Here is a 202,659-nt window from a genome sequence, read left to right as displayed (position 1 = left end):
CAGTGTAGCCCTAAACATGGGAGTAAAAAATACATGCTGGTATCCTGGAGGACTAGTGTATTGATTAAAGGAGCTTTTCCCAATCACTGCACTTCTAACTCCACTCCGGTCACAGAATTAAGTTTCAAGTTTCAACACTTTGTAGTTTTTCCTGGATGCTAACTTACATGACAAATGTTATTTTAGTTTATGCTTGAAATCTGCCCATTTGATTAGACGACGACTAACAAATTGCAGTAATTTCAGTGATTATGGTAGTATAATTCCCACAAGATTGCCACCACTGCTAAAGCTTGTTTAGCAGCTATGCTAACTGTAAGTACTAGTATCATCAAGAGGTAACTCAGAGGCAAATATTTACTGGTTTTCTTTGTCTTCTATGATGTTAAAGTTTCTTTCAGTTTTGGATTAAACAAGACATTTGGATTTGGGAAACTTTTATGGACCGAGCCAATCGACTGAGAAAATAATCAATAGGTTTATCGATAATGAAACAGTCAGTAGTTGCCCTCCCAGTCGCTTCAACCACTTCATAATGTAACTCTGAGCACAAAATGTACTGAACTATTTTCTGTGTTTCACAAGCTTGGTTAAGGTCTAGATCTGCATAAGTGGTCTAACTCAGCATGTGACAGCCGGCGATAGACCTCAACGTGAGTCAGTTTCTTTTAGGTGTAAATGTAGTTCAAGCTTTGACCTTTTCACACAGTGATCTTTTCAGCCGATAGTGTAGAATCAGCCCCTCCTCATGGAGATTTTTCTGGTTTACATGTGGTGTTCTTTGATCCATACAGACAGAATGATGAAGGCTTGCTGATGATGACAAGTTTGATTATCTGGCAGTCATGGCTCACTGAAAACACATTTGCGGGAAGTACAGCGATCAAATGAAACACATATCTCTGTGGTTGGATATCCCAGAATATTTCCATGAATACACAAATCAGCAGGAATCTGCTTTTCCCACTGTAGAGCCAGCATGAGCACACTTGAATCTGCATCCTTCTTTTACAGCTTGAATATGAAACTGGCAGTCTTTAGTTACAGGAATCGTTTGACATTTTGGGAAAATTGTTTATTCGCTTTCTTGTTGAAAGAGAAGATTGATACCACTCTCAAATCTGCCTGCTTGGTTTACCTTGGCATAAAGGCTGGAAACAGGGCAAAGTCAGTGCACCTTGCCAAGAAATAGTCCCACACATTAACCCATGTAAAACTGCAAATTCTCATTTTTCACAGTTTTTAAACAAACAAGACACCCAGTGTTCAATAGTGAGCTTTAGGTTTGTTGTTTCTACCTGGTTTCAGTCTATATGCTAAGCTAAGCTAAGCCAATTGCAGGCCATAGCTTCATATTTACAGTAGCTGTAAGAGCGGTATTGATCTTCTCCTGTAACCCTTGGCAAGAAAACAAATCGAAAATGTTAAAAAATGCCTTTCAGAACATCTAATAACTGAGCTTTCCTTGAGGACTTGTTCTCAACCCAAAGGCTTGAACATCTAAAACAAATACTAGCTATTTAACTGACCCAATGGGCTGTCAGGGATGTCGAAAAGAAACCTCTTTCACAAGTAAAGTGACGACTCAATCGTGTTCAGGCTTTAGGTGCAGTTCAGAAAGCATTCAAACACAATGCAGCATCAGACTGGTGAATTAGCAATGATCTGCCATGCAAACTTAACGGGCGCTCACGTAGCTCTTTTACATCTTTCTGAAGATTGGACTTTGTATGGGTCTCTGTTTCATCTCCTTGCTCAATACAGTTTTTGAAGATTTACTGTAGCTGATTTCTCCACTGTACAGTACGTGGGCTGCCAGGTCTTTCAAGAATTTAATTCATGAAGTAGATGAAAAGAGAGAGCCAACACAGAGTTCAACACAAAGTCACTTTATTAAGTTTAGGGGCAGGTGGAGCAACTGAATGAAGGATCGTCCTGATCAGGATATCCTTGTTCAAGTGGATGCTGGCTCTGCCTGGGAAGAGAAACCACGGGAGCGGGAGCGTAAGTGTCTCCAAACAATTACGTCCAGGAATCTGACGAAGCAGATGATCATAAAAAAGCAGCTCCACACATCAAAAGTCAAAATTTAAATTCAAAAATCAAGAAAAAAGTCCCAGAGGGTCTTGAAAGTACGAACCATTTAACTGCACCACCAATTTGCAGTGTATGTCATGTTCCCACTGTCTGTCTGTCTGTCTGTCTGTCTGTCTGGTCATATCATATCATATCATATCATAGGCATTATGCACCAGCTGCTTTGCATTGCACGGTGGTGCGACTTATCCTCTTTTGCAGCCTTTGTTCTGCTCTTGGGGTTGGAAATGTTCTACATGTGGGTGTTTCTCACAATGACGGCTATCCATGTGATCCATGCCAATTTAGCACTGTAAAAGTCATCTCTCATACATCCTTATATATTTTTTTTAACACAGCATCAGATCTTTTTAAATGCTAATCAGTGCGGTCGATGACCACACGGTATGGACGAGACGACAAAAGTCAAACCCACTGTTCCTCAGTTCGCTCCTCTGCCTCCAGCGGTAACATCAGACACACGGTGCAGAAAAGAAAAAGAAGCGTTAGGAGATCTCGAAAATGAATGACAACATAATGACATTACACCAAACATTTTGACAGACCGGAGGACTGTTTGAGGGCAAGTGTCAGCGCGTCCGATCCCGCGAAGGTCACATCACCATCCTGACTGGCAGTCTGTCTGAAACACACTCCGTCCCACGCGGAGGATCCTCTTCACACAGATCTTCTTAATCCTTGGTACAGGTTATCGGATCCATTTTCAGAAGTGTCAGAAGTTGACATTTCTCAATCAAAGATGGCTCTTTCGAAAATGTTTTAGTGGCGCCTCTCGGTAACACAAAAACTAAGTCCTTCTGCTCTTGCTTCCCTCTCGTTCCTCTCTCCTGGTTGTTCCTTGCTTCCTGTCTGTGTGTGCTATTTGGTTTAGCAGAGGTTTTCCTTTAGTAACAGTCCACAACTGAGTTTCCCTGCTGCCCTGTTTGCGTGTCCTCCTCCTCACCGAAGCTTAGCTAGTACACCTGATCATCACTGTTCATGCAGTAAAAGTTCATTATTTGATCTGCTCCACCTGACCTGACTGACCTACCCAAGTTTAGTGAATTCTGAGTCCCGCTCTTCTCTGCTGCAGCCAAGAGTGGCGGTCCTGGGGGACTGGACCTTGCTGATTTCCTCAAGGGCACTGGCCAGAGAGTCCAGGTCCCCCGAGTCCTGGTGCTGGACTTCCCACAGACTCAGAATCACTGATGATGGGCTCTCCTGACATGCAAAGTAGCACAGGTTCCTACAGGCCAGGGAAAACAGAGTATTATAGTAGAGTAGATCACATGGCGAGCAGTAATTGCTGAGAATGAGTGAGAGTGCCAGTTAATAGTGGTTCAGTAATGAAGTGATTGCTCTGCACTGATTATGATAAGAAGGCCAAAGGCAAGACAGTTGTAAAGGGCTGCTGCAGTCATTTAGCATTGTACTTCCATTCTACACTCGGGGGACTCAGAAGAGACAGATTAATGCACATAATCTCGCAAAACATCCTGATTTTTAGTTGCTGATGTGGGCAAACTCCAGTAGCACTGAATCCTAAATTCCCGGTTGCAGGTCGTACAACAGCTGCTTTCATCACATCTGTCCTGCCTCGGTCCTTTCCAACTGCACACCTCCAGTTTGTAATGCAGGCTCTCAGTCCGAGACAACACTGATGACATCACTATGACATCACCAGGGTTATTTTTTTTCAAACAGAAGAGCAGAAGAAGACATTGGGCCCGTCCGAAATTCCATAGCTTGTACTATCGTTCAACATACTTTAGTGTAAATGAATGTTGTCGTTTTTTAAGAATCAGTAAGGAACTGTCAGCCCAGATGAACTAAACTGGTTTGTCTCAAGGTTATCGAAGGTTCGGGTAAACTTCAGCTCCAGCTTCCAGTGTGGACACATGTTTCACTGTATGAAAAACAAGCTGATTTCTCCTCCTCTGCTGCTGTTAGAACACATATCCAACAGAGTGCACTGTTTCCTTACACTGGGATTCCCTTTGTTGCCTTCTCCCACCTTTTCCTCTCGATCCCTCTCTCCCTCTGTGCTCGGATGTTCCCTCAGATTCAGAGAAATAATTACAAAAATCAGCTTAACCTGGTAGAGACATTCCCATTACATGCTTTTTGGTGCGTTCGACTGGGGTGAAAAAACTCTGAAATCCTTTCCCACTCCTCAGTCACAGATGTTTGTTTGCAGACTTGGTTTAAGTGAAATTCCTTAATCACATAGTTTCAGTCACAGTTTCTTAGTTAATTTTTCCCTCTCATGTTTCATGAGGATACTCGCTTTTAGTACTTTTTCCCTCAAGAGCTCGATGGAGCTGGCTGCGCAGAGCTTTGTTCAGACTGCAGGGAAATCAGATTTGTTTTTCAAATCGGATCTTTAAGACGGGCTGTCTGAGTGGATTCGTGTGTCCAGACATCATCAACCTATCTGTGTGGGCTGCTGCGGTCACGACGGAGGTGGCAGTAGCTACACGCGCTCTGATGCACCTCTCTGCAGCCGATGTCGTCGTTGTGCGTGAAATCCGATCTGAGCCGCTGGAGCGTCCCGACGCGTCGGCAGAAGTCGGCAGAGGTCCGACTAGAAATGTGTCTTGCATCCGATTTGCAAAAATCACATTTCATTATGCCAAAAAATGGATTTGTGCTGGCAGTCTGAACAAGGCCACGGAGCCTTCATGCTATCAGCACGTGATTATTTACTTCTCCTCTGAAGCACAAACAGAGATCAGCCCGTACCAAACAACTAAAACCCTCCGCAGCCCACGCAAGTACTGACCTGGCACAACCTCTGGAGAGTTTAGCAGGGGTTGAGGGTTGAGGGATAGAACACATGCAGAGCTGATGCTAATGAGGAGTGCTAACATGAACACATTTTCTTGCCAGAGGCTGGCCTGTCAGCGGTCTGAGACCTTCCTTCAGATTTCTGCTAAACACGGCATCTTCTCTCCAGTTATTCTCAGTGTGCTAAAGCTGGCCCTCACATCTCTCCCCTCTCCCTCTGCGCATGTGTTTCTCGATCTATAATGAAATCAGCAGTGTGGCGTGTTACTGAGGGCTGGTTGGTGATGGAAGATTAGGGTTGACACGGTGCCTAAATTCCAGATTAAAAATAGTATTCAAAGTGGAGAGACCTGAACACGCAGCAGTCCTGCTTTCTAGTCGTTATTCTGTAACAACAGCGAGACGAAACAAAGCGGCTGAGTCATGTATCTGAGCTTGTGTGACACACAGATGACTCAACAATAGGTAAATGACAATTGCATAAAATGAAGAATGAATATGAAATGCGGGATTCAGAGTGCCAGAACTCATACCTGTCAATGTGGAGCTTTTGAGCCAAGAGCTGCCAGTCCTTCCCCTTGGCATTAGCGGTGTCAAAGGTGGCGCTGATCCGCTGACGGATGGACAGGGGGATCTTAAAGGCCCTTGACCCTGTCTGCGAGGTGATGGTACAGTCTGACTGAGTGAAAAAGGGAACCGCTCCCTTTTCATTCTGGTAGCGAGAACAGAAAGGAGAGAGGTGTGAGGGAGATCGTGATGCTGCAGCTGAAAATCTCAACACGAAGACGAGGACAAGGATCAAAACAATTTGCAATCTATACATGAAAAGCTCCCAGAGAGGCTCATTAAGCGAGCTCTTAAATCAAATCAAGAATTAGTCAGTGTAATAAAAGAAGCTACTGGGCTGCATGGCTGCCCACGCAGCGAGCACACGCTGCCTCTCTCTGCCAGCGCCACTCACTTCCACCACGGACGTGTAGACCTGTAGTATCTGCTCCTCGCCTTTGACCTGTCGGACGCTGATCTTGCAGGAGAGCTGAGACGAGGAGTGGCTGTATCGCTCCAGAGAGAAGGCACACTGCAGGGGACGCTGGTTACTGGCCCACACCTGAGAAAAGGAGAACTCCTGCGGGGCGAGGGGAGGCGGAGGGCCGACAGGGAGAGCGATGAAAGGATTAGGCGGAGGAGACAACAGACTCATTAAATCCCTGCGAAAGATGTTCGTTACCCGAGTCCTGCTTTGCCACCCACTCTGCTGTTTACCTGATTAGTTAAGAGCGAACGAGTGGCCTCTTTAGCCAATCGATGACGTAACCTAATCAAGCAGTTTACGCATCAGAGCACCGACGTTAAGGGGTGTCCTGTTAACACGTGAAAGAGCTGAAGTCATAAGTGCAAAAATAAATCTAAAGACATTATTTTACTTACTGCTGCCCGGGAGAAATAATTACTTTACCCTACAGCGTGGCTCGTCTCACATGCATTCATTAGGCGGATAATATTACAGACCTAAGCCTACATTATCAGCTGAAGTAGTCCATGTAATGACACAAAATCATCCCTTTCCAGTAAATGTGGAGCCTGCAGCATTAAATTCAGACTTTCCGAGCCATATTTACCGCATTGGCTTCTCATGTTTTCTTTATCCAAATTCTGGTACTCCCAGTATGCCAATCTGTTAGATCAGGGACAGTAATGTGATTAAGGAATTAGGACAGAGATGCCTTAATTTACCCAGATTGCACTGCACTTCCCCTGAAAGTGGTTTCTGGGAAACCAAAAGTCACAGAGCTTTTGGGGTGAATGGAATATAAAAGGCCAATTTCGACTTCCATTACTAACTACTGCGTGACCCAGACAGTGAGAACAGGTCAAAAACACTGCTTTACAGATGAATCATCCCCTCTTCAGATCCATCAGACAGGAGGATGGCTACTTGTAAAAGCCTCCTTTGGGCAAGAGTGATGTCTGAATGAAAGCCCTCAGTCATCTTCCCCATAGGACCCTCATATAGCGGCTCTTCCCACTCCAAGAGAACCTTGTTAGTATTCTGGGGCCACTATGGTGGTCTAATTCTGCTAATAGGATGTCACTGGTGGAATAAACATCACAGGGCAGGGAAGAACATGCAGCATGTAGACCCCTAGGAGGATAACTAGGAGATGTGTGGGTGTGTGTGCCTGCCTGGCAGTCATAATTAATATTGTAAGGGTGTGTGTGTGGGTGAGACAGCTAGCCTTAGTGATCTCCTGCTGTGCCCTTGCTGCTGTCCTTTGACTTTGATGTGACCAAGTAAAAAATGGGAAACTGGCAGAGTTGGAGCCTGAGAAGATAAAGGTGCACAGCTTGGTTCCAGATCCGCGAAGCTCATTTTAAATCAGAGCCGAGACGCACGTGTAGTAAACCTGATCGCCGCTTCACTCTAACTGACACAAAGTCACAGATATAAACTGTCTACCTGGCAGGTGGTGAAAGGCTTGATGCTCCAGAGTAACTGTGGGACGTCCTGGATGGACACCTGGAGGCTGAAAGTGTTTCCCCGGAACAGCATCATTTTCGGCTCCTCCAGCAGCCGCCCGCCCCTGCTGTGCTCGCCCACTGCCACCTCCTGATAAGGAAAGGTGTGGGTTGTTTTTTTGGGAGGTGGGCCAGGGATTAAAGGAAGCAGAGGAAAAACGGAAGATATATTTATCTGGTTGTGGACCAGCCTGGATTCAGGTTCAACACAGATAAAACTAAACGTTTCTGCTGACAAATCACAAGAATCTATGATAAACTCACACATCTGAGCCTCATTTTCATGTGTTATCTAAAGAGTTGAATTAAAAAAAAGGCAAACTTTAAAGAGCTGAAACAAGTAGCTGATTAATCAGATTAATCGTCAACTACTTTGACAGTCCATGAATCATTTTCAAGACATTTTTGACACAAGGAAAACGAACTATCAGCGCAGACTGACAGCTGAAGAGGGGAAACGCATGGACTAAATACACAAGAGGCTAATTGACTAATGAAGCACAGGTGATACAGAAAACAGGCGGGAAAACATAGGCAGGAAGTAAAATCAAACACGACACATGAGGAGAGTCACCTTCAAAATAAAACAGGAAATGGATGAAGCAAAACCCTAAAACATAACAGTTAGTTTAAGCCTCCTGATTGGAGGAGTCTCTGTGGATTGAATGCAGGTTTTGGACATTTAATCAGACAAAACAAACACTTTGAAGACGTCAGCTTGGGCTCCAGGAAGTTGGATGGATTTCTGTTTTCTAACATTTTATAGATCAAATGATTAATCGATTAATTGAGAAAGGAAACAGCAGATTTACTGATAATACTCGTTACTTGCAGCCTTAATCTTGCAATTTCACTGGCTGGATATGAACTTCCTTTTCTAAAAACTTTCACCAGAATCAAATCCCTGGAAAGGGCTTCAGAAATGTGACCAAATAAAAGGGAAAGAACTATAAAAGCTAATATCCAAAGTAAGAGTTTTTGTTGAGTTGGAAACCTCGACTTCTATCTGTCACTGCTTTTTACAGACTGCAGAAACGCTGTGACCATGATATAAAAAAAAAAATCAACTCTAAATGAAACCTAAAAGCAGAGTGGCGCACTGTGCATTTTTAAGCTTTCACTACGCATCCACAGTGATTGGCCCTTAAAAGGTGAAAAGCTCAGCGGCGGCCCCAGAGAGCCGCTGCTGCTCACAAAGCATAAACAGACACGAAAAGCATCAAACAGCATGCTGCACGAGTCCAGAGCCCAAAAATCAGATAAAGACAGCAGCCCGGACTCTTAGCCAGACATACTGGTTGTAAACAAAGACGAGACATAAACAGAGAAAAAAATCAAAAGTCTTTTGTCAATATTCTACTTTTTGGCCTCCTGCTTTGTGATAATATAATTTTTCCAGCTCTGTGGAGAACACTGACGTCTGTGCGGTGGTCTATACTTGCATGCTTGTGTTTACATTTTCTATATCTTGGGACTGCAGGGAGGGGTGGGGTTGTTTGAGCGCTGTATGCGAGGTGTTTATCCGCTCCAGCACGGGGGGGGGGGGGGGGGGGGCGCGCAAAGCATACAGGCTGTCTGCAACCTGATCAATTCCTGCTGCAAACTCGCAGGGGAAATTAATTGTCGTATGAAGCACAAATAAAAGCCGGCAAAAAAAAAAAAAGAGCAAATGAACAAATAACCACGTCTGACTGATGGAGAGGTGGAGCGAGTTGGCTCTTGGCACCTACATCCAATTTCTCTTTGTTCACATGCAATTCTGCCTCTCGAATGAAGCCAAAAGGAAGCAGGGCGAGAGGCTGGACGGGACAACTGTCAGCGCTACTTCAGAAAAGCCGTGCGTGTTTCATAAAGAAACAAATTACTCTTGCAAAAAAAAAAAAAAAAAAAACTTTTTGGCTGCAGAGCGCTTGAACAAAAAGAGGTGCGTTTGTGCTTTTGACGGTGAGGTCGAGGGCAAAACTTTCCACAAAGCAGCGCTGAAGAGCAGGATGATGAAGTGGTGCTGCACCCGACACCGCGGCTCATTTTAACGCGTTCCAATACTTGTCATGTGGAATGCAACGCTGAAACACATTTAATTAACAGAGAGCAAATTAAATTACGCAAAGAAAGGGCAGAGAAGCAACCTTGGAGCATCTGTTGTCTTTGTAATTAAAAGTCCCTCTTTGTCTCCCAGTCATCAAGCATCTCCCAGTGGCAATGTTACCGAGCAGGCAGATCTTCAGTGGAGCACGAAAAAACCCAGACAGCAATTCTTCCAGGCAAAACCACCAGCCGCACCACCAAGCCCTCGCAATTAAAATCTCTTATGTCATATATTTATATCATGTTATGGTGCATATTTCAGTTCTGTTGGAGGCTCTATGGACGGCGATGTTCGCCTGCCAGTCGCTCGGCAGGTCTGTCCGCCTCCAGACTGAAGTCTCTGTATCAGGACTGCCGACTGGAGCTCCTCTGACTGTCCCTCAGGTACCACCATGACACTGACATTTGTTATTTTGAGGGAAATGTCAGGAAACTATTGGATGATTTGCCATAAAATTCGGTAAAGACATTCATCTCCAGCGCAGGATGAATTAAAATGACATCAGTGATGCCTTAATTTTTAACCATCACCATGTTTCTTCAGTTTGACTCAACCCAGTACTTTGTTTCTTGACTAAATATCCACAAAAATAACGAGATTCAGACTCAGCCGTGCTCAGTTTAGTGCTCATTAGCACACGTTTGCATGCAATGGTGACAGCAGAAACATGAATTGCCAAACATGGGCATGATAGCATTGTCACTGTGAGTGTGCTAACGTTGGCGTTAAGCTTCAAGTGCTGCTGTGCCAAAGTGAAGTTTCTTTCTTTCTCACAGAAACTGTTTCTTTCATGACCTGTCATGGTAAAGTAAAATGAAATCAATCAAAACTATTGAATTCTAAGCAAATTTCTCTGTCTTATGACATCGCATCCGCCCCGGCTCTTCCTTCTGCGTCCTCCCTCGTACCTGAAACGCATGCGGCGTGTCGTCCACACAGTAGACCCTGAGGGTGAAACCCAGAGAGTTGCTGGTGTCCGGACTGCCAAACACAGCCAACCTCAGCCGCTTGGCCGCCTCCTGGTTCAGCGGCTCCCCCGTCAGGGCGTAGCGACCCGGATGCTCCAGCAGCACGTGGCACCTCTGGGCCTCCAGCAGACAGTAGCAGGACGTGCTCTCCTCATCCACTGACATCACTTCCTTTTGGGGGGACGAGACATCAGGAGAGACCAGATTTGGTTAAGCTGCATTAAGCACGTATTCTTTGTTAGAGGGTAAAGCATGAAGACTCAGTACTGGAAGGATGCTGGTGATTTCTGATTTTTAGCTGTACACAGCGGCGCTGGGCACACTGCTTCCTGATTGCTAACATTTCAATTACTGCCATGACTTTGTTTGCGAAGGGAAAAAGAGGATTTAACTTCCACTGAAAGCTGAGCTCCATTCAGCCTGTGTAATGTGAGCAATGCTACTTTATTATTCTATCTATTATTTATTAGCTTATCACCCGCAGAAAAACAGACACAAAGAAAATAAATGGTAATGCAGTTATGTAACAAGCCATGAGAGGCGTAAGCGACTGTGTTAAGGACGCTATTAAGACACCTCGCAGACGGTAAAATGGAACTTTCTCTCAAACACTGACTCAGAATCAGGAACTGTACAAACCTGAACGACGGCCAAATGAATAATCACACATCTCACTAAACAGATGGGGATACAGTAACACTGACAAAACGGATTAGCGGGGTGCAGTTGTATCCGATGGCCAATTGCTCTTCATCATGCGTTCAAGCCGCCCCGAATCACCTTTGAAACGTAACTGTGACCCACAGGTCCCCTCTGCATATGGCATGGCTGAGGCATATCAGGCAATGCAGGGTAATTTAGTGGGCCACAGATTCCTAAACCTGCCCCATTAGTGCTGCAGCAGACATGAAGGATCTCCATGACATAGCTCATCCCCGCCAGGCAGCCGGGGAGAAATGATGGAGTCAAACTCTGGCAGTACAAAAGTGCAAGCCTTAATGGGAATGGCACTGAGAGGCAGACGGAGCGAGAGAGAGGGGAAGAGAGGAAGACAGAGGGGGAGAGAGACCTCCATCTCCCATTATATCACTAATTCCAGAGATTAGGTTTTGAGTGAGCATCCGTTCCTAAGATAAAGGGCTCATTATTTCGCGGTGGCAGAGACGGGTCACGGTGTAACATTTTCTTGGAGAACATCTCTTCTTTCTCTGAACCTGTCTGCATCCGTCGCTCCGTCTCCTCCCCCTCCTCCGACTCCCTCTCTCCTTTCCGGTGGCACATGGCTCCCGTCAGTGATGGGTCTTTTGATAGCTCCCTTTTTGTGCAACACGACTGCTGGCAAATTACATCTGTGTAAATGTCACACAGAGTGAAAGGACCGGGCTGGGACAGAGCCACAGGCGCTCCGAGGTCACGCAAACTCGGCGGCTCCGGGGTCACTCTGCCTCGATGAGGTCCCCAAAGCTTTTTGATGAGGTTAGTTAAACATTAAAAGAGCATCTTAGATATGTCTACTCTGCCGAGAAGGCACAAAAAAGGGATAGAGGGTGTCGGCGTCGAGGCCGGGCGTCTGAACGAGTCTCTGTGAGACTGTGAAGTAGCTCCACAGGGCAGAGTTGAGGGACATTTCAGAGGTGTTATTTTACTGACGTGAGAAGAAAATCTCTCAGCAGCGATCGCAGCAGTAGCACTTTATTGTATTTATGGCAATAAAGCCTTGAATCTTTTAAGAAGGACACTTGGCAGTTTTTTTCTGTTTCTGACCTCACATTGATGCAGCGAACTAGACTGAGGACATTAACCTGTGACGGTTTTTCACGAGAATCAGTTCGAGTGTAAGCAAATGTCATCTGTAACGAAGCTAAACGACTGTGTGTCAATGACTGGTTCTTTGTGTCTATGTCATTATAACACGCGTCGCTGTGTTTTACCTCTGGCTACAACTCACTCACCAGGACGAAGTGATTTCCCAAATGGTCACTTGATCGAGATGAAAATTATAATGTCAAAGCAGCTGCGTCTGTTTGGTGGAGAGCGTTTTCTGCAAGTCACACAAATCTAAATTCAAAAATTAAATATTCATCTCACTGGTAGTTATTGTCACCGCCGCCCCAGTATAGTGATTGAAATGACACATATTCCCTCATGTCTTTGTCTAAACTTATTAAACTCCTGATCCAATGCAGCTGGACCTTGCAGGATTATAATAGCGTAATGAAAACACAACAGACATTTCATTACAGTTCTGCCGTATAATAAATACCAAAAAACAAACAGACAAACAGAAGCCATGTGCAGTATGCACAAACATAATTGTGTTTTTTCTCCTTGTAATGTAAATTCTGCTTTTTTTGTGTTCAAATTTCACGAACGGCTGCAATTCAGAATTCACAGATTCACGATCGAGCGACGCTTCAAAATACCATTATCATTAAACTGGAAGAGAAAGGGATGTTTCGCTGACTAGCAGCCATCATTTGCATTTGGTCTGACATTTCTTTTGGATGTACAACATGACAGCATGAGGTAGAGCTTGAAAGGCTGAATTTTATGCAGAATGACGAATCTGAGCTGGCAACCCTGAAATCGGCTCCGCGCTTGCTTGACTACACTGCAGGATGAAAATTTTCATCAAAGTAAGTTGCAGCAGTTTTATCAGACGGTATTGATATTCAGGCGCTGGGGAAAGTTGTGTGTTTGCACTTGTTAACATTCTGCATTCATGCTGCAGTGGAGAATCCGGACCCGATAATTACGGCCGAAGCTGAATAGAAACGGCTCACCTCCCACTTGTTGTCCTGCGTTTGTCTCTTTAGCCGAATGGTCCAATTATCAGCAGCAACCTCGGCGCAGTGGGCGATGGTCATGGCTATGGGACAGGACAAGTCGAGGCCGGGCGGGCCGTACGTCACCGCGGGGCTCAGAAAGATCTCCGACCCCTCCTCGGACACGGAGCTGCACACACACAGAGGAACACGTGTTAAAACAACAAATCTCATGACGTGAACTTCTAATGAATCACGGCTTAAACGAGCACTCAGGTAGCAGAGTGTGACCCCTGCCTATGACTGAAGTAAACTCAAACCCTTGGACACTCATAATGAATCAATCCCTGACTAGCTGACACACAGACACACAGATAGAGGAAGATTAAAGCACCAAGACTAATGGACAGTGGGGCTAGGGAGGACAGGCTTTAGCACCCAGCGTGTAAGCTTCGTGGGTCGATGGAGCTTATGAAGCCTGCTCTGGCCGGCCTGGTGACAGATTAGCTGGGCCAAGCTGCTCTTGGCCGGGGGCCCAATCTTGGCTGGAAGCCCTGAAGACTGAGAGCAATCAATGGGACCACCATCAGTCATGCAGTTGGCCCGGCTGGACACCTCACATATACAGGACACAATATTGGTGCTGTTGTCATTTGGAGCAGCATGGATATTTCTCAGCATCATTAATACAACAGCAGCAGGGACAAACCCCTGACATGCAGGCACAGATGCACCCACACATCTGCACAGAGGCACAGGAGACACCAACAGAGCGAGAGTGAGACATCACAAGTATAATTTTTATAGGTTACACCTCATAAACGCACATCAACACCGTGCTACGCGACTCCATTTATAGCCAAGTCAAACGCCGTGTCCCAATTCCATACTAAGTATCGTGAGTACTATACAGGAGTATTCACATCAACAAAGCAGCGTTCAAACGCAGGGCTTGACCGACCTCAATCAATGCCTGTGGTGCATTCTTTGCTGTTCGTGCATAATGTCAAAAAAGCATTAGTAACACTTATTTTAGCGCATTATTCCCCAATAAATCACTGCAATAAATTGGGAGTTAATCAATTGTCCATCACTATTTCCTAGATGTCTTGATTTGTTTGGCCTGCTCAGTGATATAAAACAAATCCTCACATTTAAGAGGCTGGAGGCAACAATTGTTTGGCATTTCAATAGATTTTCTGTCGACTAATTGTTCCAATTACTGCAGTATGTCATGAATACTAGCAGCAGCATTGAGTTGGTAACTTTAAGAAGAAGCAACACTTCCACTGCAGCAGGGCGTTTTCATCGTTTCCATCCCTGCAACAATTACCTGTAAGAGGCATGACAAGTGTTTAATGAAGAAGACGAGGTGGGAAGGTGAGGTGTGATGTACAAGCACGTGTGCGTGCTGAGCTGCTAGCGCTCCCACGGGGCACCGCGTGTGGCTGAGGTACTTTGACTCCTGTTATTCTACCCGTTTCTTGTGCTGGTGAGTGCTGTGTGAAACTTTATTCTTCATTATGCTGTTACCAATCAACACTAAAAAATTAAAAGAGGTTATGAGCCGCTGTCTAAAAATAAAATCATACATCCAGACAGCAGTGCAGCTGCACTTTTGCGCTAATCAGCCCCAGGCTAGGAGGAAACCAAGGTTACCTGCTGCTGAGACGAAGGTAATTATCCAGATTGCCTGTGAGCAAAGATTAAAGATGGTTATTTAGCATCTCTGATTGTGGTTGTGAGAACAAAGAGGTATCACTCCAGGTTGATGGTTTAAGTGCAGATAGTAGATTGAGGTTATTAGTTACATCTTGTCTTATATGTGAGGCGCGTACAACACGCCTTTCACACAGTAGCATCCACATGACGTTCATTCTTTATCCTTTCCTCAGTCCACAATTATAAAAAAAACATTTTGACAATGCCTCATTAGTGTTTGACAGTCTGTCTCTCAAGCTCTCACACAATTACGGGGTCAGAAAATTGCAGCTGCAAAAATGAGCTTTAGAGTTTTCATCGCAGTTAATATATGTAGAGCGTCGGTGGAGGTGGATGAATTAAATGTGTGGCGCTCACAGCGATGAAAAAAAAATCCCCTTTTCTGAAACAGCGTCCTTGTTGCTCTGGATGTAATCCACAAAGCGATGTGAACGGTGTTGACAGTCCTTTAACTTGAGTAAAATGTGAATACTCAACAGCCAAGGCTATCAATAACTACTGTTAGCATTTTATGGTAGGCAGGTAGCCAATAAAAAAAAGGCGCTTCAAGCAACTTATTAGATTTTTGGCAGCTCACTCTGCAGCCACAAAAGGCTTGACGCAACGATTTCACACATGCAGTAGAACTTTCCAAGATCTGGATGTTGGTTCACCTTTAATATTTCACTCAATACAAGCAGCTGATAGCATCGCTGAAGTGTAAGCACACATTTCAAGCACAAGCTACTTAAAGAAGCACTAATCAATATTTCTATGTGAACAACGGGTCAATATTGACTGTGTGCAATGCAAAATGTGTCGCTGTTAGTGAGCCAACCCCAAAGCTGTCACTCGACTCTGCAGTTTTTTTAATGTCTTTGAATTCATTGTCTGGATTGTGCACAATTTAACCGTTTTGGTTTGTTCTCGCTGCACTTTCAGCAGCAGCAGCAGGTCGCTGTTTTCACTGAAAATACTCTTTAAAGTCATTGTACAAAACCTGCCCAGCACCAAACAGCAAAACTGCCGACAAGCTGGAGAACACAGAGGAGCATTTATCAGCTCATTTCCCTCAGGAGTAAGTACAGATGAGTATTTGTTAGCTGACCAGTGATGCAACTCATGCTAATGTTGCTCTGTGTTTGCTGGATGTGTAAACAAACAGCTGTTTACTTACATGTTAGTCGCAGCTGTATGAGGTGTTAATAAAGCAGTGTTGGCTGGTTGCACAGCCCCCAGGCAGCTACAAATCATTGAGGGCAGGTTTTATGGGGAATATAAGGACAATATCTGCATTTGAGAGTATTAGCATGAGATATAGTTGGTCAGCTCAGTTGGTGCAGACAGTAAAGATGAACAATAACTAATCACAGTCACAAGGCTTGACCTGTGACCTCTTGGATATAAAATGTCAATGTTGTCATAATTAGCATATGAATTCTTGACCACCAACATCTAATCAGTTCAAGACATTTGTGCCTAATTTGAGATGAGGTGTGTTCCTGAGAATGGGACGGATGAGGGGTGGCGGTGACCTTCACCTTTGGCCTTTGACCACCAAGATCCAACCGTTTCATCCTCGAGTTTAAGGGAACATTTGGGCCAAATTCATGAGATTTTTCGTTCATGAGAGTGGGACAGCCTGAAAACACACAAAACCGGCACAGAGGCATGAAAACAACCATCGGAAATTTAAAAGGAAGCTTAGTCTGAGGCAGGTCTGATTGACGCTGTGGAGAAATAGGCCCCTCACTGCAAAATAGGCTCAAAAAAACGAGGACGACGCTGCTCGGCTCATTCGCTCAAACTTGTGTGAGTCGCTTCATACAGCCGTATTTTGTCACACACTATGACTGTGCCCTTGGACTACCCAGCGTCCCCCGCTGAGCTGGAGAAGATCACACACAAAACAACCTCGTAAAGCCCAGGGGATGAACGGAAAGCTCCTGCGAACACCTGAAACCGAGCCAGAGCCGATCGATTCCCATTCTTCGCAGAGGAAAGCGTCGTCTTATGTAAATGGCCGAGGTTTGAATGGGAAGAAAGGATCCAATTTCTCTCGTGGACTCCGCGGCTGTCAGAAGATAGGCTTTGACTGACAGCTCAGTGGTGCGCGGCTCCTGCAGCTTCTTAAACGACAGCCAGAGAAGTAAACAGCATCAGGCTTATCAGAGCAAAGCAGGAGCCTGGAGGGCAGCGGCTCGGCTGAATTGGAGAGACTTCAGGCAGGGAAGGGTATAACCGGCCCCTGACCGAGGTCTCAGCCACAACCTCTACGCGACCTTTGATCTGTGTCTTTAACCTGATGACCTCCGGCACTTAACGGGTGGGTGGAGGCGACCACGGCTGAATTTCAGATGGCCCGAAATGTCACTTCTGATTCTCCCTCGGATGCAGAAATCGAATTTCATTGAGAGGCGCAGGCGGTTAGCTGTAATGTTAAGGTGATATCTTGCTAGCAGCGTTTCACACAGACCTGCTGACACATTGATACTGTCTGCCATAAATCAAGAACATGTCCAAAAACTGACTTCTGGTTGTCAGATAGCTGTTGAGGCTCTGTTGCAAAAAAAAGGCAAAGGTATTAGACTGCCTTTCAAACGGCTCTTATCTATCACGCTGTTTTCTCCTTAAGTAATAGCTTTGTGAAAACCTCGACGGCAGAGTCACAGGTATAGACTCCCGCTGGCAGGCAACAGTCATCTAAACTTTGTGGCATATCACGTTCTGTTGAACTGAAAACCAAATCAATATCACCCATCATCATGACTTCACAATTTCCACCACTCTAACCAGTCATGATGGAAGGAGATATTGTCACAGTTATGTCTACAAACACAAAACAGGCTACCGGAGTCGTGGAGTGTGTCTTTCTCTGCTGAGACAGTCGCTTAAGGCAGTAATGCAATCTGTCTACAGCTGCCAGTGCATTTGTGACACATATGTCCTCCCCTGTAGTTTCTGCAAGATGAGCAAGGATCCCATGCTGGGTGGGAATATGCCCGCATCTGTACTGTATGTGTGCACAGCACACGTGACTGCACGCTTGTGGTGCCTGTTCGGCAAAGAGAGGAGGAGACGATGTGGCGGAAAGAGGGACGAGAGATGCTGCGTGACGGGCTGAAAGATTAAAAGAGAGCAGACTAAGAAGCAGACTGCATCGCCTCAGCGAGTCCCTCACCTGCTGTCCTCCTGGTTGATGATCATGTACATTTCCCACGTAGTGTCTTCTGTGATCCCCCCATGAGGCACCAGCAGACTGATACCTGCAGAGAAGGAGGCATGCAAAAACTGATCAACACACAGCCAGACATGCACACATGACACACACACACGCACACACACACCTGCTCTGCTGTCAGGTCTCTTTACTAAAGGTGACAGCCAGAGAGGTGACGGCCCCAGAAAAAGGTGACGGAAGCAAGTCCCGAAGGCCTTGTGAATCAATGCTGCCAGCAGTCTCTTTGTCACAATCACGCACACAGACTGTCTCGTTCTTTAACAGAAACACACACATACACACATACACACATATTCTCCTGTATGATAAACAATTACTGCCAATCTACGCTGCAGCAGATAAAGCCCCTCGAGGGACAGCATGATGAATGTAGGCCACGGGAAGGAGCTGCCTGAATAACGTGCTAGATTGAGCGTCACAGCTTTACATTACATACATTAGTTTACACTTTTTCTTTAAAATGTTGAAGCTTAAACTGGAAAGATGACAGAGGGTTGACACGTGGCCGTGGCTCGAGGAGAAGCTACACGCACACACAGACACACATAAAGAAGTATAGATGCTAAACATGATGTATTTACTATGAAAAACTTTGCGTATGCTGAGAAATGTTGATTGGGTTTGTCAGGATGCGCCTGTCGGTTAAAAATGCCAATGCTGTCCGACTTCATCACTTCAGTAAATAATGCATTCATGTTCATGTTGCTTTCGATCGATGACATTTCCACATTTTCGCCGCTGACAAGGTCAAACAACTTCAGAGTGCTGCTGTGCTGTTGTTCCAACGTGCCGCGTGACACAGACCTCAGCTCCTCTCTCTCGGTTCTGGGTTCATGTTGGAGGAATTCGCACACAGGAATGTGTCGAATAGAATTTCCCCGCCGTGGCCTCACCTGTGTTCGGTACCACCAGCCTCCCTCCAGCATGACCAAACACTGCGGTTGCTTTGTGGAGAGGCCTGCTGGGAGGCAAAGAGACTTGTGGAGTGAAGAGGTTTTTGCCTCTTCTGCCCAGCGTCGTCCCCACTGCTCTGTAGTCTGGAGCCAGGCCCCGTGGAAATGTCTGAGGGTGGGACATGACATGGTACTCTGCCCTCTCTGCCACCCCTGGAGATACGATGAAAAGGGCTTTTTTGCAGTTCAACAAACTCAGATTGTCAACGTTAGACCAAGAGGAAAGACAGGAATATAACTCCAACAGCAGTGTAGACACATACGTAAAGAGAAGAGGAAAGCTGTTCACAGAATACCTGAAGTTAAATAAAACCAGTCATTCTCCAATCGACCGTTCGACGCCCCAAACAGCACTCATCCAATCATAGCTCAACAACCGAAACTCAGTCAGCCTGTCAAGCTTTGGATTTCCTCACAAGCTGCAGCAGAAGTCAGGGGGCTGCAGCGAGAGTGACATGCAGAGCGTGGAGGGTGGCGTCTTTTATTTGACCTTTCCAAACCCCAAAACTCAAGGGTGGAGTTGTGAGGAATGGATTAGTCCGCTCCTTTATCTGCTTTAACATGAGCTGCAAACGTTAGCATGTGCAGCTATCTAGCTTATTAGCTAGAGAGGTAACCGTGTGCTTCCTTCAAGGCCACGGAGCGTCCCTTAATTAACCTCATTAGTTTTTTTTGTCTTGCAATTTACATTTAGACTCTGTTTTCTCTTTTCTTTCCTCTGTGCACATGCAGCTTTCAGTCTTTCAGCATCATCATTTGTACTTAATGCAGAGTTGTAAATCTGATGCTGATACCTCTGTAAATTGTAAATTGCACATGTGTGGTGCCAGAACGGAAAGCTTGACAGGTTGGCCAACAGTAATTAAATGTGACGTGTCTTAGCAAACGGTCAATTCGTGATGCCCTCTAAGCTGATGACCTTTTTTCTTTGTATGACAGCTTTCTTAGGGATTGATTTATGGGAAAAAAGGTTCAAAACAAGCTGAATTATCCATCTGATTGGAACAGCAGAACGATATACTGCCCTGCCATTCCTGTCTTTCCAGAAGCAGTTGACCACCACAGACATGGGCCCTCAAAACAATTCTATTTTCTGACCTTTGACCTTGAGATCAGGCAGTGGGTCAAGAAGCGAGCGCTCTGCCATCAGCTCCTTGTCAATGGAGTCCTGAAAACACATGGGGCTGGTGTAGGTACGCGACACTGTCAGATCAGGTTGCATGGATGAATTAATAAGCAGGGGGTTCGCTGGAAAACACACCAAGAAAAAAGCAAATCACTGTCAGCAATTAGACACCTTCAAGCAGGGCGACACATTGAACTAGACTGCCACTATCAGCAGGGATAAATGTCATGATGATCTGTCTTCATCCAGATGTGGCTTTTACCAAACATCATAACCATGGAGGCAGGAATGCAGACACTGTTTGCACCAGTGTCTCAGATAAACGTGACAAATAACAGCAGCTGGGGTGTCAAAATATGCTTCAATTTGTTGTCACAGTGGTTTAAAAATCTGTGTAAATAACCTGAAATATTGCCACTGAATCACAGTATGTTATGAATTCAGTAATATAGTTAATTATGTGAATATTCATATTTTTCTTTACATGTCCGAGGCGATGCTGCAGCGACAGCCAGCGATGCTCTGAATGTGTCTGTGCATGCACGCTGCACCGAACTAAAGCTCACAGCATCTATCACCATCGGTCAAGAGACACAGAACAGAGAAAGTTATTAAAGAACATATTAACTTTATGATTTATTATAGAATTATGGGGGGTAAATCTGTTTATCGTGAGGTGAAATTGTTTTGCGATTAATGACTCGTTGACATTGTTTCAGCGAGCATGAAATGACAGTGAAGATACGGCTAAGCACACAGCGTGGCTCCTCTTCAGGAGCACCGAAATGTACATTGCCAATTAATTTTGTCGGGAATTAGGTGAGCTGTTGTCACAGTGACTCATAATCAAGGACGTGAGCGCAAAAAGAGGAGATAAATGAAATCATGACTGTGTAAATAGTGTGGCGGCGTACAGCAGCCTGCAACATATAAGGAGGGGAGGACATGCTGGATTTTATGGAGGTTTGGCTGTTTTAGACCCCCTATCAAGGGGAACAGGGACCAAGATTAAAGCTTTCCCTGCCTACTGCTGTGTTATCAAAATGAACTTTATTATACCCTGCTGAGAGCTGCTGCTGTGGCGACCCATAATGCCAGCCTTGTAAAAATATGCCTCAATCTGTGGGGCAAAACACACCACGCCTCTGAGCTCTGATGTTTCGAGACCGCAAATGCTCCATTCGGGGGGGAGAAAAAAATATGAAAACACCGATAAATTACATTTTTAATTTTGGATTCATGAATAATTAACTTAGGTTTTGTTATATGTAACATAAAACCAGCCGATAATGCCACAAACTCATTACCCTGATGAGGTACTTCTTGTTCAACACTTTGCTTGAGTTATGGCTCCACAGAAAGTCTAAGTAATAATAGATAAGAGCTGTAAATTTGTTTAGGACACAATATGTGCTTGTTACCACAAGTGTTCAGTGAGCACTCATTGCTCGTGGCACACTGATGTTTGCAATAAAGCAATAAATGCACAGTGTGCTTCATTGATTAAGTTTTATTCTCTGCGTTATAGGACATTTAGTGCACTGCAGCACAGACAGAGGAATCTCCACAAGGCTCAAGTGAACAAACTGAAAAATTAAATGCAGTCATTTTGGCCCCTAAAGCATTTTAATAATTCATTTTGTTATATCACAATGCAAAGAAATGTATGCATAATTCATGTATACACACACAAATACATATAAGTACGACACAGTAAGGCTTGAAATCACACACAGTGATATTAATACGTGAGCACATTTACACTATTTGAATGAAAATCCTTGTAAGCAACTCGATTCAGCATCCTTTGGGTGTGTGTGTGTGTGTGTGTGTGTGTGTGTGTGTGTGTGTGTGTGTGTGTGTGTGTTGTATGTTTTTTTTCACCCATAGAGCGAAGCTGAAAAATGAGACCTGTGTCTGGTCTCCCGTCCTCATTCGGGCGCTGCTGTTATATTTGGAGGAGACTGACACTTCATTTATATCATAATGTCATTTCACTGTTTTACCCGGAAAAACTGCAGATTTAATTTGACTTTCTGCAGATTTTTATTGTCTTGTGAGATGTCAAAGTAATTAAAATAGCACGATTGCAAGAGAAGTCATAAAGCTGCTTTTCAGTTTGCTACTTTATTAAAAGGACATCAATCAAATCCTCATATGTTTGACTTTGAGTGATACACTAATAACATACACAATACACAGCAAAGACACCTAATTCTGTATTTGCAATCCAAACACCATTTTCATTGAGTGCAGGGCTGTTTCTTGTGTTTTTGAGCTCATTTTGGGAGTAAAGATGAAACCCTGCGAGCCATGGCGGGTGCAGCAGCACAGCTGAGGTTGTATTCATGTAAATTAGGTGGTGGAGAGCAGTTGTAGTACTTGTTTTTAACTACTCCTTAACAACCTCTCTTTGCAAAGTCAAGTGGAAAGACCAGTGTTTGTATCTTCTGTCTGTGATGGGTTAAACCAAAAGTGCCGGGTCTACGTACCGCATGAGGCCCTTCTCTGTTAGTTGATTAAGTACCTGCAGTTATCATACAGCTGCAGGACAGATAGGTGCGTTTCAACTCTGCTTTTTAATTTATGAGGTTTGCAGAGCGTAATTATGCACGAATCAACAGCACGCATCTTAATTAATTAAATAAATCATCCAACATGGCACCAGACTCCAGCGAATTAACCACACGACTTGCTGGGTTTTTCCACACAGCACACTGGTGAAATATTCAGGATGTTCTGAAGCCGTCCTCATCAGGATGTGCACACGACTCCATCAGATTATTAGAGGGAAATTATTTCGGGAAGCATTAGAAATGGTGCGTATCTGATTTTAGAAAACAAAAGCTTGTGTATCTCACAAAACTTTTTGGATCCTGATCGAATCTGATCACAGAATACGTCTGCTTTGTTGATGTCATATCAAAGTCTTTCTCCTCCCAGTTTGGCTGGGAACCCTGACCCCGACCGGATTTCATGGCACAAGTTTTCGGCGGGAATCAGATTTGTACGACGCACGGTCGCCGGCTCACCTTGACGAGACGTCTTGAAGCTGAAGGACTGGAAGCCCCCTGTGAGGGCGGAGGAGTCGATGACATCCACGCCGTACTCGCTCTGGCTCCTTCGGTAAAGAGTGACAGCGATGATCAGAAGCACCACCGTCACCACCCCCGCGGCGAGGCCTGAATACAAGGCCACATCACTGCTGTTCTCCACACCTTGGAAAGTAAGCGTGAGTAAGAGAGAGGAGCACATTTTTGAGCCACTTTTTCCTTTCTAAGTTGACTGCACTTAATTAGGAAGCGAGGAGACATTTTCTCCCAGAATAAACTGAAAAGCTGCTACCGAGAAACATCAGCTGAGTTAAAGTTTTGAAAGTCTTTTATAGGAGTCAGGTCTACCTCGGTTTCAAACTACTTTAGCGCCTTTTTTGTTTTCTGTTCTTGTTCGTTCGCCCTGCATCCTGATGCACAGCTTCATTGTTCCATCCTGGAGTGTTAAAGCTACTAATGAGGAACCTCGGAAGGAAGGCGATTATAATCAACCCAGCACCTGACTGTCATTTCAAACGCTGCTTGGCTCTGGTGTTGGAGGCACTCTGCGTTCCACTGGGATAATGTGACAAAACCAATTCATTAAATTAGCTCATCGGCAATGATTACGCTCTATCTGGTCCCACCAGTACTGCGGCGTCCGACTCCACAAAGAAAAAGAATGAGTAGGAAATAAAGGGGCTGCTAGCTTATTCTTAAAAGATAATGAGATCTGCACTGAAACAGGACATGCAGAGAAATCCTCTAAGTAGCCTGAAGCTCAAATGAGGAGAAATGGACAAAATATGCAAAGCGGCATTAACAGCTACAGTAGCAGGTTAATTGAGGGCTTGGGAAGTTTTGGCAGCCTGGCTGCATTCTCTTCCCTGCTTGTGACAAACAAAAATACACAAATGTGTTAAAGGACAAGTAAGGAGAACATGTGGCTGCGTGTTAGTAGGTAGCAAGTTGTGTTTTCATTGTGCAAACTACACAGCAGTAATCAACGCATAAAGGGCCCATTGTGCCAGACAGCAATAATGCATAAAGCAGGGGATGTACAGAGGCAGAGCACCAGGCTTTAAATACTTTACCTGCTGTATTTAAAAATAATGGTATTGGCTGGAATTTACAGTATATGGGCATAGAGGTAGAACTGAGGTAGTGATGGTAAGAACTGATCAGCTTCCTTCGCTGTTAGTGACACAACTGTACCTGCAGAATACAGTTAAACTGCACAATGTTGATTCTCACAGCACAGCAGTAAATGGTGTTCTAATTTAATTACTGCTGCAGTCCATTAACAAGTGACATGACCCAACACACAGTATGCATTTGTACAAATGGATGAAAATGTATCCCCTTTCATGACTACTTTCCAGCCGTCTCAATATAAGTGTTATTTCCCATTTTAGGCCAAAACACTCTCTTAGTGTAAAATTACTGACTGATCACCAGTTAGACATTTCTCTCACTTACTGCCAGTTCACCACGCTGAATCAAACAAATGGCTGCTGCCGATGGTCCTCAATAAAAAACCACTGTGCTGGTTCTATCCTCACCCATCAAACATGGGCTTTGTTACTTCACATCTCTAATAAATAGCAGACGTGCAGCCTAGCAACAGCTGAAACAAGCAGCCCCAGTGTAAGTAATTTATAATGGTGATGATGACACTAAACAAGAGCGGTGAAGCTATCTGCAAACAAAGAGGCAGCCAGTGGATGTGGAGCTTTGTCTGGTCATCATACCAACTAAATTATTGGACGCATTTCTCTGGTGAGGATCTTCAAGGCCGCCGTTGTTGACAGTTATATCTTTAAAGTGACGTAAGGAGGAACTCACCCTGCGGCTTAGCATCATGTAGCAGCTTCCGATCTGCAGAGACAGAGAAACATCAGAGTTTGAGAGTTTCTCCTGCACCTTTTTTTAATTTTACTCGACTGCTACCTGCGCATGCGTCCACGGCCGTGCACGCTGCGTGTCGTGCACGTGGAGTGGATGAATTATGAAGATGGATGAGGGCGCTGCTAATGAGCATGATTATAATGACCATCAGGATCGAGCCCACACTGCCAAAAATGATGAGCAGTAAATCTGATGACACAGTCCCGATGGTGGTGATGTTACCCACTCTGTGTGCAGAGGCCGCCGGTGCAGTTGTCTGTAGCCAGCGCCACGCCGTCGCACAGCCGCCCCCCGTGCTTGGGCTCCGGCGCCGTGCACTCTCTGCTGCGCTGCCTCTCGCAGTCTGCGCTGCACGCCGACCACTCGCTCCACTCTCCCCAGCTGCCATCCACTGAGGGAATCAGACACAAACACAAATGTTTACGAACACAAACGCAGATCTGACGTGCATAATGCATGCTTAGACTACAATGTCATCCCTTAATTCACTCCGGGCTACGCGTGTGAACAAACTCGACGCACGAAAGAACAAGATGAGAAGGAGATACAGAAAGGATAGACTGACGCCACAAAGACGCTCACTTCTCTTGTTAAAGATTCAAACACCAGGTTGATTCGGTTAAAAGTTTCTGGGACTTTATGAGAAAACAATTTCAAGGTAGGCGCTGCACTGCTATCTATGTGAAAACATTTTCCTCCTCAGGGTGCCAGAATGTTCTGCCGTCTTGCTGACTTGGAGCACAAAGACACTCTGCTTATGCCACACTCCATCAAGTCTCCTTTCCACCTCCAAATGCTCTAAAGGTTCCCTTCTTCCTGCTAATCTAAACGCAAATGCACCCCGTTTATGTTCAAACTCAAATGCGGTAGAAAGAATCCTTCAGAAGGAGGCAGTTGGCAAAGAGGAGATAATGTTTGGAGGAATGCACTGCCTTCCCCTGATAATTTTTTCTTCTTAAACCTGATGAGCATTTTCTTTGATACTGGTGCTGTGGTTGAAATCATAAATTTGGGCTTGTCTAGAAAAAACACTCATGCAGAGCAGATTACACGGACGTTTTGATAACTGGAACCGCTGCTCTGCTCTTCCTCTCACAACCTGCTGTTTGGTTCTCTTTCCCCCTTTTTTCCCCCACTACTCTCTCATTTTCCATTAATTTTCCTCTCATTTGCTGTTTAATTAAGCTGCACTGCATTAGATTTCAGACTCAAACCACTGTCACTACCAGCAGTGGAGACACGCTTTGCATTGACGCTGAAGTGTAACCGGTGCTGGTGCGACAAAGCTTTTCGACTGATGTCTTACCTTCCAGGCTGCCTCAGTTCTCTGTTCATTTCAGGTATTAAAATCAACTTAGAGGGACTTAAAACTCTCAGGGGTAATCAATTACAGAGAGGATTTTGTTGCCTTTATTTTTTGTCACATTAATTTTAATATTGTGGGGTAATGCGTTTGTGAGCACCTCTCCACACTGACGCATTCAAGGACTTGCTGACATTGGAAATTCCATGCTGGTGACCAAACAGCAGCATTTTTAAAGGAACAACTCAAACAACAGACTTATTCACTTTCTTACCAAGAAGCTCTGACCAGGAGATGGTTAGCTTAGCTTAGCATAAAGCTAGCCTGGCTCTGCCTAAAGGTAAAATAATTTCTATGCCAGCACCTCTAAAGATCACTAATTAAAATTTTATTGTCTCATTTGTTGAAGCTCTACAAAGGCCGATTGTAAAAACACCAAATTGTGGTTTTATAGAGGGCTGAACACTGCACTACTTCTTGTTTAGTCTTAGCAACGGTGATGGTGATGAGACTCGCACATAACTCCTCCTAAAACTTCAACAAATGGCTTTTTGTACAAAAATAAAAGTTTCCACTCCATCGTCATCATTCAATACGTGATTGCACAGTGGCATGCAGTCGTAGCCGTAGCCCGCTGTGCCACACAAACAGAAAATGCAGTGGCGTGAATGAGTCAGGATACTTAAGCTTTGATATCTGCGTCACCAGACGTTTTCTAACAATGACTGTGAACGAGCCATAGCACTACAAAGCCAATTAAGGTCAGAGAACTTGGTAAAAGTTATCTGAGAGCTCAAATCTCTTGGGGTGCCCAGAATTTGCCTGCTGCTCCATTAATTTTTTTCCCTCTTAAATTGTACAAAACAAAAATAATGCACTAATCTTGCTTAAAATGTTGAATAGGATGCTTCATCTTCACTCCATCTTCTACTCACTTCACTTTTCAAGGTAACAGAAATACTGACCAAACCTTTGCGTGCCACTGTGTATAAAAACATCAGACATTTGAAATAAGAATAGAGTAAAAGTGTAAAATTGGCATTGAAAGAAAATAACGGTTGTAGTGGGAATTCTGTGCAAATTTCACCGATGCAATGCGATGTATAGAACAAGATGTTGAATTAATTAGTGAGCTTTGGTATTGGAAGGCTGATTTTGTTAGCTTTGGACAGAGTCAGACAAGCTGTTCCCCCCTGCTTCTAGTCTTTATGCAAAGCTAAGCTAGCCGCCTGCTGGCTATGGCTTTGTGTTTAATGGGCAGATATTAATCCTCACATGTAACTCATGGCAAGAAAACAAATGAGCATTTTCCTCAAAATGGTGCACTTTTCTCTTAATGCAGCGGTTCTCACAGTGGGAGGTGGCGCCCCCCTGGGGGACATAGAGCCACATGGATGACCAGGGGGAAAATAAGGACAGAAACAAAGTTGAACGAATATGATTTATGCAGTGAAGATAAACAAAAGTTTGATGATGCTGATCTTCAATTGGATCCTTTCTTCATAAGGTCATAAGTTGCTTTCTTCCCCTTCATTGTTAATGACTAATAAAAGTTGTGGGGTGGGGGGCATGAACTTTTTTCAGCTTCAGAAGGGGGGGCCATGCAAAAAAAGAAGCACTGCTTTAATGCGAGAAGTGACCACTTTCACAATAAAGCTCATGAATGCAGTGAATTTTCAGCACCTAAATCTCTAATCTCCAGAGTTTTGAACACACTGCTGGAGTCGATTTGAACAGAGCTATTAACTGGAACCTGTGAGGTGGAAGAACACACTCAAAAAGACTTTGCTTTCAAGCATATGCACAAGCACGAACAGCATGCAGACTTCCAGCATGCCTTTGTGCTCACCTGGACACAGCGTGTTGCAGGTGCTCTTCTGTACCGACATGCCCTCGCAGAAGGCTCCCCCGTTGAGAGGAGCTGGATTTGTGCAAGTGCGAGAACGTTTCTGCACACCGCGACCACAGCGTACGTTACAGGGAGACCAGTCCGTCCACGACGACCAGCCTCCATTAACTGCGTGCGCAAAAGGACGAAGGGAAAGGGATGAACAGAGGCTGCAAGAATGAAAACTGGCCTACATTCTGCAGTTAACAATATACTGTACTTCCCGTCATTAAAAACAGCACGGAGGTTCACTCGAAGGTGACAATAAATGTCTTAACGGGGAAAAGAAAGAGGTGTTCTTACAGTGATGATCAATGGTGTCTTCCCTTCCTTTCACTTAAACTTCTTCCTCTAATTTGTTGCTTAAAATAATACCGGATGATTGACTAATCAGCTCAGGGGGCACAGGAAGAAATACTTTGTTCCACTACTGTACATCTGTCTGAGGCTATCAGGAGTAGTAAGGCTGTCAGAGACTTCATTAGCATTAAGGAAATTAATGATTGATGGGACTCAACAACGGGGTGTCAGAAAGAATTAGATGAATTCCTACAGCCGCTAAATGTCCTTCCTGAAAAAATAAAAAATAACAGGATGAAAGGTCAGTAAAAGCAGCACCGAAACACTCCAATTAACAAGGTGGTCCTCTGGTGTGAAGGTAGGTGGTGCTGGTACGACTTTATAATTTCACTTATCCTCCTTTGTCTCTGCAGAGCTCTCTGTGGGCCTTTAAAATGCTGGAAACAGTGCTGGCCTGCAGCTTCACACAGCGCTCCACGCAAGGCGTTTCGTGCTGGCAGATAAAAGCCGGGGAGTTGTGACAGCCCACATCACTGCCTTTCCGCCATTGAGTTCCTGTAAATATTGTGGCTGTGTCTCCTTGTTTTTACACGAGGGATCACTTGCCCATTACCTGCTCATTAGACTCTTGTGTGAAAAAAGACCACACGCTGTGACTGAGCGGTGCTTTTATATTAATGACTTTGGGGAATTTTGCTTACGGTGCCAATTTGACAACCTATTTCTGTCGAGAAAATTGATATTTTGATGCAGACAAGAAAGCTGTTTGACACTGTTTTGATCATGTGTACTGCAATCCTAAAGAATTCTGCCGTCGTGCCTTTTTGTTTTCTCTTTTGAAACATAAGAAAAACCTGAAATCTGAAATCTTACCATAGACTACAACACTGGCTGTGGCGCTGCGTCTCTTGGCCACGATGTTGCTGGCGACGCAGGTGTAGTTTCCAGAATCAGACAGACGGGCTTCGGAGATGATGAGATTATGGTCGCCTCTTCGATCAGTGACACCTTCTGAACTGAGAGGCTCTTCGTTTTTCAGCCATTCCACCTGAAAACAGTACAGTACATGAATAACATAAACACTGCTGTTTACCTCCAACCTTTTTTTTGCCTGATAAACCCTCAAATGAGCTCAAGGTGCCATCACCTGCCTCCATTAGAAAGTGGATGTTATTTAACATAATGACTTACATTAAAGTGGACATCTTAACGATATTTTTTCATAATCAACACAACCATTTAGCCGTTGCTTTTAGCTAACCATTTTAACCGCTTATTCATTAGTCTGCTTTAGCTAGCAAACCATTTCAAGAGCTAGCTAATGCGATACTTTTACTGTACACTGCTAACTATTCCAACTGTTTTTCCATTACTTTTAGCTAACTATTTCAACTGCTTATTTTCCACTGTTAGCAGATAACAAGCTGTTTTAACTGTTTATTCATAACTTACTTAAAGTTTTCAACTGCTTATACATTGCTATTAGCTGCTTCAGCTATTCATCACTTTCAGCTAACAATGTCAAAACTTTTAGCTAACTATTCCGGCTGGTTATCCATTACATTTAGCTAACCGTTTAAGCTAATGTTATTTATTGCTTTTAGCTAACTAACAGCTAATTCAAGTGCTTATCTTTTATTTTCAGCAGTTCACAAGCTTTCAACTGTTAATTATAACTTGAATTAAACTAACATTTCCAACTTCTCACTGTTATTCTGTTATTATTAAATATGCAATATGCAATATACAAATATGCAATTCAATGCATTTATTTGTGTGCTTATTTATTTATTCAAAGATGTATTTATCTTTTTTGAATTTTATTTATTTATTCATACTTCAATTTTGTAACTTGCCACAGCAAAATAAAAAAAATCTGTCACCGTCTTCCACCCATTCTTCACAAAAAAACCTACATCAGAATACTCTTTGTTAATGTCAGCTCAGCATTCAACACAATCTCCCTCATGAAACTGATTAGCAAACTTATCAACAGTCTTGCAGGATGGTGTGCAGAGAACAATCTACTGCTAAACACATAGCTATATATATGTATATATAAATATATACTTATATATATACCACCTTACCCTCCTATCCTATACTCATGTCGCTCTTCTTAACATTTTAATTTCCTTCATTCTTTCATTTCATTTCATTCTTTTAATCTGTGTTTCAATATTTGAGGCTGTTTTCCTTTCTTTTATGTTTTCAATGCATTATTTAAAGCACTCTGAATCGCCTTTGCATACGAAATGTGCAATACAAATAATTGCCTGTTATTACCTTTGAATAACAGTATTTATAAAGGCGTTCACATATTTGCTTAACTGTTGCAGCTGCATATTTTACATGTGTTTCAGTGATGCTAATTGAAAGTAGAATAATAGACAGTGGTATGATTATTTGATAAAAACAGATTGTAGATTGAACCGCACTCTTGATATGCATTCTCAATCTACATGACAAAGGTTTTAATACAGTACAGAAAACGAGAGGGCTGAGATACGTCCTTGAATGTGTTGAATTGTTATACCAGGGTAATATAATTATTTAATGTGAAACACAGGACTACAGAAAGTCTCTCTAACTATGGCATTTCATTGGTGAAGAGAAGTGAGGGGACATATTCTGATTGCAAGATTAGTGGTTTGTGGTAAAGGCATAACATGAATGACATCCTGTCGGGAGTGATGCAGTAGGTAGGGCACATCTTCTATCGTTACCAATTCAGTGGCCGTGTCGTGAGTGAAAGTAATAAGGAACTACAAAATAAAGGACGCTCTGTTGATGCTCCTCTCCTCGCATGACTGGCGCTGTAAATTGCTATTAATGTGCCACTGGCTTGAGCTTTTCATTGAGAGAGACGAGCTGGGGCATGGGGGAGTGGGGTTTGATTTATGGCAGTGTATTTGAGGATTAAAAACTCCGCCCTACTGGGAGCTCCATGTGTTTGTGCGCGGGCTTGCACTCCGGTGTGTTTGTGTGTGTGTGTGTGTGTGTTTGCAGAGAGTGTCCATTTGCCAAGGGAATACAACAACAGCCAACAAACTCAGAGATTGCTTTGCTCTTTCGAAGCACCTCGGATGAAAAAATTGAGCTGGGAAATCAATAAATCAGGAGTCATGTTGTCACAATCGTTTTTTTCTCTTCTTGATGGCCCAAGAAGTTTTTCATCATGTGCCTTTGATTTAACTTTTTTCATCATTTGGCTCCACAGCTTTCAAGACAACCCAACCAAACACACTGGTGGGCCGCACCGGTCACTCTTGTCTTTATATTTGTGCCTTTCACGATTTTACACTTTCAATGTCTAATCAACCCCTGTGTTGCCGTCCCGGCTCGATCACATTATCCACAGCTGCTACTGTCAGTTATGGAAGCTCAGTCAGTTTCAGCTTTCCACGGTGGAAAAATAGTGCAAATTTCTATTTTAATCATACAAAACCCACCTAATGTTGTGGTTTCATAATAGTGGTTATCTATCTATCTATCTATCTATCTATCTATCTATCTATCTATCTATCTATCTATCTATCTGGTCTATAAGCTCTTATAGTCTTACAGAGTAAAGTCTGTTACACAGTTGTTCTTCCCCTCATTGTATAAAGCTTGCCTTCTCCAATCGACTGCGGCTCTGTCTAGTGTCTGGGAAACAGAGAATTAACCTTGACAAATAGGAGGTTTGTGCTTTATCATCTCCTCTGCAAATAATGCAGCCTCTTTCACAAAAAGGGATGTGAGAGGTGAGCTCTGTTGTTTCCACCAGGGTCACATTATACACAGTCTGTGTACTGTCTGCAGTATCTGAAAAGATCCTCCCTCAAAGGCACCTCTATTGTAAGACTAAACATCTCTAATGTTTTAAACCCAAAAGCACGACTCTGAGACGGAGTTCAAGTTCACGCGAGGTTGAAAAGTCAAAACCACGCAGGCGGGGGAGATGAGGCAGACATATCCAATAGGGGATCAGTGTAGCAAGTAGGCGCCCTGAGGCAGGAAGGGATCATAAAAAACTCAGGGAGGTAAAGAACATGGCTGGATGGCTGAGACTGAAGCACAATAGACAATCTGGCAGGGAATGAGTGGATGAGTGGGCTTTGTATATGCTACTGGGCTGATGGGGAACAGGGAGTGGACCTGCAGATGGATGGGAGATGTCAGGGACCAAAGGGGGGTTCGGGGGAGGGGGCGGTGGGATCTGAAGAGTTCGTGCATGGCAGGAGGAAAACAGCAGCGCGACACTATGACAGACGAAGCCTTTAGAAGCCGAGCGGATAATGAACCAACAGCTGACTCCCTGAACTGACCAGGAGGTATCTGCTGTTATACAAGCGAAAAGTCACATTTAGAGGAAAATTCATCCTGCAGCTCCAGTCTTTTCTTTCATATCTTTAGCTTTTGGTGACCAGCTGTTAATAAGAATAGACCATATAGTTACACGAGTTGAGTGTTATTACTGTCAGTTTTGCAACTACAAACACTGCATATCAATTCAAAAACATATCAAATTACTTGGAAAAACACCTCCATTTATTTCAGGGAGGAAAAAAAAAACAGCTACAAGTATTTTCCTGCAGGCGGCTATAAACAAGTGTGATGGAGAAACATAATGTGGGGAATTCACTGAATTGAAAATTAACCCTCAACCCTTTGTTCTCTCCCGACAAGGATTCAGAAGGGATGCATATTTATAGAGCAGTGCCAAAACTGATCTTGACAGCTACCAAGATTTAACCATTATGTCGCGTAAATTAAATATATTTCAACATTTAGTGGATAATATGTCACCTCAGGAAATCCAGAGAAAAACTAAATGCATTGCCGAAAGAAAAAAAAAGAAGAAATCGGAGACTGTATTATATTAAACACATTTTTTTCAATGACAAATGGAATTTCTATCACATGAATCATGTGCAACTACTGTCTATGTAGCAGCCATTTTACATTAATCAGGTATTAAAGCAATGCAGAAGTGTTTTTGCTCATTTACAATCTACCTCAAAGCGAGCGTGAAGTCATTGGTATGCATTAAATCTGTGTTACCCGTTATGATGCAGTACAATACTATGAGGTCAACAAACGAACCTTATGAACTTAAACATTATAAACTTAATTATGGTAGTTTAATTGCAGAAGAACTGAGGTGATTTCTTCAATCTGAGCCAGGCTTATATCTTTTCATAAAGAGGGCGAGTGATCAAACTTTCATCACTTTTCAGTACTCTGACACTGACTGAGTGGGGATGAGAGCAGAGCACAGGTACTGGACATGGAGTGCAGGTGGGATTTGATGCCATTAAGGAAGCACCTGTGACTCCGGAGGTGGCACACCTGACCACTCAACCAGCTGAGGGCACTGCATTTTTCATTACTCATCAGCCTTTGACACATTTCATCCTACTTATAAACAGGAACTGACTTGACCGAAGTCAGGCCGACCATTAAAAAGCTTTTTTATGCTGCGTTCTCTGTGCAGGTAGAATGTATTAACGCAGGTATATAGACTGATGGCTGCTGCTGTTTTAAACCTTGGCTCGAGCCCTGACGCCATACTGACAATCCCCATCGGCGGCATCTCTTACAGGATGTGTCAATACGAGATGAGGCGACAAGCTCGTGGCTTATAATTAACTTTTTAATCATAGTTTCTCATATACTTGAGGTAACATGAGGCACCAAACACTGAGCATTAATTAATGAAAGTGGATCAGTCACATCATGGCACTCAATCTGCTTAACAGGGTCAGTATCGACACCAATCCCCCCCCCCCCCCCCCCCCATTACTCCACCACCGAAGGAGTGTGTGCCTCCAGCGTTATGACAACCCTCTGCAAAGTGGCTGGCATGCACTGCAGAGCCCTCTGACATGCCACTCAGTTTCTCATTGAGGATTCAAGGATGGATGGAGGAAGGAAGATTTCTTGGCAGGCTCATCCCAGCCTGCCCGAGTGCGTTTTCAGCCCTGGTGGAATGTATAACTAAGTACATTTACTCAAGTACAATTTGGAGCTACTTTATTGCCATTTTATGCTACTTTATACTTATATTCCGCTACGTCTCAGAAGCAAATATTGAATATATTGAAATATTTTCACTTTATTTATTGATATTGTTAATACAAAACATAGTCTACCACTAAATTATGATGGATTATTAGAGATTAAGATACCCAACATCATCTTAAGTGGTTAAAATTAGCCCCACCTTTACCAGCTGCAACATTAAAGTGACGCTTACACATTAATGCATCAATAATCATGATGCAATAGTATAATATCTATATTTCTGACATGATGAAATACTTTTATGATAGTACTTTTTGTATTTTTTTGATGCTCATACTGTTAATGCATAATATTAATAATAACATTGGTGTTATCTGTGGTTAGCTCATTGAGGAGAATTATAATTTAAGAGTGAAGCAGCATCATTATGGGTAGCTGACAGGTCACATAATTTCCTGATATGATTCTAATGTTCTTTATGAATATTAGCTCTTCATAAAATATAATAATGTGAATCTGAACATGTAAACCACATGAAACCTTCCAAACTTGTTTAGCTTTTACACTAAACAAGAAAGACTTAATCATGTCATGAATAATAAAAAAGGTAATTTCACACGTCTGCTTAAATCAATCACTGCGACGTTCAGAGAAGCAGACTGAAGGACGGCGGCTGTGGTCCAGAGTCCGTTCAGCGGCGTTTAGGCGCTTTTAATGCCCGCCAGCGCTCTGCAACCACGCTTAAAAACACAGCAACTTTCTAATCGAACCGGTTTAGCTGGTATCGATAACGAGTGAGCTGTGCTGGAGTGTTGACGTATCGATCACTGCGGTATCGATCTGCCCTTCACTGACGATCATTCACTCACCCTCTCTGCAACACTGTTGAATCTTTCAGGGTCTTTCTGTATCTGCTCCCAGCGCTGGCTCTGTGTCACACCGTGGATGGATTGTACATCCCATTGTTCTTCTTCTCTCTTCATTTGTTTTGTAATTGTGCTCATTTGTGTCTCGCAGACATCGGACATGTTTGCGTGTTTTCATTTGGCTAACGTTACATCTCATCTGGAAACGGTTCGATTCTGATTCCTAATCGCGTTCCTGCTGTCCCAACTGGACCAGAGGGACAATTATGTGGTCAGTTACACCAAAGGAGACAACAACCGAGGCTGTTAAATGGGTTTGATTAATTTGCAAATTGGTTCCACAAAAGGGCGAATGAGCTCAGCGAGCAGAAGGGATGAGTGCAACAGACGTGAAGTAGAAAGGTGCAGCTTCTTTAGGCCTCTCTAAAGCCTCGGCTGTTGTCGTCTTCAGTGTAACTGACCACATAATTGTCCCCGCAGTCTCTCTGTGATCGTAGGAGTAGAATTTATGTGAATCCTCTCTTTGGTGGCGAGTGTTCATTTTCTGATGCCCCTTATCTCAGAGAATTCGTACTCTCCAGTAAATTAAAATAATCGTCTTGTCCTTTGGTTGGTTTTCCGTCTTATGTTTTTGCTTTGATTCATCTCGCACTCACTCTGCCCCCCCCCCCCCCCCCCCCCCCCCCCCTTCAGTCTTTTCCAGTGTTTGCTGCAGGAAGTGCATAAACCCACAGTGTGATTTGCATTCTACGTCGGTCCTAGAGTCTCCCCTTCAGGGAAAGCGATAGAGAGATGCACATGCTGATGAGAAGGCAGGGACAGGACAGACTCAAATGAGGCTGATAAGCCAGTGCCTGGGGAGGACAGGAAACGGATTTGCTTAATTGGCAAATTTGTTCCACTTAGATAGCAGCAACCAGCGCTGAACTACACCACACCTACCCCAGCCGAGCAGGCCTGATGGCGCTCTGCTGGTGGTGGCGTCGGCAGGCATCAAGGTCGCCATGTTGACCATTAGCGGCTCATTTCAACTGAAAACTGATCCCCACTGCGTCTCTCTCGAAGTTTTCTGTCTTGTTTGTTTGTTTCCAGCCGGAGTGGACAGCGAGTGAAATGAGCTCATGATATATTGAGAGCAGCATCAGATGGTCAGCGGGGGGTCTGTGAACCAGGCGGCAGAGCTTCATTTTTTCTGATAGCTTCAAGCTGTTTGAAGGGGTTGAGATGAGAGAGCCGACAGGCCTCGAGCACTCTGTGGATGTGTGCAGAAAGGTTTCGACTCAAACTCGCACGCACAAAAAAAACAGCGGGTCCTGCTGGAGTCGGTCCCCTTCCTCCCTGCGTCAGGCCCCAACGCTCAATTATTCTGAAAGCATATGTAATGACCCACATTTACAATCATTTAAATGGGAAGTGAAAGCGACACGAAGACGATTACAAAGCATTGCAGTAGGGTTTGTTCCATCTGATTCAATTAAGGTTGAGTTTCATTAACGAGCGCCCTCCTCCTTTCACTCCCCCTCCCCCCGCCGCCGCCTCCCCTCAGTCATCTATGGCCTTTTCTCAATGCAACAATGACTTTCATGAAATTGCTTTAAACAAATTAGCCTTCCAAATCTGACAGCAGCATATTCTAGAGGCGGGGGTGGCTAAACCCTTGTTGTGTCCTTGGTTTATCTCCACACCATCTCTGGAAATGTTATGTTCATCACTGAATAATTACATTTTAAGCACTGCAAATGGCTTTGGATGAGAGGCTTGATGATTAATTACACTTGGTAAAGAATACTTGGGTGGTTAATGCGAGGCTAATGATTGTAAAACTGTTTTTTTCTCTGAAGTTATTGGACACGTTTTTTTTTTTTTTTTTTTTTGCATGACCTTACAAAGCAGAGGCACATTTTCACTTCACTGGTTTAGAGCTGGCAAGACTAGATACTCGCCTGGGTGTCACTTAAAGTCAGCCGTGCAAGTCGGACTTTAGCGACACACACAACCTTCATGCAGGATGAAATAATCGCTTTCCTGATTGTGACAAATACCTCCTAAATCAGTTTAGTTGATTAATAATTCATAAGAATTAAAATCTGAGGCCTGAAAATAGGCCATGTTGCTCCATGCTCCAGCTGATATTCAAACCAGCTAATTTAAATGTGTTTTTATGAGGTTTGGAGGTCTCAAACAGCCCTGATTGGTCGGGCTTTCAGCGACTGTGCTTAGTCAGTCATTTGCAGATACTTTCCAAAATAATATCCCATCATGACAAGTGAGCTCGAGATATGCAGGTCGCTCTGCGAGGCTACAAAATGTAATGAATAAAAAGTGCAGTCGTGTCACAGAAAATGACGCTTCCCTGATGGCTCTGATGGCGCCCTAATTGTTTTCTTCGAGCTACCTTCATTATGCAGTCATCACTGCGAGCGTGATTTTATCCTCCGATGATTCTGATTGGATTACAGACTTTATTCTTCTCAAGTCAAATTCAACCTCCCGCACACGACAGCCTGTCACTCCAATCAAGCTTATGAACATAGGGGGCGCTGTGACTGCGGACAAATGAATAAAATCCAAATATCTTCTTTTTGGTAATTTCAATGTCGACCAATTAACTACACGAGCCTCAGCACGCCCAGGTGAAAAATATTATACTTAAATTATACTTTTTGAAGTACTCTTCGTGCTGTTTTTGTCACCTTCGAGTATACTTAAGTGTACTCAAGTTGAGTACCACTGCGTAACACTTGAGTATGCTTGAAGTATAAACAGTTGCTAAATTGGCGTTTTACAAATTTTAAGTGTACTGAAGTACAGCAGTGAAAATCAGGATTCATGAGCAGCGAAACACACTTGCAGTACAACTGTATTACATGACCAGTGTTGGAAATATACTGAAATATACTTCAAATGAAGTGAAATTAATGTAAACTTTAATTCAGCATGCTCATCCCAAAGGACATGAAAATAAGATAATAAGTACACTTTATTACTATTAAAAGTAATGGTAATTTAGGTAATTTAGTACAGTTGTCAAAGGTACACTTAATTCCAATTTATAATAATAAAATTTAAACCAGAATTAGTATATTCATTTAAGAGGAACATTAAGACATCTAGTTAGAAGTACACAAATGTCAAACATACTTTAAATGAAGCACAAAAAGTAGAAGTGTACTCGTACTGACCTTTCTATACTTCAGTTATGTTTCTAATAGACTAAAGTATACTACTTTCTGACGTGGGTAGATTAGGAAATTTAATTTGGCTTTAAAGGAGGGGTGAGTCATTGAAAAGAGGAAGAGGAGGGGAGGTGGAGGGATGCTAAATGTAGCATGCTAACACTGTGAAGAAGGAGAGATGGACCCTCTTCCTCCATAATGACTCAGCCCACCTTCAAGAAACAACATCATGCGATCATTGTGCTCCAATCAGAGCCGATAATGTGATAACTCCAACATCACACCGAACGTAATCTGCATCCTAAACGGCTCCCTGTCTATAAAAAGTGGAGCCAAGTGAAAAGATTTGGCCATCTTGACTCCTGTCACCAATAAAGTGAAGTGGATTTAAGCTGTTTTACTATGATACATCCTCTGTGGTCGGACTTAAGAGTGTGCACAGATTATTGCCTCTATCACTGCTGGGACAGATAATGTGGCATTCTCTGACTTTCATTAACATCCTACACAGCAGCCCAGTAAACTCCCGGGTGGCTTAGTTACACTGAGATGCGGATAAAGTTCTTCCCTCTCTCGCTGCTAGTGTTGCCTCTGAGAACACGAAGAGAGCAGCGACATAAGGGGATTTCGAGCTGCGTGGGGCGTTTATGTTTTAAAACAGCGTGCAAAGTCGGACCTCATTCCACTCGCATCTTGTCAGCTGCGCGTTTATTGTCAGCCCCCCCCCCCAAAATTAACTGTTTGCATTTCTTCGACGACACGAGTATTAATTTCCATCAGGATCAGCCGAAAATTGCAGAAGTATTAAAGATTTAAATAAATGTCACGACCAAAATAAATGCGCCTCGGAACACAAATAGAGTTCAACAGATGCGCCGCGTCATGACCTCAATTCCTTAAACTCAAAGTGTAGCTGAGCCGCAGCTTCTCTCAGAGCCAAATTTCACAGCGCTGGTTACAAAAAAAGGCTTTAACCTCTCAGCAACGCCGAAAGTCATGAAAAGAGAAAAGTACAGCCGCATCCCGACTCTGACTGAGTGTTTTTTTTTTTCTCCCAGTGCAAGTCACACTAGAGGGAGCTGGATTTGTCCCTGCATTATTTACCATTACCATTCTCTTTGTTAGCCAGAGACACATAAATGAATGCATGAGGAGTTGCCTATTTGATGACCACAATGCATGGGGGATACTCGTCGGTACACCGGTGCTCCATTTGAGTGAGCTGAATCATTCATCACACACGCCGCACACACAAATAGACAGAGACGCACCTAAAACGCACAAACACAGTTTTATGTGCGTTATGTGTGCGGTGGAGGGAGTCGGTGGTCATCTTTGAGGAGCCTTAATACCCAATTCGACACTGTGATCAACATTTTATTAATATGACGATAAAGAACGAACATTGCTGTGTTAAATTTCAGATACACATTCACATGTAAGTGCTCAGTTTCAGCTTGAATTTAAGAAGAGCAGCGATAAATATTCCTGCAAGTTTAAAGCAAAAGCTCACAGACAAAGCGGGTGATGTTTAACACTTGCTAAAAGTCCTAATATTCGCTCAGAGCGGAGCAGCACTGATGACCTGCCAGGTTTGTGCCTGCAGACTTCTTCCTGCTTGCTCACTTCTTGCTTGTTTCCGGGGCTTTTTGGCTTCAGTCTGGTGGCAAGTGATGCATGCACACATGCTCACTTGGACTGAGGTCAGCCTTTAAGTGTGTTTATGTACCGGTCTGATATGACATGGTTAGAGCTTCTTAGGTCTGTTTGTTTCAGCACAAATAAGAACACACTCTGTGTCGAAGGGTGCGTTCATCTGAGCCCAGACGTGTGCAGGTAAGAAACCTTTAGTGGACGTGTGTCTATTCCATGGATTAATTCATTATCAATGGCAGGAAACCATGATTAATATAGTAGTCTCTCACAATCAGTTGGTGAGCTAGCTGCTAATGCTAACATTGTTTTTTTGAATGCATCTCAAAGGCAGCCATTCTCATAACATTAGACAACACGTCAAGATCAGCAGATACTTCACGTTCATGCATGCATGCAGGCTGGTTTTTGCATTTTTGTTGGTGTTTGCATTCAGATTGAAGACTGTGAATCTCATAATACGTCCAATGCTGCAGCATAATGTCAATTATTTCACTGATTTACACTGAATTACCACTTTCCTACCAATTTGCATGTTATAACTGGGGAATTAGTGGTAAATTAGTAATAATCTCGAGTCAATGCATGTATAAATGTGTTTAGCATCACTGCTGTAATGTCCTGCAAAAGCATACTAAAAGGGCGACGAACACCCAGTACAGATGTGAACACAGTCAAACAACATAAGCCCTGAAATGAAACAGGCCCATCATCTTTTTGATGAGTGATGACATCTTTCCTGCCAAACTTAGAACAGTTTTGGTTTCTTCACATGAGAGATTTCTGTAAAGTTGCAACATGAATCATCCTGTGATGACAGTCGGTGGGTTGTTTGGTCACTGTCAATCAAACGTGATCAAACCACACCCACACAGTCCTGATGAAGGAGATTGGCTGATTTTTTGTGGGGTACACTCTTAATAAAAACTACCATAAGATGTTTTTTTTCCTCCTCTAACCTTCATTGCTGCCTATGAATAACTAATGTTATAGAGAAATGCTTGAGATTTGAAGGGATTTAAAACTGAATTCAGCTCTTCAACCTCATCATTGTTTCATAGCAAATCCAATGTGCTGGAAAAGAGCCTCAATTATGAGAAAAGGGCTGAGTGTCCCAATCATTCTGATTGTGCCGAATGTAATTAAAAAGCTTAAAATCTAGATGAAAAATCAACCATTTATGTTCTTCAACACATCATATTTAAAGATATAAAACATATATTTCTGTCCTATGACTGATGTAAACAAAGCTTTAATGATTAGCATTGTTAATTATTGATGATTTATTATGTATGGATCATGAAATGCGTCTTTAAGCTCACACAAAGCTTCGGACGCTTTGCATTACGCAGTCCGCGATGGCGCTCGGGCTTTGATATTGACATATCTGCCTGCTGAGCCTTCACATGAAGGCAAGCGACATCAGAGCGCAGCACAACACGCAGCACTCGACAGGACTGTCCACAACAGCCTCATTTTATATTCCTCGTAAAAATTTAAATGGCGATGACAGGCTCTCTCTTTCAGACACACACATAAACACTGAGTCTGCGAGGAGGGACAGAGGGAATGACAGCGAGAGTGAAATGAAGACATGACATCTAAATAAGTCATAGCCTTATTTCCTTTAACCACAGAACATAGCACACGGGTGGATATCGCTGCCAGTGGACGAACGATCGCTCCAACTTCGACAGAATGAGCCTGAGAAATTAAACAAATGGCGTCTTCAGCTGTGGCTTGCACTGAAGGGAAAAGTGCAGATGTGTCTTTGGCTGCAGAGCAACAAAAGCTTGTGGCATGAAAACAGAATCACACTGTAAGTAAAGCAGACAGATGACTGCTCCTCTGCAGGCAACGCAGGAGAAAATGTTACGTGTTTGAAGTGCAAGAAGCCCTCACCTCCGCCACAGGCACTCCCTCTGGGGGACGGCAGTGCAACACAATCATGCCATTCAGAGGCACCTCGGCGCCCTGGGGGTCCTGCTCAAAGTTCTTCCTCAGGTCTAAAGGAGAGAATAAACAGCCTGCATTAAAGATCAACCACAACAGCATGAAGGAGCACCAGAAAAAGCAATTTGTTTCATGTGTGACCTTCTCTGCTCACACATCGGCCTTCCACGAAACCACGACACCAGCTTGTAGAAGAATAACCTTTCCAGAGACAATAAGGTCGGCGTGGAATCAAAGCCACGCGGACTTGCTTACATGCGATCCGGACAGTTGCCTTGCGGCTCTTGGAGGTTCCCAGGTGGCTCCAGGCGACGCACAGGCACCAGTAATCCTCGGGGCCGTGAAAGTCCTCCACCTGCTGCCGCGACACGTTGATCATCACCTCGCGGATCTTCAGCCCTGCGGACGAGACGGTTGATTGCTTAGATTAGCCTTCATTATGTCACAGGGATGATCAATCAGAGAGAGGGAGGTTTGGCGAGTGAAATCTGAATCTGATAAGATTATCAGCGGTAAACAGATCTGCCATTTGCCAGGAGGAGGAGGAGGAGGAGGAGAGGAAGTCAAATCAAAAGCATTTCAGGGATTTTGCTCATATGAAGGACCTAAACTGCAAAAAGCCACAGAGCTGACCACTTTAATGCAAGTACTGTTATCTATGTTATTACTGGCCGTTTGCCAAAGTCTTATAAAAACTTCAGTTTTGGCGAACAGATGGGCGCCAATGTAAAACTCTGGGTGTACTAGAAATTGTTAGTGAGCCCTCATATCCTCTTTCAGGATCTGTAAAACATAATCCATTATCCAGAAGTGACACTAAATGCTTTCCAGCGGAGACATTAACTGAGAGGAGGAACACATCAGCCTGTTTTCGTCCCCTCGTTTTTTGTCCTTTGAAAACATTTGAAGGGGCTATAATTTAAGGTAGAAAAAGAGACGCTAAACAACGCAATTAAACACCGCATCCGAACACAGACACGCTCTGTGACAATCAAATCGTCTATTTCTGCAGCAGAACTTTGACTTAATGTCACGCAGGTCGTTCATTAATATCTGTATATTGTGTGTGATAATGAGCTGGGCGTGAGACAAACGTTTTCAGAGACAACTGATGGGAATTTAAAAGCCTTGTGTTTCAATTAAGCCCGACTATGCACAAAAGATGACAGGCTGGGACCATTAACGTATGATAGGTGGCTTTACTGGGTATCGAGGAAATTGCAGCTTTCAAGCGACATATCTGATGTTTATCTGGCAAAGCAGAAACTTGAATTTCAGTCCGCCAACTTGAATGGATTCATTAATACATGAATGCAGAGTTATGAACAGCCGTTGCTCTGTGTCAAGTGTCCGACCTTGATGTTCCACACAGCCTACAATTTAGAAAGCACAGAGAGTGACAATCACAAATACCCACCTCCTCAGAGAAGACTATTAGAGCCTACGGGCGGATCCTGGGGAGGAGGTGGTGCTGATTAACTGAGCAGCAGCGATGCGGCTGTGTTGCTTAGGTAGACGCAGCAGTGAGCATCAGCAGAGCGTTAAACAGGTGCACAGAGAGTCATGTGTGGGAGAAGCAGCGTGATTCAGCTTCTCTGCTGTAACTACAACCCTTATTCCAAAAAAGTTGGGATGGAAAAGCAAAATATGAGATGTGATAATGCGCTAATCCTTCTTGACATGTGCTCAACTTAAACACAGTTTTACCTCCTCCTGCTCTTAATTTTTGAATATGATGCATAACACATTTCAAACAGGAGACAGGAGCAACAGGATGCTCCAAAAACACCTGTTTGGGTATGAAAGAGCATCCTGGAAAGGCTCAGTCGTCCACAGGCGAGGATGGAGCGAGGTTCACCACTTTGTGAACACATGATTGGATGAAGGATGTCACTGCATGGACTCAGGGAACACAGCAGCCACGCTGAGCTGAGGCTGCACACCTCCAACTTCTCAGCAAGGCAAACAAACGAGCATTAAATCAGATACCAGCTGCTCACAGAATGATTGAAAAAAGGAAATTACTGCCTGATTTCTTTATCAATTTGACAATAGTTTGTTTTGCTGCCTCCAGAACAACATGACCTTTAGTTTTAAACTGCAACTTTAAATACAGCCTGATTATATTTAACGGCTAAAGGAAGGAAAATTAAAGTTAGAAATCTGATTGATTGAAGTCTTGGCTGGTTTGGCGACACCAGTGGTGGCGTATCTGTCTACAGTGCCTCCAAACAAACTCACACTGTTTTAATAAAAGCTTCATATTGTCAACAACTGGCCTTTTTCCAGCTTCTGCCATCCATCGCCTGCAACTCTGATCTAACTGTAGCTGGTAGCTTATTTCTTGCTCCATTATTCAGATGCCAAAACATGCCCAAAACGCCTTGTTTCATAGATGCATTTTTGATGAACATTCACAGTCAGCACTGACCCCTGTCTCCTCTGGCTGCTTCACAATAAAAGGCCCCTCGCGTTTCGCCAGTTGAATGCTTTTAATGTGTTTGCAGCAGCAGGAAATTTGGGGTTTACATTAACAGTAACTCAAAGCTGACGCGACTGCTGGGGGTTTAACAGAAAACTGCGAGGCTGCATCATTTCCTGCGAGGCCTGTGTGGGAATGGCGGACTCAGCCACTAATAATTCGAGAGAGAGAGAGTGAGAGAGAGAGAGAGAGGGAGAGAGGGAGAGGTAATTACAGATTGTAAATAAATTGAAAGGCTATAGCTGAAAGAATGTTGCGCATAAATAATATCAAAAGAATTCAACCTTAAATTAATAACAAATTAGTTACTTTTTGCTACTAATTGATTTAAATGAATATTTCCAGAACCTCATAGTAATGACGTCACTATTAATACTTGTAAATCAGTGAAGGTTGCACTTTCCACTGATTTTTAGTGCAGCTAACAAGTCGTGCCTAACAACACATCTCAGAGCAGCTGTTCAAAAATCGCTGTAAAGCTCGGCCTCTTGTGGCTTATTGCTTAATTACGCAGCCCTGCACTTGTAGAGCCGTCGTCTCTCCGCAGGCTTTTGCCATCACGCAGACAGCAGCTTAGACATAGGCTGGGATTAAATGAAAACTAATAATGTGAAATGAAAGGTTATCAAAGGGAGCCTAATGAAGTAATGTAAAACAGAAATGTTCTCTGAAGACACTGTAATCCTCAGCAATGACTGACTGATATTATGTACAACACACACACACACACACACACACACACACACACACACACACACAGCACTCCACCTACTCCTCCCTTCCACCGCTACAAATTAGAGACTTAATCAACATGGCTGACGGAGTGAGAGTGAGGCGAGTTTAACTGCGGGGAAATAAAAACACAAGGTTGCACTCTGGTGAGAGGGCAAATCTGTCATCACATCATCAGAAATATGCAGCGTCAGTGTGGCGTTGTCCGATTCTTTAAGCTCAACGCAGCAGAGACAGAAACGAACTGGGGGGGGGGGGATTATTTGAATATGCACTCTGCTTTAACTCAATGCCACTGAAAACACACGGTCATCATCAGCTGCTGTGCAGCGAGCGAGAAGATGGAGAGGACGCCCTTTAAGTCACGGAGGTATTGCCGTTATTTGGGATTTGTGGGTGAAACGGACATGAGCATCACAGAGGAATGCAAATTGTGGCTGCGCGTTAAGTGTACTTCAAATCTGAAGAAGCAACTGCAAGCTAAGCACAGCTCCACAACGCTCAAGCACCCTCAGCTTCTGGTTACTTCAAATCATTCAACTTTTTTCAGAGCAGCCGAACTGCAAAATACATACATGTTGCATGACCTTGTTAGTTTTACTCGTAATGATTATGGCAGATTATGAGGCGTAAACGAGGTTATGCAATGACGAGTCACTCAAAGGTAGACGTACGGGAGGCTGCACACCCTCTGGCATGCGTGAGGACTCGTGATGGGTTTTCATTTAGGATAATGCTCTAATAAGTTTCCTTGTTAACGCTGTAATGTGACAAGCACTTCTTAATGGCAGTGATCTTGTAATGTAACAAGCTTTTACATTAAACGCTGGTCATCATCAGTCGGCACGTCAGATAAACACCCCTAAACCTGTTTAGAAATCAGAGAAAAAGTCACTTTATATCCTTTCAACTTCAGGCTTTGGCTCATCATCAGAATAAATCCAGATAATTAAATTCAAGGACGACTTTGCATGATGTGGATTTGCCAAAATGTAAAACACAGAAAAACACAGAGGTTCAATATCCAGATACTCAGTGAGCTTCATCCACGATAACGTGTTGTCACTTCTCACCAGATCAGCTGCAGGGTGCAGGAGGAAGCTCGACAGGTGTTCCACAGGTGTTATTTTTAACTCCTGCACAGATGAACAGACGACAGGTCAGTGGACGAGCTGAAGTCAGGGATGTTTCACAGGTGTGCCAAAAGAGAATTCAACTTAAAATCATGTTTTATTGATTAACAAATTTAGGGTGCGTGGTGAAATGTACACACACGTAATAGAGATTATACAGAAAATGAAGCAATCTGGACTGTTTCTGCGCATGCAGGCAGATCTTTTTATGTCAGATTCAGAGTTGCTCCGCGTCCACACCTCTAAAATGCAGCGAGTCTAGCGCCTCACTGATGGCTGAATTCCCTCCTCTTCAGCTCAGTAACGTCATTTCATCTGACTTAATGTGACGTCTTTCATGGAAGAACAGCGGACGAGTTTGGGTTCGGAAAGAATCGTTTAACTTCATTTGTGCCGACTCCAGCAGATGCACGTTGACTCAGAGCAGAGGACACGTGCACTGAAAACCGGTTTGGTCCACACGGGAGCGAGAGTGAGGAGTCTTAAAAATGGCAATTTAGAATTTAAAATTCTTGTAAGCAACTGTTAGAAATAACAAAACCTCACACTTCCACGTCTGTCTTTGATTTAACCTCTAAACTTCAGTAAGTGCTTTGTGACGAGCAATTTCACTACTGGGTTGTGACAATAGCCTAAAGCGCCGAGGAGACGAGGGAATGGGTTTAGGCATGTTGTCTCTTAATTCACAATGTTTTTTTTTTTTTTTTTTCCACAATCAGACCTCCTCATCTTTATTAATGACCAGGAAAACAGAAGAAACTAATGAATAAACAACAGTCTACTGTTCCTGATGCAATGCTTTATGCTGAAAGCAGACAAACTGACTCATAGAGGGCTGGAGTGAGCTACAGCTCTGCAGACTCACTCCAAAAACTCCTTTTCTGGCACACGCACGCTGAGAGACCACGGAAGAAAAAGAAAATGAGGAAGCCAAAAGCGGCGCTTTCCACGTCGGCCCATGCACACACAAAAGCGTGAAGTGCTCGTAATAAACGTACGACCACACGGAAGGGCGGCCGTTGTTTACTGGAGTGAGGGCCGCGGTGCTTCTGCTGAAGGCGAGATAAAAACAGGAGAGGAATCAGAATGACACTCTGACTCCCAGGTTCCCTCACATTTGGCACAGATCAAAGAGCTCAGCCGCTCGTCCAAGTAGCCTGGAATCGCACTCGGTGACACTGTGTCAGAGAAATTATCCAATAACTGCTGGGTCATGTCATGACATCCGACCACTCCTCTGCATTCACGAATACAAACGTCCATTCGGCTGAGCCTGTTTTCTTCTCTGCCTTCCCTTCAGGCTCCTGCCAGGGGCTCTTGACAGAGCGCCACAGAGCCTTGACAATAAACCTAAGGGTGGAGCAGCTTTCACTGGCCCCTTCAATCATGCCCTTTAATATGTCTCTAATGCAGCCTCTATAAAGGAGTCGGGAAGAGATACACCAGTGCTGATGCTCACTTATCATCCCACGTTGCTCTCGCTCTGTCTTTCTGTCTCTCCTCTGGCCGGCCTGGCACGGGGCCCGTGGAGTGATTTCTCCCGGCTTTGGCCCATTGTTTCGCCTTGGCTGATTCTATGAAAAGGCCCCGAGGGAGCCAAGCAGCGCCAGCTACAAGTGGCTCCTGATCCGAGAGGCTCAGCCGAACTCGACCGGTCCGGCTCAGCTCGAAACGGTCCGGGATGTCTCGGTCGCACTTGACGGCGCTCTGGATGGCGGGTTTTAAGAACCCTGCTCGTCTGAGGGATCCTCGTGAGGCAGCTGTGCACATTGCGGGTGACACGGCGTGGGCTGCGGGTTGAGGTGGATGGATGTAGCTTCAGGAGAGCGTCTGACTGATGTGAACTCAGCTTGGGGGAAATGTTTGTGTGATGTGACATGGCGGCGTGCAGCTCAGCATGTGGGGGCTGCGAGGGCTGGCTGAGGGCCAGACACAGACGAACCCTGCTAGACAAGCGGAACATGCTCCCAGCAACATCTTCAGTCTGGTCCCAGCTGTGTGTGTCATACTTAATCCTGGAACCAAAGGGACGCATTACTCCGCGCATAAAAAAATCATGATAATTCAGCCATTAAAATGCTGCGAGTCCTTATTTGTGTCATTCCCCCAGTCGCTTTGTTTATGTTTATCCAAAAACCCGCATGTCTGCTTATTAGGAGCAAGTTTTGCATACACAAGTGGCTTTCACTCTGTGGGCCACTTCATTTGTTCCATCCATTTCTTTAACTAACAGCGACGCCGAGAGACTCCGAGCGTCTCGCTTTCCCTCAGCGGCCCCCCACCTTTCTTTCTTTGTCCTGACTTCATGCCTGGTCGATGGTATCTCTCAGCTGGCCGGGATCATAATACACAACACTGGAGTCGGTCTTTGACGGAGCGTCAACAGGAATGGATATCCATACTTCCTCGATCCCCCCCGCGTTCACGTGCTTTCCCTCAATTGCTATCTCCTCATCGGTGAATCTGCAGGAGCTGCTATCCTCTCCTCCTCGAGACGACCGGCGTGGTGTCTGTTTCAGCCTCTCTTTCACTCCTATGTCCTCTCTCTGTCTCCTTCATCCTCTCTTTCTCTTATCTCTCCATCAGGGTATCATCCTTTCAGCCGCCCGCCTATAAGCACAGATATCCCCTCTGTTCCGCCTTCCTCTCTGCTCTTCTTTCACTCTGTCCTTCAATAATCTCCTGAGTTCTATCACTCATTTCCATCCCTCACCCCTCTTACAGCATTTCAGCGCGGACAAAAATAAATTCGTTTTCTGCGATAGGTCAAAGGATGCAGGGAGCTGAAAAAGAATCTGTTTTGTTTACAGCGACTGCCCTTCTTCCATTTTGTTTCTGGAATTTTAATGCAATCCGCCTATAAATGACAGAGACTGAGTGATTTGCTGTCTGCAAAGACTCGATGCAGTTTCATTTTGAAGGAGTTTATCAGAGCAAGCTGTTTTCCTGAAGGGAGGTTAAAATCTGGGTAGCAATGATTACATGAAATATCCAGCTGAGCCTTGTCTGCCTGTGGTTTATCAAAAGGCTTAGCAATTGTAAAGGGATAAGGAAATAACACTGTTGCGCTGTATTCGCGGATACTGTGCAGCAGTAATCGTGTCCAGAAAGCTGATCAATGGACCTTTTTCTTGGCAGAATCCAAACTTTAGATCAGCGACGTGAGAATTTAGCTAAAAGCTGAATGAAGTATCTCGGATGTCAAACTTTCTGTGTTATAATTTTGCACTTCTCGCTCTTTCCTTCTCCTCCACGCTGCAGCTCACTTTCAGTCTGAATAGAGATGCAGGTGTTGTCTTGCGTTCGGCCGTTCGACCCTTCACGGCCACAGGAATCCCTAACGATATTTGAGTTACAGGACTTGGATGTGCTCTCTGCAGACAATGCTCTCCATTTGTGTTTATGCGGGGCGGCCATTACTGTCAGCCCCGATCAGCCTCCTGCCTCGTGGCTCAGGTGCTACCTTTGGTGCTAAAGCGAGGGCACGAACAAATTAATGATGATTTTGATTCATGTAAAGCCAGAAGCTATGTTTGTTCGTAACATCCACCCTGGGTGGTTAAAACGCTCTCTCATGAGTGCACGATACATATTTACACTTTTTCCTCAAACAGTTATGCATACCCACAGGGAAACCTGCAACCACCTCAAGGAACGCTCAGAACTGCTTCTGAAATGAGTGGAAAAATATCTCGTATAAGCAAACTGATAAGATACTGTAAATTCAGTTCCATTTACTTCCTCAAATCCCCAGTGTGACTCAACAGATGTGGACCGCAGCAATAAGCCTCCCACTGGCCGACGATTGCATCCTGCGTCCCTCGGCTCTCCCTTTCAGCCTCTGTTGTTGTTTTCGACGAACAGACACGATGACAAGCGGCTGATCTAGCTAACAACGGCCTACACTCGCAGGACAGAACGTGTTAAAAGAAACAAGCATCACTGACTCCAGTCATGACTGAACGTTTGTGCTTTGAAGCGTTGAAAACACACACGTCAAAACAACTGACACAGTACGAAACAAGTAATGTAACAGGCCAAGAATTACCAATATTAACACTTATACATGTTATTATCATGAATAAAAGCTGCTAATGCACTGTCCTGTAGAGAGGAGTCATGGGTAACTCAGGTGCATGCGTGTGTTAAAGTCGACATCACATCCTGTCTGTCAGATTCTTTATATTCGTAGATCAAAATCCAATCAGGTTTTTTCTTCTGTAAAGCAAAAAAATCTGATGTGTGATTAAGTGAACCGGTTTAGCTTCACAGAGCTAGCATTCATTGATTAGCTAGCTAGCAGCAGCGTGGTATGTTGGGGCGTTTTAGGCCAGCTCACCCTCTGTGAGAAAATTTGTCTACTTCCTGAAGTAATTAAGCTTCTTTAAATCCCACTGGATTATCTGAACATGTGTTGGCATAAAGCTAAAAACTGGATCAGTACTTTATTACACACACGGGTACGCTGTGAACGATGTTGGAGTGATGGCCGCCACAGCACAGCGCCCTCTGCAGTTAGGGGTTAGCTGCCTTCTTCAAGGCACCTCTTCAGTCCAGTCCACCTCTGCATCGATGGTCCACGCTGGACTCCAACCGGCCACCCTCCGGTCCTTATGGGCCGAGCTGCTGCCTCCACTTGTGATCTTGTTTTCTCGGGTGTCTTGGATTGTCTTCTTGGATTGTTTGTCCACCAACTGCAATCACTGTTGTGCACCGTCTGTTTCCAGGTAGTTGTATCTTTGATAAAACACATTCAGCACAGGACAATGCAGACTGTCCAGAGGGTGTTTCTTTATTCAGCAAAACAGAACTGACCTGAAAGTGCAATTTTCATTCATCACTTACTATTGGCAGCACTGATACTTCAGGCATCGATCCGAAGTCGACCACATGGTGTATCATTAAAGCAACACTTAGCACTTTCTGAGTTGTTGAGATTTGTAGCCTGCCCGCTCCTTCAGCCCCAGAGACCGACTTCCATCAAGCGAGACGGCCTGAGAAGATGTATTTTCTTCTCCAACAGGTTAAAAAGCAACTCTTTGGGCGGACGGACAAGTGCTGTGATACTTGAGGTGCATCTCGAGAAGTTTTCATCTGTTGTTTTAGCCTTGTTCTCTCCAGTTTTTTCATTTCAGTATTTTGTCTTGACCGAGGGCAATTGCAGAGGACACCAAGACAAAGACGCCGACGGGAAGGCTCGACTTCTCACCTGTTAGCTTACCCCGCCATTTTCTGTGCTGCGTCGATATCATGGAACAATATCTTTCTTTGCTATCCCACCAACCGCCTGAAGACCACCACAAGCAGCACTCTGCCATGTTGGTGTTTGTCTGTCTTTGTGGGTATTTTAATACCGAGGTGTGAAGAGACGCACAAGCAAACAATAGTTTTATTCAAATGAGGCAGCACACAGCAAACTTTTGGCGTTTTGGTGAAAACCGGAAAACAGATGTGTTAAGAACAGACGTCTGAAAACCGGGGTAGTTTCTGCCGCATCCTCTCTCAGCTGATAATTTGCCGAGTCTGACATTGTGCACATCCTTCGGAGGACATTCGCAATAAAGCTTTAATTAAACACTTGCAAACGAGTTGATTTCAGACTAGCACTCTGCAGGAAGTTTAAAATTAATTGGTAATACGTAGCAGTGTCTGTCATCTTCAGGTGCTTTATACTGAGAATATGAAAGCCTTCTCCCTCAGTTACTGTGATTAAATCCCTACAACCATGTGAAGGCAGCGGGGCAGATACACACGATAAATCTGCATCCTCCAGTCTGAAAAGCAGCGCACCGGGCAGAGCCGTTGCCCGCAGTGATCCACTGTGTTTGCATTGATTAAATCATGTGCAAACAACACCAGGTTCCTGCACGCCGCACAGACTTCCACACAAACTTCTGCACACATCAAACCGGTCGGCTGGTGTTGGGCTACTTTACGTGATGTCCTGTGGCCGCGCTGGACACAAGCAGTTCACAGCGAAAACACGGAGACAATTAAAAGTTCACTCTGTTCTCATTATCCCTCAGTCCTGCTCTCTCTGCCTGTCTCCTCCTCTCAGCCTCTCTTATCGAAAAAACACTGGATTACCAGCAGGCAATATTCCCGTGCGTCATGGCCTCCTTTTTTTTTTTCTGTCTGTCAAAAAAAGTGGCGTCTCATTTAAATTCTTGAAATGCATTTTTAGCTGCGACACGACGTGATGCAGCAGAATTACAAAAAGTAGGTTTTGACGATTCGATCGCACAAACGGCTCAAACTTCTCTTATTCGTTTCGCTCGCAGAAGCCTACAACAGAGCGTGTAGGTTAAACACAGGAGCTCACAGGGAGGCATCAGCGGGAACACGACATAACTCCAGCGCTGCCCTTTCACTATCTCCACCGTTCATCTTTAAATGCCGCGGCGTCTACCTTTGGCAGCAGATTTGTTGTGCCTTATTATATTCACGCCGACAAACGGCGCATCGTTCAAACATTATTTTCCTACTTGGAGAAACTCTCTCCTCTGCTTTTAGTGAGCTATTTTCAAAATGCCACTCCAATTGCCACAGCTGTTGGAAAGGAATGAGGCCAGTAATGAGACTGGCTGAGAGGTTTAATGTCTCTCTGTCTGCTTTAGCTCCAACCTCAAAGTTTTCATTAACCATCAAAAGCTTCTTCCTGTTACTCCACAGTGCTGGGGCCTCTCAGGAGCCTTTGCTTTTTTGGAATAAACAGGGACATTTTGGGGAAATACTCTTATTGGTTTTCTTGCCAAGAATCAGAGGAGAAGAACAACGACTCTTACATCTGTATGCAAAATACTGCATGAAGCTTTGGCACAAAGGTTAAAAAATCCGCCTACCAGCGCCTCTAAAGCTGTCTCATTAACATCTTATAGCTCAGGGGTATTCAACTAAAATTCAAAGAGGTCCGGTTAGAGAAAATTTCCTAAAGCAAAGGTCCAGAACATCATAATGTCATAACGTTATGATTTGTGTGATATATACACTGAAGTAGCCTAGTAGTTGTATCAACATCTGCATGTAATCAACATCTGATCAAATAAAGAAAGTACAATTCAAAAACATTTCGACAGTATTTATTGTCACTTAACATTAAACCAGGCAGATTTGAATTTAAAAATGAAATAGAGAAAATAAAATGTTTTTTGAAAAATTGTGCATTATAAAAGAAAGTGTTTAATTTTAGAAAAAGTAAAAGTGAAGCAACAGCTTGAATATTCCTTTTTCTTTGTTAACTTTCACATCTTAACAGTCTCAACTAATTTGAAAATAACAGCTGAACAGTTACACAGTTTCTCTTTCTTTCCCTCTTTTCCCACTCTCGCCGTTCGCTTCTCACTCCTCATCTGACTGCAGTCAGAGTTGCTATGTTTATCGTCCGCAATGCAGAGATGCGACTGGCTGGGTAGCATCACGTGGGATGGCTTAACTCGCATGCAATTGGTTTGTGCGTTTCCTGAGCCGCTAAACCGGTGCCGTAAAGACTAGAAAAGTTGCGCCGGTTAAAATATAAGTGTCCCGTCAAAATTTGAAGTCCCTTAATAATTTACTGGATATAGGTCCGGGTCCGTATAGGACGGTGTCTGGGTCCGGACTCGGACCGCGGTCCGCCTGTTAGTGACCCCTGTATATAGCTCATTTCTTCTCCTCTGGTCCTGACAAAGACATTTCTCCATCCTCGTGCTAAGCTAAGTTAGCAGGCTGCTGGCTACAGCTTCATATTCAGAGTACAGAGATGAGAGCGGTATTGATCTTCTCATCTAACTCTGACCAGAAAGCGAATAACTGCATTTCCCAAAATGTCAAACTTTTCCTTTAACACCTGATGAAAGCGTTCTGGTTCCCCGGCGCTCATAACTCATTCATACATCTCAGAAAACTCAATATTATGTCTTGACTGAACATGCTACTCGCTGCACACCACCCGTCTGCTCTTAACAGTTACGTCTTAGACTGTGAATTCCTGTAAGTTGTCAAACTGCTTTTCTCAAATATAAGAAAAGCGAATAAACAGCACAATGCAGCGCATCGAATGAACTGATAACAGCGACAAAATGAGGGGAACTGTTTTGATGTGCGACGTTCAGCGTCCTTTCTTATCTCACAAAACATTTCTTTATTGATAGATGCTGTATCGGGTTGACAGCACACCATTGCCCAGTTAATGGTTTGAGTAGCACAACAATGTTATTATTCATAATAACTGCATAATGATAATAAATGGGCTTTCATTAGAAATGCTACAACCTTCACTACATCCTGCAGTGACACATGACAGCAAAGCCTGGTCTCCATCTTCTGCAGACAGTACGCTCCACTGTTTACTCTTTGTACTCTTGTACAAAGTGTTTGATGACAGCGAAATATTCACACACAGGTGTCTCAAGATTCATTGGCAGAAAGCTTTTTTTTTTTTTTTTTAAACTACCAACCTCCACGGCGGGTATCTTAGTTCCAGCAGGAAATACACAAACCGCAAGCCAAGAAAAGACGACTCTTTCAACATCTGACACTGCCGTATTTGCTGCTCTCTCAAAGAAGTGGTGAGAGTTAAGTTACCTGCACGGCGGCATCCTGCTCTAAATAAACGTGGTCTGGCCCGAACCTGCCAAGTGCACAGCGCTGCATTAAGCATCTGCCTGACACATAACAGGGCTTAAACTGAACGTGCATTGTGTGTGCTTTCTAATGTTGGTCTATTCAAGGCTTTTTATAACGTACAAATCTTTCGTTTTTCAAGAACTTTTACGTTTGGACATTTTTTACAAAGAGCTCCCGTTTTCCTCAGCGTTAAATGTTGAGAAGTCACAAGACAAATAAAGCTCCCGCTGGCTCATTGTCATGGAAAGTCGAGCAGTCAGGATTAGCACGCAGAAAAGATGAGTTGCAGGTATGAAATATTTAGCCATGACATGGTGTTAAAAATATCTTTTCGCTCTGCTACACATCTCACAGATTGAGAAACACAACACAATTCATCCAGTTGGAAGGGAGCGTCTACCGCGCCAGCTTTCCTCATGCTTACGGCAACAGCAGTTGGAGCTATTCACAGGAGCTGTAATGGATGTTTTCTTCTTTCTGTTTCTACATTTCTGTTCCTTGTCTGCCGCCGTGTCTCCTGGAAGGCACATGCGAGCTAAGACCGAATCTGAGAAAAACAACACAACACAAAGCTAAAATATACAGCCGCCTCTGGACAGACACGGTTTCTGTCCTCTGCTTCAAACCCGCTGGTCAAACAACGTTAGGCCATGTGTTATTGAGTCTGTCTGCATTTAATTCACAGCTTACTGCTTTAATAGCTACAGCCCCCTACTCGCTGCTGAACCCAGGGGCCATTCTACCACCTGAGTCAGACTGCTGCAGCTCGTCCTGAGATGCAGCTGTTCAGCCGCCTCCTACTGATGAAGCTGGATGAGCAGCCAGAGGAGTCTCACGCTGAGGAGAAATGTTCATTTTCTCAACATGTAGCATGTTGACCCACCTCCGCCTGTGTTCAAAGCCTGAGCGCAAACATGGAAATCATCAGCGACAGACACTGTTTAGAAACACGGACTAAAACCCCGGTCATGTCCACAGAAATCCTCCGTATCCCACACCAGTGAATACTAAAGCATGTCCAAGCAGCAAAGCCTCATATCTTCATGCCGAGCACCCTTCTAGAGGTTTCAAGCAGAGCACACAACATTATAATACTCCTGGATGCATTTAAGCTTGAATATTTCTGTGAAAGAGAACATTTTAAGGGAGAGGGAGGGAACGAGCGATGAAGATGAATAAAAGAAAAGCACAGATGGTGAAAAAACATGTTCTAATGCTAATTTACACTGGAGGCTATATTTTACCAGCATAGAATCTTTAGATAATATTTACACGTGGTATTAAAATGCAATCTGTGTCCGGTCACATTATTTGGATAAGGGAAAACACAAAATGGAACATTACATTTGCTGAATTTACAAAAGGGGGCAAATTATCAAGAATTTGTCACAGACAGCGTTTGACAAAGTTTACAGAGTTCACCCAAACACCACCACTCACAAAACTCTGCTTTTTTTAAAGGGAGTCTGGGGCTGATTTGCTGCTTCCCCAAATTACTCACGTGCATGTTTTGCTCTCAAAGATCTGATCTCGATGAGAAGAATTCATTAAAATGAAATTAAAGCCATAAATAAAAGAAGCTGCACAACCAATAGCAGTCACGTTAGCGGCTCTGTGAGGCTGTAATGAGCTGAATGCTAACAGCAGCATGCTAACATGTCACAATGACTCTGTTAACATGCTGAAGAAAGTGGGTCATGTTTGCATGTTCACCGTCCATGTCACCATGTTAAAACATGCTAACGTTTGCGAATTAGCACAAAGTGAAATTTTGATGTGACGGATAACCAGAGCTGCCCCAGTTAATCCTGTGAGGCACCAAACGTCAGGACAATCCATCCAAAGGCATTTCACTCAAACTACAACTGTAATAATCTGATAAAAGCGTGAAAACAACTCAAAATATTTTGTGTAAATTCACCCAGAAGATGTTCGACATTTCACTGGATAAGTGAAATCTTTGATCTGCTGCTGGTGCCTGATGAAGAGTCCAGGGATCACAAATGACAGCAGGATTCACCCTCTGGGGAATGAATGAAGCCATGAATGTTTTTACAAATTCTCAGTAATTACTGAGACACTTCGGTCTGGATCAAAGCAATCTGCTGAGCCAGATGACCAACACTGTTATTCCATATCACAAGGAAGGAAAAAAAACATTATTTGACTCTGATGGACAGATGGCTTCATAACATTTGGAAATGTGTGAATACTGAACACATACATGTACTTCAGTTACATGCAAAAAAAAAATCACACAACATTAGTGATGACCTGCTCAACCCAATGATGAAGCTGCAGTCATCATTTCTCCTCGACCTAAATGGGGTTTTAGTATTATGTTTGCAAAAAATGCAATTAGAAAACACACATCAAGCTATTATTTTTACACATTACTGAAATCTGATGAAAAAGTACCGCAGAGTTTTGAATTATCGACTTTCTCAAAGCCATTAAACGATAGCACACAATGCTGCGGCTATTATTTTTCTCCATTTTACTTTCAAAAAGCAGAATTTACCCAAACAAAAGAAATAAATATGTCATGGAGACCGTCCCAAAGCCAAAGCAGCGAGCATTAAAGGGGAATTACTCCCACCCCTGCTCATTTAATGCTGGATTGAACGCCGGGATGTGAAATCTCTTATTTGGACCTGAAAATGAAGCCTCAGCTTTCAGAGGGAGGCTGTTGGAGTGCGCAGTCACACCAAATGTGGGCTGTGAAAGACGGCCAGGTCTGGTGTTCTTAAAAATCAGCTGATACTGGCATTAATGTGGGGACATTTTGTTCTCCTCTTGTTTTTTTTCCTCTTGAGGCACCATCCAATAAAATAACTGACTGTTTCTAGATATCTTTATGTCATGCCAGAGGGCCGCTGCTTCGCGGACAGTTTGCAGTTCGTCTTCTGCACTGAAGCGCTGAGCTGCTCTGCCTGCGTTCAGCGCGCTCCGTCCTGAGTCGGATTACAAGGCGGCAAGACAAAATGTCTTCCTAATGAATATTGAACCCCGGTGAGAAGTTTTGACAACCAACCAACAGAGCAACCACTGCACTGTGACAGCGCCGAACAAGAGCCGCCATTGTGCCAATTAATCAACCTATTGGCTTAATGCTCCACGCTGCACTCACGTCGTTGTTCTAGTAGGTTTTGTTTAGTGGGACAGTTGCTGTGTGTATTAAGTATAACTGCTTCATAAGCTGAGGCTGAAACAGACCAACTGCATTCTGATTAAAATACGGTTTTCTTTAAACCTGCAATGATGATGTTTTGGCCACTTCCTCTTATTTTTCCTTTGTTACTTTATTATTATTTGCATTTACGTTAAGCACTTTGTGTTGCATTTTATGCACGAATTATGCTCTATAAATAAAGTTTATTATTGTTATTATTATTATTATATTGTCCAGTTTTTGACAAAAACGTGTGTAAATAAGCAGCTTAACAAAGTGATGCTTATTTGCACATCCAGCAGACGTGGCGCAGGGTTAGCATTCATTTGATGCTGCGCTCCTGCTGCCTGGTAAATGTCTCCCCTCACAGCTCCGTTTTTGGTCTCCACCAGGCAAAACGTATGTTAAGTGCTCCTCGATGTTTGCTAACTGTGTCTGCCTGCTGTTCAGCGCTGGGAAGGGAGCAGATGACGCCATGAGACCGGTGAAAAGATCGCTACGCCAAAGAAATCCTGCTGGTTGACGGGACGATGCACCCACAGGCTAACTTTTTCCCAAAAATACAACTGCATCATTGGTAAGAGGATCAAGTCGTGAGTTTGTGCAGGCAGTTTCTACCAGCTCCTCCACAAACAGTGTGACTCGTTTCTGCCTTCATTAAATTGAAACTTTGCAGGAGTCTCCTGTCTATCTGTACGGCTGTCACCTCAGCTTTGAGCCCTGGTGCTGTAGAAACAGTCTGAGGTGTTGATAGACAGGAAGCAGCCCTCAGAATAGCACACAGAAAACTTACTGAGAACTTCGACAGTGTAACAGTTCAACTAAATGTTGAGGTACGTTCATGTATGGGCAACAGCTCGGCTAATGCTTCCTTTTTAGTGGATTTCTGCGGCACCTTTTAGGTCAAGGTTACAATAAAGGCTGATAAAATAAGCTCATTCCACATGCAGTGACGTCCTGGGACAGTCCAGGCCTGCACACATCTTCCAGCTTTATGAGACACAAGCACAGGTGGATTTTTAAGATGCTCTCCTTTTCAGCTTTTATTCTCTCTCTCGGTCCTTTCCCTTCTGCATTGCTTCCCTTCCTCCTGTCTGTCCCAGTGGAACCAGATACGATCGGTGATAAGGAGCCAGATGGGAGCAGAGCTATGAATCCAGACTAGAGGCAGTAAAAATTTAGAGGTCCATTGTTAACTCTGGGGGGAGATATTGATTGGTGCTGTGTGTTAAGTGAAGCATCAACACTGTAGAACTAATAGCAGCCAAGGAGGCAGGCTCGTAAACATTTTGCCTTCATCCTCACCTCTTTCAGCAACTTATACTCTAATTAGATGATGGTTATTTGATGCCAAGTGCAAACGAGGGCAAAATTATTAGTGCAGCTGATATTGTTTGTTATTATTTTTTCAGGTCATATGGACACTACATAGATAGATAGATAACATTTCCTCCGGGGCGTTAAAACAAGTTAATTTTCACAACGGACACTTGAAAATCAGTCTACTACAAAACAAGAACATTTTAGGGGAAAAAAGAAAGAAGAATTCAGTTTCTTCTTCGCTATACGAACAAAATTGAATTCATGAGACATGCAATGTCCATGGTGAGGTGATGCAATAAAGACATACAAAGCTTTCCAAAAAAAAAAAAGAAATGTTTCTTTGTGGTTTGAATGACTTCATTTTTCTCCAAGTTAAAACAACAACAACTGCATTTCAGCACGTTGCATCAGTGAAAGACACCATTCGGAGTACAAAGTCAAATCCTAAAATTGGACAAGTAGGTGCCTTTCATGGTCTAACAGTTGTCATTTCAGTTTAAATCAAATGTGACACGCAGCATGCGCTGGAGAAGTCAGCCAAATATATTTGCAGGGTTGGAGATAGCTGCAGGCATTGTCATGAAGCCCCATTTGCAAAGTTCATTCTTAAGACTTCAGTCCTTGCTATCAGAGATATGAACGCTCTCCTCGTAAGTTAAAGTGACAGGAGGAAGGCTTGACGGGAGTTTAATGCTGCAGAATGTAAATGGCAGTTGTATGTCAGTCTCTGTGTGAGCTGCATGTTTGTCCTTTTTCGTATTCTACAGAAGCATCTAGTCAGTGTTTGTGTTACCTGTCGCAAGGTCGGTGTGCTCCTGGGACATGTGCTGGCTCTGGTGGACCCATTCGCCGTTGCACTTGAAGAAGATCTGAAGAGCGGGCCTGGCTTGACACCGGAGCTTGATGGGGTTACTCTTGACGATGTAAGCGTCGACAGGCTCCTCCAGGAAGCGGGGCAGCGTCCCAGACTGGCCATGCTGCAGGGCTTCACCTCGGGGACCTGACGAATAAATCGAGAGTCCAATGAGAGTCAACAAAATGGATGGAAAAGTTAATTATTAATCAACGAGATATCATCATCTCAGATTTCCTCCCTGCAGTTAAATCTTCCACGTGCTTGCTGAAAAAACTAGCTCCCTCTCCGTCTTCCCCAGCTCCTACGATCCCTCACTCCCCCCCCCCCCACCTGAAACCAGACCCAACTAGTAGCCATTACTCCTCACAGCGATGTCTCCCTCAAACAAATCGCTTCGGAGCGCGACGTGAAAAATAACACAACAACAGAACATCACCACATCCCCACAGTCCATTCTCTGCCACAGCATTACAGTATAATGATTTACAGGAAGTCTGCTGGAGAGAAAATCCCCCTGAGTGCCGCAGTGTTTACTATTTGAAGTGCACGGGGACGCACAGACAATGCTACGGGGTGTTTTGCAGGAAGCTCTGCTGCACTTTGTTTTGCAAACGTGCAAAATATTTCTGATGAAAAGTACCATCCCTGCTTAGCTTTTAATAATGAATGTCATTAGTGTTGCTGTTTGCAAACTTCTCTTTACTTTTTGAAGGATGGGGTGTTGAACTCCTCTGGGGAGCGTGAGGCTCATCTCAACGCCACCGGTGGCTCGATATACGTCACGTTGTTTGCCTCTGTGTGGGTAACAAATAGCAGCAGTAAAAACACTGTTTTGTTGGATGGGGAGAAACTTTGAGGGAGTTTCCAGGAGAAGTGGCTGAGCTGCGGGACGGGACCTGAAACACGCTGCGCAATCACACTAGAATAATTATACTATACATTATAAGGGTGCATGGAGAAGTGTGACGGTGCAGAAACAAAAGAGGAGCAGATCTGACGGGAATAAACACGTCACTGAAGTCAAACAGCCACCCGACAGCGCCGAGGCCGACCTACAGTCGACCCCTTTGATCTCTCAGATGCCAGCGCTCACTCAGGACGGTTCATTCAGCTGAAGAATCCACCGACAGCACACGAACCGGAGACACTCCCTCCTTCCCCTGCCCGTCTGAGGTGTGTTCCAGTCGGTGCACGTACTGCTACTTCCGAGGCCCCGCAAGTGTAATTACACTCTGACTAATCCCCTAGTTTGCTGGAACCTCTTTCATGCAAGTGTGAAGGGTTTAGTGAGGCAAACCGTCGCGCACCCGCCCCTCCCGATCCCAACTCCCCACTGCACACTGCATGTTTCTCCACAGTGATGGGCATACCTCTGAAAACCCCATCAGGATTAGAGAACCCACTCTCTCTTTCTCTCTCCCTGCTCTCTAGCTAATCTAATCCTCCTACCTTTCCTGCCGGATGTCTCCTGATTGAGGGGAATAGATAAAAGACTCTGTGTGATTCCCTGGCTGTGAAAATCACAGCACTTGCTCAGTGTTCCTCTCCTCTCTCTGCGCGACACGTTCACGTTTTCTCCCTCATTCCTGGAACTGAGGCTGAACAAAGAGACATGTATTTAATTTCAAAATGACTAGCCCCAGGCAAGCTTTTCTTGTACAGAGTGCTCCAATTTGTTTTGCGCACGGAGCATTGACACGGCGTGTTTGTGTTTGGATAGATGCAAAACACAAACGTGAGCACGCATCCGGGCTATGATAGATGGGAACATGAATGCACAAACACACAGCTGTCAAACAAAGCCACAGCCCTCCATGTAATGACTCATTTGTTAATAGATCAGGTATTATGCCAACGCATGCCAGCATGACAGTTTAATGCCACTGCAACTAATACCTCAAATATCATCAACAGCGCTGAGGTTTAGTAAAGCATTACAGGCTTCATTTCAAAGTTAGTTGTCAGTTCACTTTTCGTATTTTCATTTTTTATTTAGCAGGTGGGGTAGTATTGCAGCAGACAGATTAGGCGAGACACAAGAAAAGACACTCTGGTGTGATTTAACCTCAGGCTGGTGGTGGGACATGTGACTCTAGGGGGAAACACAAGCACTTAACTGTCTCTGGGAGCAGCATAACGTTGTCTTTGCTCTTGAAATGGCTGAATATAGATCACAAAGTGCAGCACCGAGCAAGGACTATTGGATGCCCCTCTGGCAATGCACCTTGCACAAAGTACACGCATGGAAATGAGAAAACTGGCGCTCAGGCTATCACGTGAGACGTGGCTCAAACCGAGCGGCTGCAGGATGGTGTTGACGCTGCTGTGGGGTTTCTGGCTGCAGCGTTTTCCACTCATTTACAACCTGTGGCTGACGCAGGGCTAATATTGGTTCATCTGCATGTTCCCAGGAAAGACCAATATCTCTCCTCAATATGCTTCGCCGCTGTCACTCAAGAGACCGCTCTGCCCCGTGCTTCACAGTTTTCACAGTGATCTACAACCAATGCTTCAGCCCGGCAATAACATACTGTATAAGGGGCGCAGATACATCTCGCCCAGTCTGAGAGGAAAACAAGATATCACTGCCAGCGGGCTGAGTGATGGCTCTATCAGACACCCTCTTTCTCCCTCCATCTTTCTCTCTCTCTCCGCCTGCATCTCAGTCTCAGCACACGAGCAAAGTTTTGTCCTGGAAATGCAGACGCAGGCTGCTAATACTGCATCGGCTGCAAGTTATGCAACCTGCGAGGCAACTCACAAACGTTTTCATTTCCTCAAGTGCAGCAAACACTCCATCTCTTCACATGCAAAATTAAAAGCAACGAGTAAGTGTGGTCTCTTATGTCAGTTCAATGTATTCATAGCTTTTAGTGAGAATCTAAAAGAAATGAGGGGGAAAGAGCCCCTAGCTGACTGGGCTAATTCGGTAAAGCCTTTGGGCGGTAGCCCAGGCTGTTTCACACAGAGAAAGATGACTGCTGCTCCAGCAGTGATTTGAGAGACAGCAGCCGGGCTGATGTTTGCCAAATTCTCCTCCACTTTCAGCACACTGCAACCTCATATCCTGGCAGACAAACTGCTGTCCTGTTTCCATCTCACACAGATGATACTGTGGATAACTGACTTCTTGGCACAAAGTTTTCAGATGATCAGGGTCAACTGTAGGTCAGGTAAAGGTAACTCACAAACACTGGGCCCCAAAAGACACATGTGCTCTCAATGCTGCTTTTTGCTTGGTATGAAAGCAGCCGGAGGGGTGCGTATGCAAACCCCCCACGTCATCAAATTTGCAAATGACATGGACCGTGTTCCCCTACCTTCCAAAATCATAGCCAAGTACTCACTGAGTTCATCCAGCCATGCACCAGCCCATGCCTGGAAGAAATGCAGGTTGATCTAACAGAACAAGCTGCACAGAGCGTCACATAGATCCACAGCTGGTGAAGTGCAACAGTTTCTTGAGTACTGGCTTTGATAACTTCAATAGAACAGTGACACTTTTGTCGAGAATGAACATTTAACAGTTCAACCACTCCTGTAAAATTGAGAAAAGGAGCAAAACAGCTGAAATATTTGGAGTACATGCATGCTTCTGGTCTCCTTTGAAATGTAACACTCTTCATCTCCAGCAGTCAGAAAAACTATAAGTGCTGCTGACATTGAGTAAGAGATGTTTGAACACAGTGACGTTGGAGGCTTTTGTTTCTTTCTGAATGTGTTTTTGCAAATAGACGCCTGCAAATGACTACATCCAGGCCTTATTAGCTGAACAACACAGCATGAAGGTCTACCCTCTTGTCTTTACAAAGTTATTGTTATTTTTTTAAATGTGAACACTCATGATGTCAATCGTTATTGATGTGAAGGGGCTAAGGGTTGCAGTTAGCCAGATCTTAACATGAATGAAGACAACGAGGCCCCTTCAAGCAACACAGGCTCTCGTTGGCTATTGTTGGCTGTGGAGAGGACATGGACGACTCTAATTGGTGTGAGGTGTCTGACTGCAGCAGCCATCTTCAGATGCCTACGCATACATGTGGATAATGGTGATTAACGATTGAAGATTGATTTGAGAGGTTTTGGATAAATATGCTACTGGATTTTATGGAAGAGTCGAGGCTCCAGCCGTGTTTTCCAAGGATGACCACAAACCTTAAACGCAGTGTTTGTGTAAACAGACTTTCAGATTATCAGGGACACTGTTACAACATCCTCTAACCTGCTGGTTCCTCTCGCTGAATATCAAAAACAAGAAGCACCTTCCGAGCGTTGTAACACCTGTTCACTCAGCAGCAGGCCGCCACCACCAGCAAAGCTCGACCACAGCCAAAAAAAAAACAAACCTAAACAATACATCCTGCACAGACACTTTGAATTTTGCTTCCTGGGATAGAAAACTGTTTGCAGGGGGATCCTCTTTGTTGAAGAGGCTGAACCTCATCCTCCTGCTTCTGCTGCACTTTACAGGGAGTAACTGTTTGTCTTCAACACGCAAACCCCTTGCATACACAGGATACTGAACACAAGTTCAATTCACAACTGCAGCTTCATTTCACTCCCCTAACAGGCTGTCATCATTAGAAATGGGAAATTAAGTTGAAATTAAACCAAATTTTAGTGTGTTTCCTTGATTTGGACCCTTGGAAAAGTGTCTTTCTGATCATGTTAAGGACAGATTGCTTGTATCTATAGCAGCTCACTGTAGTAAACCAAGTTCCTGCCTGCAGAGTCCGGCTCGCTCTGAACCCTGTTTGTGGGCAGATTTGGGTAAACAGGTGTGATCATTTGTGTTGATACATTCCCGCTAAACATGTTTGCTGCAGTTTGAAAGAGTTATAATGGATATAAATGACCCCGCACTTTTCAGAAACCACAACACTGCTACTCTCCGCACAGGTTTACTTATTTGTGTCCCTTGCACGGCTGCCATTTCAGCTGCTTTTCATGAGCGATGCTCACTGAACCGTATTGAATTCGAATACCCACTGTCACAATGGCACATGTGTGATCTCTGATTTCAAACCTCCAACAGGTGTGAGGCAGCGAAAACTAATCTCCCGCTAATACTGCATGCGAATTACCAGCATGAACAAAGAACAAAAAGGAGAGGAGTGTGTGTATGTGTGTGTGTGTGTGTTTAAAGAAAGAAACGCTGGGAGTGGGAGAATATATGGCTTTAATAAAATGCAACATTGCCTTAATGTGTTATCCAATAATCACTAAAACATGTAAGAGAACATCTCATTTTTAGAATTATTCTCGCATGTGAGGAACTGGCCGTCTTTTAATATTATAGAAACTCTGCAGTTTAAATATAATAACAGATACCGTGCACCACCAGCTTTGTCCAACTTATTAAAAACCTTGAAGAAACTGGGCAGAAGCGCAGGAAAGTTGTCCAACTGCTTTAACTCGCTCGACAGCGTTGCGTATTAACAAACAGGAAGCAGCTGCTTAGCCATGAATTAACAAACAAATCTACTAATTAATTCTTAGTTTGTTAATTAAGAGTCAGCGGCATAATTATTTGTTAATTACTTCGCCATGTTGACATTTCAGTAACAGGTTTGAGAAATCAGGAGCGTGGCTAGCCGGTGAACGGGGGGAGCATTGTGTGGATTTTATTTGCTGTTATGTGTCGCTGCCTTTGTGTGAACACTGACTTTCAGGCTAATGCGTCTGTGTAAATACATGAATAAATACAGCCTGGCAATGGTCAAGGCTGCATTAATTACATATATGCCCAGCGCGAGGTGTCTTCATAGGCTGTGCTGACGCAGTTCTGTGCAGCAGATGGATGGTCTAGATTGAGGATCAGAGGTGAAGCTAGCAGAGGAGATGGGGGTGGAGGGAGACTGGTGAAGCAGATGATAGGTGGGTGTTGAAGATAGTGAGAAGCGCTGGGGGAGCATCTGTTCAGATCAACCGAGTGCATGGCAGGAAGACAAAAAAAAAAATGTTCGGCATTCTCAGCAAACGCTCATAAACCTGAGTCCAAAAAAGAAAGGCGCGTCTTTTTAGGTTCTCAGCCAATTTCGCCCCACTGAAAGATCACAACCTTTGCGATGCACAGCCCCCGCACACACACTTCCTGTCTGTCTGCCGAGATTTCTGAATGACAGGTTCTCCGCAGGGGAAAGACAGACGGCGAAGACGGGATTTCTTGATCTCCCAGCAGAACAGCAAATGGGGGCGAAAAGGCAGCAACACGTGAAAGCCTGATTGTGTTTGGTGTTTTGCAGACACCTCCTGCTATTCAAGCACATCAAAACACAACCGACTGCGAGAGGTGTCCTCATGACAAGCTGACAGGTAATGAACTGCTTAGCAACCATGCGATATGCACACCAGCTGGATGCACACGGCTGCTCCTCAAAAACCCGACTCCGTTGTCTCGCTGAAGTGGAGCTTCAAAATCTTCCCAACTATGGGATTAAATTCGAGGTTATAACCAGGCAATAGCCAGATTCTCTATGATGATTTAAGCCGCGTCCATGTTTCCTTCCTGGTTCCTCGTCTCCCTGGCCTGAGGCGAGTCTCACAGTCACTTCACTCAGGTTGCAGAAATGCCCGGAGCTCTGAAACTACTCTGTAACTTGTAATTTCTCTGCAGCGGGAGTCACACAGACAGACTCTTAAAAACAGCACGGCCTCAACAGAAAGAGATGCCGGAGCGCTTTGTTCAAATATTGATGCAAAGCTCTCATCTGCCATCTCGGGACACAACAGACATGTGCATACGAACACACGTACGAACACGTGCACAGCTTCCATCGCTTAGGAGGACATCACATTGACGTCCATTCATGCCCTGGAGACTTGCCCTATCCATAACCACTACTTACCTAACCCTTACCCTCAGCGTTACCCAAGACTCCACCTTAATGATTTAAGTCATGGGGCTTGCGTTCTGTCCTCATAAGGAAGACAAGTCCTCACAGTGTGTTAAAAGATTTATGTCCCCACAATGTGAGTAATACATGTTCTCTCTCTCACACACACACATACACACATTTCCATTGCTTAGGAGGACATTACATTGACTTTCATTCATTTCCTGCAGTCTTACCCGAACCTGAACCTTACCCTTAACCTAACCGTTAGCCATGTCTTAAAATTTTAAAATGATTTATGTTGTGGGGACTTGTGTTTTGTCCCCAAAGACACGACGGGTCTCCACCATGTGACTGAGTGAACGTACTTGCGTCCCCACAATGTAAATAATACACGTTCTCACACACCCAAATGCACACACATTCAGATAATGTCACAACTGAGGACCGTCGTCCTTACAGACAAGCCAGATGTTGTCCAATGAAAACAGGAGCAGACAAACGTTTACTCTTTGCTCTGATCGACTATTTCACACTCGGATGGTCATGTTTTTTTGTTTTATTCCATCTTGTGTTGATTCAATGACTTTCTGTTCATACAACACAGGATAGATGTCTCGAAAAAAAAAAAAAAAAAAAAAATCTCGTTTCTCTTCCTCAGCAAAGCGCTGCTGCACACTCAAAGTAACACTCACACACGGGAGAGTCTCAGCGCGTCCAAACTCTTATCTGTTGGACAGCAGCCTCGCTGCAGCAGCGGGGGGTGAGGAGTCTTGTTTAAAGACACCTGGATGATGGAAATAAAGGAGGGGTAAGCTCAACTCATTCACTTCACCATCAAGATTTAGGCCTCATATCTGTGAGGAGGGCTGCAGGCTTCTGCTGCTTCAGTACTGGTGAAATGAAGATAACACAGATCGTCAAAGCGTGAAGCATGAACAATAGAAATGGATGGAAATGGAGTCAACCTCTGATGTTTTGTTTGCCTTCTCAAATCATTTGTGGTTACAGTGTATTTTTGCTTTATTAACAGTTATGCTACAACATTTTGTGCTTCATACTTGCAAATCTGACAGTTTTGAGAGAAAAGAGGAGATTTGACTGGATCAGAATGTAAACAGGCTCTTTTTTTGGCCCCAGGTCTCGTCTCTCAGGCAACATACTGCAGAGAGGAAGACAGCAGCACTGTATTCTGTATTATTCAGAGTTCATATTGTCCAATAAAGCGCGGTGCTCTTTGTGGTAAAGATGCAAATATCCATCATTCAGGCATTTCCACCTTTATTGACGAGCTGTCAGCGTAGAGGCAGACATAAAACAAAGGGAGAGAGGTTTTGAGTCGGGTTAGTGCTTTAATAAAATGGAAAGCATCATTTCCTAGATTGATAAAAACATATTTTTTACATTTAAATAAATGCAAATGCAGGAAATATAGCACACCCAGCTAATACTGCTGTGATATTTCTGCAGCACAGGGATATATTTTTTTGTCAAAACAAAACTCATTTTTTTTTTTTTTTGGATTTTAAGAGTGTGCGTGCTCCTGAACATGCACAAACCAGTGCATGTGTGTGTGTGTATGTGCGTGCAGTTTGTCTGAATGTGTGTCACTTACAAACACCCAGGTGGTATGTGCGTCTTCATCGGTGTTGTGACAGCTTGCCAGCCTGGTTTTGGCAGGCGGGAGATAGTGCTTCCCTCAGCTCTCCCGATAATCAAAGAGTAAACATGTCGAAGCAAAAGTGGGTTACCTGTATGTCAAACTGACAAAAAAGTCTCCCGTCTCTGTCCCATCAACCACCTCTCCATAAGATTTTGCTCGTACGCAAATTAATATTAGGAGGGAAACGACCTCGTGAATAAACGGCACACAGATTTGTACTTTCATATTCAAAGTGATGTGATGTGATGTGACGAGTGTACCATATGATAAATAGGCTTTAGATTCAGTTTGTATGTATGTATGCATCAGTGCTGAGAGCAGGGATAATCATAGAAAATCCACTTGAACTCATGACTTTTCATAACTAACAGTGCCAATCTAAATAGAGTGTCATTGATGGTGAGCTTGTTTTCTTACAGGTTTGCTTCAGTATTTAGCCTTAAATATTGTCTGCTTACACTGTAATTGCCAAACAATAAAACAGGCATCATCTCTTTGTGTGTCTTCAGTGACACCTGACCTACTGTGATATTTGCAGATGTTTATTTTCCAGACCCTGAGCAGAATATTATAAAATCAAACCTCATTTTTGTTGGTATTTATGGGCAGCAATAGCCATTCAGAGTATTTATATTCTGTAATTACATCTTTATAGTGGTTATCATTGTTAGTGGGGGGGGGGGGGTCCGCCGTTCCTACCCAGCATTCCAGTTCACAGGAAATGATGCGTGTACGCACTCATTACTACAGTGACAACATTACTGTTCGTAATGTCTCATTAATATTAGCTTTTACAGCTGTTTGTGAGCTGAACAATAAACATTTCCTACCAACTGGTGGAACATGAGGTTAGTGCCGGCTGCGACTATTAATCAAAAATGTATGTGCAAAACACATTTTCTGTATTTTTGACAGTGTGGTATGATGGAAAGATGCCAATTATTGAATAATTCTTCCATTAAACAACATGAGTTTGTTTGGCTGCTCCAAGAATTCTGACACCTGTAGTACTAAAACTCAAGAGTCTCAAATCCACCAGGACTAAAATCCCAAGATCTTAAAAGTCAGACTGGGTGTCCTGGTCTGGCTGTGGTCACTGGGAGGCGGCTGAGCATCCCTGCCTGCTCACCCAGCTTCAGTACTGGTTCCCAGTCCAGTTCTGCTCCCTGACAGCATTCTCTGCGAAGGCCAGTACTAGCAGGGTCAACACCGACTCCCAGCAATAGGACTGCTAGCTGCTAACTGAGCTAACAAGCTAATGGCAACTAGATACTCTGGTGAAACACTGCCCTCTATGTGTTTGGAGTATGAATTCAACTGGTGACCAGTTCTTGCACCTTTAATCATCCGCACCTCTGCAGAAGAACGGGGGTAATCTCTGGGAGCCTTCACTAGATGATCTGATGTTTTTTTCTTAGTTTGTCCTGATCACACGGACAACAAAGCCACTTTTGAGTAATGCCAGATGCATATACGGAGTGCCTTCATGAATATGTTATACACAGCACCGTTATTACCTCATCTATCAGCGTTCATTCTCTGGTTTTATTTGTCGTTTAGAAAGCAAGCCCCTGCTGACTGACAGTGATAGCAGACAAAAGAAGATAATTGCTTACTTACTCTTTCCATATAGCCTTTGATCCATTTTGTCTTTTCTGACAGAGAAGAGATGGCGACATAATTAAAGGCATTGTGTGGCATCTACAATCTCGGCAGCAATCTCGCTGGCAACCTGACAGCTCACTCTAATGTGAGTGTACTTTGTAAGGGGGCTCAATAAATAAGTAAAGCCCCAGAAAACAATCCCTTCTCACATTTTTCCATCCACTTCTTCCAGAGAGCTTTAACACAGACCACAAATAAGACTGGGACTCTATTATTGAATGAATTTATGAATAAATTACTGCCGTGCGGCCACATATGAGAAAAGGTTTGGAGCGCCAAACCTTATTTTAAGCACTTCTGTTTTGTCATCGTATCACATGTTTTGCAGGGTAAAAATAAAATTCAATAAAAAAGTTAATATCCTGCACATGACTGGGCGCACAGCTTCCGTATTAATGTCATTAATCATCTGTCATTATGTACAAGGTTGATGATGGAGGGTGATTACTTCAAGCTTTTATTTCCCGTTTAACTGCACCTCATCGGTTTCATGTTGTTTAGCTCAAAATGTTTTCACAGAGAAGTAGAAAGTGGGCGCAGCGGCACAACAAAGCAGCTCATTTTCCGCTCGACTTTCGCCTCGAGTTTGATGACGATTGCTTTATTGACAGCGCAAATGGCTGTCGACACAGAGTGGTGGTATTGGTAAAAGCTGGCGGTAAATAACAAAGAAAGTGCATGACTTGGCTTTGTACCAACAATGCAAACTACCATTATATGTTATCTTAGATCAATGTGTCAGGTTCACCACTGAGACTCAGCAGCCTTCGGACAAAACAATTCACATTTACTTCATTGCATCAGCACCCAGTCGCCATTATAGCCTCCCGCCTATTATTTGCGCCGCGCCATCCATCCAGGATGTAAAGAAGAGGCTTTAGAGGGCACACTTGATGGTTTGAATTCATAGCCTTCTTTTTCAGCTGGCATTTTCCAGAGCACTACATTTACATTTATTATATTAAAGGGACACGCCGCTAAGTGCCACTTAGTCTGTGCATAATTTCTTCTGCGGCTCCGGAGGGTTTCCTAAAGTCTGAACAAGGCTAATACGACCACGACAAGCTCTGCGGTGCTTTGGGATGTAACTTTAAATGGCAAAAACTCCCATTTACTGTCATCTGACAATAATAAAGTTACTTTAGAATATTACTGTCTGTGTAGAGCAATGCGTCACTGATTACTTTCGTGTAATAACACTATTGCTACCGCGGCCTCAGCATTACCTGCTCTCTCTGGCCATGTTAGCTTACTTCCTGATTGTTTCTGACGAGGATTTTTGCAGACAAGCTTCATCAGACACGTTTTTCCTACTCGCAGGTCTCACGCAACACATATACTCCCATTTGAATCAATGCAGCTGTCTGCAGCGGCTTCACGCAGGCTCGGGTTTCAGCTGTGACTCAAGGGCGTAACCGAGACCTCAAGCGTTTATTTATGCTTCAAGACTGTTTTTTTTTTTGGGCAATTTGTGTGTAAATGTGAGGTTGATGTCCAATAAAAAGGCACAGAATAAATATATGTATCTACATTTTGCAACGTAGACAGAGAAGAGAGTGCTGCTCTCCAGACAGAGACAGCCACACACACACATGCACACACACAAACACATTTCCCACCATGCTGTGCAGGACTAATTTTGATATTTAATATTCCAAAAACGCAAATGTTACTTAGTAACATTAGTGTTTGTATGATAGTGTTTGTAATGAGTCTGTTCAGAACATGGTGGTTTATTATTTATTAGTTATTTATTTACACTGATGATTGTTTTTGTATTGTTTTTGTCCCCTGCGTTGAATACTGTTAAAGGGTTGACCTGTTTAGGTGCTGAAAGCTTAATAGCCAGCAGCGCTACATGCGATCATTGTAATAACAGAACTGAAACCTTGTTAACATGTTATATTACTTCGTTACCAGCTACTTTTGTTGTATCCCCCAAATTTCTTACTCATGCTAATGCCAGCATGCTAACATGCTCTTAATGATAATGCTAACATGCTGATTAGCAGGCATAAAGTGTAAAATGTTAAACATCCTGGTTTGATGTGTTATGATGCTAAATCGTGCAGCTGAGGCTGACAGGAACGTCATTCGTTTTACAGGTATTTAGTTAGAAACCAAAGAATTGGAAAAATAAAAGGATGTATCCCACGGGGACCATGGATATGATTACCAAATATTATGGCACTCCATTCGTTTATTAAAAATTACAAATGTCCGCCTCATGGTACTCGAGAAAAGTCTTCTGGTTTCCTCCTCTGGACTGTGCCGGTCCATCCAGCCGTTGTTGAGATACTTCAGGCCGGATCAAAGCTGTGGAACAACAGACTGACGTTCCCATCCCTGGAGCCTCGCTGCTACCTCGGCCGAAAAATAACCGAAGTGATATCATCAGCGTGATCTCAGCTCAGGCATGGAGACTTCAAAGCTCCAGTTACAAACTGGGGGTTTTAAAGACAAGCGTTTACCAGCCGGGGAAGGTCTAATGAAAGACACTACAGAGTGGGACGATAAGAACTGTAGGATGAAGCTTGACCTTATGGCAGCCATCGGCTTTGATTTTTTTAAATCTATCGTAAGTCCCAAAACGTAATGCAATAAGAAATCCCTTCATTTGTACAGTACAGTTATTCGTCCCTGCTTAGCCTGTGCGGTCTGTCCGTGGAAGATTCTGCAACTGATGAGTTTCCAGCCATCCAACTAGACGAGGAAACATAATTAAAAATGAATTGTGCAGCATCAGAATATACAGTATCATTCCTCAACCTGTGACTCTGATCGCAGCACGTTATATTCCAGTCTGACTTGCAGCTTTACAGCAGAGATTAAGAGCTATCAGAGGTTTCGAGTTCAGCTTTAAGGCTTCGTGAAAGCCTCGAACATTCTCAACGGCTTATCTATAATTTGAAAACACTCTTTCTACTACATAGGAAGGTGTTAACTTCTGCCAGTATCAGTCTGACTCATTCAGCTGTATCAGCTTCACTTTCCCTTTTCCCTCTGGAGAATTAAGACGACGCAGCAGAAAAAGACGGCCCGCACAATCCTGCGCTTCCCAGTAATGAGCCACTCGTGATAATTATTCTTGAATAAATGGTAAAATTGAAAAACGAAAGACAAAAGAATGTGCAGTGACACTACGGGGTGGCTCCAGAGCTGCAGAAAATGGAGGTTAGCCAAAAAGTGGATCAGGAAAGTAGTCAGTCGCCTCCTGACATTTAAAATTCATGACAATCAAACACCTGTACAGTGCTTTTCCATGTCCCCAAGCATCCTGGCGTATATCAAAAGGGAAAGATCTCTGCTGGCCAATGAAAAATGCAAGAAAGAGAGTAACTTTATCCTGCACCTCTTCTCTCACCAAGCACTATTCTCTCACCTCGTGTCTGATTTTCTTTAGCGAGCAGGGGCCAGTGGTTCAAAGCGCCGCATCACAGCTCAGTCTGCCCTGCATTTTATGTCCCAGTGGAGGTCTTCAAACATTACTTTTAACTGCCCCAGTAATGCAATCTGAGTGGATGGCGAATATGTGATCCAGCCAAAAAGCTCTGCAGCAAATGGCATGTGATCGAGGTAACATGAATAATAAACAAGAGAACAAAGTTGAGGTAAAGGTTATATTTAAAACACATCGTATAGAGTCTGCTGCTATCTAACAAGCTCATCCAGTGACGGAAGGATATATATGACTTCTGCCAAACGTAGCGGATGCGAGTCCTCCCTTCACTCTGCAATACATAACTAATGAAGAATTTCCCTTTTTACTCCTTAATAACTTAAGAGTCTCGGTGTACTCTGCCAAGGATTCCTGATGAATCTTTAAAGGAACAGGAAAAAAAAAACCCCAGCAACACAACAAGAACTGAGATCTTTTGAGGCTGAATACCCTCATTTGTCAAGCTTAGATGGACACGGCAAAAGTATGTCAACACAAGTCACACAAATGATGCTTCACTTCAAATAACCAACAAATGAGCAAGTGAGCTAAGCGAGCGGGGCGTGCTCAGCACCTTGTGGCACATCCTCTGCACACAGTGTCCCAGATTCCACCTTATGTAACCTGATTATTTGTGCACACCATGAAAAATACAAAAAAAAAAAGAGAGGCACATTCATTGCTCAGTGTCTCAGGTATTGCAGGACCTATGCGATGCAAAGGTTTGCCCTCCCAGCACAGCAGTGCGTGAAATTCAAGAAAGGGAACGCTGAGTAAAGCTAGCTAAAAGACCCCAGCCGCCATAAGGACGGGGTCGTGCCGTCAGCTGTCCATACGGACCTTATGAGAACAACACCTACGACGCAGCCTCAGACAGAAGGCCATCTCTCTCCTCATTAGACATCTTCCTGGATTTTAATTAACGGTTTAAGACCACTATAAACCTGCTGCTAGAGCCCACCATCATGGGCAATAACGCCTCAATTAGAAGACCGCGACAGACTTGAGCTTAAACCCAGAAATCCACCACCGCTCACGCTTTCTATTACACATGCATACACAAACACCTCATTTGTGTGTCTGCTGTGTTGCCTTCAGGCAGTTATTCTGCTCAATGGACAGCAGAAGAAGACTGGGGTGGTGCTACTGCACAACTCCCACGTGTGTGTGTGTGTGTGTGTGTGTGTGTGTGTGTGTGTGTGTGTGTGTGTGTGTGTGTGTGTGTGTGTGTGAAGCAGGATGCTGCAGGAGCAGAGATCGTGCGCTCTTCCTCTGGATAAATCAATGTTTAAGCAATGTTTGAATAAAACCACATAAGCCTGCAAATCCTAGCTGATCAGAGAAAAGGCCTAATTGAGAACTTTGAAACACAGCTCGTTTGTGAAAGGAGGCAGCAGCGACGCAGGTAAATAAGCCTCTGGCCGCGCGCGTTGCATCACGGTGTTTTGGTTCCACATCGTGTGATCAGGAGCGCCGTTGTTTTATCTGCTAATGGACCTGATGAGAAATGGTTTGAGGAAGCCGAGCAGATCCGTAAGCGATCGTGATTAAATGTGGCAGTGGCTATCTACGGGAAAACCAGAGCCTGTTACGTATCGCAACACAGCGCTAAAGCTAATATTGTTTTGATCGTCCCAGACGATTTATCTAATGGGAACCCGGAGTGCAACAGTGGCATACAGAATTACAGTGAAGTCACAGGAGGTCAAGGTGAGGCTGCCACTCAATCTTAAAAACATGAGAGAGGGGTCCGCGGTGTGTCGACCTGTGCAGTTCCTGTTTATGCAGCCTGTCAAGTGTGTGTGTGTGTGTGTGTGTGCGCCAATGCATAATGTGCAGACCAACAGCCGGGGTGAAAAATAACTGTGACCTGCTTTATTGAGCAGAGTGAGCCGGGCAGAATGTGTCCGCGCATTCATGTATGTGCCCGTCCATCACAAAGTACGTAAGTCAGCAAAAGTGCGTACACCTGTCTGAACACGTTTATCCATTAATGAATGTATTCACCAAATACCCGGGATTACGGCTAATCCCGAACATTGACTGATCCCACAATGCACGGCGAGCGGGCTAAATGTCAGAAAAATAACAATTTAAATTTAAATGTGCTTCATGGACAAATTCTTTTCTAATTAACAATTATTTTGTGGCATTTGTGCGCCTGCAGTGGGCGCAGGGGGGGACGAGGCAGGCGGTGACATAAGAAACCAGGATGGCCTCGGGATCAATATCAATTTCCCTCTGCTATACATAAACACCAGACCACAGCTTAATCCCTGTGCTTTATTAGAATCTATCAAACCTATTCAAACACACATTCCTCACACAGTTAACCACCCCTGTTTCATATGACAGCAATTAGAATATTCATTAGCTGAAAATCTCTTTAGCCCAATCGATGGTCTTTCAGCCAAAGGGATCTCTGCAGATATCGGAGTCAAAATCCATTGGATATAAAGGATCCAATTGCATGAGCTTTGTGACTTCTTCCACCCCAGTATAAATCAATAGACCAGCCCCTCTAGTGGCTTTAGCTGCTTGTTAGCGGGCCTGAAACAGTTGTCTAACCCTGTGTCTTGTGATGTTCTACCCCCCCATTCTACTCCGTGCTGTGTTTCAGCCCACTTTTAGGTTCATTGTGGGTTTATCAGTGTAGTGTGCTCAGGTGAGTGAACACAGCCCCACATCCACTTAGGCTTTTCAATCTCACTGTGACACGGTCAAATCAGGAGACTGCACAAGATTAAATCGATGCCTGGCCAGTTGACTGCTTGACGCAGCATTCTCTTCCAGACCATTTCCTTGGCCGCGCCATCTATCACTCACATCAGTCCTCCTCTTTTGTCTCCATTCTCCTCTTCTCTTTTCTGGCATAATAGGATCACACCATCCACGACAATGCCTGCTCCCAGGAGATGCGACACACTCGCTATTGTGGACTTCATAAGATCTGTATACCAAGTGATTACTTTGCTGAAGGTGGTGGTGGGGGATGACAAACAGAGATGACACAGCAACACAGTCTGTGCGAGGAGAGGGAAAAAAAAAAAAATCTAATTTACGGTTTGCCCCAGAGGTCAGCCCGGCGGACCAGGTCCAAACATCTATCAGATAAATCGGCTTTAGGGCGCCGGCAATCCACTTACGAACTCCACCTTCTGCCAGCTGCCCTGCCAGTTAAGTGACTAAATTGTGCTGCAGTTGAAATAGACAGAACACACAGTAGATCTGCTGAGGTTCAAGTTCTCTTGCAGCTTGAAGCCTTTGAAATATTAACAATGCTTGCATGTAATATGGATGGATACATGCATACCACGAGCCTGGGGGGATATTAAAGCAGCTACAAGCATCTTTCATTTCGCAATGATTTGGCGGCCTCTGCGGACAAAAGTGTTTCCCAGATTGACGACTACATTTCCCATGAGCACCGCCGTGTCGTCAACATCTCGACTGGGCTCTGGTGTGCAGGTGTTTTGGAAGCGGGTGAAAGACAGACGACTTCTTTTTGATAGCTCACCTGGTGGAACGTGCTAACGCTGCGTCGTCACCTCAGCGGCTCGGGTTCGATTCCAACCCGAAGCCGTTCGCTGCGTGTCATCTCTTCTCTCTGCTCACTTTACTTCGTCTCTTCAGCTGCAAGTTTTTTTTTTGGCTTTTTGCCTTTCTTTGACAGCACAGCTGGAGAGAGACAGGACAGGGTGAAGACAGAGAGGATGACATCCAGCAGGGCTTCAGGTTGGAATCCAACCGGGGCAGCTGAGGTAAGAGCACAGCCTTGATAGACGGGGTGTGCACTCTGCAGGTGAGCCAGCGGGCAGTAATTCCGATGAGAAAACTAAAGCTATCACTAAAGCTGCCTCCTGTTCTCTCTTGCGCTCTTTTAGCCTTTTTTTTGCGTTCTTTGGTCAATTATTGTCTTTTTCTCTATAGAAAAATCTTGTGCTGCCTTTCAACCCGCTAACATGCTACTTATTGCCCACCTTTGCCTGCTAACGTGTAAACAGGCTCTTCTGGTCTGATTCTGTGTCGATAAAAGCAGTTTTCTCGCTGATCCTGTTTGCTTTTGCAGAGGCAGTTTCATAACTCGTTAAAAACATGCATACGAGTTGTAAAGAGAGGTTTGAATGACTGATTGGTTTCATAGCCAGCCGACGTGCACGTTTATGCTCTCTCTGCTCTGCTGTAAACCTACAGGTGTCAGCAACTTGCAAGCCCGTTGTTACCCCCAAAACGAGCATTCTCACCTCATTGATGTCCAAATAAAGGCACCCAAAAGAGGTAGAGCTCCTTCTGTGAAAAGATATGAGACTCATATACCTTAGATGACTGGGAACACTGCACCCTTGTTGCAGCAGCAGAATAATGGTCAAAGCTGGGGTTAAATGTTTGAGGAAATTGCTATTGTTTAGCTGTTGGCTATTTTCTTTCTAATGGAAATCAACCGAGCAGCTGCTTAATGGTATGTTCCTGAAATCCTGATGTCAGCAAACGGAGAATGCTGACTTTATAAGACATCTTTTTAAAAAAGTCTTGGAGACCTGTGGCAGTGTTTCCAATCCATGATAGGTAATTTGCAATATAGATTTGCAATGTAGAGTGTGATGTTCCCTCTCACAGTATATTTTATTTATGGTGCAAAAGCCTGCAGGAATCTTTGCTTTTTTATGTATCCATAGCATGGCTCCAAACACTGTAAAGATAAATAAGCAGCACCAACTCCAAACGTGCTGACTGCCAATAACAACAGAGCAGTACGTTGCCAGAATCATTCCCTTTTTTCCTGCGGAGCCCTCGCCGCCAACCTGCGGACGTTACCTATACTGCTAATCATAACCACAGGCAGTCTATTTATATTCAAGCTCTGAGGTATTATTTATGAGAGGTTCCTACGTGTGAAACCATGTCAAGGAGTATTCTCTCCAGACAGTCAGAAGTACACACCACCTCCAGGACGCTTTTTTTTTTCTACAAATCTCATTAACAAATAACAACATCTGGTAATGACACCGACACACACACACACACACACAAGCCTGTCATTAACGGGGGCCCTTTCACTGAAGCAAACGAAGCGAGAACGTGTCACATGTCCGTGTTTCCACTCGCTCCTCAAACACAGCAATTAGGAGCATTGAGCTGAGTGTCACTTCAGCTGCCTCATTGACCTTTCTCTGGCTCTGCTGGTCCGCCTGCTCGCACCGCTCTGCAATATCTTCATTAGTGTAACCTGACTGCCGCGTGTGCCTGTGCAGCAGTGCGCCGTGCTGTCGCACAGTTGATGCCCTCTGTTGCATGCAGTGACAGCTAAGGCACCGTGGAATAATCACTGACTTTAGCAAGGCTGCCTGAACAGATGTGAGCGAGGTTTTGTGGACGCATGGAGCAAATCCAGCTTGTACTTGGTGGTACCCGACCTTCTTCGGCTCCAGCCCACACACAGACCCTCGACTGCAGTGTTGTCTGTCTGGCTCCAGTGTTTCACAAGTACTCCAAGTCATGCAGGGAAAAGCTTCAAGACTTTTTGGACTCTTTAACACCCGCAGTTCTGCTGAACTGTTCAAGACAGAGGAGGAAAGAAAGATACAGACTGGATTTTTAGGAGCTGGTTTTGCTCAAACTGACGTTCTGACACTGAAATCTGGACCTCGCACTATATATTCTAATTAGTAGCTAAGACAAAGTGCCAGAATACACAGATCATGGAGACAGGATCATCACACCATTATTTAAACTCCTTTTCAATGTCTGATTGATCAGGGAGAATCCCAGCAGACACACTGGTGAGTGCTCACTGGTTACCAATTACTACGCTTCATTATGCTTAAACAGATCTCTTGAGCAGACGGACTTTATGGTAGTTTAGCTCCTGAATTCATGCGAGAACGAGCAAACGCACCAGAGTTCACTTCAGCTTTGCCAGTTGTAGGCAATCCAGTCCTCTGAATAGAGATCTTATATTATTAATCGCCATAGGATGTCAGAAAGATATATATACTTATTGAACCGAGCAGCTCTTATTTCTGAGAAAAATCACGGGAAAGTAGATTCCAGCAGTGTCGAGGCATTATATGATATGTGTGGTTAGAGGAAACAAATGACTTGGGTTAGCATAAAGGACGACTGTATTATGTAGGAAACAGCAAAGAAAAGTCAAGATGTACCTAGAGTCACAGGAGAGCTGGAGACACTCTTGATTACATAATCTTTTCGGGCTGTCTTCAGAATATTCATGCAGTCCTAGTTGATGGAGACGCACACTGAATGCATATGACTTTCCCTTTTCGAAGTTTTATGCAACATTTATGAGGAGACACATTTTTTTTTGGGACTGGAAAAGAATAAATAGCAGTTAAGGACTGTGTGAAAAACTGTGGAGGAGGGCTGAGCAGTAGGTTTCACTTTCCAAAACTGTTTATCAATATTTTCTGTGGACCCCACTGCAGCTCCCTCCCCTCAGTATCTGAAAAACAAACAACCCTGAATTAGACCATTCATTTCACTGTTAATGACAATATTAAATGGTCGAACGTTTGACAAAATGCTAGATATTCATGCTACTTGACTTTTTAAAAAACTGCCACTGAATGGATGAACTGGGCACAGATGGCAGCACGGTGGTATCTGCACTCACGTCCGAATAATAAGAGAAAAATATTATACATACACTGCATATAAAATAGAAATCACGCTCCCCTCCCTTCAGCAAAGACAAATAAATACGTTACCATCCTCCAATTCTGACAATTTGGCCCGAGAAAACATCCATGACAGAAGCGCTGAAAACTGTCGCGGACATAAATTTGGTTATTTTGTCTGTGCTCTAACAAAATGATATGCAGGGAAACGGTGTCGCTGCAATGCGCCGCAAACCCCGAGCAGAAATGTGGGCAAATAAACACAAGTGAGATGTTAATGCATCAGTGTGTCTTCGGCGTGTGAGTGCTGGTGTGTGCGTCTCACACCTCTATTTGTGGGCCCCTGACTCTGCTGTGACAGTAGGCAGAATAAGAGAGTGTTTTATGGCATCTCATTGAGACACCCTTGACGGTGACACCTCCTCTATACTATTCCTGTCTCCGGCTCCTTAGCTCTCGCCCCCCCCCCCCTTCACTGCTTTTCAGCTCTATTTCTTTCTCGCCCTCTCTTGCTGTCTTTAAATCAACCCCCTTTTTCTTGTGTGTGTCTCTCATCTTTTCCTATCCATCTTTCCCAATCATCTTCTTCCATATTGCTCCCTTTCCCCACAAATCTTCCACTCTACCCATCCGAGCACTTCCTCTGTCCGCTGTCTCCCTCACTTCACATCCCTCTCCCTCTTTACCCCCCCCCCCCCCCCACACACACACACCAGCCTCTCTCTTTCCGCCGGAGCACTTGGTGTGTAGTAATGGTGCACTCTGCCACCATGTTCATTTCAGCATCATCCCCGGAGTGGCTCTGTTTATATCTGAATATCAGGATTTCGGGGTAAAAAAAAAAATACTTTTCAGGATAAGTAAGGCTCATTCATCCTGCCTGCAGTTTGCATTTAGACAAACAGCACACAGATTTACAAAATGGCACGTGCCACAAATACCAATGCTCAGGAGAAAAACTTTTTCTTCTAATTCGCTGCAAGCACGACGTGACAGAGCCGCCTTCCTCTGATCAGATTCACGCAGGATCAGATCAGTTTTACCGGTGATGAAGGCGATGAACAGAGGGGACATTTCTGCGGACGGTAACAAGCCATCAAGACTATTTTCTTGCATTTCTTCTCTTTCCACCACCAAGTTCTGGCCGTATTCTTTACACGAAGCAGTGGCTTTGGAGTGCGTCCACTTATTGATCAGCATGGCGACTAGAGGGGGCGGCTGCCTACGCGGTTTGTCTGACTATAGTGTAATTAAAGCTGAGCAAAAGGATGTGTAGCACGGACAATGCTGGCTCTCCTGCTTAGAGGAAGCTATTTGAGGAAACGCTGCAGCTCAGTATGATCAAACTGGGGCTTTTGGGTGCACGAGTGGAAATGTGAAGGCGACAGCTTTAGCTTTTAATGCCACATTTGGTGTCAAGTGGGGGAAACGTGTTATAAAACAGAAGCAATATTCAAGGAGCATTAAAAATGAGATTTGAATAACAACAAAATTGGATTTGATGCCCTCTCAGAGTCTTTTTTGCCTTCCAAAACTTGTGTGAAAGTTTATAAGACCATCTGTTTCAGTGAGAGGAAACCTAAACCAGCAGCCCACAGAATACAGTTGAAGGCAGTGGTGTGTGTGTGTGTGCGTGTGTGTGTGTGTGTGTGTGTTTTATGACTGACTCTAATTCTCCTTCTCCCTCAAAAGCCTATGAGGAGAGTCAAAGTGTGGCAGGGTGCAGAATAAAAATCCTGCTTAGGAATCACGACTATGGAGAAGCAGTGCATGCAGGATTTAGATCTATTCTGCAGGCTTACAAAAAACGCTGACATCACGTCGGGAGTAACAGCGAGGAGAAAGTGAGCAGATCAGGGCGACCCGTCCTTCTGTTGCGCCGCATCAACCCCCCCCCCCATGACTGCATCTGAGGGTGATTCACTCAGAAAGTCGCATCCAGAACGTACTGTGGTGGGCAGATGTCATACGCTGTTAGAGGCAGACCAGAACAAACGCTCACAGACACACAGGCGCAGACAGACGGCCGCACACTAGCATACGTAGGCTTTCTTCACGGGCCATTTCATTTCACTTGATCCTGTGACATGGCGATGATCTCCATTTTGTCATTTTGAATCGTAATTGCCCTGAGTAGCCTGGAAGCCTGTCAGCGAGGGAGGAAGGAGAGGAAGGCCGACAGACCGTCGGGGGGGGGGGGGGGGGGGATGACAGAAAAGTCAGAGTGGAAAGAAAAAAGAAAAAGTGGGAGAAACAGACAAATGAAGAGGAAAAGATTAGAGCGGCTCCGAGATAACGGGAGGGAAGAAACGTCTCGCTCTTTGTTTCTTTTCATTTCCAACACAAGAAGAAAATATAGTAATGCTCCACTTTTCTGTCTGCGCTCCTCTCTGAGAGGTGGATGATATCTCTGATTTTCATTTTCTCCACCTACCCCTCCATCACTCTGTGACGGAGCTCGCGTAATTATTCCCCGGCTCTCCGGGTTGTAATTACAAGCCTCCAGAACAAAAACACTTCAAGTCCATCAGTTTCCCTTCACGATAACGCTCCTCTGAGGCTGTGTCACCGGCCCGATGTTCTCGTCTGGGAGGCTCGCTGTTTGTCACTCTGGGTCGCTTGATTGTTCCATGAAAGCATCAGCACTCCATCCAATAAGGCTTTTTCATATCGGCACACCGCATGCATCACATGCACAGAGCTTTAGGCCGGGCTGTGAAAGCCCCTCTCCCACCTCGGCCCGTTGACTGACACAGAAAGCGTTCAGGCAGCAGAACTTTGGCGACTCGAGTTTGCTCTGAAAGTTGGAGAACATTGACTCTCCTCACAGGTGGAAGTTAAGTGTTTCTACTGTCTGACTAGACTCGCTACAACTGTGCACACCTCCCGCCTGGATGAGCTTGAAAATAGCAGGTTGCCTATGAGACGAAGAGCAGACATTTGAGGAGAGAAGGTGGCGTAACGTGACGCAGCTCAACAGTGGGAAACACTGTCAATCATAAAATGCTGATGGTGAAGATTTGTGGGAAGACTCAGTGCACACAGGCCTCCTAAACGGGTGGAGACGGCGACAGAGGTGGAGGTGGAGGTGATCCAGCTGATGTTACATTAGAATACTGAGGTAAATGCAGCTAAACAAATACTCTAATGTGTACATGCATTGCCTAATGCAACCTTATACATCAGTTGGTATGACTTGCAACTTGAAATTCAACCGCATTAGCTAATCGCAGACTTGCGACTTGAAATTAGCAAGTCAGCTAATTTTACTTACTGGTCCAACAGCAAGACGGCCATCATGGCATCTTTCTTGCAGCCTTTTATTTCATGAAACTTATTTCTTCTTCTCTTCATCTGTTAACGTCCTCTTCGCCTCTGCCATGATGTCCGTACTAAGAATGCAGAGCTAGCTTCGTCTTTTAGCTAGCTGAAGGCCCGTCGTCCGTTTTCTGTGGTGCGACGTCACTCAGATTTCTGGATGTAAAGGTTTCCTTGCAGCTTGTGATTTGAACTATTTCTTGGCTGCTTTACAGACTCACAGAATAATCGCAAATTGCATGATCTCACCGGCCATGGACACGACTGTGAGCGGCAGTAAACACTGGTCTTTCATCAAAGTCTGCTGCCACATTTGTTAATGCATTTCTGATTGCGCCGTTAAGCTGTTTTAGGGTTTAATTGTATTTTAATGGTCTTTTCTCTCTGCATGTACAGATATAAGCCCTGAGGAATCCAGTCATGTGAAAGGTTTTACAAGTTCACAACAGCTACGTCTGATATTTCACGCCTGTGGCTTTTGATCTTCAGAGAACGTGTTAAGCAGAAAAACATCAGTTCATAAGCTGCGTTTCCACTTCGTCAAGTGAATTTAAACTGGTTTGGAGCAAATAAACTAGGCTACGTAAAGGGTACTTCTGCCAGAAGTTGGGGGTACGTTACGCATGGCTGTGATAAACAGGAGAAGAAGAAGAACATTGGTCGCCTTCGACAGCAGAGAGAAAAATGGAGATCGGTCTTCAGGAATTTGTTTCCTTTGGGTGTTTGTTTCATTTGCACTGGCCATGTTTTCCTGCGATATGGGAATATCCAGGAAGACGACGACAGTGGAAACAGCTTCTTCTTCTTCTTCTTCTTCCTCTTCTTTTTCTTTGGGTTTTGTAGTGCGAAACAGCTGATCAGTCATGTGAGGTATTTTCGCTCCTTCAGAACTTATTCGTCAAAGGTGTTTCCATCTCGCACTGAGCGCCATCACACTTTTAACCTCGAGTTTATTTGCAAAATTGGGGAGTTTTTGTCGAATTTTGACATTTCCATCATGCTTTCTGAAGCAGATATTTGACAATATAACCATGCTTCCACGGCTATAACTAACAACTAATCCAGAAGTCACATTTTACACCTTAAATTCAACATCATCGTATATAAGAAGAGGGTTGAATAATGCCGTCTTTCATGTTGCTTTGTACCATTTCTTCATCTGCTGACTTCTCTTGCATTGAAATTTTCTGTGTAGCTCTTTATTTGAGCCTTTATTTTTCTATCTCTGTGGCTCGATCGTGGAAAGTCCCTGGGGTGGGGTCTTGTTTTGTCATGAATAAAAATTGGAGATATAGCTGAGTTGCCTATAGAAGCAGTAAGACAGTGGAGTCTTAAGCATCTCCCCGATGATCAATTATGTTGAGTTGAAATCAATAAAAGAGCAAGAAAAATACATGTATGAGTCTTTTGAGAGAAGTGTTTGAAAGTGAATGATGGGTAATGGTTAAAAATTGAACAAAAGTGGGCTTCGGTTTGTCAATCTGAAATGTATTAAGAAACTTCTCCAGCCTCGCGCTGGAGCAGAGAGGCTGCCGTTCAACCAAATAGTGTTTTTAAATGTGCTGAAAGGACATATTGATATTCATAGCATATTGACATTTGAATAACACCGTCAATAACACTGTCAGTTAATATGCTTATTAGCGTTCGACCACATCGAGTACTCACAAATCAGGACCTAACTGAATTAAGACAGTGAATTAAAGCCCATCCATTAGCATGCTCACTGTAGCTGTTGGTTCAGATTGCAATCAGTAGAGGAATATAGGCCATCATTCACTGGAGGGAAAGTACAAAACAAAAGGATTTTAAAGAAACATTTATGCAAATGTATGCACAATTTCTAATTTCACCACAAAGTGAATTCCTGATGCTTGCTATACATGTCGATACGGTTTGTCACAGAGATGAGTAACAGTTTGATTGCTCGGAAATGTCGAAGAAGATTGCTTTGAATGTGACAGCATGCCCCATCCTCCATAAATATCTCCGCAGATTACAAGGCTACAACCTGCACTTTCAATTATTCCCAGTGTGATTGCATAATTAGTCTAACAGTGCAGCAGAGGCATTGATCTTAGTGGTAAAGAATATGATCGAGTCACAGCGAGGAATTAAACGCCTTCAAAGAGAAAGAAAAACTATACTCTCATTTAACAGTGAATACTAAATTATGAGTTCAATTATGAGTAACGAAAAACAGATCATTGTTTCATATAGCAGTTCAACATGTATTTGTATTGATCCGCGCTGCCGCTGCAGTAGTGATCAAAAGTAGCACATTTCTTACGCGCAATCAAATCAAACTAACAGCTTGAGGCAGTTCATTAACTGCCAGCATTAATGCTTCTGTCTGGTGTGACTAATGAGGCTGCAGACAAACACTTAACAAGGCTAAAGTTGTGGACGAGCTTTCCAGCATTTCTCTGATAGGAAGGTGGAACAGCAAGAGCAAAAAGAAAACACAACCACACGGAGCAGGAGTGGGGAGTGTTTGGCTGCGACCTTGTCTCCTCCTGTCACTTATATATTGAATATCAAGCAGCTTGTGGCCTGAGAATCTAACACACGAGGAGCTGCAATTTGCTTCGCAAACACTCCAAATTGTGTTACCAGGAAACAGGAAAGACCAGCAGCAGCAGCAGCAGCAGCAGCGACACCAAAGTGAACAAAGCAACATTTCTGCCCTGAACTCAGCCCCCCGGGATGTGTGCTGCAAGCCAATCGGAATATAAGTTAATAACTGTGATATTACAGAAAACGCTTTGCAGAAAAGTGGTAATGTTGGAGCTGCAGCACTTCCTTCACCTGCACTGACCTTACCCCTAACCCCTTAAACACAACGTGACTAACTCTAACCATAAACTTAACCAGTGATCCAAAAATCAGCTCATTTCCTTGCAGGGACACGGCTTTTGTCCTCAGTTGCACCAGCAGCCCTCAATTAACTGGTCTTTAGTCTGAAGCGTTTGCATGAAAGTGGTCGTACACTCACAAACACAGTCCTGTATACATAATTTATGGAGGCATTACATAGACTTACATTCATTTCCTGCAGAGTTGCCCGAATCATAACCAAAACCATTACTTGCCTAACCCTAACCCTAACCTTAACCCCAGTCTCCGCCCTAAAATTTAATGATTTATGAGGAGACAAAATCGACAACCATCAGCTGTACTGTACCGTATCTATGCACAGTGACTGTGTGTGTGTCTGTCGTTTGTTGTGTGTGTGGGCTGGCTGCAGCGCTCGTTAATGTATTTGGTAAGTGGGTGTTCTTTTTTGTTGCTGCCTTTCTTGTCTTTTATTATATATTTTGTCTGGACACATAACATATACATTTCACTGTAAAGCACAAAGCGCGGTGTTAAACGCTGGGCTCTGTGGTTTGATCCAAACAGTGCGGTTAAGCCGTCCAATCACAAGAAAAAAAAACAAACAATGTGATGAAACTATGTAAATGGTTACAATAAAGTCTGTAAGGCCTTCAGCAGCTGTCAGGCTGTACTTAACATACAGTCAGCGTACAAACAACACAAAGCAAAAAGCAAAGATACAATTGCGATTGCATAATTTACAGCCCTGAAAAAATGCAGCTCATGACAGAGTTTCACATCTCACTTCCCAAACAACCTGAAGGAAGTTAAAAGAGCGCTGCAGAACAACTCAGAGAACAAAATGTGTGCAGCAGCTCGCTCACCGTCCACACAGCCTAAGCTTGGCTGTCGACCTCCACTCTCCTCAGCCCGGCGGCTCAGAAGCCCCCGACCGGAGTCTGACCGCGGCCAGACTGTGAGGACCAGCCTACCGTGGGAGGCCAATGGACAAACCTCACAAGCGGCAGAGGTGACATCTGTAAAGTGTTATAATGAGATCTTTTAGTGTGCCAATGAGGTCCCAGAGAAGCACAGTGAGTGATGCCCACAGCTGGTCATTATCTGCTCCAGTCACTGCAGAATCATAAACAGCTCTTCAAAAAAAAAGGCCCTCAAATCTGAGTCAGGTAGTCCTCTGCTGAGGCCTGATGAAACTCCCATTTATTCATCTTAAGGACTTGGCTATTTCAAGGTCTATGGTGAGGCTGCTGCTTGAAAGAACATTTGCTTTATTTACAAGGACTTTTATGGTGTACTTCATAATGTTACTGCTGATCCAGCCCGTGACCTGACACGGCTGTACAGACACAGCCTTGAGGACCGTATAAAAGGCACACGGCATATCTGTGTCATTACAAATGGCAGCTCATCTCTGCATGAACCTATGGTCATCAGTCATAGGGAGTGACTTTATCTCTCAGGTGCCAAGGATAACAACGCCGGGGAGACATTGGACGGGGACCCGCGGGGCGACGGCGGGAGGCCTGATGAGGGCAAAGACACAAACAAGATGAAAAAAGAAACAGGTATGTGAGGTGTGCGCGAGCGAGAATGGGAGAGAGTGACAGAGTGATGGAGGAAATACTATTAAAGGTAATGAATGTCACTCTGTCATTCCTGCTATATGATCCAGGGTGCCTTTGCCAATTATCCTGACAGCCAGAGGTCCGGTCCCTCTCTCCTTCCCACTGGGGAGAAGCTCAGTTCCACTGCCAAATGCTGGCCTTGTTATAGGATTCACCAGGGACAACGGCTCCAACCAGAGATCATCGCTTTCTAGCTAAAGAGCCGCAGCTTCTGCACGCCTATAAGAGCAGAGATCAAGGCAGCTGTTAATGTGGACTGTGAGTTTGATGGTCATCCACTTGTGCAGACCCCAGGTGTTCACTGACAGGAGGAAGGACAAACAAGCCTTCTTCCACCACCTGTGGACCAAGCTTTCCGAATAATGACCCGAGGGAGGCCATAACTCAGAGCACACTTTTTTTTTTCCTCAGCATTGTTAGGATAAATTTAGAGATAATTAAAACATGATCCATCCCCTGTAATTTACTGAAATGTTTCATCAACACTGCATGGAGTGCTAATTGCACACAAAATATCCATAAACGTCTGGCCTCCCAACAATTAAAATGGAAGTAAATTAATACACCTATACATCAAAAACTCTGATGAATATTCTCAGCCCCGGGCCCTGAAAATAAATAAATGATTAAGTTTCCACAACACTTCACAAAATTAATCTCGAGAGTGCTTTTTCACCTAAAACATGCAATAAATTGGACTGCTAATGAAGCACGGAAGAGGTGTAGAGCATATGGCAACTAATATTTAATCACGATGCAGACATAAGCTCTGAGAAAGGAGAACACGCACACAACAGGACCTCCTCAAAAAACAAAACTACTGCTGCCACTTAAGGAAATGCTCACTGTGACTTATAAACAATTTACTGGAACAAATAGTGGTAGCACAACAACAGCCAGTTTAAGTCTCTGCTCTGCAGGAGGCTCATGGGATACATCTGATCAAGTATGCTAAACGTTTGAAGGAGATGGAAAGAATGAAACCACACATTGATCACTGAGATATACGTGTGTTTATATATAGAATGCGCAATTATAATGAATCCTAACCGCTGCACAGCTGGCGAGTTACGCGACAAGCTGCTGGTAAGTCTCACCTAACATCAGACCGACGACCACCGCTCACACAGCTGACAGCTCTGCGCTTTAGCTGCTTCGGCTAACGCTAACGTTCGCTTCACAGACAGCCTCAGGTCTCGATTCAGCTTTCAAGGTGTTGAATTGATGATATGTGCGCTTAAACGTTCAGCTGGGAGACTCCAACGACCAGCTGTCTGTCATTTACGCCAACAGGCTGCCCGCTAGCTGCCTGTCTGCAATCACAACAACATGTGGACGGGCTGTGTAGACGGCCTGTATTTGGGGTCTATCAACAGCAAAAACTGCTGAAATTACTCAACAATATTTAAATTCAGCCATCATGTTTGAACATGGCTTAAACGATTTAACTCAATACAACAGCTGCACTGGCCGGCCCTGATAAAGACCACCACCAAAGATACAGCCGACAGCTCTGCACTTAAGATAACATTAAAGTCCAATTAATTTCATTAACTCTCCCTTTAATCTGTTTGAAAAAGAGAAATTGTTCTTTCTGTCATAAATGAAACAATTTAAAGTTAATCTGAGTCATAATCCATATTTAGTCACATGGGTGTATTCGACACTTTAGGTCCAGCCCGAGCGAATGTACAGACGGCCTCGAAAAGCAGGAAGCGTGTGGAGACTTTTAGATTTCTTCTTTCTGGACGCTTTCAACTTAGTTTGGAGATAAAGTCCCAGCTTTGATCTTCAAACAGTCTGCTTGAGATGGAATTGGATCCCTCGGTTATTATCACCACACAAGAGCTGGAAGTTGAATATATTTTCTACTTTTTCTAATCTTTTATCGTTTTAATTTTTCAGTGCCGAAGTGTTGTACAAAACCAGGAGGGCTCAATAATTCACTACACAAACCTCATCGGAGGGCAGGAAATCCTTGTTGTGGACACATTTTGTAAAATTAATACAGCTTTAATAATGCAAACTAACTCAACAAATAAATTGAGTATTTACCTCTGGATGTATGAGAACGTAATGATGTTGCCCTTTATTATGTAGCTTTTTAAATTATTGATGTGTAGCTCTACACACATTACTTACGCCCTCTTCTATGGGTGAATGGCAACTGAGTCAACCAACTCTGGATGTTAATTAGTCTGAAAAGCACACAACCAGAGCAAACAGGAAACTAAGGCAAATTAGCATTTAAATCATTCCGTTGCTAATGGATAAATCAGAAATCCTCCTGATGTGACTGTGCGATGTGCTGCCATTCTGCGAGGGGCTCCATCAGACGGGGGGCTGCTGCGTGAGCCAGGCTGGCTGTGGATGTGAATCCCCACCGTGTCCATCTGTGTGTCCATCCTGTGGGGATCCATGTGGGGCCAGCTGATAGCAGAAAGAGGGCGACTGCATGTGGCCAAAACATGTGGTCAACACATAAATGAGGCTGCGCTGCACTTAAAGAGAGCAGCGAACAAAGACCCGGCACTACAGAAATGAACGAGCGCTACAAGACATACGAGAACCTTTGACGCTGGAGGATGTTATGATGCTCAGTGGTTTGGAGAACATACAGACTCCAGCTGAGGCAACCAGTCCATTGGACAATTAGTCGATTAAATTCAACAGCAGATAATCGGTTAATCGTCTGAGACGATGAGGAAGCATGAAGCAGAGATGCACATGTTTTAATACTTCCAGCTTCCCCAATGTGAGAATATTGTCAGATATTACATTCAAAAAGCTCGATGAGAAACGGCAAAATACGACAATTCCTCAATTTCGTGGGTGTTAATGAACTAAATGGAAGATGGAAACACCTTTGCTACATAAGCTCTGACACAGCAAACAAACAAAAAGAAGAAGAAGAAGAACAACACTCTTCTTCTTCTACTCTATTTATTATAGCCATGCATAACGTAGCTGATACCAGCAACTTCGGATGGAATTACACTAGTTTAGTTGCTCCAAATCAGTGCATGGAAACACACCTGATTCAGATTTTCTTTGCTTTTTCTTCTTTTGCAACATTTCAAAACTTTGCTTGAAATCAGAGCTTAAAAGTCAGAGCAGCGCGTCATGTAGAGATTCAGAGCGACAATCACATTGACGTCATACCAACAACATTACACCTTTCGCTTCAGCTTCTGTGTCTGTAGAAAATGTCACAGACATGAAAAAGATTGATGTATTTTTTACAATGGAGAACACGCTTCCTAACCTTTTCCCATCTACATTGAATATGAATGAAATGAATCATTCTTTTATTGATGATGACTATCAAAGGCAAACTCAGTGAGGAAGACTGAGCGCCGCAGCAGCAGCGCCGTCTGTGTGGACACGCTGCGAGCAGTTCAGCCAGGTAGCCATCACGCACAGGTAGAAGTGCGCAGTGTGTCCCAAGCATCAAAGACTCAGGGTCCACTCTGTCCTGGAGACATTTCACGCTCTGAATATCAATGTGACATAATATCCACGTCGCACATTTAGCCTTCCTGTGCTTTAAATAGTGATTTAGAATCTAGGACTGCTAAAACTGGCCAAAAAATGAATACAGTTCGCCTGATGATGTATTCTTAGCTATGCAGTATCACAGTTTTCAAACCTCCAAACTCGTCATCTCTGACAAAAACCGACAGAAACCTCTTCCTGTGACGCCTTTCGTCCTTGGGTCCTCACTCCCGTCTTTACAGGACATTTACAACAAGCAGAGCGTGAGGACAGTTCAATGTTCGTAAGCTCACATCCCCAACTGTTTGCTGCCTCGTCTTCTAAGAAATGGATCAGAGTGTTCAGCTCAGCCCTGACCAGAACATTTCAACTGTTTTCCAAAAGCACACAATGTGGTGACCTTAAACGAACACCGCCGCGTCCACACCACGTGAACACACCCCTGAACTTTCCCTTCTTGCAGCAGTGAGTTTCCATCAAAGCCACCAGTCACTTTGAAGTCAGTCGGTATCAGTCAAATGGGCTCTGTGAAATTCATTTTAATCTGTGCAGAGAAAACAGATCCAACGGTAAAGACAGCAGAGTGGAGAAAAGAAATATGTGTGAGTTGCGAGCAGGATGCTAAAATGCTAAATGCTAAACTGTCTCGAGCAGCTGTGTCACATCCTGTAGAAACTGAGCGTCACATGATGCCGAAATACTCCTGTTGTACCTGCGTGTACCAAATAAATTGCTATTTAGGGGAATACTTTTGAGAAAACACCCTGATTAGATCGACTGCACTGTCGGTCTCTTTCCATCTGTGTGAGAACACAAGAAAGACCCTTCGGTTCGGCACCTCAGAGCCATCACCCAAAGAACCAACGGGGAAAAACTAACACACGTGGATGTCAGGAGTGCTCCTTCGGTCCTGAGTGCTCAGTAATAGAATAAAAGCCTTGTCTTACGCCGTGTACAACATCAAATAATACACACACAACCAGTGGGCTTTATGGGTTTTCAGGGAAGATCTTGAAAAAAAAGCTAAAAGCAGAGACACACCTCGAATCTCACACTAAAACACACATAGAAGAGCCGTAAATATGCCCCTTTCAGCTTACGTCAGCACTAAAATAGAGGATGTGGAATCCATAGAAACAGACATCCATAACAATTACAGTACAATAACAGTGATTATGTGTGATTCCCCCCTGCTACATTCCTCTCTCTCTGTTTTTCTACTTGCTCTGTCTTCCAGTCAGTCTGGCTTTTCCGATGTTGTGCCCATGCCAGCGTTAGCTTTTGTGTGCTGAGCGTTGTCACTAGATTGCTGGCCAGCTAGCAGAGACTTAATGCAGAGGGAAATGTCGCTGTTTTAGGGTCCTGGGTGGCCTGGCAATGAGTGTTGTGAGGCAGGTATGAGTTGTGTGCACTGGCAGCAGGTTTCCGCACGGTTCTGCCAAGTCCATCTGGATTCAGCCCCACCACTGTCCCGAGTAATTATTTCTCCTGAGAGTCGCCTCTAATGCTCGCCGTGCCGCTCGCCATACAAAGCGCGCCATGTGCCCGGAGACGTGCGTGGAAGCGGCTCTATGTAGGTGAAAGACTATATTTGGAAGTCAGCTGGTCTGCGTGTGTGCGTGTGTGCATGCGAGCACGTGTGTGTTTGTTTTGGATTTTAGCTTGTGCTGAGTGCACAAAGCCAGTCAACTGTTTGGCGTGCTGCGCAGCACTTCATCTCAATTTATAGAAGCAATTAGGACATTTTTGTTTCCCCCTCTTTTATGTAACCACCGCAGTTTAAAAGAGGGAAAATTGTGCCCGGCAAAATTAATAGCATAAATGCTCAAGTGGCTGTGATCAAGTGTCTTATTAGGCTGGACTTAATTAGTTATGTATGCCTTTTTTCTTTCATGCTCAGTTCACTTTTAAAGAGCATCTATTCCAATTTCATCTGGCGTGTCACGCAATAACGATTATCTTAAAAAGACAGGAGCTTCCCTCAACGGGTTCAGTGTGGAGGTGCATTACACAACACTGCAGCGTGCAGGGAGCTTCACGCGTTTCATTTTCGGGTAAAAACGGATGGAATTCACACATAGAAATTCCATCAAATTCACTGTTTCGTCATTGTAATCAGCATCTCATCATCACAGGCCTGCAGACTGTGCCGCCTATGAACAAACGTGCTTCTGTTTCAGGCAAAAGTAGAAGATGTGTGTGCACAATAGGGCTGCAATGGTCCAGTATCGTTGAGTACCGTACCATTACTGTACTTCTTTGCACGTGTGGAACCTCTAGAACGGGAATTTCTGGCGGTAGCTGTAGCATGCTAGTTGGCTTAGCTCGGTTAGCTTGCTTAGTCGCCTGAATGGCGTCCTGCAGGGTGACTTTTTCTTATTGACAACATGCTAATATTTGAGTGCCTTAACAGCTTGAATTACAGCCAATGAACCATTATTGAATTATTTTGTTTTTCCTGCCGCATCTCAAATATATCAATCCTGTGACCCCAAAACCGAACTATGCACTTTGTTGACCGTTGCCCCTCTGGTGCACAGGTAGGTCGTCCAAGCAGCGGAAAAATGCAAATACCAGTGTGCCTTTGACTCAGCAGAGTACACGCTGTGAACATACCGTCAGTCATTTTTGCTCTAAATCCTCCCTTTCTCTCCACCCCTGAGGCTATTTCCTATCGCAGGAGGAAACGGGGAGTTCCTCTATGCAAATGACTCCTTCACAGACTCATTACAGCTCTGAGGAGAAGGAACACACGTGAAAAAAAAACAACAAAAAAACAGAGTCAAAGAGCAACTCACTACCGAGTGCCTCCTGTTGTCTGTACTGTTTTGCCAAGCTTGACAGAACGCTGGGTTGGTGGGGTTGGGTTGGCAGGGTCTCTCTTTATCTTTCTTTATTTCTGTCTGTGTTTTTCTCTCGCTCTCCCTCTCTGAACCGAGGCCAGGGTCCTCCTGGGCCTGCTCTATTGTGCCGCAGGAAAATTGCCAATCCGGACTACTCTGATTGAACACTGAAAGCAGGAGTTTTATAAAGAAGCTGATTTGCTATTCATTACCTCTCACTCACTCCCTTTTCTTTCTCCCACACTCTTCCGTTTTCCACGGGCTCACGTTGCCACACTCCAACTTCCTTTCTAGGCCTTTTCTCCAGCTCTCTTTATACTGCGTTCATCCTTTCCTGCTCCGCTTATTCCCCACTGGAGACTCCCATGGTTAGCCGGGGATATAATGTGGCTTTCTCACTTTTTCCAGAGCCGTGTGTGTGTGTGTGTGTGTGTGTGTGTGTGGAATCACTGTTGGTTAGTCTGTCGATATGGCAAATACTGTAATTACCTCCTGGTTTACCAAAGGATCAGCACACACCTGCCTGGATTATCAAGTGAGGGCTGTGTTTGGAATACGCAAGCCCTCAGACAAGTCTGAATGTGACAGAGGAAATGATTCAGCAATGGCACAAATAAATACTAAATGAAGAGCGTACGGGGATGAAGAGCAAACAGAGCTCCCTTGTTTTTTTTTTTTTTGCTTGACTGACGTTACCTCAAAAGGCTGCAGATTCAAAGACATTTTGGGACAATTTCTCTGCTGAGATAAAGAACAGTTCTGGTGATCATTGATCCGACTGATGCGTGAACGAAAGGTTGTGTTTTTTTTCCTCTGTGGAATAAAACAAGCGTACGTTCCCTCAAGGTTTCCTCCAGATGCTCTGCAGGGTGTTCCTCGCCGATCGACCGGTGTGTGCCGGTTTAGCCGCCAACCGCACCCCAACCCAAGCATGAAAAGGATAAGCGAGAATGGAAAATCGATGGGGGGATGAACAAGATGCAGCCCGAACAGTAAATCTCAGATTACCGTGGTATCAAGCTACTGCTCAAAACACAAAGAAATGGAAATGGAAAGGCTCGTACAGTCTTTTGATTGTTTATTTTAGCAATTTGGTGATTATCAGGAATGGGAAACTGAACAAATAACTGCTAACAGTTTTGAAGCTTGTTAGCTTGGTCGCCTTGAAAAGAAGTTTAGGGTCTGTCAAAGGTCAGCACTGTTCGGATGGCTTGCTCTTGGTTTAGGCGCGAATACGTGGGTCAAAGTTCATCAGAGCTCAACAGAAATACTTCTGCGAGTGAATCCAAAAACCTTCCAGAGCCTGTTTGGCCTTGCTTGCAGCTTTCAAGACTGTTAGCTTGGCTGCTAACACAATCCTGTCTCAACAGGCCATTCTTTCTTTGATGGAGCGTACATTCTCTGTCAGAGGACGTTAAATTAAAGTAATAAGGCAATATGCTTCCTCCATTTTTGACTCTCTGGCTGTGGATAGTGATTGCTTTAGGGGTGAATTTGTGGGTCAAAGTTCATCAGAGTTGAACAGATGCACCAAAAACGAATCCCTCAACCTTCCAGAAGTTGATTTCAGGGCAGAATTTGATTGTTTTAAATGCCGGTATGAGACAGCCTTTACAAACTGCAGAGGACGATATATCCAAGAAACAGTTTCTCAAGAGGTGTCATGACAAATCCTTGTTGCAAAGAAAGGCTGCTATGTTGACGTTTAATGCTCAGATGTGCAGTTCTCCCTGCGACTGCCCTCAACTCAATGTTACAATAATGCCTTTTTTCTATTTTATCTCCCCTGTCCACATAAGTGCTCGCTACTGGAGATTCATTCAGACTGATGGATTGACTTTCAACTTGCCACCTTAGGTTTGTCATCCCTCTTCAGGAAAGCCTCAGCGCCCGAGTCCCTTTGAGCACTGCCCAGATCACTGGGAGCTTCTGTACCATGTGTTAATGTGAAGCAGCCACTAAACAGATAGAGGCCCAGTCAGAGTCAAGATGAATGTCTCTGTCTGTTTTCTCCACTTTCAGCTGAAATGGAGGGTTTGTTATGTTTTCTCAGCGGGAAGGAATCGAGCTTTTAGGCTGCAGTGATGAGGAGCTGAGCATGACCACAGCATACATCACGCAAGGCGCAGATCAGGTTTCTCCACGAAGGCAGCAACACTGAACAATTAAACATAATTAGTAAAACAGAGGCATGAAAATAGCTTTCAATTAGCACAAAGATGAGATCGAGATGAGACCTTTGATTGCCATCTTTATTAGGAACCAAACAGGAAGAGACACATTATATGTCTGTTTGAGTGTTTGGCAACTTTTCAATCATATTCATGGGTTATTTCTCAGTCCTCAATACAAGATCTCAAATCTACACACTATGATTGCACAAAAGACACAAACTAAGGTGAATGCCAAACACACTCCCACTGTCTGTCATGTCTCTTCAAAGTAAACCGTGTTCATATAATGCACAGGGCGCATCGTGCACATGTAACTTACCGTATATTACGTACAGTTTGATACTCAAATATGCACAATTATGTAAATAATGTACTCAATTATGTATAATTATGGACTTGATGTACTCAGTTATGTACAATTTATAGACAATTATTATGTGCAATCATTATGTGCAATTTCTCAAACATATGGGAGAACAAGCTCATCAACATCATAAGCTGCAAATGTGTTTGGTGTGATTAACTCGCAGTCAGAACGTGAAGTCTGAGCAGGACCGTTAAAAACAGGCCGTTTTAAAAAGCAAGCGTGTTTTAATGAATTTAATATTATTTCTACGTTTAAACAACATGACTGATGAGACCCTGCCACCTGCTCCTGCTTACATATTCATAGAGTCCCGAGCCAAACAACCACGCCATCGTGGTGCGAACACATCTCTTTCTAATAGTGCGTAAGAAATTAACAATGCAGCAGAACTTAATTAAATATGTGTGTCTCTGAATCAAGTCTAACTGAGGAAAGTGCTTTTATGAAGCAGGAAAAGTTTTTTTTTCCACAATGTCTTAATTAAATTCCTGCAGAAGTGTTTTTGTTTTTCACACTCCGGACTTGGTTTAGCACACGCGTTGCTGTTACACATCTTCATCTGTCCCAAATCGTGGCACAGCGTAGTTTGGCGTCACGTCTCCTCTGCAGTGGAGCAGCAGCCCTGAACTGAGTTAAAACAGTGGGACGCGTGAACAAAGGTTTACCTCTCGTTGCCCCGGTTAACATCTGTGTCAAAGGCAGCGCAGTGACGAAGGACTGCATGGAAGCACTAAGTAAAAGATCTAATTGCAGAAGTTACGGCTGCGAGAGCTCGGTCTCTCTGGCGTTATTAAATGGACCTATGGGGTCCTATTTACTGAGCAAGCCATAGCTCCTTCTCCAAATGTCAGCGCTGATCACTCCCAGTGAAGAGTTTTTAAGCTATTTTCTAAACATGGTTGCCGATCGATCCCTCACCTCCTCCGACAAGACGTAGCCGACCTTGTAAAAATCCTGTCTGTTCAAGTTCCCTCAGAAAGGTCATTTCCTGGAGGAGGCGCTGCTCCTGCGCTCCGCCGCACCATTTCTCAGAGAGGTATTTGTTTAGACCAAATATCTGGTCTGTCTTCAATTTCCCATTAATTAGTGGCTCTGTTAAAGCCTACATTTACAACATTATTGATCAAAGTGTTGAATGAACTGCTTTCAGCCAGCGATGATGGAAAGTCCTTGGTTTTTGTTCCTTTACACCTTGGATTTGATACGGTCGACCACTGTACTCTCTGAAACGTCTCAAACTGTGGGTTGCACTTACGGCTTATTGGTACGTGATAATTTATGGTAATTTTATCTGTTGGTAATTTCAGTTTCTCCCGTGTGAGTTCGTCCAGTGGGAAACAGAACGGTTCTCTTCTCAGACCCACTTGCTTTTCCATTTATATGCTGCCCCTGCGGCGAAAAATTTGCAGTCATGGCATCAGTTGTCATTGTCATGCAAATGACACGCAGCTATTTCTCTCTGTGTTGATATAAAGGACAGAAGTGGATTGACTCACTTTAAAAAAAGCCTTCCAGACTTAAAAAACTGCATCAAATGTTATTGCTTACATTTAAAGGCTGACAAACAAAGTATTGATATTAGGGAAAATTCCTCAGCCATTACCTCCTGATGTTACCTGTGACAGGTACCCTCCTCTGTTCGGACCTGTGGTCACACCTTCCCTCCCATCTTAAATCTCTTCTCGTCACACTTGCTAGCCTGTCTTCTTGTCTGATGTTCTCTGTTCATATTTAAGCACATTTCCCCTTATTTTAGCCTCTTCCTTATTTCAGATTAGCAAATGAAGCTTTTAAACGCTTCACACAGATAAATGAACTTTATTAGTAACTATAATGAACTGCCTTATCTTTGAGTCACTATTCCAAATGTTCCACTTACATTTTCTCGACGCTTTCTTCACTCAGCAGCGTGGAACAGAAAGGTGAACTCCAGGTATCAAAAGTTAAACTTTAATAGCTTAATTGGTTGAATCTCTTTCAGCATCTACGCTGCAATAGCAACAATCGAATGAATATTCATTCCACTTATGCAAAACACCACATCATGAGTGAGAGAGTAAGTACGCCTCGTGGTCTAAAAGCCTACTTAAGGATAACGTACCTGTGTGAAAGAGCAAAAAAGCTGAATGAAGCGTGGTGGTGAAAGATCTCAGGACCTCTAGCTTGTGGTCAAGCATTACTTGGTTGAGCTGCACTTTCTATTTCAGTGGTGAATGCACACAACTCAGCTCCACACAAGAGCCCTAGAAACGGTCCCTGGAGAGGGAAAGCAACGCAGCTGATATGAAACCTCTTGTCCACGTGAGTCTGGGTCGGTACACTGTGTGTGTACGGTGTGGGTGTGTAATAACATACCTAAGATGAAACTGATATCACATGAAATCTGCGGAAAAACGGGAAAGGTAAACTGCGATGCCCAGAGGGCCTCCTGCTCCCGTTCCCCCTGTATCATACGCATCACAGATCCATTGAATTAAAATTCAATAAGATCTGGGCTGTTTCCCGAACCGTTTTGCACCAGTGAGCTGTGATATCACCCCGTTTCTCCAATCAAACGCTGGCACTGTTCTCTCACTACCACTTCAACCAATCGCCGCAGCTGAAAATTAATTTGTTGATTTTCAATATGAAGCACTCATAACTGATTAATGACTTGAACTCTGGAAAACCTTTTTTAAAAGGAAAAAAAAAAAACGCATTCATCTCTGCAGAGGAATTCTTTGAAGGATTTAGCATGAAAAGTATTTAAAGAACATCCCATTAAATAAACAGCATCCAGAGGTGAGAGTACGGTGAAGCCTCTGATTCTCTGTGCCATTGTGTTCTGCCTCTTGTCCCGGTCTTTAGCCCACACTCACATCATTTTAAATGGGATGCAGTGAATGACTTTGTTCCAGGCTCTCATTATGCAGGCAGCAGAGATATGCACTCTTTGTCCCATGAAAACTATTAGATTAATTAATGGAAGAACATATTTCCTTCTCTCCTCCATCCTTGCAATCAGCTTTTGAGGTCCATTCTCTGCTCAGTGAACTGATTCATTCCCTCTATCATGACAGGCCTTTACTCCTTTTTGCAAAATAAGACCTGCAGCTAATTCTGATTGACTTGATAGATTTGTACAATTCGAACGCTGGCAGCTTAATGAGGGCGAGCAATAATCAAAAGTGGAAAGAAAAGGCACAAAAAAAGGGCCGACTTTTCAAACCCATCTTCGCCTCCAGAACATTTCACTCAAGGAACCACTCCCCGTCATTTTTTTCACCCCCAACAGATATTATCCGGTGAGCAATTACAGAGAATGTGCGGCGACCGATGCATCATCCATTGCTGCACGCTGGCGGTGGGTGAAAAACAGGAGTGTTTACTGAGTAGCGCTGCCATTTACCATGGTAAATATGTGCGTCCCAGGCCAGTGAAGGGCTGATGGTTTTGCAGCAGCGTGACATCTGATATACGACTGTATGCGGGGAGAGGGCTGATCAAGGCCACCTCTATCACTCAACCAGATAATCTCTGCACCCGGGAAAAACAAATGATGGTTGCTAGCTAGCCTCAATAGCCTGCCTCACATCTTCATCCTGTTCATTAACTGTGCAGCTATTCTCTCTCTCTTCTTTCAGTCACTGTCAGAGTTCGTCCCTCCCCCCGTCACCGCACTCTTTTACAGTGCGGTAAAATATTCATTTATACTACACATTAATGCAATTCCTAGCTTTAAACCACCTCTAATTAGGTTCAAACTGCTATCATCTGCAAGCCTATTATCTGTGCATGTGTGTGCATGTCTGTATGAAGGTTATCAGAGCTGCTTTGTGCTCACATCTTGAAGGATGCTTAAATTGTGCCACAGAGACACAGGTGTAAAAGAGGGCGAGACAGTGATTTAGGGGAAGGCGTCTCAAAAAGCAGGAAACATGGGGAGGTCAAGAATAGTTCCCCAGGGCAATTTATAGGCCTCTGTTATGGTTGGGAAATGAGAAAAGAGGAGTAAATTGCTCGGCAGTAGGGCCGAGGAATAAGAAAAGAGCCTCGCATTCTGTTCCCGCGCGGAGGAAAGCATGCACATTCCCATCCGAAGCCTGCTCCTCTGGTTGGGTAAACAGAGACCGAGATGCCGGGTAGATTGAGATGGATTGGACAAAGCCAGGCGCTGACCAGGGCAGCTGAATGTCCTTCCTCAAATACAGAGCATGTCGGTGGCTTTGATATTCATAAGGTGGTTTAGAGAAGGTTGGGGAGTCAGATGCGATCTGTGATATACGACAGAGTTGTGATGTGAGGTTGGCAAATGGCCTGACACTGGCATTTTGTTAACTGCAAGAGATGAAAAAGAGAGAAAGGGCAAGGAAGGGAGAACATGGAGGGAGAGAGCAGCATTTATTCTATAGCCTCACGGATATGCGAGGAGCACATGCGTGCACATTCAATGACTCACGCGTTGCAAATAGTCAAACTTGGTTAGCGTAGTTTGCGAATCGCACACAAACCAGGCAAGAAAACGCAGGCTTCCCGAATCGAGCCGTCACGTAACATACTCATTACATCCTACACGCTGTGAGCGCTTGTGTTTGCAGGGGGGTATGTTTATAGGATGTAATGAGTCAGAGATAAAGAAAAACAGAGCAACACAGGAAAAACTGAGAAAAAGGACAGAGTGAGAGAGAGAGAGTCCCAAGTCCCCCGCTGGCTGAGGTTTTCATGTAATCTGAGCACCCACGGGGCCAGAAGGAAACTTTGATCACGAATATTTTCTGCAGTCCATTTGGAGCTGACTCTGTTCTGTGTGTGTGTGTGTGTGTGTGTGTGTGTGTGCATCTTTCTGTAATGTAATGTGGAGGACATAAGCAGGTCACACAGACACATGCCTCATTCCACTTGCAGCAGACCCAAAGGATTAATTTAACGAGCTGTCGGACGCTTGTCCTATGCGGCCCTCGTTAAGACCATCATGCAGAATCTCCATTTGACTGCTGCCTGCCGTGACTAATTGACTTATTTTGCAGGCCTAAGCAGTACTGAAAGCTCTCATATTTCATATTTATCTCTTTTTGGAGCAATGTCAGGAAACTTCAGCGAGAACAGGGCAATGCATCCTCCCCTGAATACCAGAGAGCCGAAGGGGTGGATGTTCCCCAAACTGCTCTGACCACACACAAAATAAACCACATGTTCCATTTTGTCTTAATTTAGCTTTACACTGAAAAAAGGAAAAAGCATGAACTCACTATTTATGTTTTCCAGCATAACGTACAGTACATCTGATGTGATCCCAGCAGCCATAATCCGCCCCGACAGATACGTCTTCATCTCCTTTTTTTAAATCTCCTTCTACATTGTATTTTATCAAGATTAAACAGGTTTGGAGTGTGCTGCTTCCAGCCCAGGAGGAGTAATGACTGCATCAATCAGGCTTTATCCTGTACTGGACTAATACCCAGAAAAATTGACTTGTTTGTTTTTCCACTGTCATCTCATCGCAAATATCAGCCTCCTCATTCCCCCCTCATACCGTCCTGGCAGAGTACATACATCCACCAAGTGTCAAGGCACACAAAGCTCCCCGGGGCATACAGTCAGGCTTTTAAAAGCTATCTTATTGACTTAAGTTCACTTTCATTTGTCTGCCACACTGCAGAAGGCTGGTATTAACAAAGGAGGGAAGTGTCGCACTTTCACATTTAACTTCGTTTGGACGTGAAACTTCAGCAACTCGTCTTTGTTAGTGGCTAAAAGAGGCGTCAATCACCTGCTCCTTCACACACACACACACATACACACACACGCACACACAAATGCAAACAAAACGCCCGAGGCTGCTTTTCTTTACGCCGCCGCACCGCTCTGTAGTTTCGACAGGGCTGGGCCGATGCATTTGTGCTAGCTGGTGGCGAACAGCACGAATGGATCGGATGCTGTCTTTTATTAGATCGGTATTGTGTCTGCGAACATAAAATCTGACAAGTAAATGGAAAAACATGGATCATGTCTGTGGAAAAATCAATGATGAAGACGAGGATGTAGAGGCTGGCGTTGTGTGGACCAGGGAGGCTTTGTGTCTCTGCTGGAGGATTATCACTGCACATTTCTTATTGCTTTAATAGAGCCATGATCCAACATGTATGAAACACACACGTGCAGAAATGCTCCTTTTCTCTCTCTACTCTCACACACACACACACACACACACACACACACACACACCCATGCCTTTTGCCCCGCACCTTCTCTGTAGTTAGGGATGCACTGATGGATTGACAGTCTAATTGGATGTAAGCCATACTCTGCTCCCTATAGTACAGACAGACGTGGTTCTGATGCAAAGCAATCAAGTGAAACAATGTGAGTGGAGGGCCAGAGTGCTATCTGCACACCCACTCGCACAGTGAACTGGCTTTAAGAGGAACGGCAGAGGAAGAGGATGAAGAAGAAGAGTGGGACGGGAAGGTGGCGACGGGGTCCGAGGTGGACTGCGAAGGTTTCGAAATGCAGATGAGGAGAAGAAGCGGCAGATGACGCGAGATTGGGCGAAAAACAACTGCTGTCGAGAGGGAAAAAATGAGCACTTTTATGTTGAGGGAGGCAAGTGATAATAATGGAGAAGTGATGTGAGTGTTCATTCCAAGCATGATGAGCTGCATTCTTCATGGCAATTTAAATAATGCTCCACTGCTGTTGTGCTCCACCGTGGACGTCCGACGGTGAATTATTCAAATACAGTCAGTAATGTCGAAGGAAAATCTATTTTTTCTGCTTATAGTCAAGCTCCCATTTGCTTCAACTGCTCTTAGAATACTCTGTATTTATTACAAACGCCGACTGCATGCCAACCGGCAAGCACAATAAAACACTGCTGTTGTTGCTGCAGTCGTTGGTAGTTCCTGTCGGTTTATCTGGCGTGTGTGATGCCTTCGTGTGCCTCGGCGCTGAATGGTGCTGGCAACAGAATTAGACAGAAAGCGAATGGGCTTTTGTTTGCTGTATTACTAGTGTTTGGTCCCAAGGGCAAGGACTACCATCATCGCTGGGGTATTTTCTTTGTCCTTAAGAGCTGTTTTTGTACGAGCTTGGCTCTGTTCTTCTCAGTCAGCTGGACAGCTCCTCCGGCAAACGAACCATGCAGCATTCATCTCGTACAGAGCTGTTGTTTTGGTGCAGCCGGCTGCCAGGCGCTGCTACTTATTGTTCCAGCTTCCTGTGCTGAAGCCAGTAACAGTAAAAGGAAGAGGAGCGCAGTATAACTTGCCAAGTATGTAGTATATTTGTCAGAAAAGCCCAACGCTGACACCAGTGTTACAGCATGGTGGCAGTGGCGTCATTTCCTGCAGCTGTGGCTTTTGTCCGTGAGCCTCACCACCAGGTTTGTGAGTTGCCTCTTAACAGTTTCTTCCATGTGGACCACGCACACAAGATGGTGTTACATGAGCTGGCTGCCTCGGTGATAAAGACAACACAGCAACTTGCAGGGAGCTGTGGTGACTGATTAGCACCAGCATGTTCCCGGCAGCTAGCGTAGCGATTAGCCAAGGCTGAACTGGACCTGGTGGAATGTAGCCTACTTGTATCCTGGTAGAAGTTTCACACACCTGGAAAGTTGCCGGCCCGTTTCTCCCCGAGTCGACGTGATGGTGAACCTTTGTGTGATGCAACATAAAGCCACAACTCATCTCTTATTCCTCTCAGCACACTTTCATCTATAATTCAAGCTTCTGTCCAGTTTAGAAGGAGGATTTTCTGTGTGGTAACATCTGTTTGGACTGGTCCCACAGAATCAGGCCTACAACACGATTACACATTCATGCCTCAGGTTAGCCACAGGACCTGTTGTGTTGTTGTGTTTGCTGTTTAATCTGTATCTTGAGAGCACTGTGGTCATTTTCTTTCCTACTTTTCCCCTCGTCTCTGGCCAGATCACGATGATAAACTTCTGTCTCCGATCATTCACATCGAGAGGTGGAGCATTGACTATTTTCTATCAAGGCTCTCCGAAACAATGCGCCAGCCGCAGCTTGGGATTGGATCTGTTTGAGCAAGTATCTCCATTTCAATCATTTCACAGTGCGTCCTTGTCATGATCTCATACTGGCTCAGTTGTATAGCTCTCCTTCACTTCTTCCCTTTAAGTGTTTTCCCCATCTGTTTGTGAGTGTCGCTGTCAATGTGAGCCGCTCTTCGTCCCTTTTACTTCCCCTCCTCTCGCTCTCAGCCCTCCCCTCCTGTCCTCTTCCACTGCCTTTAAGCTCACAGAGTGTGACTGGTGGCTCCTGTGATTGCAGCGTGTGTCCCCTCGGACTGAAGCAGACGCTGCCTTTGCTCCGGGAGGGGAAGCTCATTTAGGCTCTTCATCATCAGGGAACAGTGGTCTGTCCTTTGTGTGTGTGTGTGTGTGTGTGTGCGCGAGCGCGAGCGCGCTTGTCGGCGTGCATATGATAGATGAGATGCACAGAGAGTTAAAAGCGTGGAAACATTAGCGCAGACAGATTACATGCAGGTGGCGTAGCAGTCATTTTCATTCCTGTTGGCATCCTGCTCACGAGGAAGAGGACATGTCAATTTAAAGACTCGGCGTGTAAGTGAGAGATGTAGCGAGAGACTAGAAAGACGGCGACTAGAAAGAGACTAACTGGTAAAGGATTGCACTCCCCAGCATGTTGACAGTGAGCCTGACAGTTCATTAATCCAACCAAATCCCTCCAAAGTTACTCAAGTGTGGATTCTATTTTCAAATTTCCTATTAGTTCCTCTTTGTGGATTAAGCACTGCAGTTCACAAGTGAGTGCCCAGCCCCAGCCCTGGCCCAGCACATATAATTGGCTTGTAATGGATTTGGGGTCGTCTTTGCATCACTGATACGGATAGATCCGAGGCGAAGCGGCTGCTTTCCAGTCTCTTCTCACACACAGCCCATGTCGAGGCCTCTGGTTCTGTATAATTCCTTTCTTTGCTGCACATTGTCATTTCTATTTCTGTGTGTAGCTGTGGCATCCATAGCTGCAGGACTGTGGCAGGGGAACGTGACACGGCTGGAGATGAAACATGTCAGGTGTCACGCAGCCTTAGGGCTCCTGTCACCGTCGAGACCCCTGATTCACATTCTGAAACTGTCCCCCACATCTCGGACCCTGTGATTCTCTTTTGACCTCTCTTTGTCTCTCCGACGTTCCTTCTTTCTCTCTTTGTTTTCATTTTGTCCTTGATCCCGCTTCATTAACTCGTTCCCTTGCTTCAAAATTAAGACACAGACTCCGATGCGCACACAATCATGGACTCAAATGCAGAGCTGCAGTACATTAAGAAGCTTATTTTACTTGCTAAATGTCAGGATTTATCACAGCTGGTGGATCACATTGACATTTTCCGTCCAGATATTAAATGAAATAAATGCGAATCTGTTTTTTTTGGCTTGTTTTATTGATTGTTATATTCAAAATCAGTTTGTTATTCTGAAACCATACTGTGAGGTAACATATTGATTATTGAATGTCATTACATCAGTCTCATCTTATATATTGAAGACAGTATTGACATATTTACCCATGAGGAAACATCAAGGTGATTCAATACATTGACTTAATGACAGTAAATAGATTCAGACAGTGATGGTTATATTCACTGTACTTTTCTACAAAAATGACACTGATATTGATTCACGATGCCTTCAAATTAAAACCGACTGCTCATGAACAAATTATAAAATACAGCATGAGGTTCTGAAGGCTGACACCATTACATTAATTTATCGTATAATTTATTACTGAGGGACATGAGGAAGGGAGAGATTGATGCAAACTTGCATGTCATTGATTCAGGTTAAGGGCATCACAGAGGAAATCAATGCGATGATCACACAAACGTTATAATATCCATCAAAACAGGGCTGCACCGATATTTTGACCAAGCAGTGTGCCAGTCGGAGATGGAGCTGTGTTCACATTTAGAAAACAGCAGCTCGCGGTTAGACTGGTCATCCTGATAGTCACAGCATATGGGGATTAGTGCTGCCTCCCTGAGTCAATCCTCAGCTGCTGGTCTCGCCACGGCCTCGCCTCGGCTTCCAGCCTCCAGCGGGGGATCGTTGAGACAATGACATCACCGCTCTGGGACCTAGCATCACAGCTGAAGATGTGCTCCAGCACGGTCGCGGGACGCAGAAGGCAATGATAGCGACTCGGTCTTGCCCTGGCAAAGTAGGGCGGACAGATTGGGGGGGCAAGTTGACTGAAGCTTGAACTTGGTGTGAAGCCCTGCCAGAGATCAGGGCAGAACACCGCCGCCTGCATCTATTCTCATTTATTCACATTGCTACCACATCCAACCGGGATGTAAGCCCTGCCAAGAATGCAAGCTGGGGTTGACCACTGGGCCTTTGTTTTATATTTAGAAAGTGGGAGGACATAAGATGGGAGATGCATGTAAATATTTTCCAGTGTGCGACAGTAACTGTATCCCATAGACTCTATAAATATGGACAACGTGGGTCCACTTCCTCCCACTGTACAAACACAAAGCCAACATACCCCAGATGTGAGCGCTGCCATTTTGCACTGGTGACATCATTCGAAGTCGACGCAACATCTGGAGCCACGGCACCGAGATCCCGCCCATACACCCCCGACTCAACTGTGAGCACACATGAGCTGTCAATCATGACACCACACCCCCTTTTTCTTGCGTCAAATAACTAACTGACATGAGAAAAATGAACACTTCCCATCCACTAACCTACACTCAGCCGGCCACCAGGGGGCAGTCAACATGTTTTGGATTCACTGTCATATCGTCCATCTTTATATATAGTCAATGCTGTATCCCAAACAGAAGCAGGCCTCCTGTGAAAGTCTAAAGCCCATTTGAAATCCTCCTCTGTTGAAGTATGTTGAAATCTATTGGAAGCCAATGCGTGTAATTGAATTTATCACTACAATAGCTTACATTGTGTAATTGAATTGAATCATTACTGCAATGTTCTGTGAGGTTGGTTAGTTTGCAGGCTGGAACAGACTGGCGTAAACAGACACACACACACACACAACTCACTCCATATTACACTTACACACACACACACACACACACACACACACAACCACTCCGGTGTAATGGTGGTGCAATTCAAACTAACAAGGTTGGAGTCTGCCATCTCACAGTCTGATGGTCCCAAGCCAATTATCACAACATAATGAGCTGGTCAGCTAAGGATGCTTGCTAACATTCATTTAGAGTGCACTACCAAAGTGGCTATGCGCCTTTTGTGCTTAACTGGTGTGTGTTTGCGTGTGTGTGGATGCTCCAAGAGAAATTATTCACACTTATAAACTAGTGATAATATATACGGGCTACATATAGGAGGAAAATAATAAACTGTGCTGCAGTGTGAAATGTTTATTTGCGTGTATAAAGAGGTGAAGGGAGTGGATTTTTGCTCATGGTGCAGAGACGGATATTAGTGATAAATCAAAGCCCGAAAGGCTTTTCAATGACGTTTGTTGATGGCTGATGTTGTCAGTGCTCCGATGCTGCACACCCCCTGGAAACACCCGTTTCGGTACACGTGTAATTAAATTAGAAGTACATTTGTTGTCCATGCATACCAGCCCTTAAACAAAGAATCCAAAAGCAAATGTGACTCTTGTGTTTGACAAACAAAAACACATTAAGGTCTGTGAGAAAATCCGCAGCGTCCCTGACATCTCGTCTCTGCTATATTTGTTTTCAAAGTTCCGACGCTGCCATTTGCTGAAGTTTGTGCTCGTCTTCCCGTATATCATCAAGCGCAACTACTGTACCATGTCTGTTTTATGGAGCAGATTTATTGGTCTTAGAATGCTGCAGAGAGCACTTTAAAGATATGCAAGGGACAAAATAAACATCCCTCAATGAGATGCACATTTGTGATAAGAAATCTATGCAAATTACGGTGTGTCTAACAAAATACAGATAAGCAAATTCCAACCTTCAAAGTCACGGAAGTCAATGAAAAAGCTGTTAACAATCCTTGAATAAGCCTGCTGCAGTGCTTCTCTGAAGGAAACCCGTCCTTTGCGTTGAGCTGGTGTTCTGTTTGATTGACGGGTGGTGGATTGCCGCTGCTTGGTGAAGCAGTTTCACAAAGTGTCCGATACGTGTGATGAGGTAGCGCCCTGCCGTACTTTATTATTCTACACTTCTATGTACATAAAACACATCTAATCCTTGAAATATTGAAACGAAACCTTCATACTTGCAACGCCAGGTGCAAAATCTATAATGTAAGATTTCTGATCTTCATATGCTGCTTTACATGCTAACTCGGTCACAAGACTGTCAGAGCATCTGCTTCGTGTTTGCAGATGGAAACAACATGTCCTGTCTACAAAACCGGGATGGCTCTATCCTTGTTTTGAGAAGAAACCGTGCCCCTGACAGCCTTTCTTTCCCCTCTTCACTTGACACTCAGCACCACCTGCTCCCACCAGTCTTTGCACTGCACCCTCATCCAAAGCAGCTGGCAAGTATAATTGTGAACTGGGCCGACTGGGATGGCCAACAACAAAGAAATCAACTGGCTTGTTTCACAATTCCTTAAAGGGAAAGCTTGATTTTTGGCCACTAGGGGGCAGAAAAGAGAGGGCAAAACAAGCTGACATGCACAATTGCCTGCCTGCACTTTTAGCATAAACAGAACCAGATTAGCATCGATTTGGTGTCGTGTTTATGTTCCTGTTTTGGTCTCCACCACCTCCTGAGAAAATGTGTTTTTAGCCTCTTTATCTATCTGGTGTTTGAAGCGAGGAGAGCAACAAAGACTTTTATCAGGTCATTCTGTTGAAACCAATAAGGCACTGTGGTTGATGAGAGTGAGTGAGCAACGGTAAATGTGCCAACACTGAACTGAAGAGGCCAAGAAGCTCCACAGAGCTGCAGAATCAGACGTTACTTCTCCGTGACTCTCGCACTGTGAGCAACCGTTTCACATTTAACAGTCATTTGATTTAACGTCATTACCAAACATATTGATTGATGCAGGTTCAACACTCCACAATGCCCAAGGCTCGCAGTCACAAACTGTGAAGAACAGGAGAGCACTTTTTTACAACATATAAAGAATGAACCAAGAAGCAATATGACCCCGAGGGCTCCCAGCTCCGCGCCACTGACGGCAATTGAATCAGATCTGGTCGGAGCCCTGGATTTTAATGATGCGGTGAATGCCTTTGCCCAGAGACAGTGAAGTAAAACACACATGGTTCAAGGTCAGACAGCTCTGTTACCAGGTGATAATGTTTACTGCTCGTTTAATGAGTGGTGCAACAGTTTGCCTCGCTCAGTAATCAATGCTTTGCTGGTTTTGATGAGACATTTTCATTGTGAACGTCAGATTTTGTGAACAAATCTTCATTTGAAAATGGCGCAGAAATGACAAACACTTAAAATGTTTTGCGTACACAGAATTCAAATTTGAAAGGGGGGGCAAAGCTGTCAATGAGTGAAGCTACATCCTCTGCTGCCACTACTTGGGAGCTGCACATTTTGTGTGTGTCTGCATGTACAGTGCATGTGTTGGCAAATGGCAGAGCCTGTACGAGTAACAGACAGGAGCTTCCATTATCTGAGCACAGCACTCCATGTTCTTAATCCATCCAATCTAATCTCTGATGCTCCCCAAAGATTGTGCCTTTGCATCTTTGTTTTTCTAACGTTCATAATTATTTTTTCCTCTTAACAGAGGCCCTCCACTCCCAGGGTTTTCTATTTTTTCCTACACAGATGGATACATCAGTCCTGAAAAAACATAACTGGGTTGAACTTTATGTCTATCAAAAGAGCAGAAAATCTGACTTCGGCCCTGACTGGCATATTAACAACATCATTTAAAACAGCCTGAGATGAACCTTTACCGACAGACAAAACAGATCAATGCAGCAGCGTTCAGACAATGCATTAGTTGCATTATTCATATTTTATTTTATTTTAAGCAGGTAAAACGTATCCTATCTGTATAATTGCTAGACGTCCCCGGTCAAGGACGCCTCAATTAGGGCCAGAAGAAACAACTCGTCAGAAGCAGGAGGCAATGCACTGGAGAATGTGATAATAAGTGGATCTGTATTGATAGAATTAAGTTAAGAACACTGTAGCATATACAATCCAATGTCAGTGTCAATATCTCGCTCAGGTTGCGATGACTTGATGTGCTCGTTAATGTTAAAACAAGGCTGAAAGTTAAGTGCATGTCTTTTGTTTCTTTGGCCCGGTTAAGTGAGCGCTGGTCTACTGCAGGATTCGGTTAATTCCTTAATGTGCTTTTCTTCAAAAATGTATAATTGCAGTATTTGTCATCAATAAACACACATTGTTCTCCAGCCAGTGTGAATTAATGTGCAAACTGAACATATACTGTCCATGCAATGCTCATTCACATGTTTGCAGACACGGCTTCTCTGTGACGCCTGTGAATGCATCAATAAGCACTTTGCAGCTTGGATGAATGAATCACTGTTTTGACACCTCTCAATCACTCCTCTTCTTATTTTCTCTTGAACAAACTTATAATAAAAGCTCATTTTTTAACATTATTTTAGCTTTCTGGTTGTGAGGATTGAACACAATTGAAGACAACTGTGCAGGCAACATATGATACTGTATAAGACACACACGTGATGTGGTTAATGTGTAGTTTCACCTTATGTGTGTCTGATTTCTTAATTATGTTTGTCACTGTACAGCATTTTGAGTTTCACAGAGAAGCTGTGTCTCTCTCGGCAATGAGCCATTTCTATTTTCTGCTTCCAGCCTCAGCAGCAGTAGACCAACAGTCTGTCATGGTCCAATGGTCCAGAATTTGTATATTTGTCCATAAGTATATGTGTATGTTTGTGTGTTGGAAGGGCCAGTGCGACCAGTGCCAGGCCATGCAGAACTGTGGCATTTTGTTTATCCTGGCTCATGTCGTCTTTCTCTTATTGACCCATCACTGCGTCCGCGTGGACTGGCCCTCACTCCCTGACACTACACAGATAATGGCTTTTCTGGAAACTCGGGGCATTAGGCGTCTCCACTGAGCTGTAATTATACCACTAATGTGCCAATTTCCAACGCATTCCTCTGAGGTATTCATTTTTACTGTTTCATCTGAAATGTGTCAAGGCTGGAACAGAACAGTCATTGAGAAAATACGGCTTTTTGCAGAGGTTTTTCCATTTATTCCCCATGTAATTTTAACCCTGATGGAGGAGGACTAGAAAAATAAAATGTCAGTGTGGACATCAGAGCGGCTCCTCTGTTAAAAATCAGTCACATGGCTTGTCCTTGTAGCCATGGAGATGGAATTACAAAACACCTCGGAGGTTCTTGCCCTTGATATATTTAATTTTTCAGAAACTAATGATATTCACTCTGGCTGCATATTCATTACTCTTTCAGAGTGGCTCAAGTGATGCAATGTTTCTATGACTTTGATCATCCTTTGAAGACAAAATTTCCTTGCAAGTGTTTGACACAGGTAAGAAAAATGGTTCCACCCACAGCAAACTCTCGCCATTGCTCAAAAACTTAGTCGCTTCACCCGAACGAGCCTGTAATGATATGCAAAATGTCACTCTGTCTCTCGCCGAATCCCTAATTATTGCCTGCGCACACTGTGATTTTGGATGGGATCAATTTAGATTCCATTACGTTCCTCGGCTTGCCAGTCCCAGTGGTGGCGCTAATGCAGTCCTCCCAATCTGCACCAGTTTTAAGTGAGGAAGGAGCATTGTGATGAACGGCCCATTTGTTAGCGACCACATTAAAGCGACATTAGCTAACAGTGTCCACACCCCCAGCATAAACACACACGCACCAGCAGCTGAATTGATTGATCACTTATCCATGCTAAAATTCATCCAATGCAGGCGATTGTCACCTCTCGCTCTGCGGCTGCTTTCTGTCCTTGTCTTTCCAACAAAACTTCCTTTATTTCCGCGTCCTCCTCCATTCTTCCTTTCTCCTTCTCCATCTTCTGGGGAGGAGAGTGCACTTAAAAGAGTAAACGAGTGTAACGCTATTCCTCAGTGCAGATTTTTGCAGTGGTTATTACCATATGATTATTAGTGATGGACAATTGGCCTCAAAGATGTTTCATTATGGAAAAGCTCGCTGGGATCTCATTAGCACTCTCAGTCTAAGGGCTGCTGCTCAAGCCTGCTCTGCTCTGGGGAATTACATTTCGATCACCAGGGCTGGAGTTAACAAGGCAACATTAAAGGAATGTGAAGGTGCAACAGCCAAAAAGAGACAAATTAGTAACCTCCAAGAGTGTCAGAGGTGCTCTTTTCATATAAATAAATTACACGACCAGTGTTGGATCTAAAGGCTATTACATCAACTTACAGTACAGCCTGGTTTGCCTACACAGCCATTGTTTGGGGATTGCAGCCCCCGATGCTGTAAGCATTTGTTTTTCTTTTTGTCTGACAGGAGCATCCATCAAAAAATGTAATTTCATTTCTTTTCAGCTGTTGATAAAGTTGCTGACTTGTGCCAGTCCTCCCCGTAGGATCAATAGCTGTTTATACAAATAACGCTGGAAAATACAACACAGCCGTCGCGTTGCTGGAGGTGACTCTCTCTCCAAGGGCGGCTGCGGCAGGCAGGCGGCCCTGTGGTCGGCTGTTTTCATTCAGTACCGTGGATGCACTTATATTAAGCACATAAAGCTTGAGGAACTGTGCGAGTGTTTGTATGGTCCGACAGCAGAGGTTATTACACACACTGACTCAATAATTGAATGCAGTAATTGTATACAAGTAAACCTTATGGAATTACAGGACCTTTGGGTGGCAACCCACAATTTATCAGGCTTTTACACAACACACAGTACAGTGTGCATGAGGAAATTAGATCTGTTAAGAGCTTATTGACCTTTGATCGCTTTTTAAAATTTACACTGTTCGCCACATGTCACACATGGCAGAGCCATCAATGATGGAGGCTAATTACTTTTGGCATGTGAACATTTCAAGCTGTACCACCTCACTGTAGTTAGCGCTGCTCTAAAGTCATAAACATCAGAAAGTGCAAAGCCCCTTTCTCCCAGACATCCTCTACCACGGGAAAACGCAATTCCCGCAACTCAATTTTAAGACTTTGTCTCATCTTTTGTTCTGAATGAAGTCACCTTAATCCCTGCTCTTTGGAAGGCGCTATAATTACCGCAGATATGCTGCATTACCCAAAACAGTTTGAGGAGACAAACAGAACATAAAAGAACTAATGTTTCCAAAATGAGAGAAGCACAAAAGAAACAAAAAAAAAGGGGAACGAAGCACGACAGCAGGTGCAAAAGTGAGGAGGTGAAAGTGATGGTGAAAAGAAGAACAGAAAGAAAACACGAGCGAACAAAAGCGGTGAGTTACAATACGTTTCACATGAGGCGCGCTATCAAAGCTCCTCTGGAGTACAGCACAAACGTGTCTCTGAACACAGGTGGAGTGAAGCACACCTGAGAACAAGTAACCGCTGAAGTGACACCATGTCTGTGCAGAGCGACACTTTTTATTTCTCAGCTAGTTAGAGGAGTACTGGATGACATCACTGGGATGTTACGGTTCGCTTCTGTCCCGCAACGATCAGTGAATCAAGTCCATAATACCCACCGATGACATCACACTTTCATGTATCCGTTCGTCTTGTGCACTGACATTTCACTGCTCATGAAAACTCTGCAGTTTTGTGAAACATCTCTCTGCCTCATTGAAGCCTTTCTCCCTTGTGCCGTCCAGTATGTGGATACTAATACACAAACACTTCTGTCAGCTGGTTGTTGTTGGACTTCAACCTGAAATAACTGATTTTTTGGCCACTTGGGGGCAGCAGAAACAAAGACGTGAACGCTGACATGTCATCACATGACGAACTTCATGACAAATGTCCTTTCACATGCAGCAGCGACGAGGCAGCGTTCCTTCATGTCCACCTGATGAATGTAAATCCAGCATTCGCTCCTTTTTTTGAGAGAAACCCCTTCAGCTGCTAAACGTTCCACCATGTCCAGCAGCTCGGTGATGAGTGTGTCTGCCGGCTGTTTGGGGCCGGACAGGAGTGGACAGCAGCACAGCTGTGGACTTTCCGGGTAAACAACAAAGCTGTCTGAAATTTAACGGAGTAAAAAGCACAATATTTGCCACTGTGGTCATCAGAGAAATGTGAAGTCTGTAAACATTTGCAGCACAGCTGGTCGCTGATGAAGTGGATGATCAGAATAATTTAAGGCTCCGTTACATGACTTGACCACCAGTCAGTGCTAGTGGCAAAGAGCTCTTTCTCCACTTGCTCACGGACGATGCTGCACAGTTTTGCCATTTTAATTTGGCTCTGATCTGGTAGAGTTTGCAGCCTGGTGCCATCATGGCAGCATCTTTTGTCTTCCCGCCACACAATTCATTTGGTGTTTTGCAGAGGACGGCAGAAAAGATCGCTTGCATTAACCCGTCTTTCAACATCATTTGCAGATTATTGTTTACTGCTCTGACTACCAGAAGCTGCATTGGTCCTTCTAGAATCCTGCAACGAATCTTGGGACAACTTTTTTTTCTAGTCAAGCAAAATGAGGCCTCTAAGCACGGTCGAGTCAAAACTCAAACCAACGTGCGAATTCACACCACTGCACTGTCTATACATCCACCCCTACGGTCACATATGATGCAGCTGCATCAGCACCAGCGAGTTCAGCCTTTGATTTCTGCCTTTTTCACTCAAACTCAGCTATGAACTGCAGACATCTTAATCACACCATTCAACTCGTTAATGAAATTGTAGGCATATCGACATACAAAATGGACCCGGTCAGTTGTGGCCGGACCACTGCAGTCTTTTCCAGTCGTCAGTTTTGTGTGTCAGAATTGACTTGGTCAGTTTTGCTTGTCGATACAATGTTGTCGAAATAATCTGAAAAACTGTGTCATTGAAAACAGGAAATCAGTAGCCAAGCAGTCACAGTGAACGCCTTTATAGGTCTGATTTATCACTTCCTGTTTGCTGATTTAAAGGTTTGGAAATGGAGAAAAAGCATGATAGACTAATGCTGACCAACATAACATTGGACACATTTTTCAATAGATTATAGACTTTGACTCTCAGTTTGTCATTTGTGGAGCATTTTCTGCAACGTTGTGCTGTTTTTCTTTGATTTCTGTCATCGGGAATTGAATATGTTTGAGTTTTGAACTTCTGGTGAGACAAAAAGAAGCAATTTGACGACCTCACCTTGGGTTTTCAGAACTTGTGTTTGGTGATTAATTGAGTCACAGTTGCTAATTGCGGCCCCGCTGATGGATACTGTGTGTCCAACATTAAACAAATCTCCATCGGTAATGCACATTTCGACAAAGTCGTTTCAGAGCTGCATTTTGAAGCTTTACTATTCAGCACAGCGGCTTGGCATTCCTCTACAAAACCTCCCACACATTTTCTCTGAAATGTTTTCCAGTTCAGCAGATAGAAAACAATTCCACCTGCATGAGAACTCTATGCCTCCTTTCCCACCTTTACCACAACATCACCTCCTCCTCCTCCTCCTCCTCCTCCTCCTCCCCCTCTTCCTCTCTCGTTTTCACAGTTCAAGCACATCAGCAGGCTGCTGAGACACAACCCCGAGGTTTGCGGCTCTCCACTCAATATTTCCTCATCAGAAAGAAGTGGCAGACCAACAGGAGTGAGGGGAGAGTGCAACGACAGGCAGGCAGACATTAATGACTGGCTGGTTGATGTGCTAGAGGCCATATCTCCAAGTCTGAGCCTCAGACCTCGGTAACCTCACAGTTCACCTAAGCACTAAAGAGTGTTTGCCCACGACCGAGCTCCAGCACCTCTGTAGTACTCCAGAAGGAAACGTGATTAATTAATAGCATTGATTGAGCACTGATTCCTTGCACCTCCCCAAGGTCACAATGCACAGTTGATAGATAGGAATTGGCAAGCGATGCACTTCTGAAATACTGGAGATTCTTGGCTGACTCAATAGAGTGTAAGGGTGCAGCAGTATGGTGGAAACATAGAGGGCATGTGAGAGAAATAATATCGCAAGGCAAACAAAGCAGGGAAGCAAAGAACAATCAGTTCAAAGCCTGTTAACAGACTGACGCGCGGCGCACGCAGGAACAAACACACGAAAATGTTAAATACCTATATGACACTTGATATACTTTCATCCGTGGTAATGACTACTAATCAGTTCACCTGAACGGCGAGCCAACATCCTGGCATTTTAACAAGGGTCTTTCAGCGAGAACTGGCATGCACCGCCGCCACGTCGAGGCGGGTACACCATTCATAAAACATTAAGGCGGCTTTTATTTATTTAATTATTGAACACGTTCCCTTTCACAAGAAAGGGACACGGAGCCTCGAGGAATGTGGGGAGCAGTTTCCAGCTTTGTTGGGGACGATAAAAGAAAGCGAGGGAACAGAACAGATTGGAAAGAGAAGATAGCTGAAACTCGAACGGCACGTCGGGAGAATTCTTCCGTCTGCTCCTCTACGCCGTCACAAACTGCCTCCGTTCTCTCGTGTGCTTCTTTTAAGCCCTCTCATTCCTCTCCGAAAACCAAAGCGCTGCGCTCTGCAGGGTATTCAATATGCAATACTAAATTGGACCTCATTTTAACCCGGATTTGTCATGTAAATCTTTAGAAAAACGCTTCTCAATTTGTCCAAAAATGTTCGCTTCATTCTGACATCAAAGCAACAGCCTACACTGACCTTATATTTGTAGAATTTGATGAAGTGCTAAAAAAGCTGAACTATAGTGAGGCAGATTATTTAAGCACGCTGACTTTTCGATTATGCACTGAATCACCTGATAACCTCGTTTGATTGCTGCATTCTGCATGATGACTCTTCATGATTGGTTGCTATTAACTTTACTTTCCATCTCGACTACCACTGATATCAGACTGAATGTAATGCTCATGATTGTATAGGCTGCAGTGTGTGTGCGTGCATGTGCGCGCGCGACGTCCGGTCAGGGAGATGGCGGCCCACTTTTAGTAAGTGATGAGAGTGGGAAAATAGAACGCTTGATTACCCCCGACACCGCTCGAAAGGCGCTCCTGCCAATGAAGGTTATTGGGCCTCTTTACACGAGTGGTCAAATATAGAAGGACACGACTGTGATCTAGTTTTCAGGTTTGTCTTACCTCTCAAACAATGAGGCTTTTGATTAATCATGCATCTGGTCAGCTGGTCGCGTGTGAACGAGCCCCCGTCAACTCCACGGCGGGCCCCGTCAGCCTCGTCGAAACCTACATCATCGTTAGCAGTCGGGGTCGTCGGCATCTTTAATCACTATCGCCGTGAATACGCTCACCGTCTACATTGTCACCGTTAACCGAAGCCAATCACTTCACTTCTCTGACTCACAGACACACATTTCCTGCAACAGCAATTTACTCCCCTTCCCATTCAAACAAGCGTGTCAGACATACAGCAAAGGCCGGAGCAGCCCTGAACAAAACACTCCCCAGAGGACACGGTACTGATGGTTTTTCTACTATGTAATGAATGAAAAACACAGAGAGCTACAGCTGTCCCCCCCAGGCCTGTAAAACCCTCTAAGAACCCCCCCCCCCCCCCCCCCAGCCCCACCGCTGCCATCACCGGCTCGAACAGGACGTGCGAGCCGGCACATACATTTTATAACTAACAACACCTGTCCAAGTGTGCAGCCATGACAATGCATCAAGCAAATGAAATCCGCCGTAATTGTAAACATTGCCTTGGTTCTCTGAAGTGTAAAGGCTCCCGCCGAAGATGAGTCAACAAACAATATGCTAACACAAACACGCAGTGCAGCCTCCTGACCCTCAGCAAACACATACCAACACACACCTTAAGAGAAGGGCCCTCACACCTCCGTCCTGTGAAGTCATGTGAATAGGCTGGGCTCTCTTTTTGTGGGCCTTAAGCTCTGACTGCTGCCTGCTCTTTGATACCAAAATGTAATTACCTTTTGAAGCTCTGCCTCCCTCTTTTTTTCCACTGAGGGATGCAAGAGAGACAGACTCAAATGTGTGTTTCATGTGTGTTTCTTCCTCTACTGACACTCCAATTACCAAGAAACTTCGTAGAAAACCTCAAACACCTGAGCTCTAATTCCTCCTACAGAGCCGGCTTTCCTTTTCGCTGCTTTCCCGCCGAACACTTTGATATCGAACATCTCTGTTAAACTTAAGATGTGACTCAAACCCCATTAATGCGACACTTTAGCTTCGGGAAAAGTGTCTGATTTACACTGTTTTTTTCCACAGTCACAAACAAGTCTCTCCCCTTAAACTCTCGTTTGCTGTCTTCTAACATGTTACCAGAGTTCCTCTGAAAGTTGGTGCAAAACATCAAAACTTTTGAGGATAAACTTAACAGACAGCTGCTCAGATTTACAGCCGACGTTTTGTTAATCATCTTTTCTTTTCTCACTCAAGCTATAGGAAAGATTTTAACCCTATTGGTGAGAGTTAAGTAGTCTCAGCAGCTGTGGGTGTAAAGACTGAAGAGGGTGTCTGAATCACTCCTTCATGCACCAGGTAGGATGATCTGCTCGCTGAGGTTGTGTGAATAATTTATGCACACAGTGTTTTATATTCACTTACAAGACAACAAAATTTCACATTGCTGACTGAATATATTTTAGCTCGCAGTAGGAGTTTTTACCTTTGCATAAAAAAAAGCTATCAGTGCATCAGATCTGCTACACTGCAGCTCCTTGAGGTCGTTCTGCTGAATTTAGGCAGTGCTAATATTTGCTCTGCTTTAATTGCACTGCTTATCATGCTGCTTTTTGTTTACAGAAGTTCTCAGAAGATTTCAGTATTTTTTCCTGGATGGAAAGCAGAGGCAGTGAAGCCAATCCTGCCTGTTCTGCATCATTTTCAAAACATATTCCATACACGGTTTTCACAAATATGATATGCCACACGACGCAAAAAGTGTAAAGTGTAGCTAATGCTAATTTCATTTTTCTGCTAATTAGCAGATGTCAGAATCCTGAAACTCTAAACTAAGATGGTGAACATGCTAAACATTACACCAGCTAAACATCAGCATGTTAGCATGCTGCCGTTAGCATTTGGCTCTAAGCTGTGTCCAAGTCCAGCCTCAGAGAGCCGCTAACGTGGCTGCAGACACTTGAAATTATATTTCGTCATTCTCAAAAAAAGTTGCTCAAAGTAATTTTAAACTGCAACATTCAAACTCTGACTTAAAGCTAAAGTAAATAAATCAATTTATAAAGCACTGCAGCATTTTAAATGCCCAAGTGCAATTGGTACTGGGATAACATTTGCACTGGTTCAATGGTGGGACCCATGTGGGCGACTGGATTTATTTAAAAGTAGATTTTATGCTGGTATATATCCGAGTCAGACTAGATGCAGGAGTGGGTGGTCATGATGGTGGAAGGCCATGACACTCCCACGGGCACCGGGGATAACAAGACCGCATTAGGAAGAAGGCATGCACATAATGCCAAAACCACATCTCTATTAAGTGGTATAAAGTTTGTGATGTTTACTGAGTCTGAAGAACAGCGTAACCTCAAGGGTTAAGGGCGAGGAGAGTTAATGTGATATGCAACTACAAACCAGGATAATTGGTTTGGCATTTAAAAAGTGGCTGACAGCTTGAACGGCTTTAGCTTTAAGTTTTTTTGTTTTTCGGATTAAGTTTAATAATTGCCGCATTAAAAAAGAAAAAAAAAATCACATGAAGTTTTCTGACAGCTCTGACACTAAATACACCAGATAGAGTATTATAATACGCACAGCAACACAAGAGCCACAAATCTGAGGATAAAGATATTAAAAGAATGAAGATGTTATTACATTGGAGTTTAACAGCGTAACAGATGTTGACACGTTCAAATGAAATTGGATTCAATGGGTTCAAGATCAGAGGACTTAAGATGGGATGTTCTTGTTGGCATTTCGTTTCATTTCCTGTCAGCAAAATCCATGGTCTGCGTTTTATTGGGAACACTCGACTAATGCGGACGAGATTACTAAAATATGAAATGGAAGCAGTATTTCCTCATCATAAAGTGTGCCTGCCATGATCAGCATTTCCTCGGAGTTTAAACATGAAGGTTATCCTGAAGAAGCCACGCCGAGGTGCCGATCTTAGCGCAGCATCCGCCCTGTAACTTGTAAATCTAAGCAGATTTGATCGAATTAGTTTTTGACCGACTTGAGGTTTTGTTGAGTGCAAAATAATTACCGCAAGCTAGTGTTTTCCAAGGCTGAACACTTTCTTGTTGTTGTAATTAATCACTTAAATTAACTCCAAGAGATTTTTTGGAGCAGAACTAATGGCTACACAACGGGGTTATTGAATGTTCATTCCATTTTAAGACTCGGAGTTTCCCCTATTCTGATAAAACGTAATTGTTGCATATTCTGATTCAGCTTCCAGAAAAGCAGCAGAGTAACAGGGTGCCGACAGGTAAGTGTTTGATTGTTGTTGCCCAGGCTTGATTTGAGATGCCGAAGAAGGTGTTCGTGAATCGCTGGGCCAGCTGCTGTGTTTGAAGCCAGGAGCGTTCGACCGCAGCAGCATCAGGTGAATCCATTAACATTAACTATGGATCATACTCAGAGCAGAGTACAGCAGGTAAACTGTTAAGGGCACTGAAGATTGTGCACTAAGTGGAGGGATGTGCTTCATTTCTCAGCAAAAGTAAAAAGAAATATATAACAAATGTGTGATGTCTTTTCCGAGCTCTGGCAGCCGACCATGTTTGGTTTTACCTCCTGCTCCGAAGCTAAATGACAGTCGCAATTAGAAAGTAAATATGTCACAACGTCTCCTTTAAAAAGGTTGACTGAGTCCCTCGTCGGTCAGATGGAAATGAGTGTATCCGCAGTGAATGTCAAGCTAACAAACGTGAGCGCGTCACGACACCTTCATCTCATCCAGCGCCTTAAACGCCGCAGTCATAGCTTCCTCCTTCACAGCCTCCACGATGGGGAAGTAAAATAAAAATGGAGTGACAAAGCTAAAAACAACTCATGAGATGCAGGATCGCCTCATTATATCTCACTGTGAGGAAGAGGAGGGGGACTTAGATCCAACTAGCCGCTAAGTTCGTTATTATCTCGGCCTGGAAATTCTCACACACAAATAATACGAGGATTTAAAGGACAGGCTGCGTCGGTGCAGGACGGAAGAATGCTGCTTTACAAGTCCCCATAATTTACAGCAGGAATTCAGACAACTCCCCTGACTTATATAGGGGGAAAAAATCTGGAATTAAACTCCTTAATGTTGGTATTAAACAACATTTTAAGACTAAGTGGGAAACGTGAAGCCAACATGCTGCTGTCTGCTGGATGTCTGCTGTTGTGTACCTCCAATAGTTTGCCCTCAGGTTTTATAAGTGAACTGTGCACCAGGATGCACCTTTTTTTATGCCTTTGTGTGTTTTCACATGACGAAGAGTTTGTGTGGGGCTGCTGCTCTGCAGGTGCGCAGGGCCGGACTGTAGCTGGGCAGAGGTAGTAAATAATGTATTTCTCATATCCATAGGCGATACCTACTGAGGAAAGAACATTAGAAATCCATAAGTGATGAAAAGCAGCAATCACAAGCACATGACAAAACAAAATTCATTCATTCATTCATCTTCTTTACCCGCGCATCCCATTTCGGGGTTGCGGGGGGCTGGAGCCTATCCCAGCTAGCAATGGGCGAGAGGCAGGGTACACCCTGAACCGGTCGCCAGCCGATCGCAGGGCTACATACACACACACACAGACAGACAGACAACTCACACACTCACACTCACACCTACGGACAATTTTAGAGACCAATTAACCTAACGAGCATGTTTTTGGTCTGTGGGAGGAAGCCGGAGTGCCCGGAGAGAACCCACGCATGCACGGGAAGAACATGCAAACTTCACACAGAAAGGCCCTGCCCGACCCCAGGTTCGAACCAGCAACCTTCTTGCTGTGAGGCACGCGCACTACCTGCTGCGCCACCGTGCCGCCCAAAACAAAATTTTAATGTTAAAAAAATACTTTTTGTAAAGAAATTGAATATTTGTGAGCCAACAATCATCCTGATCCAGGTCCTGTCATGGTGCCTCTGTGGTCTGGAGAGAACTGTAGCTCCTGCAATCCTCATGTCCTGTAATGCCATTAAGTGTAATTTTTAATCAAATTATTAATGTAATTTAATTGATTATTAATTAATCATCGACATTCTCAGCCCTAGGTACCACCCTGTTGCACCCCAGGAGCAACAAAAGACTGGAAAAGATGTGGAACGCTCCAAAAACACCTGTTTGGATCATTCCACAGGTAAACAGGTTCACTGGTAGCAGGTGAGAGTATCATGACTGGGTTTGAAAGGGCTGCATAATTAGTACCTCATGTGTACCTTTTGGTCATATAAAGTGTGGAATTAGGCCACAGTGAAATGAGATACTGCTTTTGCAGATGTCATTTTTTAAAGTTGAAAAAAAATTGAAATTAGACTCACCATCTTTGGGAGCGTACCTGTGAGTCTTGTGGGGATAGTAAATTTATGATCTGTTCGGAGCCCACGGTGCAGTTACGATGATTTCTCTCACTTTATCTATTGCTCGAATTCACAGAGACTTTTTACAGGCCTTATCCTGTCCAATTTTATGATGAGGAACATAATTAAACTCTCATTCAGCATGTTTTAAATGCCACGGGACCACTGATAGAGCCGGAATATTAATGAACATAAATAAAATTGAGAATCCACTATTCAGGAATAGAAGTGGCCGAGCAACTGCTTCAATCCCCCTGTTTTCCATTTCCACGAAGCTGCTGACGGAGAGCTTTGAAAAGTTACGAATCGCACTTCGCCCTCTGTCTTTCTCCACAAGTTCCTGGAACAAGTGTAACCAATAAACAAGACTTCAAACAGCAAAGAATTAGCTGTTCTGTGGTGTAGGTGTCGAGCACAGAAATCTACAAAGCTGCTCTTTGCTCTCCGCGGTTCCTCAAATGGCAGGATGAAAACAACAGCGCTCAAATTAAGACAAAGTGCAAACCTGCCTCGCGAGCAGAGCTAAGAACTCTGACACCTGAGTTTTTAAAAAAAGAACAGCTCGAGAGAGGCGGGCGGCGAGAACGAGCAGAGAGGAGCAGAGGGCTGGGAGTGAAATGCCTCCAGGACAGAGCCCTTACTCATCCTCGCAAAAGGAAGACAAAAAGTACAGGAAAATGGAGAGTGGAGAGACGAGCTGAAGAGGGCAGCTCGTGGTCTCCCACACCCATCAGCTAGCAGTGGGAAGCGGGGTTGCGTGTGGTCGGTCCGGGGGGACTTTCAAGCACGGGTCAGATCGATGTACGCCCTTAACGCGGATCAGAGCTTGACAACTCCCCTTGGCGTTGGCATTTCTGAGTGAACAGCAATTTCCCGCCCCCACACCAGTGAATAACATCAAAAAGTAATGAAACTCGAAAGCTTTGTTGTAAATGAGGATCAGAAGACAACAATTTCACCAAAGGTACGAAACGGATGCAGAAAATTTGTGCTTTGGGAATTCCGGTGGTGAGAGGCGATGATTTAAAAGACCAATGAAAGAGCTACAGAAACACATTCAGATCTTGCTAATATTAACTCTAACAGGTCATGCTGTCATGTCAGTTGCACCTATGTAACGTGTGACATGCAGTGCAGCTCCAACACACACACCCGTTTCAACAGTAAAGCTCATTATCTTTGCTGTACGTCATCACATTATGGTGAGAAGGTGAAAAGCAAACAACCAAACTAACCGCACTTTGCAGTTAAACGCATCACACTCGAGACAGGAAGTTCAGCCCAATAATTGAATGTTTTAATAACAAAGAGAACATGCACGGAAAGGTGAGAGAGGAAAAAAAAAAAGGTTTTGCATCGACACTTCCGAGGCCACATCTGCTGTTGGCATTAGAGGCCGCTGTGACTCACACGATAACAAAAGGAAATCATTCACTCTGCAAACATAGGAGCCTCCCACTAATGTCGTGACTTTGAGGGAAATGTGCTGAAAGCAAAGGAAAGTTTTCTGAGGATTGACCACAGTCGGTGCAATGACAAACACAGAACACAATGCCATCTGTCAGACGCATTCGATCATGAAATGAGCCCTGGGCGCACTGACATTAATTTCTTCTCTACCTGATGACAGCTCTGGATGCTGCGTCTCCTGCTTTGACTGCACGTCTTTTAGCTTTTTCATTTTGGAGGTTTGCAAATCTGGAAGATATTATAGTTTTTCTGACAATCTGCACAGAGCACCACTATTTATAGATGTCTTATTATGCACATTAAGTTTAATCCATTTACCAGCATCGCTGGTGAGTAATTTTATGCCTTTTCAGCCTTTTAGTGAGAAGAAATACCATCGTAATTTTGCCTTTTCTGACTATTAAATCTTCTAAGTATTTTCCAGATTCACAATCTACTATAAAATTAAATTATGCAAGTGTTATCCTTTAGAGCTGACAGCTTATCAGCACTCTGCTAAACCTTAACTATTGTTATGTGGATCAACAGGACATAATTGCCTTTCTATATGGTACAAGACATAATAGGATGTCTGCAAAGGTTCATAGAATCCACTGCACCATGCAGGAAGAAAACATGCCAGGTGGTATTTTAGGCCCAATTACCCATATGTTTGGGACAAGTGACCTTTCCACACTAGTGCACTGTCTCAATGTCCAGGTAACAACAGCTACCAGCCATCAAAAACGGTTTATTGAAGTGTTTATTCTTAGCCTTTCCCCAAAGGTTAGGCTGAGCCCTCACTCTCACTTCCCATCAGCTTTCTAATGTGTGTCACAGTGAAACACGGGCCCCACAATGAAAGAAGAGAGAGCAGATGGCTGATGAGCCAGATTCATAATTTCATCATTCTCTTTTTATCTCGGATAAAATATTAGCGTGCTGTCATCCACCCCTGACATAGTTATGATCCCACTTTCCTTCAGTTCTATTCCAAATGAGGTTTTATGGATGCGTTTAATTCTGTGGTGGTTCATCAGGGTTTCAGAGGCAATTACCCAGCCATGGGACACTCATCCTAAATCTGAACCATGCTATTTTTCATTAAATAGCATATGGCCTCCTGTGGCCGCTAAAATACACTGATATGAAACTACTGAGACAGTCACGCTGCAGCGACACTCCTTTAGCTTTTAGCACAACGCTGAGTGTTTTGTCGGAAGCAGTGCCTCCACCGGTGTTACGCAGAATCATGAAGAAACATTCACCTAGAAATTCATTAAATAAGGCGGTTAGATATGAGTTTCTCCACCAGCTGCAGCTCAATAGACCATACTGCAATGCAGCCACAAGACATTTACCAAGAGCTGACATGCTTTCAGCAAGAACAACTCTCTGTTTGGCTCTTACTACCCCCCCCCCCCCCCCCCCCCCCGCACATACAGGGATGATGAAACAATTTTAATACAGTCTCTGAAGGTTGTTAAACGGTGTGTAGGGAAATGACTACCTAAAATACCAAAAAAGGCAAGCTCAGGGAAAAAAAAGAAAAAGCTGAAATGATCTAAAAAAAGCTAATTAAAGCACAAACCATTACCTGTTTTAGACAAGTTGAAAGTGGCGGCGTGTCTGGCCTGTCAGGACATGAAAAACTTCAGCCGAGATCGTTGCATCACAACAATCTCATGAACCGTCTCGATCAAAAGTCCTCCGGATTAAAGCGCGTCGTTTGTTCAAAGCTTTCCAGATCTGACGCACTCATCAGCAGAACAACATTACAAATCAGTGCTGAAAAATAAATCAGTTTAATCATTGGAGGACGCTCGCTAAGGTTTGGTTCACACACCCCGAGTTCAGGTCTCAGGACAGGAAAAGTCAAATCAGTGTGTCCATAAGGTGTAGCTGTGCAAAGAGGGTGAAACTGAAGACTAAGTCACTTTCAGCGACCGTGGAAGAAGCCTAATGCTTAAAATCATGAAGGCATGACACTCGCTCAATTCCAGGCTACTATAGTTAGAAGCTTATAGCCTCAGATCGAGTCCGATAGAACTTAATTTCCTTCACTTAATTAAACCATCTGAAATGCAAGGAGAAATGAGTCTTGACAAAAATTTATTTTTCAGAGCATTTCAGTGGCTTAAACAGGGATTATACGACACACACGAAATGTTTGAGTTCTCAAAGTTTAAGGTCCCAAGTACACAAGCAGCAGGCCTTCGTTTGCAGTCCCAGATCGCTGTTCCTTAACGCTGTGTTCGGGTTTCACTTGCTCTGGTGGGCTCATAAAGCTCTCTGCACTTGTGTGTTTGCCGTCTTTCGCTGCTGGGGGAGAGCCCTCTTGATCAAAGCCGGCCACCTTACTGAGCCCCCTTTTTTGCCTGAATGAGGAGGTTCACAGAGGCAGGATGCAGACATATTGGAGACTGGGGATGCACTGTAAGGTTACCAGACTCCCACTGCCCCAGCCCTCATTTTGGAAGCACTGGCAAAAGGTTAATGCTCCGCTACCTGCGGAGGAGAGGGAGGGAGGAGAAAAACGAGCAGGGGGATCAAAGCTTTTAGGCATGCATTTCTGTAAATCTAAAATTCATATGCTGCATGTCTGGGAAATTATACCTGATCTAACAGGATTGAATCTGACAGAAAATGCACAAAAGAAGGTAAACGCCTGAGCGGTCGCATGTTTGCCTTTACCCGGAAATTTCTTCTGGGCATTCTTCCCTCTGTTCGAAACACAGAAACAAACAAACAGTTCCTAAATTAAAAACTACTAATGCAATACAGAGTTGATTCGAGTATGAAATTTAATCAACCATTTAAAACTGCGCAGCTATGAGATACAGGTACATTGGAGGACCGGCAGGCCAATCTGTGCTTCTGTTTTTCATATTTAACGAACAGCTATTCGTCGTAAATCCTCCTGTGTGCTGCTGCAGCCACGGAAAGAACCCAAAATTATGTTTACTTTGGAAATGAGGTGAATTTCCTGGAGGTCCTGCTCCACATCAAATATGTTTTTAATGTGGGTGCAAATACGCATAATAGAAACTGCAACAAAAATGTCAAATTTAGGATGAAGAACAAAAGCAGTGAGTCAGATTAGGTTATTAAGGTTAATGTCCCCGTCATCGGCCGACTGCTCGCTCTGAACAGCCTCCTCAGACGGAGCGGTGCACATTAGTGCATCCTGCTCTTGAGCCTCATGTTGATGCCTGCGCTGTCTCTCTCTCCCCCAGGACTCTCTTATTCCTCACCTGCCCACTTGTTGCCCCTGTTCTGTTCTCCCACCCTGACAGTCTTCAGATTCACCACCTGCTTGCACACCTGTTCCTCGTCTCCCTATTAGGTCCCTATTAACCATTGCTGCTATAGCTTCCTGGCAGTATCCTGTTCCTCTGTTTTCTGACACTGCTGCCGACTGGACTTCCTGTGGGCCTGTGACAAGTTGTCATTTTCTTACTGAATTGCCTTTAAGATCTTCTTGAGTCTGCGGGAGTCCTTGTGATGTGGAACACACTACTGTCATAAATAAGATATCGGCCGTCACCATTTTTGTTTTGTTTTGTTTTAAGAATGCTCTAAAAAAAACCCCCTCAAGAATGGAAACTGGGGGTCAGATTGTGTATAGCTCAACGTCTCATAGTCCAGGGGGGTTAGCCAGAACCACAGTGTGTTTCACCTTGTGCCACCTTTCTAAATTAAAAAAGAGAGCTGACTGCACTCAGCTGTGCTCCCTTCACCACTGGATAGGAGTCCACCAAAATTGCAGGGGTCAGGCTGAGCTGATGCACATAACTAGCTGTTTCCACAACATTAATTTGCGTCCCAAAGCATGGATATGTTGGCAGCTAGAAAAAAAAACACTGCTACAGTTCGGCAGAGTGGAACACAGGCTGCTCATGGGCCATGAGAAGCAGGTCAAATACATAAATAAAAGAAGACCTAAATCCCTCTTTGGTGAAGCAGCTCAGAAGTTCTGAGGAGCACACATGGAAAAGTTTGCCTGCAGGGATTTCTGCCAAAAGGCCTTTATAAAACAGGGCTGATGTGAAACAGTCGCAGAAGATCAGGTTTAGGCTAAAATCCTTTGTCAGTGTTGATTTTTGGTTTCACATGGGACAACGGTGGTCTCCTGGGTGAAAGTCCTCTGTCTGACCCATCCATCCTCCTGCACACTACATCAACTGACGTTCCAAAGGCTTTCTGGCAGAGAGACCTAAAGGTAAACTTCTCCCACGAGCCAATGGAGCCAGATGGATTCATGCTATATTCAGATTTCTTCAGTTAAAAGGGGACGTGTAGGCACGTTCGCTCTGATATCTCAGAGACGTGAATGTAAAAGTGAAGTGAAACAGTCGTCATGAATTCTGAATGAACTGTGAGGTATTTGACCTGCTCTCAGTCCACTGAAAGGAGGCGGAAACTACAAAACGAGGGTCTGACGGAGCACTCTGTTTGTTCTGATAACAGAGGAGCTCCCTCATTCCTGAAAAAAGTGTCAAAGCACAAACTATGCCAAAGGAGGTGTGTCCAATGATGAAAAAGAATGCCTAATGACCGCCTTGCCTCTGCTCCGCGCTGCTCGTAATCAATGCCATCCCCATAATGCATAAGCAAAGCGCTGTCCTCAATTGAGGAGGTGAAATGAGAAAAAGATCCAGTCTGTTTGGAACCAGATTGATCCACCTGCTCCGGTTCAAAGCAGGACAGGATGACTGAGAAATGAGCTTTGCCGTCTGACTCGCCAGCAGCTCTCGCCCTCAGGTTTGCAGTTTCACATCCACGACTGCCACCTGTCCTTTACAACATCTGCAAGAGCTGCAGACAGAACGAGGCAGACGCAGAGAGAACGAGGACTTTTCAGGGAAGTCGTCTCTAATTTATGAGCCAATACATTATTTTGTCTGCGAAAAATAAAATAGCGAAGCTTTATTTACCATTTTATCGTCCTGACGTAACTTGATGATGTGATAAAAGTTTTGGGAGTTGCATCTGAAAAACATATGTTTTATTACATATTTCGTTATATTCGCGATGCGTTCTCTTCTTCTCCAGCCTGTTTCAGTTACGTGTTTACGATGCACTTGATAATTCTGCTGCATTGTGGGAAACTTACAGCACTACTTCACAAGCATAGAGGGGTACAAGACCAAATACAGCGGTACATTATTCCTCCAGCCAGGCGTTACATACGCAGCTTTGAAGTACAGCCAACAGACTAATTACAGTCTGAATAAACGCTCTAATCAATTTTCCACCGTTGGACATGTCTGAAAACATACAAAAATACTCTCTTTATTTTAGAATACTGCAAACAAAATCCATTTCACAAATTTTACAAGTACACACAAGATGTCTCCAACTTCACTGAAACGTCCATTCTCAGGGATCGAGCACTGGAGGCTTCAGGTTTTCACATCAAACTAGTGGAAGTTGCGTTTTGAAGCTAACATGCTTGCGTGTAGACCCTTTAAACTTTGATTTAAGCTGAGCTGAGAGAAACTTTCCTCCTTCAGCGGATGAAAGTGAAAACAGCCTTCTCCTGTCAAACACTGCATATACAACATTCAGCACAGTGAAGGTCAAACATCCGAGTGAACTAACAGTAAGCAAAATACAGTTTTCAATAGAGAGGAAATAATCTGACTTTGTGTTCAGCGTCGGTATCTTTCAGTTATTTCCCACAGTACAATTTATTAAAATTAATCTCTCCATGTCTTTTTTCTCTCTCTCTTATTATAGTAAGAAGCCACATCAGCAACTACAGCGCAATTGTGGAATCATTAGAGGCTCTTTGCAAGCCATCAAGGATAAACGGCACAAAGAGTGAAGAGGAGCAAGTGATATAACACAATGTCAGATGTATTACTACAAAGCTATCTTCATTCATAGGATTCACATCGGCCAATCACGTTCTATCTCCCCACATATAAAAGTCCGTCTTGTACAATTCTGCCTGACAGGAGAATTAATTTCTTCCTGAACTGCTTTTTAAGAGCGATTCAGTCTCTTAAAAACATGCTCAAAAATAACAAGCTAGTCATAATTATATGGCCAGTGAAACTCACAAATAACGAATAAATAAACAAAGACTGAAGAAATAAAGTAAGGCTAAGACATGCCTCAACTTCAACCCTGTTTGTCCCAAACTGTTCAATCTTTGAAAATGTTGCTTTGAGACATTTTGTCCCGTCATGCAGGAGAAGCACAGGTGTGACTGATAATATTAATGGTGGCTCCGTTCCATTTAAGTGTGCCAATAAAGCATGGAAGTAAGCCAGCATGCACAACACAAGGGCTCCGTGCACCTCTTCCTTCCCTTTACGTGTCGTGGGTTTGTTTTTTGTATTGTTATTTTAGCCCTCTTCATACTTCCCAGTAAAGACCTTAACAGAGTTTTGGACTTGTGTGAATCACATCCATCTTGTGGAGAGTCTCCTACATCACAGCTGCTTTACATCAGCTCATCAGTAAAGAAGGCAGCCTTCCTTTACTTGCTCTCTGATTGGCTGAGCGGCCTTAACACTGTTGCCGTTGTTGGTCACCCACAACCTTCACCAACTACAGAAGGAAACAGAAGAAGAAGAAGTGTATTAGAGGTGGGCCTTTATGTATAATTCCTTCGATTTGATAAGTAGAATTGGTGATATTTTAGTACAGTCTCATTATGATCTCCTCCTGTTTACCCTGTTAAAGTTGTTGAATTAAATTAAAGCAATGGAAACATGTTTTATGCTAATATGACAGCCGCTGGGAGTTATATCCACCCTTGCTTTTATCCCCCGGCCTTTATTTGGGGCTGGTCTTTATTTGTTTGTGTCAACCACGCCGCCAGCCCGGCTTTTCTTTGACTACGTATATGGTATATCCATGTAATCGGAATATGGTAATCTCCTATTGTTCATGTTCAGTGCCTTTCTGGTTTGATTTTTGGAAAAAAAAAAAAAAAAAAAAAAAGTGTGGTTGTGCTCATGCACTAACAGACTTTGCAGAGTGTTCTGCAGATAAAAATCTACAGTACAGTAGTTCTGCAGCTGATAAGAAGTGCTGCCCTTACATACTATACATTCAGCCTGTTCTCCTGGGTTCGGGCTTATTCTGATTTCAGTGTGCTGAGCTTGTTCGAGGGCTCCGACTGTAGTCACAGAACTCAGGTTACAAAGCACAGCTGAACCTACAACAGCCCAGAATAACAGCTAACCCTGAGAAATATACTGAGGCTACATTTCTGGTTGTGTCTGAATGATTGTTTGTGTGTATTTCACTTAATTAATATGATTGTTACATACAGAAATGGACATACAGTAGGCCCTGAAACAAGATTACACAAACACAGGCCAATCCAAACACTCTATACTGTGTAGGTCAAACATGATTTTGATGGTGACCTTGTGTGTCTTCGAAAAACTGAAATATGAGAACTATTCTGTGGGGACTGTCCTAACCAATCAAATGACTGCATAATTTATACAAATATAAAGCTAAATATGTTGATGTCTACCTGATTAGTGATCATTTGTGAGAATAACGGCCGTGCTCTCTCTGCAGCAAAAGGATAAGTAATACTAATAAAATGTTTATTTGCCTTTACGTACTGTTAAGAGAGGAGCGGTAGATCAGAAAGTGCTCATCAGGGTCGATTGTGGAACAACCATATAGGCTTTTTTTTTTTAAGGCATAACCTATTTTGTATCTTAAGCATAAGCATGTGGATTCCGAACTTTCTCAACAGACATGTGAAAGCAGCACCTTCAATTCTCTGCTCAGAGCGATGGTTTTAAATTTTGTTAAAAAAAAAAAAAAGTACAGCTGTCTCAGGCCATTATCACATTAATCATGTGGAGCACATAATAAAAACGCAGCTCCTTTGCTAAATAGGTCAGCAATTTTACACAAGTGGTGGATAAGTAAATGAGAGAAAGACAGAAAAGGAGTGGGTAGAGAACACATATAAATAGGAGGATGAAGAGTCAAAAGACGGACAGAATGACGGCAAACAAACAGCTCGGTGTCTTCTTGACAACTGCAGAAAATTAACAACCACGGGAGCACACACGCCTAATAAACACTGATGAGAGTGTATCTGTGTTCCAGGGAACACATCCAGGTTTCCATTATGGGCCATATAAACCTGGGAGTCACTCCACATCTTTGCCACATCTTACAATGATAGTAAACAGCACTTTGTAGCAGATATAAAGCATTTGGTGAGCAGGAATCAAAAAAGCAATTTTTAGATGTGAAACAATTTTGAAGATATGAATGAAGGCAAAGGACATAAACTGAGATGAACTGGCGATGATATAGGTTGGAAAGACAATAACGAACAGATGCAGACGAATCAATAGCAACTACAAACACAATTAGACCACATGAGATTTCATGACCTCCACCGAGTACACATGCAGGCAGGTACAGACACACAAAGTCCACAGCTTTTAGCCGAGCAATTTATCTTGCTTCTATAATTAATTTGATTTAATGCGAGGCATAAAATGAAAGAAGCCGGCGCACTGCTTATAGCGCTTGTATTTTCTATTCTTCACTGCCTTCACATCAAAACCGGGAATCTTGTAAAAAATCCGCATTTCTGTCACCCTCTTCTTTCAAACTTGTGCACGATCTGGCAGAGCCGGATGTCATAATCTCAGTAGGTAAGATTAAGGTAGACAGCTACTCCTGCCATTAACAAAATACCATAGTAATATAGTCCATATTCCCAGAAGGAGCTAATGGGCTGCTGTAAAGAAATGACACAGTAGAAAGAACAATGGACTTGCAAAAATGTGCCCACATTCGTCACGGCGCAAAGAGACAGGTGGAAATAATATGAAACCAGACGAATGTCAAAGCAGTGCTTCTCTCAAGCACAACGAAACCAGAGCTTCCAAACGTTTATCATATCATAGGCGTAAGACGCTAATCTGAGTGTGGGGAATGATTTGACGTGAAAAATGATGTGTGCGCTGGCAAGCATGATCCCGGCGCTGTAGCATGTCCACGTACAGGATGTTGAGTGGGAACATTTGTGGAAAATGGCTGAAAAGAAACAGCAAAAACACTAAAGGTCTGCAATTTTATTTGTAAGTTGGAAACTCAAACAACCTTAAATCCTGAGTGCACAGCGACGGTCCCTCCTCTGGCAGAATGCAGTGTGCTGACCGGATTTCACAACAGTCTGCAGACACTTTTTGAGCTATGCTACTTTGGAAGTGTTGGAAAGAGAAACCAATGGGCCCAACAAAACAAGCATGATTTTCAATTGACGTAACAATTTAAAAATGCATGTCCTCCATGTCAATAGCAGTTTTTTGTTATTAAAGATAATCTTCTCTTTTGTGCTCGTCTTTCACTCTCCCCTAAACCCTTCGCATGAGTCAGTCCTTGTTCTGAGTCACAGAAAAGCAGCAGTCATCCAGCAGAACATAACATTGCATACATTAGTAGCCTAAGTCTGTACATATAATATAGAACAGTATCCACAAAACATGGACGTCGCCTATAGGTTTCTGAAGAACCACTGTGAGCTCAGCGACAGTGACTCCATCCGTTGCCATCTTGGCAATGCCTGATTACGCCAAACTCTAAAATAACCCAAAAATGGGCGGAGAGGTGGTGCTGAGGTGGGTCAAATGAAGCCTGGTTGCAGCTAGCTGTCACTCAAAGCAGCCATGCCTGTAATTATGTCCAACTTTAAGCCTTAATATAATTTAACCAAGTTAATTGCTGTAAAGTTTGGCATTTTAACATGGAGGTCTATGGGGGATTGCCTCGCTTTTGCAGCCAGCCTCAAGCGGCTGCTCCAGGAACTGCAGTTTTTGGCTCCACGTTTGAGCCCCGGGGGTCGCTGCTTGTTGAAGAACTTGATGAAATTCAAGCAGACACATTATATTATGAACTCCACTCCATCAAGGGGAAATTCCAAGAGCGAACAGAACCCCTTCGAGATGGGTCACGACACCATCAGCTTCTGTTCCGTCTCGGAGGTGTTCTCCATTAGCCCTGGAAAACAAACCCGCTGTTCCTGTAGGTTATCACACACCTTGTAGGTCAGCATAGAGGGAGCTGAATGTCAGCGGTACGCTCCCTCGGTATGCGAGGGCGGCAACAAATACTGCATTCAACAGACAACAAGGACATAAAACAGACCAAATCCGACGAAGAAAAATGAACACAGTTCCCGCGCACGTGTGCTCATGGACAGCGTACTTAAAGTTCAAAAAGATGGCAAATTCTCCGACCTTTTGCAAAGGTCAAGAGCCTGCTGCGGTCTGTCTTACACTTGGCTGTCTTGGGATAAAAAAAAAAAAAGCTCGCTCAGGATTGGGGTGTATTAACCACGACATGAGCTTACTGTTCAAAAGATTTTTCTGTAATGTGACGGTAAGAACAAATACCAACAGAGTTGTCGTCCAGGATTGTTTCCATCCTGGCTTGAATTTTTCTTTTGCAGTGTTGACTTGGATTGTTGGCATTCATCGGCTGAGACCAGGGAGGCCTGTTATCGACTGACTATGGATCAGGACCACTCCAGCCTGTAGGCTATTAGGAGAGCCAGCAGTTCAGGCTCCTGCCCTGCCGTTCCTTAATTGGTCCCCTCAGAAACCCAGCGCACACAAACTTCACAATCACACTGGAAGATTAGACTGAAGAGAAAAGAGAATCCCCGTGTGCGAGCCGCTTGGCATCGATTAGCTCGCTCTATATCACTTCAGTTTCTACTTCACAATTTTTTTTTATCTTATTTCTTTTCACCTGCAGATTACAATCAGCTGGGGTGGTCTTTGAGTAAACCATACAAGTTGAGATAAAGAGGAGTAGACAGAGGAGAAAATGGCTGGAACAAATGGGAGATGACTCAGGACTGCCTACTGGGTAATTGGGTTTTATCCTCTCATTTTATCAGGCCTTGTTTTGGATTACAGCTATACAGCACACACATACGCAGAAAAAGGGGAAGGATACCTCGACATTAGCAGATCTCAAGATAACTGATTAGGTGTGGGAGAACGAGGCCGTTGCTGCAGCCTCATTATGATCCTCCACAGAAGAAAAGCTTCGCCGCTTTCCCGTGGAAAACGCAGAGCTTTTCACTCCCACCAAATCTGGTATCGAGGTTGGCCAGAGTCAGCAAACACAATGTACGCAAAAGTGTCAACACGAGATGCCGCCGCACAATAGCTTGTCTTTTCTATTTCCACATTCTAATTCAAGGCGTGTTCATTTCAACCTGACATTTCAATTTCAGATGCTTCTACAATTCAGTGCTTTGAATATGGATCTTGTCAGTACATGAGTACGCTCTGGTTGGAGACCACGACAGGCTGACAATTGCAAGAGTCATCCGGCGGAAATTCTGTACATATCTTACCCCAACCTCTAATACGCTGCATTTCACACCTCCTTCTACTGTGACTTTTGACAACAAAGCGGTGCTGTTACAAAAGTCATTTATGGAAAGCTACATCACTCAGCATGAAGGTTTATGGTATGCATGGACGCTTTATTCAAACACCACTGGGTTCAACGTGAGCAGAAACACGTGAAAAACGCTCCCTCCTTTATTCAGCTTATATGTATTTTCTGTACTTTTGGCCAAACCAAACTGAGTTATCATTGAGAAATACCCTTCTTATGAAAAATCATATCCTGTACTCGAGTTTCCTGACGTTTCGAAACGATTGGTACAACAAATGAGTTCATTCTGCTCCGCTCGTCAAATGAGCGGCGCAGAGTAAATATGAAACCAGGTGCACCAGCGTGGCATCTGCCCAACACCGAGCTGTGTCGTTGGGCTGTTTCAGAACAAACTACACCCCCCAGTGTTGATTGTAATAAAGGAGCACATCACCCAGTGTGACAGTATGGCTGTTTAATGTGTTTTTAATAGGTTTTGGATGACAGTGGCGCTCTGTAGCTTGGAAGCACACAGTAAGCTGTTCAGACTGTGGCTTCACAGAAACACTTCTTAGGATAAATTCATTGTTGGTTATGGTGTCTTGAAATGGGTCGATTGCTTGGCCTCCGGTGTTGTTGCTCACAGCTTTCGCAATATCATCGACCCACAGAGCTGTAGAGCCCCCCCCACCCCCCCACCCCCATGCAGCAGCTCCAGACCTGCTGTTTTAGTTACAGGCATTTTCCCTTTGTAAAACTTTATTAACAGCACAGTTATGTTACAATGCACCATCAGTTTTAGACTATGTGTTCCCAAAACATGCGCCACACCAGATGTTCACATTTCCAACGGTCTTTGAACATGCCAACAACACAATCTAATCTTAAAACAGTAAAATTCATCAGGATAACTTTATTCTACATGTTGCAGTGGGCACTCAGAATAATGTTAAGTTCTAAATAATCAAAGAAATACAACTTGTGCTTTTCTTTTATGATTTACTGCACAAGACATGATTGTGCTGTTTCCTTAGTGAAAATGTGACATGAGTGAAAAAGCTGCCTGTGGTTTACAGGGTTAATAACATAAAGCTAACCTCTGCTTGGGGTTGTCAAAGCATTCACATTAAAGCTCAGATTGTCTGATGCTTTGTTAGGTGTTACCAGCCCCGCTGACAGTTAACCTCAACCCTCTCTCTCCATACGACTCTGGGTATAACAGTTGCATGCTGTCATTTAAACTACAGGGCCATTTCTCTCTGCTTTCTAAAGAACTGCTCATCGAAGCCACTTCACACTCAACGTTGCTTTTCTTCTGGTCCTCAGCAATCCTCTGATCGACATACTGTGAAGTCAAACAGCTGTTGAGAAAATGGAAGCACCGACAAACAGAGATCCCCTCCATTTTAGTTTGATGAGATAAAACACCAGCATTCATTCTTTAACTCGTAAATAATAAATATGTGTATACAGGAGCCTCGACTTTACAGATGCTGTATTGTCTTCAGCTCTGGGGTTGAGTTGGTCTAAACCAGCTAAGATGAAATGAAGCAGAAATAGGCAAAGCTATCTATTGATCCTGCTGTCTGTGAGGTGAAACAAAAGTAGTCTTTAAATGAATGTAACCACATCGATGCAGGGAATAGATGTTATCTATCTTAATGACAAAGGGGAGTCCTTGGCTGAGGGGGAACCTCATCAAAGCTACACATGCATAACCTTGCAGCGGTGCTCAGAGAGCAGAAGGAAACGCACAACCTCACGTATGGATAAACATTTAAATTCAAATGTTCAAGTCATTAAGCAGCGTCCATACATACGAGGGGAGGAATTCAATTCTGCTCGGGAAGAACGGAAATAAAACGGGATGTTTGTTAAAGCCGTCATTTTATTTTATCACATTTTGTTTTATGATGCTTAATTTGTTCTCATTTAAATGTAAATCAGCAGCACCAATGGAATTATGGACCAAGCATCATGCAAAGACTTCAGGAGGCTACGCAGCTACAAATACACCTCGGAGACAAAAGCACCGTGGAAGGACTCACACTGGAATCGGTGCAAATGAAAAAATGTGTGCCGATTCTCCAACAATCAACAGCGGAAGCGGCCAGATAGCCTGCTGTGAAAACAATAAAAGCTGAACATACTTCGAGAAGTCAGAGCATGACTCCCGTTCACAGATAGCAGGCGAAAAACACCAACAAAAACACTCGCGTTATGAACCCAGGGCTCGGTAGGAGGCCCGCGACAGCACCGAGGAGGAAAAGGACGGGAAGGACGGCTGACCAGTGACGGCCGACCACGGCTGTGAGAGTCTAACAGGGGACGGAGGCGACAATACAGCAGTCAAGCCGGGAGATGAGCTGCACACACTGTTCAGTGAACTCTGAACTTGATATTATTGAAGACGCTGCCCTTTTTCAAATAAGCCCCGCTCCTCAGCGCCAAATGAAAACAAAGAGGAGACAGCAGCAGTAAACAGAGAGAATAGCTGTAGTGAATCACAGCGTGGTTTCAAACAGCTCCTCCGAACACACGTGTGCCTCTGCGCACCAACCCGAACCTCTGAAACGCTCTCCGGCACGTTCAACACCGCACGGAGAAAACACGTGTTCCGGGCGTCACGGCGGCAGTCGACTCCATGTTCAGCACACAAAATAAATGTAAATATGCTGCGGCACAATCAAGTGAAATGTCATTTCATTATGAGGTGAATCATGTAGCATGTAATATTCAGGTTTACTCGTGAGCTTATTTTCAGCTTCATTAACTTCTGTGTTGTTTATGTGTCTTGCTCGCACACACTGGTGACATACAGAGCTGCTTCCCATCCAAACGTCAGGACATGTCTTAAATCTCCTCAATAAGTTTCAACTTTGAATGTACTCATTATTCCACTATGTGCAGAATTTTGTGTGTAATTATAGTAATCATCTAGCTTTTCTTGGTAGTATTGCTGCGGGGAACTGAAGTCAGACATTTTGACAGAAGCTCGGTAAAAATGGACCATTTTTTGCAGGTAATCTTGTCTTGACTTGAAATCTGGATTAAGGAAAACACGCCGGTCTTTAATGTAGTCTTTTTGTGCTGAGTTCACCGTGGCACAAAGCATGCAAGTCATCCTTTTTTTGCGATCTCCGAGTTCAACTTTAATTTGAATGTGTTTCAGCTCAGCGCTGAATCTGAATCTCCCCCCTTCGTCTGCAGGGCTGAGCTTTTCTTCTGAGGACTGACGGACTTCCACTTTCTGTTTTCCTTTGAAATGACAGATTTGTTACAACATACAGTCACACATGACTACAGGGAGGTATTACGTAGGCTTCAGACAGCAAGAGGGACTCTTAAACCACATCCTGCATCTCTGGCACTCACAAAAGCACCAAATGGCCATTAAGAACAGACATGGCTGCATGAAATATAGCTTGTGGTGTTTTCTGAGTTCTTTGCTGAACCTCACTTAAACATCTATCTAGATATAAGGGATGTGGGCAAACCAGCCAAATGTTTCTCAACCATTAACAAACCTTTCAACAGCACTGCCTCCACGAGACAGAAACAGAAAAAACCCCAACATTTTATTAGCCTACATCAGTGTGAACAGACTCCTAAGAACATGGAAATGCATGATGATGAATAGACGCTTCGCTGGGAAAAGCTCTCAGACCTCCACCAAGGAGGCAGTCAGCGCTCAGAACAAAAACGACAGATGAATGAATCCTTATCTCAACAAAAAGTCCTCCTCAGGCTCCCAGTAAACAAACAGAAATACTTGAGGCTCAATGCAACATCTGGACAATGAAAATAAACCCGAGTGACACATCTAATAGACAAGCTCAGTGATTCTCCGCCTGCTGCGGTCCGGACAGCGCGCTGCCGTCGGCTCCGGCAAATGACAGCCTGGGAGTTTGACGGAGGGTCCATGGAGTACAGAGTGTGGAGATGAAGAATAATCTGATACTGCAAAAGGGATGAACTATGAATTATGGACTTCCTGGCTCGCTGATTGGGGCTGTCAAGCTAAATGGCGATCGCTCTCGGCTCGGACTGGACCTCTTCAGCTGGTGTGTAATGTTAGATGTTCTCTGAATTCATTAATATTCTGCAGGCCGGATGGGAAGCTTAGGCGTGCCGGATGTGGCCCTAGAGCCAGAACATTAAATGGGACCACAGTTCATCTTAAACGACAAAAATTTGGAGATAAAGACCATCAAGACTCCCTCTGTTCCCTACGAAGATTCGCTTTGAGCTAATGTCCGAGTGTTTAATGTCTACAAATGAACCGTCAATGCAGCGCTGACGCTCAAATGGATCAAAGAGGCAACAGGTAGGTCCACACACCTTCAGCCTGGCAGCTCATCTCATCTCTAAACGAGCAGGAGGCCTCCCAAGTAACAGCATCAAGGTCCCTGGGTCTCGTTTGTTTCACATCGGCGTTGTCGTGTTCTAGCGTTAACGTTGGCGTCTCCCTTGTGAGACAATCAAATAAAGAAAAAACATCAATGCCGATGTCTAAATATGTTCTTTATGATTCACTTTCATCACATTTTCTCACGCGACACCACGACAGATGCATGAACATGTTTGCATCTGCATGTCAAAACACCGCAGCACGTAAACAAACACCGAACCCCTACTTTAATCCAAAAGTCATTAAATATGTATTTGCTTTTGATTACTCATGAAATTAATTCATCAGGGAGAGCAGTGACAGGTGCTCGCTGTTACTGACAAACTGCTGTGGCAGTTACTGATAACATGAGATACTTAAGTATTCTGCACTGTAACCCTCCTATCTGTCTTTCTCTCCCTCGCTCGCTCGCTCTCTCTCTTCCTTCGAACGTTCCCCGCTCCCTCGTTCTGCCTCTCCGAGCTCAGCCCTCCTTTCTCCTTCAGTCAGGTGGGTTGAGAAATGATACCAGAACCAAAACATTTGTCACAGCAACAATCCACTGAAGCTAAATTACATCGAAAGGGATTGCGGGGAAGGAGTGGACAGCAAGAAAGGATGAGGGGACGGGGTACTTATGAAACAAAAGCGCTTCAGAGGAAACAAAAGTGCTGCTCATAGGTATGAGGTGGGAGCTGGGGGGGGGGGGGGGGGGGTGAGTGTGTGGCATTGAATGGTGTATGGTGTGAATCTTGCCTTTGTGGCGATGCCCTTGAGTTAGCCAGTGAAGCATTGAATGGTGCATTGTGGATGGGCAGTTATCTCCAAGGCTTCCCTTTCAGTGTTATTAGAAAACGCATGACAGCAACGCTCGCTCTAATCGAACACAAGGCTACAAGGCTGTGGAGACGAGGCCGACAGGCAAACCTGCAGGAGGCGAGCGCAACGGCAGCATCTGCCCTCCGTGTCATCCTGTCAGCGTCCGCACATACAGGCGCCGTGTTAGGACACCACAGCGCCTGCATGCAGCCATTCAGCACGCAGGCAACATGTATAAATGATTCTCCATGATTAAAGTATAATCATGCTGTAGTATGTACATAAGCGCTGGAGGTATCCAGAGCTGAGGGGGCTTTAATTGGTCGGTATCGACTCAAACAGACCCAATCACACGCCAATCCTTTCATTACTGTACTCCACTGTCCGCCAGCCTGCCAGTGCTGCGAAGCTGCTCTCCTCTCAGACAGGGCCTTCAGTATTTGGATCAAGCAGCTCGTGAAAAATGAAGTGTGAAAAATTTAGTAGACTGCAGCTGTTATTTTAATGTGCCAGATAGATATTTAATCAACACTGCATATATTTTGCTGTTATGCGTGCAACTATTTTCATTATGTGCTCTATACTGAGCGTCTTTGGATGAGTTTAGCCGTCGCTTATCTCGCTTTCAGGTCGAACCTTATGTGTGCAGGGCAGCCGCGTCATTTAGCTTAGCATTAGTATCAGATGGGTCTCCGCACACAGCCGATATTAGAGGACTCGGATTAGGACGGGGGCCAAAACAACTTGATCGGGAAATCCCTAATAAGTGCCGACTCTAAACCATTACCATGCCAGAAATCACTGCATCTTATTAGATCGAAGGAATTCTACAGTACAACAAAGGCAGACTGACTGCAAAGTGGAGAGAGGACCTTGATTAATCTATATATAAGCACAATGGAACTGAGCAAAATAACAGACTTATAATGAAAGCATTGTTTTTTTTATTGGAGACAGAAACAAAAGGATTCTGTTGCAGTCAATCCTGGCTCTCCTGGGAATATCATGCACGGTACAAAAGCTTATCTATTGATCAGATTTCAAAGTCTCAATATCCCATAGACAAAAAAAACAATAGCGATTTGATTACCGCTGTAGTTCTGTCCAATCCACACTCTCGTCTCACTTTATCAATGTAATGAGGTTGTGTTTGTTTACTTCAAAGCAACATTTCTTCTCTTCTGTGCACATAACATCCTCAATCATTTCCCCATAGTTGATTCTGCGGCTTTCTGCTTTCACTGTAGACAATATTTCCCATCCTTGTTTGGCTGCTGGTGAGCTTTGTTCCCTCTGAATGTGCAGAAGAAATGACGGGAGAGGGGGCTGGTGCGTTGGATAGAGAAATGGGCTCCCTTTGAATAATGCAGTAGTGAAACTGGGCAATATGACCACCGTGCGATTTCCTACCGAACAGAGACAACTGTGGATAGCCAGCCCAACTGCGCTGGTGAATTCCTTCCATGTGAAATGTCAGTTAAATCAAAGCTGGAGCTTGAGAAGGAGTCTGGCAGTCATTTTTTTTGGGATAAATAAAACATGGCAGAGATGATTCTGTTGCCCTTTATTCCCCTCTCACTCTGCCTTTCTCTGTTTCTATCTTGAGGTTTTTTTCCACTTACGCCACTGTTGAACCAGGATGCATTTTTAGCAGCGAGAGGCACAACGGCTACATGGGCTGCAGCTCCCAGCTTCGGCCACTGAGGGCTTGTCAAATTTGATTAAATTTAATGTATGTTTCCACGTTTAAATGAAATCGTGCCTTGTGTTTGCTGCTGTGTTGCTACACGACATCCTGGTTACAGGAAGGTTGGAGCGGCGGTTCTAATACCGAAGCTACTGTACGCTTACCTAAGGTCAATCCGGCATCTGTCACGGAGCATGGACGCCTCCTGCTTTGCATGTGGAGACAGAGTGGTAGCTTGCTGCAGACTGACCACTTACATGGCTTAACAGTGTCGTCACGTCAGTATCACATCACAGGGGTGCGTTTATTGATTTCACCCCAACAACCTTAGACAGACCGCTGGGACCTAACTGATGTTTCCAGCCAAGCAGTCTGTCCAATTAATTTTTCAAGCATCTCATTTTAAAGGATCAGGCTGGCATAATTCGATATTTTTCTTATGGTCAACAAATCCCATAAAGAGACCAAAGGCAGCGCCGCCTTCGTCCATCTTTCAGCGCTTTCTGACTTTCACACCCCGTCTGAAAGCCATTCACGAGATGACTCAAGATTTAAATCTTTAACAATGGGTCACAAATCTTTAATTGCATTTAAAAATGCGTAAATTGCCCCAAAAGGTGGGAGCTGCAGTGAATACACTGCATTTATTGAGGACTGTTTTCAGCTGTGAATTAATACACATTTGGCGCCCAAATGTGTTTAATGGCAGCAGGATGACGTGTGTGGGATTGAAAATTAAAGAAGTGGTTGATTAATTGATCAGTTAAGCAACTTTTTTATATATATAAAACCATTAATCATTAAATTTGGATGTTTTCAATCCAAAATGCAAAATATTTCTATGCTGCAACTGCTTAAATGTGAGGATTTGCTGCTTTGTCTTATGCAACAGCGTTAACTCAAGATATGTAGGTTTTCAGAGCCGGTTGGACAAAACAATTTAACGTCGTCACCTTGGGCTTATAGAGCAAACAATCCTAATCCTGATGAACTGATGGGACCAGACTTCAGGACCACGTTTCATGTTTTTGTGATGTTTCTGTGCAACCTCTTTATTCTTCCACTGAACTAACATCCACAGAGGAAACGTCACATAGTTTTCAGGTTGGCTTGAGTTGAAATAACGTGTCAGCTGAGCATTTTGTGAATGAATAGCTCCTTTTCAACATGAACGATCCTCAAAGACGCTACTGCGATTTACAGTGATGAGCAACTCGTGAAGAAGAGTTGCAGCTCTTCACACAGATGACTCAAGTCGTGCAGCTACGCTCACGTGAGCAACCCTCCGAACACGTAAACATTTCCGAGCTGCGGTGCAGTTGCTCACTCTTTCACTGCCAACACTGCTGCTTCACTGATGACGCTGCAAACGCCTCACAACATTTCGTCAGCCCCATCTCGTCAGCCCCATCTCCTCCCTCAATCCACCTGCAGGCACTAATTCTAGGTTCCTCTTTTGGGGTGAGTTTGTTTTCGTCACTTCATGTTCTCTCAGTGTGCTAATCTTTGAATCGTATGCTCGCAGGTGAGTGACAGGCTCCCGTCCACGCAAGATGAGAGAGATTTGGATTACTGAATGACAACATAAATGCACCTGAGAATTAAACTACCGACTGCAGACGTCTATATGTGCATGTGGTTTGAGAACTGAGTTTTTATTTCGACCATACTCCATAATTTAGCCTAGCCTGCATGTTTTACATTATTTAGTCTTTTTTTTGTAGAGTCTGCCTTTTCCATTTCATCTCATCTCATTTCTGCATAAAGTATTTGACTGTTGACATCCATATTATTGCACAACATAAATATTTATTTTACAGCCTGGCAGAAAGCCACCGCAAGAGCAGGCCCCACTTTAAAAGCTGGCAGATGTGTACCAACATATACCTGTTCAGCTTGTGAAGACGACATAATGCACACGCCAGGCACATTTTGCTTTCATGCACTCACAGCGCAACTGCTTTTTCCGCCATGCATAGGTCACCCCTTTTCATGTAACATGCAATGTTTTGCATCAAAACGTAAACACTGTGGAAAAGTTGGTCATGTAAATACAATGCACAGCATGTTTTGAAAGGCCGTACTCAAAAAGAATGGCAAGGACCCTGCTCTCTACATACAAAGCTGCCCTGAAGATACATATGCTTAATCTAATATTTATGTTATGCAAATTTCCAAGTTGAAGCTAATTTCAAAACTTGGGATGCAGAAATGAAAACCTTGGGGCTAGTTAACTAATTGACTTGCAAATGCTCTTTGTTACAGGACCATGTGAGCTAAATGGGTGTCAATAGGTCAGGACAGTTTCACCAGAGGAAAAAGAAAAGATTCCTGATGATCCATTCCTCACCGAATGGTTTTCAGACAAAGCATGACGCCTCGGCCTTCTCTCAGGCTAAGATCACAGAACTGCTGTGAGATAAACAAATCACAAATCTGTGCATTATCACCATGAAAGACGCTGGGATTTTACAGCACTGCCACCTTTTGACTGAACTGCTGGTTGAATATCCTCCATAGGACAACCCAACTTGTATAGCCCCTGGCTCAGCTCGCCTTTAATTGCTATCAAATGTCTGTACATGCCTGAGAAACTGAAATCAAAAGCATCCACAGCTTTCAAAGCAACCAGCAATCATTTAGGAGATGACCACAAGCAATCAGCTGCATAGCCAGCCTTAGGAGCACACTGAACAACAGCGTAGGCTAAATAACTGAGCAAAAAAAGGATCCACAGGGAGCCAACCTCCCCAGGTTTACTGAGATTTTGTCCACAGCTTCTCAATGAACTGATTCATGTGGTTAATGAGACGATCCTCCAGCAACTGTCCACATGTGGAGGCTTTGGCAGGTAAAAATGTAAAAAGAAATGAATTGTCAGACGTTATTCTTACACAGTAGGTTGTGGTTACGATATGCTCTCCCTTTCATTACAGTTCAAACATGGCAAAGGGCATCAGAGGGACGCTATCTGAGAGTGCGGCTGTTAACCAAACAAATCAGCTCTCCAGCTGATTCGGATTTTCTAATTAGCTTAATTACAATGAACGAAACTGGACTCAGTTCGAGCCTTTAAAAACCTCAAATCTTGTGTAGATTTTACAAATAAATAAATAAATAACAAACATGCCCAAACACTGCTCAGCCAGCGCGCGGCGCATCACCAATAAAAACTTACCATCAGATTAAATGCAAAATGTCTTACTTTTACGCACGCACGCACACTGTTCGCACCACTTTCCAGAGCCCAACGCAGCTAAAACCACAGCTCCACACAGCCTGCCGAGGCTCACACATCTTTCTTCACGAGTTTATTCTGGAGGGCTGAGACCCTCCGCCATGTGGTCAGAACAGCCAGGTCATCACAGAGTGTCTCCCCCGCGCTTACCTCTCGCTGACGCGGCCAGCACATGCGAACCAAGAAGCACGAGGATGCCAAAACTCAGGTAGCATCCTCCCGAAAACTGTCCCATCACTGCTCTGCTGGGCTCCCTCCCCGTCGGCTCTGGGGGCACCGGCCGCGGGTCTCGAACATTTGTCGTCTGCTCGAGGCGCCTCCAAACACGTTTCCGTGCCCCCCGGCGAACGCTCTGTCCAGGTGCAGGGGCCGGTTAGTGTCCGCCAGGAGAGCCGTCACCTCACGGAATCGCAGTGCGGAGGGAGGAGATGGAAAGTAGTGCGGAGCTTTCAGCGGTCGGCACTCTTCTGCGCGAGAGTGGAGGAAAAGAGCGCGCGCGAGCCAACAGCTTTTGGGAGGGAGAGAGAGGAAGAGAGAGAGAGGAGGAGGAGGAGGAGGAGGAGAGAGAGAGAGTGAGAGAGGAAGAGAGATGCAGAGAGAGAGAGAGAGAGAGAGAGAGAGAGAGAGAGAGAGAGAGAGAGAGAGAGATGTGTTGTCCAAACCCCCGTGGACCTGTTGAGACATCACAAAGGTGTGTGTGTTCACGTGCGCTCGCGCTGGTGCTTGTGCGCGCGCCTGTGATGATCAGATGAAAGAAAAAGAAAACAGGGTCTTTCAATTATCTCCCCCCCTCTCCCCCTTTGTCACTCGTGCTCAGCTACACGGAAGCCTGCTCTCTGGACACCGGCGCGGTCATTGAAATCGACACCATTGCCTCGCAGCTCTTGCCAGTGGTTGTTTGGAAAATTACGTTTTTACTAATTAATGCCTATCTTCAGCCTACGAGCATATGGCCTCTGATTGGTGTCCAACTGCCAATTAAGCAGTCAGTAGCTCAGTTAAATCAGGCTTCTTCTTTCCAAATGTCCCTTTTCCAAATGATTTAATTCATCTTAGCGGTTATATTTGAGTGAGCGGCTTCACATTTTGTCCTGAAGGAAGCAGTGATGGAAGAGGTATTTAGGTCCTTCGCTTAAGTAGCAACATCAATTAAAATGAAGTGAAACTAGAGAAATATTACCAGCAAATAAAGTATTTTCAGAAAAGACTTTCAGAGTGTTATCAGCTATTGTATATCTTGAATTGTTGATTCTTATTACAAAAGTGCATGAGTAGCCTGTATAGGAGTATAGTATGGTATATGTATAGAGAGGGGTGGAAGAAGTATTTGGAAATTTTAAAGTAAAAGTAGCAGTAACACTCTCTAAAAGTAAAAGTCTTGAATTCAAAACTGTACTGCAGTAAAAGTACATAATCAGCTAAATTAACCAGTAAAAGTACTGCTGTTAGCATTGTATTGTTATATCTTATCAGATAATCGATAGCTTGTTTTATTATTGTCATCCTATTCGCATTTAAAATCTGAATTTTACCTGAGTTTGTGAACTGATCATATGTTTTGAAAGGAAATTTCAAGCTGCTGTTCTCACGGAGGAGAATGTGATGAGTCACTGTTATCAACTGCTGCTGAAATGTACAGAGATAATACATCTTCCAGTAATGCTATGAGGAGCGTTGAAGTTTCCGTTGAATCATTTTCACTCTTGCTTATCAGCAGGAAACCATCAGCTATCCTATTCAGAATGTGTCTGTATTTGTTTTGTATGTAAATCACTGCAGGTTGACCTTCTCTGACATAATTACCCTATTGACCAGGAATTCAGTGGTTCATTTCCCAGAGTTCTTGCCCGAGGTCAGCCTGTCAGGCAAGGTTAACTACTTGATAATATTTCTAAAGGGAGCCGTAAAGTCTGCATTAAATATTTGGGCTGGCCTTAAGGCTATCAAGCTACCTGACAGACCGTGAACAATACAGAGACGCTGGGAATGTTCTTCTTCTGCTGAATGGTCTCTTTTATTATTTCAAAAACATCAAGAGTTGCACAACGACATATTTACTTGCAAGCACACTGTAAACTCTAACCCTTCCCCGTGTTGAACTGACTGATCACTCCCTGAGACGGCAGACGCTGCAGGTTTTGTGACAGCAGAAAAAACATCCCTAACTTGTCTTTCATGTGTGTGTGTGTGTGATGAAAAACACAGGCTGTTGACTGGCAGTGAAATAAGAGTCAGTAAACGCCCCTTAGCTGCTCTATAGTGCCTCATATTGTCCCTAAAATGCTAATTAATGCAAATTAGAATATAATGTTGTGGGTCACATCAGTGTGGCACCGTTAGAAAACAGCAGCTTTTGCTCTGGAACACTTCCTGGTTCAGATAAGTGTCACTGAAACCCAAAACAATAAAAACCTCATCACACAAGAAATAAAGAAATATCCTTTTCCGTGGAGATAAGATGAAAGCATGTTTTCAAGCTTTTGTTTGCTTCATGTGTACAAAGCAGGCAGGTCATGTTTGACTGTGGTGGGTTTTTATTTCTAAATCCAGACATCTTAATTTTGGGGCTATCTAGTCACAATTCAGTGCCGGAGTGGAGAAGATCCTGGTCTTAATTAAGGCTTTTCCTCTGAAAACGTGTCACCAGTCCTGCATATTTTACAGTTCTGCAAATGCAGTGACAATAAATGACTGAAAACATGCTATGTGCAGAAAATAACCTCTGCAAAAGATGTTTCTGGCAGAGGAAGCAAGCAAGGTTTGCACCTTCCAACAGATAAACAAGATGCAGGAAAATCTCCTGCAAATACGTGTTGATGTAAACAAACAAACATATTTACCGACAGATGCATTCCAACAGTGTTTCTATAAGGCGGGAGACGCCACCGTGTTCACTGCTGCCTATATTTTCTTGAATTATCCGTCTGATGAGTGCAAGCGCCTGCATGGAAATTCTCTGTTGGAAATGTGCAAAACAAGCAGTTTTGTGCTTTTACCACATGGAGCATTTAAAAGAACAAGGCAAAAAGTTCATCGCCGCCAAGCTGCTGCAGCGTCGTCAGCACTGAGTGACAAGTACAAATAACTCCCCTTATTGTCGTCTGTATACTGAGCTCAGTGCGCATCATGGAACTCCCGTCATGGAAGTTCCCTCCCTGTGCAAGTGTGTGTATGTTTGTCAGAGCATTTACAGTCGTCTCACAGCTTTTGCAGGGCCCCCGCCGAGGAACAGTGGACGTCACTCATTTACTCGCTCGACCGAATCTGTCTTTCAAAGAGGACTCGCCTCTGAGAGCGATGTTGTTTTTAATAAGCAACGTTTTGCTGAGTTTGCGTGTCGTCTGCGGCATCACCCTCATGCTTCACAACCACACTGATGCATAAAAGTCAGACTTGAGACTCCTTTATTTTCCAAAAAGCTTCCACTGTGGCGGGTCAAGGTTTCAGGTACCTTGTGGAGTGTTTGGCCTCCAGCGGTGCAGCAAAGCGACGTTTTAATCCTTTATTGAAGTACCGCGCTCTGTTTTCAATTGTCGAACTTCCTCGGCGTTTGTTTCTTTGTGCCTTTGCTCTATAAATACAAAAGAAAATGAATAAATGCATTTTCCAAAATGTCACACTTTCCTTGAACCATGTTTATTTGCCATGACTTGTGGAGCTATTGCAGAAAGTGAGTTTTAAAACCTCATCAGTGGACGTCAAAAAAATATATACTGGGGTTTTGCTGACTTGTCCCATATATTTATATATTTTACACACATTATGTATTTGTTCCAGTAGAACTGCCATGGGCACATGCTGTACTGTATGTATGAAAGCGAGTGGTAGCTGTAAAACCTATGTCAATATAAGAGGAAGAGAAGACGGCTGCTGCTTTGCAATCTTTTATGAGGTAGGAACCACATTCCACCTGGTTTTAGGGCTTAAGGATACACAGTGTTTTGACGAGTAAGGCCGAATACAAATGTGCACGGAAATTCCTCAAGGTACCTTTGAGTGCATCACTTGAAATGTAGTTAGGAGATGATAGACAGTTACTCATTGACCCTCCGTTCCAGCTAACGTGGAGTTCTGAACCAGAAACCTCCCCAGTCATAAGCCCACAAGTCCAGCATTCCCGGGGCTCAGCGTTATTGCAATTCCTGTTCAATATGTGACGTGTGTGTGTGCAGATACTGAATTAATTGGCTTCACGTTTCAACTCACCATTGTTTTTTGTTGTTTAGGAGCTATAAGGATTCGAATAGCCAAAAGGTGCAATTATGCTATGAATGACAAGAAGGAAAATCAATGTATTGGGTGTATTTTTCCACCTAACTCAATGGCACAGTGCTCACTATTCATACATCAGTCACTGCGATCAATAATGGAGAGCTTAGACAAAAGCGTAGCATTATTTATTGAAAGAATCACTCACATACTGCATGATTACGCAAAGAAAACCTTGTATGTATGAATATCTCCCGCAGCATGTAGCATTTCCATTGGTTTTTAGTTGAACACAACGCAGAATTATTGAGCGTTTCATATATTTAAAGCCAGAGGAAAAAGGCACATCTTAAATACACAGACATGCTAACAACATATTACAAACACGCAGGTCTAAAACGACTGGAAATCGAGTCAAGACAGCAAAGTTGTGTGATATCTCTTCTTCTGCGTTTCTGTTCAAAACCTTGCCGTGGGCATTGTGAGTCAACTGCAGAGGAGCTCGAGCTTTCAGTCGAGAGAAGCAAACGTGCAACAATCCATTCAAAATTAGATAAGCGCCTGATGTCTTTGTATCGGGGCGCAGGCGGCGGCGTGTGCGCATGCTACAGGCTCATTCGGGCATGAACAAGGCAAGGAATGACCACCTCAGGTGTAGTCGGGAAAGGGAGTTATAAGGAGGTACACATTAACAGGAGATGTGGTGGGGAGAAGGTCAGTGAATTGAGGTCTTTTCATCTCTTGTAAAAGCATCGCACCTCCCACCAGGCCGTAATGGCAGCCATATAATGGAAAAGAGAGTCGACACCAGCTTGTAGATCATGCTCTTGTGTAGGAGGTGTACAGCCACCCCATATATAAATATATGACACCATAATACATGGCCCCGAATGCGGATATACAGCACCCAAAATTTGTTGCCAGGGCAGATTCTGTTCCTGTTGAGGCCTCATTCCCGTTTCTTTAAAAGCTGCCTGAAGACACCGAACCACAACAACCACATGGAAACTGTTTGATCTGCTGGTTAATGCACCAGCTGAATACATTTGCATTCAAGTAGCCTGATTGATCGATTCGCATGAACTGGCAGCTCTCCATATCATCGCCTTTTCATGCCTGAAATACTAAAATTAAAATATCTTTTTGATCTAAACTTAAATATCTGAAAGACTTGAGTGACGTCCCCTGTAAGACCAGTGGCTCTCATTCACATTTTATCATTGATACGCTACCTGATTGTCCGGCTTCCTGTTTTAAAAGCCTGCATTTTGATGGCGCACGCATGCATCAGTCTGTTCTATCTAACACGAGAAACCTGATGATTCATGTCTAAGTCATGTGATCATTACCAGGTTTGGATCCAGGTTTCTGATCTGAGTTACCTCTACAGCTGAGGACAGTCTCATCTCTGGATGTCTGAACTCTGCTGGCTCTTGTTTGAGCTTTTGAGACAAAAAACCCTCTTTGTCCCACAGTCAGCTCCCTCCATCGTTCCCTGTTCATGGCAACATGCTGAGCTTCACCCAACTTAAGTTAATCTTGGATAGCATGCCAGTCAGTTCTACGCCAAATAATTTTTGGTCTTCCAGGTTTTCTTTTGCCTCGGCACAAATGCAAAAACGGTGCATGATCTGCCTCCAGTCGAAGCACACGGCCCAGCCATGGCAGATGCCTCTGAGCGTTTTCAGTGGTTGTTTTTTCTGTATAAATCTAAACTTGTGATTTTGTTGTCCAGATGATGTCACATAACCTTTGTCATACCAACCTCCCACCTTTTTCTCAAGTTGCCAGCTCGCGCGGAGTTGGAGGGGAAGTCCGACAATGCATTTATCAAACTGAATAAATCTAGTAAAATGGCTCTACCACCATCTCAGGCATCCATTACCTCCGTCCTCTTGATGTTTATGTGCAATTCATAACTGAGAACTGAGTTCAAAACCCCAATCAAAACAAGGATACTGGTCTGTGTGTAAATGCACGCGCAAGAAAAATGTTAACCGCTCTTATTCATATCCATAATACTGTTTGCATTCTACTTAGTACAGCAAGGTCATGTCATGTTCACTATAAAGGGGCCGCATGCTTGCTGCCTCTTACGATCACAATGGCTGTGCTCTGTTTGGCCTTGCCAGCCGGCCGCATGTTGAGAGTGGCAGCAGATATTGTGAAGAATTTCTATGATGGTCAGGCGGCGCCGAATGCTGCGCACTAAAGTGTTCTTGTAAAACTTCTTTGAAATAGCTCAAAAAGTTTCACTGACAATGACAAGGACGTTAAAATACCTTTTTCTAATCTCCACTGTTTGCCAGGCATTTGCATTCATGCCGTGCGTTTAAAGGGTGTGGAGACCCTGCATGTGTGGCCCAACCTGGCGCAGGTTTGAGGAGCACAAAGGATGTCTGTGCAATCCTGCTGCAAAACCCCAGAAGTCCTTTAAGCTATTGAGTTTGATAGCCTTAAATGAACAAAACACCACTTTAACACACAGATAAAATATGTCATGACTGGTACTAGTTTTTGCAAGCGGGTTATTACCACAGCTAGTGTAAATATTCTGTCGCAATAAAACAGGTCTGACATTTCTGTTTATGCTAAAGCACAGGAGGGAGGGAGAGCGGTCCTATTTTGATGAGGCAGCAAACACACAGAGAGCACAGCAGGTTATCTGTGACCGCTGTGTCCTTATAAACACAAAGCGATTATGCTGAAGACGTGATAGAAACATTTAACCAACATGTCCTTGCCTCTCTCTGCGGTGTTCCGCCGGCCTTCAGGCAAAAGCAGTTGAACAAAATAATAGAAAGAATATTACGCAGAGGCTTTGTGTGGGAGGTTTTACTGTAAAGCAGTTTTGTTTTTCTTGTGTGGTAAATAAACTCTTGAGTGCAAACCGGCTCAGTCTTTTAACACTAATGGCGATTATACAACATCCAAGACGGAACAAAAGATTCGCTTATTTACTGCTTTTCCAGACACAGTTTGGTGAAAACGCAGCTGCTGAAGTGTCCTCACAGACAAAGACAGAAACAATTCAACGAATCATTGCTTTCATTTTGTTCTATGTTCTGTTCTTTCCCTTGTCCATGTTCTGTGTTCCCGTTTCAAAATTGTCTTTAAATGTGTCAAAACAATTAGCAGGAGCACAGGACTGACCCGAAAAACGACCACATGATGATCAGCTTTTATAGTTTCAACTTTGTTTCTGAGAAATAACATTTTGTCCTTCGAGCTGGTGTAAAGTCCCTTTCAGCTGCAGATTGTAGAGGCAGCTTTCCAACTTCTTTTCTCCTGCAGTAACCCAACGTTTCTTGATAAAATGCACTACAGGAGTCGTCGTTAGCTTCTACCCAGAAGTGTTTATGGGGTTTAGGTGTTTTGAACTTTTTGTTAAAGAAGCAGATATTCTCTAAAGCACTTGTTAAACTTTTGTGCTGCTGATTTAACCGAGAGAGTTTCACATCTGTCCAAGGGCTCCGACTGTCAGTCACAATAAATCATCTGTGGAGTTCGTGAATGAGGCTCCTGAACCAGCGGGACCCAAAACGGCTCCTTCCACTTTGTCACTCTATTTGATCTGTTTTGCTTTTTATTTTTAGGAAATTAATCATTAACTGAAAGGTTACGTTTTCAGTTTGGTTTGTTTATCCGTCGGCAGGATTATTGAGAAGTGAGTGGCCTGATTTTCATGAAACTTGGTCAAAGCGTTTAATATGAGCCATTAAATTTGGGATTCAAATCTCAGGGTGCACAAACTATTTTAAACTTTTGTTAACATTATGGGACATTTGGCCTTGGCGGAATAAATGCCATACATCTTAAAATCTACTAGAAAGTCATAAAGTTAAACAGGGACAAAACATAGCCAGCTACAGAAATACGATGGCGCCACATCACAGTCCACGTTCACAGATTCTCCTTCGGGGTAGACGAACGTGTAGCCGCTCAAACAGGTACAACTGTAACATCGCCACTGCTGTAACAGTGCTTTTTTTCCTCAAACTTAGATGTGGCAGTGGAAACGTTAAGAGTGAATTATTTCCAATTTGGAAGCGCATAATAAATGCAGAGCTGAAATGATGATGCGAGGTACAACCATATTTCAACGTAACTGCAATAGTTTGGGGAATATATCCAGACATATTGGCTGCACTTGCAGATTTCCAAGCAGTAGCATCGAGGAGTGGACTACTACAGATCTTCAAGTGCCTTCGTCTTTTTATCTGGTTTAGACTTGCACATCATTATTCTCCTTTGTTCTGGTTATATACCATGTTCACCATATCTTCATTTCATCCAATCAAATCTGAAGAATTCCAGAGGAGTCTTACTTTTGGTGAAATTCCTCTTTATAAAATAATAAAATGGTTTGAATAAAAGTAGAGAATGCATTGTTGAATAGTGTTAGCCTCTAAAATCTGTCTGCTCAGACCTTGAGGAGATAGAGTTCATTTTTTTCTCTTCAGATATAAAAGAGTATCCAAGCGTGTGTCATTTTTTTTGAGATGCATGTGCACAGAAGCGTGTATCATATATGCATGACTGTCTGCGTGTGTGGTCGTATGTGGTGATGGACCCAGGACACACTTGGTGCAACACAAAGAGCCATTGCCCTTGAGCAATGGGCTCAAGCCTGAGAGAGACATCTCAGTGACAGGGCCAGGGGTCCATGGAGCTAATCAGACCCCTGGGACATGCTCTCAGGCAACAGTTTTTGTTGTTGATACTTGGGGATTCTCTACACATAAGGACACAGAGGGATAAAGTCAGTCTGAAGGTCCCCCCCCCCACTCAGAGTCCACCTTTGGCTTGGTGCTGACTGCAGGAATCCAGGTGCTGGTGTGATTACATAAAGTTGGCAGCTTTCTCTTAAGTGCAAATAGTCTCCCGTCGCCGTTCTCGTGCACAGTCATGACGCTACATGTTAAATACTGGAAAAAGCGGAAAGCCATATTTGCCATTAGCCATATCGACTGAAACCATTACTTCAGATCCATAGTATTGTTTTCAAATTAAAAGAAATCTCACTGTAATACAATAAAAGCCTTCGGGAAGTTTTTGATCATCAATCGTGTAAGAACATCATCACTATTCAGAAGAACCAGACCTCAGGGAGATGCTCTCAGGCAGCAGCTTCTGTTGTTAATGCTCGGAGCTTCTCGGCAGCCAAGGACACAGAGGGATACAGTCAGTCTGAAGGTCTTTCTCTCCCCTGCTCATCCAATATATGTGAGTGCTGGATGAAGCAGTACATCATTATAGTACCTATGCTAATGTACAGCACTATGGGCAGTCCCAGATTGTGGATTCACATTTTATAACTGATTGAAGGAAAATGGATATCGGATTTACTGAGAGAAGTAAATCTAGGTAATGAAATGATAATTGGATAATTATATAATATTGATAATGGGGCTAGCATTGCATTCACCACGCATCAACACTGCCAGCGTGTTATGTCATCAATATCACTGCATTTTAAGCACTTATTACATGGGATGCTTTCATTAAAATTGGTTTGATGTTTGGAGAATTAATCTTATAGGAACAGGGAAATATGGCATTTGGTTTTTAGATGCTAAGAACCTCATGGGTCCACTTGATAATTCTCAGCCACATCCACTCATGCATTCACTCTTTCACCTTCTGAAATGACCGTGACAGGTTAACATGAATAAAAGAAGGGACGGGGTTTATGGATGAAATCATTTCATGGTAAATGAAACCTTATATTGTGATATTGACAGATATCACGATACTGATACTTGAAGGAATCAGCTAAAAAAAACTTGAGGAGAATGTCAACATCAAGGTGCTTCATCACTTTGGTGCAAAAATCACATAAAAGTCAAACATTACCGTACTATATTCATTAGTCTCTTTCACACAGGCAGTAATGTTAAGCCTTTATTCTGTCTCACGGTTGTGTATAAAATGGACAAACACAGAATAGGGAGTCATTGTTGTTTCGCCTTTTAGGCAGTAACAGAGCCAAATCAATGTCTGTGTAAAATGCTGGAGCCACGAGACACCTCTCTTTTACTTATTATTAATTATTATTATTATTGTTATTGCCTACAAAGATCCAACACAGACACCAGTATGGTTCTAGTGAGTATATCTTATTTGTGGGCATTCTTGATCCAATAAAACCAAAACAAAAAGTGTACACATGTTATGCTTAAAGTCTTTCCACCCAGCTGAAAGATCACATCTCCACAGCCACAGAAGAACGTCTCTAAGTACAACAATATTACTCACAACAGAGTCTTTCCACTCAAGTCAGTCTGCATAGCAGTTCCTGTGTTTTATGGAAATCAAATGTCAAAACTGACTAACTGGATTCCCCCAAAGCCTCTCCAGTAATCTTGCCCTGAAGCTTCTGACATTCATGCAAAGGTGAAGAACGAACCGTCTTCGGTGATTGGTGCAAGGGTTTAGAGCAGCTGACAATCAGTAGTGTTGCGAAATAGCTCGGATTCTGGTCCAGATTTTTCTGCCTGCTGCATTCACGCGAAGCAGAAGAAGAAGAAGAAGAAAGATGAAGCGAAATGGGAATCAGAACGAACACATACATCATGGGCCGCGTTCACATGTGGTTAATAATGCATGTCAAGGATAAAATACAATAACTGACAGATACAAATTGCCTTAAAGAAATGCTCCTTGTGTTTCCTTGCTGGTGGCAATTAAGATAAGTAGAATTTAAAATATTGCTGATCTCTTTGTATTTAAATACTAACGCATTGTTATTTAAAAGAGAGAGGTACTATAAGGACAACAGAAAGCAGAAGAAAATTTGCTCTATTTTTTTGCTTCATTTCTACAAAGAACAGAGAAGGAAGTGCGACTAAATATTGTAAGTTTCATAGTGTATTTCAGTCTTGACATATTTGTGTAGTTGTGAGTTTGTTAGTCGAAGTCTTGTGAAAGTAAACTGTGTGCAAGGAAAAAAAAAAAGAAATATCAAACTGGGCTCACTGCCAACTTCGCCACTGGCAGTGTACATCTTAAAACAGCATAAAGATATCTCAGAACAAAGTTCAGATCATGTATCACATCCTCTGAGACCAATTATCTGTTTCTCCTTCTTAACCACGCAACTCTCAATTTCCTCTCATTTCAAAACACAATAAATTGTGCGAGGAGATGAGTGGATTCTCATGTGAGGCAGGTAACTACTTTGTGTGCTTTGAAATGCAATAAGCGAGGAATGTTGACCGTAAATGTACAAGAAAAAAACTGTCTTTAAACAGCATTTTTTCTCTTCGTTCAAAACCTCATTTATTCCCACACGATCAAAGAAATGTTTATCGCCGTCTTGAAGTTGGCTCGTGTGTGACTGATATGATTCGAGTCATGCTGGAATCAATAGTTAATCAATAGCAAAGGGCTTAACGTGGATAACACAGCACAAGATCAGAAGTTATCTTGTCCTGTATGTTAACATATAATCTGCGTCTGTAAAGAATACACATCAGCTGTATCTAACAATTACCCCTGAATAAAAGTTGTGAAAAAGTAAGACAAGTACATTGCAAGGTCTTAAATCAGTGCTCGACAGCTCAGGTGTTTTGCTTGCCTGCCGCTGTGATTTGTACCTCTGGGAGACGGAATGACACCCTTTACCCTCCTTCCACCGTCGACCTTGAATGGGAAAACCAAGGGAGGGATTGGCTCCAACCCAAACCTGAATAGTCATCTGTCCCCCACAATCCGTCAGCCTTCCTCTGCTAAAACAAGGGCAAAGCACCGAGCGGAAACATACAGGGCGAAAACATCAGTGTGAAACTAAAGAGAAGCCGATCTTGCCAAAAAAACTCCAGGGGTTAACAGGAAGACTCTCCCTTTGCTGGAGGCGCCATCCCCGGAGAGATAAATGCGAAGACGTTTGTTCCTGAGCACATGTTGAGATGCGGTGTAACAGTTGTGTTGTCCATCAATGACAGTGGGCGGTGTGTGTGAGGAAGGAGTGTATGGTAATGCAGAGATGCAGGTAGCAGTTTCAGACTGTGCAAGCGCCTATAAACACAGCAGTGGTGTACAGGTCGTACAATTATCCACCATCAAACTGCCCCTACGCCCATGAAAGTCTGCCTGCATCTGCACAAGCTGCTGTTACCTTTAGTACAAGAATTCAACCTCACTGCTGCATTACTGTTTCATTTAAAGCTGCACTAACCTATATTTTTATATATGTATATCATTAATGGCAAAAAAAACCTATGTTTAATATGAAAGATGTCACTTGTGGTGACAAACACACAGATGCTATCGCTAACTTTGGAAGTTCCCCTCAGCTCCACAGAGTTCTTCACTGTTCGGTGTTTTGCTTCACTTCCACAGCTCTCATTAGCTTCGTCTCCAGGTGCATCAGGCAGCTGTTTCCAGCGAGGAAGCACTCAGAAACCCCGTGTACGCTACCAGCAAAGCACCAAATGGCAGACGGACAAAGTTAGCGACTAGCTGGTGAAGAAAATGAAGGATTTAGCAGCTAACGAGCCAGATATTTCCCCTGGGAGTTGGTGGAGAGCAAAACAGAGCTGAAAAGAGAGTTAATATTGGACATCATCACTAACACAACACTAATTGAACGCTAACGTTGCTCAGCGGATGCAAATGTTTGCTAATGTTTCGCATAATCAGCTTCATCAGATGACAACATGGCGATGACATGATGGTCCGACTGAACACAACAAACACAGCTCAGAAACTCCTCAGCAGTCGGGATTCATGCTCCTATATTTGCTGTTATGAATGAGTGCTAACATCTCCAGTATATATCGATAATATATGATTAATTCAACATTATTATTTGTATACATTTCTAGAAGCTGCCAAGTGAGAGAAAAGTAGAACGTCCTGCTAGACTCTGCAGAAAATGTTCTGTCTCTTCCTCGATAAGAAATATTAAGGCTGCCGTGGAAATTACTGATGAGAGCTCTGATAGCATTTTGAGGGCAGACTCAACATGCTCATCTACTTTTCTAATCTGTCCTGAGATACGTTCCACACAGAGCAGAGAGCAGAACTGAATGCACAACACAGGACAGATGTGGGGTTCAGTCACATGGGGGTCCTCGGGTAATTCTATTCAGCGCTAATGGGCTATCTGACCCCCAGTGGCCGTGGGGAGGCATGGTTCACTGTACAGATGACACTGAGTCAAAATTATTCACTTGCCTCCTCTGCAATGATAATGAGCTGCACAGGGGTCTTCTGTGTGTCCTTGTTCAGAAAACAGGATAAAAGGAATTAAGATGGAAAATGAATGAAATCAAGAAGTCTCTTGTCTTTTTTTTTTGCCTGACATGAGCCGCTGTGATGATCCGTGGAGTTCTTTTATTTTACCCCATTTCGGTCCAGCTAATGTAATCAGCATATATTTTAGCACATAGCCGCGCTCGATTTTTGATCCGCGTGCTTCCAGCTGAGCACCTGTATGTTTAATTCATGGAGTCTTGTGGATCACTCAAGAGTCTTTTATTTTTTGAGTACAGCTGGTTATACAAAGGGAACGATGCCACATTTCCTCTGCAGAGACTGAAGCCACGCTAAACAAAAGGCTGTCTCCTCATACAAACGCTTAATCAAAGTCCAACGCGACAGACCACAAATTAGCGGCTGAATGATGCAGGTGACACATTGTTTCTGATTCCACCGTGTCGTTTTTGCCTTCAATGGAAAGAAGTATGAAGCAGAGGAGTGACAGTAGACCCGCACAGCAAATTTTTAATGGAAAAATCCACAGCATGACTCCGTGAGCAGAAAGTGTCGCAGAGAGGCTTCAGATAACTGTCAAAGATGTCAACATTTATTATAAATGACAAGAATAACTACCAAATAATACAGTATTTAATTGAAGAGTACATTCAGGGGTGCATTTACCTTTTTTAGTCAGGTACTCAGGAAACACCTGGAGGTGGTGTTTGGTGCTTGTCCCATACGTACTGTAGTGACGTCTTAATAGAAACCGTTTTCCTTGCTGTCCTCCTCGGTGTCTCCCTGCGTGGTTAATGATGAAGATGCACCTTCCAGTCTCTGGTTGAGCCTCCCGAACAGCTGGCTTTGGATCAAATGACTCTGTGGTCATCTCAGCTGAATGTGCATCAGACAGTCGAGATCTGGACTGTTTTTATTATGCTGGCATGTGAGAATCCCCTCTCACATGCTGCACTGCTCAAAGGCAGAGAGACAATTCAAGCACCTTGTTAGAGTAACAGTCTGGATTGCTTACTATTTGGACCAAGGCAGACACAGAGGATGCCGCCAAGCCTTTTCATGCTCGCTTTGAGTGCATCCATTCTCTCACAGTGGACTCTCTGTCAAGTTGCACCGTGGCCTCAAATTTCTGAAGAATGGTGCACATCCTTCATTTGCCAAAACAGCACAGGTCTTGCATTTCCTGAGGCCAAGTTCATTAAAAAATGATCACATGACTTAAGAGAGTCATATCTGTTTTCAAACTCTTCAATTAGACCCCTAATACATTCGTCTTGTCCCTGCCAGCATCAGAGACAGTGTGTGTCCTGTGGTCCTCACCGGCAAGCAAAAGTGTGAACGGTCACCATGAGTTCATCTTCACGTTCTCCAAAGATCAGCTTTTCCTTCTGAAACCTAGTGGAGGTTCAAAATGATGCCAGTTGTAGCTACAACTATCCAAACCTGCTTCGTGCCTTTAAGGTGAATCAAAAAGTGCAATTCTGCAACTGTGCAGTCGTGAGATAAATTAATATAAGAAGTACGTGTCACTGCGGTTTTTATCTGTCCTTACAGACGCCATAATAACTTAAAATACGAGTCATCTTCCTCTGCAAAACAATGCATACTTAGAGCACGGCTTTGTAATCAGTCACTGTAACAAGAGCTCCGTGAAAGATTCTCTGGAATATTGAAGTAAACATGAACAAAGTGATCTGGTAACATCGGTGTCAAACCCCTTTCTTATTAAGAAATAATAAAGCATAGACAGTAACCTTGAAAGAGGCTAACCTTACAATCAGCCGATGTGATGGATGAACTCGACTGCGGAGGAAGTGCACAGTATAAATGCATTCCCCACCAGCTGAAGGTATTTGCTCCAGCATTCACTCAGTTATTCAGTCAGTCAGTAAGGGGAGCTGAGGCTTAAATCAATCCATTAGATCCATCCATCATCTCAGTATCTCAGTGGGAGACAAACACTGATGGATCTGCTCACATCGACTGGCATTCCACCTTAAAAAACAGGCCTCGCTCGCGTGTCTTCCATATGCTCGACAGTGTACAGTGTGCAGAAGGAAAAAGAGGGCATATTTGGGCTGAGCTGTTTGGGAAGGGGTGTGATTCCATCAGAGTTCTCAGCTTCGTCAGTCCTTGCATGAGCAGGTGTGATAATAAATGTTTAAAAATGGGTCTGGGATTGAGTGCAGTGTCGGCGTGAAAGCAGAAAGCAGTCATCACGTCTCCTGGACGTGCTGATGGTCGGCACATGACTGCTGCCGCATCCTGCTCGGTTCTTCTTAAAGCAACTAACTTTTGGCAGACTGCATCAAATGGAGTTCTTAAGTGAATCTGAATGAATGAATCTTTACTGAGCTGTTTAATGCACTCGATATCTATATATCATATGATTTAGTGTTCAGTGTGATGAAATTCGAATGCAGCGTAGAACCTTCTGCGATGGAGCTTTTTCATTTGTTAAGCAGGCAGAAAACGAAGGTGTTTACTTTTCTCTGCTGCCGTCTCTTAAGTAAAAGCTTCAGTGTCTCATAATGATAAGTTGGAAGACAGATGAGACAACCCTGAAACAACAAACTGACGAAACTAGTGACAGCGCTGATGAGCGGTTAAAATAAAGAACGAGTAACCAAATAACTGTTTTCACACAAATAAAACGCCTTCAGTCTGAATTGTTTTCCAGGTTTTCCAACAATGTAAAAAGCTGAAATGATGAAAAAGTGTGTTTGACACAGAGGAGGAGAGAGATGAAACCAAAGGAAACGTAAATACGCTCTGAAAATGAGAAACACTGAATGTGAGGCAGCACTTCTTCAGAATAATACATAATAAAAGACAAATAATACAGCTGGGAATAATAAAACAGTCGGATCAAAATATCTCAGTGCCCAGATGAAATCATTTAACGACTTGTTTAAAGGTGTGATGAAGGACAGAAGGAATGATTTTTGTGCCGGTTTCGCTCGGCCTGAAGGGAACAGCTCAGATTCGGGGTCAGAGTGTGTTCTGGGTCTGACTGGATCTTCTGTGCCTCTCCGAGCTCAGATTTCTCACGAAGGTAGTGATGTTCTTTTTTCCCGATGATTTTCACGGTCGTTTGAGTAAGACGTGGGAGCCTCGACTTTATCTGTGCTGACAGGTTGCCGCACCGTACTCGTGTGCCGTATCGAATTACACTCTGTAAAATCGTTTGATAAAACAAAATCACGAGTTTACTGTTTACGCCACAGAGGCTGAGCCTTCTCAAAAAACACATCCTCTGTGAGAGAGCTGTCAATGCCGCCTCCAAGATGTTTACATGAAGAAACTTTCACTCTGGATCGAGCGTCACCTCCTCAGCTTTCTTCATCGTCACACTCAGATGGTGAGCGTCACACCAGTGCGATCTGGGAGTGGTAGAGTGTGTCTTGATCTCCGCCATCAGCCATGAAAGTTGGCTTCTCTGAAAACTTTCACAGTGTAATTTCCACTGGATCTCTCAGTGCATAAATAATGCGACGACGCACCTTGTAGCAGAGTTGCTGTTATTCGATAATTAGCATTTTCTTGCTGAGAAAACCTGTTGAAGTGCGACATGTTTAGATCTTTCCATTCACGATGTGCGATGGAAATAATTTTCAATTGACATGTGAAAATATTCCATTTCTACAGGCCGTTCTCGCCGCTGTATCCACCCTCTCTCGCTCCTCCCCTGATAATTTCACATCTCGGTGAATTGAGAGTTTATTTCAACCAAACAAGAGTTGGTGGTGAGTTTTGTAACAGTACGAGGATCAAACAAAAGCCTGTTGGTCAGTATTATTTTGTTCCTGGTGAGTTTGAACAGGTTGTTTGCAGATGACGTCATGTCGCTCATTAGTTGTAGCACGAACTGCAGATGGAGGGCCAGAAGGGATTTTCTGTGTACACACACTCAAAATGCCGATGTTTTGCATCGTTTAGGGTTTTGTTATACAAAAAAAAAAGAAAAAAAAAAGAAACTTTGACAGCATCAACAATAAAACTTGGCGAACTGCTGCAACTACTATTGTACTTCTACACTAATAAAATGACTCAATTTGAAGCTAAACAGGTGTACGCAGGAGATTAGTAAAAAGCACTCCACCAAATTAAAACAAACACTCCACAGCACAGCCACAGCTCTTATTTGTTCAACATCTGCATTTCTCACTCACACTCAATTAGCCCAAAACTCCTTGAGATATAAAAACAACATTTGCCTGAACCTACACAGGCAACGTGTCTCCTCACCTGATTGGCTGTTCCTTAACTGGCTAATTAAGCTGAACAGGGAGACTCTAGAAGGTACCTGTACTACGCAGAGCAGATGTGGGAAGAGTTGTAGCTGAGCTGAACGGGTGAAGTTTGTCTCAGAGCTGTAAGTTACTCTCACTACAAGAATCTATTTCAGTTTGACAAGCGATGCAGGGAAGTAATCGCCATCTGCTACTGACTCTAATCTGCTCATTTAAGTTGATATGAATGCTGCAGGTGGATGTTTAACTTTACTAGTTCATAAGTGAAGTAGCTGAGGTAGGTTGTAGCTAAGTTCTCTGCACTTATATAGTCAATTCATAACAATTTGTTGTTTTTATGAAGATGCTATCTTGATTTATTTCAATGCTATTAAACTGTGTGACGAGGAAAGAAGGAGCTGGTTGAGGTGGTTTGGTGGTGGTGATCAGGATGCATCCTGGGTGCCCTTCATTCGAGGTTTTTCTAGCTGGTTGGAGACCCCGAGGAGGACCTAGAACACACTGGAGAGATTATGCATCTCCTCAGGCTGGGGAATCCCTCGGGAGCCCCCAGGAGGATCTGAAAAATGTTACTGAAGAGAGCGACGTCTGGACTGGTGAAAGCAGCAAAAAATGGATGGTTTGATGGGTGAACGTGAAGGTGTGCAGGCCAAACACAACTGAGGGCAGAGTCAAGGGGCTGCTTAAGTTGTCTGACTGAATTCAGTGACATTAAGGCAGTGTATAGTTAAGTAGGTTACAGTAATGTAAAAGAGTGCATTAAACGGTTAAGACAACACTTTATTTGTCTTATTATTTGTCATGTTGTGCCTTGTAATATCTTCCCATCTCAGTTACCGAAAGTCCAACGAGGAAAAAGAGGAAGTATCAACACACTGTCTCAACCTTATCATCACATTTTTATGCAACATTTCATAAAGGCATGCACATTACAACTTGAACATCTCAAACAGAAGAGGTGCTTTAACCAGATTTGAATATGAGGAATTAATTAAATCCATTTGCCTTAAAATGTTCATCCACTGGTTGTTCGGGTCCATCAGGAGGGCTCACAGTAGCACTTTTCTATCGGGGTGAAGTGAAACTCTGGAGTTAAGATTGTACTTGACTGAAGTGGGACACGTTTCACCATTCAAAAGGCTACTAAAAAGTTTTAATAGCATTATTTTCGTCTTAAATAAATGAATTACATATGATAATTTTTCACATGGACAAAGGGCAGAGCTGCACAACGTGAATTACAAAACTCTGGCAGAGACTCAAATTTTTTGCTGCACTGTAGCCAAGACTGCAACATCCTCACACTGCAGACGCTGTTGGCCTGTGATGGCGGGGAGCTCCAACCATATAGTTACAGTATACCGAATCAAGACGACCTTGTCCAATCAAGGATATTTGGACATGCTGTTAGGAGGAGCCGCGAAACGAACCAACGCTCCTGTGAACAGTGGACCACCTGCTCTACCATGTGAGATACTGTCAGAGCTCGGGTTAGATGCTAATCAGGTATTATAGCGAGTATAAAGGCTCACCTTTAAAACCTGCACTGCGCTCTTGCATCCAAAGGTCAAATGGAAGCACCAACTATTTACATTAGGAATTATCTACATGTGTAAGAACAGGTGAGAAAATGTAATGAAATCACCAAAGTGTGGCACGTTTTTATCTGTATCCTGCTCTTTTCCTCCCGCTCTCTTCACATAGATTTGTTTCTCATCACTTGTCCACCTGCAGCAGATAAAGTATGTGACCTTTTCGCTGTTCACTAGCATGCAGAGCAGGTGGCTGTAAGAAAGGTAGCTGAATCCGAGAGCCATGATAAAACAGCTGTTACCAGTAGGAGATGTAAGCTGAGCTGCGCTGAGAGCTCAGGCTTTGAAGAACGGATAAGGATCAGTCAGCAATGAGACCACCACCTATTGCCTCTGCATATCAGACTCTCATCACTCCTTGCTGGGCAGCAGCTGCAGTGGAAAAATTAAGTTGGTGCTCACTCTCAACTGACATGCGACACTGGAATGCCATGCTGCCGCCAGACAAGTCACGCTGAGGGCCAGATTTACTATACGGAGCATGATTCTCAGTTAATTCTTATAATCCATTTTTTTTTTTTGCAATTTTGAGTCCAAAACATTCCTGTGTATGTTAACAGAATGTCAACACAGCCAATAAGAATCAAGCCAAATCTGCCAATGGCTGCAACAGATGTACAGAAAAGGAAACTCATTTATTTAAACCTATGAAAAAAATTTCCAGTCACATTTTCCCTCTTTTATCTTCCGCGTGCCAAACCGGTTGCGTCAGATCGGGCCCGTGAGCATTAGTCATCCAGGCGTCTTGTGACTAATGGCGTTGTTTTGAAGAATGCAGCATGCCACCACAATGTTGCACACTTTTATGGTATGCGGTCGGCCCTTTGTGTGATCGAGGCAATAGAAGTTAATCTTGACGGTGCCAATTGTGCGATCAACAGCTCCTCTCGCGTGTTATGGGGAAGGGTGTCACTGTGGGCTGTTATGGAATTGTATGGAATGAAATATCAAGGTAAGGTTGCAGAGGATACCGTCCATTGCCTTTGAGACCTACTAAAAAAAATCAATACTTCTCACATGTACACATGTCAAACAAGCAAAGTAATGGTTTGAGCGTAGTGACAGAGCGCACGTTTAGTCACTAATTCATGTGAGCTTTTTCAATGACAGACACGGATTAGCTAAATTAGCACTTTGCTCTGTTTTGCTCATCAATAACAGCAGCATCCTTTGACTGCAGCGGCTGAACACAATACAGCAGAATGCAGGATAAATAGCACACAGGTGATAAGACAAACGTGCTACTCAGTTGCACTTGAATCCATATTTTGCTGCAGGCCTCTCTTGGAAGGCGTATCTTAACACAGGGCTGGTGAATACAACAGCTTTGTGCATCATTTCCTCAGAGCCTGAAGCGGCCCTGGCTGTGATGAACTACTTGTGCGCTCGAGTTCTTTGACTGTAATTGCTTTCTTTAAATTTGATACCGTAGTCGTTTGACAGGAAACAAGCAGAATATTGTCACAGCAAAGAAAATGTGCTCATTGTGCAACAATATGCATGGAAAGCACAGTGACCAGACGTACTCTACAATATCCCCAGAATTCAAATTAAACAGACATATTGCTTGGACATTTATAGGACCACGCAGCCATATTTTGCACGCACTAGGCGACAGTGTGTCTTACTTTGCACAAGATGACAATTTGAAGTTTCTACAGCAGGTAATTCATTGCAATCCAACATCTGCTTCTCTGTCCCTCCCTCCAGCCACACTCCCACCTCTCCAAGCCTGTTCACTCTCATGATGTACCTGTCCACCAGAAGCCCTCAGACTCCCCTTTTCCTCCAGATCCTGCCACTCCCGCCGGCCCCGTAATCACCTCATTCCCCTCACTTTCCCGCCCATCTCCCCACCTGCCCCTCATTTCCTCATCAGTCCTGGAGCACATACGCCAGCCCCGGGCAGTTGTCAGATTTTTTTTTCCCCCCTTTGTTTATTCACAGGGGAGTTTCACTGACAGCAATTGTCTCCATTTTCAGGAACACCTTCATCACATTCACACAGTTCTGGTGTGAGCGAGGTTGTGCGTGAATGACAGAAGGTTGTTGTACTGAGCAGTTTGATCTGCTGGCCGATGTGCAGCTTTTTAAATTTCCCCACGGGGATTTATCCTGCCGGTCTGGGGATTTGAACTGACAACCTTCTGGCCAAATCCTCTAACCTTTAAGCCACCACAGCCCAACTCGTTGCATCTTCGCTGCCATGTTTTGCTGCTTTCGAGCCACCTGTACCTGTGTCCGCCTGTGAGCTTATTTGCATCTTCTGCTGGTCATTAAATCATTGAACTGTCCCTATCTGCCTCAATTATCTGCATTTGGGTCCTTCTGTTGTCTCGCACTCACCTGCCTGACAGATATTAATTAATTACACATGGACAAGAGGCAGTGCCGTACCACATGAATCACAATGGATTGAGAAAGGATACAAATTCTTGCCGCCCGGTAATCAAGACTGTACATCTCGTCATGAACAGCCAGATTACAACAACGACACAAGCTTCATCCATATATGGATGCAGTTACACTGGATAAAGATGACCTTGTACTATCAAGGATATTTACACATGCAGTGAGGAAGAGCTTGGAAAGGAAGCAATAAATGAAGCCAGCCCAGTTCCAATGGCTGTATAGTACAATATTTTCCAAGTGCACACTGGTTTTGGAAACAGTAGAGCATGTTCATGGTCAGCGTGTTACCCTCCAAGCCATGCTCCACTTCAGAAACATGGAAGATTAGCTCCTTTACAGGAAAAGGTAAGCTGCCCGGTTGATTATGTCACCTGAGCCAGAGGAGTGGGGCTTCAGGTGGGCATCTGCAGCACTTGTTGTTGTGGCAGCCCTGGACTGCCAACAGTTTCAGCAGCCACCGGCAATCTTCAAGCTAATGTGTTCCTCAGGAGGACAGGGGTCGTTTCACAAATGGAAAAAGTTATTCCTGAATTCCTTCACTTGACTGTGGATCACTTGCAACCTTGTGGGCAGGGAATAGATCTGTGTTTTGCAGACAATGTCATGCAACATTTAGTGCATCAAAGGCTGCGTGCCTATGGGGACAGTTACGGGTTTTAAAGACTTTAATTCTGACCTAAAAACAGTCCTTGGTGCGCTGTCTGTTCCTTCTCTGAGCACCCCCTGTACTCCCTGCCATCACCTTCTGTCATCAGACAAACTTGGCAGCTTTCATTGGGAAGTGAAGAATGCAGAGCTCCAGTGAAACATGTTGAAATAGTTTGGAGCTACGCTTTGTGTCGGATCATGTCACTGGCAATTACTGTAAATCGCTTCAGCGTACTACTGTGCAAGGGCTGATATAAACTAGTTCACTGCCATAGTACTTGTACTGCCTACGACTGTTAGCGGCACAGGCAGTAAACACAGACATGCCGTGATTGGCTGCTGATGGGTGATACCACAGATTTTCAGGCAGCAGAGGAGTTTAGCATTAACAGACCATCACCTGACATTTTCACTGTGCACTGCTGCTGGCTGGTGGGCAGGAATGAGTATTTTATAATATAAATATAACTGTGTATATATGTTAACTGACTGTAAGTTAAACCACACAGTCAGCCTACCAACCAGAACAAGGCACAGCAGTCCTGTCAAGCTTTAGATCTGGAAGTGATGCACATGTGGTTGTAGTAATAGAGACTTATTTATGGAATACGAACAGTGGTGTGAAAAACTCAATGGATTAAAGTGATTAAAGTGATTTGAACTGCTCTAAACAAAAATCATTGCATGCCTGGTGAGCTAGCTTGCTACCTGCAGTAGTAAGCAGGGTTGCCAGGTCTGTGTGACAAAAACCAACCCAAAACTGCCAATAAAACCAGCCCAGTACTAGAACTCAGAATATGCCCCTGCCAACCATATGCACTGCTTTTAAAGTCCAGCTGCATCGCTACCATTGCCAAATATATTGTAATATCTCGCTTACAAAATGACACCATAAATGTTTAGTGTGCAGCATTAAAAGCAGTTTTCTCTAAACAGTCCCTGAATGGCTTTGTGTAATTAGATACGGTATATCATAAATAAAATATCACTCTGTGAACGTGCAGACTGTGTAGACCTAACCTGTTGCATTGTCCTTTTGCTTCCTCCTGGATTTTTCCTCTTCCTCTCTGCCTAAACAGCACGAATGGGCTGTTTTTACTATTACCTTATTTCAAACATCTGATCATGTTGCTTCACAATATTTTCATGATACAGGTCTAGTTTTATTAAATACATATGTAAATAGGCTATTTATTTACTGGTAGTACACCATTTTAATAATATGCTCAAAATACATATGTGTGTAAATAGGCTTGTTTGACTTGAAGAAGTTTGACCTCCTTACGGTAAATGTCATACATGTCTGTACTGAACGAGGCCAGTGTACTAAAACTAACAGCAGCAGTATTTTGCACACTTACCGAGCGAAACCGAAGACCCCGTGTTTCAAACATTACGGAGCATTTCAAGTGGTACATCTGCCAACATTATAAACTGCACGTGGCACGCGAGAAGAGACGTGTATGTTAAGGAGTTAATCCTTATTGAGTTACTTTCATATGCAAAGTTCGCTCCTTACCAATTTACCATCCATGGCAACATTCAGAGCCATTTCCTCTCATCTTCTTGTTGTGCCACAGCTCCATCAACTATGCTTTTATCAGTGTTTCAGCAGCAGAGGTTTCCCTGCTGCTATGACCTCCCAGTTTGCATCTCCTTGTTCCACGGCACTGCATTAACCAATCCAGTTTGCCACCTCGCCTGAATTGGTTTAATTAAATCCAGGGGCCTTAACACCGTCATGAATTTCAAAGAGTGCAGGGATGCATGTACGCATATGCCAAAAACCTACACCAGCTTGGTCCTGCCAACTAAACGTTTGATCGTCATTAGTTGATATTCATGCTGTGCACACCAGAGGTCCTAAAATTGAATCTCATATTCTTTAATATTCAGATGTTCATCAGGATGCATGTTAATCATAGATTTTAAATCATGGGAACTGATTTGTCTCTAATGGACTGTACAACGCATCCTTTTCAGTTTTCTTAATTCCTTTTCTCCTCTCAGGTGCTTAAGCTGACATGAGACTATGCAATTAATTCACTTAGTGTATAGAAGACAAGGCAATCAGTCAATGTGAAGACAGTAAGATTAATTCAGGCTTTTTACATTGATGACTGCCAGCTGAATATTGCACTATACATTAATGAAAGTGTTCATAAGCAGTGAGAGAGCTACAATATAATGCATGACCGTACTAAAAGGAAGTGCATATATTATTTCTATGATGCTGGTCTTTAAAACACTAGGGAGGTATAAATATGTGCATACTGTATTGAAATTTAAGCCTCACTTAACGCTACAGTGCAAGTAGCTGTGTGTTTCCTGTGTAATCTTCTGTATGCATTTCCTGGATCCTTTCATCTCTCCCTATTCTGAATTGTTGGGAGGTAAGAAGGAGGCAAAGACAGAAAGAAAAAAGCAGTGAATTACGACCGAACTGATGCTTAGTGATGCCTAACACTAATTACATTTTTGCTGCTGTTTTAATGCAGTTTACATAAAGTCTTGTGGCAACCGCGTGGTGAGAAGAAGTACCTTGTTTTCATTAGATTGATCGCTGATGCAGAAAGCACCTGCAGTATTTTCGCTTAGAAAAGTACTGCATTGTTCTGCATGCAGGCAAAAACCATTCCCTATTTCTGCCTGCGATGTCAATGCAAAGCTGCTGGTGACATTCTTGGAATTCATCAAATCAGGGCAAGAGAGAGCGAACGCAGTATGATATATTGGTTTTCCACTGTGATAAACATTGATGCTTTTATGAAAACCTTTGCCTCCGCAGGATGTGTGTGTGTGTGTGTGCATAGTGGGGGGGTCAAGTGAAAAGCAGCTGAGATAAGGCTGATCTATGTGATATGCTTGGAGAACCACCATGTGTCAACCATGTGATCATGTGCAGCGTCTCCCTGAGGATCCAGGATCTTTGATGTGCACTCTAATTAACCTACCTCCAGCCTTTGATCAGTAATTTTCATTAAGACTTCATATGTTTTTAGTTACGGTCTTCACAAGACAACTACTGACAGTCTGTTGTCGAAAGCAGGGCCAAGGCCTTCCTCTCTTATCAGCATGTTTTTGCTGTCCCATTTCACGTGAAATGATTAATGCTTTTCTTTGTCGCAGCATATTTTACATATCAGCTACAGCACAGCAGAGGAGATGCATTTCAAGGTTTTTCCAGCTTCAATGAAAACAGGCCAACAGGGGTTATTTTATTTAAGAAGTAATGCTTTACATTTGTGAGGAAATATGTCATTCAGGCACCAGTCTTGAAAAAGCTAATTCTGTCACATGTCTTCACTTCATTCATTCATTGAAGTAAAACAGCTTAATACAGCTTTAACGGGAGTCAATGAAAAGAGTATTCAAACCGAAGCTTTTCAGACACGTTAGCAGCATGGCTCTTGGTATGGAAACGTTCAGTCCAGTATCAGGGCAGTTTGTGAAACTGTAATGACAGTTTTAGTGCCTAAATCTAATCAAACTACGACGTCATCTAAAGTTTTTTTTAGCAAGCTTTATTTTGAAAGTCGAACCAGACGCGTTCTTTGTGTTTACTACTAATTAGTAAATGTTGGCATGCTAACATGTTGGACTGAGGCTGTCCAAAAATGCCAAACTTTATACATGATGAACATTAGCACGTTAGCGTAGCCATTGTTACCATGTCAGCATGCTAACATTAGCATTTAGCTCAAAGTATAGCCTCACAGAGATGCTAGCATTGCTGTTTTTTCTTGTTCAACGATAACTACGATGCTTCAAGGTAGAAAAGTTATTAAGACATAAAGTCAGAGGGGGTCAGTTTTCGGTATATTACATATGTGTGTATTTTAGGTATGTGTGGGCCGATTTGTCATCAAAGCGTAAGTTCATATATACAAACAACCTACATCAAGAACATAGAGCTGATGCAGTGCTATAAGCCTCCATTTGAATGAAAGCTATTTCCAATTTTATCTTCCTTTTGCATGTACGTTTGCCTTGACTCCCTTTTGCTTTTAATCTAAATGAATGATTTTACATGAAAAGTGTCCACTATACTGAACTGTAAGTCTTTCTACATCCATCCTGAATGGAGGGAAAGCAGCAGCTTCACACAAAAATGAAGGCTATCACTGGGATTGTAACAGCAAGACCTTGTCGGCAGAGTGGAGCTGAATTCCTTCATTAGCATAACTCTCCACTCCAGCCTTGTATTTTTCATAAACTAATGCACTTTATAAGAAGAAACAGTACTTAGGTGGGAGATATTCTTCAGTTAAATATTCCACTGAAGTCATTTGATTCATTTTTGAATTGCCTTGACATTACTAACAGATTTCTTTGCCGTCTGTATCTCAGGCTCTTCATTTTACTAGCTGTCAGTGTTTACTGCAATGGTAGCTATTTTATGTCAAAAAGCAATTTTTCGACATAGTCTGTGTGACATGTCATTATTACAGATGTGTGGGTGTTTGCTATTGCTGGAAAATTTCCCTCGGAGTACTGGGGCTTCATCCGCTGTGTGTTTGAATGGACAATTCAGAAGCTACTCGTCTTTCTGAGTCAACTTTTTCAATGTTTTGCAAACAATTTTTCCGTGACTGTTTCATACATTTGGACTGCAAATCTCTCAATCTCGAAGGAATGAAACGTGCCAACATTAGTTTACTGTAGATGTGCTCACTGCATGAAATCAGATCACTTAAAAGTCATTTGTAGAGTAGGTTTCGTGTGCATTAAAGAACCTATTTCCTTGCTGATTATCGTTTCATATCAGAGGAAAATAACTAATCTAATTGAAACTGTTAACAATGCAGTTCTCGAGCTACAGCACTTTGTAAGATTAGGGGAAGTTTAATCTCTTAAATACAACTCTGCATTTACATATTACAATTATGATGATATATGGGACATACTAAGACTAAATAATAACATTATGCATAATATTGCCACAAATTTAAATTATATTGCTACTCTCAATAGCTAAGAACATATCAGTAATACAAAGCGACACAGACAGTAATCTGCCATGAAATTCATAAGCACTTCTGTGGGAGGAAGAAGGAAGCAAACAAAATTATTCCAGTTCTCCCCTCTCACAATTCAAAATAAACTCTAATCTGCGACCATTATGATTAGACTTTGACTTATTATTATCACACAGAGCAGCATAGCAGTACGTTACTTTGCAGAGTCAAAGCTCCGCATGCATCTCTGGGGATTTTTCTATTTACCGATCCTATCAGTGACAAACCCTTGCACAGCCAGGCCCCAGTGACCATGTTTATTAATAGACAGTCGTCTCGACTACTAGCCAATGAACTGCTATTCCCTAAATATGTGATGGGATTTGCCAAGTGCTGAAAGAGAATGTAGGTTGACCTGACTGCATATTGTTTTCCAGCAGTAGATGGAAAAGCAGAGAGCAGACTGAGAAGCTCCTCAGACTCAAGAATGCTTGCATGTTCCTTTCAAATTATATATAAAGTGCGCGCGCGCACACACACACACACACACACACACACACACACACACACACACACACACGGTCGTTTTCCACTTCACTGCATAGGACATTACATCGACTAACATTCATTTCTTGGAGACTTACCCTAACCTTAACCCCCAATGTAATGATTTACGTTATGGGACTTGTGTTTTGTCTACATAAGGAAGGTGAGTCTCCATAATGTGACAATATAAACAGATTTATGTCCCCACAGCATGAGTAATACATGTAAACACACACACACTCCTTTGTTAAAGATTCTGTCGATTTCGGTGACCTCACTAGAATCTGTGAATACTGGAAATGTGGCGCTAACTTGATATTTTTCAGCTCATATTTCAACGTCTATGTAAGATGATGTACGTATAGTTCATGCTTATGAGCTGCACTGCATGTGTCCACCCACTGGTGCGATATGTGCATCTTGTTTTGATGTGTACACAGCATAATGTTGATGTTAGTCATTAATAAAAAATGGCACCATCTGCTCCCTCCCTGTGCCAGTGCTCTGTGCAGGATATCTGTCTACTCCAGCACTGTTATGATGGACAGTTATTCAATAATCCACCTCAGAATAACAGCACGCAGACCAGCACCAGGAGGTGCTTCCTCCTAATGTGAGCGGTACAGTGACACATTATGCTAGCTGACCCTCGTACAATCAATAGTATCATGGGAGCAGGCCTCCTACATCCACTTCTGGTCTGCTAGGTTTAACTTAGACTTCAATTAATCAACACAGCAGTTAATTGATGAGCCGTAATGCGCTAAACAGACTGCCTGTGCTGTGACAGTTGTTTAGAGAGGGATTTGAGGGTGTGATTAATTTGAAGAATTGACTAAATTCAAGTGCAGCTTTCAGCATATATCTGCCCATCGTTCTAGATATTCCCACAGCAGAGCTTTTGAAATAAACAGGTAAACTGGTGGCATTAATCAAGATAAATGTGTTTTTCATCCAGCTGAAAATACTGAACTCACAGAACAGGTTGAAAGAATGATTAGTAAAGTACAGTCAGTGATACAAAATCAGCATCTTTTCTCACAGATAAAATGCAAATTACACAGGATTGGTTTATATTTTCGATGCATGTTAATTTTGTTTGCAAGAGCAGGTTTCTAATTGTCAGTTCGCTCATACTCATGGTGCTTTTTGTACTGCAGGCATAAACCAGTGTCTCCTTGTCTTGTTCTGTGATTGTCCATAGCATGTTGTGGTTATTCTGTGGCAACATCAAGATGCTCTATTTGTGGTTGCATGTTATCTTGGCATCGTGATGTGAATTGAAATTGAATGTTTCTCGTAGAATAAATCGTATGTTTTCACCAAAGAGCGGCTTAACCCCCACCTGAAAGTCTGGTTTTTGCTGACCTCCAGTGTGGAAACTTCTCAGGATTCAGACGCTGCCTTGCTCGCTGCTTGCTAATGCACTGAGACCGTCTACTGAATAACAAAGTCATGTGACTGCATGTGCACTTAACGCAGGCTTTGTCGCACACGTGTGGTTTACCTGTTGTTTCTTTTCACCCTCCTCACTTTTGACCTTGGGTAGATGAGCAGCTTGTGACACCAAGACAAATGAGATTCAGGCAACTTGGAGCGAAATCCATCTTTTGAATCAGTTCCCTGAATGCACAAACACTGTATCTACACTGTTTGTTTTGTCTGCATTGTACAGCTGAAATTTCATTCACTCTGTCAGCAGGAACATTACAGCAAAGCATATGCTAATCGCAGTTTTCTATACATGATAGCGGCAGATAATCTTCTTCCTAGGCACCTGCACTTACACCTTTTGTGTACATGGGGAAGAAGGATTATCATAGAGAATGCCGTGGTGTGATTCATCACGGCTGCGCTTATGCACAATGATTAAAGAACAATGGCAAGAAGCAGGTGGTCCGCAGCTACTTAGCACCATTTAGGAGGCCCAGGTTGAAGAGTTACAGGTAGTCAAGTTTAGCATGTAGGGAAACCTGCAGCGGTAAGATGTGTGAGCTGTCACTGGAAAATGACGGAGGCCTTCCCGGTGTCTTTTGAATAAAGCATGAATGTGCAGAGTCGTGCTTCACCTCAAGTCTGCATGGACTAGATTAAAGAGCTGTTCTCAGGGTTCATGAGCTAAGAGATGTGTCATGAAATCATCCCTAATAGCTCACCGATTGATCCAGATTATTGGTTTCCAAATCCTGCTGCAAACACTGAGCTCATGAGATCTAGGCCAGCTTTGCAAGGTATGAGCGATCTTTTCTGCAGAGTCGCAGGTGTGATACTCTTCTACAGAAATCACTCTGGATCATTACTGAGCTGTTTGAACAATGAAACACTCTTTATTAGTTCAGGCTTTCCAAATGTGACGGTGTGTGAAGGGCACACATTTGCAGTCCTGCTTCAAGTATTAATGAATATTATATTAGCAAGGAAGCTCACACATCATCCATGGGCAGATAAAAACAGGATTTAAAATTCAGATGTAATGAAGCACGTCGCTGCTTTTGCACATCAGTTTACGGTTCATGGTTTGGACTCCTTTAAAAACAGTGTGTGACGCCCTCTGTGGACTGGAGGTGACAAAATAACCCACATGATGTCATAAGGGTACTTTTGATTGGATTAAAGCACTGGGGGCATAGGGTTTGACCAGGCAAGGAGGGTCTAATGAAAGACTACTGAGTTGCATTATGGCAAATGCAGAAATCCCACACTACTGATTAAAGCCAGGACATCTCAGCACCCTCTGCATTCAGTTTGTTTATGGAACAGCAATACTAAATATACACATCAAATGTTTATTTTCATAATCAGATGGTGGTGTCAGCGTCTGTCACATACTGTCACTGGTGACAAATGCTCCTCTCTGCTTTTGTATTGCCTGTAAACAGAATTTCCTCACAAAGCGGTATCTTATATAATAGAGGAAAACACTGACTACAAATAGTAACCAAGGTCCGTATGTTGACATTACAGTGTTGCATGTGCCGTTCAAGGACTAACACTTCTTCAGTGGACAAGGTGACTATTAAAGGAAATGTCAATACAGAGGCACCACATAAAGCCTGTTTAATGTTCACATCATCAGCGTCTCCATGTCAGACAGGGTAGAGGAGAGGGAGACTACTTTTTGTCCTCCCTCCAGTCTTTATTTCAGGCTAATGGCACATTGAGGTTAAGGACCATTAGTCCGCTCCCTGGACTATAGCTGCACCTATTATAGTGCTACAGCATAGCTTTCTTCAATGGGCCAACCTTACTTTATCACTGCTTACCCAAGACCTTTCCCAGAAGGTCAGGCTTTTCTAATGACTCGTGACTTGAGTCATGAGGAGGAGAGGAAAAGGGAATGGCGAAAATTGCCTGTAGAGAGAGACGGAAGAGACGGAGCAAGTATGAAAAGCAAGGAAGGGGAAAAAATGAAGAGGGCAAGGAAAAGGTTAGTGATGGAGGAGAAGGATACATCACAGGGACAATAATGGGTCTGATGTAGACACTGGTGGATAACTTGGGCTGTTTAGAAGTCATTGTGAAGGCTCGTGATTTAATCAGGGAGGCATCCAAGAAGACATTTTAAATAATCCTCAGCTGAAACTCGACTTCATCGAGTTGGACACTTTACATCCCGATTCCCTGATTACGCCACCGCTGATTTGACTCTGTCGATCGAACTGAGACCCAACTGTGCGAGCAAGGATGACCCTGATGGGGGATCAGAGCCATGAGCTGCAATATGCTGTGAAATGAACCTTTGAATCTTCTGCCAGTATGTTCATATTATTGGTGTGGCGCGATTTCTTGTTGACTTATTTTCCATCATTGACTGATTGGAAATCTGAGTACCTCAAATGCAGCTGAGGATACTTAAAAATCCAGAAATAAATGATTTTTAATGCTGAGTGTCGAAATTCACCTTCACCTGATTAATTTGGCTGACCTGTGATTCAGTCAAGCTCCTCTTTAATGAGCCTCACTGATTAATTACGAGGGAATATATTACAGAAAAGAAAGACAACGAGCGGAAATGTTTGGTCCAAGTTCTACTTTTCTAACTGACCTACTTACAGTTGGTCTCCCCAGGTGCTCTGCCTTTGCAGCTGGAGGTGGACAAAGGTCAGTTCTTACAATTTTGCAATAAAGTGAGAAGGAATTCACAATGAGAAGCTGAAGATATAAATACTGGAAAATGGAAAAAATATTCATCCTGGTAAAACTCGTGCATTTTTAAATGTGGGTTTTCTGAGTAAAAGCATGTGTTCAACACTACATGAAACAGTCTGAGTTATCAGATGTGGCACGTTTGCAGTCCTGTTTCTGGAATACTCTCCTGTGGAGCTTCCTTTCTTTCTACTCCCCTGACCACCGGTTGAATATTTTTCAGAACAATCCACATGGTGTCCTGGATGCAGCTGTGTCAAGACTCAATTTGATGGCCAATGGAGTGATTTCACAGCATCCACTCCTCCTATAAAAACAGCATGGTCTGCTTTTAATTGTCAACAAATAAGCCGAACCAACAGACTCATGATTTAGTTTGTCTTTGTGAAAAATTAATGACATTAGTGTGCATGCAGCATGTACACGACGATGGAAAAATGCATATAATTATAATGAGGGTTATGTATAAAATTTGTCTCCACTGATCCTGGTGCAGTACCAGTGATTGTAGTGGGTGGGGGTAGAAAATACATCACAATTAGCAGCTGAACATTAGCTTCTGTATGCTGCTTTACACATTTTGTACAGTAATGAAATGTGAAGTATACTTTAAGATATAGAAGACCTTTAAACAGGTCTATGATGTCCTTAGCTTGTATGGAGAATTTATCAAAATGCATTAATAGAATATAAACTATATGCGAGGCTAGCTTGTCTAGGCTGGTTAGCTTGGCTATATGAAGCAGTTTGTATCACCATGTCAAAGCCACGTCAGCGTTCCTGGCTGTAGAAAGGCTGGTTCCTGGCTAAAAGGTGTTTGGTGCGTTTGAGTATGACTCCATCATTTGATGGTGAGGGGGGTTTGATGAGACCTTTTATCACACAGGTAGCATGTCATAGATTCAACAGTGTTAGCGTCACAGGGCAGTGTTGTGTGTGTGGGTGCAGGTAAAGAGAGGTCTAGTGTAGAAGTATATGGAAAGAGATTTACGGGATTAATCATGTGACTTAAACGTCCAGCCCTCTGCTCCAATGGGGAGATCAAAAAGATGAAAACATCAGATCTGTGTGGACCAAAGAGGAAACTCCTCAAATTACGGCATGACAGAAACAGAAATGTAAAGTTTCCATCACATTTTCCACGTGGTTTCACTTTTAATTAGGTCTCATTTGCTGTGCTCATCTGCAGCTTTTTAATGGAACCCGACAGAAGAATTAGTGACATCAGCTGTTTATCCTCATGAACTTCAACAGTAATGGTTCATTCATTTGCTTTTTTTTTTTTTTTTTCCAACTTTCTGGAATTTTTGGTTAAATTTTTCACTAAATTTGGATGGAAACTTGACTAACTTTACAAAATTGTACACCAGTTATTAAGAAGAGCACCCCTAATGACCCTGTATACCTCACCTGTACACACTCAGCTTCATACTGAAACCATTAGTGGCTTTTTCGTGTAATTATACGGATATATATGTGAGGCCTGGTTTAAGCAGCCAAGTATTTTAGGTACACCAGGATTAAAGGTATGACAATTGTGAGTCAACGGCAGTTCAGGTCAGGGTTGGAGAATGAGGACACCTCTCAAAGGGCTCAGTAGATTTATGGTGGCACAGCCAGAAACCCACCAGGGAGCCTAATGTCTTCATTTAACATTAGCATCGTTCTTCCATTGAAATGCTCACCCAACATTTGGCTCAATTCATCGTGTGTGTTGATAGATAACGCTTGGATTTTAATTTTTATTATTATTATGATTTTAAATGAAAATGAGTAGGCTCTGTTAAATTACTTATTGATGATGCTTATGCAAGATTCAGGCTTGGTTAGTTTGGTTGGAGGCCTGCGTGTATGCAAAACACTCAACACTTGTAAATGTAGCAAAAAATGGAGCGCCGTGGAGAACCAGCTAAGAGAGCAAGGCAAAGCAGGAGATGTATTATATCAAAGAGGGAGAGATAAAGAGGGAGCAGCAGAGGCCAGAGTAGACATAATTATAACTCTACAAATGTATTTAAGTTTGAAATAAGCTGTGACATGGCACTGCAAGGTTTTAGCACACTCGAAGTGTAGAAGGTACGCTTTTTGAAAGTTTCGAGATGAATGAAAACTCAAATATAAAGTGGATAGAGCTGATAACTGAATAATGAGTGACTCTGCGTGGTGATATCGAGCAGGAGCTCGTGGAACAACAGCTGTTTCGTGTTAATAAAGGCTCAATTCAGGTGGTTTTTGGCAACTCCTGTGAAGTTATTGCGGACAACTGCGAGGCGACCTCGGGGCAGACCCACGTGAAATCAATCCACAATACTGGAGGGAATACATCTGGCTTGGGAACATCTGGGCCGGCACAGCCAGGGGTCTCCTTGAAGGAGGTGGCTGGAGAGAAGGACATCTGGGCGTCTCTGCTTAGCTTGCTGCCACCACAACACAGATAAGCCATGGAAAATGGGTGGATGGAAAATCGAATATTTTCTGGGTGAGCTTATCAGCCATAAGGCATTGGTCCACCAAGTCTCATAACCTCCACATTTGGGCACACGGGGCACAAATGGTTGAACAAATAGAAGACAGATAAGCAAAGGAAAGGTATATGGGAAAAGTGTCATTGAAGGAATATTGCCTTCACAGGTACGGGACACAGTGACGTGATAATGTCAGCCGGTGATTGGAAAGTAATTGCTTTCTAATGACTTTCAGTTTTTCCCTGGCATGTCATCTGTTGCCTCTTTGTATAAGATAACATGCTGATGCTCTCATTGAAATAATGAAACAGCATCAGACACATAATTTTTTGACAAATCTGTGGCGTTGCCGTGATGCAAGCTCTGGCTCCAATTATTTTTCTTCACATTCTGTGCCCAGTTATGCAGTTTTGGAGCATTATCGCCAAAACAGTGGGGCGCATTTCCGTGTGCTTTGGGCCAACAGGATTGTGCATTTTGTAGCTGAGAATATGGTATCAGGTGCCAGTCAGGGAAAAGTATGCCAAAGTTAAGTGAAAGTTAGAAGTTGTTAAATGTTAAAGGAATAGTTTGACATTTTGGAAAACGGTCGACATCACTCTCACATCTGTCCAATAAGAGGCTAAAGCCCATCTTAGTTTAGCTTAGCATAAAAACTGGGAATAGGTTTCAGTTTTTGTATGGTACGTAGGCACTTAATGTGTTAATTGGTGACCTTTAAAAGTGCTCTGAGGACCACTTTGCTCACTTCACACAGAGCCAGTCTAGCTGTTTCCCTCTTTTCAGTATTTATGCTAAGCTAACATCAGATAATCCAAGCATCTGATGTCTGTAGCTTCATATTTATCATATTTACAGACATGAGAGTGATAGCAATCTTCTCATCTAACTCTTGGCAGAAAGGGAAATAAACATATTTCCCAAATATGCTTTAAAGTAATAAATATACATGCAGATAAACTAATTACTAATTAATTTACCACATGACACCGCACATGATTTCAAGAGAATCTACAATATGAACAAAGTAAAGCAAAGTAATGAAGCTGCAAGTGGGTTGGGAAGTTTTAGGAACAGTGTGCACCTAAAAACCAAACCAGAACCTGTTCTCGGTTTTTGTTCTGGTTAAAAATAACATGATTTTTTAGAAAGTCAATTTCCCATCTAACAACACAATGAGGCTCGACCTGAAATCCAAAAACAACTCACCATGTTTTTTGCCAGGATTTTACAGTAAAAAGCAACTGAAATCTCCTGCTTGTAACCCCAAAATTTAGGTAGTATTCTAATATAGATGTTGTTCTACATATGAGCATTACAGTCCTTGGTGTAACAAGCTGTCACAGGGCTGCACCATCTACACCGTTTCTCACTAATCAGACTTAAATTCACACACTGCAACTTTATTTACACAACCATGCTCTTATATCCTGCCTTCTATAAGCAAAGGAAAGTTGGCTGTTTGGACCTTTTTATTTATTAACCTTGAATTTTCCACACTGCCAACAAGCAAGTCAAATATCACGGAAACATTTCTATTTATGCTCTTTGCACGCATCATTCTGTCCAGACTCATTTCTGACTGGCCGAGCAGGATTGTCTGGAGTTCTGTATCTCGCAGGGGCGCAGCAGAGCAGATGTTATTTTGTTGGTCCAATCCTGGAATTGTTTATTTCTTTTCCTTCTCTGAGCCAGAGGGCAATGTAATGCACCCAATACTCCATATCCAGAAACTGATACAAAAGCAGTTCTGCAGAGTCCAATACATGTGAGGTGCACTGGCGCCTTACACTACAAAATAAAACCACCAGCTCATGAAAGCATCAAATTGAAATATAAAACCCAGTAGGGAAACTTTGGGAAAGCAATAGCACAACATGAATGTTCACATAACATCAAAGGAACTCGTATTTGAAAAACTGATAACGGTGAATTATGTTTTTTTTCTTTTATTCAAGAAAAGCAAGGCGAAGGACTTTTTCGAAATGTGACAGCATGACCAAAATAACTTTGGAAGGAAACATTCAGCCTCATAACGCGCAGTCTGTCCTTGTGGAGTGATGTTTGCACCAACAAAGATGCTGCTAAATGGTTGTGTGTGCACACATGTGCCGACACGCATCCTTTGTGCAGCGCTTTGGCAGAAAGCTGATTAAAGAGTGAATGAGGAAGTTGATTTCTACCCCACAGTGGACCAACAATGTGAAGGATTAATCAGGCCTGGCTCCTATCCGTGCAGGTTAATTAGGGTTAAATGATAATTAGGACGCCATTAAAAAGGCAAACAACCACAGAGGACCCGTAATCCGCACAATGCTGTGCTGCTGTGGTGGGTTTATGTGTTTGTTGGTTGATGTGTGTGTGAACAAAAGGTGTTTTTCTTCTTCCTCCAGTATGTCATGGACATTTGTGGATGCACCGTATCTACGCGTGTGAATTGAAGAAGACCGCATCTGTTTCCTCTTCAAAGTTTCTTTTACATAAACTGGAACCTTTGGAAACTTTGCAGAGATGAAGGTCAAGGCAGACAGTGCAGGTATTACTTCTGAACTCTTACATATTCAAAGCTAAGGTTAAAATATCTCAGCAGTGGCCCAAATGATCACAGAAAAACATTCATATATAACATGGTTTTTACAGCATCCACATCACATTTTTCATACTGCTGTATTGAGCTGCTCCCATAAAGTTCACCACAGTGAAAACAGAATTATGACTAATACTCAGAACGCCTTGCACCGTTACTGATGGGATGTAAATATGTGAGGCTTGACCTGGAACATCCTCTTTGTCCTTTCTCAGATACAACAATTTGCTCCCTTTTTTTTTTTTTTTTTTTCCTTTTTACTCGCAAATGTGACACCTGGATGTTGCAGTGACAAATTGGAATTGATTGGAGCCTTGGCTAAAATGTCTCAGGTTATGACCCCTGAAGCTCAAAAGCATTTTTCATATTAGTATTCTGCACCTCACAGCTCCGACCCGGCAGCCAAGGTTTTAGAGCATGAATAGCATCAATCTGCATTGCTGGATCTTTTCAGTTTTCCTTACTTCATGTCACTATCTAGATAAAGGCATTTCTTTTCTATTATTATTATTGTCATTATTAGTATTGTTGTGACTCTGTCGTTAGCATTGTGGCTCAGACTCTCAGATTTAAACCACCACATCAATCTGAACGGAGCTAGCCAACTGTCAGAGCTCTTCTACGCCCACACTAAGTGATAAATACCATAATGCAACCCAATAATCTGTGTAATGATGACTGAGCAATTTGTGTCACAGAGGTCAAGAGAAAATATTTGAATCCCCCAGTAACGACTGAGCTTTCCCTTTTGTGATGATTTAGAAGATTTGCAGCCCCTGAAAATTCCCTCTGTTGCCATTCAAAATTATTGTAGCCTCCATTCATTCATTGATTGCACTTAATCATTGGTGGAGGAAGTATTCAGAGGCTTTACTTTAGGGAGAAGCATGAATAACACACAGTAAAAATACTCTTTCACAAGTGAAAGTCATTGCCTCAGCATTGAAAATGTTAAGCAAAAGTAATTAAGTATAATCAGAAAATGTGCTTAAAGCATAAAAACTACTTCGGTGACTGTTCTGCTTTTATATATGATCTCATTAGATTATTATGACTCATGCATTCATGCAAAAGTAAGATTTTAGTGTTGTAATTGGTTGAGGTGGAGCTCATTTTGAACTCTTTTATACAGGACTCCAGCTAAGGATTCTTGTCATTATGGATGAATCTGCTGATTGTTTTCACCATTAATCAGAGCTGATTGAAGTTGAAATTTCTTAGAATATTGAGAAATGTCACGATGACCCAGAGTCCAAAGTGACACTTTCACAACGATTGCTTCTCCAAACCAACAATCCAAACCTCAAAACTGTTCAAAACAAATTAAAATGATTCTGTCTGTTTTCTCTGCTTCATTTTTTTTTTAAATTGTTTATCTTATTTATAATTCTTTTATCATTCCTTGTTTTTTTTTTTGTTTAATCACCTGAAAATAAGAATTGTTGTGTTTTCATTCCCGTAGCTGAGCTTTTATATCTACAGAGGCAGCAGATCCTCTTCCACAGAGTCCACCGTGTCGCCCCTCCGTGTTTCTACAGATGGCCAGAAAGGACAAATCAAACAACTGGCAACTCAAGAGATCTGCTTTCATGTTTTTTAGCAGCCATCACAGGGGAGGGTGAGGCGAGCGGGCTTCATTTGGACGCATTTGAAGCTCACTGCTAGATGCCACTAAATCCTACACACTGGACCTTTAAATACATTACTTGAGTAAATGTAGTTAATTACTTTCCACCGCTGCACTTCATGATGGATATCGCCTTCATACAGCCTGTGGCCCTGACAGGGGGTAGTAATCGTGGTGGTGGTTTGTAATCCTCTTTAGGGCCGCAGATCTCTCAGGCTGGCACTGAACTCCTTCCCCGTTCAGCACCCAGATGTACACTAGGTAAATTTATCAGCACAAAACACCCTCGGCATGCCTGAGTGAAAGCGGGAGCTCAGCACTGATACGATGGCTGTACAGTGGGCATTTTATTCTATCTTATATTCATTTTATTTCATTCTTGGAAGGTTACATCTTAGGGCCTCCTGTGATCTGACTGCAGCCCGACTGAGTAATTCTTGAGCTGTGATAAGGGTTTGGATAAGCATAATGATGTTTGGAGGTGTGAAGTTTTTGCTCCCTTTGAATGGATATGGTGATTCTCTCCTCACACCTCTGTGCTTATTTAGAGCCCGGACTGTGGCCAGGAATTTCAATGGAGGCTCTAATTCACAGACAGGTTTTTCCTGTGTGTGTCGGTGTGTGAGTGAGTGTGTGTTTGTGTGTGACCTGCATTTTTTCCTAGTTTCATCACCCAGCTCCCTCCTGATGAGGATGTACCAGGTAGAGTGTCATTCCTTGGTGGAGTTGAGGGTCACACTTGAGCTGTTTGAGCACTGACTGAGTACAGTAAACATATGTGAGAATGTGAGTTTATACGCATTCGTCAAGGCTTGATTGAGAGAATTTCGGTGTTAGTCGTGATCTTTTAAGCCATATAGCAGTCTGGCTCTCGGGATGTAAGGTTGGTGAGTCTATGTGACCTTTGGTACGGATATCCACGGTCTCCAGAGGATGAACCCTAGAGAATCTGGTGATTTCTTAATTTCTCCTCTAGAGCCACGATTAAGGTTGATAATTTTGGCCTTTATTGAAATATTTCAACAACTACAGGATGGATTGCAGTGACATTTGGTACAGATTGGCCCCCACAGGCTGAATCTTCATGGTGTTGGCAATGCCCTGAATTTTCCTCTAGAGCCATTTTCAGAATTGTCTAAATCTAAATTGGCCCAATACTTTGATTTGTGACCAAATCCCTGCAAAACCAACATTTTCATCAGCCTAAAAACGTACCTGGTACTTCCACAATAACTGCCACCTTCTGCCAAGCTTTTTGGTTAATATTGCAGTAAAAAAAGGAAATGGTACGATTTAATAACAGACCAAACAGAACAGGAACACCTGGAGGACAGAAGGCGAGGTGAAATGGCGAAACAAAAACACGATTGGTTGATGCTTCACCTCGTCACCGGGTGTGCAGGATGAAGTTGAGCCCAGCTCAACTTTGACCTGTAGTGCGTCACGCCTGTCACACAGCGACAAAGCATCAGTTTGTGCCTTCATGTAGTCAGCCTCTGAGGAAAAAGACTTGCTGCCTGTTGCTTTGTCACTGATAGTCTGAGCTCACCACAAGGTCTTGGTCATAGCCACATTTCTGACAGCAAAAGTGGAATTGTTGCAATCAGGGGTTGCTTGGTGGAAGTGAAGTAAATTTGCAGAATGCTCGCCTGAGGAGTTTAGCTTTAGTGAAATTTGACATGCAAATTACACGACTATCATCTCATCAGTGCTGACCTTTGATGAATGGAGAGCTTTGGAGACTACAGAATAGAAGAAGTTATCATTACATGACTCACACGTCCAACTCAAGCCTGTAGTCAAAGCTTGAAATGGTTTATTTCTTTGTGACGTAGACTTCCAGTGCTCATTCTGAGGCAATTCCACAACTGCCAGGCCGCCATTAATACTCAATAGAGTATCAGATGTGTATTAATATGGCTGAAAATAGTCAACAGAAACATTTGCTAAAAAGTATTTCACTGTTTTTGGATTTTAAAAGAATGAAAGCATATATCTGTGACACAATTACATTTTCAGAAGGAATGAATTGGCTTGAGGTTGTGTATCACAGAGAAGGTATTGAAGTCAAGTATTGAGGGACAGACTAAAGAGTCATTACTGGTTTTAGCCTTTTCATGGGACTTGCTGACAGAAATAAAAGTATACAGCATAGCTAGTCTTATCCTTGAACACAGACGGATTTGCCTGAACTTTTCTTCCCTGATAGTCGCATTTATCTTCACATGTTTCACATTCTCATTTCAGCAAACCTGTGCACACTGTGGCACGCCGCAACAAACAAACCCTAATGCAGGGCTACTTTTTGGCGCTTTCATTTTGCCAGTGTAAACCCACCGTATTTCATTTTGGAGTATACTTCAGAGCTTCCAAGTGGATGCTGGGGTGTTGGTGGGGCTGATGAGTCCTAGAGTGGTGTGCAGCAGTAGTCAGTGTAGCAGCAGTGGTTGCAATCTGAGCAGTAAAGCAGCAACAGAGGCTGTGAGAGTGATTTACAACTACCACTGTATTACAGCAGGGTGTTGGATCTTACAGTAAGCTCAGTGTAGCATGTATTGAAGTGACTCATGTCTGCATAAACTGTACCTTCACAGGCCTTTTTTAAGGCATTAGAACTGAAATTTATTTGAAATTTATCACATCTCACCAGGGCAGAGAATACAACGGCATCCCGTGATGCTCTTGAGGAAATAATAAGAATCCCACACCTGCAACAGCACCACAGGCTTGATGTGAAGTTATTCTTTTTATTGTGTCTTTAGGAGTGCAATGTACCCCTCAAAAAGCCCTGTTGCAGCTTATAAACCCTGGAGTCACATGGCTTTCATAGATGAAATAACTTGAAGTTGATAAAACATCTGGAGCAAATGGAAGAAGCAAAGGAGGGGAGAGGCAACAGAAGCAATTTTATAGCCGAAGTGCAAAGAAAAACACAATTACTGGGGGAGGAGAGCTGGAGAGCAGCTGAGTGATGTGCATGAGTGAGGATGTTTGGCCCGCCTGCATTGAGTGAGGTTGAGGCTGAACACAGGACTGATTACTGCAACAGAAAATATATTGAATGCCCCTTTCACACAAGCAGCTATTGTAACTGTCAATTCCACTTTAGAGGCGAAATCATACTAAATGATTCTCGAGCCATTATGCAATTCAACTCCCTGTATGTCAGGCTTGTAACATGAGTGCATGCAATTTGGCATTCTGTGGTTTGCGCAGTAAAGATCGTTGACATTTAAGGTGGGTGGTAATAAATGTTCAAATGATGAAAATTAATAATTGCCACAGGACATGAGGAGTGGGAGGTGCAGGATTTAAAGGTGTCTGTGCAAACGCGTGGTGCAGGCAGGGAGGAAAGCATCGTGAACCTGGGCACAGATCCCCCCAATAAATCAGCTCTGATTAAATTATGTAATTGAAAATATATATTTAAAAGAAGCCGGCTCCATTTTTGGAATAACTCACACATAAACACAACACTTTTTGAAAGTTTTAGCGATTTATTTCATCCTGATTCCTTTGCTTGCTATTGGACTGTGTTTCCCAGATTCTATCTTTGTAGCATCTCGACACAGATGTTGTTTCAGTTTGTTCAAACAAAGACAAAGTCTACCCATCAGCAGGATAAAAGGCTTGAAAATGTAACCCGACTGTGTTTACAGCCTCAAATGAATGAATTTAATGAATGATCCATATTTAGAGCTAGCTTTCTAGCTAATGTTACACCGATCATACCAGCGGTCCCCCCGTAAGTTATAATGAGACCTGCACCCTTGAGAGTATGAAAGAAACACAATGCAAACAATAAACCAGTTTTATACTGCTTGTGTTTGCAGGTGTGTGCAAACAAACAAAAGCACTAAATACACGAAACAGTGAGAAAATGCATGATTTCACATGAGTGATAACTGGCATCAGCTTACACGTTAAAGTTTATTTTTTTTCCACGTATTTCCGTTATATCTTCAGCTTTAATGTTAACTTCGGGTGTGGATACTTAAACCTCCGTCAATGCAGCCGTTCCATTTAACAATAAATTAAAGATGCAGTCTCTTCGATGGTCCCGGTCAGACCTCTGGTCAGTTGTCATTCATCCCTGTCAACATTTTGTGTTACATGGCTTGGCAAGTTAATTGGAGTCAGGCGAGGTTCAAAAGGGTGCTGAAAAACACTGCAGCTGCTGACACGGGGTGGCCCCGGTGGATCGTGTTCCTCAGCCTTCTCGGCGAAGGACACATGAAATTCTCTTCCATCATGCACAGAAAAGGTCTGCCACGGCTTAATATAATACAAGATCCGGCTCCAGATCTCAGCTTTATTACAGCGTTTAGCAGGGGGGTTGCAGTTCCCCTGGTGCAGATTTGATTTTTCTGGAAACACTATTTTCCCAAAAAGAATTTTCATGGCTTTTTGTTTGTTTCTTGAATGGATTGTCATGCTTTCTGAGAATAAAACATTCCAGCATTTTCAGGCTTTTTTTTTTTTTTCTGAATTATACCACAGGCCAAACTGGCTGCATTTGCTGTCTGAATCGCTTTGCTTTGATTCACCTCATTCAGAGCACCCACTCAGAGTGCATTGAATGCCCTGAAGTATTGATTGAATTAGACAAAGAACCCTCATGAGGAGAAAAAAAGCCTGAATGCAATCATATTCCCATTAGTGCCAGACAGGATGAGAGAAGCACGTGCTGGCCTTTTCTTCCAGTCTTATTCTTATTCAACATTAATTACTGTTCATTTCACACATTCTGGGCTTTCACTCTGCCCACTTTTCTACTCTACACACCATTTCCAGCCCCTGCCCATCAGGTTGCTTTCCCCCAACTCCTTTGAATCAAGCGGCCAATCGGTACCAGCCAGTGGTCAGAAGATTATTACGCTTTTTGAACTCCGCACTTTAATTTTGAGGGGATGTCAGAAACAAAATTCGTACGGTTGAGATTTGAATTTGATGTCTGCGGTGAACATAAATCAAACACTGCAGGCTGAGAAATACATCATGTTCCACGAGTAAAGAGAAGTGTGTCCTCTTATTCTGCCAATGGCACCTAAAGCTTTTGTCTCCAGGCAATTGTCTGCCTGTGTTTTCATCACTGCCACATACCCCGCAGATTTCACTTCAGCTTCTGTCTTCACATGCGCGACTCATATTCCAAATGTTGCTGGAACAACACGGCGGCTTGTCATTTTATCTTTGATGGAGTGCTGATGTGCTTGTGGTTTATTCAGCTGAGAGGCTTGAGGTGGAAACTATCCTGAATAAAGATAATACAAAAAAACAAGGTGGATCAATAGAAGCTTGATTTTGAAGCATCTAATTCATACTGTACAGAAATGTGCTGCATCAAAAATGATCTTATTTTATGGTTACTCCTACTAACAGTTGGATGGTGTTACTTCAAGGTGAACTCCAATGCTAACATCGAAGTCTGTTCACAGGTCTTAAGTATTTATATTACATATTTGAAAACAAAAACTTGTATAAAAACTATTGTGGGTCCAAGAGGGAGCTATGTGAAATCTGAGAAATCTGAAATGAAAAAAGTCTGGGGTGTAGAGTCAGAGGAGCTTGCCCAATCTCCACAGGGCCAAGGCTAGCAGCTTGAGGCTACATTAGCTGCTACTAGCATAACATACAGTATCTGGATCTATGACCAAACTGTTGGCAGTTGAGTTGTGTTGTTGGTAATTTAGATGCCAGGTTGTGACAAGGAAGAAAGACAGTAGCCTGTCTGACTCTGCTGCATTGTTGTTTTTTTGTTTTGTTTTAAAAATGCCCATCATAACTTGATGCTGAATGCTAAATCCATGGAGCGCTCTTATTAAAGTACCCCGTGGAGTTTTCTTCATAAACAACCATGTTTTTCTTCACATTTTCCACCAGACAACACTGTCTAAATGCTAAAGGTGCAAGTGGAGAAGTCACAAAAACAAACTTCAGTATGTTTTGTCAGTTAAACAACCAAATCTGTTTAAAGTTTGCTAATGTTAGCCACCATAAGCTAGTAACTATGCTAGTAAGGCTATAGCAGCAGAGATCTTTAATTAACTCAGTGTTTCATGTCTGAGAAGAAAAGCGTGTTACATTAAATGTGACACAGCAGTATTTGGAAACCTGCCCTGCTTTACACTGTGTTGTATTCCTCTCTTTTAAACTCATGTCTGTTATTGAAGTCTGAAGAGGGCTGTTAGAGGGTTGGAACTCACCAAAACATTACAGACTTTTAAATCGAAATTCAAATTCAGCCTCCTAAAATTAAATGAAAATTTATGCGAAGATTAAGGAAATGCGGCAACATTTTGGACCACTCTGAGGCTTCAGGCTACGGGGCTACTTACCAGTGGTGTCACTGTGGGGTGAGTCGTCAATCATAACATTTCCAGTTTTGGAATAAATCTATTTTGAAAGTTGAGCGCTGAAATTGCATGATTTGCATGCTTGGAGTGTTAACCTTCCACCAGCTTCAGGTTTATTTGCTGTGGGTCTGTTCTGTGAAACTTTAAACTGACCGACAAACCAACATTGCCATTCCTGCAGGAAAGAAATTAAAATATTCGACAAGTGCTGGAAGCGTGGCATTACAGCTGCAAGAGCAGCTAATGGATATATGGCAGGGCTGTTACTTGAAGATGAAATCCAGCCATCTGTCTTCATCAGCCATGAGTAGGCAGGGTCCACGTCCAATTGTAGGGAGAGAGCTGTCAATCATTTATTGAATTGCCTGCTTAACTCTCAGGTCTTTAGAGACCAGAGATCATATTCCTCTCCATTTAACTCGTTCGTTTTATTCAGTTAAACCCTCTGCTCCCTGCTATTCCCCCAAACATTTGTTTTTAATGATTTCCTCAAGTCAGAATGTTAAACCCACTGGTTTTCTAATATTTCTGTCTGGAACCTATAAGGTGTTTAGAGTGTTGCATTGTTTTTTCACAGCGTGCAGTACGATTAGCAGGTAGAGATGCATCGGAATAAGAAAAACACGCCTGGACTTCGTCACTCAAGCCAGCATGCACTTTCTTTCTTTGCAGAGCATCAGTTAGGCACTAATGAAACGCAAAACTCTCACATGCCACATCTGGCTTAGAGTGACAGTGAACCAAACGAGCTCCCGCTGTTCAAATGCTGCAGCGATCAAGGATGCGCAGACAGCAGCCATGCACTCGACTGTAACAGCTGACGTTAACATCACGTTTAGCGACTGATAACCTTCTTACCGACAGTCTGCGAACACCCACCTCCTGATGGACTGCTTGTGGTTATTGTAATTTAGCGAGCATCTATAACCCCTCCACAGAAACAAGAAGGAGCTAACCATCTTCAAAATAGATTTAGTGTGTGTTTTTTTCTAGGTTTACCTTCATTATCATCACCATGAGGCTTTCCATCTCGGGAATGAAACATCTGCTGTTTGGGCTTTTTGTTCAACTGACAATTATCCACGCAAAGATGTTGTGTACTAACATTTTTCACACTAATCCCTTTCCCCATCATCGCACATTTATCATTCCTAGGAGTCCGTTGGGGCAATATTTCAGCGTGATGCCAGGAATGTCAGTGATATAATGCGTGTGTGACTCTGATTGTTTCAGTTTTCTTGTAAGTGGACTGTTTGGCGTGCGTCCACAGCTCGGCTCAGATGTGCTGTGTGACATTTTTTATGGTAAACAACATTATCATTTGTCGCAGGCTTTAATGACTGGGAGCTTCATAGCAGCAAACGGAGATTGGCTTGAGCAAAGAAGGACAGACATGTGATTACATCATTAGGTGACTCAAGGAAGGAGAAAGAACACTAATCTGCAGCGTGTCCCATTTACATTTTACTGTGTGCAAGCAGATGCCAATATCTTTGTTTTCTTAGGTGTGATGTGCTGCAAATGCATGCGTGTATTTTCTCTCTCTCTCTCTCTCTCTCTCTGCATTAAACATACATGCAATTTCACATAAAAACAACCTATTTTAAGTGATATTCTTCTCTTTCGAAGGAATGGAGAAAACTGAACTGTTGGTGAGAGCAGAATTACTTTTGTCAACTCGTCTGTACTTTGAGAAGAGTGTGATTTTTCTTAATGAACACATCTGAGCTGCAGCACGGCGGGGAAGCGGCAGGCAGACGCTCTTTGAAGAGGTTTTTACTTAAGAGCTTGCATCACTGTCTAGCCCGCATCAGGACTGGTCAGTAAGTAAAAATGAGAAACTCAGAAGCCAATTTAAGTGTTCGTCAGGGGGTTGTATTGCACAGAACATTTGTGTTTCTACACATTAAACAAATCTCTTGAATTACCCAGGAGTTACAAATGCTGATGAGGTAACTGTTTACTGTAACAGTCAGCAGGAATATGGACCCAAATACAGAGAAACACAGACAACAGGGAGGTTTCAAGGCAGGCATTTTAAGAAGGTAAAGCACAGGTGTTGCTAATAACACTAATGATGGCTCCATTCCATTTAGGTGACCAGTTTCCAAGCTAGTGGATACCGTGTGTATCAGCTCGCTGGCATGGCTTACCGGGATAGTTAATGGAGCGGAGCCATTTCTAAAGTTATTAGCTACACCTGTGCTTGTGCCGCTACAATAAGTTCAAATGTGTGCTGTGAAAAGGGCCAACAGACAGGTTTCCAAGTGACATGTTTGTGAAATGTGCATGCACATACAGGCAGGAGTTTACAGGGAGGCCAACAGTTTGTGTGATAAACTGCACAAAATGCAATAAAACTGGATCATGTTCAGTATCAGTGTTGCCAGATTGGCTACCTTTTATTTGAGTGGGAACATAAAAAATGTTGTGTTTTTTGTTTTTTTTTTGGGGGGGGGGGGGGGCTTCTGTTAATTTGGGCTACTTTTTGTACCATTTGGACTGTTTCCCTCAATGAACAGTCAGGCTGTATTCCAGTGAATCAGCCTCCAGTTAGTATAACTCAGCACTGAATTCAATAGGCTCAACATACAGTGACTGGTATTTAATAAATGAAGTGACGTGAAAAAAGCCTGGAAAGGTATATATCTTTTTCGTAAATGATGAGTTTTCATGTTCAATAAGACTTGATGGAGGTCATTTTTCATTCATTATTGTAACAGTGGGGAGGTTTATACAGTATGCTGTAAATACACAGTTCAAAAAGCTGTGATTTCTCACTGGAAGTCTGTTGCCATAGCCGTCTTGGGTCGATCTCTATCAATGTCAGATAAGTTTTACAATGTAAAGATGAGAGCCACATACAAATGCAGGCCTACCTGTAAAAAAGTGCTTTCACTGGTCTCCAGCAAGTTGCTTTATGTCTAAAAATGTTTTAATATAAGATATCAGGAACTTGTGTCAATGTGCATCCTCAGTTGTTTTGAAATGGGAAACCCATCCAGAGGGACCAGAGGGATGGACGAGAGCATCTGAGGCGGAAGAGGTCGATGACAGTAACACTGATGCACAACATGTTGGAGGAAGTCAAGTATGTTAAAGTGTATCTAAATGAACTTAAATGAGTGAAGGAGAGCGGGGTCATACCCGAGAGACCACCAATTATTTATAGCAATCGCTGGTCCTGCAGCATGTCTTAAAGCTCCTGCACTCCCGCGGTCCACTCACAAGTGTTTCCTTATTAGACTTTGACTCTGGACTGTCTGAGTGAGTGTACTTTTGATTGACATCTCTGACGCTTCCCTGTCACTCTTTGTGTCACCTGCAATTTCCTGCAAACTGTACCTTCACCAAACCTGAGCAGAGGTCGGAGGGAGCTTTAATTCTGTATTATTCCATTAAAAGAAACTGTTCAATGCCAAAGGACTCAAGCTAACAAGCTAACAAAAACTACAGTTTGAGTTTCACCCAGCACGATTTTATCTCTAAATTGCTGGATGACTTATTATTCTCCCGTGAGTCTACGCTGAATTGTACACTTTCATCACACGGTTTACTATGATAGACCATTTTGAATCTCACAGGCCTGAAACCATCATCGCAGACATTACCGTCTTCACCTTGTTTTAGAGGTGCCTCAGGTAAAAAGCGGCTCATCTCACTGCACTCTGCTCTACACCCAAGTCTCATAGCTGAAAGCTCTACTGAACCCAGATGGGCCTTATAATGTAATTTCTCACAAGGTAAAAGCTTATAATGCATCCTCATATTCGCTGAGGTCAGTTTAACACAATAGGGTTTTTCATTTGCACCCCTCTCTGTTTGGTCTCAGTAATACTATCTGGAACTGCATGATGGAGCCATATTGAATAGTCCTCAGTGCACAGGCATTGACTTTGGGTTATTCTCTTCATTTTAGTCTAATGCTATGAAGTGCTATCTGCAGCTTTTCTCTATTTTAATTCACAGGCCACACAAAGTCACTGGGATTATTTGGAATTCTTTGTTCTGTTATCAATTGCTATTCACAACATGATATTAAATGATCGTAACACACATCCATGCTGCACTGGAATTTTATTGGTTTAGATTTTTAGAGTTTTCAAGCTTTATATCTCCAGGAAAACTAAAAAATATCCTTGACAAAGTTGATGCTTTGAGAAGCCTCAAACACATTGAAGAGAATGAGTCATAAAGCTGAATACAAATGACTCAAAATCACCGAAATAATTTTATGATGTGATACTTCCACAGTCAAATGTTCCTAGGCATTAAGCAGAAGTTGTGCAGCGTCTAAATGGAAGTAGATTGATCAGAAATACTGTTGCTGAATGCATGCTGTGATTCTGATCTGAGCTAAATTTGTGATGTGAGGCTCCCAACACATTGTTGTTTCCACGCTGTTGTTTTCTATCATCCGCCCAGGGTATAAGCCAGTGACAGTGATGGCTGACATTGATGGATTGACATGGACAGATTAAACACTGGCTGTCAGACGGTCTCTTTCCTCTGCAGAAGAGCATCTATCCAGCACTCTGCCTTTCTGCCTCAGTCGATTCCACAGGTTAGAAAGAATCAAACCCCTAATTGACTTCAGTCAGTGCAGGCGCACGTCCCGACCAGCCCGTCCTCACGAGGAAAACGGCCATACAGGCCATCTGTGCGGGAAGGTGATCGGGACTCATATTTACATTTAGTAATAGGCTGCGACCTCTTGTGGGTGTAGAAATTATGACAGGAGCAAAGGAGGAAGTCAGGCTGAAAGTGTAAAGAGCAAGAAAGTCCACATGTGGAGGATGCTGGAGGCAAAACGAACACAGGTCCTCCACCTGAGAAACCACTGTTTAAGTGACATAACGTACACAAAGGTTAGATTTTTAACCCAAACCACAAACGGTTAGCATTTCAAAACGCTAACGTGTGACGACAAAGGTGCTGTGTGCAAACGTATGAATCCCCAAAGCGAAGAGCCGCCCTACTCTTCCTCTGATCGGCCCGCCCTCATATTCTTACCTTAACCGTAACCAATCATCACTCCTCATACCTAAACCTGACCAACCCAACCAACATAGGCAAGGAGTTCGAGCCAATCAGCAACACAACAGGACAGCTCGTCCCTTTGCCATAGTGAGACTCGTAGTTTAGCATCCAATGAGCCTGTGTAAGACGACATGTTGGTTCAGGCTGTGCTGAGAGAGATTTACCTCTCAAACTTCCCAAATGCAAAATCATTGGGAGAGTTACAGTAGAATGAAATGTGGAGTGGAGTAAGGTGTGGTGGGCACAAAGACTCGTCTACAGATCGGAAGCTATTACTGTTTAATTGAACTCATGACAAGTGCAGTCATCAAAAAACAATGCGGCATGCTGGATGAGGCTTTGCTTTCACAGTGTGTTAGCTGAACTTTCTTTATAATTTTTTAATAATGAAAACGAAAGAAGAATTTAAGTTTATGATGATGATGATGATGATAATGATGATGATGATAATGGGCTTATCATAGTGGAAAGTTAACACAGTTCAAAAGTTTTACTGAATCCACGTGATCCACATATCCAAAGTAATCTTAATAACACAGTGACTTCCTGGAAGAAATGTATTTAACCCCATTTTTATCATCTTTTTTTTTTCTTTTTTTTTTTCTCGAGTTTTTTGCAGACAGTGAGTTAGGAGGGTCATTAAAAAGTGAAAACAGGGGAAACTGGCCTGGCTCAGTCCAGTCATAACAAAACCTGCTCACCTGCACTTCTAATTAATTAACACATTAGCTAACTGTGTCCTCCTGCTTCCGAGTCTGCACGCTAAGCAAAGCTAACTGCAGCTTCATATTTTCCCTGCAGACATAAGACATAAGCAAAAAGAAGATCCTTTTAGCTTTTTAGGCAATTTCCTAAAGGATGCTTGATAACGTCCCCAGCGGCAGCTCAGACAGTAAAATCCAATCTCCCACACAGTAAATAATAATAATATATAGCTTCAAGACGCGCTGTAGCAGATTCTGTAGATATTTTGAGATGCCTGCCAAGCAGCTAAACAATATGGTGGGACACTCAGCTAAGCACCAAAATGACACTGAGCCTTGCAAACGCCCAAACGTTATTATATACAGGCGCTTCTGGACAGCTTAAAGAATGCAAAGCAATAAGCATTGTCTGCCAGGAGGCGAAGCCGCTGTGGAAGTGGCAGTTAGACAAGTAGCTGTTGATCCTTTTAGGCAGCAAAGTGGCCTGACGTGTCATTTTGCTGCCCAGTGCACTGCCCCAGCATGCTTTGCAGCCTGGATATGTCGCGACCATTAGCTGGTATTCTTTAAGCTGTGCAGGAGCTGTCTGCTGTTACACAGGCCTCTGTATGACTGCAAGAGGCTTTCAGACATACAGGGCTCCTGGGAATTTGCTGTATGAATTGCTGGGTGACTTATTACACACATCACTTAAGAACCAAGCTGTTCACATGGGTAATTTAATTATGTTAATTGTGCGTAAGGTATACTTTTTATGTTTTTGCAAGCCCTGTTTGCACAGTTTATCAGAACGATCTGTAATATATTGAGCATTGGTGGGTATTCATGTAAAACACTTGTCTGACTGACATTCATGACGGATGTGATCAGATAACATCAGCATATCTTAATTAAAACATTAAGCTGGAATAAAGGCCGTACATTGTAAATTAATTTGTTTTTTTTTTTGTCATTTTAAAATACACAAATGTATTCAGAAGCTCATTAATCATTGTTTTCTACAGCTTTGGGTTTGCGTTTACAATATGCCAGTAAATGATTTAGCAGTGAAATGTCACGGCTGGTGCAGCAGAAGGACCCAAACGCAGACGACTGAGGCCGAGCGTGACGCTGCTGCTCAGCCTTTGTGCTAAAGTTGCAGGTGTCCATTAAAATCTGCCATCGGCTGGCTGATGTGGAAGACTGTCTCGTCTTTTGTCATCTAAAATGGAAACTCGCAGGAGCCGTGTTCTCTTATCTGTCACGGATTGGTTTATGTTTTGACACACACTGTCTGCCTCCCGGCTGCCCGCTGCCCCGGTGTTTTCTTAAATCTCAGTACTCTCATTCACTGTAGATTCAAAATTGTTCAAGCCAATCAAAATCCTTTTATTCATCCTAGAAGGGGTGATTAAAAAGTCAGCATGAATCATAAATAAGTGCATAGTACATCATGAAAATGCCATTGTGCTCAGCGCTGAGTTCTGCTCTCATGAGGGCAAATCAGTTGAACTCAAGGGGGTCATGATGTAAGAGTCGTGCATGTGGCTGCAGAGGAAAAACACTATTTAATTTGGTCAAAACCAGCATTATTAAACCGGCATGAACTGATTCCTTTGGGGGCAGCAGGAACAAAGTGTTAACACACCTAACATATCACCACCTTTTAAGCTCAAATATTCACTGTATTTTAGCTCTGTTTTTGGTCTCCACCACCTCCTCAGGGGAGTATCTGCTCCTCTATGTTCGCCAGCTCGGTGCTAAGAAGGGAGCATACAGGTGGATTTAAGGGCTGCTGTGGTTAAGACGACGCTATGAGAGCGGTGAGAACCAAAACAGTCAACTTTGAGAACACATGATTGAATAAAGGGTATGACTGCATGAACGCTTCAGTGAACACAGTTTGTTTGATCGCGTTCTGTCTTAAAGTTTTGCTCAGCGTCAGCGGCTGCAGTTGTTGCTTCATGTGTTTATTGAGCCTTTTATCGGTGCGGCTGTGGATTCGTTGTTTTTTTCAAACACACTCTCTACTTTCCTCTTCCTGAATGGTAATTGACTGATCATCGTATAAAAGGATATATTATATAAAAGGTCGGCATGCTCTCTTTCAAAAAGTTGCAGTGATGATTCAGTCGCTGACCCTTCTCAGGAGTATTTGCTGCTTTGCATTTCTAAAACTTTCCACCAAATAAAGCAAAGCTGCGGCTTTTGCAGCATTTTTAAAATGACCTCCCATATGATTCCAACATGCTTTATATGGGTACAGCATATGCAGGCTATTTTCTGTTATGTTAATGTCAAACGGCACCGAAGCAGTGCTGAGTGAAATATACTTTCTAGAGAGCATATACTGTAGATGGCACTCTGGTGATTTTATTAGTCCACGCTGAAAGCTCAGAGAGACATTACTGGTCTGTGTATGCATGGGATAGATCTCAGTATGCGTGTTTCTGCATACAGAATTAGCTGGAGGAGTTTCAAGTTGGGTTTTTCTTTTTTTCCAACTTTTTTTTTTCCCTCTTCCACTTGGTTTTTTGCCTCACAGTTTCCATCAGCGCCTTGTGAAGAACAGCCTTGTTTTTAGCTTAAAAAGAAGGAACATTTCTCCGCCAGTAGAGGAGCAATTAATTCTTCAGTTTGTATGAAAAAATTCCAAATCACCACATCTGGAGGCGTGAGGTTTCCGGAGAACAGGCTGCACCGAGGATCATCTTATTTCCTGAATGTGTTTCTTATCATACTTTGCTTTTCTTACTTCTCCATGAAACATATGAAAGTAGATGGTCTAAAACTGAGGGATCAAAACAAACGACCGCCAGCAAACATACTGTACCTGAACAGCACCTGCATGCAGAACATGTTGCTCTTCCTATAACACACATAACACTGTCCCACTCTCAGCAGCAGATAATACGCACTCTCATCACAGCACATCACCTTTTCCTCACCTTTTCCTGCCTTTGCTGTTTATAATTCACCCTTGTGGGCAGCAGAGTTCCATTTTCGTACATTTATTTTAAATTCTATTCGAGTGTAACTGCAGCACATATAGACATGGCTGATTGGTGATATTACCAGATACCTGTATATTTTAGATTCTGAGTGCCACACTAATATGACAGTAGGAATACTGATTAGCTCGATTCAGGGATGTAAGTCTGACATTGATGTTATGCTAATGCGGTGCCACTCTCCCGACTGTGTCCACACACGCTGGGCACCTTCTAGCATTAGCCGTAAATTTTCATGCAATCCAACGATAATAGAGGCTCATTTTATTCAGAGGAAGCGGTGGACCACACCGGGCATAATTACGTCAGTGTCAATAATAAGCTTATACCTATTCATCTTTGTCTCTTCTAACTCGGCCGAGTAAACACGCAGACGCACGCCCTGAAAACACATTACGCATTGTTTTACAACCAACCAAATATGGCCTTTGATTTGGTACACAGCACACAACATTATGCATTGTGAATCCAGCTCAGGAATATGAAATATAAATCATCTGTGTTTAATTTTTAAAGTGCAAAGACAAGATTAAACCTGCCCTCGCTGTGGTTGGTAGTGGCGGGTCAATATCGGAGAGCCAAACAATTGTAATCAGTGTGACAGAAGCCTCACTGGGGGTAACCAGAGTGAGCATCACTGTGATTTTTATTTTAAAAATCAATTTATTTTGCACGCATGAGGCTTCAGTCGAACAAACCCGGCGTTTTAGTGGAAGTGACAGCCTGCTGCTCGGGACATGCTGTGTCTTATATGTCCTGATGGAAGACAGCGTGCGTGTGTGTGTGTTTGTGTGCTGTATATTTTGGTGACTGAGCCTAAGTCTGGATGCTTTTCCCTGAAAATAACTCAACTTTTTTTACCTGATGCAATTATTTTTAGTGCACTTTTTCATGAATACCATATTTAAATATCGCTGTAATTAAATATCATCATCCTCATACGCGTATACTGCAGGTATTTAGTGTTTCAGGGGACATGATTTTGCTTTGGATGTTAAAAAACTCAAGTATAATTAAAAACAAAACTGTATTCATGTGCCCCTTGTGCCTTTCTTCCTCAGCAAGGTGAGCCAGGAGCAGCACAAACAAAGGCAGGAGCCTCCTCGGAGAACACGCCGTGAAGCCAGTGGTCAGGAGAAATCTTAGATAAACAGCTCAATCTGTAAATAAATCAGTTTTGGAGTAAATATGTTAATTGGGGAGATCATGGGGCTGTTTTCTGCATTGTGCCAAAACAGCAAGTCAGTCTGATTTGAACAAACCTCTGAGATAAACCATCAAAGTTCCCTCCTCTGGCCATTCCCATCGCACTAATGCGCTGAACGAAGCAGGAGATGTGAACGTCTTAATTACAGTGCACTCTGAGATAATGATAACACTTTCATTTGCCTGCTTGAGGAGGGTTGCACAAATGCAAGCGCGCGCGCACACACACACACACATACTCATGCATGGTTGAATGATACTGCAAGGTGAAGCATGTTTGAGTGAACACCTCTCTGTGCTTTATTCCTGCTTTCTTCATAGATTAACACTGACACGATGCTTTATTACTTAACAAATTAGAAGCAAGGTCAAGTTCAGCCTTCATCACCACCAGCCCTGAGTTTCTTCACAGTTAGCCGTGATGTTACATATATGGCCCCGTTACTTGCTGTTGGGGCCTTATTGACCCTCCACATGCGGCCTTCTTTGAATATGTACACCTCCAAAACCTCGTTGCTCGCTTGCTCCGACTGGTGTCGTTTGGCTGTTTCGCTGCTTTCAAAACATCCTTAAAACGATGAGCATGTGCTAAAACGACAGACTGCAGCACAAACAGACATCTTACTCCAAAAAACTGCTTTCTGTCTCACAAGAACACAGACAACACGATGAAACACTGGTTTA

At 43.4% G+C, this 202,659-nt stretch overlaps 1 protein-coding gene across 1 annotated transcript; it reads right to left on the bottom strand.

The window, feature by feature from the left end:
- Positions 1-1,868: 1,868 nt before the first annotated feature.
- On the bottom strand, positions 1,869-147,496 carry LOC143337931 (netrin receptor UNC5D-like). The gene is made up of 18 exons (XM_076757947.1): positions 147,168-147,496; positions 60,551-60,757; positions 42,567-42,710; positions 42,261-42,364; positions 29,528-29,702; positions 28,316-28,483; positions 25,390-25,554; positions 25,101-25,133; positions 23,256-23,441; positions 20,196-20,345; positions 19,038-19,250; positions 18,085-18,169; positions 13,221-13,392; positions 10,378-10,608; positions 7,322-7,471; positions 5,825-5,989; positions 5,397-5,575; positions 1,869-3,322 (listed from the first exon to the last, which is right to left on the bottom strand). Exons 1-18 carry the CDS (start codon positions 147,250-147,252, stop codon positions 3,124-3,126), a joined length of 2,811 nt encoding a protein of 936 aa, XP_076614062.1. The 5' UTR covers positions 147,253-147,496; the 3' UTR covers positions 1,869-3,123.
- Between the last annotated feature and the right edge of the window lie 55,163 nt (positions 147,497-202,659).

This window comes from Chaetodon auriga, chromosome 19 (genome assembly GCF_051107435.1).
Source record: "Chaetodon auriga isolate fChaAug3 chromosome 19, fChaAug3.hap1, whole genome shotgun sequence".
Classification (NCBI taxonomy): domain Eukaryota; kingdom Metazoa; phylum Chordata; class Actinopteri; order Chaetodontiformes; family Chaetodontidae; genus Chaetodon; species Chaetodon auriga.
The sequence above is the reverse complement of the archived record's forward strand: the minus strand, read 5'-3'. Positions and strand labels throughout refer to the sequence as shown.

Bases quoted from the DNA above. Each gene is read 5' to 3' on its own strand.
- LOC143337931 (XM_076757947.1), bottom strand. From the start codon at position 147,252: ATGGGACAGTTTTCGGGAGGATGCTACCTGAGTTTTGGCATCCTCGTG. The intron at 5,576-5,824 runs GTGAGTGGCGCT...TCTCGCTACCAG, and splicing joins TCTACACGTCCGTGGTGGAA to AATGAAAAGGGAGCGGTTCC. The intron at 3,323-5,396 runs GTATGAGTTCTG...CCTGGCCTGTAG, and splicing joins CAAAAGCTCCACATTGACAG to GAACCTGTGCTACTTTGCAT.